Raw genomic sequence first — 245,454 nt, 5'->3', positions numbered from 1 at the left:
AAAGGTGAAGAATAACACTGGATTACAGACTTCAAACCATTTTAGAGGGCTAAGAAGGGCAAGAAGTCAAAATGCAGGTAGATGGATACATACACAGACACGAGGAGGCATATGAGAATAAAGGCTGGAAAAGTTAGTTATCCTCTATACTGGCACTTTCTGATGAGGTGCAGCTGGGTGACCAGGTGACCAGGAACAGAAAGAAACACCAGTGACAGCTGGTGGACAGGTGAGGAATAGCAGGTCTGAAGCAACTTGAAGGTTTCGTATAGTCTTTTTGAACTACAGGCAGAGGAGAGGATAGAGTAGCTGTCTGCATGACAACCTCTGACTGACTGATTCGGCACACTCAGCATCAACAAACCCTTTGCCAGAAGCTTGTAAAAATCGCACCACTGATAAGACAGCAAAATTTATCAAGGATATCAAGCAATGCGTCCAATTAATGTGGTAAGAGAGATTGTTTTATCCTTCAGTCTTTATGTTATGGTTTCCTGTTTGGGGTTATACAGTTGTACAATGTGTTTTGAGATATTTATTTTTGGGAAATTTGTGTCCTTTTTTAAAAAAAAATTTACAAAATAGATTTTATTTTAATAGAAAACATTCTTTGAATGTGGCACACGGAAAAATGTGTTCAGTAGCACTATCACTCCTATTGAAAAGACCTGTTTTCTCATTGTAAATTGCTTTACCCAGCTAAATGTAAATGTACTTTAGATCTATGCCTGAGTCTATGTTAGAGCCAACTTTAATGTGTTAAGGCCTCGAATAAATCATTGATTATTAGAGTATAGACAACCAATATCCAGCAAACTTAGCTGTGAGGGGTTTTAATGTCCGCCATGTCATTTTTAACTCAACATTAGTGAGTGATGTGAATCTGCAGCAGCCACCTTGGAGAGCTAAGGATGATACAGGCTCGTGACAGAGTTTACCGCAGGCTCCATGCGTCATCCTGGGTTGACAACCACTATCCATCATTCGTCCCAGGGAAGCAGGCATATTGGACATTTCATCCGTGGATAAAAGACAAAATACATCACAACAGAATAATGCGTAAATGAATGCAAGTCCCCTCCGGGCTCCTCTAAGGATTCACAAATCAAAAGGTGACAATTGGAAGGCACAAACCAGCCTGTAGCCTGTAGTCTGTGTCATATTTTACTGATCTGCGCTTCACCTTGGGAATTGAATTATAAAAGAGTCATAAATGTGTCCTCTAAAAGGAATAAGGTGTCCTCCAAGTCACAAGTCCATTTGTCCCTATTATTGCATTTTCAAAGAGGACTCTGGCTTCACATGGTTGGCTTTCTCAAAAGTCAACGTTGTCTGTTGTTGTATTGGTGGATATTTGTCTGGATTTTCAGGATGCAGGGACCTATTTCTCAAAAAATCTGGCAAGGCTATAAATGATGATATAACCCTTTTTATTAACCCTGATCCTAAAGAACATGTCTTTTAATCATAATCCTTCTGAACAAACACTGCTCAAGGAAATGTGACAGCTCTTAGACGAGCTACTGCAGAACTGCTACAGAAAACAATAGTACTCTTACAAAATAACATAGAATTAATGTATTACCATCTCCTCTCATATTAACAAAAAATAAAAACAAGGCTAAAATACATTTTCTCTGGACAGAATGAATTGACTGGAAGAATATATTCTCAAAAAAATAACAACTTGTGTCTTCTGTGATAGTTAATTGATTTGCAGATTCCAAAAACTAATTTGTGTAGTCAATAATGTGATGTTGAGCAGCACACACAGCAAGTAAGTAATCTTCCTGAGATGGAACGTTCTTTTTGATTCAACTTAATTATTTGCAAGACAAAGGTGAGGTATTTGTGAACACTTTGTACGCCATCATCCAAAGACTAACATTTGCAAAGTGGAGCTTCTAGCCAACTCCGATCAGGTAAAGAAAATAACTTTGTTCAAAGTCTCTTCATATCTAAAGGCCAGCAAGTAGCAGTGCATATTGTTAGTAATAGCACAACAGAACATTCTTTTTTCCCTTACTTTAGAGACATTTTCCACAACATTTAGCCTTTGTGACAAGATCAATATATTACACTTTGCTTTTGTAATTCTGGCAGAAGGCTGTAACAATCTTCCAAACTATTGCAGTTAACTTTTTCAAATAAGAGCTACATACTCCTGCACACTGTGCTCAGATTTTTTTGTTTGGTCAGACGGTGACCTTCATCATGTTCAGTTAGCTTAACTGCTGGTGATGTTTCTTATTTCAGTTCAGTGAACAAAAAAGATGAGTGAATGCTCTGACACACTAGAGCAGGAGTCTGAAATATTGCCTCCTTTTCTATTTATTGAATAAAGAATAAAATTTGAATGAAAATTGATGCAAATAATGATGTTGCCAGAGACCCCCACCCCTAGCTAAAAGCTTAGTTATCCACTGGGAAAATATTAATAATGTACAAGGTTGAATCATGCTACACAGAGCTGTTTCTATGGTTTTCTACGGCTCCAATGTTTTTCTCAGTGGCAGAAAATCGTTATTTCGTGATAACATGTGAAAACACTGAGTTTACACAGTGCAAATCAGTGTGAATAAAAGCACCAATGACATGCCTAAAATATAAAAATATTGTTACTCTGGCTGTCAATATCACAGCCATCTGGGATGTGTACAGCCTTGAGTAAATGTTTGGTTTTTGAGGACAGGTATAGTTGTCTTTCACTGCATTTATTTATTTTTATATACATTTTTTTATATCTTTCTTTCTTTTTTTTGTTGATTTTTTTTTAGAGGGGAAGAAGTCCATACAATGGAAAGTTACCTGGCCAAAAAAAATCGACTTTTACACCGCCTCCATTTTCAATTTTCCAGCTTCAAACTAGGTTCACCACTGTGACCAAAACAAATTGTACAGCACTAAAGCTGAGCCGTGCTACACAGGCCTTTTTTCCACAGTGTGAGCCTTGTGATTGTGGGTAGTTTGTTCGCTTCTACTAAACGACTTGAAATCTAGCAGATTTTGACATCCTTGACACAAACCAGACAGGCTGTGGTTTGTTTGCTCCCCTCAACAACAGCAATATGAGTCCTCATTTCAACTTTCCATCATTTCGAAGAGAGCTAGCATGTCCTTATTCGCAGAACCTCGTATCCTCAATTAAACTACACTCACTAAGCCGTTCAGCACCAGGATTATTCTGCATGGTAGTGACATTTTGTGTGTGGCTATACTCCCGTGGGTTTCTCTCACATTTAGAAAGCTGCTTACCCATTCTGACAGCATGGGAGACTTTAAGCCAAAGCACATAACACCACCCTTCAAAATCGGTCAACGTTGAAATGAAATTAAACAAAAGATACAGAATAGAACAAAAGGTTCACACTGGCTGGTGAGAGAAGGTGGTTAAAACGAAAGTATTCCCTTTCTGAACCAGCAACGGTGACCTCTCTTTTTATATTGGGATGAAGATGCAAAAAAAGGCTGTGGTGAAAGGATGTATGAGAAATGTAGAAAAAAGTTAAAATAACAAATACAACAAGCATTTTGTATGACATTTGGTACTATAAAAATAAACAAAAAATTATTTGGAATTTTTAGAAACACCCATAGTAAAATAAGTGGAAGCGCAAAGAAATTAGCCTATCAGCCCTATTCTGGCTGATCTTCTATTTCATTGTTTCAAGACAAAATGTCCACCTACTGTACAAACTTCTTCAGGAGTTTATTATTGTAAAAAAGCATACATCAGTTATTGAGGACTATAAAACTAGTATGACCTTTTTCTTAAGCCACAAGTTGCACAGTGACTAAGTAGTAACACTGCATTGTGGATGAACTTTTAGATTCCAAAATGCCATACAAATGATGAAATCTAACCTCTTAAAGATGTTTTATTATATCAAGATAGTAAAGAAGGTAAAAGACCATTTGACATTCACATGTATTGTGTGTACTGTAATGTCACATGTGAAATCTTTGTCAAAAGGCAAGAAAACAACCTGGATAGGTTAACATTGCTGCTAGAGCCTGGAGACAAATGTCGAGCAGAACACATAAAACTAAGCAGTGTGATTTGAATCCATGACTATCTTGCTGCGTGGGGACTTCATTAGTGAACAGTATGGCATTTATTATTTAAAATTATGTAAAAAAGACAACAAAGTGAGAGTAAACTACTCATTAATCATTATTATTATTTTTTTTATCTGTTCTGAATCATTATTCCACTACCCTCAGTGGAGTATTTTATCCTTTGAGAACGGCTCTTATGGTCCATAAATACACAGTAAATGTCAAAGTCTGCATTGTTGTATAATAAGTTCCTGGTGTTGCCACACTGTTATTGTCTACATGACTAATGTGTTTTATATGCATTAATGGAGTCTGCTGACAATTGACTTTAAATAGTAAAGTGAAATAATGACTCAATTCACAATATATTGGAGTCTTTGAATAATGTTTACTCCACATGGTAACAATAAATCTATATCAGGGCATAGAATTTGCGCATCATAGAGTAGACTGGATTGTTTGTTGAATACAGATGCACAACAATCCCTTGAACTCAAACATAATTGAGTCATATAATGTGTTTTTTTGATTGCCTATGCACAACATTTATATGTCAAAGTTAATCTTGTTTAATAATGAAAGATAATTAGAGTTCCTCTAAATTGTTACTGATATCAGTTGCAGCTCATTACTTACACCCAGTAAAGTCATTCTAGCAAGCTTTTCATGTAAAAAATCTGGTCATATTTGATAAAATGGAAGATTTCGTACTTTTAAATGACTTCACTCAATAACAAATACATGGGTGACCGGGAAAAAAATGGAGCAAAAGTTCTCAACTCTCTGTTGTCTTCTGTGTTTTATTTAGTCGGGTCACCTCAGTGAGCAAGCTAGCTAACTAACTACCTATCTTATGGACAATGGACATAAAGTTTTTGATGAGGAGTCAACCTCAATTCTTTTTGGCTTTTAAGATGTCAGCAGTGAAAATGACTCCTCTTCATAACATAACATTTGTTGTGTTATGGTTTGAGGAGTGAGGAAGACAGTTGGAGAACAATTAAAAACATAATAGGGTGTAAGCTCTCTATGATGTTTCTTTTTTACTTGGCAACTACCATGTTTTTCTCAAATGATGTACAGATTTTTGGACATTCTGTTATCTCAATTGGCTTGAAAAATGTGCAGATAGCGGTTGTAAATTGGGGAGAGCATGCCCCTGAACTGTGCTAGGTTTGGGTTTAGCCCTGAACGTTTACAATGTCTGGCTCCGCCCCTGCTCCCATAAATTTGTAAATATTAACTATATATATGGCCTATATAGTTTTCTTAAATTAGGGTATCTCTAACCTCCTAAATCAGATTATGTATGCTGCATTTTCCTTGTTTAGATCAATAAAGTTAATTTTATCTTCTTGATATTGGGAGTGCTGACTAATTGTTCTCAAACGTGTCATTCACATAGTCCTATATAAGTATTACAAGTTAAATTATCCATTTTCATTTACTGTAAATCTGTGGATTGATTTCAGTAATTGGATTTAAAGCCAGTGGCTTAGTAGCAAATATTGATGTAATAGTTTACGGCTGTTTTTTTATTATCTTAGGTGATCTCTTTCTTCAGTTGCTCTCAGATCCGTAAATCTGTGTTGTATTTTTTCCTTTCATATCTCCTTTCTTTCTCATCTGTCTTTTTCTCACACATACACACACAGACACACAGGCACTCATCAGTTTTCCTCTTTAGGCATCCTTGGCGCTTCCCCTCCCCCCTCTTTTCACCCCTACTCTGTTTTGCCCTGCTCTAAAGATTTGATTAATTCATGGGTGAGAAGAGAGACTCTGAGCACACATTAGCAGAGGAGTCACCAGGAGTTCACTTTGAAAAGAAGAAAGACATATATCCATGACCTCCAGCAATGATCCGTGGACGCTTGACTTGGCACAATCTGTAAAGTGGTTTCTTTGGGTTTTATTTTCATTTTTCTGATCCAAAAATCTTTGGAGAAAAATTAAAAACCATCCTAGTAGATTTTTTATAGAAGATTATCTGTTTCCCTAAGAAATGTAGGGATCAAACTGAACATGCAATTGGTTGCATGAAGTCTCTTAGTTTAAAATGCCTTTGAATAAAAGTAACTCAAGCATTTTGTGCACCCAACATTCATATTGGGAGCTTTTTCCTCTGCAGAAGAGGTCATTAAATATGTAAGTAAACTTCATTAAAATAGCACTTTTCAAAAAAGTACTTGGGGAGTGCTTCACAAAGAGAAAATAAAGAGAAAATACTGTACAATACGACTAAATGAACACAGTGTAACATGTACGTATACACTGTGTACATAAATAAACCAGCCCATCAACCCAAAGATCGTTTGCTTCCATAATCTCCCGTTACCCCTTTGTAATTAGTGTTGCTCCTTCAACATGAAGCATAATAACTACTACATTTAGATGGATATTAAAAAGTTTATTTTACACAGTAATGTGCCTTTTGATATTGTTTATTGAAATATGCTTCCTTTCCGGAGGAACATTTAGTGAATAACTCAAGAAATGGCAGGTTAAATTCTCTACCAAAAAAAAGACCGGTATAATCCTCCGGTAAATGCTCTTCCGAGTGCTACGCTTTTTAATTCCCTGTGTTAATTAATCTTGGATAATCAAACCCCTATCACTCACATAGGGGAAACCAGCAGAAGGCAGGGTGGTTGTAAACATTTAATCAGTCTCTCTCCGTTTGACTCTGACTCAATCTTTTGAGGCCACAGAAAGGCTATATTCTTATATAAATTAATGTCTGAATTGTGATTTGAGACTCCAACTATGGTCTCATAAACTTGGAATCAGTTTATTTCAGGCTGGTGATGACGCACAGACTTGATGCTCAGTGTATACTTGGTAAATGAAAGCAGAGCGACACACAGACTGGCCAGGAACAATCTGTATCTCCACTGTCAAATAAAGGCAAAAATGTCCCACAGAAAGATTTAAAAGGGTTAGTTAGGCAGACCAAAGGTACAAAGGTAATAAAGAGGCATCCTGGTTATGATCAGGGTTTCTGAAATATCCACATGTAAACATCCTGTTTTCAGAAAACTGGATAAAGCTGTACCCTGGTTTTGAGAAACCTGAATGTACTACCTGGATGGAAACCAAAATAGATTTCTGAACATTCCTTGCTGATACAGACAATGATTATAAATCAAGAAAAACAGGATACTGTTAGAATCATGCATACAGTGAACATCATACCTCCCCAAAATACATCATACATACAAATGCACTCACAGAGATGAATTAAAAAAATTCATGGAAGTACCTTTTATGAGTAGATAATAAAGACCTAAAACCCAAGGAGAACATTTTTGAGAAAGAGTGACTAAAGTTTTAAGAAAGTTTTTGGAAATATAAATGAATCCAGAATTCAAATGAGCGCTGAAAGTTTTTACATATCCTTTAATCAGCTAATTAAGAAAGACAGAGCTTGAAAAATAAATTAGTCACGGATAAGATTTACAGTATCTGTCTCCATTTGCCCCACTTCATAGTTCTGATTAGAAGACTCTAAATAAAACCATATTCCATTAACCTTCTGGATACAGTAAAGGGCAGAATTTTTCAAGCTGTCTCTTGGAAATAAGAAATAAGTTTACTTTTTAGTCCCCCCTTTACTGCCAAGGTTTTCTTTCACAATCTATCACAATAAAACTTGGATAATTAAAGTCATTATACATTTCAAGGATAATAAGTTAATATTCATTTCTTCTGTTTCCCGCGTACTGTAACCTTGGCGCAAGTAGGTGTTGAAAATGTTGTCGCCTTGAGGATTTCAAGCTTTTTCTGTTGTTGAACTTATAAGTCACTCAGAGTACAGTAAGCGTGTCAGCTTAATGCTGAACATTTCTATGTAAATTTGGACTTCATCTTTCATGAGGGCTTCAAGCCATACAAATATGGAATGAGTTGCTCAAGGTTATCTACTACTTTTCACACATCAATTCCCTCCCATTCTCTGTTCTTAAATATCCATCTAGCCTCAGATGTTGGCAAGGACATCTCTTTCCATTTCTGAATGTCAAAGAAGCTTTCTTGCCTCAGTATCAGTGTAATCTTTGTCACATTTCTTACTCATTTTTAAAATCAGAATGCGCTCAATAATTCTTCCTTGTGAAAAGCATTTTACACCTGAGCACTAAGTTACAGGCAGAGGTGTCACACGTTGAGGGTTAACAAGATAAGACATGATGAATTGACTGTCACAGACATTTATCTTTCAATTTATTCTCAAAGACTTTTGATAAAGGTTTTATAAACATTTTCTCACAAGCAAAACAACCAATGAATAAGAAATGTGTAGTCATTATCTGCAGATTCACCAGATTTCTGGACAAACAGATTCTTGTGGTTTTGAAATAACACATAAACTTATCTTCACATCATTGTATTAAAAGGTAATGCACAGTTCCTACACTGCTGAAAAATAAAAAAAATGAAAATCAGATGTTGTGTATTACCATGCCAGCTCAAAAGCTTCCAACTGTTTAGAATATGCATTTTGTGTTAAATAATATATCATAAATATGAAATATTAACATAGCTACAACATCTGACAAACAACAGTCTCCAGATAGATATGCAACATGGAAAAATAAATCCAATGGGATTTTTGTGATCTGTCAGTGTTATCAGCTGCTCTTTTGTAAAACAAACTGGCATTTCATGAAGAGCGGACTAAACGAGGGACGCATTTGTGTGCCAGATTAAACTTTCTCTCCTTATGTGACCCAGAAATACTCTATGAACTTCCACAGCGACCAAAATACTTGAAAACGGTAGAAACAGGTTGGCAAGAGAACTTGCCAGATTTGTTTAAAATTATTATTTAATGGTTGAGAATCTACAGGGCAGTGATTCCACTGGAGCTCTGTTTCCTCTCCCCGGAAAGAAGGCGAAAACTCAGATAAGATGTGACAGGCTGATAGCTGCTCGCTGTGGCTGCTTTGGAAAGCAAGACAGGCTCAGTTTGTCTGATGAGAAATGCTCTGGAGGAAGACAGACGGGGCCGGGAGATAGTGAGGCGTATAGAGAGCGAGGTGGTAGAGAAGGAGGGGCGGTACAAAATGAAAATGAAACAGCAAAGTGTTGGACTGTCTGCTGTGACCTTTTGCAAATAGATTTTTGTAAACTTGCTCCTTTTTTCTAGAGAAATGAAGGGTAATGACCGTGGCATTCTGATTACAGTGGGTTTTTTTATTTGTGGAGACAGAGCGTGCTCATAAGCACGCACATAAATTTGCACTGAAACACACACACTCACCCACTCTAACAATGTATGCCGTGCATGCGGGCCAATTTTCAAAGGAAAGGTCAGGGCTGACAATGATTTGAAACCCTTTTTGCGATCTGCCAACCATGAAAAATACATGACATTACCGAGAGATGAAGGAAGAAAGGAAGCAGGGAAAGAAAACCAAAAGATTATGCAACAGGTTAGGGCATTAATGAATGAGGTTGAGGACCAAAAGCTAGATTTTATTACTTTTATGTGTGTACATGGTTAGTTTCACACTCTTGTCAGTCATACTTTCTGGCATAAATTTCATCTTCCCTCACCCTGAGCTTCGGAGGAGGGAGTAAGAGAGTTAAGGCAGAGATTGAGAATTTGAAAAGAAAGGAAAACAACCAAAGGAAGAGTGAGTGCACACTGGAGTGAGACTGTAAAACAGACTGAAAAAGGGGTGGTGAAATTGAGAGAGCACAGGATCTAGCAGACACGAGACAGACAGCCGTTGGCTAAAAGCAGCATTGAGGCCGTATGGAGATGCAAATAGACCTGACACTACACGGGAGACGGCTGCCAATCCAACCGACACGTCCTCGATCCTCCCTCTATATGACAGACAATCCATAATTACCACGTTCCGCATCTACAGGAGCTATTATGAATTAGTCCATAAGGCTCTACAACATTGATGGCAGTAGTTGCCTTTCAAGTATTCACTTGTCAAATGCCACTTTTTGTCAGGCGGTATTACAAAACCATCATGCTGTAATACTGGTGCCACATACAGCACGTAGCAGTGCACGGTGCAAGTTTTTGGCTTTGATTTTTAGCTCATGCTCCAGAAGCCTATTCTAAAGCCAACATTTTCCTGTCTCTGTTACACTAAATACATTTTAGAAGTCAGTTTCAGTATTCTTTACAGCTCCACCAGAGCAGCTTTTCAGCCAACTGCCAAATACTCAGAGGCAAGAACATGATGACTTCCCATCCAGAGCTACCTACTGCAAAATATTTGTTCCTATATGTCGAACTTTTCTTTCACTCGCCACAATTAATTAGCAAATATTTTCAATCAAAACTGAAAGGGTGACAGGTCTTTAGTTTATTCTTGACCTCGGAAACAACAGCAGCCCTAGTAGTTTCCCACGAGCTTCACCAATCATATCAATCCCGTGTGCAAAATGTTACTTTGTTTTTTAGAAAAGCTGTCATGAAACAATGAACAATCCCTAAAAACACCTACAAGATCCTGGAGGGACTGATAAATGTCATCTGTCAGAGGAAGAGGATTTGTACTAAATGGTAAAATGTAGAGCCGCAACTAAAAGTTATTTTTATTATTGACTAATCTGTCAGAAAACAAGGAAACATGTCCACCCCAGTTTCGTACAACCCTAGGTGGCATCTTGGGATGTCTTGTTTTGTTTGACCATGAATGTAAAACCCAAAGATATTCAGTTAGAAATCAGATAAAGAAGTAAATCCTCTTACTGGAGAAGCTGGAACCAGAGAATAGTGGGGGTTAAGAAGTTTCTTGTACAATTAATCGATTACAAAAATAATTGCCTATTCCTTGCCGATTATTTCCTTATTAGTCGACTAATCATTGCTGAAACCCTCTGAGTAAAGTTAATGAGCCTCATCAACAGCACCAACTGTATGGAGCCCATCCTGCACCTAAAACAGCTTGCTGTGTCAAGTTTCAAATAAGTCAGATCTATTTACGTGAGTCAAAGGCGATTCCAGTCAATGTCAAATCAAAGGCCATCTCCACAAGACATACTGTCAATGTCAAGTTGCAGACAACCCTAAGTTCTAAACATTAACACTCATTATTCGATAGACATGTTTATTATACAGCATTTCAAACATGGGACGCTGTGTTGATGTCATGTTCAAGCTGCTGCCTGAGACTTTCATTGCGCTTCCCTCTGCGAGACAACATATCAAAACAGTGTTAGAGTTGGGACCTCCTGCTGTTGCACAGTATCTGAGAGGCAGTGAATCACTCTGACACGGCCAAATGTGTCATTTGTTTGATTTTTCGGGATGGATAAGACACCGTAACATCAGATCTTTCAACTTGAGGAAAATGCAAATGATATTATCATCTCCAATTGCGATGAAAGCATTTCCGTGTGTGTGTGTTTTTGTGCCACACTGCATATGAAATAGCTGAGATTACAGAGCTCAAACTGCTTATGAATAACTGCCATCAGTAGGTTGCACTAACTTTGTCTTTGTCGTACTCCAGTTTTTGCCCAACGAATCATCATGCTCAGGGTGAATAATTCATGTAAGGGGCGGTGTGGTGTGTGTCCTAGTTAGCATTTGCTTTGCTGACACCTGCTGGTACATCCATAACAAAAGCAATTAGATGCACGGTCCTCCAAGGAAACTCTGGCACTCTTTCATCCCCAATCAAATACATTTGCTGTGTACTCGCTCCATGTCTTTGCTCCTTTCCTGGAGTTTCAAGGCCGTAACTTCCCGCTGACAGATTCCCCTATGCTCTGCTGCCTTTTGTTGTTATCTGATTAGCTGAAGCGAGAGACCAACCAGGATTCATTTCACTGCTGTCTCTCCTAATTTCATTCCAGGCTGTTTCCCAAACAATGCCCAGAATCTTAAGCTTCTCCTCATACATTTCCTACTACCGACACAGAAGCATGAGATATAGTACACCCTTAACTTAAGCTCTGCCAGACATGCAGCTTCAAATGGCAATGCATTTGACTTTATACTAAACAGCTTCTAAATTAGATGCAGCAATGTACGGTATGTGAAAGATATGTTTTTAACATTAAAGCATGTAAACATAAAAGCATGTCTAGTAACTCTGAAAGAGAGCATAAAATGTCCTCTTTAATATATTATTACTCTGTTTGGTGAAGAGTGTGCATTGTGACTTGCTTAGGACTCACAACTCAAATATTACAACTTGGGACTTGATCTGGGACATGTCAGTCTTGACTCCGGACTTTCCTGTCAAGATTTGAGTCTTACTTGTGAAAAAATAACTTGGTTCCACTTGTGTTCAACAGCAACGAAAGTAATTTGAGGTACAGGTTTTCAGGCCAGTGAAGTGTGTTAAGTAACTCCTCTTTGGGAGCTTTCTTCCATTCAAATGATTGTTAGTAAAGTCTAGTAATAGAGTCCATTCTGTGGATGATTTGATATGACATTTCAAATAAATCAATATAAATAACATAAAGCTGACATCTCAGACAGTGCTGATAATGTCCCATTCCAAAGCAGTGCCCCTCTGAAAAATTTAAGCTAGTGTGACTGCTCTAATAAAAAAACTGTCAAGATCGGAAACCTCTCAGAAGCCCCATCAAGTGCATCTAAACTTCCTAAATCAAATTGATGATCAGATCAGTGAGCTGTAGTTTAGTCCCTGTAGGGCAATAAACATGGCTTATTTTCTTTACATAATTGGCCCGGAAACAATTCGTACAATCCCCATGTGACCCCAGACAAACCCCATATCAGGAAGTTAGCTCTTGTGGGTTGCAGGAGTAAGTTGCGAGGGCTTTGAAGAGTCTGTTTTTGAGCTCTAATAATTTGACCCAATAGGGAAGCCTGCATGTGGATTGAGTGGTATGCCTCACACTGAGCCAGGTCCAATGAGGCTTTAGAGAGATAACTCAGAATTATTGTTCACAAAGCTCTCTGAATTAAACCATGTGAGTGTGTGTGTGTTTGTGTGACTGAGCTCTCAGATAATCCTTGGTGGAATTTACACAAGTGTCAAGATGGGAAAACAATTGTCTGAAATAGAAACACAATATAACTTTAAAAAAAGGAAGAAGAAAACCACACAACCATCATCAACCAAACAGCGGCATGCCTCGTATTTCACGTTGATTCGTCTGTGATATTCAAATGAGCGGGAGCACACGTCGAGTGGGCTTGATGGCTCAATCAGTGCAAGTTAATTACAGTCTCAGCTGGGAAGAGGCGCAGACAGTGAAGATCACCTCAGTGCAGATTGTGGAGCACAGTTTTAGGGTCTCCTGAAGGGCACATTATGTGAGCTGAGGAGAAGGGAGAGAGGAACAAGCCTATGTGGCACTGATGGGGTGTTGGAAAAAAAGCAGCAGGCACAAACAAAGCTCCTCATTAGCTATTTGCAACTGCGGGGTATAACTGGAAAGTCTCACAAAGTGAAAAACAGAATCAAAGGCACATAAAATGGAGAACATCAATAAACAAGGCCTCTGTGTGACCAATGAAGAAGTAATTAAATTGTGTTGACAAAGTCTGGCTGGTCAAAGAGACGACTCAGAAGCCAGCAAAGTCACTTTTATCTGTATGGTGTCAGTTAAGAGAGGCGCAGAAAATATGGTTAATTAGTTCTTTGGCTGTGCCATTGCGTGGCACATTTCTAAAAAAGGTCTTTGATTCTCCCTTCATATTTGTGCTCAGTTTCTTTGTGGCTCAAAGGAGCAGGAACCCTCTCATGGGAGCAAATAAAAGGTTTGAACAATAGAAAGGGTTAGATCAACTATATGAAAATAGTGCCTAAATGCATAAAAGCTGCTTTTAACTGGCTGTACTGCTCTACACCAGTATGTGTTTCTTCTGTCACTTTCCACTGAGGACAAACCCCAGTGTAATGTTTTGGATGGGCTTCAAAAAATCTGGCATTAATATGAGCTTGATGATATCCGATAAAACCAATGTTGGCCCGAATGAATGCTAGTATCAGCATATAGAAATTAATAGGAGAGCACCAGATGGTTCCATCATTTGATTAAGAGCCTGTCAAAACTTCCCTCTGTTAACAATTTGATAGTGATTTTGTTCAGTTGTATTGGCCCAGCCATTTTCTTGTATAGTTTGTTTTATTAGTGTAGTACTTGAAGCAGAAAATGGTATTTATCTCCTATTTTCCTCCAAATACGCCCACAATACCAAAAGCTCATATCACTTGAGTTCAATAATGGCAAGCTTAATGCAATATTTAATATATATATAAAATTATTACATTACAATATTAAATACTTAAATTAATAAAAATGTGTGGTTATTTTCAGACTACAATTATTTAGTCGGTTGTATCACTTGAACAATTAGAGCATTTGTCAGTTTGGCACATTTATGTGGCACCCAAATGCTTAAATTAGGAAACATTTAACTGTGCAAATGTTTTATCTCTAAGCATAAAAGCAAAGCATTTGGAATCAAAAAACAGCATTCATAAATACTTTTTTACCAGTGCTTTGGCTACGACTGTCTACGCTGAAAGGAACAAAACTTATTTAAAACGTCAACAGAGTCTCGCATTACATAACCATACAAAGAAAAATTAGTCTCCTTTACTGTATTGTGTTTTTTTCTATAACTAAATGCATACAGCTTGAAATCCCTGTTGGCTCTCCAAGCCTGAAGAACCGCATCAGAGGGCTTTCACAGAGCCCCACTCAGGCCTTTTGGGAGAGCTCTGCCACTTTAATGTCCTCGATCATAGGGAGGATTTCACCACCATCAGTGCACTCTGAATCAGCAGCTGGAGCTGCTACTATGTCAAGATGACACCACTCTAAGCACTGCAAGGCACAACATGAGCAACACACAGTATTGATCTTTTTGCCACACACTGCGACACAAAGTAGTTCAACCAGACTTGGAGCTGTAAACTGCCTCCAAAGTGCAACCCCCAACCCTGCCTCAGAGTCTTATCTTTTGTCCTTGTGTGGAAATAAGAGTTCTGAGAAAAACAAACTTCGCTCAGTTGCGGAGAATGTGGAATTAAACCTCAGAACTTTGAAGGGTTAATGAGAAGTTGAATAGTGTGACCTACTAATTACAGATGTTTAACTTAGATAATGCAACGCTATTAAGCCCGCTGCTCAGTCGTGTGTTGCGTTTTCTGTCACATTGGATTTCCTGCATAATTTTTAAAGCAATTATGGTTATAACTCTAAGACTAATGATGTACATTATATTACAAAGAGTGTGTGTGTGTGTGTGTGTGTGTGTGTGTGTGTGTGTGTGTCAGTGCGGCTCAGTCTGTTTATGAGCTTTCTCGGACAAAAACACTAAAAGAACAACGCTGACTGAACAACAACTGATAATGTTATTTTGTGAGCCGAGTGTGTGAGTGTGTGTGTGTGTGTGTGTGTGTGTGTGTGTGTGTGTGTGTGTGTGTGTGTGTGTGTGTGTGTGTGTGTGTGTGAAAAAGGGGTAGTGAGTGTTCACGGCTCCACTGGAATGCACGTCATGCGGAGCCTCACTTGAACTCGCTGTGTGGGACACGTTTCTCTGCTTCCATGAAGCTACTGACTCATGCTGGGGTTTGACTAACCAGGGGGACTGGGTGCAAGCTCTGCCATTGGTTGGCATCAACAAGGCCAGTCTGGGCTCATTAAATCCCCAGATGGCAAGGGCACCAGAGCAGCGGAGTGAATAGTATTATTACCCAGCAGGGTGAGCCATCGACCAAATGCTGTCCTGGTCTGGCTCAGGAACACCGAACCACATTGAACCACTTCTAGCTGTGAGCTCATCTGCTAAATGGTTTATCTCACTGGATAAGCTTTTTACTGCCATGAAGAGACAAAAAACAAAATTTTTGCTTTGAAGTTTAGAGCGTACAATGTGTTCATCTTCACAGATAAGACTATAAGGATGGTTTTACACTATTCTTATGTGGAAAACACAATGAATAAAACAAACTTGGTGGTTAAGACATAGTCACTGTGACGTCACCCATTAGCTACCATTTTGAAGCCTTGAGTTTAGCATTATGGTGGTCACCATCTTGTTTTCTGGAACCGGAAGTGATGTATTTGGACAAAAGGGTAGAGCTGACATGCATACGCCAAACAACAAAAATATATCCCAGTGCAAACCAGAATACTAGTGTTGACACTGTTTTATTACATTAAAAACTAAACTAAAAGGCAGGAACTACACGTTTCACATGTTGCTTCATCAGATTCAATCTGACATGGATACAGCATTGCTATGCCTCTATCCTAATTGACAGTTTGCCATGGTAGCGACTTGTCAATCACAAGGTAGCCACGCCCTGAAGCATACATATTGTCTACTTTACTCTAAAATAATTTACTAAATTAATATTGTGCAGTATTGAAGAAGTCTTGAAACTAGCAAATATAACCATACCAACCAGAACCATAAACTTAACTAGTTAATATAGTGCAGGTTTATGGCACATCTGCATCGGCCATTAAATTAGCATAAAATGGAAATTCATCTTTGGCACTGGCACACACTATACACAACAATACATAACATGGCAACACACAATAATTCAGTGGCATGTGACGGTAAGGATAGTGACAGACATGTAAGCCATCATAAACATCACAACAATAAATAATAGACAGCAGTAATGGATTTATAAAAAACACAATAAAATAAATGTATTTTAAAAATAATAAAGATAGATGTTAAAAATGCAGGACAGGCATGCTCCATGTGCACTTATTACTTGGGAACAGGCTTGCAGATGATTTTAAGCACTTTGGCAATTGATGCAACCAAATCAAATCACTTGTCACACATCACAAGAGCCCACACATGTAGCCTCAAAAATGTAACAGCAATTCAGCGGCACCAACTTCTAAGTTTCAGACGCAGGCAGAGATAGTTCAGAGTGAATACAACATGAAGCAAGTGGAAAAAATGTTCATTAATCTTCTCCTTTTTCAGTATGTATCAAAGATGTGCATTGCAGACCTTCTACTTGCCAGGATCACCACTTTATCACAGGGAAAGAATGTAAACACAACAATTATATGGCAGTGAAAGTTACCTGAATGTAATTCCAATGCAAGTACCTGCATAGCCCACTGTTACACAGCTACTTTGAGAGGTATAATTAAATCATGATAAGGCATGATATATCCATCTATGGTCGATTTGGCGCCTATGCGTCTATACTGTAGAACTATAAGTCAGAAACCTACAACAGAGGTATATACAGTGGGGCTATTAACCCCCGGTGTTAAGTATAAACCTGATAGTAGATTCCGGCAGTCAAAGTAAAAATATGAAAATCCTAAATGATAAATAATAAATTAAATGAATAATTGACAAATGAAATACCTCAATAGGAATATGAAAAGCACTTCAACCAGGTGAGGTGTGGAGAGAAGGAGCGAGGGAGGTGAGGTACTTTTGTACCTCAGTGAACAAGCAATTTCTAGCAACCTACAGGAGAGGTTATGAGCTGGCCTGTAAAGGTATACCACAGGCAGTTCAGGCAGTTCAACAAGTACTTGGAAATATTACTCTTGGCAACATTAGCACATGCAGCTCCTTGATTAATTAAGTAATAAATAAATCTTCAAAAATTGGCTCAGCGCTACCTGCTGAGACTCAGCCCTTACCTTAACTTAATCATAAATCTAACCATAAAGTCTTATCCTCATGGTGAAGACCCGCCATATCAACCTCATACGTTTCACAGATGTCCTCACCTTGAATGTGTAAAACTCAAAATGGTCATCACAGATATAGAAGAGAAACACACACACACACACACACACACACACACACACACACACACACACCGTTGTGTCAACAGTGTGAGAGAATTCGCAAACAGATGTAGCAACCAATCCGACTGCTTAAAAAGGAGAGCAGTTCCAACAGTGCAGATGGCCCTGGCAGGGACAAAATATCATCCAAAAACCCTGCTGCTTCTCACAGCCTAACTCACCTCCCACTTAACACCACCCTCAAATGGAACAAATAATAGAGATGTTCTCAATCAACGGAGCATAGACTAAGAACATGACAATGTTCTGTATGATTTCAGAATATAAAAATAAAAACATCTTCAAAACACATCACTCTTCCTAGACATTTGTCTCATCAGCACATCAAAGCTACACAATAGTAAGAAAAATGTGTATGTTTGTTTGGCTAAAGTTCCTGTTTAATTAATGCATCCAGCTCTACATAATTCTACACCAAAGACAATCAGAGTGCTTTTCGGGTGGAGAGAATAGGAAGACGTCTGAAAAGCAGCATCTACTTTGGTTACAGGAGAGACTCATAAAGCAGAGAGAAAAGTGTTTGGCTTCCTTATTATCTGTGGCAAGCAGACAGCTGGGGGAAACTGAGAGGTTTATGAGTAATAGGATGAAGAATAGAGCTGTGGGCCCGGCCTCTGTGATTAGTTTATATTTGCCAGGCTTTAGATGTGTCAGTCATTTCTTTGCATCTCACTATATCATCATTCCACATGGGCACTATAGTAGTTTTAATGGACTCCCAGAGGAAATTTGTTTCTTACAGACAAATTTAATCAATCACATGGAAATACAACGATTTCTCCTTTGTGCGTCACTGAAGGCTTATCACTCTCCTGCTAGCGCAACTATCGAGTGTGCTAGTTGTGCAAGTGTACTAGGGCTAACTAGCCTCTAGGGGGCACAAATTCTCACTGTTCCTTCAATCAAGCATGACGTTGAATTAAAACTCCTGCTCATCTATCCATAAACCTAACAACAAATTAAATATTGTTGTGTCTATATAAATGATATATAAATCATATATGCGGAAAGTAATAATTGGTTATGTTCAAACTATAATTTGCCAATGCAATAACTTTTTAAGATTACATTAAATCAGAAAGTCTGTGCAATGAGATGATTATATTTTCAAAATATATGCAATATTATTTAATGTATAATTGTGTAGGATTTAGTGGCATTTAGCAGTAAGATTGCCGATTGTAACCAACTGAAACTAATTGACTCAACCAAACAAAGGACACTCGCAAAAAGTGCGAAACTCGCAAAAAGTGTGAAAGGTCCTACCTAGAGCCACTGTTTGGTTTGTCCATTCTGGGCTACTGTAGAAACATGGCGGTTCAACGTAGCGGCCTCCACATAAGAGGACCTGCTGCCTCTGTAGATAAAAATGACTCACTCCTACATAAAGATAACATGAAGATTATTATTTTGATGATACACAAATGAAATACCTATGAATATTTCTTCCTGTTACACCATGGACCTTTTTTAAAAGCTGCTTTATTAGATTTTTTTTGGAAACTTGGGGCAGTAAAGCAAGCTGAAAATACGCTTATTATCACCATATTGTGAGCAAACAGTTGCCTGTCAATTGTTTGTTTTTCATAAAATATTGATTAGTGCAAAATGATTTAATGAGTAGATTATGAGAGAAAATCCAGTAAATAAGTAACCAAACCAAAAGTAACTTTGAAGCTGTCAAAACTTTCTGTCAACAGTTTTCTGAAAAATGATGTAACATCAGTGGGATTTTAAAACTTTATAATTCCTTTTTGAAAGGAGAATAAAACACAGTAGATATTTGACATAATTTACAGCTACTCAGACATTCAGGCTAAAATTTTCTTTTTGGAAAGAAACATTCTTTGAAACTGAAGAATCAATGAGTCCTTCACTTCTCATTTATGTTGCACGTTATCTACCCACACATCTATACTCCAGAAGAAATCCCTAACTATCAAGATACTTTGAAGACTTAAGATACTGTATAGTAAACTGTTAAAACTGTTGAATTGGAGATATGAAAATAGTCAAAACTTTCACTGGTATTTAACAACACTGGGTGAACACATTTGTTACAGGCAGGAGGCACAAGGCAAAGTATTCTCAATTATTGCAAATAATGCTTATTTAGAAGATTAGAAAGCACATGACTCATAGATCAGCATATAAACATATCAGATGCTGCATATACAAACACCTATAAACAGGTTGTATCCCTCTGTAAATGAATAATTCATACATGTAAACATGCTTCAAATATCTGTTTCACATTAATTATAGAAACATCGATTACAGCTGCAATGCATACTAAATAATTCCTGGATACATAAAGTATTACTGCGGTTTCATTGGGATCTCATTCCAATTATATCCAATTGCTGCTGCATTTTATATAAGTCATGTGTAACGGTAACAAAATGAGGCAGGTACTGCAGTTCTTCCCGAGCTGTGGAAGATAGAAATAGCTTTTATTTTGACTTTGACTTTTTTACGAGAATTTTGTTTGATGAATGTTTTTGAGATGATTTCTCTTATCGGGATTGTGTGCAAAAGGTCATCATTTGTTTCTCATATTTGATTCAAATAGTTTATGTCCTTGGGAACTCACCACCCTGTTTGTAGTGCTGCCTTTTCCCGGTCTAACGTTAACTTATTTCATGACTTCAGACTTTAGTATATACAAAAAAGAACTTCTGCTTCTACTGTTAATCTGTGCAGTCTCAGTAATTATATACAAACTTTTAGTCAAAGAGCTTTTCGGGCATACAAGGAATAACTTAGGACACAGAGAAAAATTAATTAGAAACTTTCTGTCACTGATTGCGTAACATAATAGCTAGCATTGTGTGAAATATTAAAAGTTTGTTTTAAAACACAATCCTTGAGCTCCTTCAGAGGTGCCACCCCAGAGTAAACCTCCACAATAGCCTACATTCCTCGCATTTTACCTTTAAGACATTTTTGTTCATTTACTAGCTGAAAATATCTGATTTTCTCACAGGCAACAAAACTCACTGAAAAGCACCTCTCCAGCAGGCTCCTAACAGAGTAACAATGCTGAAAGGCAGCAGAGGAAGCAGTAGCAATAGTCTGCTCTGGTTCAGGGGTACATAAGCTGACTTTGGAAGTATTAAGCACCGGAGCTGAAAGTATCAGAGCAGTGAACACAGTTCTCCCTATTTCCAGTTTGAGACTAGGGTACCTTTGCAAAACATTACAGTCTGCCACGCTGTTATCTTGTGTTTTTTCTGTGTATAATGATGCAGAGAAAAAGTCGAAAATGCTTCGACTGACAACGTGAGGTTTGAATCGGGGGCTCCGCAATTGATGACTCAAATCACCTGCATATAGGGAGCAGCCCTAATTTTGGCACCATGTTATTGCTTTAAAAATTATACTGATTGTTCTAAATAGGGCTGCATTGAAAGATCATAATGTTTAATGGCATTAATTTCAACTCTGGTGTTGATTAAATTTGTCTGGATCAACTTGGTGTCCTTGATTAGCTCAAGGGGTGGCAGTGTGTGTGTGAGTTTTTTTGTGTTGTTTTTGCCTTTGTTGTGAATGTATAATTTTTATTTTTTTTTATTTGCTGATATCAGGCTGACAATTAATTAATAATCAGTACACAATTTGAAATCTGTACTTCCACATAAAGAAAAGGAGCACAAATGAATAATAAAACCTTGATCAGGGAGTGCAAAGAAAGTCTCATCTTCATGAGTTCACTCCAAGAGGCTTTAGATGGTCTGTGTTTTGCCAGCAGACACTCACGAACAGGCAGTGATTTTGTTGCATGAGCTTGTATGGAAGACTGTGAGCAGTCTTTGAAACTGTAGATGATGGGGAAACCTGCCAGTGAGCTCTGCAGGCAACTCTCTGGCAACAACTTTTTCTTTCCATTTCTGAGGTGCAAAAAAAAAGGTGTTTGCTCAAAAAAACTTTATCTCCAGAGGTGGTTTTCTCTGATGTGTGTTTTTGTGCATGTGTATACACATACTGTGTCTATTGATGTATGACCCTGTCATGGAAGAGTGAGGAGACCATTCATGTGAAAGGAGAAAAACAACATCTTGTTGTATCCCCTGAAACACCTGAATGAATAATGAACTCACCTCTGACATGTGCCTTCACACAGAACTTCAGCTTCACACAGAGACAGACACAAGTTATTGCTATCATACATTCAATTACATTATACTGGCAACTTCATAGTTCAAAGTTATGTTTCATAAAATTAATATAAAATAATAACAGTAATACAAATTATGATAAATGCTGGTACACTTGAAAAATGGTCAATTGTAGCTTTATAGTAAACTATAGATCTACAGTATAGTGCGACCAAATGTGGTCTGTCTCACTCATTAATATCTTTATTGATTTCAACCATATTACCCAGCCCTACTTATTTGTATCCTCACTCCTCCAAGCAGCACTAAGAAAACTAAAATGACGTCAATGATGGAAGACCTCAATCGATTTCTAGGTCACATGAGACCGGAGGTTGTGGGAGATATGAAATAAGAGAAATGAGATGCACCTATGATGTATTCCTCTCTTTGGATTGTTGAAAGTCCTTCTGGGAAACGCAGTTAATCACTAACTCACAGTGATGCAGCAAGGCAGACTGAGGGAAAATGGGTTCACCAAGAAAATAAATTACAACACTTCATTATGGATGAACTCCTGGAGTATTTCAAATATCCCATATTGATCATGCCTTTTCATTTTTATTTTCCACAAGGTGAAGAAATGCTTATTGCAAGAGGGGTTACAACTGTAAGGCTAGTGGGCTATCAGATGTGATGCTTCAAAGTGGTGCTGAAATAATTAGTCTATTAATCAATCACTTGTTGAAGGAATAATGCCAAACATCCTTTGGTTTCAGCTTCATATTTAAAGATATGCTGCTTTTCTCTGTTATTATAAATTGAAAACCTTTGCATTGTAGACATGTTGGTCAGACAAAACAAGCAATTTTAAGACACCATCTTGGGCCTTGGGAACATGTTACAGTACTGACATTTCACACTATTTTTGACCTTTTGACCAAATTATTGTTGGAATTATTGAGAGATTAATCCCTAATGAAAACGTTTATCACACCATCCCTTGTTCAAAGACCAATGAAAATATAGTAAGCATATTTCCTTATCTATTGTATATCCTATAAGATTATTATATTCCATTGGCTAAGGTTTTAATGACCTGTGAGATACAGTCTAACATAATTTACTTAATGAACATGTGGAAAATGGAGCAAATACCTGAGATAAGCACTCAAAAAGATGATTAAGTTCTGTGCAGTGCTTCAAATTGATGTCAGGGCATTACTCACAGAGTCTCCACCACTCAATCATGCATTCTTTATTCGCCTCTTAATTGGAAGGAAAGACGTTTTTAATCCGACAAGCTGTCTTCTGTTGAGATGTCGCTGCTGACTGTGTACGCTCTAAATTCTGAATGACACTGAAAATACCTGGTGACGCAGGCTGTGTAATGGAAGCTGGCAGCTCATCTGCTGCTTCCCGATCACTTGCCGCTGAAGTGCAGCTTCTGCACTCCTGTCATAGACTGCATGAAACAGCAGCTACTTTGAAAAGCAGACAAGTTGTACTGATTAGCAAAGACAGATGACTGAACTTAGTTAGCCCCCTTGTTTATTTTATTGATGGTGTGGTGACAAAATTTCAAATGTGGCTGGACTTTGAAATCATGCAGTTTTTACCAAAGAAGGTGTAATCAAAGCCAAAGAAATAGCTGTGACAAAACAGTATGTTAACATGATATAGTTTGTATGGATGCCCCGATGAAGCTTTTTCGCCCCCGTTCCAAGTCATTTAATATTGAGTCCTGTTAATACATAATACAGGTCCACAGTGCACGCTTAAGTTATTAAAATCAATCCAATCTGTCTGTCCTCTGGGCAGGGGCAGCAGGCCCATTAGTTAAATGGTAAACGTAATGTTATAATATTTACTGGTTTGGAGATCAGTGCTAAGAAAACATTTTCCAGAATCTAAAGCATTTTACATTGCAACTGGATTGTAAGTTGCTTCCACCTTTATTCAGTTTGATCTTGTGCACAGATATCACTAAACAACAGGCTGAGCTCATACCATCCTTGTTCTTATCGTGTGTCTTAAAGCTGTGAGGCTGTTTCCACAAAGCAAACAAACATTAACTATCAGAGGAGCAGATACATTAATCTGCAGAACATCGTCTCCGGCAGGCATTCACAATCCATCTGTTATGACAGCTTACATAGCTAATTACTCTAGCAGACTGCCTATTGCATTTTAACGACAATACGACCATTCTTCTAAGGCCACTGGATTGTCTTTGCAGTCTGTGACTATTTGCCACAAACAGTCAATGCACCAACTACACACACATCAGTTGTAGCTAACTTACATACACCAACTATGTGTGGGTGCTGATTGTGCCTCAGACAAGGTTAAAATTTACCAGGAACTCCAATTGTCCAATATCTCATTTTCTCAGACTCTCCTACAGGTTCAGAGTAAATCGCTCAAGTCTGCACCTCCATTTCAACTTTTCATTGATTTTATACAGTATGCAATTGACTGTCTCTAAAATACACTTTGTGTGCCTTCTGAACACACCCAATTTCAAAATGCATATATATATATATATATATATATATATATATATATATATATATATATATATATAAGCAACCTTGACTGTGAATGCCTACCTTCCTTCAAAGGAGAGAGCATACTGTAGCCTCGGTGGACCCAAGACTGTGGTTAGTATGTCTGTTAGAGTTGCAATGTTTAGTTGCAATGCAAAACATTTTCAGCTTCTCAGATGTGTAGACCTGAAGTAGAAATGAAATATCTTTGGAATTTGGACATCACCTTGGTCTGAAGGAAATTGTGATGAACATTTTACACTATTTTCTGATGTTTTGTAGACTCTTAATCAAATGAATAATCCATAGATACATTTTTAATAATCAATGGAGAATAATGCGATACAAGTATGAAGGAGCAAAAAGATGAGAAAAGGCGAGAAAGGGGAAGTAGAAGAGAGAAAGAGATGCAGGCAGAAATCAAAAGGCAAAAGCACAATCCAGCTGCTCCTCCTGGGCTTCTTTCATCTCGTCCCTTGATGCTGAAGTTGGGTTGTTGGCAAACTCTTTCATGTTAATGTTTTCCTAGAAGTCTCATGTCCAGAGGAAATCAGATCTTTGTAATAAGTATCTGATTGCAGATTACTCATTTATTGTTCATTATATTTGATTCCTTTCCTATGTGCAAGTCTTTTTGCAACCTAGATATAAATGAACTGAAAGAGATCTTCTGATTACAAATGACCAACTAGTGTTGTTATTGTGGTATTCTTTTGGTTTAAGTCTGGCTTTGTTTACTGTATTCCTTTTGTCTGATGTTACATTTTTGAACATAGACTCCAATGTTGAAATGCTTTTGATAGAGAATTCATACTTGAATATTTGTATTTTAAAAATGGTGCAATCTACAAAGACGGAGAAAAAAATCAGAGTAAAGTTAGAGGATCTCCATTTGAACTATGAACGATCATTTTCAAGCAAAAATAAACCAAATATTTGTATTTTTCAGCTTCTCAAATGTGAACACTTGCTGCTTTTCCTTGTCTTACATTTTAGTAAATAGAATATCTTTGGATCCGACTAAAACACCAATTTGAAGACATCAACTTGAAGGGCATTTTTTCACTTACTGAGATTTTATAGAGCAAACGATTAACTGATTAATCAAGAGTATGATCACAACAATTGATAATTAAAATAATTAAAGTCAGTTGCAGCCTTAGCTTCTCTAAAAACGACAACAAACAGCCAACCAAACAACACCCAACCAACAACAAGCAAAAGCAACCACAGTGTCTCCCACAGGATGACACAGTAACTGTCTATTTGAAATATTTGAAACAATAGACTACATTATCCTTCTTCTAGTAGCTTATTTTCTTATTTACTTAATTCACTACTTAACTCACAAACCACTTTAATCTGCTCACCTTGCTTTTCCCTTCAGTACTCTTGCACACACACATACACACACACACCTACACACCCCTACTCTGGTCTCTCTCACACGCCGTCTTGACCTGCTCCACATCTTTTTGATTCAGTTTTTCACAACAGCAGGGGAGCTGTGTGTGGAGGAGGCTTATTGTGCTTGTAAAATATTCACCATCTCTGCGTCAGAGAACCTCTCTCTCTCTCTCTCTCTCTCTCTCTCTCTCTCTCTCTCTCTCTCTCTCTTTCTCTCTCTCTCTGTGTGTGTGTTTTTCTGCAGAGCATGTTCGATTGTCACTAGACCGTACAAGAGGGTTAGAGCGAGGGGAAAAATCGATCACAGATACTTGTACAGGGAGTGAGAGATACTTTGCTGAAGCAACGTTGGAAAAGACAATGTGAGAGAAGTGTAAAAATATTTTTGGTTTATTTAGAAACTGGCAAATTATACTGTGCCTGGGTAATTAATGGTAAATGTTGAACCAAATAACAACCACCAACCAAGAAGGATCAGGATTATTTATTTAAAATTATACAACAAGGTTGTACAATGAAAGTCCCTTCATGCCACACACGTAGAACACAACAGATCATTTATTTATTTAATTTATAAATTTATATTAGAATAGCGTATCATAAAATAAAATAACACAGTTATACATATGTACATACAAATGTCATACAAAATCCAAACATGCGTTTCCTTTTTTCAATAACTATTTCTGTCAATACTTGTTTCAGCAATAAAGCCCCAAAAAATCCAAAACAGATGAAACAACAAACAACAATAGCCAACCAACAACAAACAGCAGCAATCAGCCAACAAACAAAACAACCAACAGCAGCAATCAGTAAGAAAACAACCAACAAACGACAGTAAACCAAACAACGCAAAAAAGGAAAATTGCTAGAAAACCTACATTAAAACCATATAGATAGCCAGTATTCCTCTTAACATATTTCTGTAAATCCTAATAATCCAAATTTAAAATATATTAACTTGTGATCTTTGCTGGAAGGAATTAGCATAAAATCTAATAAACCAGTTGTAGATTAGCAATGAAAACTATCCAGTTATTCAAACAGTCACATGGGACAAATGAATGAAATAAGGACAGTGATTAAGGAAAGGAAATAGAAGAGATGAGAGGAAGGAGATTAATTAAGGAATTCACCAAGGGAGGAAACCCAGTCTCTGCACTGGACACTAATGTTACAAATGACACCATTAATCATCATTTCATCCTTACAAAGACCAGTGGGGGTTGAAATATTGATCCTTGTGGTGAAGGTAAACACCCTTTGCAATGATTAGAGTGTCGGAGTGTAGACTCAATCCTTCATTCCTGATTTATTTTTTATTTTTTTCATCTTAAGTTAGGTCTCTATCATTATTGTGATGAAGGAGTGTTGTTGCCTTCACTCTTTCTTCTGAGGCGGTACTCTCACACGCCAGCAATCTCCACAGTATCACAGGTGATGGATGACATGTCAGGGTTAAAACTTCCATCAATCTGCAACAGCCAAGAAGAAAACAATATCAACACAAACATTAACTTTCAACTCAAGTTCCCAATAATACGATTTTGTCTTCTAGTTGACTGAACTGCCACACTGTCCATCCACATGTTCAGATGGGACTCTTGTTTGTTTGTTTTGTGTGTTCATCTCACACTTTAATTCATTAATGTCTCAGACAATACTGATTGGCTTGTGACAGATATCAGAGGAATTACACATCAATACTGTATACTGTATGTTGCTCCATACAGGCCATAGGTGGGCTTTAACTAAAATGTCTATTTCAGTGTTCCTTGCAGGGGGCTTGGGCAGGTTCATGTAAAAACATCACTTGTCCGTGTCACCTAAAGTGTTACCTGTATACTTTTACACCTTTCTGGTAGATACAATATATGCATTTCCATCCACCTGTTTCATTCACATTTGTGAATAAAAAAACCCCAAGGGAAAGTGCTCAAAAGCCAAAATGTTGTTTTTTGGCTGAGGTTGAAACGTTGATGTATTAATAAAAAACAAAACTCAGCAAATTTCCCTAGAGTGACTGACCCCACCTTTTTAAGATGGCGCACAGTTAAACATACTGTTCAGCAGGTGAAGCCAGCAGTGTCTAAGAGATACTTGCTATGTAAGTGACTATTCAGTCACACATTCTTATACCTGTTGGCAAACCACAAGTCACTTCAGTAGTTTAATTGCTAAGTGCTTATCATCAGGGAACAGTATTAGAATTTGATTTGTTTATCCAGATATAATTAAGTGTCTCTCGGCCCAAGGCAGCATCTCATCAAAAGTAAAACCTCCATGTCATGCGTCTTAAGCTCAATTAGGCAGCTAACAGCGTCATGTCATGAAACCCAAGAGACCCTACCAGCAACAAAATTGTGCAGTAATGTTTTAGGACCACAAACTAGATAATACTACAGCAGTCAAAGAGTGTGTTATGTTAACAGAAATCAATGATCGAGCCATAGAAGCACAGCTGAAATGGTAAACATATGCACATTCTGTAAATCGATGCAAGATTAAAAGTCAGGCTTTTGCTGACATCCTAATTTCTTAATATCAATGAAGCCACAAACCACTGACACTTCCGTACGAGTTTATCTATTTAATTTGGATGTCATTTTTAATTCTACTCCACATCAAGGACTATAATTTAATTTTAATTAGTTTAAATGTAATCACCGTTCTTAATTATGTTTTCAGTCACTCAGAACACTTAAGATTTTTCTGTACTTCAGTCCTTTTTAAATGTTTTCTTCAGTCTGAAGAAATTCAAATAGACCATTATCTCAACTTGAAAGTTTATTGAACTCTGCAATATTGAGAACAGTCATTTGCCAGTACGCCAATATTAAATCAAACACTCTATAAAGATTAGAGAGACACAGCGGGTACTGAAGCAGAAAACAGTGGAGGACATTATGGTCAGCAGTCAAATGGAGCATAAAATTGCTTAATTGACTCTGCTAAATATCATATTTGAGACTGTCCAGACCAAGCTATCCTAGAAGCAGTATTTTGGGTACCTCTGCACTAATACTTAGTAGAGTGGTGTACAGTGCCAAGAAATAGTAAGTGAACCCCCGGGATTTCAGTGCATTTTATTTGCATAATTTAGTCATAAAATGTGGTCTGATATTCTTCAATGTCACAATAATGGACAAGCTATATCTACCTGAACTAGAAACATTAAAACAATTGCATGTTTTGGTGTATTTATTTAATTATTTGCCTGGAAAAAATAAAGTAAACCCTTTGTCTTCACATTGGCCAGGAGGAATTTGACAATTTCCCCACAAAACTGTTCAGTTATATTGATATTTTGGGAATGTCTTTCACAAATGGCTTTCTTTCAGTTAATGTCACAGAATCCATTGATTTGAGGCCAAGATTGACCTTAACTGAAACATTACTTTTCTAATGTCTAAGCCATTTTGTGGTTAAATCTTTCACTGCCTTCAGGGACATTTTTGTGTTACATGATCTCCCAACTTCTATTAAGAATCAGATGACAGATACCCTTAAACTTTAACTTGTACAAATTATTTTTACATGTTTGAGTGCATTATTTTCTCAATGTGTAATGGTTGTTCAGGAACCAGGGGCAGCAAAACGACTAGATTATGATGATCCTTACTCCATGCTTCACTATAAGGATGACGTTATTATTACTCCAAAGTGTAAGGTGTTCTTATTCTCTACCTTGATGTTTGATATGAGCCTGAACTAAAGGGAATATTTCACCTGTTGAAATGATAGGTGTGTTATGAGCTGCAGAATTGCACTTCATTTGCTTCATGGTGGAGTATTGCAATATAAGCCCCTTAAGTGCCATTACTCAAAGTCACTGTGCTCATTTGATTACTCCTGTGTGACAGATGGGACCCCCGTAATAAACAGCAGCTATTATTTATGGAAATGACTTCATGGGCAATTAGCAAGATGTGAGCGTGGGCTGATAGTCATCAAAATAATTGTATTTTCTGATTCAGAGTAAACAGTTATATTTTTGCCTTCCTCCTGAAGAGAGACATGAACTTGGAGTGTCATTGCACTCTCTCTGCAGACAACATGGATAATTAGACTTGCGTATTGTTTGTGACTGTGAAAATGAAATTGATGTGAAGTTCTCTATAGGTATTATGTCCAACTGCACATCCATTTCTGACCCTACAGGCCTGGAATATTAATCAAGGATTTCACAGCAAATCAACAATGTGTAGGCTAAAGGGTGGGAAATCCAAGAAATAAGAATATGGAACATTAAGAACCATAATAGAGAACTAAAAGTGAGTACAAACATATGTATAGATCATTTTGTTTTTGGCTTTTGCATATAATGCTAGTTAAGAGTTCAGCTTCTGTCTTCTCTGGATATCCAGTTAAAGTAAAGATTTCATGGTCAAGGGTAGAGTTGGAAAAAACATGGTTTAATCATCTGTGCGCCCCACATGAAAGTCTCCATTTAAATCTAGATTTTTCATTATTGTTACATTCTCCTTTAACTTCACCTTTATTGTCCCTGAGAGCGAATTTGTCTTGTAGCCTGGTAAAACCAAACACAAACAGACATAGTCACACAGACTAAGGCATATAGAACATTAATTCATCAAGTGACCCCAAAAAACCTAGAGTATGTTAAGCCATAACCACTCAGTCCAAACAGTTATATGAGAAACTAATCATCAGCTGAGTCATCATGAGAATTTAATAGTTTGCTAGCCTGAGAGATTTTAAAAAATGATTCACCCTGTTAGGCCTGGCCGTTGGTAGGATTTCTAGGCCTTTCTAGGAAAACGGTGAGTCACATCTGCAGACTGTGCTCAAATTGCATCTCTGAATCCAACATGATTCCTTCCACTGGCATGCCGCTTCATTGCTAAATGCACCCTACTCCAAGTGGACATAAAGGCTGCATTCAGACTGCAGTCCAAAGTGACCCATATCTGATTTTTTTTGCACATATGTGACTCGGATCTGATTTCTTCTTGACAGTGTGAACAGCACTAGCCCACCTCCAGTGGCTCCCTGTGGCTTACACAAAAATGATATGGCAACAAATATTGAATAACATTTTCCTCCATACTTTGCCAATCCTCAATAGCAGTGGCTATTAATTTAATATTGTGTGGACAGATATAGGCCACATTTAAAAAATAATGTGAACAGTCAAATAAAAAAAAAAATCAGATCTGAGCAAAAATCAGAATTGAGCGCCAAGGCTTGCAGTGTGAACATAGATGGTCATTCATCTGCTTCTAATGGTCAGCTCCAATATTAAATGTGTTGTAATGTTGTAAACCTTGTTTGTGTGGGTAACAGCCAGCTGGTTGCCTGTCAGTCTAATTGAGAACATGTTTTAAACATACTGAAGACTTCAGTCGCATCTAGTGTAGAAACTAACAGAGCCAAGTTGTCAGTCAACTCTAAGTCTGATAATTACCATCTGCCTTTGCAAAAGGAGCTTGGCTAAGATTAGGATACGCCTTCAACATTATGTCTGCTTGCAATTTACTGCCTGGTTTAAAGGTCTTTTTTGCATACCCCTCTATTTTAATTCAATACTCCTTTCAGAGTCTTTTGATTATCAGTCACTTGCCCCTCGTAGACTTGAACGGTTTATGCTGGTTTCATCTTTGAAAGAAAACAGCCGCTGTAGTCATCTTGAATTTAGTCATTTTTAATGAAAGTTTGACCTGTCTAAGAAATGTCAAATAATAGTGAGGAAATGTCCATAACAATTTCTCAGAGACGAAGGTGACCCCTTCAAAAAATCTTCTTTGTCCAACCATCCAAAGTCCAAAGATATTTAATTTCCACCACTGCAGTATGAAGCCTCACATTTTAGAAGCTGGAACCAGAGGATGTTGAAAAAAAATGACTAAAATTATTAATTGATTGTCAAAATAGTTTGGTTGAGAGTCGGCAGAGTTACTCTCAATCATTTAATTAAAAGTACCACTCCTTCCACCTAACCTCTGCCCATCCATATGCCTAGTATGTTTCAAACTATTGTCATTTTGCCAACATACCACTGAATGTAGTGCAAAGAAGAGCAAGAGTTCCACACAAAGCTATTGCATACATGCTCCACAACAAAAGCAAATAGGTGAAATTAAACCAAAAACTAGCAACATGAGCTCTGTCCTCCACTAGTAACTAGCTGTTAGTAACTAACTGTATGGTCTGCTACAACCATGTAAGTCCAGAGGATGGCTCTAATAATTTAAAAATCATAGAAAAATATCAAACTGCAGCTTTGATTTCAGATCTGCAGTAGGATAAACTCTCTGCTATACTCAGGCTGTTATGATAATGATCAAATGATTATGCCAACATTACAATCCTATAATGCCTGTTTGGTGGATGCACAAGATAAGTTCATTATGTAGCTGTGTTTTATAGTGCCGATGGTCCCTCTGACAATCCTCAGCTCAAAATCTTCCCCCAGTCCAGTCCATTGGTAAACAATATTATGTTGCTACAAAGCAGACAAGCAATCAATCCAACAGGGTTCCCACATGTCTAGGAAAATCTGGACATTTAGAGACTAGTTTTCCCGTTATGGAAACATGGAAATTTATTTAAAATGACCACATTTTAATAGTATATTAGCCCCAAACTCAAATCACCTAAACCTATCTGTGTATTTTGTTTGAAACTCGAATGTTGGAAGGATAAGCTGGTACGGTATGGTATTTTAAAGCAGGTTTACCAGACACAAAGTGAAACTGAAAAATGTTTTAAGTGCAACCTTTTCATTTCAGCTCCCATGTCAGTCAACCTAGTTGTTCACACAAGACACCAGGTGGAACGGTGGAGCAATCTGTTTGGCGTCAAGTGAATCATTATTCGAGAAACTGATCTGCAGACTAATAAATAATGAAAATAATCATTAGTTGCAGCCCTACAGTACAACATATAAGGTTATATTTTGTCATAACATCTGACCTGAGGAAAACTTACAATAGCACTACTACAGTGCCACTATTGCCCCTGCTGCAGTAGTCCACCTTTAAAGCTGTACTGGCAGTACTACTTTTCCCTCTCCTTTTGTGACTGAAATTAATCACCTACAGTTGGTGTTTTTTCTGGGGAGAGCAGCCTATTAACAGCCATAAACTTTAAAATAGCTCCGGTTGAATCTTTTCTGCTCACAAAAAATCTATGCCTAATTAGCGATGTCTTTTTTTTTTTGTATGGAGACAGGGACAACGTGAAGGGAGAGTCCTTGGAGAAACATGGCGACATGATTAATGTAAATGTATTTCTTTCATCATACTGCCACAGCAATGAGGGAGTGCAGACAGCTTGGAGGCATAGTGTAGGTTGGCGTGATGCCCGTTGCCTGTGGCCCACTCTGGGCATACCCAGTGTGGTCCTGGCACTGTCAGCCAGGCCTCACTGTTCCTGGAGGACTTTGGGCCCCCTGTAGTGGTAAAGATGTGCAGAGGAAAAAGGACAGTCATGATAATGTTTGCGTCCACAAAATATCTATTTAAAAACAGAGAGATATCTTTTCAATGCCTTTATGAAGCAATATTGGGGATGCAGATGTTATAGTGGAAATGATTTAGTGTAGTTTTGGGCAGCTCACAGGTGTGAATTTATCTAAATTGTAAAGAAATGCAATAAAAAGAAAAAGGAAAAACTATAGAAAACTAAGCTAAAAGGAGGAGGTTGTGAAGAGCTGCCTGATACCACAGTCATGAATTTGTCAGCTTCAGTGGTCGAGGAGTCGACCAGTTTTTGGAGCAGAAATGATAGAATTGTTGTTTTGGGAACTCTTGCTTGAATTGCATGAGTTTGTTTATGACCTAAATTTATTGCCTGAGTGGACTCATATTTCAGGTAGATTGTGGAGTTTTGGGGCTTTGCTGAACTCTTTGTATACATTTTCCTGCTTTTAGAGTTCAGTCTCCCACATAGCACTTGGTTCCAGTGTTTAAATGTGTATATAAACCACGACTAAATTGGAAAAACTTTCAGTAAGTTCACTTGATTGGCATCCAGAAAAAACATCTCAGTATTCCAAACTAACAGTAAAGAAAATTAAATGAGCACAACTTGAAAAATGTTGTCCACACTGTCAAGTAAACTACTGCTTCTCTAAGTATGCTTTAAATAAAATATCCTGTAAACAGCTTTTGTATTCTAGATAGCATCAAATTGTGAGGATCTCTATCTCTTGGGAATCAAAAGACATATAATTGAGATGCAGTCAAAATCATAAATGCCGGTTTCTGAACAACAGATTGGACACAAAAACTAAACAAACATCCCTCCGCCTTCAGAGCATAATGATTAAAGCCAAAACAATAGCTGCACACCTGTGCTGCAGTGTAAGACGGTATTATTCCATATGTGCAGTTATCAATCTTAGTTGTTATAAAACTTTACCTGTTTAAACTTTATCTGCCCGAACGTGTTTTACAGCAGCGTACTACCCACTTAGATTCCCGGGATTAACTCTCCTGTGACATGTTTTGTGTACCTGTAGCTTACTAAAATGGCACGTTAGTTTGTTGTGTGTTTAAAATGTCTCCTTAAGGGTTTAGTTTACTGAAATCACAAAACTTTACCCCCAGTGGTATCAAGCCATGCAGATACTTTTGGTTTTGAGATTTCTGCTGTCACCCCAGTGCAATTGAGAAAAATGGAATTTCATTCATGGGGCTCAGAGGATCAAAAAATGGGAAACTCAACAGAGCTTTTGTGCCAGTACAATGTGCCAGATACTCACAATAATCCACAGACCTCACCGTGAATACTGTCCACCATTTTAACCTCCACTGCAATGCCCCACTGGCCACACCCCACAATAAAAACAGAGTTTGTTTATTAGCTTAAGTCAGTGTAGTACCTCAGTGAAAAGATTAACGTATACTCTCATTTCAACTACTATGGTAAAAAAAATTAGAGCTCCTAACAAATCCTGGCATCTTCAAAGCCGTAAATCTCTGCAGAGAGCAGTAAGTGGTGTGTCACAGACGCTAGACTGTGTTGACAAATGAATATTTATAACAGTGGGAACCATAACAATTAGCATTAGCTTTCTTTAGGATTCTAGGTTAAATTACTCCACTCGTGAGGCTCCTCAAAGCCTTTGAACGTTAAAACACTTAATTGACAAGGAGGATGGGCCACTACAGAACAATCACACTGTAGAGGCAGCAAAATCAGCATGGGTGCTTTAAAATACAGCAATTTATCACTGAGTATTACAAGTATTGTAAAATATTATTGTCCTTAACTTGTCATACTTATTTTACGTCAAATAATAACAACTTAAATATATCTGCACATTCTTTGTACATTTTCTAAACCAGAGATGGTCTTTAAAATGCGACCCACTTCACATTACAGCCTCATACAGCCCATTTACTGCCTGTCTCTTGAGTTCAATACATTTCAATATTATATGTACTATATACAATTCATTGAAGTGGCCTGTTGTAGCAGTTACAAGAAATTGCTGTATTTTATTGTTTCATACAGAAAATGGTCATAAAGTTGTATTCTGAGCATCCAAACTACAATTTTATGGAAGTGCTGCCATTTAAATGTGACAAATTGATTTTCAAGAACTTTCTGAAGCTGTCTAATCTCCATCTGCTATTTGTTTTAACTTTCCTCAGCTGTAAGTTGCTCCTCTGTTTGTGCATTGCATGTTGATCTTTGGAAACACAATCATACTTTGTCATCACTTGTCTACAGGAGCCTGTAAGCTGTCACACCCGGTGTCTTGTCAGTGACTTCCTAACCTGTGTAATTAATTTAGCAAATCTAATTATTTGCAAGTCGATTATTGCAGCATGAATTCCTGGTCCCCTGAAGATATTAATGATCCTCTGACTCTTCCCCTAGCACCGGCATGAGGTTGACTCTTTTAGCTAAATATTTAAAAGTAAAATCACATAACTATTTGATGTTTTGTCATTAAATTTGGTACAGATATTTTTGGTGCCCAGAGGAAGAATCCAAAGAATGATCATCTTTAAAATGGACTAGCATTTGCAACATTTGTGGTTTTGAGGGAAATGTCTCATTAATGGATATAATAATAACAATAATAATTTGATACATGCATGTCCTGCTCAAGATAAATTGTAATAAGTTTGATAATCCCCTGACTTGTCATATAGCGCCGTTAAGATGGTCAAAAAATGTAATTTTCCAATATTATGGTTTATGTCCAAAATATCTGATAAAGTAATGACATTTCAATCAGCCTCAGCTGTTCTTTGAGTTAAGAGCTAATTAGCAGATGTTATGCTGACATGGTAAACATTATACCTGCTAAACATTAGCATGTTTGTATTTTTGTCATGTTTGTCATTAATTGTTATTCACAAGCATGTTATCATGCTGATGTTAGCATTTACTTTAAAGCACCACAAGTACAACCTCACAGAGTCCCGCTAGCATGGCTCACGCTACATGGCCTACCCAAGTTACCTAAACTGTTTATTCTTTTGCACTGATATGTGTACGTTGCTCTGCAAATAGCACTGCCAAAACTTGGTGGAGGAGTTTTTATGCCACTGTGTTGAGTTTCGACTGAAACTGAAACTCTCCCTCGTCTCGCTCCTCAATCTGTCTCGTGTTTTTCTCCCCGCCCCCTGTGAAACAAAAAGGACGAGGGAATACGTGGGGACAGACAAGAGGATGTCATGCATCGAGGCAGCGTCCCATGTGTGCTTCTTTGTCTGTGTGTGCGTGAGGACACACTTGTCTGATATTGTTTGAAGAGGGATTCTCAAACAGCATTATTAACTGATCCGGGTTTTGCATGAGTCGCTTCCAATTTTCAGACAGTGCACACACACACCAAGTGGACCAATCACAGTTGTTGCGTTACATTTCTGCAGAGGTGCACATCAGGCTATGATTCGATGCAGAAGTATATAGGGTTTTATTACATTAAAACCTAGCCTGTAAGGCAGTTCCATCAACACTTGCTTGCTTTGTGAAGAAACCTCTGGTGTGACCTTCATGGAAAAAAAACCATAAGCATGAAGCTGCCAAATACAACAAACCAACATTACAGTATGGTGTGGTTGCGTATGCATGCCGTCTACCTGTCGATTCTCAGCCCTCCTACTTCTGACCCCTGAGCTGCCTGGGTTATTTTTAGAAGTATTAGCAGCTGATTATGCAGTTGTGTTCCCTTCCGGGCGCTAACAAGGTGTTGGGGCAGCAGATGAGGCCGGCCTGGCGGACCTTCAAGTGCTGGCAGTGCAGAGTAGCACAGGATGTTCTGACAAGCACGTACTGGAGCTGTGCTGTACTGTGTCTGAGCGTTGAGGCATCTGTTCAATGCACACATGGGTGAATCTATGTACAGAAACACACACCATATACACACTGAGACTTGCCATAACAGCAGACAGCCAGTTATGCCAAAAACATAATGCTAAGGCTCATTCTCTCACTTAGTCACTCAACATTTAGAGAAATATTTGATGAGATGTCCACTACCAAGATTCATGACTGTAAAGACAGGCTTCAAGCATTACTATTAGTCATCTAATTAGAATGTATAATTAAATATGAATATTAAATGACAGCATGTCTGGACTAAATAGTATCATTTCCCTAAATCAGAATCTAGTTAATAATCACATTAAAATTTGATTAATCATAAAATTGGATGGAAGGGAACAAAGCAGCATGGGTTTTGCCTTAGTGCTATCCAGTCATCTCTCTATGCTCATCAAATGTACTAAACACTACTTTCTTGTCTGTCCAAGAAAGCTGAAAATATTCTCACTTTATTTCACTTTCCAGAGTTTAAACTTTTCAAAGTCAAGGATGTTATAGGAAACCATACTCTGACTGAAAGTCTGTCATGCTAAATACAGTATCTCTCCACTTACAAATGCATCTGCATCATCTTTGCTGCTTTTCAGGTTCTCTCCCCGCCCCCTCCAAACAATTTGTCTGCATCTAAGAGAGCTATTTTAGTTTGTTCCAAAGCAACCCTCAGGCTGTCATTTCCCTGAAAACATAGCAATTGAATTCATGAACGATTTCTAGAATAGAGACTAATGAAAAGAATTCCAATTTCAGTTCATTGTGTGTGAACAAATTCATTCATATCTCGCTGTCCTTGGCTTGTACACAAGTAGGGAAATCACAAATGTGGGAGATTGGAAATTGTGTAGCAATGAGCTCTTCTTACCTTTCCTGCAGCATCATTTTCCAGTTTCAGTTAAAGTTTTAACATTGACATACTTTTTTGGGGGGTTTCAGCATTTTTAACTGAGTTTGAATAGCATGATCTGCATTGTCTGTAGTTCTGGTGAATCCTAATAGAATTCACAGTATTAGATGTGAACATATCTATTACCATGTTGGTATATTGATTAATTGTATAATAAAACTGCAGCATTTAGCCTATTCATCAAGTAGTGAATCCACAACAACAGTTTTGATAGTTGAATCATTTAAGTCCTTTATTGAGGTTAAACAACACATGTTCACTGTTTCCAGGCTGTGAAATGTGAAGATTTGCTGCTTTGCTTTTTTGTTGTTTGTAGTTGAATGTCCTTGAACTGTTAAATGCTAAATTTTAAGATCATTATTTTCTGACGTTAAATACGCTTTTATGGATTGAATAATCAATTTATAGTAAAAATAACTGACAAATTAATTGATAATGGAAATGATCATTCATTTTAGCCCTAACATAAAAAAAACTGATATCTTGTTTAGAGTTAGATGAAAAGATTTATGCCTCCCATGTCTGTGCAGCACTGTAAAGATGAAGTTACAGCAAGTAGCCAGATAGCTTAACTTAGTATAAAGACTTGAAACGGACTGTCTGAAGGTAAGGGTTTATGTGTCAGATTACATGGCTGTGTCCGATATCACTCCCTCAGTCACTTCTCCCTATATAATAAACAGTCAACAGTTAAAACAGTTTCAATAGTGAGCAATTAATTGAGATTATTATTATTATTATTAATCACCATAATTGCTCATAATTTGGATAGATTTAGGCACATTGCATTGTGGGATTGTTAGCAGAAAGTTTTTTTGTTGTTTGTTTTTTGAGTGTTGATACATTTACATACTCTGAATATAATAAATACAATGTAATAAAATTGTGGCCAGTATATAGTGAACAATAGTATATAGGGACTGATTTTGTTACTCTCTGAAGACTCTGGTTGTCTGGCAACCTTACACCAACGACTGCAGGTAGTTGCAAGGAATTAAACAAACTAAATATAGGGGTAATCTGTGAACTTCGGAGCAACTCTGGTAGGTAGATTTTACATTTGGAGCCTAGCTTTTTCCAGTCTTTGTGCTAAAATGAGCTAACTAGCTGCTGGTGGTTGCTATAGTACAGGCTTGAGAGTGGCATCACATTTCCCTTTCCCTGTATTTCCCAAAATGTCAGCTAATGATGGTACAGTGGTAGTTCAACAAGTATGCAGCAAAACTGTTTCTTTCCTATCTAAACTGACCATGAAAACTGCACTAAAATATATTTTTCTGTGCACAATTACAGTCAGGTACTTCACCCTCCGTTTTACAGAGTAACAAGGCATGAACTATCCTGCACATCCTTCCATATAGTCTCCCTTTCCTTCCTTCTTACCAAGAAGCCTGAGAGAAAATAACTATGTTTAACAAACCATGAAAGTGTGCTGACAAGACCTGAGAGGAAGGAAAAGAACAGAAGGTGGAGCAAACGGGAGTTTAAAACTAAGTCTTAATTTGAAAGGCCTCATTCCACAAAATGCGATGTTCAGTACCTTTTAAAAGGGGTGACAGAATTGCTGCAGGCATGAGATGTCCAACTCACTAAATTATTTTTGAAGTTATTCACTAACTTCAAAACTTTTCCATGTCAGATAGTGACATTTCAGGTGAGATTGCGAGATGTGTTTGTTTTGTTTATTTGAGAACTGCAGGAGATGACATTGTTGTCCCAGAATACATCTAAGAAACTCTTTGATTTCATTCAAAGGTGTTGGTACGAGGGTTTAGGATAGAGGATCAGGAGACTGAACCTGTCACTTCACTGTTTTTGTCATCGGAGAAGACGAAGAAAAGCTGACTTGTGTCTGTATTATCTGTTATTTGTGCTCTGGCATTTTCTTTTCCTAATGTCAGATATGGTGTATGTCACTGAAAATCTACATTTTAAAATAACCTTTAGTTTTCTCCTGTGTTCATCTATAGCCTCTTTACATTGTAGTACCAAAAAAAGAAAAGAAAACGAGAAATTCTTATCAGTAATTTAAATCATAGTCACATTCTCACAGCATAATGTCAAGAGAAGAAATCATTCATCACATTTTACTGTATTTAAACTAGAAATGGCAACATTTCTGAGGACAATTTAAGTGTGCTCGCCGCTGAAAATTTTCAATTGAAATATCTAAAATAATTAAAATGTCTTAACATGTTGACTCAACCCTTAGTGCTTTTAAATCAATGTAACAATGTAAAGAGGTAAGCATTTTAAAATGTTAATTACTTTCTTTTGAGGTGATGTGTAAGAGTTACAGTTGGAGTGTAAGCAATGAAAGGAGTTCAGCTGCGATTGCCGGAAGCAACTGAACCGTAAGTTGAGGAAAGCAGTTGAAATTTGACATGTGAAAGTACTTTAAGTGTCAGTTTAGTGAAGGTGATGAAAGCACTTGAAATTTCATTTAATAAGGAAACTGAAAAAGGTCCAAATGTAAGTTGAAGAGTAAGACATGAAAGCAGTTTCAATTGACATTAAACTGTCGAAAGTAGTTGAATTGTGAAATCTGAGTTTGTATGTAAACACTTAAAAATGTCTGAAGTGTAAACAAAGCTGGCTAGTATTTATATTATCTGCAATAATGACATCTTGTTTTACTAATGGCAGATACACTGTAAGTCACAGAAAATGAACAGCATATTAATGGAGCATTAAGTGCTCTCAATCAACAGTAACTATATTGTACAAAAGGAAATGCAAAATCTACAGTAGGCTGTAATTAATATAAATCATAGTCATTTTCTCACAGTATGGTAGCTACAGTAATTGGACCCAACCAAGGGTCCATGTAGAGGTAAAGTTTCACAGTGAATTACATTTACACAACCTTTATGTGCTCACTGCTGAAAATGTGCAGTTGAAATATTTGTAATAGTATATTCTATAACTCTATAATAAAGAGTTTAAGTGTCAGCTGAAAGGAGTTGAAGTGTCAGTTGAAGTCCTGAAAGCAGCTGAAGTGTTGTTTGGTGTCCAAACACTAAAGCCAGTTAAGGTCTCATGTAGAGATGAGTGGAAATATTAGTCGATGTGTAACAGGTGAAAGCAGATGAAGTCAGTGATGTCAGTTAAAGTGTAAACAGTGAAACTTCAGCACTGGAAAACAGTTGAAATGAAAGATGGGAAAGATACAAAAGCAGGTGAAATGTCATTTTACATGTAAGATCTGCATACAGGTGAATTACCTGGTAGAGTTCTTGATGAATGCAGTTGAAATGTTAGTTGAAGTAGAAGTGGTGGAAATAGGTGATAGTTGAACTGTCTTCGGCTCTTCCACTTTAAGTGTGTGCAGTTGAAATGTCAGTTGAAGTGTATCCTAGTTCTATATCTCTTATCACACTCTGACATTTTATTTTCCTAATATCAGACATGTTGTAAGTCGCAGAAAATGTACATTAGGGCAGCACGATTAATCAAAATATTATCGAGATCGCAGGTAAGGTAAAATTTGTGACAAAACCGCATCATAATGAAGTACTGTAGTGCTGCAGAGATGCCCTGGCCTGCAAATCTTGTTCTCCAGATGCAGGAAAACATCTTTGTCTGCGTGCAACCCTTACATGTATTTTATTAAAGTAATATCTGGCTTTTGTCTATACTGCAGTATCTCTATCATCAACATGAGCCTGTAATTAATACAAATCATAGTCACATTCTCACATGGCACAATATATTGAAGCCAACAGGTCAAGTGAAGAGGTGATATATTGCAGTACAATGTACTTTAAAAACACACATAACTCTGCTTTGCTCTGTTTCGTTGTTATCTGGAATCAGAAATGTTTTGAAATGAAGTAATATTTGAACCAGATCTCCATGACGTGCCAGTTATTCCCTATAAAACTGCTGACCTAGTCTGGACAGCTGGAGGACGACTTGGCAGAGAGACTGTGACGGCTCTCCCCCCTTCGTTACACTTTGACGCAAGGTCTTACCAAGTCACAGCAGCCCCGACATTTCTGTTTCTGCCGGCCTGCTTGGCTTGTCGGGGCAGCAAAGGAAAAAATAAAATAAAATAAAAAAACAAGGGGGGGGGAGATAATCTGTAGTGTTTGTCCTTCACCATCAGTCTCAGGTGCAGACAAATGGACAGTGATCCTCCCATTTATGTCCCTGGGCTCACATGTACAAATTGTGCCCTTCACTTTTGCCCTTCTCTTTAATATCATGCCTTAGCTGAAGGGAATAATAGTCCCTGCACTGTAACTGAGTGCTGCAGGCCTCAGCTTAGATAACAAAAACATTTAATATGTAAACTCACACCTTTGTGTCACTTTTTTTTTTTTTTTAAGGTGACAGTAAGATAAATGTCACTAGATCCATGATTTTTAAGCACCAACTTTTAAATTACTATTAAATGTCAATCATGTCAACAATGCCTTCTGATACTATTTAAAGCCAATGAAAAAAATCACTTGAAGCTATCACACTGTAATTAGGATTCAGATTAGATCAGGTAGAGCCGAGTCATTTGGGGAGGATGGTATTAAATCTTGCTTTGTCTGTCTGACATCGTGAGAGAGGTGCAATGGCCAAACCTCATTAGTCATTTTCTTGTCATGATTGCTGGAACTTTACACAACCCTGAGACATCCCCCTTCAATTATATCTGTAATGAACTTCCTGGAAGCAAATACCGAAACAAATGTAAGCAGCAAATGAGTTGAGTTTTCCTTCCTTTTTGTAAGTGACTGCAGGTTGTTTCCCTGAAACCTACAGTGGCAACCTGCTGTACATATTAAATAGTCAAAAGTTAGTGAAAAACAAGTACCACAGAAAGTAGAACATTCTTTTTTTAGACTTTGCAAATAAGTAAACAAACAAGCCCAATAAAAACCACACAACAACCTTGATTGTTTTAAATGTACAAAGTTGCACAGGTCTTTTTTTATCAGTATTTGAAAAATATTCAACAATGAAAGTTAAATCAAACAGTAAGAATAAGTAATAACAATAATTAATATCAGCAATAACTAGACTTTAAATCAGAACGTTTTAGTTTTTCTTTTTTTACTGAAACACCTGAGGGAAGCAAATCAAAAGAGAACCCAGAAAAAAAAATAACCACCGAAGTTTAAAAAAAGAAAAGAAAGAAAAGATCACAAAATAAAGTCAAGACAAGCTCATACAGGGGTCACTCACTTCATCTGTATGTACAGCACATTCGCTCCACAACTGTGCAGGACAGCAGTGATGAAAAGAACAGTGAAAATGAAATCTCGTCTCTGCAGTCGGCTCTCGGTTACAGCCTTTAACATCAGTATTGGCAGCCGTATGGATTCACATGTAAAGGCAGGTGAAGCAGAAAAAATACAACAGAAATAGGAAAACCCATTTGGAGCTGGCTAGCAAATGCCTTCTTTTTCCTTTATGCGTGTATTACAACCACAGAACGGACAGTACTCCATTTGTTATTTTGATCTGAAAGGCTGAGAGGACTGAGAAAGCATTGTCCTGTTCACAAAATAACCCAAGCATACAGCGGAAACACAACCCAACATCAGTCTTTTGATAAATGGTCCCTGGATGCATAAGACACTGCCATTTTCCTGACACCTCTTAACTTGAAAAAATTTAATTCAAGCTTGTTTCAGTAAGAAACATGACATCAACATTAGTTTGGAGGCGGATTCGAGAATCACTTCACGTTTTTCTGTACATTAATCAATATTCATTACAATTCATCCCTATAGTAAATTTTACTTTCTGTCAAATCTCAACAAAAACACATTACTGGAAAAGAGGGGAATAAAAATGCAAAGAAACCTTTGGTCAAAGAATGTACTCACAAAGGAAAAAATGCAATGACAAGATATAAGGAAATCATTCGTCACTTAAGATTAACAAAACAATAAAATCAAAGAGCAAAACTCGAGTGGTTTTCTATACGTTTCTCTCTCTTTCTAACAATATGGCCCATAGTTCAACCATCCCCCCCATACATTTGGGTCTGCAAGTTATACTGGTTTCCTCACAGAGGAAAGAAGGAAAGAAAAAGGTGCTCTTTTCATGAAAGTCATGTTTGTCTTGATTGTCCACAAAAAATTAGTGCCAGCAGGAAGTCAGCCCGGCAAAAGGATATACAATCACAGCGTAAAACGACAACATCCTTTACTGGAAAGGAATTGAGAGTCCATAACACGCTCCTGAAATGACTCTGAACCTGCATTGAATTGGTGTTTGCAATATTTGTGACTGTGTGTGCACATGTGTCAGTAACTGTCTCAATTGTTGGTGGTGTTCAGTCTTATTTGGAGACTGTCTTATCCTGTGTTGCTTTGTCCTGCAGGCAGCTTTTGCGGACGACGGGCAGCGGATGGGCTTCTGTATTGAAGACCCAGTCCTCCAGTGGGAGAAGGTCGTCATCAGAGAAGAGCAGGTACAGATACCTGAGAAAACAGGGGGAAAAAACATCCATTTAATTGAATCAAAATCAAGTGTCGGTAAAAACAACTTCTGTTTTCTGTTTATACAGAATGACATTACTACACATTGAGTGTAATTGCATACACTTATTCACTTTCTTGCTGAGAGTAAGACAAGAAGATCAATACCACTCTCATGTCTGTAAGATAATATAATAATAATATGAGGCTGCAGCCAGCAGTCAGTTAGTGTAGCTTGGCATGAAGACTGGAAACTGGCGGGAACACCTAGCCTGGCTCTGTGAAAAGTAAGTGTCCCCAGTTGGTCCGGGCATTTTTTTTAATGGATTGCTATCAGGTAAAAGCTGATCAAAATCTGATCATTTCATAATGTAGTCTGTGTTTTATATCGACGCAGATTTTTGTTGTTTTTTATTCGCCCTTTTGTGCCAGGGAAACAAAGAAGGCTATAAAGCTAAGCATCTCTGCGTTGTTGCAGCTCTGGTCTATATTTCCTCTCATCCAAGATGTAAGACACAGAGCTGAGCAGCCGCTCACCATCTGTGCTGCTGCATGGAGCACATTGGTATTTGTGGGCAATTTGTGCCAGTGCTGGAAAACAGAGGTGATTATTTCTCCAGTATCAGAGTTGGAAATAACCGACACAACAGAAAAACATTCACTGATCACAGTGAATTCCATCTTACTTGCCGTCAGTCCACAACGCCAATATTGGCCAGTAATGATGTTCGGCTGATAAATCGGTGCATCCATAATCAAAAGTCCACCTACAAGCACTTCTAAAGCTCGTTAATTAACATATTATATTTAATTTGTTTAATTTGTTCTATGTGTAGGACTGTTTTTTGGCTGGGAGGCAGTGATGAAAGATGTTAATTACTAAGCTTTATAGGTAATAGTGGGTTTATTTTATTTCTTATTTTGGACAGAGCCAGACAAGTCGTTTCCTCTTGTTTCTAGTCCTTTTGCTCGGATAATATATAGCTATAGCCGCACATTCAGCATACACACAAGGGTAATATTGATCCTCTCTTCTAATTCTTAATTTAGAGAATTGGCGTACCAGTAGTCTCCAAAATGTTGCACTATTTCTTTTGGTAACCAGGTTATAGTCAGCTTTCTGCGGTAACATGATTTCTCAAATGGGATGTGTAAAAGCAAAACCAAATTTCATTCGCTAGATTTGTCCAGGAGAAACACAAACAGATTTCTAATCAGCTTTTTTACACATGCACATGACAGACTCAAGACAGAGTGAGTATCGCAGTGGCAGCAGTTGGATTAAAGGAAAGATAATTAAGTTAAAATAAGCAAGCCATATTTTTTAGGCATCGGAGAGACCTAATTACTGTCTTGCTGCATGTATATGTGGATTAGCAGTAACCAGTTATTGCAGTGCATGTAATTACTCTGAGCGTTTTCCCTGTATAACCTGGTTTCTCTAAGTGATCTGTCTTTCTGATGTGTATGTAAAGTACTGCAGAAAATGTTTCTGACATACTATCCTTTTTCAACAGGATTTTTCTGGTAGAGAAAAAAAAAATAGGATTCTTCAAAGACACCAAGTAGTCTCTTCAAGAAGTAAACCTCTCTAGGTAGGCAGCTTATTTATCCACTACAGCTGTCTTTCTGTATCTTCACATTAAAGGATAAGCTTGTAGCCCATAAATCCCAAGAACAAAACAAAATCAACAATAAATTTACTAACTAAAAAATATAGTGACAAATATTGTCTGTGTAGCTAAAGCATGATATTTCTCTGTGCCATTGAGCTACATTGTTGTCCAAAAATATTTAAAATAACATCAATGGGCCACACTGTTGCAGAGTTATATGTTCCCTCATTACCAGGAAGATGGGTATTAGTTTAGTTTGAGTCAATTCCACACCAAGGCCCCAAATGTGTATCCATCTTCTGCTAAAAATAGTCCCCAACAAATATTTAATATGTAATAACACCTGCATTCTGTAACAATCTGCCAAATTTTGCAATAAATAGCCTGAACCCAATATGTAATGTTTTTTTCCACATTGTGGCTGTTACAAAAGGTTGGAGTTGCACTTATGACCTGTATTTTGAATAAGCTGATTTTTTTTCATGGTCTTTTTGGGAAGCTCTGCCAAAAGACCATTGCCAGTAGTCAATGCTAGAAATAAAAGCGTGAATTAGTTTTTCTAGGTCTGCATTTGACATGAAGTTCCTGAATATAGCTGTATTTGTAAGATGATAACAGGGTAATTTTGTTACCTCTTTTATGTGGCTTTTATGTAAGATCTTTAATGCCAAGGTGGGCACCACAGGTCATAGGAGTCTAATATAAAGGTCCAGTGTGTAACATTTAGGAGGCTCTATTCACGGGTATATAAAAACCTGAATATCTGGGCATTGTTGTGTTTTTGTAGCCATTCATATCTACAGACGCTGCAGGTTGCCTTCCATTGGAGTCCACCATATTTCTACAGAAGGGACAAACCAAACACTGGCTCTAGATAGAGGCAGCTACCATAGTTTCTCTTTCACGCTTGGAAGACACAGCTCGTATAATGCGGCATATTATTACATTTTCTCCCACATTTATAATAACCACCACAATGCATGTATGTCATAATCTTTTACAAAACGCGTGGAAGTGAATTACATATTGTGTTCATGCTGTGTATTACAAAATGCAGGTGTTATTACATAATGTGTTGTTTTCAAAGATTGTCATAGGAATGGCCTTGGGGTTTAAGACGGGAAGTCTGAAAGTATTAAAGGACCAGTGTGTAGGTTTTATTGGCATCTAGTGGTGCAGTTTGCCTTTCCCGTTCTAAGCATATACTGTGGGAGACACTACGGTGGCTGCGAAAAATGCGAAAGGCCCTATCTGGAGCCAGTGCTTGGTTGGTTCATTCTGGGCTACTGTAGAAACATGGTTGTTCAACATGGCAGCTTCCATGGTATATTCAGGTGATTATACACTAATGAAAACACACATATGAATACTATATTATATTATATATAGCTTTTGTGTTATTTGACATAAACACAATTTAGAATAACACAAGTCTTAATCTTAATCATTGACCACATGTAATTATTTCCACCACAAGTGTCATGCAAGAATGCTTTGCAAGCTCAATCTAGTATTGAGATTAAGATTTTTTTTGTCATGATTAGTCACATCAGTTTTAAAGTGGATGCACATGAGAGAAAGTGTAACACTGGGTGAGGCACAGTCTCGTGGTAAGAGTTGTCTGGTGACTGCTGACCTGAATATGATTGCTGGTGCCTGTGTCTTCAAGAAAAAAGGCTTTTTACCCTCTACTAGCTGTGATACGACATGGCACCCTGAATTGTTTGTGTTGCTTAATGACCCAAAAATGAGAGGAGGTAAAATTGAGGCGTCTAACTGCACAGCATCAATTCGCCGTCTATGTTTCTTTTACACGTGAAATGAAGAATATCAGATTCAAAGTGTGATTGAAATCACCTCAGATGACTCCTGCACACTGGAATAGAAAGTGTTCATGTCTCATTCACATCATGAGTGTGCTTCATGGACAGAACAGATAATGGGCAGAGATGAATGCTCAGCATTCCACATTGGCTCCTATTTTATTTTCTCTATCTATGATGATTTACACATTCAGATTAAAGTGACATTCCCACATTCTCTTCACCAAAGGGGGATGTGGTGAAGAAATAGGACTTACTTGAGTGTCTCTGAGAGAAAGAAGCTCTGCTGCATGTTGTCATGGCTGACTGTCATGGTGTAAACATCACGGATCCCAGAGAAGCCAGACTCCACTCTGCAGTGCTGCTCCAGGGCCTGATGGGAGACAGACGGCAGGTTTGAATGTGTACATGTAGATTCAAAAACATTTTTTTCCGGACAAAGCAAACACCACTTCTTGCAGTTGCCAGCTTGATTGTATTAATTGTATGAATAATACTTCATTCATTGATTCATGTATATTTATTCACCCATTTAATCAGCTCTCACAGAGTGGCCTTTTCACTTCTGCACTGACAGGACCAAATATTATACAAACTATACAGAGGAAAATCACAAAGCATATGAGCAAAAGAATATTACCTATTCCTCTGATATATTGTAGTGCATAAAGAGAAAATCCTTTACTCAACAACACTCTGTCCATGTATATGTAAAGAAAGAGTAAATGATGGAACATGTCGAGCCCTTCAGCCGGCTCACAATTGAAGCCCAGCAATGCTAAATCTGACAAGGGCTAATGGAGAGTGGCTGAGCTAGCCAAGCGGATTAGCACATTATTACCCCTGCTACAAAGGGCTGGCTTATACGTGCTAATTAACAAAGACCCCGACGTGTTAATGCTTGATGTTCATGAAGAGAAGCGTTGTGCGCTGCTTTCAACCTTTGTGACCGATAATTAAAGGCCCGTCAAAGTCGTCAGCCTGATCTCTCCACTTCTGTGCGCACTAAATTAATGCTAAATCTATCATGCCAGCCCTCTACAGTTTACTACAGCTAATGTCCTGTCTATTGCCACATTAATAATGGTGCTCCCTACACAACCTTCACCTTCTACTAGTAGGATTGCTTGATCTACAAGCTAATGTATAGTGCCACACAATATCAAGGAAGCTGGTTGAGGGTAATTGAGGGTGTTAAAGGGGCTTGACATAATAGGTGAGTACAATTTATAAAATCAGAGTCCAAGCCACTACTAAGAGAGAAGTATATGGTACAAAATTACACTGCACTGTAACTCTCACTTAAATTATTCTTTGTACCTCATTCACCCCAAATATACATTTTCCCCCCTGTTTTGTACATCTGAAATGCCGTTGCACAACAAATGCAGAACAGCTGATTGAACGGAGCAAATACTGGTCAATAAATAACATTACATTAAGTGTTAGTTTATAATTGATTGTAGCCTTAATGTTGCAAGACTAGCTAGTCTCGCAAGTTTGTTTATAGTGCATCTTTAATAGTGCATACAGAGCATATTTCAGTTCATTTGGTCCAGTTTGTGTTCACACTGACTTTTCAAAAGTGAATCATGAGCTGTAAACACGAAGCCATATGGTCCTGACAGGCAACTCATTGATTGAACAGTTTTGGCAACTGTCGTCCTCCATCATCTGCATCTGCATTTGCATTCATGCTAAATAATAAATCTGCTCTTCTACAGTCATATGGTTGGCCTGTGCTGCTTTTACACCACCCTAAACAAACAGGTTAGGTGTGAAAGCCCCCTTAGTTTCATTTAGCTCTTTAGTTACTTTGGGGAAGCTGCCAAAAATTCTAAGGCAATAAGGGCCTGTCCTCACGAATACGCGGCCTCACCCAATACGATGTCGTTTCGAAAAAAATATCTGTAAACAAGGCGTCATTTCCAGAAATATCTGTGTCCACACGGATTCACTGACAACGACCCAAAACGCTGTAGTACATATGCCAGGCCTGTATGTGGTGCTGTGACGCGGCCACACCAATACACTAAAACCGGAAGAGAAGCCATGGAGCATGCGCTGTTTACAAACAAGTAGTAGTAGTCCGCCATTGTTGTTGTTGTTATGACGCGTCTAGCGACGGCGGCTGAGGTTAAAGGCTAGAGAGGCAGGGCTAATCCGTTTTCGCCGTCCAGACGACTCCGGGCAATCCAGCGTTTTCGGATTTTCCCACTCTGGGACCCATTTCCAAAAAATACAGTTTTCACACCCCGAAAACGCCGTATCCGTCTGGACGCGAGGCCGATACGATAAAGTATTTATCCGGATTTGAGAAAAACGTATTTGTGAGGACAGGCCCTAAGAGTATTGTGACGAGTACCGTAGTGGCCTGAATATAAGACAACCCTGATTTATAAGAGGAGCCCTTATTTTCCAACAGCTGTTGCAATTTGAAGATTTTCAGACTAGTCTTGTTGAAACTTTCCCTGAGATTAGTTCAAATAGTGATGCAATGGGCTAAACTCTAAGGGCCGGGTTATGATGCGTCTTTCCCCAGAAACAGGTGGGATTGTCTGATATTTGGGCTACTCCAGTAAATATTAACACTGTAGGTTGCTGTATCTCACCTCAACAGCCTCCCAACCCCACTCTCTGTACTTGGGGTCATGGGTCAGTCTCCACATGTACATGTAGCTCTCGATGACTTCTGGTCTCAAGATGTAATATCTGTCGTTTAGCCTGGTTGCTGTGGCTTCACCTCCTCCATCAAATCTGAATGCCTCAGGTCCCAGTTTGGTGGCTGATGAAGACAAAAATGAAGATGGAACAGTACATGAAAATCAAACAAGGATTTCTATTTTGCCCAATAATAATGTTTTCAACAGATCTGCTGTCCATTTCTAAATCATCGGGGGGGGGGGAATCACAGTGCATGCTCTTCTTTTCAAGTGAATGAACATAATATCTTAGTGTACAGAAAGCATTCAATTACTGTTATTAAAAAAAAAAGTTAAACAATTAAGAGTTGTCCAGATGGTCTGTGGGCTTCTCCTTTTCTCTCATTCTCCTTATTCTTCTCTCTACTTGCATTATTATATCTACCACAATTCAAGACTGCATAGCAAAGAGATTCTATACACAAAGTACAAAGGAATCTATTCTTGCCAAGGTCAGGACAGGAGCATTGGCATAGCAACATCTTACATTTAGAAACATGCGTGGAGTAGTTTGAAGTTGTATTATACCATGCAAGACAAGTCTGAAATTCTACATACTGAGCTTGATTTGCTTAGACTTTTTTCTCTGGCTTATCATATGTGATTTTGGCCAATCACTGTGTAGTCACTTGTAAAATTGGACCATGTTGGAGGAAGCAGGTTGTTTGAGGTCACTGAGGGTTTGTGAGTAGCTGCATCCGATTGGACCAGGCAATCATCTTGAAATAAGAAGTCAGTGTGATAGACAGCAGGGCCACCCGGTCAGCTAGTTCATTATAGTGTGTGTGAGTGAGCAGTGGACAAGCAAGACAAGGAGACTACTTACTGTTCGAAACAAACCCACAGACTTTACTATACACATAATCACTGTCTAAAATGGTAATGACTGGGAGGAAAGTAGGAAAAACAGGTGACCATTAGTGTATGTTGGCTGAATGTCAGTAGGAAGAAAACCTGGAAAACCTTAACTGCATAAAGAATCAAGCCTTTTTTTAAAGGTCCAGTGTGTAACATTTGGCAACATTGGCAGAAATGGAATATAATATTCATAGGTATGTTTGCATTAGTGTTTAATCACCTGAATGTAGGAATCGTTCTTTTTGTTACCTTAGAGTAAGCCACTTTTATCTAGAGACCCGCAGGTCGCCTTCCATGGAACCACCATGTTTCTACAGAAGCCCAAAACGGCCAAACCAAAGACTGGCTGTGGATAGGGCCTTTAGTGTTGTTTCTCCTACACACCTTACAGCCCGTTCTCATTGTCATCAAATACGGACGCGAATGGCGTTCATCCAGTTGCAATCTGAAACTTAACAACTAGATGTCACGCAACTTTCATCATTTCACCCTTACCTTGCAAATCATTACTAGCTTGCATTTTTCTCTGCTATTGTTGGCCCATTGCTGCATTTCTTTGAACATTACTTCCACCTGTAGATCAGTGGAACACCCATTGGCAGGTGTGTGCATCGCCTGCATGCACATGTACGTGTAAGTATGTTTAAAAAACCTCAAACCACTCATAAAACAACTGCTCCATAGCACTACTAGAGATCAAAAACCATTGCCTTATTAAATTCAGCCCAATTTACGCCTTCACAGCACAACATTTCAACACCTGTCCCGCCACAGCTCAGTCCAACTGAAACACTTTTCATTACAGCTTTCTGGTTTCTAAACCTTTCTGGCCCCTTTCCACTCTCTGTTTTCTGCTTCCTGACTGCCTGTTTTGAACTAAATAATCCTCTGGGCTGTAGATGCTTGTGATTGGAATTCAAACACTAATTCAGCAGAGAATCATTGGTTGTGCAGACAACACAATTGATTTTTCAATTGTGTTTGTGAATAGCACGCCTGCGTCAAACACAATTTAGTGAGTCTCCGGATTTCTTTAACCTGTTTAGGGAATTGAATAACAACCTTTTACACCAATATACATTTTTGGTCTAAACTATGTTATCTTTTAAAGCATGTAGGCTTATTAACAGCAATTATGCTAAAGTCTCAGTCTAATCAAGCTCAAAGAGGTGTAGAGGAAATTATATTAAAAAAACTGAATAATAAGGACTTGGAAATCCTGGGACAGCTATTTCATTGGCTTCAAGGGTGAAATTCAATAACTGCATGATAAAAGGGTCATCATTTTTAAAAATAAATAAAGATTGAATGAATTGGAACTAACTTCACTTCAGAGTTCAAGATTGAACCCTAACATTTATGGAAATAACCCTGTCCACATTTTTTGCTTTTTGCCTCAGCACATAAATACATTTTGCCAGGTAATATCCTCCTTACTTTAGATAAAATATTTATATTTGAGCAGTAGTTAGAATTTAGAATAAGTCACAGCTACGTGATATATGCTGTCAGTCTCTTTCAAGTTACTCTATTGTACATCAGCTCTTACGTCTCAATAGTAGAAATACACAAAGTTAAGCATTAAAAAACTATTACCACTTTTTCTCTAAAGCCAATAACCTTTTCCTCTTCCTGCTGCTTCTTTTTGAGAGACCCATTTTCCAGCATCAGTCTGTTGCTGTGAAGATGGCAGAGATCCAGAAGAGCAGCAGAAGGAGAGTCTTCATGGTATCAGTATTTAAGACACAGCTAAATAGTAGCCACTTTACGTACATGCAAGAGCAAATCTCAGAGTCTCTCTTTCCCGCAGACAGCTAATCCAAGAGCTGCTAAGCACCATCCGTTCCTTTTTAATGAGTGAAGAGAAACCTGGTGGATAACTATGAAAGAGAAAGCCAGAGAAGCCTTTTGGGCCTACAGATCAAAAGTATTCCAAGCGCATCAAGGAACCTGTTATGTGATGAGTCACATTAGCTTGCAGGAGAAGCGAAGGCGAATGAACACTTGGAGGATGAAGCTGCACAGCCCACCCAACAGTGGAGGATGGGGCAAAAAAAAGCTTGAAATTAGCAGGAGAGATTATTGTCACGGCCAAGACAGATGCCAGGGCAGAGAGAAGATCAAACGAAGGTCTTTCCAAAAAAAATGTGGGCAGGCTTGTAGCTGGCAACTACTGTATTGCTCTCTTTTTAATCCTCGCTTTCTTTCTCCAGGGTTCAGTCTGCGAGTACAACCGTATCAGTCCTCCTCTACTTTCCCCTTATTTACAGGTCGGAACCACAGTAAATTTGCAAGTGGATTTTATCACAGTGTTTACTCTTCCATACTTTAGCTCCATTCACTCTTCTTGTCTTCTTTCTTGTGATTCTTTCTTCTGAGTTACACCAAAAGTGTGATTATCAGTATCGAACACACTTTGCACCGCCATGACTGCTGCCTACAACGGTGAGAATAACTGAGAACTTTAATTCTTCGTTGCTCCTTATTAGGCCTGTCGTCTCTCTGTTGAGGTGAAGCCACCAAGAACGATTCTCCTTTTCAGGCACGGCAAAATTAAAACGCCTGGGGCCCTTTTAATTTACATCATCGCTCTCCTACACTCACAGTTTTCTTACTCTGAATGCCACCATAACCTTTTCTTAATAAGACAGATGCAGTGTACCACAACAATGATGAACCATAAAATTTCACTGTTTTTTTTTTTTTTTAAGCTGAGCCAATTTGTGCTATGTTGAAAAACAGAATTATTTCAGTCTTAAGAGAAGCTTATGAATTGAATTTTTTAAGACTGTAACAAGCTTTAAGCAAGATCACGGCCGCTGGCATCTTGCGCTGGTGACGTGATTTAGTGCCGTAGTATCAAGGGGCCCATACACCCTGGCCAACTCAAGATTGTGTTGCATTAGTCTGACAAGCTAGCAGCTAGTAATAGATGAAATAAAGCCAAAACTTGAAAAAGGAAAGTGTCTTAAAATCCCCAGTGATGATGGGGCGCCTTGATAGTTCCCCTGGTAGACCTTTCACAGCATGTACAAAGGCTCTTATTGCAGTGGCCTGCATTCGATTTTACCTGTGGCCCTTTTCTGCATGTCATCCCCCCACTTTTCCTGTCTCTCTTCAGCTGCTTCAGCCTGTGTCTAATAAAGGCTACAAAAATCCCCAAGGATTCAGGAAAGGCCAGTGCATTGATCATGACCTTGTTGTGGTAAAATCACAGATAAAATCCTCTAACCAAAACTCCTACTCCTACATGATCTTTCAGTTTGACATAGCACATTTTGTATCCAAAAGAAAATGAACAGAAAAGGTCTCTCATCCGCCGCACTCCTCCTGCACAACATTGAGCCTCCTCAGCTTCTCTGACATTTCCACTCACCTGAGCGAGTGTAGCTCTCATGGCATGTGTGTGTGATCTCAGCAGCCAGGTCCAGGTAGTGTTGCCTCTTCTCTGGTGCACCATCATCAGCCCCAATGCCGATCATGCCCCCAGAGAAGCAGGCCAGGTGGCCCATCTTGTGATCCAGGATCCCTCCCCTCCACTCGGCCATGTAGGTGAGACCACCAGGTGACTTCTGTACCAGGTTGGCTTCAATCGCCTGCAGCAACACACAGACAGGATACTTGTATATGTACTGGCCATTAATTATTGACATACTGTGCCACATTATTGTGACTCCTTGGTTGATTAGGATTCTTTCACCAATGGTTTCGTCCCTGTCTACCATTAACAGCTTTACATTCTGTACTTGAAGGTTCAAACTGCAGCAGCAATGTTGTGCATTCCTTAGTTATATTCAGGAATCTGACCAGGCCTTGATGTACCCAAGGAGAAAGTGAGAGAAAATATTTACCACCAACAAATACAGCACTGAAGGAGATTGTTTTGTGTTAAACCTAATTGTTTCCTGAGACCTGAGAAGTGTCCATATCTAACATCTGCAAGGACAGTTGGATCTTCACTGTTTAGCCACCGTTTGCAGATATGATTTGGTGCCCTCTCTGCCTAAATGTAATCTCCACTTCAGCTGTCTCCAAACCTGTTCAGCTGTTTTCCCCACAAAATTTGGGCACTTTTTTTTTTTATAGTACTTACAGCATATCTAATAATGGGTGTAATTGTTTAGCATCATTGATATTGCCATGTATTAATATTACATATCACAGCTGTATCCAAGCAGATAATCTACACAAATTAGTTTTATTCAAGGTTAATGTACTCATTTACTACTCTAATAACTACTTAAGCTACCCCACTGGGTTGGATTCCCCTTGAAAGAGGTGGTGGAAACACTACCACTTTTATACACAGGGGCCAGAATCAATATAAAATAAAACTTTCTTGTAGCTACTTAAAGTAAACTCTCTGAATATTTCTCCCACCGCTACCACCTACCACGTCGTAACTGTGCTGCAATGAAGCTAGTTGACACACAAACTAGACTGAGATGTAACTTCCCAAATTAGTTTTGATCTGACAGCGATCATTTAAACAATTCAGATGGAATTGCATGTTGAACCACGAAAGATGCACCTTTCTAAATTCCCAACAGGGCTATCTTTTCACTGTGTTTTCTATGAAGGCTTGTATATGTGGAGACTCTTTACACACATAAGGGAAGATTTAAACATGCCTGCTACACTGTAAATTTCTGAATTTATATGGTAAATTATGTATGTATTGTATAACAGGAAGTCAACCCTCTGAGGGTTTCCACCTGATAGCCTGTGAAAAAGAGGTCCTTTTAATAAAAGATTTAAAAAGAAAAACGAAAGACTGATGGAGGAGGCCGAGAAAAGGAAAGGAAGGTTTCTTTTTTCTGTTTGCAGCTGTGCTTCTTGTCAGTGGTTTATGTTTTATAAGACAAAATATTACAGCTAGAAGGCCATTTGATGAGATTGTTTCTGAATGACTCATCACTCTCTCTCTCTCTCTTTAAAAAGATTCTGTTTTTTTTCTCTACCTCCAACCCATTCTGTCTGGCTCGCAGCTCATTTTGCATTTGAATTTAGGTTTATGATATTCAGCAGCAACACCCCACAAAGTGCTGATAATTAAGTGTAAGTCTTATCATTCATTATTTTTTGTCTTTCTTTAACTGCTCTTTCAGGATGAGTTTGAAAAGGAAAGACGAGGAAATTAAGACCCCCTCTTTCAAATTTACACGTGAAGAACATTTGTTTTTGCTGAGTTGGATATTTTAATTCCAAATTACCTTGTGAGTGAGAATGAAACAATTCCCTCGTACCGCTGCTATATACTGTATGAGAAACCTTTCATGCTAAATAAGGTTTGATTAAGATGCAACCTGCTATAACTGAGGACAAAACAAAGTAATGTGTATAATATGAAAGCTTATAAATTCCATGTCCTCAGAAAAAGCATTTTTCTTGAGGGCGTAGACTGATCATTTTTCTACTAATTAGCTGTTGTTAGCAGTAATCATGGCATAGGATAATTGGAAAATGTTCTCTCATTCAACACTGTTTTAATTAGTAATCTACTTTTATTTGATTGCCAAAGATAATGAGTTGTGCTACGCCTTCACCTTAGATCTCTGTATAAACATACAGTATATAACCTAATCTGATAGTGCTGGGGTCCATGGCCATTTAAATAACCAAGTCACAGGGGAGAAAGAGAGTCTGTAATTAGTAGTTATGCCTCTGGCTTGACCCTCTGATGAGAACTGAGGAAATTTCAATGGAAATCTTAACTTATTGTCTGGGATACTGTAATTGCAGCCAGAGGGAATGTGCTTTACTCTGACATTATCTCCATTAAAGAGGAAAACAGATGGCTCCGGGTGTATTTTTTATGCATGTGAATACTGTGCAGTGGGTTCACATGCATGGATTTTTTTTCTGCAGACAGTATTTTACATTACATTATATAAATACACAAGTCAGTTGCCATCTAATCAGAGCTCTAATCACATTACGCAGTACCAGGAGTCTTTTCTTTTTTATGTTATTTTCCTTACTTTCCCTTATGACCATTCCCCTAAGAATATCTGTCACAAAAGTACTGCTACTGTATATAATCATGGTATGGTGCTTTGAATAAAAGCATCCACTCTAATTCTACACCCATTTTTGAAGATGCACTGAATTTACATAAACATTTGTATATCTATGCATAAAAGCCCTGGGTAGAGTAACATGTTTTGCATTATCACCCCATTATTATTATTATTATTTTACACAGTATAGCCACTTTCAGAAATGAATCTTGTCATGCAAATGTGATGGCAATTTAACATATTAGTCTAATGAACAAATAAGCATCTGAGTCACTTTTCACTTAAGGGTTCAGTGTGTAACATTTACGAGAATCTGTTGGCAGAAATTTATTATAATATGCATAACCATGTTTTCATTAGTGTATAAACACCTGAAAAAAGAATCATTGTGTTTTTGTTACCTTACAATGAGACGTTTTTGTCTACAGACACTGCAGGTAGCCTTCAATGGAGGCCGCCATGTTGAACAAACTACTACTACTTCAACAGTAGCCCAGAACGGACAAACCTAACATTAGCTCTGGATTGCCTTTATCATGCGTTTCGTGGCCTCTGTAATTTCTCCTTCTCCCTCAGAAATGGAGGGTGATGCTAGGGAGTTACAATCTGCAACTGCACTGCAAGATACCACTAAATCCTACACACTGGCCCTTTAAAAGTAATGACAGATGCTATTAGATAGGACATTGTTGTAAAACCAACAACAGTAGTAATCAGATAAGCACTAACTCTGTATTTTAATTTCTGCAAACTCCATGGATAAATTAACATCCAGCAAAACTCTTTACATACACCATGTGAGCAAACAGGAATTAAACATGGGCCCCAACTTAACATATTGTGACTCCATGCTTGTGCGCTGTCGGAACAGTTGTGCTCACATTAAGGCTCCAACTGCGAAATACTAAATAATAAAAATCCATCTCTAATGCAGCCTGCGTGAGGACAGAGAAAGCTCTTCTATTCTTCCTTCTTATCATGTATTATTTTTTAATTCAAAGCTCCCCCTCGCACACTCCAAATACCGCTCAAGCATTGTGGCTCTTTCCGTATAAGTGCTGTCATGTCTGAATAAAGCCGTGAGGAATATTTAGGTAACTGACACCTTAGTCTGAATGACAAAAAGCATTCACTTTAACAGATGAATGAAGCCATGTATACCAAGACTGCTGCATGCTTCACTCAGCCTTTAACTGTCCACTAAAACTTAAAGCAATGTACTGGCTGTCCTCTTATTGTTTTGTGTAACAGTTTGTCTTTTATTTGTCTTGGGTGTTAAGCATTTTGTGCACTTTGTTTGATCAAAGGCTCATGCAAATAACTGTAATTATTATTATTTTATCTAACAGAGCTATGGCTGAGCAGACCCATCACTCTGTGTGAAATGTAAGATTATAATGTTCATACCTCCAGCGCACCGTAGTACATCTTCTTCGCGTCGTCGTCTGTCTTGTCTGACATCAGATATGATTTGATCAGATACTCGTAGAAGCTATCCCCGAGGCCACCGATGGAAACATGATCTAAGATGAGGAATGGGAGGGAAACAGGGTTGTATGGAAATATTCAGCAGGGTCACACACAGGTCTTTCAGGATGTCATTGATTAATCCATCCATTTTATGCTGCTTACCCAGGTCCCCATTGCATTAATTTAATGAATTATTGTTATATTCTGCTGGGAAGTACTGAAAAATATCATATAATAGTAAATAATTCTAGGCCGTCCCCACTGGTTTTCCATCATACTTTAGTTCTTTGGCCGGTATGATTGTGAAACGGGTATTAAATTGAATTCTTTATGGTATTAAAAAGGTTTTAAAAGTCTTAAATTTAACTTGGGGAACACTGCAGAAACCCTGTTATTCCATTCACAAATCAAGTCTTACAAGCCACCATATCTTACTAACTCATATCTGGTTTGCTGGAATCACAGTGTTACAAAACCTTTAGTGTCTTGTGGTAGAACATCCAAAACAGGCAACTCCATTCTTACTGTTGTCTCCATTTTGTCACTCTCACTTGGTTTTCTGGGTAATTTGTGGTATGCATGATCACAGATTGTGAACCCACACTCTCTCTGTTCACTGATGGTAGAAAATAGTTTATTTGAAAGTTAAAACCTAAATTATGTAACACACTTCAAGCATGTGAGTGGAAATTGAAACAAGTGGCTGTTGATTTTCCTCCTGCCCGCTCTTGAGTCCACATTCAAATTCATAAAGATGAATATGATATTGCAGTGGAGGCGTGCATGACTCTAAATCCACCATCCACTCATGCTCATTGCATGCACACCTGTGCAGACTCCCCCGCAAGGTTATCACAGTACTGCTGTGTTTGTCCTTGACACTGACAGATGAGGGAGGGCTGTGAAGCCAAGATTTCTTTTTCCTTTGTGGGAATGAATATATACAATTTTGCTTCTCTACATGCTCACCCACAACAATTAGCCTCTGTAATCATCAGATTACCACCTTTTCAGTCCCAACCTCGTCTTATCCCATGATTTTTTTTCACCTCCTTTCAGGTAAATCGGAAAGATCCAATTTCCTGAAGTAATTGAATTCATTATCATTTTAATAACCCAGAGCAATGGGAGTCATATAGCCATTGCTATGAGCCTGATATTAAAAATGAAAGGAAATAGACGGATGGGTGGATGACACAGATGAGCAGCTAAAAGAGCTTTGACACGTGAGGTGACTCAAGGTCTGTCAGAGCCGTGAAAGCCAAAGGAAAGACTCAGAAATGGGGATAATGTGAAATGATTTGAATTCAATGAGCTCAAAGTCTTGTACTGTAATCTTGACCCACCTTGGGAAAACACAACTATTGTAATACTTTAACAAAAATGACCTTTGTAGGTCAGCTCAGAGATCGATGTGTCAAAATAACACCTTATGTTTTTTATAATAATGTAAGAGAGGTATTGACCTTGTCCTTCCTTCATTACAAATTAAACTGTTACACACATTTCTCTATAACCCAGATTTACCCATAATCATACAATTTCACAGATGTTTAAGGAGAATGACACAGTACTTACGTTGGACCCAGTTGCCGCTGACAGGGCTGAGGAAGTTGGGGTACAGCCCGTGGGGTTTTTCAATCTTGTTAAGTACTTTTCTGATGTTCATCACCTGCAAAGACACCATGGTACAAAAGAATGTCATCTGGCTATTGCACTGCCATTGTTTTGCACATTTAACTTTATCATCGCTTCAAGGCTGGAAAGCAAAAATGGTAGTTCATCAGAAATCAGTACTAACAGTAAAATAGCAGTAAATTGTCCTGCAAAGTGGAACAGGAAATGTTATCCATATATATTGCACCTTCTCTGTGTAGATTGAATTCCTGGAGAGCTCCGTCAGATGGACGAATTCAAGGTGAAGGGTCCCAAACTCAGCCAGGATACTGCTCCCGGCTGAGGCCCATCCCCAGCTCCAACTGGTGCCACTGCAACAGAGACAACATGCAAACAAGTGGAGTAAGTATCATGGCTGTCACACAGGCATCTACAGGTACAAACACGTTTTTAGATGACTGTATGTAAAAGTAAATACCAAAGGTGGCAGAGCATTGCATTTAGGGACTGGTGACATTGGGATGGTTCTATCACTGTGTCTCTTCACACTGTAGGTGTTACTGACCCTGTTAGTATTCATGCCATCAAATTCTTATCAAGGAATATGCAACTTATCATGGTGTGTATATGACAACTGGTATGTTATGACAGACTAAATAAAAGTGCCACTGGTAAATGGGTACAGTCTACATTCTTCGTCTAATACAGCACAATGTTCTGAATTTCATGTGAGTTAAAAGTTTTACAGTCAATTCCAGTTTCATAAGATCCTCTTGTATCAGCCGGCCTGTTGTTGTGAACTCCAGCCAACCAGTACAATAGTTCTTTCAGTATTTTCCACTTAGGAGTGATTCTGTCTCAGTTATAACACTGAACATCATATTCAGAACATGCTGCAGCTGATCAACATTGTAGAACTGGTGGACCTTTTGGCCTTCTGTACTCAGAGTCTGCTTAATGCATCACGACAGACAGACTTGGGTCTTACCTTGTATTCCCTTTTCAAATGGAAATCAATAACCTTCACTGTATGTCTCCAGAGATCTGTATAATGTATTCAATCCAAAGTATATTGATCTATTTGAACATTTAACTATTGTCATTTATACCATGTATCTTCCTCCTAAACTCACTCTTCCTCGATTATAAAGCAACACACTAGAGCTAAAAACAATTAGATGAGTAGACATTTAGCATTTAACAGAAAATGAATCAGCAACAATTTTGATGATTGATTAATCATTTACAAGTTAACTTGTCAGTTGACATATTCTGGAATACCATAAACATTAATTACAACATGTCAGGCAAATTAGCTGCTAAAAATAAACTCATCAGAAGTCTGCGTGAATTAACCTTTACCATCATCTACCATGAAGAAAGTTTACTGTTGCCTGCCGTGATTGATGTTTGTGTTCATGTTTCATTAACCTCAACCTGAAACTCACCAACGCAACAACAAATTATGTGTATTCACAGTGCAATGACAGCTTCAAAAAGTTACCTTGAAACTAAGAACATCAAGGTCAGAAACACATGACACACTTCAGCTTATTTCCTTAAGGCAGTGTGGGTAATATCACTCTGCAAATCTAATTCTCTGCAAATGCGTAGTCGCAGATACGGAGCTCTAATGCCCACCTATGATTACCTGAGGCAGAATGTACTACTAGAATGACTTCACATATCCTTTAATAGATGCTAGAGAAGATCAGACATCCGGTAATGAATGAAACTGAATTTGTTAGAAGGGAAGAAGATGGAGGCAGAAAAAACAGTGGGAGGTGGCTGGCATGTGAGGGCAGAGAGGAATCAAAAGAGTTTGCTATGCTGATGAATGCATCCATTAAAAGTTTGGGGGCTGCATCATTAGAAGCTCTGGCTCGAGTCACATCTGATTCCTCCTTTAAAGATAATCAATCCAAGAATCAAAGCGGAGGTGCAGGGTGGAGGGTGTTATCTGTTATTACAAGCAATAAACCAACTAACCAATATTGTCATTATCGATTAAAAGGCAGATTATTTTCTGGATAAATCTTTTGAGTCCATTGTCCAAAACCTCAAAGGTCCAGTGTATAACATTAAAGAGGATCTATATGGAATAAAATACTCATAGGTGTGTTTCCATTAGTGTATTATCACCTGAATATAGGAATCGTTATATTTTCGTTAGTGCCATGCAGCCACCGTAGTTTCTCCTGCACACTTTACAGCCTCATTCCCAGGTCATCAAATACAGACGCCAGGGGTTTTCAGTTAGCTGCCGTCTGAAACTTCACCGCTAGACGCCACTAAATCCTACACACTGGACCTGTAAGATATTCAGTTTTGTCCCATAGGAAAAATAAAACTGGGAAATCCTCATAATTAAAAAGCACGAAGTAGAACATGTCTGACATTATTGCTGGGAAAATTACTTAAATCAATCGTTCCAGCACTTAAAAAGAAAACAATTGACCTTCTAGAGATATATTAACGATGTGTATGTACTTAAACTAGTATTTATCAAAGAAGAATAAGAAGAATATCTTGTGAAAATGTGCACACCTCACACATACGTACACCCGGTTTTGGATGCAGCTGTAGATGAAATGATAAGGAGGAGATGAAACATAAGCTGTAACCTATGGAAACTGATGTTGAAAGGCATTTCTACATCTACACCTGCATTCGTTTCCGCAATGATTGAGATTTATAAAACCGTTTCAGCTTTATGAATGTAATGAAAACTATTTTCACCTAAATGTTGCCATTTGATGAGCATTTAAGAAAATACCTGGCACACACTGTAAGAGCTAACTGAACCCCCCTGTGTGCAGAGAGCTCACTGCCTGTTTATGTCCTGTTATGCACTGCATATGTTCTCTTCTGAAGTGACGTATATGTGTGTGTGTGTGTGTGTGTGTGTGTGTGTGTGTGTGTGTGTGTGTGTGTGCGCGCTAATGTGGATACACCTGTTTGTGTGCCTCCATACACCCCACATGACCACACTATGGGCAGCCTGGTTCCTCCTGCCCATCTGTACCACAGACCCATGTTGGTGATGTAGCAGGAATTAACTGTAGAATAAGGTAATTAAATCTGCCAGCAGCTGTCCGGCTTGGCTGGTGGGTTAATTGGTAGCAGGTGGATGACAGAGGTGCCAGGAAGTTTCTTTTAAGATTAGGAAATGAGGGGAAGAGCAGCGTTTTATACTGTAAAATGTACCAAGACAGACATGAAAAGAGTTTGACAGTTAAAATTTGGCTAAATAACTTCAACTAAAAATGACAAACATGGCTGTATGAGTGTAGTATTTTAGATCCAGTCCCACAAAACACTTCATCAAACTGAATAATGGTGTGAAGTTATTTCCCTGTTGTTAATGCATTGTACTGTGTGTTGATAAGGAAACACAGTGGTAAAGTCAGGCTGTGGATGTGTAGGCTAGCGATGATAATTTGACTGTTACAGTCACTGACACAGAGCTGTTATCAGCACTCATCAGTTCGATTTTTCCCCCTGTAATCTTCTTCATGTCTTATTTCAGTCTCACGATAAGATTTTTTAAATTAAAAACAAGGGGCAGATTTGTTGTCCTGTCTTGCTTAAAAAAAGGTCAAACCCAAATTTAAACACAAAGAGGACCTGAAATTCATGGTGAAATTGCTCTGAAAATGAAAATGGGTTGAAGTTGTGTTGCGTGACCGTGGCATTAACAAGATCGTGTCAATAAAGATTTTAGATTAGAAAGGTAATGGTTCAGAACAGATTAAAAATTAACACAACTCATTTAAAACATGCAAATATTATTCATATGATCTTCCAAAGTGTTTGTGAACACAGATTAATTCTTATCCAAATGTCATCATCATTGTAAAGCACAGCCTGCTCCATTGTCAGTAAACACAGACTGTGGACCCGTTTGTCTAGACAACTTTCTGTTTTTTCCCTTTCAAATTCACTTTTATCAAAAAGTCATATCAGCAAATTCAGGCAGACCATATTGGTACCGTCAATCACAGATCTGGATCTACTTTGTTCTTTCTCTCTTCTTTAGACCAAGTAAAAGTCTATTTTTATGTGCCAAGCTGGTCCGAGGCATCACAATAACTGAAAGATGAAATTCTGTGTTGTAACATTAGAGGATTAGAGGAGGGGCTCAATACAATATTAGCATATTTCCTATTTGTTGACAACTTGCATGTCGGCTCACGTTTTTTAATTCAACCTCTGCTTCCGGTTGCCAAGATGAAACAAACTGCATGAGCGCTGATTAATGCAAGCCAGCGTGATTACTTGATATCGTCTTTTATCGGGGATGCAGGACAGTTGGAGGTGAAGCCTGGCACTGAGACTCACCTCCCCAGGTTGATGACTCCTCGGGGGATTCCAGTTGGCGTGTTGAAGGCAGGCAGCAGCTTCTCTCCCAGCTCCAGTACTTTTGACTTGAACACCTGGAAATAAAATAAAATGGCAACTTGGTAAATAGAGTGTTTTATCGTTGTTTTTGCTTGTATGTGAAGCCTAAACAATAGCAGATATATATATTTTACAATCTCATCCAAGCTTAAAAAAATCTCTGTCACAGGCTAGAAATCACAGGCCTGCACACATTTCCCCTCAGCGTTCCCTTTAAAGCTCATTATGTGAAACATAAGGCCCGTTACAACAGGACTCCAGCAGTATTTAAAGCAATCTCGTCGATGTAATCCACAACAGTCTATTTAAAACCACACATCATCCCCATCTCCACCGGCCAGTTTCTCCGAGGCCAAGGCTGCGAAAAGTTAATGTATAATCTTAAGAGCTAGATTATCAGTCACAAAATCTCTATTAGCCAGTGGGAACAATGTTGGAAAAAAGGAAAAATTAAAGGGAGTGGAGTGAGATATTGAAATCCTGACAAAGAGAGAGACGTCTGAGGAGACAAAAAAAGGGTTGAGGGGAGCAGAGCAGAGGTGGGAGGAAAAGGGGAGATTCATAAAAGAGACAGAAAGCCTTTGAGACAAGGGAGAGTAGAGAAGGTGATTGAGAAGAGACAGACATGGTATACGGAGGGAAAACAGTCTAGCGAAAGGCAAAAAGCAGTCAGAGAGAGTTTGTGAGCATGGCAACGGTGTGGAGCAGTGACTCAGCAGAAATACTGAGGAAGATGAAGAGAAAAGGGAAAAACAAATTGCAGTCAGACAGGTAGAAACCACTGGCCTTCACTGTTAGGACTGTTCTCATTGTACGTCTTTGTAGTCTGAAAATAATGACTTTTATCTTAGTAACTATTACTGTATATCCACTGATAGAATATATTCATAGTGATGTGTCTCTTTCTCAACGATTGGCACCACAAAACACATGCAGTACATGCACACATCTCACAGACCATACATACATTATGTACACAGCCTATTCAGAAGTCTTCTCACTCTTGTGCTTAACGTGCCAGTTTCACAGCCAGTAGCTGCAGTGTCCTCTTAAAGCCTACCCATGAGCCTTTGCATGAAACACTCATGCATGTTATTGGAGTTCAGAGCGACCCCTGTGGCATTTAAACAGCTCACAAAAAAAAAAAAAACACCATCACAGACTGTCTCACTGACAAGAACAAGGGTTGCTAAATAGTTGGAAAGTAAATAAATGAATACATAGATGATTGACTGAATGAACAAACAGACTAGCTATTGAATTAACTACTGCAATTTCCAAAAATTGCAAGAGCCTGCCCTTTTTTTTATCTTACAAACAGGCCAGTGTTTCATGCAGGCTGGTAAATAAGATATTCTGACAGATGCTGTCAGAAGATGTAGTCTGCTCTTAATAGCGAATGCTTGGCCCACAAATAAAGCTGCAAGTTGGGCAAAATCCTTCATTACTTTCCAGCTGTTGACTTAAACTGAAAACCTCAAAGATTTCAATTTAAATAAATGTCTGTTAAGTTACTAACTATCGCCAAATAGGTAACACAATGGCAACTGAACCTTTGGCACACTGATGAAAGCCCTTGCAATTGAAGGATTACGGCATCTGGGTGTCTGTGGCGTCATTGCTGGGAAAAATCATGATGTGGCTCTCTTTCTTTTGGACTACTCTACCTAAATTAGGGACCACTGGTGGAATTGCAGATTTCCTGTTCGTCAGTCATCAGGTCTGAAAACATCGGGATCGTCTAGCGAGCTAGTTGTCATTAAATTACCTCAGAAAATACAGAAGCTAAAGTTAAAACCTATGACACTAGTTGGATATCTAATTGTCTAATTTAGCGCTGTTGAACTTGGCTCAAGCAGAGATATTGAACTTGACACACTGTTTGGATCTATAGGAAGTGAGGACCAAAAACACACCTGCAATTACTGATAAGAATGAGAATAAAAGGGTTTTGTTCGTAAATACTTTAAAATCAAAGTTTGGAAAATAATTTTTTTTTATTAAGCAGAAAACCCAGCTAGTCTGTTTCATCAGGGCTGTGTAGGTGTTTTGATCAGATTTGATTATTATTTGTTTGTTTGTACTTTTTACTATATAGTGCATTTTATGTATTGTCTGCTCTTTTATTTCAGTGTTAAGTGGGAAATCTACCCACTACATAGTGCCCCTCCCAAATGAAATAGTGCTTACGGCATACTTTCTGCCAACAACCCCACAATGTGTCACATTTTATAGCTGTGGAAAGTAATAGTGCGACGCTACACCTGCCAGTGATGACGTAAAATGATGAACTGTCCGTAAAGAGTAAACTATTGACTGCATATAATATGGAGAGTGCTGAGTGAGTCAGCGACCAGAAACCTGTCAATGGACGCAAAACCCTCCAACTGTCATCATATTCTCATTAAAACTGTGCTGAAATCGTGATTGGTGCACAAAAAAATGACATCATCTTTTTCCCCACTGAGCGCCGCCCGTTTTAAACCAGAGGAGAGGAAAACACAAACACAGAAATCTCTCAATTGAAATAACTCAAACCCAAAAAACAGAAATTGCAGACTGAAGAAAACCTCTTTACATTTTTCAAAGAAAGGTAGTGAGAGAAGTATTGGGTTATTCAGTATTAGTTTAAGAAATTGGGGAAAACAGCACTGTGATATTTTGTGTGTCTGTCTACAGCTCCCAGTACTCTTTTCTTACTCTTTCAAAAGGACGTGAGATGGGACCAGAGGGGCGTTTCACAGTCACTTGTTAATTCTGGCAGAATAATACAGAACAGTCTAATGTGTGTGTGTGTGTGTGTGTGTGTGTGTGTGTGTGTGTGTGTGTAGGTATGTGTTTGTGTGTTTGTGTATGTGCTACACTCCCTCTAGAGTCCCATGGCTCTCTATTTTATCAAAGAGAGCACTAATGACCCTCCGCTTGGTCCCATCTCTCCTCATCGGTCCTCTCTACCACCACTGCTGCTCAAGCAAACCAGAAGCCCAGAGGCGCGCACGCACATTCAAAGCAGACACACATACAGTTCAAAACAACACACACATACACACAAATTTGCTCTCATTTGTGTACGCTTGCATCATTTTGAATTTCACTACAGAAATATACTTTAGTTTGTGTAACCATGCACACACAGTAAACACACACACACACACACACACACACACACACACACACACACACACACACACACACACACAACTTTATTCTTTCTTGAATATAAAACACCTAAACACACTCACATAAAGTAACAGACAGGCATGAAGCAGGGGCAGCTGATTATATTGCAGTCATTTATTCTTGTTTGCTTGTTTATAAATTACTTGATTAATTATAGTAAAACCCCTTTGGCTGGCATCTGCTCTGTGATTTACTGTACGCAGCACACAAGCTAAATTAAGGGCCGTGTTCATAAATCTGTCTTCACTGACACACTGCTGGTCTCTTGTGCCACACTGAGAGCCTCCTCCAGCACGTGAGCTTCATTACTGAAGTGCTACTATAATTACACTTTGTGTCTTTGCACCGCCTCCTCATCCATCTAATAAAGCAAAGCTATCAACAAATTCCAAGACTGTTTATCTTCACATTTTGTTGTTTTTTTTAACTTCTCTTCCTATCTGATAAGATGGCAGAACAGTGAAACTCAGCGAAGACCAACATTGATCCGAAGTGACACCCGACAGGCCGCTTTCTTCCCTTTAAGTTGGAGTTCCCTGTAGGATGTTGGATGGGAGGCTGGACACAAATGGCTTTTCTATCAGCTGTTAACCGCTGAAGACACGCATCAGGCATGCAGTCATCTCTCCCACATCGTCAGAGCCCAGTGGAGAGACACTTGGAACAACATTTCGAGGTCTGTCACTTCTGTTTACCGGTAAAACCTCTCAGTCCTCACCTCAGGGAACAAGGGACAAGAAAATGGGTCTATGTACTCTTCCATACCAGCCAGTGTATGTGTTAACATTCTTAGCTCTCTATTCATTCGACTGTCTAAAAAACAATGTTGTAAAAGACTACAAAGTTACTGTTTGCATATTTTGAGCATGTTGCCCTTCTCAATAAAATTATATTCTATTTATGTTTCTTATTGTCACACTTTACGATTTCTCTGCCGTGTCTGTTTCTGTCAGCTCCGAGCCCATTGGCTCCAGCTGAACATGTAAATCTTTAAAAAACGAGATAACAAATTTATATATTTACATTTTTTTGAAAAAGGCTGAATATTTTAAAACAGCTGTGTATTGTGGTTTTTAGCATCACAGCGGATGTCAATTGTCATGCTATAAATAATTGTAGCCCAGTAACATCATGATTGTGCCTCAAACTTTTATGAAATACTACTATTGGAGCTGCAATAGTGAAATCAACACCTTAGGATTTGGATTTGTCAAACCTCACAAACACCATATACCCAACATTGTTGGTCACTGCAAAAGTATTTATTTAAAATACATTTACAGCTTGGTTGTTAAAAGTTTAGGACAGTGTAAAATATGCATTAATTAAGTAATGGCAGTAATAGAAATTGTAGGCGGTGTTGTTACACCACTGTACATATTAAAACCAGTATGCCCGGACTCTAAATGTTGCGGCTCGCACACACACAGCGTTTATGCTGCTGCTGCCAGCTCGAGCTTTCTACATTGAATTTGCATTTGATGAATACAAAAACGAACAGAAACGCTTGAAAGCTCTTGATCTGAAATTGATAAAGGAGGTGTGGGGTTAAAAAATATATGTATTATACATTGAAACTCTAGCGAAAGGTGTATATATTGCTGGTATATTGTCGATAACTATGAACAGATCCCTTTTAAAAGGTAAGACCTCTACTGTCTAGTGAAGAAGATTTGCAAACACACACTGCAGATGCGGGTAGTGTGTCCTTTACTCAAACAGGCATTTATTGGGAACTATCTGCAGACTTGGAGCTGTATTTACAACAGCAGGGTGGTGTATGTGAGACTGACACAAACTAAACTACAGTAGCCATGTTCATGACAATCAAGCAACATGTCAGCCAGTGCAGAGGTGTTGCTCATTATGTGTTTCTGGAAAACAATGTAGGTCTACAGCAACGAGGAATCAGATATATCAGGCTTTGTTTGAACAGACAACACTTGGTAATACTGATTCATTCATTGTTGGTTTTGGTCTTTTAATAGTATTTGTTGACAGTAAAAACAAAACACACTATCACTGGCCTTATCTATAAAGATGAATCACAGCTAAGTGTCTTGACTGCTCTTTGGAATATTTGGCTAGTTAGTTTGTCTCCCCTATTTTTTTTCTTCCTTCTTCTCATTTAGGACACCTTCTCAAGTCTGATTAGACAGATGACGGACATGGTGAATGTATAATGTGACAATAAAATGACTAACTATGTGATTGGTTGCTGATGTGTTTTAGCAGCCAGCAGAGAGCTTATCAGCTACACAAATCCTTCACTCAAAGTGTCACTGATTATGAGAAAAATATGGGCTTTTAATGCGAGAATAAAACCCTGTCCCTTCTACACCTGCCATCACCTCCTCTTTATTCACATTACTTTTAGATTTAGGAGACAAAGTAGGCAGGAAACCTGATCTCCTAAAGATGAGAAAGGGATGGTAAGCAGTAGTGTCATTGAAAACATATCTGCAGTTTGAAGTCAAAATTTCATCTCAGCTTCAAAGGACTGCTTGTGGTTTTCATGATTCTATCCTCTAGTTCTGAGACCAAAGCAGAGTGCATGCATAATGTTGTCTTGTTACAAGTCCGGCACAGACACAGTTATTTCCATGCAACCGGTTGCCTCTGTGAGAAGTTTATTTGAAGTCACATCAGGTTCTTGTGCTCCAGAAATAACGCTCCAATCTAAAAACTCTGTGGGTGACATTTTGAGAATCTTCTGATGTCGCCTGGCCGAGAAAAGTTTTCCACAGACCACGGATAAATAATTCCCATTTGGCAGCTTATGAACATAGATCTGCAAAACTTCTGCCTCCGTCACTATCTCACACCAATATGTCCACAGTCATTTTCTCATCATCTTTTCCCTTTGTCCTTCAGTCCCGAGTCCAGCTTTTACTCTTCAGAACAAATCTATAAAGCAGCTAAAAGGCAGCATAGTCTGTCTGTCACTGCGCTGCCCCTACTGACATGGCACTCATAGAAAGCTTGTGAGGACAGCCACGACCAAGGTGACTTGTTTTGTCCAACTAACAGTCCCAAAACTCCATTCCATTTCCCTCTCTTTGCTTCCTCTAGACATAAATCCTACAACCCAAAACAAATCAACAGGTTAGAATAGGTCACTCACAAGCACATAAAACAAGTGCCTCGTAGTAAGAACACAGTTTGAACCGTAATCTGACTATGACCCTGGTGTAGAAGATAATTCCACTCGGAGTCTGAACTCTTCAAATTTGTGAATCTACTCTGCAACCTGTACTGATGTCGATATGATGAAGTGGTGCTCAAGTGAGGGGGAAATTTCAACATTGACTCAACTTTGATCATAGACTCCACTCTTACTAAAAAAGGGCTCCATTTGCAAACTCCCGAAGAGTAATGCCTGTAAAACTTTATGTTTCATCATAAGTTAAACTGTACACCTGCGGGGGTTTGAATGCAGTCTGCTGTGTGTGGATGTGAGAGAGTTTGAGTTTTTGTGTGCATTGTTATTCCTTCCTTCTCTCTTTCTTCTATTGTTTCAGCGGTTTGTGTATGTGTCCACGCACACAAACAGACACAATCATATCAAAACATGGTTCAGCGGCTGCTGCTGGCTGAAAGCTATCTGAGGTTTAATTCTGCTGAGGCCGTAATACGGTAAGACGCGCAGTGCGAGGTACTGGAACAAAAAGTCGATTCTTTATAAGCAGCGGCTGCACCTGGTTGTTGTTTCTCTCCCAGTGGCATTGATCATTATTAGGATCCTTTTCTTTTCTCTGTACCTTCAAGGGCTTGGCAGGGGAAAACATGGGGATTTATTCAAAAAGAAACAGAAACGGGTATCTCAGACGCTGGGTGTAGTCGTCACTGATTGAGAGGAATATTCTCTGCTTGACTCGTCTTCCCCAATACATCTATCCTTTCAGCTGCATCAGACAAGACTGACAGGAGGAGACCTTTTCTTGCACATTGATTTCGTTCTTCATTTCACAAGCTGCTGGTGCCTGCTGACTGTGAAGCAGAAGAGTCCACAGGTCGCAGCACCTTCACATGAATGGTTCAACAAGTCTGCATCTCAGTATGATCTATGTTGTTGCCTTTGAGCAAGCTTTATCCTGCTTTGAATATTCAGCTGCAGACAGTGGCTATACTGAGGAGCATAAGTGGTGTCTAAAGTTCATATAAAATATTCAAAGTTAGCAAGAAAACCTGTGGTGTCTATTGTACTGAAGGCTCCCTTTTTTTTACCTTTTTTGTGAGTGAGTTCTTTACAAATTCAGAATAAATTCTGCTCTATTTTATTACACAAATCAAATTTTATGCATGGAACACGTTTCAGCGTCTCAATCTGCAACACTATCAGAGACATAGACGTCTTGAACACTGCTAACTCACAGCACACAGTCCCACGTCAGTCGCTCACCCCTGATGTCGGAAACGAAAAGTACTCTGCATAATTTATGCAGCGTAGCATCGCCTGAGAGCAAGTAGGCGAACATGATAAAGCAGAACCGATAAATTAGACATGAGGACTTCTCAGAAAACAAACGCAGCAGTAAAATGGAGGCACCCACCAAAGCTCAAATTGGAAAACAAACAAGTGGCGGCTGCTCAATCAAGCCCCCGCTGGAAAGGAGCGGCTCTAAATTAGTCCACATTACAGCTATATTGTTAAGCAATGTGCATCAGCTTAAATGTTCCTCTCTCAAGTACATGAGCTGCCCACCTACTTTCTACCCCTCCCTTTGACCCACTAAACTGGGCTCATACAAATCATTTCACAGTTTGCTGACTGCTGCTACTGTATAATACAGAAGTCACAGTTGCTGTTTCTCTCAATTCAATGATGCAATTACTGTGCATATATACCCTCTGCCTCGTGCCTCAGCTCTTGACGTTACCCAGAGCCTAATTACTATGAGTATGAAAGCACACCATTATATTTGCCCTGTGTGTGTGTGTGTGTGTGTGTGTGTGTGTGTGTGTGTGTGTGTGTGTGTGTGAATGCTGCACAGGATTATGGATCAATGTGAATATGTGGTTGGTTGACTTTTGTACACATAACTGGTCATTATTGGGATGTTTCAGCTTCATTATAATCTTTCCATATTACAGGTTAGCCACCGAGTGGCACTGTATGCTTCAGTTTCTCTTTGGGAAATCAGTCAGTGCTGGTTTTCATCTAAACCTGACTGTTGTGTGCAACGTTACGGCAATACCATGCCTGCAGGAAATGAGGGGGGGTGTCCAGAGGGAGGAGTTAATCCCATCCATGTTCCACTGTTAAGACAAATACATGGAGACTCCTGGAAATCCTGTTAGATTTGTTGAGCTATCTCTGAGCTACCTGTCACAGCAAATCACTATGAGCCAATGTCTTCACAACTTGAGAGATAATAATGTTGGCACACTGGACATCATCAGCTACCCATGTGCCACACACTCTCTACAGTAAACACAGGAAAAATAAAAGAGATTTCTTCACCAAGCCAGTACTCTTATGCCTGTTTGATGGATGTCATACAAGATTGTCCCCTTCCTGTAGAAACAGATCAGACATACCCAGTGACCCATCAATAATTCAACCTACAATTTGCCTTGTGCCACAACCTCTCTGCCATCATTACTGGGGAAGAAGAAGAGTAAGGAGGTAGGGGCTGATGGGATGCAGAGAGGAGCAATGGTTGGAGAGGATGTCAGGTCCACTTCTCATTAGGGCCATGACAGCATCTCCCAGGCCTGCTGTAGGAGGACAACAGGCACCTCCTGGCCGACTCAGCCAGACAGAAGAGCTAACAGGTACCTTCCTGTGTGGGCACCGGCAGACAATACTCCCAGAGAAACTGATAGATCTTGTTAAAGTCTAAGAGAGAAAAACTGTCGGAGACTGTCTGTCAGTTACATGCAAATGGCTGAGACATTGCAAAACAGAATGGGTGATGGATTAAAGTTTTCACACATACTTTTTATATCCTGTCAGTAACTTGCAATCAGCAACAAAATCTCAAACTTTAAAGCCCTGCAAGATTCACCCAGAAGCTGCACTGTTCATTATACTCCTAAATACAGAGGTACTGTACTAGTAGTAAATTAAAAAGGTCATGCAGTGGTTATAATCGAAACGGTTAACCTGCCTCAGAACAAGACAGTACACAATGGATGTCGTGAAAATCCAACCATTAAATTGCTATGTATAGCAATATGCTATGCTTTTAAGGGGCTGTTTTGACCTGACATTGGAGCTACAGGAAAAGGAAAGAGGATGTCTTGGATTTCATTTAAAAATAGTAAAACGTACAGCTGGGTGTAGTGTTTGATTCCAGCCTGAGATCTTCTGTTGAACGTCATACCCCTCTCCTCTCATTTCCCGTCTGGCAAAAATACCCAAAAAATAATCTTAATAAAATCAGTAAGTCAGAGGATCACCTACGTCATTTGAATTCATCCTCTGGGGGCCATGAATGTTGAGATATTACAGTCTGGACCAAAGTGGTAGACAACACCACGGACGGCAACAGACCAACATTGCCGTCCCTAGAACCAAGCTAGTGGCATGCCTAAAAAAACAAAACTGTAAGATTATGTTGCTCTGGACCAAAGACCAACATAATCATTCTCAGGGTGCTTGTAGCAGAGAAGGAATCAAAGATGACATTGATTCACTGCCATTCTTTAGTGCAAATCATTGCCAAGTTGCAAACAGAAAAAGAACATCTTTGAATTTTTCTCATGTTTTGTACAGTATGAATACGTCCATGCCTCCTCCTCCAAGATACTGCTGAATGCTGGACAAGAAGCATACTGCAAATACCTGTTGTTCCTTCTCCAAAAGCGATAAACATAATCTGCGAGGAAAAAGCGAGGATTGCACGAGAGTGGTAATGAGATTGGAGGAACACAATGCGATGAGGGGGTGAGGATAAAGTGCAGAAGATAAAGCAGTCACAGCCTCAGTGGGAGAGACGGAGCGAGAGGGAGAGAGAGGATGGGGGTGGTTTGTGTTTGAATCTTTCACTGGGACGAGCGCAGGCAAGGCGAGATGAGGAAGATCAGATTTGGGTTATCTGTGTGGCCTAGCGTGTATCTGTGGTTCAGTTGGCGATATGAGTTAGTTGTTTGTGGAGTGAAAGAGCGGGAAGAGAGAGATAGAGACAGAGAAATGGAGCTTCTTTAAAAGCTCCTGATGGCAGGGCTGGGCTTCAAAGATGATCGCCTGCCTCATCAAAGACTCGACTCAGTGGAGGATGTGGCCATGTGGGGGAGCGACCGTGTGCGTGAGAGAGACAGATGTTTGCTTGAGAATGTGTTCATGTCTTCTTTATGTGTATGTCCCCACTGTAAATTAACACGCCATATATCAGGCTTGCAGAGATTGATGTTTAGTGCAAGTGTCCATCACACGTGTTTCTGCTGTATTGTGTTGTCAGTGGTTGACAATGAATAGGAAGGTGGTGAGAGGTACAGCGGTGTAAGCACTGTAGAGGCTAAGGAAGCGCTGTTGTGCATCTCAGTCCAAGCAGCACAGTTTTTGGAGTAAAGTTGCCGCCCTGAGTGACAAAACTCTATGTAATGTATCCTCCTTATAATAATAAAAAAGCCTACATAATCACCAAGACTTCATAGAGTCTGTGAAGAAAAGGCAGTTCAGCTTAACACAGCGCACAGGCTGCGCAGCATAGATAACCGGCATTCAGACCCACCAAATTTCACCGCTTTTCCTAGAAAACTGAAATGAGTAAGACACTCCAAAAACTCAATTTCACAAGTCCTTCAAAAGGGATGAGAGCGAAAGCAGCAGCTCACTTGTCATAATGATAGACATTTAATCAGCAAGTTGTAATGTCATATATTTTAAAAGAAACTTGGAAACTGGATTCTTCTCGATTCAAAATGGGAATACGTGAAGAAGTAAAGGCTTTACCGCAGTGAAAACTATTTGAGATAGTGATATCTCCAATTACACTTTACCATTGTTAATATGTTTTATGTGTCTCACGCACTGCTAAATATGAGCGAGTGGGAGTCGCACCAAGACTGTTACAATGCTGCAGAGCCCATCTGGAAGTGCAGAGACGGTATTTTGACTGTGTTTTTCTGGCATGTGCAAATAAGCACTGCCTGCTCTTATGCAGACAAGGGAGGAGTGGCTGAAAAATGTGGCAGACAGGACTGATCTGAGAATTGTAGAAAGGGGTCATGTAAGGGTTCACATTCAGCTTCAGTATCAGGAAATTAGACCTCAAAACTAATTGGAAAATGGAGGCGTTTTCAGTGAACAGAAATCAATTTTGCTGTCCACTCTGGTGAATGTGCTGCCATCTATCATCTACCTATGCAATGAGAACATGTTTCATGACATTTTCCTTGGCCTCCCACATTACACCACAAGCCTTCCCATCTGAATTACATGGTGTGATAATGCTGTGAGGGTTTGGCTTCCAGCATAGCAGAGAAAATAAAATTTCTACTCATTCTCAAGATGGACAATATTTTATAATAATCCTTTAATGCCATAAATCTTTCAATGAATTAAAATAAATCCTCTACCTTTTAACCACAAGCTGCTTGGTCAAGAAGGTGGTCTTTTACTGAATTTGGGGGCTCTGACTTTTTATTCTGCTACGGGGCCTGAGGTCAAGTGCCCTCCATCGAGACAGTGAATCTCTAGTAGCTGTAAGGTTGTTGTTTGTGCATCTGATCTCTGGAGTGAAATAACAAATTACCTGCAGGCAACAGTGCAGACATACAATAAAAGAAGGGAAAATAAGATGAATTTAGACTCTAGAAAGGCAGCCCTTTCACACAACACACTGTAAACGCTCTTAAAACACATCAACCATAGATATGCCTTAAGGCTCTAGTCAGCTTCTGTTTAACAGCGCTACAGAGGCACTGCTGATGACATGCCATTTTGCCTGTGATCTAAAATGCTAGTTGTTGCAGCCTATATCAAATCATCCCCTTAGGATATGAAGCATATGGTGTTATATTCCTCTGGATCCTCTTGATTCATTCAGCACCAACCTCCATCCGTTAGGCTATCATCCTCTCTGAGTCTACCTCAGGGACCTACTTAGATGGCAATGCGTTCTCCTCCCTGATTGGCCTGGCAGGCTTCCTGTTGCCGCGTATACGCTGTTGCCATGGTTTTGACTGGGGCTGCGCTGCAGTGTGCACTAGCTCCATCTGTCTTGGGTGTCAGCTGGGTGGAAAACGCTGTGATTCCACTCATTTTCTCACCAGGGGGTGGCATCCATCCTGCTGCCACTCCTCTGTCTCCTTGCTGGCACACATCAACACAATTCCCGCCTCAAGTTCAGACACACAGCTCGACAGTAAAGAGGATTGTTGTTTGGGGTTGGACATGCTTCATCAATTTGAAGGCAAAATAATGTTAGGAAAGCTGAGCAGATTTGCTTGACTCTTGCCAAAAGACCCAGGTGCAGGATTCAGGCATTGGTAGAGAGAAAAACAAATAAATACAGTGGAGCTATTCTGAGCCCGAACAGAAAGGAGGTCACTCATATCAGCTAAATGTTAAACCGGCTTAAATTTCATAATTAAACTACTACGCCAAGGTGCTGCATATTCTACATTCCAGTATCCTTTTATCTGCATGGAAATTCCCAACATTTTTTCCATCACTGCAGAATTCCTCCAATATTTCCAGTTGTAAAATTGGGACATCTGGAACTGTAGTGTTTGAATAATTTAAGTTTGACTATATCAGAAAATAGCAGGGGCAACATGGGCAGCCCTGGTAACAATGGTGCAGTATTGACTGTGTGCCCACTAAGGCAATGCCAGAGCAGAGCCATGCTTGAGGGCATCTGGCTTGTAGCTGTTCCACCTGAGATTAGAACCAGTGAAACTGTGGTCACTGGCCCTTAGCCATTTCTCCTGGAACATGCCAGTAAGGTTCAGTCCAGTTTTTCCTTGGGATGTTGTTGATTTTGGACAAACATAACTTGTGTTGCATGGGAATTCATATTTTGGACATAGCAAGAAAAATGGACACGCCTATAAAGCTGTAGTCAGACCACTAACTGAAAAAGGAGATTGCACTGCACCAGCTGAGAAAAGACAGCTACAGGCATGACCAACAATATAAATAACCATGAATCGTTCTGACACTCTTCTTCATAAGATGAGTGCTCAAAGTTTTGACCTATCACAAGAACTGGAACATCTTTGGGGGCTGAAGACGCTGGGCTGAATATTCTTAAAAGATGGTGAGTAATGGTGTCTGATACTCCTCAGACCCCTCGATGTGCGAGGCTCCGGGGTCATCTGAGGGATCCCTGTCTTGCCACAAATGTCACAGCTCATAGATATTGCATGGGACTTGGCCTTTTGATGCTAATTAAAAGGTACTGCTCACCAAGCGCCATGATAAAGAGGAAGGAGTAAAGGGAAAGGAGGGAGGAGGGGAAAGGACTGCAAGGATGTTAAGAGAAACGTTTGCATGATAGAGGAAGAGAAGGATGTATAAATTAAAGTATGGTATGCACGAAAATTATGCATGCACCATTTCCCACACAAACCGTTTTTTTTTTATAAAATAAGAACATGCAGTGGGAATTGATTCTCCATTGTATTGTTTGATATCGACTCTATAAACTAAATCACATATAATCTCATAGGTCTAATGGTTAATAATGATGATATCATTGCTAATGTTGGTCTTTCATGTACATGTGATTAATTAATGATACAGCTGCTATAAATAGCCACAGTCGTGCGTAACGACAGCTGCTCTGGTATTGGTGGAGAACCATAATGATGTGGCACATTTACGTTGACAGGTCTACACATTTTAATTAAATATACTTGGACATGTTATAGTGTAAAAATTAACAGTTAGTGCTCTGTGGTGGACAAACTATGTAATAGTGACACTGTTTCTAAATCACCTCTAGCCTAGTTTCGCATTTCTGTATTACAATTACACGTTACTTATCGACCAGCACATACACCTGCAATAAGCTGAGATCGGCTGATGTATCGTTCTAGCTCTAATGCAAACAGTTCATTAAGGCTGTGTCTACATCCATTTATAGCTAACTGCGGGAGTGCAAATGAGTCTCGAGCGCCCAGTTTCACCATGATTGAGATTTATAAAACTGAACCATGCAGATGCACAGCTTTGCAACCCTGATGTAAAAAAAATGTGTTCTGACTGTATAAACACAGCCCTGATTATGAATCTAATTATGTATCTACACATAGTTTTAGTTGTGATTCTACCCAGTTTTATGGACCAGGAGGCAGGTTATAAAAAGAGGATTAGGAGAAGAGGACACAGAGAGAAGAGGGACTGGTGGCTCAACACAACAAATGCAAGGCTGCTAGATTATCTAGAAAGCCAGTGTGATGCACTAAATCAATATCCTCTCCAGAACAGAACATATTTGTTGACCCGGTCAGATAAAATATACAACTATGCCTTTACTTTTTATAGGTGAGCACAGTGGGGGAAAAAATACTTAAAATCCACAAACTGAACTGTACTGGAGTCACTGGGACTGGCACAGAGAGGCCGTGGACTCAAAGCTAACTGGCTAACACCACCCACCAGCATGCTACCATTCACAGGCAGCCCACCGTCTGTGAGGAACATTACTGTTACTCAGCTCAGTGTTGAAATGCGCACATAAAGAGGGATTGTGATGGGGGGGCTGACCCTGACTGGCAACACTGAGGCAGAGCAACACCAGGCGGCCATCAGCTCGCCACTCGGCCAAGAGACAGCTGTTGATCGCATCAGGAGGTCCTCAATCGATGAGCCAGCAGAACAACACTGAGCTTTGACTTTAGCCCTCATAGAAGTGTGTGCGTGCGTGCTTGTGTGTGCTTTGGCTGGATTTGTCACATCTGAGTGCCAGTGTTGTTATGTGAATCAGTGGTTGGCCCCGGGCTGGAAATCAGATGTTTAAACGTTATTTATCGATGCGTAGAAAACAATCAGCTTAACGCAGCACTACATTACCAATTATTTGCCTTTTTGTAACAACAGAGTAAATCCTGCACAGAGGAGTGTGAATGTGTGTTAGTGAAGCTGCACAGGCAATGCTTTAAAGCAGTGGTTCCCAATCTAGGCTTCGGCAAAGCTTTACCGGGGGGGTCGAGAGGACTTCTTGTTAGAAAAAAATACACAGTTGGCCTATAACTAAGCATTTTATTCATTTCTGTGAAGAAAACTAAATTACATTGTAATTTTTAAAGTTTGTTTTTTATTTAAGATCTAAACTTTGAAGACTTGAACACAACAGCCTTCAGTCTCTGCTAAATAGCCTCATCCTGCATTAGAAAAGTAAGCAGTTCAAACAGAGCTAATAGACACAAGAAGAGGAAAACACTGAATTTGTCAAAAAAAGAAGCCTATTAAGTATGTATGATTATGAAATACATAATACAAAAAATATCAGGAAAATTCCTCTCTGATGCAATATTCATCTCAATCTGTTCAAAATTCATCTAATTCGCCCCTTTTACACAAACATCCTGCAGTTATTGCCTTCAGTATTTAGGTTCATTGTACGGTTCGTCAGTTGTTCTGTCCTGTTATTGTTATGCATTGAATATAATATTAAATATCCATAAAATATGTCACTTAGTCAGGGGTCGTCAGTTCACTCAACGATAGAAAAGGGGTCACTTAAGGGAAAAAGTTGGGAACCACTGCTTGAAAAAGTGTCAAGGTAATAAATGCAAAGTGTTCATTCATGGATAGATGTGCTTTTACTCTTTGAAAAGAGACCAAGTGACTTATCTGGACATGTCGGTGCTTTGTGAAAGTCACCTTGGCGTGGTGATTTCACTTATCCAAGCCAAAGTCAGCAGTAATCAAGTGAGCACTTCATGCAGAGTGGCAGTTGTTAACGTCCCAGTCCAGTCAGGACACCCAGGTTTTGTTGGGACAAGTCACAGGTTCTGTCACCCTGAATAAGCCTGCTGTCCCCATCAAGGCTGAGAGAGCGGGCTCCTGGTCAGCTTGTATTAATTTCAGAGGGCTGCAGGGACTTGCTATGTCCATACTGGTGATAATAGCAGAGCCAAGGTGTCTCCTGGGAAGGCATGCTGTCACTCCTGCCACAGTAATGTCCACACAGGAGGCTTAACAATATTTTTTTCCCCTTTCCTTTTCTTTCTTTTCAGCAGCACCTGGCACTCCTACGGCTTATTTCAAACAGCAGTGGCATGTGAGAAGAGCTCACCTGCTTTTGTAGGAGTATGTGCAAGAGTGAAAAAGCAGGACTGGTGGTAGTTGGCAGCTCCTGTGTGCACCCAGTTTGAGGTGGCAGATGTGTCACATTGAGAGGGCAGCTACCCACTTGGCAGCTGAAAAAGCGTCTCACCGCGGCTCTGTTTGTCACTTTGCCTTCTCTCTTTCTCTCTTTGTTTTTCCCTCTCAGTACGACTTCCTACACCACTGATCTACCAATTTCCCATCGCCTCAAACATCCCAATTAGCAGACAGACATAGAAACAGCTTAAATGCTCGCTCAAACTTAAAAAGTCAGTGTATAAAAACACTGAAGAGGCCATTAGACGTTTGGATTCAGCCAAGTGTGTAGAGAGGAGAAGCTGTTTTCACCTGCAGATGGCAATTAAAGAGGCCTGAGTGTCTGGCAGCTACTATACCAGAGTGTACAGCTCCACAATTACAGCTTCATTATATAAAAAAGAAAGCTTTTTCTCTTTTTCTCCTCTTCCTAGTTTTCCTGTTTTATTATCTTACTTCTCTTTCTCTTTTCACACATATTGTACTTAAGTGGTTGTGAACAGTTCAGTACATTTTGTATGATTATTTTTCCTCTACTCAATTTTTAATTTCTCACAGCAGGATTAGGTTACGTTTACTAATCCCCTGAGAACTACTGGACTTTTTTTTTTTAATCAAATACTGCACTTAAGTAAATTTTTTTACTTTTCAGAAAGAAAAAAAATTGTGTACTTTTTACTGCACAGTATTACATCTGTGTTTACTGGTCATTCAGCTGAATAATGTTATGTACTGTACACACTGTAGATGTCCATCTTATCAGGACATTTTTTAATCTAAAAAGCTTTTTAATCTAAAAAGCTCTGAAAACACATTAAAAGGAGCTTGCAAAAAAGGTTAAAAAAGTGGTGGTTTTCGACTCAACACGATACTGAAGAGAAAAGGCATGGAAAGAAGTGGGAACAGGTGTGTGGATGGGTGGGGCAGTCAGGTGATGAGGAAAGGAGGGAAAGTACGAGGACATCTGGTGGGCACCTAGAGGATGGCAGATCTGGGGAGTTGGAGGGAAGTACATGGCCTGGGAGAACTGAGCAGGGGATGGAGACATGGGGCGAGAGCAATGTGGAGGGCTGGGAATAAGGGTGTGGTAGAAAAGGGGAACTGAGGAGCAGATTGTGACATATAATAAAGGTCTGAAAATGACATTCTGCATATGAGTGCCTGTACATTTAACTTTACATTGCCTGTACCATGTACTTTTACTCAAGTAAAATTCTAGCTGCGGGACTTCTGTTGTAGTATTTTTATATTGCGGCACTGTTCCTTTGACTTTAGTAAATGATCTGAAAAATTCTTCCGCCACCGCTGCCAGCTCACCACACCTGAGAAAGCTACGGAAGTACTGAGGGACGGGGTCAAAAGTTTGGGGATTGGAAAAGCATGAGAGCTTTTTTTTCTCCTCACTCGGTGCGATACCTTGAGCAAATGCCAGACTCCATGTCCGTGCTCCGTGGGCACAATGTGAGGATATGGATGGTGCCAAAATACTGTTTGGCACAAAAAGAAAGCACTTTCCAGCCCCACTACACTGGCACTCTGCCCAGTCACCGCTAGCTGTTGCCGGTTTCAGCCAGCTTCTCCACTTTGAAGCTGCGAGGACATTTTCTCCCCATGAATGTCTGACAGGCAAATCAAGACATGTTCTCCCCACTGAGTTACAACGCAGGTTAACTTGATCAATGCAATCACAGAGCTGGCGACAAAATCATACTAAGATGGGGTTCATTAAGGCCCAAATTAGCATGCAACTTCAAAGGGGAGCACCCTGATTGGCTCTGATTGGCTCTGATTGATATCATTATGAGAGCGGTGATTGTGCAGCCACAGCTCTGAGACAGTTGGCTGTAAAAAAAATAATAATCTTTTTTTTTTCCAGGAAGAGAAAGGAAGCCTTGACCTCATATGGGAGCTGGGAGTTGAGCATGTGTTCAATTCTTGGCTGTAATGAAATGTCGTGCTAGCAGGAATTGGCCCAATCTTGGCCTCCAAAAACAGTTTGGCACAATGGAAGAGGAATTGGTAGTAAATGAGCTCAAGGGGAGCAGAAACACCGGTGGAATTGGTTGCAGAGAATTGACGTGTTCTGGATTCACTTTGAGGTAATGATGTGGAGGAAGCAGGTGGAGTCGGGCAGAACGGCGGTGATGTTTCCTGTCGACTCCTGGGATGTAATTACAGGTTAATGAAAAGATCATGTCTGAGGTGATGCTCATACATGTCACTTTTAATTTGGAGCATGACTTTTGATCATTAGGCAGCGCTCATGCAAACAGCGGCAGACACTGTATGAGTGGTTCACAACCTCAATGTAAGGATAAACTTGACTTTTCTTTCATTTTTGCTTTTTTTTGCAACAATTTCAACAAAGTTCATCATAAAATCTTTAATATTCGTGTGAATAGTCCTAGCTATTATTAATTGATGTTTTTTTGTTTTCAATAATAGTAAACCAAATATCCATTGGTTCTGGACTGTTTGGATATCAATTTGCATTCTGGGACATGTTTCACGGTTGTATTTTGTACAATATTGATTTTATATTACTTAATACTCATCTTACAGGAACAGTGTTTTGGTCTTCAGGGCTTTATCACTTCATGAGTTTATTATATCATCAATAGTGTGCAGGTTAGTGCTTTGTTCTAGTGGAACAGTGGATACTTTAACCTCCCTTAGGACTCTTAAGATATGCTCACATGTTCACAATGTGTAATGGCCATAACCTGTGATTAGGACAAATGTTCATTTCATTTTACGGCATCACAAACCGAAAAAAATCCAGTCTACTTGCAACCCATTGTCATGTTCAGTTCGGGAGAAAGTGGCTTAATTTGAATATTTTTTCAGTCCTGTAATTAACAAGTAAACTAATATTAAAGGAAAGTAAAAACTTCAGGAAGCAGAAATATGTTTTTGTGCCTTCCACTCCTATTATCCCTCAGATTTATTCTGTGACCCCTTGTGGAAATAGGGAGCAGTTACACAAAAAAGTGATTTACCGTCCGATACGGTGTTTCACAAGAAAGAATATTAGAAAAAAGTCCAAAAACATGAAAAGACCAGTTCGTGCAGCAGAACAATGTGTTTTACTTATTTCATACTAAGCTAACCATCTTATGTGTCTCACCCGGGAGTGAAAAGGAATTTCTGTTGTGGACCTTTTTTGTACATGTCAGAGTGAGATTCTGCTGACTGGATCCAATTGTCTACAGCGAACTATGGTCATACACATCTTCTTTTAAAGGAGCTGGCCAGTTTCATATTTCAGAGGAATAAAAAAACACCAAAGCACCACATCAAAGAGGTTGAAGAAACTGATGTTGAATGATGGTACAGAGATGAAGAGGATGCACTCTCGTTTTGATGCTTTTTGAAATGTCACAATCTGGGAGAGAGAAGGGAAAGTGAAGTGGCCGCTAGGCAGAGAGCTGCCCCGGAGCATCATGGGTAGACACATTCAATGGCTGCCACCTTATTTTAATGCAATGTGAAGACATCAAAACAAATATACCCCGTCTCTCAGCTTCCAGTTGCCTTAATCTTGTATGATTCTCTGCCTTCAGGTTGCTATGGATACAGGTAGACCACGAGCTGTACCAAGCGAGAAAGAGAGGAGGAACAGGACTCGTGAACTTTTACCACTTAGATTATCGGGTAATGTACATTTTCTAAGACAAGTACTGCACATTTGGGAATAGCAGTGACCATTATGATAATTTTGCTGCAGTAATTATGAAAATGTAGACTGTCCAACAATGGGTAGTCTCAATTATTTTTTATGACAGCTGCACAAACAAATTGTCCAATTACGGCGTAGAAGCATATAAATTACACAAATGTATCTCCCCGTCTTACTGCACTGCACCGGAGCTATATCTCATACTGGAATATGAATCAGGTGTTTGCTGTGGAACGATGCGGGTTGTTTACTGATTGAAAATGTCAGCACTAGATCGGGTTTAGCAGTTGACCCAGCTTCTGCCCTGTCAAACACTTCTTCCTGTTTAGTGAATTCATCATTTCCTTCTTAATGGGAACATTTGACTGACACCTGCCATCTCGAGTTGCAGGCTCATGTCAGAAAGTAGCAGAGCATTCATCACTGTGTGTGTGTGTGTGTGTGCATGTGTGTGTGTGTGTGTGTGTGTGTGTGTGCGTGTGTGTGTGCGTGTGTGTGTGTGAGAGAGAGAGAGAGAGAGAGAGAGAGAGAGAGAGAGAGAGAGAGAGAGACACACACAGAGAAAGATGATGGAAAGGATTATGAAATTTGTGTCTGGGTAAACAACTAAGTGTGTACATAGGTCAATTAATTGAAAAGTTGATCTAAAGAAAGTTCATTTAGAATTATGACTGTCTGTCCCTAACATACGGACTGAAATAGGAGAGAGAACCTTCATGTTTTCTGCTTCAGCAGCTTGGAATATAATTGGAATTGAAATTGATTTATCTGACATTTGTGGAGGATTTATGAAGATTGTAAACTGTATGACTCATTCGTTAATTGTCTTCGTTCTTATCTTATGCAACTAACGATGACTTTCATTGTTGGTTATTACTTTCTAGAGTAATTACAATTTCCTAATACCCAAGATGAGAGACTTCAAGTCCCCCTCCACTCAAAAACATGTTCTACTTTTTGTTCCTACCAAATCAGATTTAAGGGGTGGGGCCTACAAGCATAATTTGTGATGAAGAATCCTTAAGGATTTTAAGGTGGAAATTATTATTTCTTGCAAAAAAAACACATTATTTTTCTAAGCTGACAATTTGCATAGACTCTGATCAGCCATTATGACCACCTGAGCAACCTAGTGGTCATTATGTTTTGCAGCCCCATACACAACAAACTGTGATGCACTGTGTGTTCTGACACCTTTCTATCAGATCCAGCATAAAGTTTTTCAGCAGTTTGAGCTACAGTAGCTCGTCTGATGGATCAGACCACACGGGCCAGCCTTCGCTCCCTACATGCATCAATGAGCCTTGGCTGCCCATGACCCTGTCTCCTCTTTTCCTTCCTTGGACCACTTTTGATAGGTACTGGCCACAGAGAACGCAGAACGGGAACACCCCACAAGAGCTGCAGTTCTGGAGATGCTCTGACCCAGTCGTCTAGCCATCACAATTTGGCCCTTGTCAAAGTTGCACAAATCCTCATGCTTGCCCATTTTTCCTGTTTCAAACACATCAAATTTGAGGACAAAATGTTCACTTGCTGCTATATATATTCCACCACTGACAGGTGCCATGATAACCAGATAATCAGTGTTATTCACTTCACCAGTCAGTGCTCATAACGTTATGGCTGATCGGTGTATGTTGTAATACATGTCTGGAGGGGATCTTTAATTTTTTTAAGACCCAAATTAAAGAATACAATTCCCACAATGCATTCTTCACAAGGTCTGTTGGTTTCAGCTTCTCAAATGTGAGTATTTACTGCTTTTTTCAGTTTTATATATATATATTTTATATTTATTATATAAATTTTTTAGTTGAACAAATCATCCTGGGCTATGGGAAACTGTATTTTTTTTATTATTTGTAACATTGTATAAACGGTTAACTAAAATAACAATACTGAAAATGCACATTAGCTGCAGCTTTCTACAGTGTTTCTGTAAAGGACAGACAGATAGACACTGCAGGATGGTGAAAGCTTCTGCCAGGCCAATCAACTGCATCTCCACAATAAAGTGATTTGGGGTAGAGGGGGTGGCGAGGGATGCAGAAAATGGGCAAAATGGGAGTATCTCATGGCGGTCTGTAATGGCTGAGTGGCCATGATCAGCAGCCCCTCTGTCTGCCCCTAATGGAGTGATACATCGGCCCATCTCCCTGTGTTAATCAGACCCACACCAGCTGGAAACCAAAGCCATCTGCCCACTGGACTGACGCTGCTCCACAACAGAAAAGAGGAGCAAAAGACTAGTTAGTTATTGTTCAGATTTAATCGATTCCAAACATGCTTTTTTTATTCCAAGTCATTCCTGGTTCCAATACGTTGCAGATCACAGGAGGAAGAAAAGAATAAAAAATATATGTTGAAGGAAAACATCAACTTTATTTTCAGCAGACTTGAACAGATGTGGAGATATTCTGTGATTCTACAGTGTGTCACCTTGGACAACATTAAACAGGAAGCAAACTTACTCTTTTCTGCACTTTCCAAAAGCAAACAATAGTGTGTACAAACAAAATAAAGCTTGCATTATTCTCCTTTTTCATTTTCAACTTGTGTGGACACAAATTCCACACTGCCTAGAAAGAATTTACATCTTCTCTCATTCACGTCTTTCGATTGATTCTTTATGAAATCTAAATTCAGTTTGTGTTCTGTCTGGAGAAACTCTGTTTGTGAAGAAGCTTAGAGCTTCATGTAGCTCTAGTCAATCACATTAAGGATGGGAGGAAAAATAGGGCTACATTCAAAGAAATTAAGATTCAGTTCAGTTTGATATTTTCCACAAAGGAATGGAAAAAGAAGAAACAGCTGATTAAAAGAAGAGGTGCACATGACAGACAATCGCAGTTTGGATGAACATCAAAACCAAGCTAGCTCAGCTAAGCTAAGCTACTAGCTCGAAACAGCTAACCAAAGTATCCAAGCACTTTTAGTGAAGTTTTAGCCGCACTTTTAAGCACTAGCTCTGGTCCCATTATATTGCTAACATGTGCAAAACCAACATGATACAAGTCAAAACTTCATTTTAAGAATACATAAGGGGAACTGCAAACATGTTTCTTTACAATATCCTGGATCTTAAAAATGTACAGATAAATAGAGAGTGGTAAGAATGCTCAGTGCTATGTGTATTGTTTAGACACGTTAGTGTGCACATCTACGTGCTCAAATCTGAGCCCTCACACATTGATGTTCAGTGCGTTTGTACCATATTTGTACCCACTATATGTGACATCTACCACCTGGCTACTGTCACCTGGTGATAAAATACCTTCCTGCAAAGATGGCAGTTGTCCTACTTTCCAGAAAAGACCAGATCCGGGTTTTCAGCAGTGTTAATACCTGATCTACACACCTCTCCACTTGGGAACAGGCCCAGAACTGTTGGCTTAAGCCTGAATGCATATTAACCAATATATCAAACTCTTTTTCACCCTGACTGTCAGAATGCGCTATAATCCTATTTCTAACCTACTCAGACTGATGGGTTCACTATCCCAGAGCCACCGGAGAGTGTGAATACAAAATCCTTTTTGTAAAGTCAGCATTCATCTTCACCTGTACATTACAGCAGACAGAAGGAAGCTCAAGAACCTGATAAGAATGTCATGCACACACAGAAGTGGCTTTACTACTAAATACGAAGAAGACGTTTTTCAAAGCACTGGCTTACATAAAGTCTGAGCACAGACAGTAAATGACTAATGCCCTGCTTTACCTGAGCAACGACCATTAAAATGTTCAGATGCAAGGTTCATAACTCCCAGTTGTAGAAAGCAGGCCATACTGGGGGGCTCCCAGGGGTAGAAGATCCAACTAATGACCCACATTGGGAAATTAAAACAGCTGGAAAGCAAATACTACACAAGGACTCTGCAAAGAAAAACAAAACAAGGACCAATGAGGGCTGTATAAACATGAAATAAGCAATTTAGTGCATTAAAAGGATATGAAACTGGCAGAAGTTGCAGTAGAACTTAAGGGACAACGCAACAGCACAGCAAACACGTAACACTTATTGTATAATGTAATGCAATCCAATATGACAGACCTGCAAGAGCTACAGTAAGTAAGGTATGCATGGCTAATGTATTGGCTTGCATTATGTTGTAAGGTGCCCCTCCAGAGTTGCATCAACACCTCTGACATTATAAGCTTCCCAATTTCACAATATGGCTTACACGTATTACAATATTTATACTGACTTGATCACACTGTACAGGTGTTTTTATCTTACTCATACCTGTATGTGCAGCATGTGTAACACCATGAGCTGTATCTTGTGTCCATGTGTGTAACTGTAAATATGAAGCTGCAAATTGCTTTAAAAGACCATGTGTACTGAACACTACAGTCTTGCTTTTGAATTATAAAGCACAGTGAGACCACGCAGATATCGTATTTCCTGCATGACTAGGCAGGCAGACTGTAAGCCCAGACCGTGGGTAGTGACTGATGGGTGAATGGATTTCAAAACCCCAGCACTGACTGTTGCAAGGCACTGTTGTAAAACACTCAGGATAGATTTTTTGAGCATTTGTTTTTCCTAGGGAGGGCTTTTTTTGCAACTATCAAAGTGTGATCTGTGCTTGCCATAACTAAATGTGTTCTCTGACTTCAATACGACCACCTGCGGTGACAATACCGACTGTAGAGCAGTAACAGCGGCTGATCATGAGCAGTATGACACAAAGCTGCATGTCAACAGCAGCAGCAGTGAGCCATCAGTCAACTGTTGGCCATACTCGGCCTTGCTGCTCTTTAAGATACTAGGTACACCATGGGATTGTGGGTATTAAAAACATTTCATGCAGAGAATCAAATCAAGTGGATGAATTCACAGTAGGAATCATAAATCCAACTGCCAATCGCCTGAGAGCAATCAATCATGGGAAATCGCAGTACAAAAGTCTATTCTTTAATCTCATCCATTCATAACTGAGGTGAAAAAAATACCAATGACATTCATAATAGCAGAATTTAAAAAAGAGTTGGAGAGACAATCTTTCATTTACATACTGGAAACAGGATTAGAATTTATCATCAGGGTACAGATGGAAGCTTTCTTTGAAAAAAAAAAAAAGCCCTGGAGAGTTTCTGTGCGGATGGTTCTGCCTCACGCAGGCACGAGGGAACTCATGAACTCAGATTCAAGAGATAATACAACAAAAATGGTCATTGTAAAGACTGAATAGGAGCATAAAACTGTATGAATGCACAAATGTGTCCTTGGTTCATCAGACATGTGTTTTGATTGGTGGTGTACTATATGGGATCTTCAATTGCCTTGCAGTGGCAGAGAAAAGAGTGAGAGATCGAGAGAAAGAACTCTGTCACCCAACACTAAGATGTATGAACTCCCCTAGCCGAAAGCGTGCTGTGAACACAGACTCTCCCACAAGCCTGAGGGGACACTCTGTTTGCGTCCCCTCTTTCCTCAGACACACAGTGAAGCGTAACTACCTCAGGTGGAGTTTGTGAGCTGACTCCTTTATCCCAGGGCAAGCTCACTTTGTGCACAGCTTAGAGTAGCACCATTGCAGGAGAATACAAAGGGGGAGGAAGAGAGAGAAGCCACGCATTGAGCTGGCAGGGCGACGGAATAATGCTACAACGAAGACAGATAAAGCCGAGGGCAGAAAAGGGACAGAAATTAGATAAGAAGAGAAAGAAAAGGAGGTGAAAATGGAGTTTGAGCAAAGACAACTTAATGTTGCCAGTCACGACCGCAAATTTTGAGCAAACTCTAAATCATTTTTTGAAACAATAGACAGTACATCATCATTGCATCTGTCTGGACACGTCCTTTTGATTGACGGCTGAAGGACATCTTAGCAGCCGCGGACCTGGGCTCCATTACCCACACAGCGAGCAAAAGGACATGCACTGCAGCCGTAATGATACATTTAAGCCAGGAAGGGGCTATTTGTTGGTGAGGAAGAGCGAGGAGCGTTCAGCCCGGCCCTGACGGCCGTTCATCCTCCCCAATCATCGTCTCCGAGGGGAGTGCTTCCAAATCCCTGCTTACATGACTGCTTAGAGGCGCTGCCCATTAGCTAGTTGTGTTACACTAAATGTGAAGAAACAGATCAATTACTGCCACCTGGGATTGAGGTAATGCATGTGTGGGTGTTTGTCTTTATGTACCTATGTATGTGTTACTGTGTGCATTGTGTCTGGTGCTTTGCTGTTCCACACATAAACCCGCAGTAGTCTGTGGTGAAGATGTTAAGCCAATAATTTACCTGAGATTCCTCCAAGGGAAGAACTGAGGTTGATAAATAATTGAATTTCCCCAGGCTGCGATTTCATTCATTATTTATCATCTAATTGATTACTGCAAGAAGGCTTTCTAACCTGTCCGACAATTAATGTGCTGCTTTTTATGTGTTTAATTAATGGTCACTGCAGCTTCATGAAAAACACACACTCAATTACATCTGGAATTGAAAAGCGTCGGTTTGCGCTGTATCGCTGCGCTGGGGATGGCACAGAGACATTAATCAGCCAAAATGGAATTCAGTTAGACAGACTTAGTCTTCTAGACCAAATTGGACTATTTTTCATACTGTTGTCATGCTGCCTCTGTGGCAATATCGCAGCTCAAGTTTTCCTCTTGACCCAAAATTCACTTAGAATCAACTTAGCTGTCAACAATCTCAGCTGCTCTGCTCTGGCTTGTTTGTTCTGAGACTGTGACCGTCCTGTCTCCTCTCTGTGACACTGTGTTGATGTTCCTGGAGTGTGGGACATCATATTCAATGTGCTGCATCTTTTCATATTTGGTGAAGAGTTATTGTTTTGTATACAAACAATACATGCGCACACACAGACACAAACACACACTAAGATGTACAAACTCACGCTGGTACACACGTTTATCTCTCTAGCCCATGTTTAGAGAGGCCGCCACCCAAACCAATTCCATGGGGTTTTGTTTTGAATAAAAAGCAGTTATGGCCAACACTGTCTGAATTCAAAATACCCTCTTGGCAGTGTGAGACATGGTGTGTGTTTAGGCTTGAAAAACAAACGCTATCAATTCAAATTTCCATGTTTCTCTATCTCCTTTCAGCCTCAACAAAACAATACGGCGACTGCTGGCAGAACTTTAATTCATTGTCAGTTTGGCTGTGGACTCTTTTGATATCATTATATGACAATCATAGTACATGATATTATACTGGCTTCTACACAACTCATCAACTCAGTCCGAATTAAAAATAGACACTTAGGAAAATGTACAAATCAATTCTGGTGCTATGTAATCTTTGGTTGCTAACAAGGGAGTTTCCTTTCTTTGTCTTTCTTTTTTTTTTTATTGCTGTTACTGTAAAACTACATGATCTTCAGGCATCATTAAGTCTTTCAACCTCCCAAGTGACAAATCAGCCACCAGTCCCACCACACATACGCACGCGCACACACACACACACACACACACACACACACACACACACACACACACACACTCAGTTCCAGGAAGGCATTGATTGCAGCCGAAGTTATCAGGATCAATACTTTCACCGTTAAAAGCCAGCTTGTTGACCCCTTAAATAATGCTGTGTGTAGTGTACTGAGGAAATAATGGGGCCTCTTTTACTGAATCAAATTCTTGTGTCTTTGAGGCCTGAAACACATCCAAATAAATCCTTGCCTTGGCTGAAAGACTAAAATTTTCTATGCTAAAAACTGCTGTCAATCAAAAGTATATATTGAATATTTGGATTTTGTTCAAATGTCTTCAGTTCATCCTCAGAGGCACGAAAAGGCCTTTCTCCTTTAATTGCTGATGGACAGAGAGGAGCACTGAAGCTTATAAATAAGGCCCTGTGGCAAAGTCTGAATGAAAAGGCCTGGATGCCACAAGGCTGACATCATTAAGAACAGCCTAATGATCCCCTGGATTCGATTTGTTTGGCCCTTGTCACGTCCTTTCTGACTGGCTTGACTTGAAAAAAAAAAAGCACCCAAATTTCATCTGTCACTCAACAGGGTTCCTATTGAGGTTTGGGCTCATTTGGGACTGTGCCAAAGCTCTTCCAGGTTGAGTCCAATTACTCTAGCATGAATGTTATGTGAAGCTAAAAAAAGACTAATTGAATGGTTTTTGCAGGAAGAAAACTAATAGACTGATCAAGATAAGGTGGGGCACACCAAGGGTGACAATATACAGAAAGGAAAAGCGGTATTTTTCTTGCATCATGAAAACACTATTTGTTGTGTTCTCAATCATGTAATAATTCAACTAGTTAAAGAAATGTATCCTGAGAAGCTTGGTTTGGCTGTCGGATTGGCGAACAAGCTGCTAGCTTATTGTTGAGTGACAGATTTATTCAGTAAATGAGTTATTATTAACAGACTGTACAAGACCCAAATAAATATTAAACAAGCCGCACGCTCTGATGCATATAACATTTGAACAAGCTATAATGCAAGATGTGTGAGCTGCGGGTTATGAGATGTTGTTCTTACTCAGTGCCTCTTAATTCCATAATAAAACTGAAAGGTGTAAGAGTGGAGCGGAGCACAGTTATTTTAACTCTACACAAATAGGATTAGGTGTTTGTACACAGAGCAGAATGAGGGTTTGGGATAGGGAGCTTTCCTTTCACGGCTAAGCCTGCGGCGGGGACTACGGAGCGCGGCAGGTTACTGTGCGATTATGATGATCCAGTTTGATCTGAGGAAATGAAATTTCTTCCAAGACCACTTTCAGCTCTTCAGCAAAAAGGAGACAAACAGATAAAATGCACAGGCAGACACTGCTCACACAGAGGCAGCAGAAGACACACCTACATGAGCATGATACAAACACACTGGTGTGAGTTTAGGCTCATTCACACTTACTGTTCCCCCTGATTCTAGTGTTAAAGCTATTGTGATGCCAGAATTACAATATGAACTACCAGGCTTTGTGTAAATGAGATTTACATTTTGCAAAGCAGAAAATCCCTTAATTAACTAACACTTGCCTTAATTAGAGATCCTTTTTTAAGGTACGAGTAAATACGATATGAGCAAGAGTTGCAAATAAAAGATAATTCCGGAAAAGACTAAGAGTGCACAGTGCAGCCATGTTAGCAGCTCTGTGAGGCTGTACTTTGCAATGGTGGTGGTTTGAGCTAAATGCTAATGTATGCTAGTATGCTGATGCTTACCAGGTATAATGTTTTCAGTGTTTACCATCCTGTGTTTAATCAGCGTTAAACACAATGTACAGCTGAGGCTGATAATGCCATTCGTTTTGCAGTACCGGACAAATTCTAATTTTGACCTGATGGTGGCACTAGAGGAGAAGCGCACGTTGTAGTCGAGGGTTTTGTCTTTGTAAACTCCATACTTACACACATTCCTTTAAATCACAGGATGCACTACTCTTCTTCCACATAATCGCCACACAGACATACTATCAACACAATATATCATCTCCATATAAAATATTCCTCACCTGCACTGGCTAACCATCTCTCCCACTTCAACCAGACCATCCATTTTTCTTTGACACTCAGCACGGCTTATGTAAGAGAGAGCCAGTGTGATGGGGGGATGGGGTGTCAGAAAAGGCACTGTACCCTTCAACTGGCAGGAAAGTATACCTGTCTCTCCCTAAAGGATGGCTGAAAAGCGATCCTCTCCTTGCACACTCTGATGAATATCAGCACCCACTGTACCACTGAGGCTCAGATTTATTCAATTGGCTCCGCATATACAGTAACTGACTGTACTGTGAAAAAAAAAAAAACACCTGGCATAAATTTATCTTCCCTACAACCTAACCCTTTCCACTGGGACGCTCGGTCACAGCAGGGAGGATGATATAATTTCTCTGTTGCTGGCTGCTGCAGTGGGTGATGGGAGAGAGATGAACAGTAGCAGACAGACACAAAGGGCCGTCACTGTCTGCTTAAGCTCAAACACAGAGGATGTAAAACCAGACTGCTGAACTTGATTTCTAGGCCAGAAATTCAGAAAAAATATGCTGCTTTAAAGATTTTGAACAATTTCAAATTAAATTTCAAAATAATGTTGGGATCGACCCCTTAAAGCAAACAATGCAAGCTACAAGTCTACAAGAAATAATCCTAAAATACAGTTTCACCAAGCTAATAAAAACTGATGAAAAACATGCAACTGCACCCAGGTGCTTGTTCAAAGAATTTATTCAGATCACATTATGTTTGTAAATCCGTGGCACAACACAAAGCACACAGTCAGTGGTGCAGGTGCATAGTGCTTAGTGCCTGGTAGCTGACATTTGGGTAATGTTGTGACCAGGGGCAAATGGTGCAACTGCAGAAAATTAGGTCAGATTAGAAGCAAACATTACCAGAAGGTGTGGTAGGGCCCAGCATCAGTCATGACTAAGCAAATTACCAGTTTTCTGTTCCCTTAAAAGCTGAGTGCTTTGTGTTTCTCTGATGTCCCTGAGTGGGAGGTGCAGAATCACCATTAAGTACCATAAATGAAATTATCTTAAAGGAGATGTTTGATGTTGTTCCGGTACTAAGTGAAATATATAATGTAACAAACAGTAAAGTGACAAAAACTCACACAACCAATTGCAGGGTCAGTTGGCTATAGGACAAGATCATCAACATATAAAAGACGGACGTCGTGTCTCCCCTTCTACCACTCCAAAATATGAGTTGGTGATGTCATTCGAAGATGGAGTCTGTGGAGTAGTGATCTGGGTTGCGAGCAGCTTTCAGCTATCAATCATGACATGAAACCCTTTTTATAGCTTCAAATAACTAATTAAAACCAAACTTATCAGAAGAAATGAACACTTGAACATACATCACTGTGATAAGATAAACTAAAATGCCAGAAACCATCTAGAGGAAAAATCTGTTAACATAGAGGCAGCAGGCTTTGTGACATATACTGCAGTCAGCCACCAGGGGGGCGGTTGAGATGTATTGGCCTCACTATTTGGCAGCGGTCATGGTGTCCATCTTTATATATGTTGATGGACAAACCGTCCATCTTAAACATCCATAGATGAGGGGATGCAAATCACGGTGCGTACTGACAGTATGTTTGCTCACTAACCAACCACACCGCGTGCATGTAATGAGGAACTTATCTCCAAGTTAAATTGGCCAACATATGCTTTATGCACACACTGTTTAATCAGTGTTTAATCTATGAAAATTGGAAAGAACATGATTGTGCCATAGCAGGTGGGCAGCACAAATCATTGTAATCCTTCAAAAGAGCACTGCAGCCTCTCTGTGCAGTGTGTAGTGTAAAGTTTTTAGCAAGTCACAAAAATTCAAACAGGCATGGGCAAGAAAACAGTTTGGGCATTCCCAACAAATTGCAACTTCACTGGTGCACAAGCTCCACCGTGCACTATAATTAAAATGCAGCTCAGGGTTGAATATTTAGATAAAAGTTCAATACACCAATTTCATAAAATTATCAAAAATGTTTAAAACATGTTGTCAACATGCATTTTGCATAATATAAAGATTTAAATAATAAAAAAAAAATCAATATAAACTATTTTAAATTCAGCTGCATCACTGCAGAAAATGCCTGGGGAGTTGGAAATGTTTTTGAAGGCGCTGTGCAGAGTGTAATGAGAGACTCTAAGAGAAAAACAGTGAAAAACAGATGTGTAGGAACACGTACAGAGGCAGATAATTTTCCTATTCTTCCTGCGTATCAGGTTGTGATTGAGTCTTAAGACATACCGGTTGACATTAGCTGTGTTATGAATATCAATTTGCTCTGCATGATCTTATCAAGCAGGCGAGTAAAGGCCAAATCGTTCAGTCTAAGAACAAACTTTGTTGCTCTGTTAATGCATGCCGCACACTCTGCTGTTACTGCAAGTAACATGACAACTGAGTTTCCCTCGGCGCTTAATGATGTGAGTTAATGATGCTGTGACAGAGAGAAAAACATCCAAATAGAGATAAATAAAGAAGCTGTCATCTCTGAGAGAAATGTTGATTTGCTGCATTTTTCTCAATGTGATATGTGTGATATTTATTATTGTCTGTGTGTGGGTGCTCTCCTGTGTTATGACCCAAATTAAGACCATATTTGGAGACAGAAGTGGGTCACCTAAATTAGAAGGAAAACAACATGGACTAGTGCAAACACCATACCCCTCACCCACCACACTCCCTAACAAAGAGACATCTAAAACTATGGTATTTATATGATACCACCAGGTTTTAAAAAAAGAGACCCACAGGCCATAAACAAATATTCAAGTTTATGAACTTTAGTAGAGAAAATAAAACCTGGAATGTCAACGTACTTTAGTGTTCAGAAAGAAAAGGTTAGATTCATGTCTCTTTCCTTTTCACCAAACATTCTCGAACAGTGAGTCCCTTATCCCAGAGACATGAAAAAAAAGAGCACCAACCGGTTATAGACATGAATGTGTGTGATTGACCCAGAATAGAAATAAGCAGGTAACAAGATGTTTATTTCCTCCCAAGCAGAACTGCAGTTTCATTTCAATTCTCCGAACACATATGTCTTGATACGAGTAGTCTAGCACAGAGTTTATTTTTAGCGTGCTTTGACCTTTATTTGTTGGCTTGGCAAGATTTTTCAGAGTAAAATGAGGTTCATAATATGGCTGCTACCAACGATTATAATGACGACTCCTAATCCTTGTCCCTGCCAGCACCAGGAAAATATACACCCCTCTCTCCTCAGTATCTCTCTCTCTCTCATGCTCCTTTCTATCTTTTCCTCTCTTCTCCTTCATGCTATCATTATCATTGTTCCCCCAGTCTCCCTCTCTGTCTTTGCATTTTTCCTTTCTTTTCCTTACTTTGTCTAGCTTGCTTTCCCTCTTCGCCTATTTGCCTCTCTACTCTCTTCTCCAGACTCTCCTCCCCATCTGTCTGTCTTTCTTCTTCTCTGCGTCTGTGCATCTTTCATGGGCAGAAATAGTCTGTCACACATGGGAGACGACCAATTACATGGGAAGTCTAAGGGGCCCTTCCCCAGAAAAATTGGACTAAGAAAACATATTCCTCCAAATCCTCCTAATTTGCCCTGGCCAAGTTGTTCGTCTGACCACAACAATGTAAATTAGAAAACAATTCCTCTTGCTCAGGTGACAATCTAAACATAATACATGTATACTACTGGAATAAGTCATTTTTAAAGTGATTTTACATAGAGTTCTTATTATCCTTTGCTGAGCTATTTCAAAGGTTAATATTTGTATCATAGTAGATTCCGGGGGTGGACTACGTAGAATATACAAACATTTCAATGCCCTCACGTGTGTACTGAATGCTTTGATTACTAAAGGGTTTTCTTGGCCCTACACCTTAGGGCTTTGAAAACCTTAAGTAAGAAGGGTACACAGTTATCAACATTGCTATTCAAGGATATATTTCTCAAATGTTCTATTGCACAAGGAAGAAACAAATAAGTTACAGCAGTTGTTTTGACAGTGTATGAAAAATTCATATCACATGGGTTATTTTAAACTAGTATACCAGTTCATCCAGTACATCGCCCAGCACTAGTACTATATAACTGTAAAGCAACATCAGACTACATATTCTGCACACCTCTTGAGTGGGAGTCAGTCTTAGACTGTTTATATGCATAAATAAAATGTGCGCACCCACCTGTCTGTTACATTCAAAGAGACTGACAGCTGTCTATCATCACCTGCTGCAGGATCCCTCTCCTCTAAACAACAGGAGAACTGCGGTTGAAAACTTCAAAAGATGTAGAGGAAAATATATCCAAAATTGTACCTGGCTGATGGATTGTCACTGGCCAAAGAACCAGCAGTCAGTACCTGGGAACTCTGCCACTATCTTTTGACAAAGTTTGCTATAAATCCAGGGTTTTTTTCCAACAAGCATTTTCAGTCTTACCTCCCACTCTTATTAAATTGACTGCGTTTATTCTTACAGAGTGCTTTACAATCTTGCCTCTCATTCACTCATCCACATACACACACACACACACACACACACACACACACACACACACACACACACACACACACACACACACAGTCATATACCAATGCACTGGCCAATCCATCTGGAGTAATTTGAGGTGTAGAATCTTGCCCAAGGACACTTTGACATGTGGACCCGAGGAGCCAGGGATCAAACCATCGATCCTGCCATTAATAGACGACTCTCTTAAACTACCCTACCTGCTGAGCCACAGCTGCCCTTTATTATTAAGGTTGTTGGCTAAATAACTATTTCACTGTCATGCTACATGCTGGTAGATGACAAGTTTGTACTATTAGAAAACTGGGGTGTTTGACATAAAGTAATTTCTTTTTAGACAACAAGCAGGATTGATTGGGGAGGTGGTGCAGCTAGTGCAGGCAGACCAGTGCAAACACAAAAACATCACAGTTGCATTCATGCAATAGAACTTTGTAATTACGTTTGTCTGATTTCTATTCAGATATGTTTTTGTCTGTCATCTTCATTAATCTCAAAGTGCAACATTAAACACTTTCATTAACTCACCCACACAGGAGATTAATCATATTAAACACGGCCAACCCTGGTTGAAAGGCCAAGTAACGAAACAGAGAGGCAGCAAGAGGCCCTGAGCTCAAATATGCAACGGCAAAGTCGGCAGATTGAGTGGCATTTTTACAGCTACGTCGTACAAACACAGTCCCGACTGGCTGCAGGATTTTCTCTGATGCTGCAGTGAGGAGGGTTCCTTCTTTTAGGAGGACTACAAAACCAAGCTGTTAAAAGCTGCCAGCAGAATTTATTACTGTTAATCTTTAAACTTTTGGCTCGTCTTTAAAAAGAACAAAAAGTATCAATGAATACATTTATTGCTAAGCTGTAAGTATGTTGAAAATATATGTTGTTTTACTGTGTTTCTCTGTGCTATAAACCTTCTATGTATCTCCAATAATACCTTCTAAAAAGTAGCCAGAGATTGTCGTACTGATTATATTAGTTTTCTTTGAACACTCTGTCGCCTAGGAATACTACTTACAGCATATTTTCTTTCCATCTTTCTAACTCTCTCTCTAGTTCTCCCCCTCTCCCCTCCACCTCCCTGTATCACCTTCTCACGCACTCTCACTTTTGCTGATCAGCATATGAACACACTTCTCTCTTCATCACCTCTCCCTGATCCCCCTCTCTCTCCCTCTCCTCATCTCCTCTTTTCTCTTGCTGATGAACATATGAACACACGTCTTTCTTCTCCTCTGCCGGCTGCTGCCTCCCTCTCTCCCTGCTGCTTCAGCTCAGCCCGCCGCGGGCAATTTTCACACAGGGCTGATTGAATTCACCCCACCCTTTTCCCTTCACTGTTCTCTGCTAAGAGAAGGAGATGAGACAACAAGGTCTCACACCACACACATCTATATGCATATAAATGGACACTGACAGATGAAACGCACTCTATAGAGAGATTGAGGTCGAGCCGACATACAAAAACGCATGTTCTTATATGGAGATGAAGAGAGGGGCAAATAGAATATGCACAAGCACCTGAAAAGACACACATGCTATGGAGACAAATCAGAACTGCACACAAGTTACATCAAATATAAAAGATGTTCCAATGATAAACACACAGGAGCTTAAATGGAGATGGGAAGATGTTTGAGGAAAACTTTTAGCCGATTTTCTGCGTTTTATATGATATTGCATTGTATATTTAGTGGTTCTGGACTGTTGTTCAGACAATACAAGCGAGGCATCCCACCTCTGCCCTCACTGTGCATGTGGGTGCACAACTGCAAGCTAAACACACTTTTAATAAAGGTAGAAGCCTGCAGATGAAGTTTTTACTCAAAGCAATTCTGAAAATGTGAAAATAGTATTGGACAATAAATGGGGGGTGGGGGTTTAACTTTGTTCAACTTTGACAAGCAAGTTTTATTTAACCTCCTCTGTGAGAGTATAAACTGCTCCACACAAGGGGAATGGTTTGCAGACCGACACAATGAATGTGGCAGCAGCGGCGAGGAGAAGGAGGGCGGCCGCCAACCTTGTGAACTCGCACAGGTTTTTGATGGCTTTACCACTGTGGTTTACCATGTGACCATGACAACCACAGAAACTACAGAAAAGGAAACAATACAGGAAATAATTTTACTGAATCAGATTTCTCGGATTCCACACCTCCACCTGCAGAGAACAGACCGACCAATGAAGTCTGGGAAAATAAATGTTGTGATACTAGTTAGCAGAACTTCTATATTAGTTGTATCCTAATCGTATCATATTGCTATCCATTTCCTTTATTTTAAGCTCACTGTCTGAAAGCAACTGTTACAAAACAATGGTGGTTGCTGCTAGCAACTGAATGTTCAACTGGGACCAACTGCTGCCCTGCTGGAGTCTGGGAAATGTTGATTAGCATTAGCATTAGCATTTTAAACTATTTTATGACTTTTTTTGGACTAAACCAGGGGTAGTAACCCCGCAGTTCCAGAGCCACAAAAAAATCTCTTTAGCCCCTCTCCAGTGGCTCCCTTTGGCTTTGACTAAGATAATTATTCATTTCCATATTTTCATGCAGGCCTAAAGTGATTCTCCAGTTGTGTCATGTCCCATTACACACCAAATACATTTAAAAAAAAACATTTTGTCAACTAAAATGTGCATCATACATTATGTCCAGTGGTTACAAATCTTCAGTCTCCCTACCTAGACAAGGAATGGATTCCAAAAGTCTTGGCAGAAAATAGAGAATTTAATAGCACATAGCCAGACTGGGACACTGCTGGCTTACTGGTGTGCTTGATCTCAAAAAATTAGCATTATAGGGCTAAAAATGATTTCAGGCAGTTGTCTTTTTATTTTTTAGGCCAGAAATGGCTTTTTGGATTGTATAGGTTGCTGACCCCTGGACTAAACAATCAAACAAATAGTAAACAAAAAAAGCAACAGAGAAATGGGTAATGCAGCCCCAAGGTACAACGAAATGGCCATACAAGTAGGTTTATCATCAAAGGAGGACACAGATCTAAAGCCTGAAGTACAATAATTGCCACTTGAGCTTGAGCCATTTGGCCTGTCCAGGAGTGTGTGACGGTGAATGATGAAACAGCAGTGAAAGGAGCAAGAGTGACAGCGGCTGGACGCACTTGAACAAGACATTTAACCTGGGGACTGCTTCCACAAAGACTAACCATGATCCTTCTGGGGCTCCAAGAAAACACACATAAAAACAGTATACATACACACATGCGGTCAGAACAACAGGAGGTTATTAATGGTCAGGTATTTCTCCTGTTCTGCTCCAAGCACTTCACCAGCAAACTGCATCCCGCAAGGAGCCATAATCATCACCCGCTCCCAAGCAATCATTTACAGCGGCACCAGCTGCCCAATATCCTCTGGTCAAACTGGATCCACAATCTGGTAATAGTCTCCCACACTGTATCTGGGGTGATTTAAGCCTCTGCAGCAGTGACAGACCTTCAATCTGTTGGTTTTATCATTCGGATGGAACAGCAGACTCCTAGGAAAAGACCCTAATGGGGGAATCGAGGGGAGGGGGATCAGGTAGCTATAAATCTTGCTTCTCAGGGACCCTTCACAGAAAGCACACAACTGAGCCATGTGATGGATAACTACGCAGGGGCAAAGGGTATTGATACGTCCGTCAGGAAACTGGGACCGCGTGCTCCATCTCATAAGAAAGATTGTGTACTATAAACGGAAAGAAAGTCCAAACCAAAGAAAAGAATGTCGGCAATGGACTGCTGTCGTCTGAAAAAAACATAGTGAGCAACAGAGCTGGATGGAAACACTAATCACAAAGACAATAATGTCTTCACTGCAGAGAGAGGAAGACATTGGGGGGAAAAAGAAACTGATGCATATCCATGTTTGGTTTGGTTCATTTAGGCTGGTATGAAAGCTGTCAATCTGATATAAATTAAATAAACTACTAAAAAATCCTTCTTATAATCATAAACTGTTGCGAAAGATGCCTCCCAATCTGTAATAAGCAATGTATAGCTATTTAGGCAAAATCAACCATGTTAACATACATATACATGTCATCAGGGGGTCAGTTTAAACATTTAATTCAGCTGTTCCTCAATAAATAAAAAAAAAAGTAAAATTTAGCAACCACACAACTATCCCTGTGATATTACAGTATAAAAACAGTCTTTTTCATCTTTTTTCTACTGGTTTGTCACTATTTATGGCATATAAAGTTTACCTGAAGTCACAACTAACAATGCTCTTTGTGAACACCAAAGAAGATAAATATACATTGTAACATTAGACATCGGAAAGTTCTTAATAACTTATTGTCAGACTCCCGTCCGTGATTCTGCAGGATCACCAAAAGCATCCTGTCACTTTCTGTTTTCTCCCCTTAATAATTCGGTATGAACACGAACCGCATCGGAAATAAAAGTAATCTATGTATTTTTTCTGCACGCTAAAACATGAAACGTTTTTAAGAGGTGTCTGTTGTATGGTGTCTCTTTCTTTTTACTGCTTTTCTTCACCCAGACTAGTTGGCACTTATGCCCTTGTGTGACACAGTGAGATAAGAGCAAACTTCGTGGATAATACACTTCTTTCTTTGCACATTCGCAGCACGCACAGACTACTATTAGAAAATGTCATTATTGATGCCATATATAGACATTTCCATGGACCAGGGAGTAATGGAGAATTTTCTGCATGGCATTAATGGCACGCAAATGTGGAATAATGGATTCAACAATATATTCTGCTCCGGCAATGTATTCATATTTCACTCATCCAGCAGTGGTGGACAATTTTATGCTGCTCTCCCCTCAACTCGCTCGGCCTGCAAATCAATGTCCATTAAACCGACTTGAGTGTTCATACGTTACTGGATCCTCTCTCCATTAATGCTGCTTCTGCACAGATTTTAGCCTCTTGCATAGAGTGCTGTTCAAAACAGTACAACCGCAGTGTATTGTGAGTGTACGCTCCAGGAGGCTGCTACAGGCAGCTGCTCATTACGGTGACACATTGACCTCTAGAGACTTCACAATGCACCGATAATGAACTGGACCATTTGCGCTGTGTGGTTGTCACAGGCAATTTTTAAACCTTTATTTATCCAGCCAAGGTTTACAGACCACTCATACTTCTTTTCTGGCAAGGCCGTGCTTCACACTCATAAAGTTTCACAGCTTCACACCTGGTAGCTGTCCATCGTAACCACAGGCCTTTACACAGCAGCTTCACTGGAGTGACTGCGGCTTCTTCAAGGACAGAACTGTGGTAGTGGTTCAAGCAGAGACAAGCAATTCTCGTTTACCTTTCCTCAGATATTTGAGCATATAGCCAACCGGTTCTGATCATTCTTCCCTAGCTGCGGAGTATCGATACCTTAATACTTGCATACTGCAACAATAATGCAATGACATTTGACCCAGTGTATAGTTAGGGTTGATTATTTTCAAGATTTTCTTAATTTATAAAGATGTGGGATCCTTGGCATTAATGGAATAAGGTCACCGAACCAACGCTGTACTCTCCTAAATTACTTACATGCCATACTTTATAATAATTGACACCTCTCCCCCTTCCTTTTTAGACACATATAGATTTGCAAAGTGCTCTTCCCAATTATGTATACCAATTTTAAAGTTTTTCTTTAAACAATATCCTCAATGTTACTTACGATAGAAACACAGTACTCTCACAGATAACTTAACTGCCCCATGGGTTTGTGTTATGACCACAAGTTTGAATTATTTTAACTTAATTTCTGTAAGAAAGAAATCACGCACCACAGCCAACAGTGCTATGGAGAAGAAGTCTGTCAGAGACCTGAATCAGAGCAGTACAGCATCCCACAGTATTTCTTACTGTGGTTGCACTGTAGTTGTTAAACCCAGAACCAAAAAGTGAACTGATTTAAGCAGCAGGTTGTATTCTCTGTTTTCTCAACAGTGTAAACTTTCATCCACCTTTAGCAGAACACGTAACACAATGTAGCTCAGCAAGGTTGTGTTACTTGATTTATTTGTTTTGGTTAGTTTTTCTATTCTGTGTATTTATAGGTGAAAAAATGAAGGGAGCTGGAAACTGGATATAGAGTAACTGTTGTAGTGAAACTGTACAGCACTATATACATCCTAAAATCTAGATAAAATATTATATATTAATTACCCAGGAAGTTACTGGGTTGTTAAAACAGAATCTAAAAGGGTCAAAATAATTAAACAACGAGCCTGATGTATACTGTGTGAGCAAGTGACATTGTTTTGGTTGGAAAACCTGTGACCTGAAGTGTGGGCACTATGCTGACACACACACTGACACACACAAATGCAGTCGAGCTCAGAGGCAGCCTGTTCATCATTCAAACTGCAGGGCTGTTTGGGGATAAAGGAAGCAGCAGATCTCACTAGAATAGAGGGATAACAGACATCTATTAATCTTACCTCCTCTCCTGTCAGGTAGTATGCCGACAGCAAACCGCCAACGTAACGGATGTTCACCTCGAAGAGTGATGCCTCGCCGTTCTGTTGAACCAAGAGAGAGAGATCAAATTGTCAAATGTCATATTCAACGAAGGCCTCAGTCAGCGTTAAAGCAGCACAGTGGTGTTTATGGAAATAATAACACACTGTAGTCGTCATAGTAGTCATCGTCTTAATGTATTTAATAACTGGTAGATTTGAGACCCCAGATGCCTAGATAAATACTGTATTTAATTTTACACACTGTAAGCTGTGAAGTCTTTGTGAATCAGGGGTATGATAATGCAATTTAATTCTGGTACATATTCATATATTCATATATTCATATTCAAGACGCCATAAGAAAACCTGACATTGGCTTCTTGCTTTTCTTTCCATTTACCTATCAATGCAGTTGAAGTATTTGTTTATTTGTTCACTCAGCATGATTTACAGTCAACACTGAAGTGGTGTTAATGGTTGCTCGAGGCAGTTAGCCTAAAGTTTTGTAAATATCGATAAAAGTTAACATGTTTATGCAGCAACAACTTTTTTGGTTATATGGAAAATATTTCTGTTCATTGGGGAACAAAGAGGAAAATCTGGTGCACAAACAGTTCTAAGATGTACAGGAGGAGAAACTATAAGCATCAAATCTTCCGACTTACTTCTACAAGAGCCAGAGGTGCCAGTTTATAAAGTACACCTTTGTGTAGAGAACATAAAAAAAGATCTTTCTAAATCAAAAAATAAACAAGTGTTAGGTTTCAGTCAGTGGATCTACTCTGGAAAAGGTTACTAATCTTAGTTAAAGGTGCTGATTGGAAACAAATCTGACATTCAAAGAGCAACACCAGACTTGTACCTTTGAACAAAATTTGTGATGTGGGTGGTGACTCAGGTATGTAACCAGGCCTTGTGAAATAGTGGCTGTGAACACCTAATTGCCTTTCTGGACACACAGTAGCAGCTCTCTTGTCTGAATTGGGCAGCCATTGTGCTTTTATACTGGTAGCCAATCCTGTCTGAGTAAAAACTGGTGTTACTAATGGGTAGTATGCCGTACAGTACCAAACAGATATTGTGTACTTCAAGTGAGAGACCAACTACTTAATTACAATCTTTTTCAGTCATTTCTTATTCTCCAGCCATCATCATATTCTGTATGCTTGCATTAGTTAAATGATAAGGTTGCCAATATTCTGTCATTTTCTTACCGTCAACTGATCTCATGGCAGGATAAAACCAACAATGCATTAGTCTGCCTCCCCATACTTTCTGATTTACAAGGTCAGTCAGTGACTCTCACACTGCACAATGTGCAATGTCATTAAAAAAAGTCTAGGATTTAGGTGCATCTAGCGGTGAAGTTGCAAATTTCAACCATTTGAATACAACTCCACAAAAAAAGGCGAGAGACCCTATCTAGAGCCAGTGTTTGGTTTGTCCGCTACTATAGAAACATGGTGGTTCAACATGGCGGACCCTGTGGAAGAAGAACTCTTCCCTCTGAAGATAAAAATGGCTTATTATAAGGTAACGAAAACACAATTCTTATTTTCAGGTGATTATACACTAACAAAAACATACCTATGAAAATTATATTTCATTTCTGCCAAAGATCCTCCTAAATGTTAGACACTGGACCTTTAACAGCATGACAATTTAACAGCAAACATTAGTCAAACGGGTAAATAAATACAGCATTTTTGGGGGACTTCAGTCACAAGTTTGGCGCTCTAGTGAGTATTTACAGCATTAATGGAGGACTTTAATGGAGGATTACGGCAGAGAGAAATACACTTTACCAAGCTTTGGCTTCCCATGGGATGTGTCGACAATAATAAAAATACCAGCAGACTTATTCTTTAGTTAAAGCAAGCTAAATTTGGGAAGAAACAAAGAACCCCATCAGACTTTTACTTTACAGTATGTTGGCATTATTTACACAAAGGCAATTCTGCAATGAATCCCCATGACAACAGCAGATGTGGTTGCTAGGAGATGATGTGACCGAGCAACAAAACCTCTTCTGATTTACTGATTGATTAACATTATTATCCCTCATTAGGAAATGTTGGTGTATTCATAAGTCTGTAACAATGCAATACAAGAATGATAACAAGCCAATAAAGTAGTGCAAGTTCAGCCTCAGCATTAATTGCCAACGTCAAAGCATTAGTATCACTGGCAGGTATAGCTCAGAGGGATGGCCAGAAACATATGCCTTATAATCAAAATAAGTCCTCGCTCATAATTGCTCTCATTTTACACTTTGCTTGGGTTTTGTTTTACATTAAATGTTATTTTGAGTTCAGCATCAAGGGCATTCAGTGAAATGTTGTCTAGCTTTCGATGGATACATTAACTACTGTGAGAATAAAACTGGTCAACTTCCGCTTATGAGGTTGTCTCTCGAAGCTCCCCTTCCTCTCTTTGTAAGTCTGTAATAATGGTGAATCCCTCTTCAAAGAAATCCACGACTACAGCCAGGCCAGTTTCAAAAAGTCAGGCCAGAAAGTCAAAGCTGTGTAATCATGTTCCCCAGTGTTTTGTTTCCTCTTTTGTCTCTTATAGCTGAAGGCTGATATTTTATTCAATCTCCTCTGCTGTATGTTTTTAAAATGTCATCTGTTGTCCCTCTTCTTTCTGTCATTAAGAGTTTTAAATTGAATACTGTTCTGTGACAGTAGCTTAATAATGATAGAAAGAAATGGCAAGTAGAAGCGATTGGAAGTGAATAAAATCTGTATTTCTCTTAAAAAGAGCAACTCAAAGCAGTGCATTGGTGAGTATAAGTGCATTTAAATCCCCCTGTTTTTATGTGTATTTTCAATTTGTACATAGAATAATTTCTAAATATCATGAAAAATTGTTTATGCTTGGCCGAGGTGGGAAAGTGCATTGACTGAAGAAATAACATCACATCTGTATCAACTGATGAGGAAGCAATTTTCCTCAAATTAATACATTAAACAAACATAAATGTCATATTAACATTACATATTTTTTTGTTAATTTGAGGTTTGACTGGTGCTACTTTAATTATGTCATCTTATTGTGCCCTCATCTTCTGGAAAATTAGCACTACTAATTGTTTATGTTGATGTACCCAACTCCTTATATTCACATAACTGTAGTGGATGGAGAAATGCATTAATTCTCATTTTCTTTTGCAGGTTTTCTTGAAAGTCGGTTAAAATTTGGACTATATTTGAATGGAAACTTGACTTATGACATGACTCTGGTGCTTTAATGATGGCATTAGTGCTGTGGAAATGTAAATTATGCTGAATTTACCTTGTGAGGTACTAGAGTACAGGTAATTTCAATTACCCACACTCAATGATTTATATCTATGGTCGTCAAAATTGTTTTTCTGGCTAGTTTCTCAATAGTATATGAAAATACACAAAAAGAACAAAAACTGCTAGGGTTTCCTCTCCTTCAACTACTGTATGATTTTATATAATTACACAATACCTGTGTATTTATTGAGAGCCCCTCACTTACTTCAAACATAAAAATTTTGAATTTTTGGCAGAAATAACTAATATTTTTATGTGCAACTATGAGGAGAGTAATTGTGCTAAGTTGTTGTTTATGTTTGCAAACATTACATGTATTTGGTCTCCTTCTTTTCAAAATTAAATATGGAATAAGAGGTAAAACTGCATGTGTCTCAATATGTCACCATAATTACTGACTCTTATGCTAGCTGAAGGTTGAAGCAGACAGCTACTCATTGACTTAAAGACCCATTGAGAAGGAAATTGCTATCTCAAGAGTGGATGATAAGGAAACTGTAATTGGGTGCCACAGAGGGCAATTAGCTCCACTCTGAGGAATAGCATAGAGATGGGGAGTCATTGGCACCTGTTCAGTGGTATATATATATATGTATATATATGCTCACTGTAGTGTGTGTGTGTGTGTGTGTGTGTGTGTGTGTGTGTGTGTGTGTGTGTGTGTGTGCACAATATGTCATCATAATTACTGACTCTTATATATTCCTGATGTATGATGTTATAATGTTACGATTTTTCTTTAGGCTAAGCTAAGCTAACCAGCTGCTATATATGTACCGCATAGACAGGAATGTGTTATCAATCTTCTTATGTAACTCTCGGCAGGAAAGCAAATAAGCATATTTCCCAAAATGACAAACTATTCTCTTAACATGCAACGTCATCTGTTATGTTACTCTATAAATCAGGTAACAGCAGCAGGGCTGTAGTACAACCAAGGTGCTGGCTTCATCCCTGAAGAGGTGACATTTCTTGAGACAAAGCACCGATGCCTCTGGCAGGCCAGCTGAGCTGAGCTGTCTTGCCAACCCTGAAATGAGTGGCCCATTCGGTAATAGCACTACGATGGCAGTGATTAGGAACGGAGTGTCTATTTATCACCTGTGATAGTCACACTCAGCAAGACAGGTAGGAGGTACAGTGAGCAAGGACAAGAAATGCTGACAAAGGTTTTGTCAATCAGACTTTTACTTCCAAATACAGACTCAATAAATCACTCAAGCTTTGTATAAAAGCTCCATTCATATCAATACAGTATTTGAAGATGTACATTTCAGAATAAAACAGGCCTACGGGCACAATTTCTATTAAAAAGGGTTTTGTTGATTTTTGTATTTGAATCTGATGTATTTTTCAGGAACAACTAACACATTGTTCCAGTGCAAATGGGGTAACGATTCAGATTTGCATCTCCATTAAATCAACTAAAAAATGCAAGCCCCAGGCACAAAACAATAGAACTTAAACTCAAACTGACACAAATGGATTCAATCATCACATCATAAGCAAGATATCAAGAAAGAAGATTAAAAACAATGTCGAAGTCCTCTGAGAGGCTGTTTTCATATAATATGAATAAATACAAATTCTGCATTCATTTTAACTGAACAGAAGGTGAAGTGGAATAACTGCACAGCTGATTAGATTTGACTCTGACTAATGCTCACTGTAGAAATGGTTCAATCCTAACAGGTTTTTCCAAAAGCTTTCCTTTAATTTGTCCAAAACAGAAGTAAATTGCTTTGTTTTTATTTTTTGTCCAAGTTTAGCTTTTGATTTAAAAAAAAGAAAAAGACAAATCTAACTTTTAAAGGTTATTAGGGCTGTGCAGCTGTTAATTGGACAAACACATCAAGATCATGTGGGTACATGGAAAATTGTGATATTTTCCCATAATTCTAATAATAGATATGACAAAAAGGGGAAAATCTGAAATGGTTTGTTTCAGTTTCAGTGATGAATTAAGTTACTCAATATTTATGACAAATCTGTTATTTTCATTCATTTGAAACTCATATTCACAACGGGACCAAAAAATCAATTCATTCATTCAATGTGCTATTGCTTGGCAATTTCTGCATCTTAAGTCTGAATGTGACTGGTGGCATTATCTCAGTTCAACACAGTTTGACTTTAGCTAGAGGTTTTATGTTTCACTTTCTTGCAAATAAATGATAGATGAATCATAAGGAAGTCATAAGGGGTTCCTTAAGCCACATCCATCCCCCCCAAAAAGCAGTTGTGAAAGTAATCCATTCTCACTAAGACAGTTCATTTTATGTGCTGCTACACCTCGAGGCACGTTAAAGCACGGTGCATCAAGCGTAACTGCTCGCCTGCAAGCATGACAAAGAAATTAGGTAAAGCGAATAACACCTGTTTTTACTCTTTTTTTCTCTTCTTGTCTCTCTTCACGGTGCTCAAGCTGAGAACCTAATTAGGAGACAACATGAGGTTGTCAGAGTAAACACTGAAGCTCTCACCACCACCGCCACCAAGATGAAACTCTGCCTCCAGTTTCTCTGTCTACCTTCATTTCCCAGCCTGCCTCAGTGGAAGGTGAAAGAAGAGACTTTCTGAGGGATAATTACTCAACAGCAAAAACAAATTTTGCATTACAGTGTTGCTTCGAGGTACAAACAACCTCTTACTTAAACATATTAGACATGAAGCTTCTCCGATGGCAAGGAGAAGCCAGTTGAGATTTACAAATACTTCTAAAGGATTTGACTGTATATCTCCCTTGCTGCCTTGTACAGTTTATAGATTCTTTCACACCTAATCTTTGTGGTTTGGTTAAACAAACCCTGGTGCGTTTCCCCAGTTAGCACAGTTCATTTAGGCTGGTGTGAAAGCTGTCGATTGAATCCGGGTGCATCCCAAACAACTGGACCGAGTCCACTTAAACAAAACAGACCAAATACAACATCTTTTTTATGGTAGATATGTGATTTTAGCACCATTTCAAAATCTAAACTTCTATAAATCTATATGCTGTCTATGTTCCTGGACTGTTCAGGAAGTGATAATCAATATATAAGCATTGTATATATTTATCTATATCATTTGGTAACAATGATAACTCCTATGCGTGCGTCAGAAGCAGTTAAAACTGTGGTCTTCAGTGCTTATAGCTTACTCTGAGTACTTTGTCAATACATTACACCTACTAAAAGGCTGATTTGTAGTCAAAAACTAACAACGCGTATAATCAGTTATGTCTTGGTGAGCTGTGTGACACAGGAGAACATACATATACATATTAGAAGAGTCCTGCATGACCTGCTGTCAGTCACCTTCATTTGATTTCATGTGGGTCCTGATAATGCGCTGATGATGCAGGATGACAACATCAATACTGTCTAATCAACAAGTTACCTGTCAGTGTGTACTTACGTGTTTATTCCTCTTAGTTCATTTCTAACAAGTCAGCGTAACTAAACTAAAACTTTTTTCCCCCTTTAGACCAGACAAAATGAACCGAATTACATATGTAAAAGTGCCTTATGTTATTTTTTCTAAAAAGGAAAATAGATCCCTTGAAGGAGAAGAGTCTACAGAGGCATCTGGATACTGCATTTAACAATGCTTCAAGTATTTAAAAATATGCAAGATACTAGAAGAAAAATTTGCATTTTAATTGTTGTACATAATGTAATTGTTGTGCAGGAGGAGCCACGGCAGAAGGGAAAATTAATTAATGAGTGTAATGACTCATTGAGTACATTGCTGTTGTAACTTGTAGGTGTTCTGCTTCACCAGCACCAGGCAATGTTGCTGATGCGGATGCTGGTTTCTCTGTTGACGAGTATTCAACAGACATGGCAAAGATTGCCGTCAGACTCAGCCCAGATTTGCTTGGGACATGAGCCTGATTGGCATGGCCGCTGTGTTGCTGTGTGCCAAGGAGCTGACGAGACTGTTGCCCAGTGGTGTGTCCTGCTCAGACGCTAATGTAATGATTTACTGCTAATAAAGAGGCATCATTGTCACTGGGCACATGACTCTCTGCATCGCCGTGATCCAGGTTTTCAACTGACTCCCACATTTCAAAGCCAAATTAGACTGATGTGACAGAAAAAAATGACCCGATGAGCCAGGGATAAAAATTAAGCAGATGATTGCCTCTCCTACCAGAGCTGGTGATTCACACTTACTGGCTGTGATTTAACTTAACATCGCTAATTAACATGGAGAAATGATAAAAGGGACCAATTAGATCCTGCTACTCTAATCTCTGTCAATCTAGAATGCTGCACACTCAAAGCTGCTGCCTCTGCTGAAAGGAGTTTTCCAAGGCCACTTGTCTACAGCCAGCTACTCTCAGGACAGAAAGCTGTGGCTGCTTTTTCTTTCTTTCTTTTCTTTTTTTTCTTTTCTCCATTGTACAGTAATTATGGTCTTGATCAGCCTCCAAGCTGTGAGAGCAGTCTCCGACATTAGCGTTAATGACCACTAACCTCTGGAGCATGCTAAACAGCCTTCCTCGATGGAAAGGGAGCTCTTAACTTCATGCCAATAAAAAAAAAAGAAAAAGGGGGACCTCACAAATGATGAGCCTACACAACTTTATATTTAGGTGGGTGACATCAACTTAGCTGTAAAGAGTGAGCGATAAGAACATTATATTAATAAATTGTTTGATCAGAGTTAAAATCGACTGGCCTACAAAGCTACAGAGTTTGGTGACACATTTCATAATTTTGTTTATGGATATTTGCAGTTTAAGGATGCTTATACACATGCACAACTGTTGTCAAAAGAGGCTTATCTAATAAAGTTAAAGATGGTTTTCTAAGGGAAGTATATTAGCATGTTTGAAGAGACCACCGTTCCCATTTTCAGTGTTATTCTCTGAACCCACCCTAATGACACATAAAATAATGAAACCAATCAAAAAGAGCTTGTGTTGCCTTCAGTGAGCAGCTCCTTTTAATTTTTCAGCAACAATCAAAACATCAGGGAGTCATGTCTCCTTTTCTGAAGCCTTTATTCATGGCCATAATTTAAAACGTAAAGTGACTGTTTCTGATTTTTCAAATATAATTTTAACTGACAGACATTAGACGTTAACGGTTATCCCTCGTGACACACCGAGTTCTTTTTCTTTTACTTGACTGCTTCACTCTTGATATATTCCCATGATGCATCAAGCTGAGGGTACTGTAGATGCTTTGGTGAAAACCCATTCCCATCCCAGACCAATAAACCCTAATTAAATGGTCTGGGCAGAGAGGCATTAAGATAAACTACTGGCTAATGGTTCGAATCTCATCAGCAATGATTTACATTTTATTTCTTTGATAACACTTAAAATCCGGTTATTAATCAGAAGCTAACGTCTCCTTAAACATCATCAAACAGAGACCTACACAAAAAACAGTGTGTACTTGATTTCATAAACATCTCCACTAAATGTATTAAATTGTAAGTTAACAGCCTGATGAATAATTAATCAAATATGCCAGGGTGATAAATTATAGCTGAATTACAACTCAGCCCATCACCGCTCCATCTTCTCCACTCACATCCTCTGCATCCTAGAATATTTGTCTATCTGCATTCGTCTATTTTCAGAGCTTGTCTTTGTCTTTTGATGCTCTCTCTATACGTCCGTACACACAAATACACACAAACTTAAAATCAGGAGAGCAGCAGCCTGTGTACAGGTCTCTGCTCTCTCCTTGGGGATGCAGCAGCTCCCCACCGAGTCCTCTATGATGCTCAGGTCTTGTGGGACTTTGCTACTCTCTCACTCTGCCATTATTATTCAACCCGCTACAGTCCATCTTCCCTCTTCCTCACTCTGTGTATAACTGCCTGCCTCTGTCTCTCATCATATACCTCCCACTGTATTTGGCCTTGCTGACTGAGCCACATCCTTCACTTTGTCTCAGAGGCACTGGAGGCTGCTTGCTCCCAAACTGCCGGCACTTGAGCTGTCTGATGTTTTACTGTATTCGCGCTGATATATTAAAGGCTCAGTTATGCAGATGAGGTCATTAACTGAGCTAATTAATGTATCAATTACAAACATTTCTGTTTCAACGTACTTGTCTTCATACATCCTCTGTGGTTTTAGAATCAAACTTGAGTATTATTGGCTTGTAGTTGCTTTGGTGGTCCAAAATTCAATCAGATCATTTTCTAAACAGGGTGTGGTGAATTTGGTCGATTTTAGTCAAAGATTTGTCCAAAAAATATCATACAGAACTGAAAAATGCAGGTCAAGACCCCAAGATGAGGTCTTGATTGTTCTCTCACGTGTACAGTGCAAAAATCAAATTTACTCCCTTTACAATACCGGTAATATGCAACATAGTCAATCAGAAAATCCTCACATTTGTGAAGCAGGAAGCAACAAATATTTGGCATTTTTGCAGCTAAATTAATAATCAATTATCAAATAACATGGAACGTAATTTTCTGTCAATATTGTGTAATATTGTTTCAGCATAATGTGTTTGTAAGAAACACAGTGTTATCACATTATAAAGTTGGCGATAAGGCAAACATGTTGGCGAACAGTTGCCTTTTTACACATCCCTCAGACACGGAGCAACATTAGCATTCATTCACAGTCGTGTTTCAGGCCACTTGACGAATTTAAGTCCAATATTCATTCTTCATTCATATTCAACTCCTGAGAGAAATATCTGGCTCTTTAGCTGCTAAAAGCTCCACTATGTTCACCAGCTAGTCTCTAACTTGGTCTATATGTTGTTTGGTGCTGTGCAGGTTGTGTTAGGGTAAAATTAGCTAAGAAATTGTAAAATTGTAGGTAAGAAAAAAACTGAAAGTCACTAAAATGCTAAGGGGAATTTTAGAGTCAGGTAATAATTCTTTACAGGTTCATCCATATAAGTGACTCCTTTCATAGTACACATTTTGTCATTTGATCCATTATTATTATAGCAGCACTTTACCTTTAAAGCACTACCAAGCTGCTACTGTGAATGTATGTATCATATTTTATCAGAATTTATGGTGCAACTCAGTAGCTTTTCATAAAACTCAAGGTTAACAAACAATATTATAGGCATTTTAACAGCAACACCTGAAGCCGTTCACGGATATTTTTAAATGGTGTCTAATTGTAGACTAACTCAGAAGGTCTCAGTCAGCTAATTCTGGTAATTCTCATCGTAGTAGTAGCGAGTATTTGCCAAATGAGTCCACAGGGACAAAGTTCATGAGTGGTATAAAACGTGCAGGTAAATCGGCGTAATGATGAACCACCCACGCAGAATGTCCTTTGCCCTCGACATCCAGAGACAGAATGTCAGCTCAGCCTGACCTCAGCTCAGGGGCACAGCGTCTTCACTGAAGCATCTCCCCGGCACTGTAAATGACACTGTTTTTCCTCAGACGCCTGCATGACTGGGAGCAAGTTGGGTCTCGTTTAGCGCAGACACGAGGTCATTGGGGGTCAAAAAACAGCTCTGCAGAGGTAAACAACAACCTTGCTCCAGGTCTTCTTGTTATGAACTGATATCACTTTATCTTGTGCTCAAACGTGAGCATACATTTCGAAAATACCTCATTAAAAACTGATTAAAAACAGGCTCATTTAAAATCGTTGAGACACTGACTATGGATAAGAATGGCCAAACCCTGAATATATGCCTCAACAAGTTAAAATAAAACTGCCATTATGGTAATAAGTAAACAAGTTTGGTTGCTCAAAATATTTTAGGATAACAACCTACATATGCACTTTATATTTGCCTGAGGCGTATGCAAAGTTGAACTCAGTCAACAATTTTTTTCTTTGGAAATTATGCTAGAAATAGTTACCAATACATTTCCCTCCTTTTCCTGCTGTGTTATGCATATGTGTTGTGGGTCGGTACAAACCATTATATCGTTCTGTAGTTGGCAAGATGCTGCCGGCAAGAACTGAGACGATTTGATGAAACTTTCACTCCTCTGTGAAAGGAGTGTGTCTTGTGTGGAAGTCTGCAAGAAAACTGTCTATCTGAAGTCTTTCTGGCCTCTGGGCTCAGCATCCTTTTGAGGTTGAGCAGATTAACAGCAACAACAATAAGCAATGTATCTGTGCTCATGCTACCCAAAAAGTCAATTACATCTGGATTATAACAGCATTGATATAAATACACTAGAGCTGTTTTCAATCGAAACACTTTATCTTGCTGCAAAGTTTATTTCAATGCAATGAAATTGAGACCTGAACGTAATGCAGACATTTTGTTCTGTATGCAGACAGAAATGCTGCACAGGGAGATTGTTTGTGGGTTTTCTTTGTCCTGGGATGTTGCAATAGATATGTGCTTCTGACAATGTACAACTTTCACCATAGTTTCAAGAAAATACTACAATATTCTGTTTCATTCTGATAGTGAAACAGCTCATACTGTGCTTTTCTTCGTGTTTCAGCAATGTCAAGCTCACAGCAAGTGACCACAACACCAAAAAAATAACCCAAAACAAACAAGACGAAGAGTCTATAGCCATGCTAGCAGCTCTGTGAGGCTGGACTTTGCCACAGTGGTGCTTTGAGCTAAAGCAGGTATACTGTTTACCATGTTCACCATCTTAGTTAAGGGTGTTTACGTGCAAAGCTTTTAATGCATTAACATCGAAACAGAGGTAAATATCTTACATGACTTAGTGCCTAAATATATGCACCTGGTTTAAGGAGATTATGTCCTGACTAAGCGGCAACCTCCATAGCTGACAAATGTAAGGCAACACATAAGTAACAAAAACTACAGTACCTTGAACAGCCACTTGGGGCTGACTACAGAAGTGAGTCACTCTTCATAATATTAAAATGCCCAACCTCACAACAGTAACAAACACGTTTACAGCCTGGTATAAAAAATGGTTCTATTGCTGAATCTCCAGTAAGGGGGTGAATATTAAGGCTATAAGGACAACATTAAGGGCATGGCTACTTTGAGTGACAGGTGGGTGCCGCCACTGGTGGCTGTTTTCAGTCCAAGCTTCCTTCATCCCGCCTCAGCTCCACCGAAGCTCCACGTATTTGCCCGGGAGCAACCGGAGTTAGGACTGCCAAGATGGCGACAACCTGAGCCGACCACACCGAGCTTCACATCGGCACCACCTATGGGTGACGTGGACAGAGACTACGTCCATTTTTTATTTTACAGTCTATAGTCCTGGCCTTAACTGACAACACATTTCATGTCACTGTCACCCTCTTCACCTATCTGATAGTTGGCTTCAGAAATAATAGTCCATTCACTCCTACACCGCTGTTTCTCTTCCATGTACTCTGCCCTCATGCAGCACTCGCCATGACAAAAAAAAATAAAAATACACAGCTCCTTTCTTCAGGCTCTCCCAATGACACCCACGAGACTTCACACTCACTTAAGCCTCACCTGAGATGTAGAATTATAGGCCTGATTGTGCTAATTATCCAGTCACTTTGCCGTCCTGGTTTGGCTCAGGAGATTTTAACTGTAGTGTATCAGGAGTTATTGCCAGTGCATGTTGGTAGTTACGCTAAAGTGGCTTCGTGGGAACCATCAACAAACACACAGGGGGACCCTTTAATCTATAAACAGCAACGATTGTAAAATCACGATAGATGAGATTTTCTGTGCACTCTTCAGCTTTACCTGCAATACTATCAATGTCTCTTAATGTTCTGTTGACAGCAGAGACAGCCAAAAGTCAGCCTGCAGGGTAATATCACATGGCAGACTAACAAATAAATAAAACACATGGTTAGATTTTGTCTACTGAAAATGTAACAAGAACAAAGGCTTTGAGTCCCATGGTGCACCTGTGCTGTAGCCTACAGGCAAAACCATTCTGTGTCATCAAGTTGAAAATACTTAATACCCATAAATTATAAATTTTTTATGAGATAACCTTTTTCAGTGAGAGTACAGCTTGAAAAAGGCCACGTAACATCAGCAAAACAACATCCAGTAGAGAAAGAAACTAACAAATATTTTCCCAAAATCCAAGTTGACATATACATAGTGGGCAAAAATTTGACCAAAACATTCTCATCATGTATATACTGAAGGCTTTCATTACTACATGGTTTCCTTGGCCCCAAAAGTTATAACCGTTAGTAAGAAGGGTAGTTACAGTTAACAACTTTAAAATTAATACATTATTATAGCATAATAATATAAATATTTAGTTGTATAACCACTACAAACTGTAGTATTTGAGTACTCAATGAGATATTTATCAAATGTTCTATTACATGAGGAATATACAAATGAGTTACAGCAGTTGTTTTAGCTATGCACCGGTATGGCGGTATATGAAAAATGTATATCATATGGGAAATTAAAACCAGTATACCGGTTCATCCAGTATATCTCTGAACACTTAAAATTAAAATATTAAAATTAGATGACCAACAGCCCAACATATTTAGATAGAAACCAGTGAATTTATGACATTGCTTAAAAGATAAAGATTCAGCTATAATTCCCAGGTCCCAGGTGTTAATCTGTACGCTCAGTACTTCCAACATAACAGACTCACAACAAGGCTAAAAAAGAAGAAAATCTTTTTTATGTGTTTACTTACAGGGGCAGCCTGTAATAGGAGTCTGTAGTGTTGCGGGATAAAAATAATGGTCTCAATGGTAATATTTGTACCCTTGTGTTGTTATTTCCTGTTTTTTCTCTTTCTTATGGTATGTGGCTGTATTAAGTCTTCCATGGACCCCTGAGTGAGTCATATCAAAAGGTCCATGACCTGTAAGAAGGCAGGTAATGTGAGTTTTGTGGCCCCCCTCAGTGGAAGTTTTCCACTATCTGTTATTTCTTCAAACCCATTTTTTCCTCTTCAAAACCAATAAAACCTCTATAACACAACATTTTGAGAACAAATACTGACATTGGATTTGTGCAAAATAACCCTATAACCTATTATATAAACCCTCTTTGCACAAACCATATCCATTAATACAACAATCACAATACTCTGTTTTCTTATTTTTCATTTTATTCCTGATAGCAGTGCATTTGAACTACAAGAGAATGAAAGAAAGTAGATGAAAGCCTTAAAAGACAGAAGCTTTGAGAAAAATGATCAGACAGATCTGTTCCCATTGAGTGATTTTATCACACTCTAATCTAGTAAATTTCCTGATGATGGGAGAGAAGTGCTGAACCAGACAATAACTGATAGAGAGAGTTGAAATAACAGTGAGTAGAAGAAGAGGAGGGAGGTCTAGAGGAGTAATACAATTTGGGAGGCGACAGGAGGGAATATAATCCATTCTCAAAGTCCTCATTAATCACTCTTCATTACTCCCTCCTATATTAGAAATGGTCTGATGACCTGCCAGAGGACAAGTACTTGACCACAACTTAAAGCATTCATTTCTGACCAAACTGTTGATAGAATAATAAGAATCCTTATAATAAAGCAATATATAGCACAATATGCCACCTACGCACAAATACTTGACTTTTAGCTTAATCCTAGTCAGACTCAAGAACCCCCATAATGCTAACTAGCGGCGACATTGCCAAATACTTATTCAAGCTTTATGCAACAACAGCTTGTGGAAAAATATGGCAAGAGCCGGCACTGGCGGAATCACTCTGGAGCTTCTTTTGTCTTGATAATTGGCCACCAGAATGTGCCAGTCTGTCTGTAAAACAGCTCTGCATCAGGAGCTTCTTGTTTGTTTTAAAGTCATATGGTCAAGATGCATTTCACAGAAAGCAATTTGTTCATTTGGCAATGAGTTTTAAAATCTGTTGCGGCCGCCTTGCTGAACCAATTAGTTGAAATCTGAGTAGAAATGGAGAATTCGGCAATTGTGTTTGGTTTCATTCCCGCAAGAAATAACAAATTCTGGGAAAATGAGTAACGCCTGATGTCTGAGGAGACAGACTGAAACCTGCAGCTAATACCGTCACATCTGTACTAACATAACGCTGTCGTGCTTGTCTGTCTGTCTTTGTTTAACTGTTAAAAAGTTATAGCCCGGCTGTCAGTACGTGTCGAGTTCTGGATGACAGACAGTCATGAACAGGTGAACCTAACAAGCTGCTTTGCAGTGTACCTGCATCTGGTGACACTGTAATGTAATTAAGAACAATGTGTGCATGTGCTGATGCTACTGTACATACATGTACATATACAACAACACAATATTCGATGACAGGAAGTTGGATAATGCTAAACAAAATGTTTTTTCCATGAAAAACAAGCAATAATTGGCTCTATTTTGGGTTTAAATAATGAGAATACTTTTGACTTCAAATGCTACATTTTCCCAGTAGTTGCTCTTATACTGCATGTATTTCCTTAAGTGATATTTTGCTAAAATTAGGACATCAGAAAATTTCCTTAGGCTCTTGGCAAGCTTGGTGAACCATTCTCAAGTGCATCTGACAATCTGTATATTGAGATAGTGATTTATTTTTTTCTGAGGCAGGCGTGTAGATGTACAAACTGCACAAGGTACTTCAGTATCAAAATGATGATATCCTGTGACACATAAATATTTGTCAAGTGTACTGCAGACTCTCTGAGGTGCTGCAGTTATTTGATATCTAAAAACACCACTTCTCTTTGTATAGCAGATGTGTGTGCAGAGTGTGTGTCAGTGTGTTTCTGTGTTAACAAAGCCTCACATCTCTCTCCGTCTCCCCTCATTTTACACAGATCAATCATGATTCCCATTTACTGTGCTGGCAACAAACCACCATATCAAATTTACAAATGTACATGGATACGTATGTTTGATTACTGTAAAACTGGCTTTATCTTTAGAGAAGAAGATAGAAGCTCACACTAGCCACAGATTTTTAAACAATCTGGCATCTAATCACGTCTTTAAAGACAGAAAACCAGAAAATGTAAAATATTTTCCATTAAAATATTACAATATTTGGAGAAGGAACCTACATTGTCACTATTAAGTCATGTCTGGAGTAGCAGCCTAGTGGACATGCCTCCCAAAGACCACTAATGAAGGCATGAGGGAATGAGGCTGACAGATTGTGGCAAATCACACTGACAAAGTGCAGTGTGATGTGTAAATCTGTATTTGTTGTTTGATTGGTGACAGCGCGGCTGTCAGTGGCTGCCATTACTGGCCATCTCCACTCAGGCTGCCACAGCCAGCAGCTACAGCTGCTCTCAAAGTTAATAGTTATCTGCATTCACTGGGATAGACCAACCGCCAGGAGATAGAAAAGCTATGTATGTGTGAGTGAGTGTCATGTCTCTCTCCATGTTTGCCTTTCAATATGCATATGTATCTGTAGGAGTGTGTGTGCTTGAGTGAGAAATATAGCTGAAAACTGAAGGCTTCCTTTGATGTGGGGTGAAATTAACGCTCACTGAGGATTCTTTATGGCCTCAAAACTGGCAGTGATCAAGATGTTGCTGGGCTCCACAAGATAAAAGCACATCATAAACACACTGTTAGTGTATTTTAGCCCTGATTATAAACTGGGGCTGCTCCCCGGTGGAATAAATATGTGTGCACAACTGTTGATTGATAACATCTATTCCCAAACAAGGCTGTGCTGTTCAAAGGTACAGGGGGCATCATGCACACTATGCCACAAGTTATATACTGCCAGAATACGTTTTCTATGCCAGAAACCTGAAATAAACAAGTGTTTTTTAAATGCTAATTGAGGCAATTTTTGTCAGCAAACAAATCTTTTCAAATTTGAGACATCTGACACCCTATCATAACAGGCGGTGAATTGGTGTAATTATTGCCCAGCGTCTACAGTACAACTTTGACAGTCATAATGACATAGTTGAGTTTGTAAGCCTTGTGTAATTACACTACATTACATGAACCACATTTTATTACAACCGGTGGAAAATGTGACTCTGAGGTGGCCCTGAAATGACCTACAAAACCACTGACAAACTGGCCCACACTTCACTGTTAGCAGCAGACCACACAAAAACCTGTCCTGGTTGGCACTCACTTGAGCTTCCTCTCAAACCCAACACATATCAGAACTGGCAGCCCTCGGTTGTTCCCGACGCCGTCATTACAGACTCGCTCAATGAAAGGGCCGTGGCCTCTTTTTTGCCTCTTCTCTCCTTCAATTTTTTCTATCTAAAAACATCCCTTCGACCCCTCCCCTCCTCGCTTTCTTTTATTTATCACATTTTCTGCCCCACAGAAACCATTCAGAGAGGCAGAGAATCCCATCAGCCGCTAACACGGCGTGGCCAGTGGCCACACAGGAAGCTTTTGATTCCTGCTAGAATGTCCCGAGCTTTGGAAAACTGTCAAACTCAGTGGACACAATGTTGGTGTTTAAGCACAATAGCCCTGCTAAAATCGATCCAGCACGCAAGGCAACTGCTGAAAACTTCATTATGTTAATGCGGTGGCTGTCCATGAATTAAACTGAGACTTTAAAGTGGTTACATCATGAAAAGTAAAGTATAAAAATAAAAATTGTCCAACTAGAATGAGAATAAGAATGAGTTTCTTACCGAGTTTAGGTCCAGGCTGTTCTGCACCCACTCCTTGGCATCATTATATTCTTCCATCAGTCCCATAATATATAGTGTGTCCAGTGAGTCAATGATGGAGGCTCCTCTCAGGCCACCTGCAAAATGCATGAGATTATTGAGTGATAGCCTGTTCAAACAGAGACACATTGCTCAGGAGAAATGTCTGATACTCAGTGGGTAACATTTTATTTTAACCCTCCATTAAGCATTTATAATTTATTAAATTTGTTGCACTTAATAGATGTTTATAACATACTTTAATGTAGTTGTATTAAATATTAGAACATTTAAGGTACAGATATAGGCTAGGGCTGTGTATTGGCAAGAATCTGGTGATACAATATGTATCATGATACAAGGGTTACAATTCAATATATTGTGATACTGTAAGTAAGACGATATATTTCACGTCTTTAAAAAATAACATTTTAGGAAAACAAATTATGTAAGTTATATGTCATAAAGAACACACCACCATATGCATAAAATATGAGTAAAAAAATCTGCATTTGTATATCACAATCCCTTTAACATCCAACACCAAAGCCTGCTATATAGAATTTGGTGGTTTAGACACAAAAATCTATTCAATATTTATTTTCTTCCATGATATAGGAAAATATAGTCTGCAGACATGTCACCTGACAAATTTATATAATTTCAGGCATATGTAATTTTCAGACATCATATGTGAGAACATCAATTTCATGGTGACAAATATCACGTGATTAAATTATGATGATGTAATGAATGTATCCCTCAACACTAACAACTCATTTGTTCATTTGTGTAATAATACTGTGTATCATTCTATATGGACATACAGAATATATGATTACAGCTATGTTGTGTTATAAAGCCTTTAAAAAAAAAAAAAAGCACAGCACAAGAAACCAAATGTGCCTATAAGTGACTTGTGAAATGTTTAAAGTCACATCTGCCTATATTATGTGAATTTATCAGGTGGGGCCAAGGACCACATGCGCCTATTGAAATGTTTTTTTTTGCCTACTGAAATGTTTCCTAGTTAGTGTTGTTGACAAATTTGTTAATTAACACTTTAAATTGTGTTAGTTTTGCTTACAACTACATTATAGTGTGTTATAAACCTCTCACAAAGTCTTTATATGCTACTTATGAATGTCAAATGATGGAGGTTAAAATAAAGTGTTAAGGGTAAGTGTGCAAGGTGAAAAGAGTTAAACTTCTGAGAGTGTTGATCCTGTCAAACTGTGGCAAATGATTGACAAGGATTTAGAAACTAATTTGTGTTACCACCTACTTTTCCCACTGGGGTCATTTACAGGACTTTTCTCTCTCCACATACACTAGTGTCTGCTTGGTCTTAACAGGACTTAAAGCTGTTTTGTAAGATGTTGCAATCTGATTAAGTGCTAAAAGCATGGTGTGTTTTGCTGTGTTTGTTTTAACGGTGCATCACAGTGATGCTAAGCTAAAGTACTTCACTCACTAATCCCTAAGGTTGTGAAAGAACCAACCCAGATGGTGTTTCCTTTGTAGAAAATTTCCATAATACCAGCTTCGTGTTTACATCAAATATGTCAAATCTGAGAAGAAGAAATTTGAGAAAGACTTATAAATGGAAATGAAGTAATGAGTACAGTGAATAGCTGGCAATTCATTATGTACTTGACTGTTACATTAATTATTCGAAGGTAGATAAGTACTCCAATTTAACCCCAAAACTTTAATGTTCTGATCAGCAACAGTAATTTGACAGCATCTGTGATGAAAAGTAAAACATTAAAGTCCCTCACATGCTGAGCTTCTGTAATTGCAGCAGTGATGTTGAATGATAATACTAAAACAGCTTTGTGTGGTCCAGATAAAAAGCATCTCCTCAGCGAGATAAAAAGCATCAGCTACAAAGCGTCAGTCAATGTACTGTAAGATGAAAGTCAAATCATTTAGGAATCAACCACCAGAGGGGAAATAAGAACTGATATATTTGATTTTAGCTAACACTTAGCAGCTGCTCCTGGATTACACTCTTAGTCTATGCGTTTCCTTCGTGAAAATCTGTGTGTGTACAGTTACTGTGTGTGTACGAGTGTCTGTCTTTATGAATCTCATTTGAAGCTATTCATTTCTTTTCACAAGCTAAATGAGAAATGCTAAGGGGTGTTTATTCCATCCTGGTGGCCTTATGAGAAATTGCATGGCCTGTTTTTCATTCTCGTATGACCAAATATTATGCAAATGCAGCTGAACCTCGCAGAGTCTGCTCGGGCACAAAGGAAAATAAACATTATCCTTAATGAATTACTATAAAAGAGTTCAAGGGCAAATTGTGGTTTGGAAGTTTAATAACAAGAAACTGTGACTAAATAGACTGTGAATCAAACTGCTCAGGGGCTCACATTGTAGATTACTAGGAAAAGTGCAATAGCGTGGAAAGTGACCTGGTTAAATTAAAGAAGTGATGAAAAATCTGGATGTTCATCCCTGAGAACAACCTAGCTTACAGTAGATGGCTGGATTGATCTGATGCAACCATGCAGCAACCTGGCACATCAAAGTCTTGTTTTTTTTTTTATCAGGAGTTACTGTTATAGCTCACCAAATATGCAAATGGTAGCCATACCTTTGGGCGACAAAACACAAGTCTCTCTTTCCACATCTTCAGGAGCTTGCTTTTATGTTGCACTGAACTATGCACTATATCTTTGAGTTTAATCAGTTAATTGTTTAGTGTATTAAATGTCACAAACTAGTGAAAAATGCCAACTTCTAGTTTAGCCCAAAGCCTAACGTTCAATTTGAGACAGTATAACACACAAAAAAAGAAGCAGCAAATCCTTATTTTTACGGAGCTGGAAAAGGCAATTTGCTTAATGAATGCCTTGAACGATGAATCAATTATTCGGTCTTTGATTATATTGGCAGCTATATTTCATGTTACTTGTATATAGCAGCTGTTTTCAAATAAAAAGGACAGGAAGATAATTAAGTGTTGTTGAATACTTTTCTGTCTTTAAACTAATCACTTAATTTGCTAATTGTTCGGTGCTAAAATGTTGCCTTTATAATGAGACTGTGCACTACTGCTGAGGTGTCTACTGGGGTCTAAACAAATTTGAAGGAACATCAGACTCCTTCATGTTTAAGTCAGTGTTGATGAACAAAAACCACTGTTCTTTCTCTTTTTAGGATTTTCATTCTCAATTCAATATCCACAGCTGTACATTTAGTACTTGCAGCTGTGTTCACATTATCATGAGAGCAAAACCCTCACAACCACTGACCTTTCATCTCATTGCCACAGCTTAATGGATTAGCTCATGAGGTCAGCCAGAATGCCAAAGGGCAAGTGGAACGGGGATCAATGACTTGGCTTGACTGAATGATGGGTGCCATATGCTCTGGCCATAAATCCAGCACTATTAATAGTATCAGAGGCGGGGATACACGCTTTGAAGCTCTCTATGCCTTGCAAATCACTTGCAAAGCCACACTACATCACCAGAAAGTAATTTCTACTCATTAGCCTTTTCTCATTTTGGTACAGTAGCCCACATCAAACTTGTGGTCCTGAAAAATTAGCCGCGTCACAGCTTTGACTATTCAGTTCAAATGTACTACATATCCCCACCCTTTAAAAGCTCATCTGCCGTGGTTTGACTGCCAGCAGTTCACTTCATGTTGTCAGCAAGAGGGCAGTGCTAGCCTGAAGCAAGGCACATGTAGTCTACATAACTCTAGAGGACCATCTGCTGAGGTTATTGACCGTGTCCTAGTGCACACTGTATGTAGAGTCACATGTATGTTGGTGTATCATATCGTAAAGACTTCCTCCTTCTAATCTTGCAGAGGAAGTAAAGTGTGTATTTTCCGATGCAACTCAAACTTTGACTCTATTATTGTGGGAAAGGAGTTTTTGCAGTTTGCTTACTGAGCAGCCTTATCTCTGTTTGATGACAAATAGTGATGGCAACAACTGAGAGGAGGGGGGGAAGTCAGATATCTAATGCACGCTGCTTATCCAACCCCAGAGGTAGCTCTCTGTGGCTACAGGCAAAGCAGCCGAGTGTGGAAAATTCCTATTGAAAACAGCACCACAGCTAAGATGATTGATTGACTGTGAGGATTGACGGAGCAGATCAATCCATCATGGTGTACTCCTTTAGCTTCCATGGTCTAAGACCCTATTTATTTCTGTGGCCCTCTGCTACAAATGGAAGAAGCACTGAGGGATCCTCTGAAGACAGTGGGAATAGGTGTACTCTATTGTATATTTGTAAAGACTTGCACATACTGACATGCTTTAAGGTCTCTCTCAATTTGCATTCTCATGAATTATAATGTCCTCCACAATGCATTTAGCGGAATATGTAATTCCTAGTAAGGCTCAAAAATAAACAAACACCAAACACAATCTTTATTTACAGACTGAGAATGCATCAGATAACAACCTAACCAATAAGAATTAATGGGAAGACCCATAATTTATTGCAAGAATGATGCCTCACACTGAGAACTTGGATTGGATAAACAGTTGCTAGTAGTAAGAGCTGTATTATTTTTGTTTATACTGTGGTCATGCAGCAGTAATTTATCCATAGTGTCTGCTAAAGACTAAATACATAACTAAATTAAGGCTGCAACTAATGATTAATGCTATAACTTATTAATTTACGTTTTAGTTTATAAAATGTAAAAAGAAAACCCCCCAAAAAACTAGAATGCTCATCACAAGTGCCAAGAAACCAACAAACTCACAGATATTAAGTTTAAAATTCATATAAAACCAATAAATGTGGGTACTTTATTGGTGTTATATGTTAAATGATAAGCAATTGTAAAATTGTAGTTGATACATTTTCTTTAGATTGACTAATGGATTAAAAAAAAAAATAGTTTGAATGTTTTATATTTAAGAATAATAAATATGATCTTAACTGTAATCCAGTATTGTAGAATAAGGACTGGAGTTCAGAGAAAAGCAGAAAGGACAGAAAATAGTAATTACCCAATATTGAGATATTATCTAACCCCTTTGAAACATGTGCTTGTTACATTAATTTGATTTAATTACATTCTTGCAGCTAAAAGTGTGCATGAATACACTCACACACGCATGTCCTTTGACCATCGGTTTTAAAAGGTACAAATTAAGTGTACATGTGTAAGTGGTGTGCACAACAATGAGTAGTGTGTGTGTGTGTGTGTGTGTGTGTGTGTGTGTGTGTGTGTGTGGCGCGCAGTACAAGGAGAGCCATTAGTGAGACATTCGCCGGTGGATGTTCATTTATCATGGCTGTCACAGGCCAGTCAGTGTCGGTCAGGGGGGTTACATTAGACGGCCACATGATCAATCGCTCACTGCAGCCCGTTTGTGTGTTATGATATTATTGGTCTTGCTCTATCTTCCTCTCTTTTTCTGTAAACGTACACACATATACACACACACTACTGATATATGTGTATTAAGATAAACCACTCCTTCATTTAATCCCCCAGGGGATAGTTCAGAGGCAACATTTCTGCTCTAATTTCATTTAACCAGCATACTGTACAGTGTGCATGCAAAATATATGCTGATATTCCTGAAAAGCCATCCGATGTTCATTGTAAATTCCATTGACTAAGTACATTAAGAGTGCAATATACTTAACCAGATAAGAATAATTAGATTTTAGAGATGGAGTGCTTTAATACACCCATGAGAAAACAGCAGTTAAATCAGAGCATTGCTCATTTTAGCTTGTGACTTATGGCACAAACAGCTGAAGGAATAAAATATTAAATATGTGGTCAATAAGTCACCCTGTTAACGTTATCAAAGTGAATCTAATTGATGCAGACGCTGGATTCACATTAATTACACTGCCCTGTTACCAGTGGTTGCCAGTATGCAATCATCAATCGCCAGGGCAATGAGCATCTTGTTAGCACTAATGCTACCTGGCACCAGAGGGACAAGGTTAGCGAGCCAGTGCGTCTGTGTGATGTTAAGGATATCTAGCTGTTTGCTATTCGAGGCACACGGTTAGCACTGCAGATAAAGTGCACTAAGGAGATGACTCGGTAGGTGAGAGAACTTTTGAAGGAGAGTGCCAATGGAGCAACAGTGGAGGAGGGAGTGGGATTAAGTAGAGTTAGTGGGCAGAACATGAAACGGGTGGGGAGAAACCAGGAGTGAGAAATGTCATGTCGATCAATCAAAATGGAGTTTTCTGAAAAGGCTTGAATGCCAAAGATTGTGCTTAGGTCTCCTTGAGGAGTAGATGTCAGATAAGTCAAAGAATATCAATAATAAGTGAGGAAGAAGTATTAACTGGAGGTGCTCTAATCAATACATATTTAAAATGGTTTCTTGTAACCATGACCACGATTGTCCCCTAATGTTAACCAACTATGTAACCATGGCGTCCACTCAGGTTGGCATGTTGAACCGCCATGCTTCTACAATAGCCCAGAATGGACAAACCAAACATTGGCTGTAGATAGGACCTCTCGTGATTTTCACAAGCCTCTGCCGTAGTTTCTCCTAAACACTTCTTCACAGCCTGTTCCCAGATCTCCAAATACAGATGTGAGTGGTGTTCAGTTAGCCGCAATCTGCAACTGCACCGCTAGATGCCACTAAATCCTACACACTGTTCCTCTAAAAATAATTCGTTTTTAAATTGATCTAAATTTGGTTGAAAAATCAAACCCTCCAATGACTATATTTTTAACACACAACAAGATCTTCTGGACATATCTGACAGAAACAGTAAAATCCATTATATGCATTCCATACATTTAATATTGTGCAGATTTACAAGTGAGATGCCAACAAAGTAATTGCAGTTTGTTTACTTCCACTTCAACCAAGATTTGTCTAAATACATTTTCAGCTGCTTGTGTTTGTAGACATCCCAACAAACCCCAAAGTATCTCTGCTTGGGCAACCGTCCAAAGATAGGCCAGGAGAAACTGACAGTGTCACTTTTGGAGGGAACTTGCTCTAAGACCTTCTTCCCTAGCTGCAAATATAAGATCCTTACTACCAGATCCTATCGTATCCTTGCTACAAGATGTAAGTGGGGTAAAGTAATCCCTCTGATTATCAATGTAAAGGCTGTTACTTCACAGAGAAAGGGTGCATACATGGGGCTCATTGGATGTGTTCAATTGAATCCTCAAGACTACACAATTTGTTCTCTTTACACAGGACAAATTGCGCCAGAAACGTACTTTACATTCTCCAATCAACTTGTGGGAAGATCAAGTCTTGAGTGATACTGCAGCGTAGGAGCTGTATGTCTTAAGAGACTCTGGAAGAGCAGGTGACAGCTACAGAGACAGAGCTGTTTGGAGAGGTCTGTTTACTGAGACGCACTGTTTAAATCACAAGGCTAAGGAAAGCTGACCCTGCTTCAAGGGATATGCATAGCTGCGTTGTGTGTTAGACATTGATGTAGCACCCCTTGTCCAGACAAGAGCAGTGGAAGATGAAGAAGGGACAGCTAGGAAAACAAACTCTCAGCAAAGTGACAAAAAATATACCAGATTCAGGCTGCTGGACCAGTGATTGGTAACCTGCTAAAAACGTATACTGGTACGTATGTGTGTCAGTGAGTATTTACAAATGGAACAATTAGAATTCCCACACATTAAATCACAATGAACTTAACTTGAATCCAGATCCAGAATTACAGAAACATAATTATTCATAGCCTTCAAGAATCCATTTACCATTCCTGTCTACCTTGGCAGTAAAATGTAATCTATACTGTTGTAGTTAATCTTACCACAAGGTCCATTGAGTACCTTTTTTTTGGAGCTTTCAGTAATGTAATATGATTATATAAGTATAACTGAAAACCTCAGTTTTCAGTTTTATCTTTTTATTTTAATCTATTTTTCTGTAGTGCCTGATTCCACACTTTAGACAAGCATTGATTTGGCCATTTAACTGCTGACTTGCATTTAAAAAAAGAACATTTTGTTCAGAAAGTTAGAACTGTGACTCCTTGTTCTATGGATACGTCTGTATCTGCCTTGCTGCCATGGCTACCAGTACTGTGCATATAAACCCCACTACCATACACTCTACCCCCTCAGTAAAGGACCACATCAACGTCTCATTCCACAGATCCCCCTCCCCTCTACACCCCTCTCTCCATTTTCACCATTAAGGTAATCACACAGTCAAACTGGCCCACAAACAGACTTAGATCTAATGGTGCTCCTTCCAGGGCAATAGCATTTGCTTGACAAGACAGAGGAAGAGACAGAGAATTGATAGAGCAAGGCACATTAGAGATGGACTCAAAATAAATTTGTCCGAGGCTTCAGCTATGGACAGCAGGAATCCTTTATTTTAGAGCGAATCAGTAATTCTCTGCATGTTGCACTCTGCAGCTGATGAATACTTTTCAGAGGGAGATGGATATCAATCTTTAGTTTCTAAGGGACTGTAATATATTTTGATGCAGTGAGTTTATTTCTTCTCCCAGTTTTATATACAAATTCAATAGACCTTTTTTCACAGCAGCCACTGTGATATGAAATAGGGAAACAGGTGTTACCAATGATACTACGTTTTGTTTTTTTTACATTCAGGTCAATGCTGCCATTGTGCATGCCGCCTCACTGGAAAGGCTCTACTACACTAAGTGAAACAGAACCTTAATTAGTGTCATTGGTAACACCTGTGTTTACTCTACTGTTTCGGTTCAAAATAGCTGCTGTAAAAAAGGTCCATTGGTAAAGTACATAGTAATCTCCAGTATTGGTGGTTTGGTGTTCATTTTTGTGGCAGCAATGCTAGCTTAGCACTGTTCTTTTTGCAGAATGAAGGCAATACTATCTACAACTGCAGCATTTTGATTTAGACCGTTTCACATATGAGTCAAGAGGCAAAGCACAGTTAAGGTGGCGGAGTTTGAAGAAAGAGGCCACCACACACACTCTGTGTTGATTTTACAGTATGAATGCGAGATGATTGGCTTTTACAAAGGTTATCAATAAACTATCAAAATGTCACAGACTAAAGAGCCAATCAACACACCTTCTAACTCATTAATCTAATCAACAACTACAAAATGCACACTGTCCAGACATGATTAGGGAGGCTCCAGACTTTGAGCAGTACACCCGTCAATCTAATTGCAGCAATCTAATTTGCCACTCTGGGAGAGCGTAGCGTGTCAGTGCAGCAGCCCTGTCTGATATGACAGCCTCTCAGATGAGATTACACACCGCACACAGTGTCAGTGTTATCGAACTCCTCGCCTCCTCCCTCTCCCAAATGCCTCTCTTGCATTGATCAACAGACACGCAGCACAGTAGGAGAGGGGGATCATACATCTGATGCTCTGTCAACCCACAAAACCTGACTGGAGATGACAGCAAAAGCTAGAGGCTCTGATTAGGCAGTTAATAAAGACACTAAGCCATGGCGCTGCAACACCATTTCAGCCCTGTAAGGTCATCCCACTTAAAACCCACAGAGTAAACAAATACAAAAAAAAGCCCAGCGTATTCCCAGTAATTAATAAGAATCTCTTCTGTGGGAGGGTTCAGCAGGGCGAAGAACGCATTAATTTTTTACTCTGAGGTTTCAGGTGTGACCTTGATAGATATCCACTTTGCAAGCTTAATCTCTGATTACTTCTATAGATAAAAACGAAGCAGTGCTTTCCATCCGGTCCACCAGACTTTATCTCATATGAAGGGAGCTTTCTAGCTCACTAGTTACGCAAAGAAAAATGTGCAGCCCAACCAATTTAGGAGAGCTGTAATAACTTGTTGACAAAGAGCAGCCGTCAGCCGGAGAAATTAAACCAGCCATCTAAAAAGAGCAGCCGCTTCGCATCATTTGTGCAGCCCTGCAGGCATTCGAGGTAGGAAGAACCTATAGTTAGAAAGCTATGTCTGCTTGGTGTGTGTGTGTGTGTGTGTGTGTGTGTGTTCCTTCCTTCCACAGATTATGTTTATAGGCATGTGCTCTTTCTTACTTCTAATTCCTGCTTTTTAACAATTGGTCTGGAGGACGTTACAACTCAGTCAGGTTTCTAAAAGGCAGTAAAGAAATAATTGTAGCCTCTGGCATTTCTGGTTAAATGAAACTGTGGGATTATTAAAAAAGATTTTAATTAAGGGAAAGACATGAACTATTCCACTTTTCTATCAATCTGTACAAAGCCCATTTAGGACCACTTGTCTCCACGCTGAAAGGTACCACTGCTTGTTCACCTGCAATTTCACACTCAATTACAGCAGGAATGCAAACTTTCTAACAATATTTCCTGGAGGAATGTAAGTTAGACAACTTGAAACACTTGTCCATATTACTTAATATCAATTTCTATTTCACTGCTTCACCTGTTCTCCTGTTTATTTCAGTGTTGCCCTCTTCTGTTTCTGGGATGCCAGAGGCTGTTTGCACCACTCACAGCCACCTCTGAAGTGAGGCACAGACTGTTGAGCCGAAAGTTCTTCAAATCCTTGCGGCAAGATACAACAGCAGGAATTCATTTCATGCAATTTTACTTATTCATTCTGCCACCACCTTCTTCCTTCCATCCAGTCACCACTGAGTCAAGAGTCACCACAGAGAACCTGAGCCCGACCTTGCAGGGATTTGCTATGGATACCTAACGATGAGACAAGTGAGAGGTATTTTCTTCAGACACAGAGAGTGCAGGATGTTACAGAGAAAAGAGGGACGGTTAAAGTTGGTGTGCATATGTGCATGAGACACTACAGGCAGCAGAGGTCAACCTGCACTACGGTTAAAGTCCTTGCTACACACCCAGAGCCAGTTCTAACGCTTCAAGGTACGATGCTCACCACAGGAACAAAAAGAGTTCTGCTTTGTGGGTTGCCAGGAGCGAGACAACAGCTGCTCTGAGAACTGCAGAAACCCAGACAGAGAATATTCTGAAATGTTAACACAACTGTAACATCAAAAGGTAACATCATAAGAGCTACTGGTGAAGGACAAATGGGCACGAGACAAAAAACGAAATGTTCCTTTACACCTGAAAGACAGGGAAATTTAAACTAGGGATTGTCATTGAGAAGACTGCGAAATCTGATGAGTCATGCATGAGAGACGTTGGATGTCTTAGCACTTAGAGGAGGAGTTATTGTGAGACTCTTCAGCTAGGGTTTGCCAAGTAGTGAAATATTCAGGCTGAGTAGAGACTGCAATAAGGCAAAGCTAAAAAAGTACTGTATATTAATAGTCTCTAAAATAAGTGAATGAAGCAAAAATCTGCTCCCTTATACTGCCCTGAGCTTAAGAGCTTGGCAGGAAGCGCTTGTGATTAAAACTGCCAAACACTGATTACTACACACCAAACGGCATGTCTCAGGTTGCAGAGACGTCATCCTCAGAGTAACTCCGTCAGTATGTCACTGCAGACTGGTCAGTGATCACAGATTACATAAACACAGTCTGAGGATTCCACACGGTACCAAATACCAATAAGTAACAACATGACGGAGTTTGGGGCTTTATCCGGACACAGCAAATTTGACCCTCGCCCTTTTATCCATCAGCTAGCATCTGAATCGTTACAGTAAAACGGAGTACAATCCCTCATAATCCTCCTGCTTCATCGTACATTTTGCAACCAGTTTTTCATCATCTTGGCTATAATCCCGGCACAGAGGCTTGATGATGCAGTCATGCCCACTGAGGGGAACTTTTTTCTAATCCGAGCAGAAATTGAGGAAAGATGGCTTCACTTTCATGTCTTTATTCATATAAAGGACGTGAAAGTGTAGCCCCACAGCAGAGATACAATAAAACATTGAATGAAATGTGAATTGGTCGAGGTCATAAACTCTGCATTCACAACTTGTTAAACTATCTTTTTTCTGAGCCTTTTATTTCGACTGGCTTTGCATTCTACAGTAGCAATTTATCCTTATGAAACCCCTCATGATCTCAACACAACTGTGCTTTTATAACCCTGTCAGTAGCTCAGCCTGCTAGCTCTTGGTAGTGAAGCACTGAGCCCAGTTTGGGTGTGCTGTGATCTCCAGGCAGTTGTCGCTGCTTCAGATGCAGAGCAGCCAAGACCATCATTACATGCAGCGGGACGAAACCTGCTCTGACAGCAGGTTCGCCCCCAGAGTGCATTATCAGAGGCTTGCTGTCAAGTTCCTCATCTGCCTGCAGCTTAAATGCTCCAGTATGCACCCACAATTAGGGTGAAATATTTCCTCCCGTCTTCTGATCTTGTTATTTCACAGAGTTCATTGAGTGAACTTAACAAACTAATGATAAGCAAAAATGGATGAGAGGAGAAGTAAGTAGCCATTCGTTTTTTTTGTTGTTATTGTCGTCAGTTCCTACATATCCTAACATATGCCTCCAAATCATTATTTATGATGTTCACTAGTGCTGCAGTATATGTATGCAGTAGTACTTTTACTTTTTGGCATACAAACTGAAGAGAGGAGCAGAAGAGAAGTTCTCCTTAAGTGAAAATATAAATGTGTATGGTTTTTATAGTTTGGGCAATCACCATTACTGGACTCATGAAAGAAAGACAGCTTCCACTTCCTTTCGATAATGCAGAACACAAACACAACACTGATGGCTCCATTCCAGTTCAGGCACCTAGTTCGGAGCATTTTGAACAAAAATGTATTGGTTTCGGAACCTGAAAAGTTGGTTCCCAGCTGGAACCAAAAAATAGCAGGTTTTCCTTGGGAACCAAAGTGGGCATGTCAAGTTGACAGCCTGTCTCCTAGCAATGCAGTTGTCAGGCAACTGGTGTAATGGGAAATGCCCACCCAGAGGGCTGATGCTTAGAAACAAATATGTCCAAAAGCAATCGTATCCTCCCGAATAATTGAAAACTATTCACAATATCTACATTCATTGCAGTTGACAATTTCTTACACAGTAAGGAGAAATCTATGGGGTCTCAGATTCACTAAAATGAGATGCTGTATGTGGATATATGGATGATTATGACTATGACTATGACCAATATTATCGGCTGATATCAGGTTGTCACAGATTTACAGCTGTGGATGTTGGCAGACGTGCAAAGAGATTGTACAGCAGTAAACTGCAGCAGTAAATGTTTTATTATATCTTTTATCAGACATGTTTTAATCACAAAATGTTCGTTGATGTTATGCGTTTATGTAAAACAAAAAAATCAATATTGACATTTTGTTACCACATTTTTATTATTCTCAAGTGATGATATTGGAATCTATCTCAATCTCCACTATGCACATTCTCACAGATCTTAATGACACTGTAGTATGCATAAATCCTTTTTCCCACTACTGCTGAGTATACCACCGTGATAGAAAATGTTTTAGGTCAAACAATTATGAGCAAATGTAACGTGTCCAGCCAGCAGTTTCAGTTGGAGGCCTTATTGGTTTCAGAGCAAATAGGCAACACTGAATGGAGGGTTGGGATGTGCTCTCCAGAGGGGGGTAGGGACCAGATCTTGATTTGTCACCTGGCACTGGTTGCTATGGAGACAGATGATTTCTTCTGCACCATGATGGAGCCCATGGGATATACAAATGGATGGGGCAGACATGGAAAGTGGGTGGATGGTGACAACCGTTCACTCTGTGTGACTCTAATGTGACAGGCACCATTTGCGTAGCCCGTCGTTTAACCCTAATGACACGGGAGGTTGCCACTTCCGTCCCTGTTCTCTCTAACCTTCGCAGGGCCCCCCTTCAAGACCAGGCACAAGGCCCATTGGGAGGTAATTGCGAAGGAGGCAAAAAAAACCCTGTCTGCTCTGCCTAATATGTGGGCAGAGGAGAGAGAAGGCAATTGTTAGTGGCGGTGTTTGCCAGTTGAATGCTTTTAATAAAAATGTTCCTTTAATAGCACAAAGAGGAGGAGGCTGCAAATGAAAAGAGGAACTCAAGGTTGAGTCTGACTCACAGCAGTATGCACGTGTGTTTGTATACGTGCATGTGTGTACATGTCTGAGTCCCTTCTAGGCAGCACTGTTTTTGCAAATGGGCTGCCTCAGCAGAAATCTTCAGAGGCTCTGTCAGTGCTTTGTTTGCTGTACAAGATTATAATAATAATGATGTTTGACAGTAAAAATTGGTGAAAATCCCTCACCACTTTGAGGGGCTCTGTGGGCCCTGAGGACCCCCAATTGCTCTATAAAACATTTATTTCACCTTTCAATTGCACCTCCACCCAGAGACGACTAAATAATAAATAACCAAGGCTTCATCATTTGGGCCATTGATCTGAGCTAAATCAAGTTTTCAAAATATCTCTTCCCTCCTCCTCTGTTCGCCGTCATGTAAGAGAACCTGGCAGCGCTTTACATCATCTGAAGAGCCCTTGGGATTTTATAATAAACGCCACTGGTTTTAAATGGTCCCCAGGAATGCCATAGTGAAGGGTTCAGCCTGTGTCGCTAGAAGTAGCTCATTTTGCATTCCAGGAAAACTCTCTGGTCAGAAACTGGTGACCTTATGCTCTTTAATTGTACCTCTTGGGATGAGGAGGGAAAATGGAAAAATGAGGGCAAAGCAGGGGGGATGGAACAAAATGAAAAAAAGAAAGAATTATATAATCCTTAGCTAAAGGCAGACAAAAATAGTAGAAAGAGAAAGAGGGTAGAAAGAGGTCTTTACACTTTCATTTGTTGTAGAGGGCCAGGGAGCTGAAGAGCAATTGTGAATATCAGCATGTGCCCAATCCCCTTAACAGCCATAAGACATCTATTGTTGATAAAAAATCTCTGGAGTGAGGGAAGGGCAGCTGTGACACCTAATGTAATGCTCTCTCCTTTATTTCAGCACAATCACAAGCCTTGTCCCAGCATCTGTTGGACTGTGGGTTTGGCTTTGCATTTAATGTGCCGTGTGTTTCAGTTAGTGACCCACATATGCAAGCACGGTGGTAATGACGTTGTTCACAGAGGCACGAACATCTCTTTAATCCTCCATTTAGGCTCTGGGACTGGTTGGCTTCTTACTTCATAGCGAGTGGAGAAAGTGATATAGTATATGAGAGCTCTAATAAGAATGAATTAGTTGGTCTTGTGAAAAGAAGGAAGAAAAAGACATCTGAAGAGGGCCTAATGAGTGAGATGCCTGAGAGTTCTTACTATGCCTGTGTTTGATATATGTATCTCATACCCTATGTGAAATAGTAGTGATGGCACTGATTTCTTTTTTTTTTTTTAAATAAAATTAATAATAAATCACATTGCTACAAAATGATTGACCAATACTGATAATGTATACTTAGGGCTGTGAATCATACATATTAATAGAGACTAAGATGAGGAAACTGTCAAGTAAAATACCAAAAGTTGGCACGAACAGTCTACTCAGATTTGTGATTTTGTTAAAGGAGTTGTTTGGCTTATTCACTATCTTTCAGAGAGTGATTGATACCACTCACCACTTGTCGTTTTCCTAAATATTAAGCAGTTAGCTTAGCGTAGCACAAAGACTGGATACACAGGGAGATAACTTGCCTAGCTCTGTTCAAAGGTAACAACATCCACCTACCAGCTTCTCTAAGGCTCACTAAGTAACACATGATATCACACTGGTACAAAAACCAGTGTCAAAGCGAAGGAAAAGTTTTGGTTTTACAGGGTTACACATCAGATTATTTCTGGGCCAGGGGCAGTAACGTTGCAGTCTCTGCTGAAAGTCACTGTGCCGAGAAATAGCTCCATAGTTTGTACAATTTTTTGTACAAATTAAGGGATGCAACATTTTAATGAGTGAGCTTTAGAAGTGCTGGTAGGCGGAAATTGTTAGTGTTGGTCAGCATCAAGCATGGAGCCGTAGCCCCTGTTTCCAGTCTTTGTGCTGAGTTAATAGTCTGCTGGCTGTACTAACTGTACAGACATAAGAGTGGTATCAATCTTCTCATCTTACTTTTTTTTAAAGAAAGTTAATAAGCCTATTCTAGCAGCTAGCATGTTGTAATTTGTTCAACATATTGTTTGGGCTAGAGAATACAACATATTTTCAGTTTTGTTGTTAATTCTGAAATTATTCTGTTGTCGCAAATCCAAAACCACAATGCCAACATGATGTCCATGGTGATGTCTATCACAAACAGAACTCAAAAGAAACGTGGGTCAGCATTGCACCTTACTTTCCTAGAGATCAGCGCAACAATAAAGAAAGGATTTGATCTCGGGGTCTATAACTGTTTGTGAGAGATTTTGTGCCACTCATTCCGAATGCCTAACGCTCTACTTTACAAGAGGTTAGCACAGGAGGCCAATTAATCTCACTCCCATATCTTTGTTGAAGCCAAAAGGGACTGTAAAATACGGTAGGGTTTCAAGGACACTATATGTGTTGACAGAGCTGACCTGAGGGACCCATTCTCGAGCATTTTCCCAGACTGGTAACAAAAGGAAAAGAAGAATAAGGCATCCCAGTGACTGTCCAAGAGCCACAGACCCTCCCTCCTTCACAATAGAGCTCATCCAGAATCGTCTTTCTTTTCAGATCAGAGAAAACAGCCTTCACTTATCGGGCTTTGGTGATAAAAGATTAACAGCATAAACAACCTGTCCAACCTGATTTGCTTCCAGTTACAGTACACAGTGGTAAATGGTAAGATTTACAAAGGGCGCACAAAGATGCTGTAAAGACACAAACAAGTCTTACAAACTTCTTCCTACACCTACATCGTGGTTTAGTTGAAGAAAAGCTAAGCGTCCGATTAAATCAAAAGCAAGATCCAACATCCATACATGTAATTATCTTAGTAGTATAAAATAATTCAGAACAAAGAAATCGAAATGAAGGATTTTTGACTGGCTCGGCTGCTGCTCGTTTGGTGGGCCTTGAGTAGTGGTTTTGAGGATGCTGGATCAGCATCTTCTTTTGCAAATTGTGAGGGTCTAGAACTTTTACATACCATATATTATCTCTTAAGGATAATGCCCTGTTTGTGTTTAACATCAATTAAATTCAAGGTTGAAGGCTCTGAGCTAAGCTGGAAATATAGAACCATCACTTCTGATACTTTTAGTTAATGCTCTCCACCATAAAAGTAGGGCAGAGAGCTCTGGGAGCCAAACATTGGAAATAATTCACGGCACTGAGGGCTTTGGCTTGCAAGTCTTGCACAGTTAACAAGTGTCCCAAAATGACTTTGCATCACTTTCCCACACCCTTTTAAATCTGATCATATCTACACATGGGAGTTAAGTCCTTCCCAATAGCCCGAAGTCTTAAAAAGCTGTTAATATCCTCTCCTCTTCCTCTGCTCCAAGCTATCTAACTTTTTCTCCAAGGAGTGCCTTTCCTCACCACGGTAGGCTATACCTTCCTGCCCATCCTCTGTCTCCATATGAAATAATCCATGATGGCAAAAACCCAGCTCTCTTGATCTTTCTGACAAAAAACTTTTCAGGAGATGGGGAAAAGAAGGGGAATCGGATAAAGCAAAGAGATGACAGGTTGAAACCAACACAAAAACAGTAAAATATCAAGTTACAGTATCAAGCTGGTTACTCATACAGGAAGTCCTATAGCTATGAGATGTGATGAGATCTATTGAACAACAAAAATTATCCTCCAGATTTACACTACCACATCTCTTCTCTCCCCAGCAAACATCATCGTTAGCCACTAATATTCCTACAGCTTCCATACTATTGATTTTGGCCACAACATGCAGCTCTAAAAACCCAGCGTACACTACCTGGTCAGCACCAAACGGCAGACAGACACAGTAAGCAACTAGCTGGTGAACACAGTGAAGAGTCAGATATTTCCCACTGGAGTTGGTAGAGATCAAAAACCAAACTAAACAAGTGTAAATATTGAACTTACATTTGCTAGGTGACCCGAAACATTGCTCAAAATGTTTGATGTGTAAAGCAAAGTTTGCCAAAAATATATAAAAGATGATGAAAGGTCAATGTTGTAATCACAAATATTTTTTTCTGCTGACCCCAAGTGGACAAAAAAAATCTGTTATTGCAGGTTGAAGAATGATCAGTGGAGAATTTATCCATAAATCTCAAACTGCACGTTGACCCCTAAAGTTGCAGTGAATCGACAAAACCATTTTGGTTTTAATACCAGTGAGCACCTCTTGCTCAGAGGTTTATTATAACTGAACGTCAATAGCTGCACACAAGACATCCTCCAGATCATCCCACTGACCTTCTTCAGTGATTTATGTCCGTCACAGTGGAAACTGTTGATAATATCTGCACCCACATGTGAATATTAAAAACAATCCCTCTGGATCACAGTTGATTTCACTAAAATGTATTAATGGAAAACAAAACCCTACATGAACCCAGAAAGTCATCCCCCACTACGTCAGCATTTTGTAAACAGTGAAAAACACACATTTTTGTGTATTCTTCAAGAGAAGATTAACTTTTCCAACACAGAGGTGAGCATGCCATTAATAAATGAAACAAAGCTCCAATTAGCCCTAAAATTTTACTCTCCAAAATTACAGCAACCTCTTTCACATCATGCAGTACTTATGCTTTTCAGGTACTGAGAATATATACCTCTTTGGCAACAGTTGTTCATCTATAGCATTGACTTCATGTATTTCTGTCATATTTTACCAAAACTAATGACTATTTCTAAAGCTTTAGACAAAGTTAATGGAGCAAATGTTCTTATCAGTCACATTAAACTAGAATCTGGAATGGATCTCATCATGTTGCTCTCCTTAATTTCATAACGCTCCAGGACATATAATATCTGACATGATTACCCTGACATGAAGTAATCTAATGAAATCAAAGCGGAACAGGAAACATGGAAGAGCTACCGGATGATACTTAATATTCAACTAATCAACAACTCAATAATTTATCTGTGAAATATATTTAAGGTTTTCTACTGCAATATTTTAACACTAAATTTATAAAATATGTTAATATCATGCTTACTATTTAAAGAGTACTTGAGGGGGAAAAAAGGATATGAATGCGCACATTTTAACTTTTCCATCAGTTCCTACTCCTCACTGTGTGGGAACTCCCACACAATCTTTCAAGAGGCAGAATTGCTGAAAGTACTGTAAATAGCCCAGTTTTGTCTTTCTAATTGCCCTAAGCTAAATACACTTTTAATAAGCTCTGAAACATACTGTATTTTAAATGACAAAAGGGAAACAGGAGGAAAAGCCTATCAGAACCAACTTTGGTTAAGAGGAAAGAATAAAGAGAGCCGCTCTCAGCCTTGAGGGTCACGACAAAGGAAGGAAGAGAGGGATTACAGTAAAAATAGAATGGTATGGGGGGTTGAGAAAAAGACTTAAAGGAAGATTATAGTAAAATGAAAGTGTGCCAGAGAAGGGGAGTAAGGAGAGAGGTACAGCAGCAAAGCGTCCCTCTCTGCCTTTCTGTGGTTTGTGTTGTGCGTCTTTGAGTGTAGAGGAGAAGGGATGTTCTGGTGACTCGCAGCATATTGACAAGCTTCTGATACAAACGCTAACTGTAGATCCAATCTCGCCACGTCTGTTTACTCTGGGGATTAAATTAAAAAACACAGCATCCAATTTCATACCTGGCTTCTCGCACCACCGTTCACAATGTGACATTTACTCGCTAGCATGATGCCCTTTCTCTCTTCCGCTCCCTTTGACTCCCCCTCTCTCGCAGCTATAATGCGCTATGTAGCAAACAAGGGTGGTTAAGAGCAGAAAATGATGCCAGCTTCACACAGAATGGAAATATATTTGCCCATGGGATTAACCATAATGTTGCTTCCCTTCCCCCTACATTTCTATACTGCCAGATACAAATAGCTTATTCTATCCCAGCTTTTATTCTGTGCATTATCGGTTGGATCGGCATTAAAAGGTGCAAGGCTTAGTGGATAGCTCCGCTGCACAGACAAAGATGGCAATTAGCTGCCAGAAGTTGAGGATCACACGATTCCATTATGAGCAACCTTTGGCTTCAAGTGTGGCTTCAATGTGAGATGTCTGCTGTGGAAAACAATTACACTTTCTATTAATAAGTGATTCATAACACACGTTATATAGCTATAGAAAGCAACCAAGCAGCAATCACAAATTGTGTGTTGGAGCTTTGATCAAGGAGCATTTTTAGTCAAATGCTTTCCTCTAATGGGAAAGGTTTGCTAGTACTGCTGGTCCCATGAGAATGAAGCACCAGCTTGTATCTTACTGCACATTATAGCTGCTTTTACACAGTTCTTTTTTAAACTCTTGGGCCACATGATTGAGTCACATTTGCTCTCACAGACATTATCCCATATAAAATGCTGTGTTTGTCCCATGGCCTCGAGCTTACAACACAAGCTAACTATATAGAACCTTATAAGCCTGAAGTGGGAGAAAGCTCATGTAAATGAGCGGCTGGCAGAGAAAGCCAAGTGTTTACCAAGCCAATGAGACCAACATATTTTTCTCCTGAGCCTCTGCAGATAAAATGTAGGTTTCTATGGAGATACCATGTGGGGTGGTATCTATGTGGTATCTGTGATTGCTCAGCTTGGGCTGCTTGTGTTTTCTCCACCAATGCCTGTGGAGATTATTGATATTGAAGGCAATACAAAGCAAGATGAAGGAAGGCTCAGTAATCTTTTCAGTAACAGACATTATGCAAAGCTTCCCTAGCATCACTCTATGTCACAAAAATTGACACAATTACTTGGAGAGACATAATTAAAGCATGATACTGCCAGATCATGTATAATACAGCCATGTGGTGTTGCAGGGATGGTATCAATGGGTAAAATTAGACGCTGAGCTATAAATCAAAAAGCTGAGGTATTTACGGCAGGACTCACACTGTCCCATGGCGTCACATATGAATCCAGCTTAGTGGACAAAACCAGCCTTGTGAGGACAAGTACCAACAGAATGCTGATATTTCTCTGTTTTTACTGGATCTGTAAGTAATGTATAGTGATCATGTGCTTGCCATAACAATTTAATAAGCTGATCTCAAGGCTCATTGCTGTGAGTCTGTTTGGAGTATACTTTCTGCCCGCCAGCAGTAAGACTTTAACACAAACAAATCACAGCAACCGACTCTATCATCGTCTCGATCATTCCTCAAGTTTTAGTATTGACAACAGTACAGTCCATTAGTTTTCAATGTCCTCAGTTGTTATTTCTTCCTAATGATGCTTTACATCACAAGCGGTCTAAGTAGAAGATGCCTTGATAAGTTTAACTAACAGATCTATATCCCTTACAGTATATTGCAGGTCATTCAACAAAGTAAATTTTTTCTGCAACAAACTATCAGCCCAATTAAATTGAAAAAAGTCAGGTCAATCAACAAAACCTACGACAATAAATACCAGCGAGTGGGAAAATCAATTTCTTGTGTTTTCAGCACTTGTTATTCTGTTTTTCGTCAAATTATTGTTTCTCTAATTATTGTTTCTCTAATTATTGTTTCTCTGTCTTTCGGTGACTGATGCAGGCAATGTAGGGTGTTTGTTAGTTAATCATGGGATAATTACATGTCAGCGAAAAAATTTTAAAATGTAAAAATAAAGATGTTCTGTCGAGTCTTTTTAAATTAATTTAACAATTAACGTGAAGTAAATTATGGGAAATATAAACTGTGAATTATCATTTACAACAAGGCTATGATGTTTATTTTATGTGGACACCATCTTGTCCCACTGAAATGGTAAAATATGTGTTTAATATTTGTTCTCCTGGGCTTGATCAGCACTTAATGCTTCACACCATCACTTTTACATCTTTAACTTAAACTCAGTTTACATTTGCATATGTACAAGGCTTTTATCACTGTATGTTTTTGTTGTCTACCTTACTATTAAGCTGAACGCAGCTTACTTGTTGAATGGAGCAGTGTCGTGGGAAGATGCTCAGACTTTTAAAAAAGTCGCCACAAACTTTAGGCAAAATTGTTTTGGTAGATTTCGTCAGAAAATAATTCGGGATTGGTTGCTTTGAAATAGAATACCTATTACACGACTTAAGGGCAGTGCTTCAAAAGGACTCCTCTTAACTATGAACTTGGCAACCTTGGGGGAATGAGAGCAGCAAAGAGATCACAAACTGTATTTTCAAGAGAGCTTGCATCATCGCCTTAATAATCCCGAATCCCTACAGATGTGATGGAGGAAGACAGTACCAGTCCAAGTCTTATTAAGAGCTGATCCGCCTTTTATTAAGGGCTTCTTTATGGGATTTCCCTCTGGCTCAGCAGTGTGAACTGACTGATATGCTCCACTGCAGACGACCTGAGGACCTCTCTGGATCTGACTTCAATTAGAGGCTGTTGGAGACTGTGACACCCCTGGCAGGTTGTGAGTTTCCTGTGCTGAGCGAAAGGTAAGGAAGATGTGATGACAAAAGCTCACAAGGCGCAAACGGGTGCAATATGTCACCTTTCAACTGACAGCTCAAAACAGATAAAGAGTAGAAGAGTGTTTTTAATTTTCCCTCAGTATGATTTGAAGAGGGGCATAAGTATGTTCGCAAGTTCAACTACTCTTATCAGCCTTGATTTATGAATGTTTCTAAAATGAAATCCACTACCACAAACCACAAACAATAAAATAATAATAACAAGACTATTATAAAAACCTACAATATTACAATGACCTTCAATAAAATAATTGTTTCCTAAAATACTGTACTGTTAAGGGTGCAACTATTCTGACAACATTTTTTTGATTAATCATTGAATCACTTGATCTGTAAAACATTGTAAAATGATCCCAATCACAATTTCCCAGAGCCCAAGTTGAAATCAATGTACCAACACCAACACCCAAAGGAAAGAATTCAAAATAAAGTAAGATGTTAATTAGAAATAATTCAGTGCCTTTTGCTATATAAATGTCTTAAACGATTATTCAGTATCAAAATTGTTGCCGTAATTGAGCATGTATGCAGTTTGCACACAGTGCCTAATGGGGCAAATGGGCTCCAAGTTAAAGCACAGCACAGAGAGTAATACACAGATAATTAATAATTTACAGAAAATATAAATTACACCAACTGCAGATAGGACAAAACAGGCAGCTAACCACTTTTTTGCGTCCACCAGAATGTTTCCCTATTGCTCTTCCCTGGATGAAAACATCGCCTATATGCATAACAATATCAAATTTCTAATTATGTAGAAATATGTTCTGCAGCATAGTACACACATCAAAAATAAAGGATTCAAATTGCTCCACTGGTTTCTTTACTTTGAAGAGAGCTGGCTGTCAGTTTTAGTTTAAACGCAGCTTGAAGGGCAGCCTGTGTTAGTTTGCTTTTCCTTATTTGGCTGGATTCATTTCCTTGCGATATCTATTAGGCTCACATGTTACTAGTGTTGCAAGATGCTGAATATAACTTCATCACCTCTTTTTTTGTTAATGATAACAATATCTTTTCCTAAGTTACAGGGAAACCAAAGTGCTTCCAAACCACTTGAGGGAAGCAATTTCTTCAATGGAAATTTCATTATCAGCCTCACTTTGGTTTTTGCTTGTCTCAAACTTTCACAAACCTGACTCAACTTTCTGCTCTTGCCTTCTTCCTTATTGTTGATAGTGAAATTTTCCATTTTAAATTTCTGAATGCCCAGTTAGACAGTAGATAGAGATCATTCACCGGGAACAATTTAAATGTTAAGGTTTAGTATGTCTTAGTGTGGCTATAAAGTCTTTCCTGGTAAAAGGTCAACAGATCTTGACAACAAAAAACTTGATGACCTTTCTGGCCTTTTGAGCCTTGAGCAAAACGTTGACACTTACCAAACATATTGCCAATATGCCCGTTTCTCGTCACAGGCCGCAGCTCATTCTTGCCCCAGGCATACCGCTTGTAGTTGTCCCAGGCAAATTTCATCATCTGCAACATAAACAGAGGGCACACATACCGGTCACTGGACTGATAGCAAAGCAGCATACCTCCAAACCTAGATGTAATTAAACTGGTATAGCTGGAAGGCAAAGGGAATGATAGCTTATTGATCAGACTGGATTAAGGACAAGCATGCAATTAACACACACATACAGCACACTGCTAAACAAAAAGATTGACATTGCCCCTGCAGCTACTCTCCTAAATTAAAGATTGAATGATGTCAGTAGATGAAAAGCAAGCTTAATAGATAAGAACACATCTTGGCAAAGAGAGTATTTTTGAAATTGATGCTCTGTATTCCTCCCAACCTGCCAAAGAAAAAAGTGATCTGGATGTGATTTGCAAAGGAGGAAACTGTCTTTGATGCAGTAAAACAGAGAGCAAGACAGGGAAGTGAGAGATGAAGAAGAAAATTGTAATCCCATAGTTGAGTGATGAATCTCTGCCTGCAGCGACACACAGTTACAACTAGCCTAGTAGCAAGTAAAGAAAGTTGGTTTATATTAATCAAATAAAATCATGAATATTGAAATAAGAAAAAATCCCCATGTTTGAGAAGCCAAAGAATTCTGGGCATTTCTGCTCAACAAATGTTGAAATTGTTGCAGGATCGGGACAAGCTGTGTATTGAGAGGGGAGCATTATTAAGTGTGTACCCTTTTTACTAATGTTATAACTTTATAACACAGCATCTAATAACCCACAACTAACTCTCTTCAACAGTGTAAAACACCACAGCGAACAATAATGTGTGACCATTTGGGGTTGTGCAATAAAAATACTTAAATACTATGAGTGTTTTATGTGTGTTTATAGTGTTTATACAACTATTTTGAAAATATTTTGTTTTGTAAAAGGAAGCTATGTTAAAGTATGTTAAAGAAAAGCATATCTTTTTCATTTTTAAGTCCTGTTTTTACAATAAAAACTGTTTCATGCATTCTGATTCCCTCATATTCCGTCATTTGTGGGGCCAAAAAAACCCTGTAGTTATAAATGCTTCCAGCATATACATAATGACAATAAATGTTTTTATATTCTATGTACTCTTGACATTAGAATAAGATCACTATAAACTTATATAAAGGCCTAATCATGCAAAAAAACACAAGAAACCACAACAATAAAAACAGTGATATATTGTGAATCTTTTCAGAATCTTTATATCTCCCACCATCGTGTTGCTGTTGATATGGAAATGAGCTCAGATGAAGACAGGCTTATTGGTTCTTTATCTTCGAGTTCCACTGATGTCTTTCAAGTATGGAAAAAGAGCAGTAGTCATATGAGCCGTGTTTCCTAATGATTCAGCTGTTATTTTTACATTTTTCCTTTTATAATAAATCAAAGAATGTTTTCTTCATACTGTCATCAAAGAGATGGCATGATGCGTGGACATATGGGCAATGCATATACACTCTTGAAATAATTTGAAAACTAATTCCAGCTGTAGTACACACTTCACTCAGGTGGGCTTTCAACAGTACCATGTTCACAAAACTCAATTATCTTCAACACAATAAAACAAACATGAAGAAAGTGTGTACCATCTATTCAATCTGTCGAAAAATAGACAGATAGTCCAGGATTTGATTTTTTTCTCTCTGTGGTTTTCACAGTGACATAATGTCATCTCTGTCTCTATTATCAATACTACATGAGACTCCTCGTTCTTCAGAGGTGGGCTCATATAAGCCTGTGAGAAATAGACAACATGAATCCGATTACCTCTGACAAGGCCTCCAGCAGAAAATCCTCTCACCCTAAAAAGCTCATTATAGACACCTCAAAGAATATAGAGCTCCAGCCATTTCTCACACTAAAACAACATCATCCATAAAATACGCATTGTTTCAAATGAATGTTAAATGTCCTTCAGATTCAGGACAGCATCGACTACGGGTCATGGAGCTGAGATTTGATTACAAGTGAATAATATGACATCAAACTGTTTTGAAGCTACTGTGCCAGCTTAATTTGGGATTTGGCATTTGTGGCACAGCACACATTAAAGCACTGTGTACTGAATAGAATAGAAGAAACAACACAATCTGCATCTTTGTTGTTTTCTAGAGATGTTTATCTTAATCTATAGTATGGCATCAAATCTGAGATGGAAGCATTTTAAGCAGTGCTTCTTCCATTTATAAAAACAAATACCAATAATGTATGCAGAAGCAAACTCACAGAATGTGAAAAACAAGCACACAATATGATTAAAAGGAATAGCACCAATGAACCATATGGTAAAAATAGGTTCACAAAGGTAATCATTTTCTTTAGAAAGTGTTGAACGAACAAAAATAGTGCCAGTCTGATTGTGTCCAGACAGAATGTTCCACCCTGTAGAGTGAAAACCAGCAAATGTCTCAAGTTTTATTTGAAACTTACTCCATCTTTTATAATGCCAGCATGTCTAGCTCTTCCAGCAGCTTTAAAAGCAAAAGAACAAAAGTAATAGGGAAAAGGTGTTTGCACAAAATGTGGAATTTGGTAAATGTTAGAACTCTGTGTCTCTCTCCGTTTCTTTTGAAGGATGTTACAGACTGTTTGTCATACTGTCACTGCAGAAATGATCAAATGGCATGATGGAACCTGCGAGGGAAGCAGGACTTTATGACCATCATCAAATAAATGTTGGGGAAAGTAGAAAACAGGCAGATGGTATGCTCTAACTGCATGACTGTAGGCAAAGAAAATGTAAATTGACAGCATTAATCAACGATGACATGACTCTAAAAGATGCTAAAAGGAAGGATTTAATGCAAGTAATATCAACTTTCACTAGGAAGCCATCCGTTTTTGTTACTATTCAATCTATAAAATGCCACAACAACAACAGAATACAACGCCTATCATTATTTTACAGAAGTTAAGGTGACAACTTCTGGCTTGCTTTGTCTTACTAACAATCTAAAAGTCAAAGGCATTCAGTTTATAATGATAAACAACAGAGAGAAGCAAAAAAGTCCTGACATTTGAAAAGCTGAAACCAGCTAATTTTTTCACATTTTGCTAAATAAATGATTATAGCAATACTTTTGCACCTTTGGATCAGGTGCATAGAGGAAGACCATGACGCAACAATACAGAACAAAAGACCCTTTATTCCCAGATCAGTGATCAATACTCCTCATTGTGAATCAAAAAATGGGTTTGACCACTGACTGCACTAAATACAATTTCTGAAAAAACAAGTACAAAACAAAACTAGTACAAATTATTTAGTAAATCGATTCGGTCCCTGTGGACAAAAGTAGTGTTTCTACAGCCTTGTGTCATTGATTTCAAGGGGAATCCGTCTGACCTGGTGGCAGACATTAATAATAACTATGTAGAAAGAGACAATTGTTATGCACTTGAGTTGAGTTGAGCCATCACTATTAAATTGAGACTGTTTCATAACATGTTAAAAACAAAATACTAGTTTTAAGGGACATATATTTTCATAATAATTCATATCATTTCATAATTAGTAACATATGACCTTTTATCAAGGGATAATTCTGAATAATTGCTGGTTCCAACTTCTTGAATGTTTGCTGTTTTCCCCTCTTTTATGTTTGGCCATGTTCGGTCTTTAGGTTTAATGAATTTTGGTCAGACGTCACCTTGGGCTCTGATAAATTATTACAGGCATTTCTCACTATTTTATGAGATTTTGTAGATAATTTATCAAAACAACAACTGATTAATCTATAATGAAAATATTTTTTGGCTGCAGCTGGATTGCTAGTTTTCTCAAAGAATTTCATAACAGAGAGACGTCTGGGGTTTTATGATAAGCAGGGTTTCTGCAGGGCTCACCAAGTTAAATTTAAAGACCTTTTTCATACGAAATAGAAAGCAATTTAATATATTTTTGACGACCATACCGAATGCATCGGTAGGGACAATATGGCCTAGAATTATCTATCATTATATCCAGTTTTTCAGTACTTCCCAGGAGTATATATATAACAATAATTCCTAATAATGTAATCAATCAAAATCAAGCAACCTGGACCAGATAAGCAGCGTAAAGGGGATGGATGTATTAACCAATTGAAAATGATTATTCATTTAGTTTCATTTATGTTTTTGCTGAAATTGAAACTTGCCCATTATGACATGATGAGTTTCCTTGCTACTGCAGCTAGCAGTAGTGACAGTGTTTGAAACAGGTCCGATGGTGCTGAGTGAAACTCCACAAAACAGGATTAAACAGCGTCCTCAATCACATACAAAAACATCTCATAACTAACAGTACTACCTACAGCGGTCAAGAGAAAATATTTAAGACCCTTGAATATTAAATTAAAGATGTTTTAATTTCTTGTATAGTTTTTTTGGAGGAAACTGGATTTGCTTTTTAGGACTTTAAAGACCTGCGGATACCCTATACAAGGAAAAGCTTTTTTTTTCATGTCAAAATGTGAGCATGAACAAACTCACACAAGAATATTTGAAGCGGTTTCATTCAGCTGGAGGGAAACAGATATCTGGCATTGTGTTTTCACATCCCTGCTGTTGTGTGCTACAGAGGGTCAAAGTGTGGGAGGACCGGGGTCAAACAGCCGTAGGATTGCTGTTGAACAACCCATCATCACAGCACACAACACACACAGCACTAATCAATAGCTGCAGCCACAGCCAAGCATTCCACCCCCGATGCTGCTTCTCCAAGACAGCAGGATGACTGATTTATTTCCAGGGGCACAAAAAGCAGACAGACATGATCTGACAGGAAACAGACCGTTCTTTGGTTAAACTAATTGGCTGGTTGTTGGACAGAGGAGGATCAATAACTGAACACAGAGCTAGTGATTAAAATGAATCAGGGATTGACCAGGGATACAATGTGCCAATACTAAGACCGTAGGGTCAGAAGTCATGCACTGCTAATTGTGCTCAAAAGGATGGTCACACAACACCAACCAGATCATAAAAGAGAGAGAAAAAGTTACACAAGTGATAACATCTGCGGCATCAACTCAAAAGCTTTTATTAAAATCCCTGAGGAGGAGATGTAATATCCCGGTTTTCATCATATCCAACATAACTGATACTGAAACTGCCACAGTATTAATTTTCCTTTCCTCAAGTAAAAATGTTTTGTTTTGATTTTTTAAATAATGAATTCAAGGTCACATAAACTCTTTTTAAATCCCCCAGAACTGTAAATAAAGTGTACTCCTATGAACATCTGTCTACACTCAGGGCTGCACAATATGATTAAAAAAAAACACATATGATTCATGATTAGTGGGAATGATCTTTTTGCATCACAATTTTCAGTTTCAGGGATATTTTTTACTGGATATTGCACTTGGCCATACTATAATATTTAGATTAATTATGCAGTAAAGGTCATAAACACTCGAGAGGAATTGACAGCACAGGAGGATACAGTTATTTTAGTGTCGGTACTCTCCATCCTACCTTGATAATCTGCCGTGTCAACATTAAAAGTACAATTTAGGGCTAAATCCTTAAAAGTCCTGATCTTGAGTCTTAATGTGACAGTTTTTAAGTGCAAAAGCACAAAAAAGGTTATCTCTACATGTGCATCAGACTCTGTCAATAGTACATTCTGTAATCACCGCAGGGTTAGAATTAGACTTGCATGAATAATGAAACCTTGGTTATATAACTTGAAGCCGTTTTGTTTGACTGAATGTTCTGCATTCACTTGAAGAACAAGGTGTTTTTAAAATTCAAGGATTAATGAAATTTTTTTGTGTTGGGATCCACATTTGCGCACAGAACAAAAACTCTCAAATGAATGAGGTTGAGGAGCTTTCACAGCTAGTTGTTAGTTACTTTTTTTGTTAGTTTGAGTTCAAACCACTTTGGTAAATTTAGATATACAATATCCAGCAGCATAGTCACCATGCCACTAGTGAGGCTTTTAAAGCCCGTTTTATCTATCACTGCAAAGATGAGACTTATCTAGCAAGGTCCATATTTAACAGTTTCAAGTGATGATGTAAAAGAAAAAAACGATCTGGCACACAGCAGAGGCTATCTGAACTAACGTTTCTTTGAGGCAATGATGTAAAAAAAAAAAAAAAAGAGAGAGAGCGATAACAAGCAACTTCTAAACCAAAAGTACTGTTGCAGAGAAAGAGAGGGTATAATGAGATGTTGCCAGAGGGAGAGGTCTAAATCTGGAGTTTATATGAAGAGGTAAGTCTTCTGAATGGTAAGGGTGTGCTAATATCTTAATAATCTGATCAATAACTATCCACACTTACCACAAACTAAATAAAATTACTGACATAATCATCAGCACGGGAGGTTTTCCCACAGGGTTATTGCCAAAGAGACTTGCTGTAGTTTAGAGTTGATGCGGTGCATCTGCAAAGGTGTTGCTATGGTTATTCGGAAGCTGCAGTTTTATGACACACTCCCATTAAAATCACTCAAATAAAGAAATAAAAGTTACCATTTTAAAAACCTATTCATGTAAAAGTAAAAGTACCTGGTTAATAAATTACTCCAAGTACTAGTCACTCTCCATTTTAATACTAATACTTGCAATTATGAAACTATTGTAAAGTTGGCATTGCGTTAGGTTAACTGCTTTATAAAGAACACCAATTTAAAAGCCCAACAAACTACTAGCTACAAAATAAATTGATGTCATTATCTCATATTCAAGATTAACGTTACACATGAGACACACTTTTCCCCCCAGGGATCAATAAAGTATTTCTGATTCTGATTCTGTGATATTAACAAAGCTAACGTTAACTAACCAACTACATTTTAATCTACAGTATGTGCAACTTACTTCAATGTGCTTGCATAGATCAGAAGAGGAGTTTTTAAAAGTGGAGATCAGTGTTTTTAGGAAGGCACAGCAAGCCCTTCACTTTATTAGATTTTGGTATAACAAGTGGCCAGATGTGGCCATGGACTGCTGCCTTTTCTTCTGGGTTTTGCTCTATCATTATTGCATCATGATCAAAAGGCAGCTGATACTTCTTTTCTTAGATCTTTCGTAGATTAATGGCTCAAAAATATACTTGGGTTAATAGTAAAGGTACCATGAAAGATGAGTAGTACTGGTTCTTTAAGAAAAACTACTTATTTTACTCATGTGTGTTCCTTGCAGTGCTTTACTACCCACCCCTGTCTATCAGAGAAAAAAGTAAAAAGAACATTTGTATAGCTGTGGTAGGCTGCACTGAGAATTCACATCCACTGTGGTTATAACTAATTAGCTGAGAGTGTGGGCTGAAATGGGCTGCACCACCAATGATGATCACTACTCTTGCTCATTCTAAACATGGTACTGGCAGCTGGACTTGGACTCAGTGGCCCCCGCGTGGCCCAGGAGAGATAGATATACAGAGATTAACTGGTGGGCTGAACAATTTGCAGCTTATTCTGGACAACTAATTAGAGCAGATCTCCTGCTTAAGGCACAGCAACAGTCCTCACCCCCCGATATCAACACATTCTGTAGCTGTGTGGGTTTCTTCAAAGAACCCTGCTGTGGGAACTCGCAGCGCACTACATTTCTGGTATAATGATAGAAAGCATTTTATACAGGAAATATATCAGATATGTTCGAAAAACACAATATTATGTGTAAAACAGAAAATATAAGAAAAGCCTAATTAAGTGTTAAAAAAAGTGAAGAGGAGGTTGTGGAGATCAAGAAGTTGGGGTGTTGTATATGCTGACAGAAAAGCAGGACAAAAATCATTAAGATCACACATTCTCAACATTATGCAACCCTACACTATTACTAGTTCTGCGGCAGATGGCAAGAATTGGGCTGCATTTCAGCATGCTCTTATACTTTGTACATGTTTATTAAAAATAAGAACATAATCAGGCAAAATGAATAAAACTAGATTTTCTTGTAGGAGAAAAAGATAGATGCTGAAAGAGATACAAAAATAAATAAGCCTCCAGGAAATATTTCCGTGTTTTCTGGTGTGTTACAGCCTTTAAACGAGAGCCTCAAAGCTGTGTAGTAGTCATACAACCCACTGGGACTGTCCATGTTGAAAATGTACGCACTTTGAATTAGAGCATCCATCAAACAGTATGACACCCGAAGCAACCCTCTGTACCTAAGTTTCCAAGTTTTCTAACTTGGCCATATTTCTACTCTCATGACCAACTCGTCACTCACACTTCACTGGAAAGAACCCATACGCAGCTTGTGCATAGAAAGCATGCTGTGTGTCTTAGCAGTGAAGATAAATTAGGTTTTATTTCATCTCATCTCTGCTTTGACTGGCATGGTTTATCATCTATTCTATCTTAATCATCTTAAGAGAAAGCCATCCTGATTTATGGAAGAGAAAACACCTGTTAAAATATACCATATGCATTGGAGAAACAGAAGAAGTGAGAAGATCACATGTGTGATGTTGAGGTTTGTTGTCAGCTACCACATGGCAAGTCAGCTGTTTAGAAACCACTTGCCTTAATCATACTGTGGTCCAAAACTGACAGCAGTCACATTAAAATCAGATGACGGGGTTAAATGAAAGGATCTGCCATCAAGCATCTTTTTGAATATTTTACCGGGCTTTCAGTCAGTCAATCTGGTCCTCAGTTGCTCTAAAACAGAGACACTTAATGTGATTGGATTTTTTATTTACATCATTTTTTTATTAACTAACTTGACAGGATAATGCTCAGATACTATAAAAGTAGAATACAATTGCATATCTAACCAAATGAATACAAAAAAACCTAATAAACATACACAAGATAGAACAGTACACATCTAGCATTACATAATGGCACAGCATAACACACATGGGAATTAGCTATAATCCATAATGAGAACAAATGAAAAAGAAAACAGGAAAGGAAAGAATAAGCAGATGTTTGTGTTTGACTATTAATAAGCCACAGCTTTAACCGGTCAGTGAAAGAAAGCTTAGGGGGACTGTTCTTTATTGTTTTTGTTATACATGCCAACTGTGGGGTTCTACATTTCATTTTGTGAATTGCAAAAATCTTTCTCTCTAAAAACACTGACAAAACTATGTATAAACCATACTGACCACAGAACCTCTTTCCTAGCGAAAACAACGTGGATCACTTTATACCACATCAACAAGAGTCTTATAAATATACATAAAGCATGCCTCAATGCTCGCTTGACACATTCCCACCCAGCACATTTTGTAATGCAGTTGTTATGTTTGGTTCCATGAGCGAAGCATCCCTTTAATCTGAGGAGGCTTTGGGTGGATCATGGGTAATAAATCACCACAGCACCCTGGCATGGCAGCCCCAAGACGCTGCTGCATTAACGAGGTGCTGTGTCATCACCTGAAGCTGAGGGGACCTTTGGCAGAGAAGACACAGAATCAGCTTTCCTCCACCGTTTCCCCCTGAACTTCCCACCTTAACTCGCACAGCCACCGCCCCCACCCTCACACTTCCTGCAGCTTCCAGTATTAGACCTGTTCTGGAGCACAGCCATTTCCTGCTTATTAAAACCACATTTATGGTGAGCAGTGACGGGGCCTTGTAGGTCCCTGAAGGCCAGTGAGGTCTCATCCTGAGTCAGCACAACAGTGTGGTCAATAACAAGCAAGTACCAGTGCAAAAGAAAACGTTGTACAACAGGCAGCATTGAGCTGCAGATCAGTCATGCATGGAATTAATGAATGTGTGGGATCAATCCCAAAATCAGCTGACCATAAATACAAGGTGCTTTCCATAATAATGGCATTGCTATTTAAACCTCTGCATTACTAGTGTACTAATCCTACTTTAAATCATGTTTAGTTTTGTTACTTTCTGATGGATGATGTTGTTATCCAATTTCACTACAAAGCTTTCACACAGTTCTGTGCTATCTTTGACGTTTTGATGTTCAATTCTTGCAATAAAAATCTAGATTACATTAATCCTTTCCTCAAAAAACGTTCAAGAACTATTCACATCTCCCGAACTTGTGTAAATCTATAAAATATGCAAATTAACTGTACAACTAATCACAACAGACATCTTCAAATATGTCTGCATGGTCCTTGTAATTAACAATAATTGAGTCAGCAAACCTTGGTGCACTCAAATGACGACATCCAGCTGCAAGACACATAATTGGAGAAAAGCGCTGTTACAACTGACGTGGACACCTGGATTTGAGCTGTAAGCACCAGATTTGTTTCCGCAGATAATTTCAAGAGATTTTCTGATGTACTATGTTCAAGCCAATTATTGGTGTCTGAAAAAATTACATACATTACTTTATTACATCAGAACATTTCAACTAACAGAATTTCAATACATGTAGATTCACCCTGGAGTTGTGCACATATGTTTTTGCCTGTATCCCTCTGTCTCTCTCTGGCAGGTGTCCTCACCAGTCTCTCTAAAACGGGATCATTAGGAGAGATATGTGGCCTGTGCCAAGTCTTCTCCTGAGTGTCTCCCACTGGTGGGTTGAGAGTTCCAAAGCGCCATGAAAGATTTATGCCAAGAGAGAGAGAATCGCCACAAGGAGCCTATTAAAATATCTGGACTTGGGTCTTGAATTGTTGGGGAGGCAGACCTGGTGTATTAACGTGCCTAAATGGCCCCAGCAGAGCCAGCTGATGATGAGTAATGAAGAGAAAGGGAGATGTGATAATAGAGTTCTGAATAGATGGCTTTAACACTGTATTCAAGGGAGTTAGAATCACAACCAACATTTTAGACTTTGTCTTAAGCTGGGCAGACACTGCCTTTTTTAATTAGCACTACAGGTTTCAATTTGCCTTTCTACATGGACAGAGCCTGTGACTTTTATGCTCACTATACTGTTCAAAGGACCTGTGATGATGTTTCTGCTCATACTGAACACTGATCCACTGGTTGCTTTTATCTACGGACAATTCCAATAAAGTTTATTCAAACAAGACAGCCACGTCCCCAACAATGCTGGCAAAAAGAGGAGAAAGGCAGCATTACTTTGTGCAATTCTACTATGAATGCCAAGTAAGAAGAAAGAAAAAGGAAAATATGGATCCGCAGAGGGCTGGAGGATGCAGACAATATGTATGTCTGTTCTGCAGCGTTCACTTCAAGTTCAGTTTTATATCACAGCAGTCTCAGGACTACAATTTAGCCTTTTGACAGCAGCCACTTGGGAAATCAGACTGCTGAACTGCTCAAACTGGAAGACAGTTGACTAAGATTTCTGACATGCCAGAAATCCAACTGGTCGTCCGTGATCCAGATCGTTGACCGTTCAGGCAATTAATCGGACATCATGACTCCCTCAAACTGCACATAAACCAACAACAGACTCCTCCTCAACAATTTCCTGACTCTAAAATTAGTCAGGGAGTAGAACTAAGTCAGGGTAAAATTTGGATCATTAAGTGCTTGCTCAGCTTTAGTGACAGTATTATCAGCACATCATTGTCAAGTGGGATCAGTCTGTTCTAACCATGCTGGGTATGTGAGCCCAGAGATGACCTTGCTTCTCACTGTCAGGCTTACCAATCAAGGTCCACCAGTTGTTGTAAAGACACCCAGCTGTGAAACAATCACCAGATATAAAAGTGGAAAGGACAGGGAGATGTTGGTGGAATGGTGCAGCAGGCTAACAGTTTGGGAAATCTTTTGCTCAGGATGAAAAACTACTTAAATCAAGCCAATACTGTATGTTCCAAAACGTATCTCTTTAAAGCATGTTTATATTTTATTGAAATACTATTTTTTTTTAATTAGAAGTGAAATTAACTACTGAGATTGTAAACATGTACTGACTTTGCATTTCTAAGCGAGAAGTTGGGAATTGTCTTGAGCATTGCAGTTGGCCTACAGTTAAGGCAGCGTCTAATTGCTACCAGAGGAACTGCAGTTTAAGAGATTTCCACAATGATTTAAAAGGTCCTCTGATCAACATATTTCCATTGACAACGGATGAAATAACTATATATAATGCAAAAAGGGTCGACTGTAATGAAGAACCTGCAGAAAATTAGAGGTTCACAGATACACAACTTCAAATGAATTCTAGTATTGCTCTGTGGCTGCTGGGTGCACACGCAATATGCAGAGAACAAATTTGTTTTTAAATTGTTAGCTACATATGCTGTATACCCTGGACACCAGTTTGAAACCCACTGCACTATGGTGTAATTTTCTGCATACTGCTTCAACAGCAGTCACTGTTTAGAGTGACAACTTGACTGAAACACTGGATTAACACTTGTTTTTAGCCAAGCTGCTCTTTCTTTCAAGCATCCAGCACATTACATTCCAAAGCGATGTTTGTCTGCACAAGAGCTCTCAAGGCTCCAGTCAAACAGTTTTCCCTCCTTTCAGTTTCCTTGGATCACTGAGCGAGGCCTAATCAATAGACGCTGCCACAAAAGTTGATGGATTCTGAAGGAGCGGAGAGCTGAGTGGTCTCTAAACTTAGTGGAGCAACAGGAACTTTCACAAGAAATATCGCACAGCCAATAATTCTCCTGAAAACCCCTAACCTGCTGCCTCTCACGCATCTTGTTGACAGCAGCTCTCCTCAAAAACTGATGCGGAAAATGATGGGGTTATTCGAAGTAAATACAAACAATGCTACAGTGCTTTTACAGTATTATTAGAAAAAGTAAGGCAGAAGAGGAAGAAGAACGAGAGAAACAAGGACATACAGAGAAGTGGGAAATAATTTGTCTGCAAGAAATTGCCAATTTGAGTGGGCTGCCTGGGGATAGGGTTCCACTCTGGGAACCACACAGTGTCTTGTGAGGATCTTATTAGAAATGAATCCACAATGTCGCCCCTTGTAGAAAATTTTCAAACAATGCCACATGCCTCAGCACCAGAGGAAGAGTTTCACCAGAAGTTATTTTGAGAGGAAGACGTCCAAGTAGATCAGGTCTAACTCAAATGCACCAGGGAGTGAAAAAGGGAGCACCATTAATAGATTTATCAAGGTAAGATGAGGAGATCTGGATTTCTGCAAGTTCATTTCTGATGAAATGAGACTAATGTCCTGTATTTTATAGTGTCACCTGCCTTGTGTGATTTCCAGATTAATTTCATCTCAAGTTTGCACCCTGATATAAACCAACCAACCACATCACAGTGTGTAAATGGTAACCCTGTGTTTTGTCATGACTGTCAGAGCATGGAGTGTGTTAGATTGAGGTAAAATCTACTTCCTTGAGCAACCATAGACCAAAAATCACACAATTTACTCAAAATAATTGGCATTGGTGAAGAGTATCAGGCATCACTGTATGTCTTCGTGCGGTGAGTTGACCGTCCTGACATTTTGCAAGTCTGCAGCACTGGTACATTAGATCAGAGAAAACCCTTCAGACAGCTGACTGGTTCACCCACTAGTGCTGCTGAGAGAGAGCAACAGAATCAGATCAGTCCTGACATGCCTGATCATTTGTTGGAAGGGGAATTTATATATGTAAAACAGGAATAAAACTGATTATTATTAGTCATTTTGTTTACTATTACAGTTGTTATTGTTACTATTATTGTCTCTGTACATTTCTGTCTCTCTCCCCCAGTCTTTTTCTTTCTACACCTAGAGCCGGGATCTGCTCAAGGTTTCTGCTTTTTAAAAGGAAGTTTTTAGTTGCCACTGTCACCAGGTGTTTGCTCATGATGAGAATTGCAGTACGTTGTAACTTAAGTACGGTCTAGACCTGCTCTATTTGAAAAGTATCCTGAGATAACAATTTGGCACCACACAAATAAACTTTATTTGAAGTGTGAGTGAACTGAGCAACACTATCAAGGTGGCCAGTTGAATCAATGATGAGCAGCATCAATGTCAGACAATTTTCGGCCAACAAATTAAACAGAAAGCAAAAGTAATCTTAGAAAATCCAAACTATCCTTGGTTAAGGATGCAACGATCACTTTGGGCTCTGCAAGTGCGAGTTGTGATGACAATTTTTCTCTACTTACTTACTTACAACTACTACTAGTTGCAGCCTTAAAAAAATTTCACATGATGAATTCATATATGCCATAAACGGCCTCTTGGTTCCCTGCAGAGCCTAGTATTTAATGTTACCCAGCATTTGATTGTATCCTTATTTCTACTTTCACAGTTTTTAATCACAGATTTTTATAGTATTTTTAATTTAATGTCTTCTTTTGTCTTGTTTTCATTGCAGTATCATTGTTGTTATGTTGTTATGAATTTCCTATTAATCAATCAATAAGTCAGTAAGTAAACATCAGATTCCCTTTTGCTGGATATAATAAACATACAGTAATTTTTTACACGGAATCATCTTCCAGACTTTCACAGTATAGTTTGCGCTGCATTCATTATTATGTATCATTATACATTTAATTGCTAGAGTTCACACTGTCTAACAGAAGTGGCAGCATTGCGAAACAGAAAAGTATTAGTAGTAAGTCACAAGTGTAAAAAAGTATGTGTGCCTTGCTATCAGACCGAAAGAAACGCTCACAAAAGACATTCACTAATGGCTTATCACTTTGGCAGAGCCTCAGACTATGTTTCAATTTCTACTGATCCTTTTCTATACAGGCTGGTAGCTTTGAAACACCTTCGTTTTTTTTGTATGATTCTTCAAACACAGAAGCAAGCCTTTGAACTCACAGATGATCAACCTCGCCATTGCTTTCATCTTAAATTTGTGACTTCTCCGGAATGGAAAAATAATTTGGATACCAAATGTTGTCAGTGGTGAATTGTTTGTGCATGTTTTCCCCTGAAAATAGCATTTCACAGAAAACAGCAATGAAACCAATTCATTTATAACATTTCTGTTGATAAAACTCAATTTGCATACCAAATGTTTATATTGTTGCTTAATTTGATTAGTATGACACAGGCGTATAAGATAAAATGAGAAATGAGATAATTTATTGTTGCAATTCATTATTTTCTAAATAAAAAATGACTGCCCTTGTTTTTCTGAACAGAAACAACAAACCACCACCAAGGCTTTACTGTCCTTATATAAATCATAAATCATGAAAGAAGCACTTAATCAAATGGATAAAACAGCGACTCTGCCTTCCATTAGCAAGCATGGAAACCAACAGACCTCTTAAATTCTAATTTAATAACTGGGCCTGCAGACGCCACATGTACAGATAAGCAGAATAACCTCTCGGAGGAACAGTTCTTTAATTTATTATCACTTTCAGACACAAGCAATTTAAAATGCAAGATGCATTTTTGCTGAGCTATGAATGCAGGTTGAAGAAAGTTATATATTCCTTTTCTTTGCCTTTGAGGTAGCAGGGAGATCAGTCACCTTACCAGAACTGTTTGACAGCCCTATTCTCTGACTTTAATGAAATCCAAACTCAGAAAAGAGCCAATTTCAATGTTCAGACAATAAACCCTTCACTTCCTTATCCTCCGCTACATTCACACACAGCAGAACAGGCATCTCCCTGCCTACACCCACATCCAGTAAATCCCCCAAATATCATCTTCAATTAAAAACAATGGGAGCCTAAGCTTTTGAGCATATCATGACTATATTAACACATCAATAGTTCTCCCTGGAATTTTTAAGAAGCATGCAGTGACGTCTGGCCTGCTGACATCTAACAGAAACAGATAAGTCTGTGAAAATGTTGAGGCTGCAATCTGTTGTAAACTACAAGTTTAATATAATTCTTTATTTAAGGCGGGAATTTTACAATAATTACAAGTCTGCCATTTGCATAGCTGTTCTTTCGACATGCTAACGACAATAACCATTTGAAAGACAATTATTCATCCGAAATTTTCAAGCCTTTCAGGCCTCTAAATCACAGCTTGTAGAGACAAACAGAGAGATTATCACCTGAATCTGAAGTTCCCCTCAGTTTTACAGAGCTTTAAAGTGAGTTTCAGGGCATTGTTTAGCTGTCTGGCCTGCAACTTTACTGTTTAGGTTCACTCTCATACCTGCTCAGCGACAAACAGCAGACAAATACAGATAGCGACTAGCTGATGAACATAGTGACACCATTTAAAGAGCCAGATTACCGTCTAGAGTTGGTAGAAACCAAAAACAGAGCTAAAAGAGGGTGAATATATTACTTATATTCAGCAGGTGGCCAAAAACACAACTCCAAATAAAGGATAATGTAGCGCTGTAACTGCTGGATATGTAAATAAGTTCCCATATCAACTTAAAAGGTGATGACATGTCTGGTGATGGTTTAAGACTTCCAATATAAAGTAATGTAGATCATTATTTTTTGACTGAAATTTTTTTATCAAATTTTAATGTAATTACATTTATTGCCAGGCCTTACACCAGTCCAAAATAATCAACATAGCAAACCGACCTTGCCGCAGAGGGGGAGGGAAATCAAATTGAAATCACTGTACAGAAGGAAATGAAAAAATATTTCATAAGTCACTTTCAAAAATAGAATAGATCCAATCACGCTGCCTAGGCTTATAGAAAGTTTTAAATCCTGCATGAGGAAATGACAGGTTCACTTTAATCTTTGTACTTTCAGCGACAAAATCTCAAACGCCTATCCCTATTTTTTAACCAAAGCGACACACACATCACCACAAACTGTATACATTTTTAGCACAGCACAACAAATTGTATCATTGGTTGTGATGTGAAAGCATTAAAGGCCTTTGTTAAGCCTTGAGGGGATTATTGATCACTTTAAGTCTGCAGTATCAGTTTTTAAACACAAACCTGAAGGGGAAAAGAGATTTACCACATCAGACGTTATTGTATCTGAAAATAAATAATGTGATCAGCTCTACAGAAATGGACAAGAGTTTACTCAGACATCTATCTGAGTAACTCCAAAGCTGCAAGCTAAAGGCCATGTTATTCGTGTGACAGAAGCACTTAATGTACCAAGCTATCGAGCCACTCCAACTGGATTAGCAATCATATGTGAGCTATGCTGTACCATCGTTGTGCATTGTGTCTAGATGGTGGAGAACCAGAGGCAAACGCAGCTCAGCTGAAGAATAAAACAGCAAACTCCAGCTAAAGGTGACCCTGTACTCTATCATAAACGCAGCTTTCAAACCCATGGATTAGTTTGTCTTCCTTGCACTAAAACCCACACCCTCAGAAACACCAATCGTATCACCTCCCGGCCCCTCAGATAACAGCTATTACACAGCTGCAGGGAACTCTGAAATGGTATTGAGAGATGGGGTGACAAAGGTTGTGGGGAACAAGTTTCTAATAAGTGCTGCCTGAATCTTGAGTGCAGTGAAGTGCTCTGGTCATCTCTCAATATACCGTAATTCTGTTTGTACATGGGAGGTGAGTAAACAGGTGTAGTATTCAAAAATGGCTTTATTTCAGAGGCATGACAAGGTAAAGCTCACACCTCAACACAGACAAAGAGGAGTGGAACAAAATAGAAAAAGAAATCCATAAAGGCCAGTCACGAAATGTCTGAACATTGATTACTGATGGGTTAAAGGGTGAAAGTGAAATCCCGACCATAGACAGTTGAGCTAAGATGAAGACTGGAGAACATGGGGACATCTTTAGCTGTTATTTGAAAGAAAGAGTGTGTCTGCAGAGTCAGAGTGAAAGGCACAAAGAGAAAGCATAGGTATATCACGGTGTATCTCTGACAACAAATCATAAAAACTTTAAGTAGCCTCCCTTTCCAATGAGGTTTGACTAAACAAGACTCTAGAGGGTGAGAGGGTTATTCTCTCCAACAGATACCATGATGACAGATCAAGTACCTGCCATGTAAACAAACAGCTAATTATGAAAACCCTACACAAAGCTGAAATATATCCAGTGTTGGAGGTAAGAGTAAGTGTGGAAACAGCTGATTATACTGCCTAAAGAAAAGAGGAGAGGAAAAGCTTCTCCTTGAGTCCAGACGACTATAAAAAGGTTAAAAGAGAAAAGGTTCAAAACCGGCAACAAATGCAATCTTTACACCACTACTAAAGCAAGTGGCATTTCTATAGTCAGGGAGAAAGAAGCTATTCCATTATTATTTTTTTCTTTCCTTTGACACGGTGGGAAGTCTGTTGGCAACCACTTTGCAATCATGTGCAACTTCTTTTTCTGGGGTTTCAACACTCAAATTCTTAATAAAAGCAAAAGGAAAATAGATCTTATTTTAACTACTTCTCAAAGGGGTTCAAACTGTTCTTTCTTTAATTTTGAAGTATGCACTCTCAACAGAACAATTTTACATGTAGACTGAGGCGCTATATATTTTCTTCAATGCAATAAAGAAAATGTTACTAAAATACATAACACTAAAAGGGCAAAAAAACTAATGTGTGTTGAAATCCATGTGTAGGAATTGTCTGCCTTTTATTTTAAACATCAGCATGATAGCACTGCATTCTTGATGATTTACTGAATTTACATTCGACGAGCAAAGTCATTTAATCAAATATTTTAGTTTCTGTTTTGATCCACCGAAAAGCTTATGGAGCCATCAAAATGTGCTTAATCATAAGCTTGGAAACCACCTGCTGTGTTACTTACACCTACTCATTCCCTGAGGGGGTTGCAGTCAGACACCACTGTTCTTTATGCAGCTCAACGTCAAAGAAACACTCAACTGCTAATAAATAGAAACACTTTGACCGGATGCAGGTAAATAACTTATGGTGCCATAATGTAGCCAGTTTCATAAATACTGAATCTTAGAAGGCTGTTTTTATATAAAGAAGCTCCACTCCCACTAAAGGAACTGAGGCGAAAAATGTATGCAGCCATGGCAGAGTAAGGACCTTGGATTAAAGCTTGTCGAACAAGGCAAATGTTCCTGCATGAAGAGGGAAATTGCTTTAGTACACTTAATGTGATTTAAATTATTACACATATTTCCATACAAGAACCACAACTAAAATCAGCCTCTTTATGTTAAGTTAGCGCAGAGAGAGTTCTTGCAACATTTGGAGGTTTTTTCGGTCCCCCGAGTTCTTCAACTGCCATAGACGAGGAACATGGTGTTAAAGCCGTTCCGTGTCTCAGAAAAGCTTTCTGTGCTCGAGTTTCAATCCATTTTACCCCCTAAAATGTGTCTTGGGAGTGGGAGAAAATGAGTTAGAGTCTGCAATGCCTTGCTTTTCTGAGCATGGCCATTACAGAAGATCCGCAGAGACGGAGCAAGAAACTTAAACAAACCGAGAGGTCCGTCTTGGCTGTTTTGTGCGAGATTATTGTTTCACCCCTTGATCCTTTCTATTTTTATTGCTTTTCGTTCTTTTGCTTGTTTTCCCTTGCCTTGCCTGTGCTTACCTTTGCTTAGCTCTCTTATCTTGTATTCTCTTTACTGTTAAGCCTATTTTTCCATCTCCTCTCCCATTTTCTGCCATCTTCCCTTAGTCCCCTCTCATCTCATCTCCTGTTTCTATTTTAGTTTATCTGATGAGCTACTGAAGTGGTACAGTGGACAGAAAATGGAAAATAAATTTTCATTTGGCAGGTAATATTTTTCTATATAAAGGGGCCTGTAACTTGCCATCTGTCGTCTGCATGAATGACTTACCACAGATGGCCAATAGTTCTGACTTAGGAAGACAGAAGCTCAACATGGACCTATAACCACGTATGGCCAGTCTGTGGTTTAAGCTTTGAGAGTGCAGCAGGCTCAATGACACACTTTCCAGATACAACTACCTTCTGTAGTCAGTAGATACTGTTGATTCTGATATTTTCTAAGTGCATGCAGCCCTATCCGTTGTGCTGGGATTCAAATGCTTTTTTCCTCCTGTGTCTGTGTCTCTGCAAAACGCTGATAAGTCCCAGAAAGGCTCATATTACACCCTTCTTTCTCTCTACCCCTTTCGTGATCATACCCCGGGGCCTTTAGTTATTACTTTAGTGTGTGTTTGTATGTGAGAATGCCTGTGTGTCTGAAGAGAGGCAGACACAGAGAGAAAACAAAGAGATGGATAGAAAGTACTAGTCTGATTGGAAATGTGAGAAAAAGCACTAAAGCAAATGGAAGAAAGGAGGAGGGAGCGTCTGTTATTAATCTGCCTGGTGGTGGTTCGAGGCAGGTGTCTGCGTCTCCGCTTGCATTATTTACTCGGCAGGCTGAGTGAGGCGGTGAAACCTGCAGGTAGCTGAATCTAAAGCAACACAGTTTATCAGAGATTGTAAATATGAGCCTGATAAATATGTACTCTGTCATGTCCCTTGTCTCATGCAGTGAATGTATGTGACGGAAATGATAAACTGCAATCTGCATTAGCTGCTGCCTATGAGCAGCAGTGGGGGAGATGATGAAAAATCATAAACCTCTGAAAGCCCAGTCCTAAAATGGGTTCGAAACTGATGATAGCGGGATGGTGCAAGCAAATATGTAGACGTGAGAACACACACACACACACACTCAGTTTCATTTCTCAGCTGAATTCGCCCACATTCCTCCCTGGTGATTTAACTTCCTGCAGAAAATCTGCCCCGTGGTGATCAATGGCCATCAGGGCCGAATCCAAACCTACCAAACACACTGTTCCAGATAGATGGTTTTCACTGACCAGACATTGATTAGAGATGTAAATCCAGGCCTGATCCAGACCTGCTCAATATGTGGTTTTAGCCTGAAGGCCAGAACAGCACAGTGTTCTTTCCAATATAGCTGAAAACCTTTAACCCTGTATCCCCTACTTTACAGCTGCATATAAATAGTATCATCCCCTTTAGTCAGTTCACTGCCTGAGTTCACTGTTGAAGAAATGCTTCTTGACTACCTCTGCTCTTTGTCAGCAGCACCAGTATCTTACTTGTACAAACAATCTATAGCTAACCAACAGGGCCAGATTAACTCACTAGGGGGCTCGGGCAAAAAGTCCCCTACTCCTCTAGGCTCTAGGTTTATTATGTTTATATATTGCCAACTTAAAGTTCCCAACAGGTACAATGAATACAACACACTAGACTTCATCGTTTTATTACATTTTTTCAAGAGTCTCAAAAACCAAGCAATGCCCCTGTGCTGAAATACTATACTCAATATATACTAAATATATGTGTTAGTTAGTTTGTAACTGCATTAAGAACATGTTTGGGGGAATATATAACAAACACAGGGCCTTAAAGAATCGTTCAACATTTTGGAAAATACGCATATTCACTTAATGAAGCTGAGTCCGATGAGAGGATCAGTACACACTCATGTATATCTTGCAATTAAATATAAGGCTACAGTCAACAGCCGCCTAGCCTAGCTTCAAGTCTGGAAAAGACCCGATCTGTTCAATTAAGCAAAACCTGCCTACCAACCCCTCAAAAAGCTCACCACTTAACAGGTTATATCTTGTTTGTTTAATCCGTCTAAAAACTGAAGTGTACAAAAGTCAATTTGCTGTTTTACATAACGTTATGTGCCGGTCTATTTCATGGCAGATAGAAGTTGCTAGGCAACCAGAGGAGACTCTAGGAAGTTACTGCTCCCAGCCTAGAAATATTGTGGCACATTAAACATGGGTTGAACCTGTGGATAGCACCAGGGTGGCACTAGATGTGTTGCATGTAATCAGACCATATTAATCTAATAACACTAACGGTACTTGCAATATTTCCTTCACTTTGTTCATCACACATCAGCTACATCGTAGCCTATAGTAGCTACGTGCAGGGGCTAAATAGCAACATCAAGAACCCCCACAGAACTATAAATTCCCTTTAACAGCATAACTGCCGGCAGTAGAGTCCAAATTATTTAAAAGTCCTGCTCGAAAGTACATTGGCCATTGAGACCATTAAGGGATGCGTAGTGGCAATGTCTGAAGCCCATGTTAACCTCTGGCTGCAGCTGCTACTTGTGTCCCCCCCTCCCTTCACTCAAGTGGGAGCGGCAAGATTCCCATCAGGCCCTCTTTGGCAGAGAGGGCAGATGAAGTTAGCATTGATCTCTTCCTGTGAAAAACATACTGACAAAAGCCTGAGACAAGCTCACCCTGGTCCCCTTGTCCTGACACAAAGTCACTCCTCGCCCATCTTTCCCCAAAGTGTACACGAGAAAGAAAACTGAGCAGCACAATTATTCAAGTTACTGACTAATCTTGGATTTTTTTTCCATAAGCAAAGGGATCGCCTCCACTCTGGAACAAAAGACAGGGAAAGAAAGAAGAAAGAGAGAGATAGGGAGAGGGAGAGAGGGGAATTAACTCAAAAGAAGGCATGGATATCAAGGGAAACCAGAGGAGAGCGCAGAGGATAGAGAGTAATAGAAAGAGGACAAAAGAGGAAATAAGAGAGAGAAACAGAGCACCTCTGGGGCCTTGGCTGCTTTGAATGTGATGGTGTGTTTATCCTGGCTAGCTTCTAGCATTTAGACTTAAGACTTTGCAGGAAGAAGGATGCTATAAGGAAGCTCTTCTCTGCTTTAATTTGTAATTTTTATCTTGTGTTGCATATCCACGTTGTTTCTATGAGCCTACAGTTTCTTTTTCAATATTACTTTTTCTGTATTCTCATGACTACATAAGCAGAGAGAGGAGAGACTGGAAATGGTGAAACTTGGGAAACTGGCACAAAAATGCTACAGAAAAACATGCAAATGAAAGAAGCATTTTTTTCTGCCAGAGGGGTCCTTGAAAACAGAATGAACTTGGCTTCATCATGAACCTTTTTATATTGCCTTAGTGGAGAGAAACTGTGCATCGAAGAATGAGCATCAGGAAAGCTGTATACAAGTGGATAAAAACAGAAAGGTACTCGAATTGGTGGGTTGTTCTCAGAAGGGAAAAAGAGGACAGAAAAGTGGCCCGACTGCGTTAAGTGGTGGTTAAAACAGACTCCGGAACCATCGACAGTACTACAAATAGCTGACTATTAAGGAAAAACACTAGGCAACACAAAAACAGGGATTGGGATATAGAAATGTGTGATGAGTATGGAAATGTAATGGGAAGAAAAGCATGCTGATAAAATACATCTGTTTCAAACTGAATCATTTTAGCTCAATTAGCATGCAGTAAGGCTCAGTTATAGAGCTGTTCACACATAATATACAGTATGCACACACATACAGACTCATCCTAGATCACACTATCACATGAGTGCCCAATTCCATTTTATGACTACAGTGCTAATTTCCCTAATGCATGAGCAAGCGCTTGAGTAAACTAGCAGAAATAAAATCCAATTGAATTACAAACACCTGGATGGAGAGAGAAGTTGAAAATGTACAAAAAACCCCAAAAAACTTCCAAAGTGCCATCACTGGTAAAGCTACCCTGTAAACAGTGCCAGGTGCAATATCAATAAACTACAAATAAAAACAAACCGCTTGAACAGATGGATAAAGCCAGAGCTGTAAATTCTCTGGAAAATAAAAAGATGGCTCTTTAAGATGACAGTTTTTGATTTAGCAGCAGTTTAATGGGACAAAGATAAAGAAGCTGGTAAGAGTTATATGGCGAAACAGTATGTAGGGGGACGCTTTGTCTCACCTGTCCGCTTCCTAGGTACGCTGGGTAATTTAGGGGAGGGACGAGCAAAATTGTGGGGGAGGCAAAATTAAATTGTGCCATTGGGACCTCAGTCTGTTAAAGAGTAGAGAAAGTCAATGAAAGGCATATTTAATAGACTGCAGTGTATAGACACAGAGCTGGCACTGCAAGGAAATTATTGTACAAGAAGACGAAACTGCCCAAACTTTTTTAGTATTAATCACTGGAAAAACTACATCTTAGAAAACAATTCATAATAAAAATAAATACAGAGTTTTAAATTCCACGAGGGAAAAAATGGTGGTGTGAGCTTAATTTTGCGTGTTCAATATATCTGAATCTGTATCTGCATGTGAAGGAGCAGTATTTAAATACACCCGCAGATCATCGTCTAAATAGATCCTACTTGATGTGGGACTTAGGGGGGTAAGTGTGTTTGTATGGCCAATGTAAGGGCATTTTCAATAAATACACATTTAAACACATATACCTCCACTTTCATCCTGAGGCTGATAAACAAACACCAGAAGGCAGAGACAGCAGTCCCTACAGCCCCATAAAAAGCAGCAAAATAAATACCTGCATCCACAGCACAAATCATCTTTACCGCTTACGGTGGTCACAGCTCTGGCCTCCTGCACTCGTCCACCCAATCCACCCACCGCCATGACTTACAGCCCTATGACTCTGAGTGTGTACGTGCACACGTGTATTTCTGAGTGTATGTGCGCTCTTTATGGCTGGTAGGAGACTATAGGCAGAGGGTTTCTAAAGGCATAAAAAGACCTCTATCACAGTCGGGTCAGCTAAGCCACTTTACATGGCCTGGAGGGGGAACATAAACTGACATGGAGTGGAAAAACCCGGGTGGCTTTACTGGTTGTAAAAAGGAGGAGAAAAAAATCCTCCTTGAAGGGTAAAAGTTAAGAACCAATGAAAAAAGCCCAGGACTGTATAGAGGAGCTCTGTGAGTCTACACCACATACACCACATGACAGAATTGATGTCAGTTTGAAAATGTGTTTTTTTTTTCTTTTTATTCCTTTGATGTATGAATACAAGATGTCTCACCATAACTAGTTGGACAAACACAAGCTTCTAGGTTGGTGTGCATCATCAATTCAGACTGTATGCAGGCACTGGTTATCACTAGTATAAATGTTAGGCTCATGGGAGGATCATTTCTTGCAAACAAAGTTTTGTAGCCGATCTCTTAACCGAGCACACTAATGAGAGAGAGAATGAAACTGTACTGTTTCTATGCAGTTATGTACTGAAGCAGAAAAACAACCAGAAAAACACAACACAGCGGATCATTGCTATGTTGGAGGCAGAAGTCTTGCCTTTCTGATGTTTGACTGCATGTCTCCTTCCAAAAATCCACCCACACAGTGGGGCAACAGTAAATTTACAAAGGACACCACAATAAATCTGTGCTGGTGTCTCATTTCCTGTAAGGTGCATCTCAAACAAAGATGCTGGTTTTTAATCCTTTTACTGGTTCAATTTTCTTGATGTTTGCTGTTCTTCTGGTGCCGGCGACAACAGCAGCCTGTCATGGCAGCTCCTATCACTGTTGTGGTTTTAGTGTGTTTTCAGATGGCGAGGCTGCAGAGCGGGGGTTAAACAGAGGATGAAGAAGAGGAGGTTTAAACCCTACAAACGTGGCTACACAAGCAGATACCGGACTCCAACGTCACCATTCCCGGCTTCCAGACGGTTCGAGCCGACAGGGACACCACCGCGACCGGCATGAAGAAAGGAGGGGGACTTGCCGTGCTCATAAACCATACCTGCCACCTTTTCAAAAAACCTTGGAGTGAGATTTTGTCGGGGGTGACCAAAGTTATGCCGTGCACACAGCCACACAAGTTGGTGGCTCAAATATCAGAGAATTTTGGATTAAGTAGATGTGATTTCCTGCATTCTAGTGGATTTTTGGGTGGTCTGCTAAAGATGTGCGATACCTGAACTTATTCTGATTGATGTTCGGCATCATGACTTGTAGGGCCTTCTAGACTTGAGCTGAGCATTCAACCAGAAAACTATTGTTGTCATTTTGATTAGAATTGATTAGAAACCTAACCTATGTTGTGAATAATTGTATTCTTAAGAGCACTTCAGTGATTCACCACACTAAATCATGTTCACACGCACAAACACGAACAAATAATTTATTTCAAGATTTAAAGTTTGAGAGTGAGTACTCAATTGGACGACATTTCATACCTAGTCTCAGCTCAGATTCTCATCAGACTTCTCGAGGTAGTTTCTCCCGTTGTCTTTCTCGGTATCTCTTCTTCTGTCGCTAACTTCGGGGTGCCATAGACTGTATATATAGAACGGGGTGCAGCATGGGTGCAGCGCATAGGGTTCAGTGGTGCTCATCAGCACCATCTACCGTCGGGGAGTTTAAAAAGGAACGAACGAGTCTCGGCCCAAGATCGGATTTTTTTTGCGTGAGAAATTGGATGTGTGCCGTGAGTGTGTGTGGAAACAGGCAAAACCATGTGTCACATGGTGAAAGCATGAGAGTTGGCAGCTCTGCATAAACAACAGGTGGTGTGACGCCGGGCACGTCTGTGTGAAAGTGCATGTCTGCAGCTCGTCAAGCTCGTCGCCGTCGGACTTCGTCCCTGTTATCTGCCACGGGAAGATTTATTTTTTTGTTACATTTAGTTCCCTGGGTTTGTTCCTGGGACCGTTTTGTTAAATATTTCCCAATCGGCTTTCTACTGAGTTTTAATTCCTGGTGTCTCATTTAATACCTATGAATTCTATAGAAGCTGTGCCGTTCCCTGGAAACACGGCTCCTGTCTCTTTCCAGCCCCAGATGACCCAGCTTGGTGAAGGCAACGGAGGCAACATCAGAGAACATCATGCTTGTCTGAGCAGTCCACACACGCCTTCTGCTGCTCGTTATTCATTTAGCAGGATGTTGAGGCAATGACTGACATGGATGATACCTGTCAAATATGCACAACGCATGAAGAGTCAGTGTAATGTACGCTCAATGCATATCAATGTATGAAGATATCTTTCAAGTATTCAATCAAGGGCAAACAGGAAATTGTATTTCTTCTCCACTGCTGCTCTGTGCTAACACTGACGTTTTTGCATTCAGCTACTTTCTTTGCACAAAGTGAAATGGCTGCAGATCCTATTGATTCTGCCCCTCCATCCATCTCTTAAGTAAAACGCATTAGCTCTATCTATCATTCCACTCAGGCCCCATCGTGACAGTGCTCTATGAATAAATATGCAGTAATGTAATGTAAATGTAAATGTGATGGCTGTAGGTTTAGTATCAGCCTCGCAACAAAATCAGATTGTCCTCTGATTATCAGAGTGACTCCAACCTAATTCAAAGTCAAGAGGAACAAGAGGGGTTCAGTCTCCTGACAAGGATTGGCCATCTTTACAGAAACGGCCCTCTGAAATCAAGGGACTCATCATCGAGAGAGGATGAGGTGAGAGGTTCAAATTGTCACTTACACTAACTTAGAACAAGACGGATTTGCCTTTTAAGAGTTACGTTTTCATTTGGATAGAATTTTGTTTTACAAAACTAGATACATCATACAGTATCATACCAAAATGAGAAGGACACACCATTCAAAAGAGGTTTAAATTAATCTATTCATGAGTCTATCCACCTTGTTTTTGCTGTTGTTGGTCCTCAACCTCGTACCACCGTTCTGCAAAGAGAGGACAAATCTGTGCACGTCCTCAAAAAACTCATCTTAAAGCTCACTTGTTTTCTTTGGATCTTTCTTAACTTATCTATAACTTTATATTTTGTAGTTTGTCACTTTTTTTTATCTAAAAAAAAGCGTTTTAAGAAGAATTTATTGAAGGTCATTATTCAACAGCAAGCAGTCACTTATAAGTGACTCTGGAAACAACTCTACACTGCATTTGATCCAGTTTGTTCCTAAAAATAAAATCATGATTATTCAATAATGGTACCCAAGGACATTATCCAACGATGAGATGTTTTGCTCCAGTGTTAAAAAGGACAGAACTGGGCCTTCCAAACAATCTTGTTCCTTGAAATAAATGAAAGACATTTGTTGGCTCTACTGAACTTCTTCATATACCATACACACATGTGACACTTATCATATATAGATACTTACTGAGACATGTTCCTTCCTCAAATGGTCGAATATATGCTCAAATTGTACAACATTAAGGCACACACGGTTATTTTTGACCACAGTCAAAGGCCAGATAAAGTTATTAAAAAGTGATACACACAGACAAATACATTTTAACAACTAAATGCTCCAATGCACACACAACATTGAATCTAGTATAGAGAACTCCAATGAAAGCACACATAAATTTGGTGCATGTAACTGCAAAAAAACGCTCACACACATATTTATATGTAAATTACATATGCAGTAAGCTTCTGGCAATGTCAAAATGTCCACATATATTAAGTCAGGGGAAATGAGCCACTCATGTTGTCTTTTTAACCACACTGAGCTCTGAGGCAACCTGTGACACTTTCTCCTGCAGCTGCTGAATACTGATCATACACAAGAGAGGAGAGAGAGAGAGAGAGAAGTATATAATGTATACAGGATAACGGGAGAGAGTGAGTGAGCTAGAGGATACAGTATGCAGGCAGGGGATCACCTCTGCTTAGCTGCCCACTCATGCATGTGCAGCCAGTTACAAAGAGAGCACACACACACACAGATTTGAATGCACCATAGACCCATGCCAAAGTAGCAGGAACAGGAATCGGCAAGGATCTTCTGACCCAATTCTACTGTAGCTGATTGAAGAACTGAAGAAACGAGTGGAAATCCAAATCCCACCCTGGTTAGAGACTTCACCGCACACCAGCCAGCTCATGTTTGTGTGACTACTTCTTGAATAATTCTTATGTATGAGAGCACAGGGTACAGTATCTGCTTTATTCAGGACTCTGGAGGCTCTGTGTTGCTGATACTGCTCACCTGTGGTTCCTTCAAGCTCTGCATATTGTAATAAGCAAACAACTAGAGAGACTCTGACATGTGTACAGGTGCAATATAGGAAACAGAGAAAGAAAAGCCACTGGTTCACTGCCCTGGACCACCTTTTTTCAGTCACAAGAAGGTAATAAATATTAACTCCTCATTTCCTAGCTGTTGAGGTGCTCCTGACTCAGCTGTTGTCCAAGGTGTAAGCAAAACTCTATGAATGTGAAGTACTGCAACATTACATTTCCTTATAGTTCAAGCCTGTCTTACACTGTGTTCAACAGATAAATATCTCTTATTTATCTTTGGCTGCAGTGGCATTTCTTTCATCTGACATTTATTTGCATCGGCACTCTATGATAAGGTTATATGGATTATATATAATCACAAAACTAATCTTACAGCATTAAGGCGTGAACTGAGCATAAAGCTAAGAGTTATATGAGGTAAGATCAGCGTATATCTCAGATGTAATCAAATTCATTCCCAAGCATTTAGCTGACTCATCAATTTCATCCAGAGTGGCTTATATGTAAACCTGAAATAGATTGATATATAATTTAAACTCGAAGTTGGGTCTGCAGCTCCACCGCAGCAGATATGCTCCACTGGTCTTGGTCGCCATCAATGTCACTGGGCAGTGAGATTAGGATTTATGACCCGTAGAGTCATGGCTATTCCACCTCAGTAATTACACCTCAGGAGGGACAGGGAGAGATGACAGTCAGTCAGTCAATCACTGCATTGATTCGTCCACAGCAACCCTCAGTGTGCATGCCACAGCCTTCCCTGCCATCATCTTTCATCGTGACACACACACACACACGCACCAGCACCACATCTCTCTGTTTTTCAATCACCTTTTGTGACATTTGTGACCTGCGGTACTGTATGTGTATGGCTGCGCAAACACACATGCACCGGCACACAGCCCACCTACCGGGCCAATCCCATTACCAGCCAGAGCTCATTGGTTCTTAACCCCTGCAACCACGATGCAGACTTCACACTGCAGCATCATTTCCTGCTCCATCACTCGGGGCGACGCGGCAGCAGGACCACAAACCAAGGACGACCACAGCGTCAAGTCATGCTCTCCATTACAGAAACATGAAAAACATTTATTTTCTCCTTTTCACTGTTCACACTCAACAGTACAACAACAGGCTGTGGCTTACTGCTGTTTAGAAGAAGGTTTTGCTTTTAGGTTTTGTGTTATTACTTGAAGCCAGACCCAATGACATACTGTAAATCTTTTTTTTTATATATGAAAAGCTTTACCTTCTACAAACAACACACTTCTGTTGATATAACAAAATAAATAGGGTAATTATGCACATCACATATGGATGCAAGCCTACAAATTTATTGAAATAGATAACATGTGACTCCCAATTGGCTCTTTGTCAAAAGTTCCATCTGTTTTGTAATGATCACTGCAAATAATTTTGTTATTACCAGCACAGACCATGACAATGACTCCTTTTAACATCTGCTGTGTCAACACATGTGTGCGTCAGTAATCAGAGTCACATGTCAATACTTATAATTAATTGTGGTTAGAAGTACAACTGACTGAAAGAAAAATCCAAATTTAGTACTCAGAAGCTCAGTTGAATAAGTTAATTAATCAGTTAGCTGATTGGCAAAAAAATGGAATCAGCATCTATTTTGGTAGCTGATTAATTGTTATTAAGTCCTTTTTACACCAAACCATTCTCTGGTTCCAGCTTCTCAAATGTGACGATTTGCTGCTGTTCTGTGTTTTAAAACATTGTAACTAGAATATCTTTGGCTTTTGTGCCATTTCTGACAACTTATAGTCTAAATGATTTATCAAGAAAATAACTGGCAGTTTAATCAGTTATGTACATAACCCGTAGTTGCAGCCCTAAACTACATCAGAATATAAACCAAAAAATGCAGAAATAACAGATAATATATGGCGCAGGAGAAACCTTATTTAAAAACAGAAAAACATGAATACAGTCAGGTACAGTTATCTGCACCAGTTGGGACTTCTTATTTTTCACCTCTGCTGACACAGCAAAGAGACACTCAGGGGATTCCACCTACATCTTCCTGATAACACACACACACACACGCACACACACACGCACACACACACGCACACACACACACACACACACACACACACACACACACACACACACACACACACACACCCTCAGATAACACTTACACTTCATTAAATGTGACACACAGTCTGCCTCCACCTAATCAACCATGGTAGAGGACAGCAGCACTGTACAAAGCCCCATCACCCCACATACAAATTCCCATAAGATGAAAATCATTTTTTGAGGAAAGGATCTGAGGCAAGAAGTAGAGCTGTGAAGTGAAGGGCTGAACTGTTCTTTGAGAGAGGGCAGCCGTCGAGATAAGACTGTTATCAGATTGACGAGGGAGATGAGGAGGCAGGATGAAGGCGGAAGGATATGATCCCTTAAATACTCCCATTGTTGCTGCCAACAATATTGAGACTCAATATGGAAGAGGAATTCTATGAAAGTCCTCACATCGCGGGAGAGATATCCAGAGTAATTAAAAGGAGAACCTTTTGAAGGGATTAGTTGAGAACTTATTTGCATGTTATTTTTTTGGAAAAGAGTGTTTGGAGAATAGCCGAATAAAGTCAGCTTCAAGTATCTTGTTAATTCAGGTTAAACAGCACTAGACTCATTTTAGCTCTTGTGCAGCAATAAATCACAAAAACTAAGCCATAAAAACACAAATAATATCAAATTGTTTGAAACTATCTGTGCCGGTAAGGTCAAAAACATAAAAGAAAGAGGCTTGCAAAAACATCTCACTACGAAAGCACCTAGAGAAAGTTCAACAAAGAAAATTATAGACTAAAATAATTGCAGGTGGGCAGAGAAAGAGAGAGGGGTGGCATTCCTTCCTTGCTGACAGAACAGGTCGCTCTGTTTGGAAAGACAGAGACACCTGGGAAATTTAGTCCGCACCTTCCTCCCCAGCCAGCTGTTAGGTGTCCACAGCTTGCCGGAAAAATGCTGAGCTCGATGACTGCGTGCCACCATTTCTTCTCGACACTAACACACGCGCATACTTTTATACCAAACATGCTGGGACCACTGTATAAGTGACAAAAAGGTGTGACGTGTTGGAGACGTGCAGTAATTGGGTGACACAGCTGGATTGCTCCTCGTCTGAGACGCTCAAGGTGGCTTGAGGAGGGTTTGTAGCTTTATCAAGCGAGAATGTGAACAGATACATTCCACATATTGTGCCTCAGGGGTATCCATCACTATTTATAGGTGGAATAGAGTATAGTAAATATAATAAATCTTTCAATGGTGGATCTACAAAGGCATACGCTGTGGATTTCAAGGACTCCTGTCGTGAACCGATGGATTGCTTTGAATTCCTTGACCCAAGGGTGTGCTTGCATTGGCCAGCTGCAGAGAGCTGTGCATCACATGATACATACTTGAGCTTTTTATTTTATTTTTGCACACTACACCATTAGCATAAATAAAGGATAAAAAAACACACACCCACATACACAGACATGCACAGATACACACAGACACAAATTAAACCACCCACAGGCATCTAAAAAACACATGCAGGCATTTTAACACTAACCACCCACCCATTGTTCATATCTTCTATTCCCTAGACACACACACACACACACACACACACACACACACACACACACACACACACACACACACACACACACACACACATACATACATACATACACACACACGCACCAGAATACAGCAGGCAGCTCTGTGAGGACACCATCTAAATTATCAGACATCCATTTAGTTTCATAGTGTTACGTCTGCCGAGGATGAGGTCAGCAGTCTGCTTTTGCTTATTAACACTCACCAATCTAGACTGAGAGTCCATTCATCAAAGAGCCTCCCTGTTGTATAATCAACCTTTCAAGCCTCGAGCTCAAAGTCAAGACAACAAACAGGACAAGGCCCGTCTTCTCTGATTGATTATAGCAGGTGATTTATGGACCCTGAGTTCAGTCCGGTTAAACGCAGATGACACGAGTCTTGTCACTTAAAACTTTCCCATTGGTTCAAATTCTCCAAAAACCCCATCAAATACGAGTGCTGGCAACTTTAAAATAGCTGAGACACAGAAACCTTGCTTTTTTTTGAATGCAGAAACCCACTTTATGCATAAACTAAATTTAAAGTATCACAGTAATATAGCTGGCCAAATTTCATAGCTAATAAAATAAAATCAGGAAACAAAACAGAGTCAAGTTAACTAATACGTAGTTCAAATTATAGTATAGTCTTCTAAGGTCTCGTAAAATTAAAATACAAGTCTCACAAAAATGTTAATTTACTTTATACTGTGAATACGACCAATAAAACAAACACAGCTTAACACTGGATCCAAAGTGCAGCCACACTGGCACAGTCGCTTCTCTTCTGGCAACTTGCTGAAATCATATCTCCTACTCCCCACAAGTTTAATCTGATCCTCTACCGTTGAGTTTTATTTGTGTCGATATCACTGCTTTATTAATCATGGCGCTGCAAGAGAGGCTCTCAGTATGCTGTTCTTCAGAAAATAGTTCAATGATAATAGGGACAGTGTGACGCTGCCCATCGCAACAAACAACACTGTATGACACATTTACTTATAAGAAATGACCTGGTAATATCTATAACAACTGACAGCTATTATTACCCACTACCTTTCCTAATTTAAATAAAAAAGGACCCTAATGGCTCACACATGAACATTGTATAACAGGTTTTCTTCGTTAAAATTCCATTCCAATCAGAACACAAAATTTTACTCAAGGCTTGTTAAAAGAAACTTTTTGTGCCGGTTGAAACAAATGTTTCAAGCTGTAGCGCTGACAACTTCATCACTTTAATCACTTCCCTAATGACAAAACAATGTTACTGCCATACAAAAAACAGCCCTGCCCTATTCTGTAAGGAAACAATAGCAGCGCAACTGAAGACACTGCCATCTAGTGGTCTTGTGTCCCGCTCCCCTCTTGCTCCACTGCAGGGTTCCTCCGGCGCGACATCACACGTCAATGTGACGGAAATCTGCGCGGATGGAAAGCGGATTGCCACCCATAGGCTGCTTTATTCCCTCCATTAAATCTGGATAATCCCAGATGCTTAGCTCACTGCCACCGCCTCTCCTTTGGCCCCCCGAAATCTTCCCCTGCAAATTAATCAGTTCATAATCTCCGGCCTCCATCTAAACACTCGAGCTACCAGTGTTGCAGTGTGGTGTGAGGACAGGACCCTGATTCCAGATGATGTTTGTTTGTCCAGACAACGCAGACACACACATAAACATGAGAACAACATCCCAGAGCGAATATATACTGTATAATGCATTAGACACTGGCACTAGATAGTCATTTTGGGTAACAGGGTCTGTCACGTTATGACATTTGGAGTGCATTAACAGTCTCCTGGGGGCATTCATGATGCAATAATGACAAAAACATGAGCCCAGCATAAAAATACGGGGGTGAGAGCAGACTTGGGGGAAATATTAGAGATACATGCAGAGAGATAGAAACATAAACTCTGTGGACGACAATGTAAATCAGCTGTAACCTCTAAATAACCTGTAAACAACTACACTGGGAGAGTCACTGTCAGTCACTGCACAGCTGACAAAAGGAGCTACAATTCAGAGACCAGCACACACATAAAATCACACCAGTCAGACTGATAGAAAGTCTGAAAGGCAGCTGCTTGGTGGTGGCGTGTCATCTGCCACTACCCTGGATGTGCCATCATGTCTCGGCCCTTTAACACAGCAAGATCCCTGATACCTCAAACACCACCTGACAGATAAAAGAAATGTGAACAGTCTTTTCAATTATTTATCAGGCTACGATGGAGGTTGATGTGGGAAGGACAGGCCAAGGGTAACAGCAACAGTGAGAGGGTGAAAATAAAGGTGGAGGGAGAAGACAGTAAGGGCAGTAAGGACAGTAAAGAGGGAAACAGGGTCAAGGGAACCAAGTGTACAAGGAGGAGGGCTGGCTTACAATCGCGCTGGCTTAAGACAATGAAATGGGCAGATTATAAAATGTCAGAGGAGGAGGAGAAAGGCCAAGAGGGAGGGAGGAAAAACATGAAATAACAACACTGAGGTTAGGCAGCAGGGGCAAGCTGGCGCAAAGGGCCGCCAGAGGATTTGAAATATGGACAGTTGTGAATGAGGGCAGTGCAGATACACACACCAGATGGGCCTCCAGGGATTAAAGCGAGGTTATTCGTCCTAACTGAGCCCCACACAGATCAGGCAGATCTAACCCGAGAGCTCCTCTTTAACTCAAAGCAACCTCTGGATTTTGCTGGAGTCAGATGTTCTGGCTTTTTTTAGGGGGGGGCTTTTTTTAGCTTTCAGACAGGCAACTCCTAAAATATAATACCTCAATAATGCTCTGGAAATTCCTGCAGTCAAGCTTATACCATTTGAGTGTCACTGGGTCACATTTTTGTTGTTGTCACAACCCCACCCTGCCCCAGACAGGAAAAAAAAGCAGAAAACATGCATTGCCACAGTTTCTTCTCTTGCTTGCACCCTGAAAGCAGGAGACAATTTGAGTGCATCTCTCCAGCAGCAGATTATGTGGTATAATATATGTATTTTCCAAGGACTAGTCAGGTCATATCTATTAAATAACTGCTATTACTGATGTCTTTGACATTGTTATTTGCAGGCCTGAACCTTTCAGAATAACACGGATAAGGCTGATAGAAAGAGAGAGGGAAAAAAAATCACATTACCTGTTGAAAAGGCACCGTAGAAGCAGCAATCACCGCAGCAGCGAATGGGGAAAAACATAAAAAAAAGCACAGGTTAGCATTTTTATTCACACTCAAAAGCAAGTGGCACTTGAATCTAAAATTGCACATTTCCATTTCTGCAGAGATGCATTGTTGTGCTTCTGAATGGCTCAAACGCCATTCTAATAACTAGTAGATATATCATTTAATTTATACAGAGGCATACATTAAAAACATCACAGGGGGCACGGCGGATTTGTTGATATAGCATTAATTAGCATATCATTGATTTTTCAGCCTGCTGTCTTTTGTTTTGTCACTGGCTGCCATAAGAGTTATGGTGGTGTGTGAATCACATTGACATGGATTAATATGGAAGCACCATCTTGATTAAGCCAGTCAATCAGATACAAAATAAACTTCCCTTCTCCTTCTTTGCTCACTTATATTCCCTTAGACACATTTCTTTTCTTCAGATTTTGCTTTATTATCCAAACAATTTCATTTCTTCGTATCTTTCTTTCAGGTCAAGGTTAACTGACCTTACACTTGATTAGTTATCACTGCATACAGCCCTTTCCTCTGCTCTAAAGGGCTACTAACACAATTACAAAACATCTATCTACGACACCCATTTACTGTAGTTTCCTATAACTGTGCCTGTTTTCGGCCTCTTCATCTCTATCAAACACACACAGGCACACTCTCTCCTTTGCTTTCGGCACAGCCTTCATTTGACCCATATTAGAGCTGTTTGTGTTCATGGAATATATACGACCGGGACTGTTTGAAAAGTTAACACAGGCTTGGATCACAAGTAAATAAACAAAAAACCATGGCAGGATGCATTTCTCGATGCATTTCTCGGTTTGCTCTAAAAGCCTCCACATGTTTCGCACACTGTACATTAATGTGTCACTTCCTTAAAGAAAGGCAAGTAAGTGTAACTGGATATAAGCAGAACATTAAGACAAGATATATCAAAGGCATTAGTGATAGACTGATCAGTTGATCAGCTGATTAGTCAGGTAGATTATTTAGCATTATGAGATAATCAAAAGGCCGCAAAACAAAAAATGTCCTCAGACACATCTGCAGGTAGCCTTTTCAGTGTGGCTGCTGTGCAACGACGATATCGCTCCCATTTGTGAGAATTGTGAAGGTGGTGAAAAAGTTTTTGAGCCCTCTACTGTAACTCCAAACATATAAACATATGCCTGAATTTCCTGTAGCATAGAATAGAATGATACTTTTCTTAGTTTTGATATTGGCAATATATCTCTCTCTAAAAACCAATATCAGTCAACTGAAAAATTTGATTGTGTACACCAACACCAAACAAAAATACTCACAGCATGCATGTGTATAAATGAAATACAACAAGGAAACTAAATTGAGCTTGGCTGCCTCTCTGTGGACTGTCTCTCTGTAGATGTTTGTTTGTGCTGGATTTCAGGGCCTGAAGAAGGACCTGATGAGAGATGAGCATGCATGACCAGCCTCATCCCTTCTACTCTGCTGCTCTCCCTTGTTAGTCCAAATGTCAGAGCGCTGGTGCCTTTGCAGAGGGCTGGACTTCCACATCACAAATCTCCAGCGTGAGTCACGGGAACCCCCTTAAACTAACAAACTATAAACAGCCTAAAACTGTTTATCTTTCATTGTCCCTATCTCTCTCTCTCTCTCTCTCTCTCTCCAATCTCTCATATTCTCTGTCTCTCTATCTCAGACCGATTTGGCTGAATGTAAACACAGTGGGATGCAAGCTTTCTGAATCATAGAAGCAGACGTGGACAAATTGCCAACACTTAAAGAGTAAAAGAGGGAGTAGAAGATGGGATGTGACTAGACATAGAGGAATGGGAATAACTACGAATGCAGGAAACAAATGCTCATCACTGACATCATCGTCTAATCCTGCAGCGGTTCGCTTGCAGAGAGACAACACAACTTTCCCTTGATGACTTCCTCTAGCAAAAGTAAGCAATATCAAAAAAAGGTACAAAATATTCCCGAGTTTCTGACCCTTTTCCGAGTGCCACTTTTAAAGAAAAAGCTTAACAAAAGGAAAGCTCCCAGTATTTTATGCAATAAATGAAAAAGTGTGTTAATTCTTAAACCTCTTCCCTCGAAATGGATATGAAAAGCTTGCACTGAGATGGGGTGTGGGGGTGGCGCGTGGGAGTTTACACACAATAAACAAGCTCTTTTTGAATTGGCTTAATCTCATTTGGCCTACTAATACACAGCGTGCGCACCAACACGCCAGCCTTTAAAAACCTACTCAAAAAGATACAGAAGCTCTGAGCCTCTACAGTAGACACAACAATGGATTATTTGCCTGATTCAACTGAAATAAGCATCTCTGCGCCTCCTCTTGTTGCACTGACTCATGCCTCTTCCCCCTGGCCTCAGTTTACCTTAACTGAACTGCAAACGTATTGACAAAGGGACACATGCGAGCTAATTTCATTGACAGCAGCTTTGTGTCTGGTAAAGGGTCTTGTGTAAAAGGCTTCATACATGTCACAAATGTTTTATCATCTCATTGACTGTAACAGCCACAACAGTACTTATTGTTTTGGTGAATCTTTGACGTCTGCTGCACCATAATAGATAAAAGATGAAAGCCAGTCAGAGTGCAGATGTGATTGACACAAGGGGATGGGCAGCTTGTGCGGTTTCTTACTGATGCATAAACTAGACTCAGGAAGGCTGTCCAAATACGCCTCCTACAATATCTAGGTTTTCTTCAGAGCAGGAGCAGGAAGGGTTGAGGCTGATAATAGGCCTGTCATCCAAGATCTAGCAAATTCCAGCTAAGTCTTTTAGTATAGAAAGACGAGATAAACACAGCTTCAAGATGACAGTTGCTACCAAGTACTGTACTGTACTGATGCTGAAGGAAAACCTTTTCAAGGTGTCTAAGCTGGTTAATGTCTTTCATTAGACAACAATTTTCAACAAAGGCACTAAAAAGGCTGTTAAAATGTCACTATTTTATGCACAAAACGAGCAAAGTACTGTACATCATTTCTAGCTGTGTGCTCACATCAAGCAATTCACAAGTAACAAAAGCACCCAACAGCCATTTGGTACGTTCTCAGTGAGAGCTGGTAATGAGGGAAACCGATGCCACAACAGTGGTGAGCAGCATGATGGGCGCACCTGACTGGCTGAAGTTGAAATTCAGGTTTTCATTGAGATTTGATTGTTAATGATTACAGGAAGTAAGATTGACGCATATTAGTGGATTGGATTTATCCTCACCGTAACATCTGATCTGTTATGAGGAACTATTTGTTCTTTAATGACAATAGAAAAGAAACAGGTGTCTGCAATTTCCTTTACTACTGTGCTTGTTTAACAGGTTATTATGTATTGGATCACCATTGTCGCCATGCAAAGAGTAAGCAAGTAAGTAAGACATTTTTTCAAACAATAGGCTGTTGTTCTTTAATACCGACATGGTATATTTTTCTCACTAAAATAAAGACGGAAAATGTGGAAATTTGATCATGCATGTCAGATTTCAATAGCCTACTAAACTGCCTTAGTATAAAGCAACCAACTAGGAACTAGCCAACACTCAGCAGTATACTAAATAAGTTAAATTAGTTTTCATGTGGTCACTTTTATATAATAATGCTGACTCCAAAATATTACAATTTCAGAAACACATTTTTAAAAAGCCTCCTTTGTTAATTTGATGATTAATAGTTGAGTTTATTGGACTCGTACATAACAAGAGTAGTGGTTTAAAGGAATGTGGTTAGCTTAGCTTAGCATAAAGACAAGAGACAGGGGTAAACACTAGCTTGGCTCTGCCCAAAGAGAACAAAATCCACCTAACAGAACCTTTAAAGCTCTCTAATGAACACATTTGATCTAGTTTGTTCAATAATAAAAAATAAAAAAAATCAACCCTGGCTCGTACAATCCATTTTCTGTATCCATCCAGAATATCTACACAACGCACACCCTGTCAATCAACAGAGAAAGAAGGGTAGAAGGTGCAGAAGGGTAGAAAGGAGCAGGGAACCATGTGGAAAAAGGTTCCAAACAGTAAACCATTCTGCATGCGAGGGCACAGAGGAGATTGCTTCACGCTCTGTTTCTTTTCCAAGTGTGTGACCATGTGCAGTGTGCTGTGCATGTGTGTCCCAGCTTCTTTCATGTATGTTTGTAGTTATATGTGTGCTCTGTACATCTGAGCCCTCAAGAGCTGCAGGCGTAATGCTCCTCACAGTAGGTGGGTGACTCTCTTAAGACATGAACTAAAGGCAACATTCACAGAAAAACACTTCCACAGACCTTTATGATATGGTAATTCTATAATACCTACCGTGTGTGTGGGAATTATGAAGATGTAATAAGATTTTAAAGTGGCCGAAATTGCATATTTTCTGACTCTAAACAGATTTAAACTTCTCTATGACAGTACCTAAAGGGAATGGTTTCTCACTTATCCAAACTTTAAGTGTGAAGTTGATTGCACAAACCCAAAATGCCAATAAGATAGGTAGCAGAAAAGATAAGAAATGTCGCACTTTATCCCAACCCACACACTTACAGGCTAAGCCTATTAACAACCTCAATAAGCTAATGAAGGCTGGCTAAATCATGAGTTACTGAGCACCTTTATAGAAGGGACTTTAATTGATCCAATAAGGTCATTAAGAGTTTGTGTGAGATGAGAAAACAAAAGCTAATGCCATTTCACCGACTGACTGCAGCTACTTACCCAACCTCCATCAATAACCTGCGCTAAGGAGACACGACGGAATTCAGACAAATGCAAAGTCAGTGCCCGATATTAGAGAAGAGGCCTTAGCCAGCACCTGAGTGTTTTCACAAAGTGCCAACGGGTGAAGTTTTTAGCAAAGCCAGGCTGAAAACAACAACAGAAGCAAAATAAATGTAGTGAAAGATAGCTCTTCTTCTGACCCAAAAGTTGAGTCCAAAAAGTACAAAAGTGGGACAATTTTTGAAAAGTTAGAACAACACAGCTTTTCTTTTGCAACACCTCTTGAAGCCAACAGACATGTTGTCAACATTTCATGTGCTGTTTCTTCTCTTTTCCCTTGTTATATTTCATAAGAGACAGCAGGGTGTGGTTGGGATGGCAAGCTTACACAAGCTAAACCCTGAAACAACCAAATCCTGAGCCATTAAAGTTTTAAATTGTTACCATAAAAGTACCATTTTAAATTAATGACAGAAAAACACAAGGCACTGGCTGAAAGACAGACTAGTGTGCGTAAGTTAGTCCTAAAATTGCCCAAGGGGACCATTAAAGTTTCATCTTGTCTCATCTCATCCCCCTGTGAATATTCAGAGATTTGTGAAATTCAAAAATGTAAAAAAAAATGCTCATCATCCTCCAATGAGAGATAAAGCCCAGATTTCTGTGCCAGGTTCTCTCCCCGCTAACATCAGCACCCCATCCTCCCGCAGCCATAAAACATCCGCCCACAGACGAGAAGAGAGAGTTATCGATACAAGAGTCAATCCATCCTCCTCAGCTAACTCCCTCCAAACGCAGGAAACCAACCATGTCAGCCCCTTGCAGATGGAGGAAGAGGCCATAAAGTCAATACCATATCCATCAGCTAAATAGACTGCCAGAGTCATGATTGTTTATGATGGTGGATGGAATGAATGTGTATGTATTTAAAGGGGACCTATTATGCTTTTCCTTAGTTTCTGTCATTATGTTACACTGTTGGATGCTGATATTAAACTAAAGGGTCAAATAATGAGGTAAACGTATGTAAAAGTAATCCCAGTTGACTGCTCTGCTCAGGTCTTTCTCTTAAAAATGCTTTTTTGGTTGTGAAGGAAAGTTACATATTTCCCCTCTAATGTCCTGCAGCTTCTTTAGGGATTTACACAATTTTACTGATGGACATATATATTCTATATAACTTGTCGTTAGCAGCTAATTGCTAGCTGCTGCTAACTGCTTATGGACTGGGAGTGGGAGCGGTCCAAAAGCTCCAGTAATGTTACTAAAGATGGAAACACAAAACTCCCGGTGTTCCCAGTTCGAGCAGAGTCACCTATTAGGACAGCTAACCGGTTAACAGCAGCCAACCGCTAACAACAATAAAGCACAACTAGTAAAGCAATCTGTTCATCAGAAAACAGGAAATTACTGGAAGTTGAAGCGGAGCAGCTGGAGGACATCAGAGGGAAGACCAAAAAATATTTCATCCATAAAATATGACCCAGTTTCCAGTTGCTTAAGTGTTTGTGATGCTGCACAGTACAGGGATGTAAGACTTGGATGCGGCCTCTAATGGGGGTGGACCCCGCCCCGTTTATGTATATTATTTTATTTTATAATTTTCTTAGTTTGATTTTGATGTGGCTTTTTTGTTACCATCTAATACGTTGGTTACATTTATTTGTTGGTGTTTAAGTCTCTTATTTTGTACTGTGTGTAGAGATGTAATTTCCCCCTTATGTTTCTTGAATGCTCAACATAGACTTTGATACTCATTGGCCTGCTGTTTGTTTTGTACTTGTTTGTATATCTAAATGATCAATAAAGATATTGACAAAACTTGAAAAAAAGAGCTCAAAACTTGAACTGAGGGGCTGCATGAAGGGCCAGTATAAGATAAATTACGATGTTTTTGAAGAGTGAATCATTCAAAGCTGCTAGACTAAGAATATAGAGCTGGGAATTAACATAATAGGCCCCCTTTAATCCGTATGGTTTAGCTGAAGTTGACTCAAGTTGTGCAAAAGTGCTTTTCCCCATCGAGTCAATACGCTGTGGGAGGACAATAACAATAATGCTTCGGTGAGGCACTGCCATACAAGTTCACGGTTCATCACTTGGGCTCAGAAGCTGGCAAAGGTTAAATAGGTAAAGAGTTCCATAGTATGCTCGTCTGACTATAAAGGACAACTCACTTCCATTAACAAAAACAGTTAATTCAGACATGCCAAAAGATAATTACTCCTTTGAGAGTACCTTAAAACAAAGAAACCTTTGTGTGTGTGTGCCACGGCAGGGTAATAATCCTCGTTTTAGCTAATTACCTCAGAGTAGCCTTCTCTCCCTTTCTCTCTCCTCCTCTATCTCCTCCATATCCCAGTCAAATCTGACACCTCTAACCCTCCACCTCCACACCATCTCTGGCTGACAGGCCAGCTCTCAAGAGAGGAGACCCTGAGGAGGAAATGGCAGCCATGTGACAGAGTGAGTGGCAGAGTGGAAAGCTATATCTATCCTCTGCCAGAAGGGTGCTTCAAAAGCAGCGACACTTCCCATAGTGGCAAAAGTATGTGATAGTATTTCCACTGAGATTGACAGAAAGAAATAGATTGAAATGAAAAGTTCAGGCAAAAATATTTTCATGAGATTTATTTTCTCATATGTCTGCGAGTGATGCAGTAAAAGCTGCACTACACATACAGATTACAGAGCGGACAGTCTCCCACAGTGAAACGCCCTTGGAACATCTTAAGATTCAATACCTCACTCAAAGGAAGTTCGGCCGGGATTGTACCACTGATGTATTAACAGCCAGTGATTGTACCAGCAACCTTCCTCCTGGTATCGACCTGACTCTTTACCTCCTAGCCATCTTGCTGCTGGGACAGTCCCGGGCATGGGCTGAGGATGTCTGCACAGGATATCTTCCCCCGTTTTAAATTAGACTTATTTCTGCTGTGTATTATCTGTTCTTTCAATCAAGCACACTGAGATTTGATTTTGCAGCTCTAGGTGATAATCCGGCACAATAGCAACACCCTGGAGAGGAGGTTGAAATTTGCAACTGCAGTCTGTGTCACTTACTAGATGTACACTGTATATGGTAACAAAAAGTCAACTAATCTTATATTCATCATTCATTCATGAAAACATATGTATGAATATTATACTCCATTTATGCAAGTAGATCCTACTAAATGGTAAGTAAGTAAGGTTTTGAATGCAGGACTTTTACTTATGCAAAAGATATGTTTCATGAGGTAATTCTGAGATTATTAGCTAGTAGGGAGACCATGAGAAGGAGTTTACAAGAAAATATTGGTGGATATAATCAGGTATTTTAAACCCTCATATATCGCTATCAGCCTGGAAAGTCTAGCATTAGCCGGGCTATAATTACAACTACTACTACTAAATTGCTGCTTCTTATCATATTAATAAGACAAATGAATCTGGCAAAAATATGTGACTCCTGATAACTTGGCTCCCTTCTGCAATAAGAAACCACCTTGTGTTTTAATTATCCCAGGCAATGATCCCAAAATGTCTGTGTACATTAGATGACGTGCGCATGCATACACAAACACACACACACACACACACACATACACACACACAAGACTTTTACTATCCAGCACATATGCTCCCGCCGTACACAAACAATCTGCCACCACGCACACAAAATTACCCCCAACCATGACCTCCATTATGCTATTAATGCTGCTGGATGAGAGGGAGGTCTGCTGGCCCACTAGAGTTAATGGGTGAACAGCAACAGAGAGCGGCGGAGACTTGGCACAGCGGGGCACAATGCTGCCCCGGGGTCGGGCTGAGGCTGGTCAGACAGACAGCAGAACTCCCACTGTCAACTCTGACTCATCGCTCGGAGTCATATGACCAGCCTCAACATGCTGGTACCAGGGTGAACAGATGACACACACACTCACACACAGATTACTGAATATCTCATTTTATGTTTGCTAGAAGGGTGAGCTGATATCACAAGACTTTTCATTAGGTTCATGTTAATCAGATTAGCCGCTTTTCCCCGTTCACAAATTTTATACAGTTCAATCTGCTAGGGGAGGTAATTTCATCATAACACGTGAGACTGTTTGATTTAGTTTTGCACATTTGTTGGACCTTTTACTGCTTTATGGAGGATGTAATCATACCACAGTGTGTTTTATTAAGTGCTTTTTCAAAGTAGTAGCATTTTGGGAATATATTTCTGGTGGAGAGTTAGATGAGAAGATCAATACCACTCTCATATTTCTGTCCATTAAATATAACGCTGCAGCCAGAACCTGGTTAGCTTGGCTTACAAAGACTGGGAACAGGGGTTATACAGCTAGCCTGGCTCTGTCCAATGATAAAACAAATCTCTGACTTCTAAAGCTCGCTAGTTAATATGTTATATCATGTTCGTTAAATCCTCACAAACATTGAAGTTTAAAAGCAATTTGCCTCTTTACAAGGGGTTACGTGTCTATTTTTTGGCCATGACCAGTAACATCCCGGACACTTTTTATACAGATTAAACAAACAAGAAATAATGAATTAGTTAGTGAGCTTGAGACGCTGGTAGTACAAAGCAAGGCTGGTAGTTTCAGCTTGTTTCCTGTCATGATGCTGGTATCAATCTCTCCAAAAGAAAGCAAATAAGTGCATATCCAAAAATATCAGCCTATACCTTTAAGATATTACTGGTGGGTTTGATTTTGATTCATGATTTATGAAGACAACATTTCTTTGGTGCGCAGCTCTCCTTAGAACATAGGACATTGCACTTACTTCCATTCACTGTGGAAAGCTTTACCCAAACCCTAACTCAAATCGTAACCATAACAGATTGATGTCTAACCCTCACCTTAACCAGTGCCTCAGAAATTACGTTTTGCCTCTTTAGGACCAGGATTTTATCCACATGAGGACTATTAGTCCCCACAAGGTTGGTGTTTGTACTGGAAAAGGTCCCCAATACGTAACAAAAACGCACCAAAACCCACACACACGCACACACTTCCAGCCCCTCGGGGGAACAGAGGAAAGGGAGAAGGAGAGAAGTGGAACGGAGAGTCACGGGGCAGAACACACACAGAGTTACAGATGGACTGAAATACTGATGTAGAGTCAGGCAGAGGCAGGAAAATATGCACACAGCAGCTCATACAAATGTATACAAATCTATATAAACCTCTCTGTCTCCACAGGTGATAGAAAGATACACGCACAGACCTCCAGTCTGGTGTGATTTGGATCATTAAAGGCATCAGGCGTGACCACTGAGGTCAAGGGGTGGAAGGTTCAGAGGGCGAAAGGTCACAGGTCAGCCTCATGTCCCCTGAGGGAAGAAATGAACCATTTCTGTGCTAACCACACTGACCTATTCCTTTCCAATGTATCTCCTATTGCACACAGCCTGTTACTTTGCAACTAGTATTGTTGAAAGTTTAAAAGTATGAATGTTTTGTAGCCCCAGGCTACAAGAGCTCCTCGCTTGGTAGAGGCCTTCATATAAGATATTTACCACAAGGCTGTTGTGTGGCATTGCATTATATTATACAGATGCTTATGTTACTGTGTCTGTAAGCAGAAGTTTCCAGCAAGTAAGACTTGCACGTCTCAAACTGAGTAAAGAATGAGTGTGTGTGTTTTTAGAGAAAGATAGTAAAGATGGTTTGGTTTGTTTAGAAGTGTGTACCGGCGCTTTAAAGACTTCTCTGCTGCCCTTATCTCTCCACTCAAATATCTGATCCAGACAAGATCCCCGTCAAAACAAGGTTCTGGCATGCAGCACAGAGGGAATTAAACTGAGTCCTAGGACCTACATTGTCTGGTAAATGAATGATTTGTTTGCTAGGCTTAAAAAAAGGGTGTTTTAAGGCCAAATTTAGAGAATGGTATGTTATGTCTCAACCACACGGTTTCTCTTCCATCTTGTGTCGCTTCATAGCAGAAACCATGTTTGTCCCTACATGACCTTTGACCAGTTTGCTTGTCCTAGGCTAACAGGTTAGCTAGGTTGAGACGGGCTAATAGCTGCTTTGCTGCCAGTGTTAAATGATCTGTCTCTACAGGGTGACAGGCAGCTCGTTGGATGCCTCAAGGACACAGACAGCTCAAGCTATGAGGTCGGCCTAACAAGCACCTGACAGAAATGATAATGATTACCGCAGGAGAGGTTGCTCTGTGTGGCCTCAGATTTTCCCACAGGAAACAATCTGTAGCTATATGGTAGTAATGTGAACCTCAGTGGAGGACACAGACCATTTATTCCAATGAGAAGCCTGCAAATTAGAGTTAGCATTTGTTTATCTTTCTTCCATGGAGGCTTGACACTGAAGTGCAATAGAAGTAAATAGTAGGATTTGACACCCCCCACATAAACCAATGAGCCATACGATATTGGTCAGTCTAGCCAGGTATGTGACACTGGGATGTGCAGTAAAGATAGTGGGTGGGTAATGTGTGTCAGCTGCCGCCTCTATTAATTGATGGCCAACGCTTCTGGGTTATCTCAAACATATGGCTGATATAAAAAGATGATTAAAACAGTGCTGCTGTGGTCACTGGAGTGTGTCTCCAGTTTAAGTTTGTTTACAGAGCAGTAGGTAGGTACTTCATCTTCTAGACTAGCCTTTATCATTCAGGAGGTTGTTTGCTCCTTTGTTTTTTGTGCTCTATGAATCACTCTCATTGTGTCTGTCCATTTCTTACCATCTCTGTGTTTGTATCATTTCTCAGAACAGCTTTATACTTCTGTACTCTACCGATAGTCCTTCGATGACTAAGCATGGCACGGTTCTGGTAACACTGAGATTGAGAAACACTTCTTCTGTGACAGATTAAAAGTGCTGTTGACCAGTCATGTAGAGAGTGTACAAATCAATATACTATAAGCCTTTATCACAAAGTTATGCCAGCAGAGGATCATACCCTGGAAATATAACACAAGTAGGTCAAATGAAAGGCAAAAGTTTCAAGGGAATTGCATATCAATGCAAATATGCAAATCTACCTCCTTCCTAAGCATTTTTCTATTAAATATTCACAAAGGAAAGAGACATATTCTTGCAATAAACTAAGAGAGATATTGTCCAGGGCCTTGTTCAATTATACAGAGCAGAGACAAAGACTGTTGCCAGGTTGAAGTTCAAACATATGAACATTGACCTGAATCAGCTGAACTGCACAACTCCTTTGTTAAGTAATGAAATAAATTAGATGTGGTAGATAATGTGCAATTAGAATTGATTATGCTCCATTTCAGTGAGCACTAGTACATGAACTGACAACATAAATGAATAGAATAGGTGATTCAGTCCCCACAACCAAACAGCATTTAATCGGTTGTTGACATTCACGCTCGCCTGCCTATTGCGCCTGTCATGCACATTTAGCCTCACAAAAGGGAGGGAAGACGGAAAAGCAGCTTTTAAAGCAATGAATGGGAGACAAAAACAACATCACAAGATAACTAAAATGTCAAAGTCTGGGACTGTTCTCCCCTTGCTAAAAGATAAAAAATAAATAAATCTAGCAAGTCTTGAGCCACAGCTTGAACTCGGAGTCATCTTCTAAGCTATCTGATCCATTTTACCATTCTGTGTTGCTCAGTTTTTTGACAAGCCCCATGCATCATCACCAGACAGAAAGAGATGGAGAAAACTAAAAAATAACAAAACAAGCCCAGACAAGATTTTGCAAAACACAAAACAGGGTATGACCTCAAGAAAATGAAACTGCCAAACAGTATGCAGGCTGTTCCAAGCACCTCTCAAGACAGGAATCCAAGGTTTAGAGAGGCCTTTCTCAAACTATTCGACTCACTAACCATGGGGACTCTGAGATTAATTCTTTAAGGGAAACCCATAAGCCAAAGTCAATGGAAAAACAATAGCGGTGGGGTTCAGGGGAGTAACAGCTTCCAGCTCAGCGTTTGGCTGCAAAGTCTCCACCTACATCTGGACCAAATTACGCAATGTGGCCTGCCAACCACATCTGTCTGTATGACTAATCACTGTAACAGGGCAAGCCTCCAACCAACACAGCTCAATACCTACGCTTGTGAGCAAACAAAGACACACTTATGGACACATAAGTACACATTCGCCAACACGAAACCATTGACATTATACAGCAAGTTGTTATGACATGACAGTACAAAAACTGAGGAAACTTTCAGGTCATAAGTGGTGAGTTTTAAAGCCTATTTTTGTGCTTTGTGCTGTTGTATGATGTTTCTGACACAGCATTCCGGTAAAAGCTTAAAAAATCATTGCACCTTTGATGCAGTGAGATTCTGGCTGTCTGTTAAAAGTGTCACTACAAAAAAGTTCACTCATAACTGCCTCCATCCAGTGCCACGTCTATTCTTCCTAATCAAGGTTCCCTTTCTTCCTTAATCATGCTAGGTTTCATTCAACCAACTAAGGCTGCTCAAACAGACCTACGAGGGTAGCACAGGGAACAAGCCAACAACAGAAGTGAGCCAAGCCCAGAACAGCTACCTCAGTGATGCTCTTATCTCACTCTAGCCTGGGGCTCCCCTTGGGAATTGAGCTGAAAGGGGAGGACAGACCTCTTGCTACGAATTGGCACCACCAACTCAAAAGTCACATTCACTATGCCGGCCACGCTGCCTGCCAGCTACTGTAAGACAAGTGTGATAGATGACTACAGAATGAGAGAGTACATGTAGCATTTTTTTCCCACTAGAGCTGGGTATCACCACTGATTTCCTGAATCGATTCAAATCAGATTCACAAAGTCCCAATGCGATTCCATTTCCGATTTGATTCAATATTGTTTTCAGGGATATTTCAGTTTCAATACCTATAATAATTTAGCTTGGATATGAAAGAGATAACTAATGCTGTAAATCATACAAGGAACCCTCTAACCTAAAAATGTATTAAAAATAGTAATGTTTACAATATGAACTGACCCTGCAGCATTTACTGGAAACAGTCACAGGTTAGATGATCTGAGCTACAATGTAAATTAAATTACAGCAGTGCTCCACCATGGCCATGCCTTCAGAGCCCCTTTAAATTACCTCCGATAGAACAGATTTTCCACTTGGAGACGCCCTAATTTCTGACACTGGTTCTTTCACTGGGTTTCACTAGATCTAATTGCGTGTGAGCACACATCTCTATTTATTTGCATCTGTGTTAAATTTTCTGCATGCTGATCTAAACCATCCAACGTAGTTTGCTTCATACAAGGGAGCCAAAATCCCCCACAGGTCAAAAGTTCAGCAATCAATTGCATTTTCCCATTTGTTCCGTTTCACCACACCTGTAAAGATAGCACAGATAGTTGATCTGGAGAGCTAATGTTGTCAATAACTGAGCACGCATTGTGACAGTTATCTTATCAGCCGACACAGTGATTACAGCTCAGGTAATGAGGGAGAGGCCTCTCTCATTTGTCATGCTTTGTGTGTGGAGTTGAGGCCAAGCAAGACTGATAGAGCCGTCTGGTGGACACAATACCACTGAAGCTGCAGGCCGCACTTAATTGGAGTAATGGAATGATAAAAAAGGGCCAGCATGTTTGTGGGTATGTGTGGGTGGAAGTGAGTACTACATGCAAGCATGTGTGAGTACTAACCTTGTCCAAGGAAACGTTTTTACAGCAAGTAAAAAATAGATTGAGGGAATCCATAAATTAAGTTGAAAATAAATGCTACAGTATGGTGTTTGCTATCCTATAACTGATGCAATCTAGATCAATATATATCCAATACACAACCTTTACATTTATTGTTTTTAAAACCTGGTGTTGGGTGCATATTTCACGGGAAAATTCACCATGGCCGCAATTAACCACTCTTTTCATTATTAATTCATCTGCAGATTATTTTCTCGTTTCATTCATTACTTTCTGTCTATAAAATGTCAGATATTCAGTGTCCTGTCTTCGAAGACAAAGAACACCTTCAAATCGTCATAACTGAGAAGCTTTTAATAGTGGATTTAGCGCATTTTTCCCTCGAAATATTATTTATTGTTTATTAAAATTGCACTTCGTTTTCTGATGATGGACTAACGGATTGACTAACTGAAATGATTAATCGTCAGTGAGAACCAAATATATCGACGGCAAGAAAAACTAAATTACACTAACTTCAACCATTCACACATTATTTGAGGACTTATCTCATATTAAACAAACAAACAGAAACATTGAAGATTGCTTGGCAGGTCCTATTTCCACCAGACAGCTTCCATATCTGGTTCAGTACACAGAGAATACAGGCTGACATGCTCTTCCACTGCTTTCTCAGTAACACTAATACGTACATTCAAACACAGTCACACACCCACTTGCACAGGCATAGGCATTGTAAACATACACATTCACGCCCTGGAGGAAAACATCCACTTCTTAATTAGGGCCCTGAGTTGGGGTGTACGAGATATGCCAGGAAAGTAAAAATGAGCTGAATTACAGCTGGGGGACAGCAGTTAAACCACAAAACACAATGGTTATCACACACACTGCAGAAGAAGCTGTGTGACTGCAGGGAACCACCAATGGACTTACAACTAGGGGTGCATCCACTCTCCTTAAAAAGTGAATTTTAGTTTAGCAAACTGTCAAAGTGAATAGCGTTATAAAAGACATCTGATTAAAGGGAACCCTATTTCACAAAAGTCTGTTTACAGGTCTTGGGCAGTGCTACTGGTTGTGTGAAAAAGGTTGTATAATCATGTCATTTCTGCCCAGTTTTTTTGTCTTAACATAACGGTTTCTTTTGCACTTTTAACAAAGGATGTCAGATTGTTCGCTTATGCTTCACATACAAAAAAGCAATCCTGTGGCAGTGAACGCACTCTTCATATAATCGCCTTCTCAATTCCCTGATAGGGCTGTGAAAATGAGTGCAAGTCCCTATAATAAGATGTCAATCAGCAGTCCACTTTGCTTCACTGAGAGAGCAAACAACATCTACGCAGGAGACCACAGTCGACAAGACCCTACAGTATGTCACTCAGCAGCACAATCGGCATGAGCTGAGTACTACAACAGAAAATGTGACATTGGTTGAAGAGTTAAGTGAAAATTAAGAGTCTAAGTAGAGGCAGGGTTTAAACCAGGGGTGTCATTAGTACTGCATATGTATGGCATAACAAACTGCTACAATCAGCAAGTATAATGTGGGTACAGGAACTTGTACTTGAACTTGAAGATGCACATCACTGATAAGTTTTTCTTGCAACTTTATTTTATTGATATTTTCAAGTTCATTTTTGCATGGGCAACACAATACTTGTACAGGTAGTGGGTCTTTCAATGATGTACTGTATCATAATGCGTTATATCTCATAGGAGCATAGATACGAGTCAGTTTTTTCCAGTACATAACAAACTGTAGTCTTAAGGTAAAGGTGAATTTCTCCATACAGTTTATCGAACTGAAAATTGCAGTCCAGACATCTTTTATGGGAGAAGTTTGACTGCATGTAGCCATTTCCATCTGATAGATTTTTTGCTATAGCAAGTGTTTCAAAGGTAAGGCAAGTTTATTTGTATAGCACTTTTAAACAACAAGGAAATATGAATAGGATAGGACACTTAATAAAACCGAAGATACAAATAAGCTAAATAGAACAGGACTAAACAGGAGAGTAAAAATTACAGTGCAGCTACAGAGCAGTGCAAGATAAGAATAAATAGACATACTTAAATAAAATGCAGTGGAAAACAGACAAATCTTAAGTCCTGACTTTAAGTTTAGTCTTGACTATGGGGACAATAAGTAGACTCATCCCAGATGATCTGACAGGTCTGGACAGTTCATAACAGAGCAGCAGATCAGAAATGTATTTTGGCACTAAACCATTCAGTGCTTTATAAACCAACAGCAGAATTTTAGTGTAATTTCTTTGACATGAAGCCAATCTAAGGAGTGATGTGATCCAATATCATGGCTTTAGTGAGCACTCAACTTTTTACAGAGACCTGTAAAGACATCAACAGTAGTCAACCCTACTGAAAATAAATGCATGGAAAATTTTCTAAATCCTACTGAGACAAAAATCTTCTTGATATATTATTGAAGTGAAAGTATGCTGAGTCTACCAAGATTTCTGGCCTGTTTAGTGGTCTGAGCACTGAATTGTTCTTCTTTGGGTACAAAGACAATTATTTTAAGAAGTTTTTGTATAATCACCTGGTGATATCATTATATAAATCTGTGTGTCATCTGCATAATTGTTGAACAGAAAAGCCTGAGAAAGGTAACTTGGGGAATTTGTTCAGATGTGTGATTAACAATTGACACAAAGTAGTCCATGTTAATTTATTAATCCTGTACCATAAATTTATCCGGGATGTCCCCAGTTGTAATGTTAAAACAATTCAACAGTCAACTTTTAACAGTCAGTGTGGAATTTCAAGTGAAATTTCAAAGTTGGAGTCACAAGTTTTTCACTTCTGCAATAATGTCAACCCCCAGTGCATACTGATACACATGGTGCAGAGTCTCTATTACACACAAAATAATAACATAATCTATAGCTGTATTATACATAGTACAGTAGGCTACTATATGTGAATGCTGAGTGAAATAAGACCAATAGAGCAACATGGTAGGGACTGCCTTTATTCTATTTACTCACATACTCAGCAGGGCAGTATAACAGTATAACAATGAGATGTCTTTTGTTTGTGCTTTTATCTCCAAAATAGGTGTGTTTTATTTGGGTATAAAATTCATGACACAAGGCTTTTCCACGCTATTATTGTCTTTTATGGTCAGATGCAGTACAGCTAGAAAATGGTACAAAAAGGAAGCAGCTTGACAAAGCACTGAGGGGGGGGGGAATAAACATGTCAGCTTCGGTAGAAGGACATAAAACAAACATCTAACTATTACTTTAAAATTTTATGAGCAACCCCAAAGAAAAAAATTTAGCCTGGAGCTAAGATCTGAGAGCTAGCCTGAGTGTTGTGCATACTAACTGCTATGCTAGTCTTGAGTAAAAACTGACTGTACAAGGGAATGTCAAGGGCATGGCTGGATTCCCTTTGACCTTTGTTCCAGCCACATGATATGACAACCCTGATTTTGAGCAGGGTGAACAGGTTAACTAGAAAGACTCTCAATGATTCACAGATGCCGAGGGTGAGAGCACCACAAGGCCAGTGAACCTCAATTTCAGTGCGGTTATCAAGGCCACAGAGAAAGTCAAGGTATACCCAATTACAACACTGTGGAATGAGACAGTCAGTCAGCTAAATGGCATTCTCTTTGTCCACAGGAGGGAGCACATTCCAGGGTAATTGAACCAGGGTAAAAGGAGATAAAGAAGCAAAACATAAGGTTGTTCTTGAGACTGAAGGAAAACATGTGTCAGGGTCCACCGACTACAGAGGCCAAAGAGAACAACCTTTATCACCAAACAAATGCCACGTATGGCTCCTTTCTGGAGCCACAATACAACGTGACTGACAGTGATTGGAAGAGTCGAAAAGCTCAAGCAAGTGAGCTGGATCAACGTCTCCAGCTGACCCCATTCAGCTGTGTGCTCTCACATCCTTCATAATCCTGCAAAGAGCTGCCATTGTAAGTGTACTTCGAATGAGTCGTCGTCAATCCCCAGATTAGCCAAAGTCAGATGTGACTGGAAGACATGATGAGGGATGAAATTCTTTACCAGTGCAAACAAATGCTGTGCTGTACCTGCACTTCACAGTGGCATTTTACTATAGAGTATAACGTTCAAAAAGGTGAAAATACCGTTTTGTTCATCTAATCTTAGTTTTGTAGACTTGTACATTTGTGTCGGCACCTGTAAACTGCACACCGAACATTTACTTTCCTGTCTGTAAACTCAGTTTCAGTTTGGTCGATGTTTGGTCATTGGATTTTCCTTCAGAAACGGGTATTAAAAAATAGAAAACAGTGGTTATTTGATTTCGTTTAAAAACAAAAATTAAAATGAAATACAAGGCGTTTTCTTTCATGTCAAAGGGAAACAATTAAAAAATATTCGATTCATTTCTATTTCATATAACAAAAATAAAATCACTAGAAAACAGAAACGGAAAAAGGCCGTTGTTCATATTCGAGACCGGTTTGTCATTACAGGACGGTCGTAGAAGAAACAGTGGGCTAGTAACTGCGGTCAATCCAGCCGTGAGTCCGATCGGGTCAAATCAGCCGCACTAAATTAGAGTCACAAGTATTCTCAGCATTATGGTAAATGCGGAGAAAAGCATTACTTCCGGTTTCAAAATAAAGGTATTTAGAGCCGTAAGCTATAATAAAAAGTTACATTAAAGTGTTGTGCCCGATGAAAAAAAACACTATATCAAGTACTTACCACCAGTGTGGAGAAATGCCAAAATAAAAGCCTCATATTTATGCCAGAACATATTTCATTTATTTGAGGTACGTAAAAACATATTGCAGTGTTTCCGGCTACTGATGGTATATTGACTTTACACATATGAACACAAACCACTTAAATCAAGCATTTTACGTACCAATTTGGAGAAATTCAACAATAAAGTCCATATTGTACCTCCAAGTGGTATTTCATATATTTGAGCACGAAAAACACTTTCCAATAATTCCTGCTAGGAGTATATTGACTCACACATCAAGACTACAAGTATACAATACAAGCATTTTACTGTACCAATGTGGAGAAATTGAAAAAAAAGTCCCATATTATACTTCCAGATTCCATATTTTCTTATATTGAGCACTGTAAAAAGTAAACTGTATGTGGAACCACCCACAGCTGTCACACTGAATAATATAAAAAATAATATGGAGGAAGAGACAGTAGGTACAATGGTGTTTGAAGTAAAACAATATTTTCCCTTTACCTACAAATGGACACAGCAGAGCAGCAAAATAATAAGAATGTGGACTGGCATTGCATTTGGAAAAGTAAACAAATAGAATTGAGGATTTGGTTAGTGTTATATTATCAAGATGTTATTAAACATTTGTGGAAATTTGTCGTGATTACGCAGCATTATGAAGTATAAGAAAATGCTTCACCCATAGCCGAAATATGAGCAATATGTTTTACAGTAGCCAAAAATATAAAAAATATGGAACTAGAAGTATGAATATGGGACTTTATTCTTCAATTCTCCAAATTGGTCAGTAAACATATAAGATACTAGTCTAGTGTGTAGAAGTCAAATATATCATCCATAGCCAGGAATATTGAGCAAAGTGTTTACAGTAGCTCAAATATATAAAAATAGCCACATGGAGGTACAAATAGGACTTTGTAATTCTCCAAATGGTACAATAAATGCCATATTAAGTATGTTGTAGTCTCATATGTGTAAAAGTCAAATATACCATCAGTAGCCAGAAACACACAATATGTTTTACAGTACCTCAAATACGGTCAAATATGCAATCTGGAGGCATAAATAAGACTATTTGGCATTTCCCACACTAGTGCAGTAAAAACTATATAAAGTTTTTATTCATCGGGGCACAACACTTAATTAACATATTTAATTATAGCTACGTCTAAATACCTTTATTTGAAACCGACAAATCGTTTCTCCGCATTACCAAATGCGAGAACCCAAATTAAGTGCGGCTGTTACCAGGAGTCGGACCAGGCGGTGCCCAGTCACTAGTCACGTTTCTTCTCCACAGCACCGTCCGAAATGACAACATCGGTTCAGAATAGAAAAAAGGCCTTTGTTCTGTTTCTAGTGATTTATTTTTGTTATATGAAATAAAAATAAAATCAAATTTTTAATTCGCCATCCCTTTCGACCATGAAAGAAAGCCTTATCAATTAATTTTGTATTTAAAACGAAAACAAATAACCACCGTTTTCTTTTTTAATACTCTTCGAAGGAAATCCAATGACCAAAACACACGGACCCAGTTCGTATCTGCAAGCTTTCACCCTTCTTCCAACTTCAATTCCATCTATTCTCAGCTTTATACAGATTTGTAGATTACACGTTGAACTTTTCTTAAAAATATCAAGTCATTTCACCTGGTTCTGTAAAGTTATTAATTAGCTCAAATCTCTTAACTTGCAGCTGGATATCTGTCTCCCTGTTAGTGTTGGGCAATCTTTTTTATTTTCCTATTGTGGTAACTCGAGATTGCCAATAGACAATCCGATCAGCAGGGGGAAGCTGGAAGGAGAGGGGAGAGTAGCGTCGCGAGTTGGGGAAGTTGGACGACTTAGTCTTGTCTTGTCAAAGAGAAAGGTAAAATCTTGTATTCAGGGATATTATGGGTTTTATCCAGATGCCAAAAGTGAGCCTGAGGATATTATACAGTATGTCTGTAAGCTATGTAAAGATGTGAGTCAGTGAACGACATGCACAGCACTAATTTATTTGCATGCATTAAAAATTCTATTTAATAGCAACGTATCAGCTAGTCACACAACATCTCCCTTTTAAAAGTCTGTGTGCCAATATCACAGCATCATGTTCTGCTAAAAATTATTATCTTATCTTTAATATCACAATCCAAATCATATCCATAACGTTAACTCTTATGGATTGCAGAGCAGATTTTTTGTGAGCGGGCATATGGTGAACGGAGATGCCGGGTGTCAGATCCATGGAAAAGAGACAGAAAACTGGTTTATAATTAAGGACTTAAAATTCACTTGTCACTTGTGCTGATTAACGGGGCACAGCCGGCGGACATGGCGCTCTAACAGAAACATCTCTAAATGTACGGTAGGGCGAAGGTTCTAGAGATTATTTCTATAACATCTGATAGTAAGTTAGTTAAAATCATTCCAAAAACTAAGATTAGGATCCAAAACTGTATTTTCAAGCAACTCTTTCTAGATAATATAATATTTTAAATCTGAATAATTATCTTTGAAACAAACAGGAACTATCAGATACTGTAATATAATCTAACAGTAATTGAGCCCAGGATGAGTGCAGCATGGTACATAAGCAGTAAAATAAAATATGCAAGATGTCATTTGATATAACGCCAACTGAACAGTCGAGCGTTCAGTAGGTGACAGCTTATGCATGTTATCACTTACTACCACAGCATCCTGTTTCCTGACTGGCTGACATGTAGAGTGAACCACAAGCCAACAAGCAAAACAAGGCTGCTGCTCGGCTGTGGAGCACAAAAAGCCTGCTCTCCAGTAGCAGGCGGCGACAGGCTAATTGGTGCTCAGCAGGGGTAGAAACAAAAGCGGCAGTGATGTCACTCTGGGGCCATGGAGGACTCCGTGGGGGGACGCCTCCACCAACCCCACACCAGCCTGTATCCCCACCCTTTCTGTCCCTTTCCACCCATTCAGCACCAACAACTCCACTGCTAACACAATGTCTGAGAGGCAACTGAAATACTGAATGCGTCTGACTTCAGCTATGACAAAGAATGATACTGTTCCCTATTTAAGAGGCTCTCCGGTCAAGACTGCCTATGAATAGCTCTCCTTCCCCCTTTCCCACCAAATTTCCCAGAATCCCTTGCTATAATAACTGGGTTGTCATTCACCCCCTTTAGGTGTCAGGGCTGTGCAGAGGCCTCCCTCTGATTCTTGTTTTTGAGGTATATGCCATGTTAGGCATCCACCCCCCTCCCCCCAAGCAGAGGGTAAAACAATGGCCGTCTTTGTCTCTCTTTCCACTTTTCATTAACAGGGGGTTGGGTGATTCTGTCTTAGTGTTGGACAGAAACAAGTGCAGCCTCCCCTCGTTCATGCCTGTGCCAGCTAGAGATGTCGTTGGAGTGGCACAATGAAAGCAATGCTGTCTTTTGTGAAAGAGAGAGACAGGCTGGGTATCACTGCTTGTTTTTCCCTCCCCTGACCACTGAAGCCTTCTGTTGACTCACAAATGCTGTCTCATCCGCTCTAGTCCCTTTTATCTCTATATCTCTTGATACTTGTCGATTTATCGTTCTCTCTCAGAAAGATGACTTCCTGTATTATAACAAATTGCCCTCTCTGTCTTGCTCAGTGTAGCTGTCACTTTTAGCATGAAATACAAAACAGTTTTATAGACAAACACCTCCATGCACTAAACACACAAACGTCTGTGGTAATAAAAGTTCCATGCAGAGGGGTTTAAGCAGTCTGGAAATAGAGAGCAGATTGGAAATGCTGAGGGGAGATGCTGAATATGAAATATGAATTCTGATTTTGTCCTTGGAGCAGTGAGACTGAGGCGAACTGAGAGAAGTGTAAATTAGCTGAAAGATATTAATATAGATGAGCAACGATGATTACTTTCTGACTTTACTAGTACTTCAATACAAGAAATTGATGTTAAAGACGTGTCTAATAGAAGAATCAGCAAAGCGAGCTTCTTATACTAATGGCAGCAACTAAAAACGGGGTCAGATAGAAAAGCACACAACCATAGGGTTAGAATAGGGGCAAAGCAATGCCTTCTACTGACATCATACTTCCAAGAATTACAGAAAATAAGGAATTTTGATTCAGCACTTATTTCAGAATCACAGGCCTTTTGAAAGATGGAAAATTATAGTACTTGGGCAATTCTGGCATATACGCACCAGAGAGCAGTGGATGAGTGCACTGAATTTAAAGTATATCTTAGAATGACGTGTCTAAGACAGCTTATAAAATGTGATGATCATCTGACAAACTGTTGTAAGTGTTATTCATTTTTTTCTGACATTTTTCAAACCAGATAAAACACAATGGTTGCAAAGCATTAGTAATATTTCACTTTGTGTTCATTGGTTATTAGGGATGGGGCCGATCCGATCCAGTATTGGTGATGGGACCGATACGAGCGTAATTCACGTATCGGAATTTCCCGATCTAACCTGCGCAGATTTCCGATATCCATGAGCCATGTCTGCGTTAACGTTGTCTGCTGAAATGACTCCACAGGTGATTCCTGCCAGCCAGTCTGCTAGCTGGCTGCAAACTGTGGAATGGATTTCCTGAACGGAGGCGCGGCTCAATGAGACACGCCCCCGCTCAGGAAATCCATTCCGCAGTTTGCAGCCAGCTAGCAGGATAGCACTGAGCAGCATTGTGGCTATCCAACATGTCCGCTGTGTGGAAATACTTTACACTGGAAACACCGCAGAGCAAGACAGCAAAATGCAATGTTTGCAAAGTCCTAATTCAAAGACGCGGAAGCTCCCTCGCGTCGTACAACACTACGAACGCAATCAAACATTTCAAAAAGCTCCACACAAAACAGCACAAGGATTTTTTAGGCGAGCTGTCAGGAATCACTTCTGGAGTCATCCCAAAAACAAGGTAAACTCCAGGTAGACAACATGTGTGTGTGTGCGTGTGCGCGCGTAAGATGTTTACACTTATTGCACTTTTCTTATATTTCAAGACTCAAATATTTGACATTTTGGGAATTTAATAAATATTGACATGACAATCAATTTGAAATCCTTACAGTTGCATATTTGTTTTCAGAATGGGATTTCCTGTTTTTCTGACTTCCTTTTCTGACCTTATACTTACCTCAAGTTGCCTTTTGGGACATACATGCATACATACGTACATATCATACTGGCCTGTTGAGAGGAGTTTATTTCAGCCTCATATAAAATCAACAATAATGATAATAATAATATTAAAGCAAACACAGCTCTGGTATCGGAATAGTATCGGTATCGGCCGATATCCAAATTCAGGTATCGGGATCGGATCGGTGCATCCCTATTGGTTATGTTTGGCCTCTTGTAACCAAAGTACTATTGTTAAGTCACAAGGGTTCTGAGATTAAAAAAGTAAATAAAGGAGTCCAGTACTTCGCGCTAGGACCCATAAATAGTATTAAACAGTGTTTTTTATCCTACACATAGAAAACAAAAGCACACATGAAAGGAAGCATTAAAAAGACCTGTAACTGCATTTGACAGACACGTGCAATTAAACCCACCAAGAGATATGCTACTCTTGTTCAGGTCTAACAGTCAAGGTAAAAATACACCAAAGAGACGCAGCCAGCATTATTAAGAATGAAACAATAAATCACTATTCATCAGACATCCTAATTACACTTGGAAATGTGACATTACTCATTGTGCTTTTTAGTGCTAAGGCCTCAAAGGAAAAGACAAAACTAAAGGGGGAATCTCGTACATGCAGATACGAACAAAGGCGGAAAAAACAAAACCAAAAGGAGGAAAAAAGAAATACTACATAAAAAAAAGACCTTCTACACCTCAGTGCATGTATGCGTCCGTCTGTAAATTTCCATCACCAGCTATTTTTAGACTTTCGGTGAGTGAGACCCATATTCAATATTTTTGTCAACAGTCACTGCAACGATAAGAATTGATAACTTTGTGATGCTAACATGTCTTAACAATTCACAGCATTAGTGAATTCCACTGTGCTCCAGATGGATCGGCGCAAACCTTCCTTATCCCAGCCCTCAATGCCTACATCCCAGCTAGCTGAGCATGCCCTGTGCGCCTCGACAAGCAAATAGGCCACTTCCCGGGCACGGCTGCTGTAATTGGAAAGAAGATAGGCTTCCGCACTGAGAATATTTCACCTGGGCATGGCAGTCAAATCAGATGGCTCAATGATATATCCAATGTATATTCAGCAGACAATTTATCTAAAGCCCCCCTTTTTGACACCTGGCACTTCTGGCCCTGCCTCCATCCCTGGAGTAACATTACATACCTGAACCCTTGGTGAGGTGCTCGAAATTCACCTGAGCTCTCAAACATTAGCTCTGGGGGGAAAGTAGACTCTGACACTTGGCAGGCTGAACAGTTATTGTGATTAGTGTGCCGTGGTACAGTTATGGGACATTAAATCGAAGTATATTCAAAATTGCATTTGGCAAGGTCAAAGTACAGTTTACATTAAGATAAGTTTAAAGAGAACTGCTGTTGTAATGCATCACAAACACATTTATAGATCTTAATCATTTGAATGATCATCTAAATGTTTGAATGGCCTACTTATCATTCAGTAAAACACTAAATGCTTTTCTATCTGTGTGTGTATAGTTTCATGACCCCATATTTGAGGAGTGTAAATGGTCACGTAGCTTCACTTTCCTCACATTGGGAAACTGTCCACAGACGCCAATGTAGGAAATTATTGTGTTCATTAGTCTGAGCATCTCAGGTTTCCATTTCACCTTGAATACCTCATCACAATCTGTAATGTAGCATAAACCACCTTTTGAGCCAGAAAGCATAAAAAGGGCACTAATGTGTCTCATTTGCATTATAGACCAATTTATGTAAATTCAGATCTTTATGTTTCACCACAGACTTCTATGAGAGAGATAACCTTCCATCTTTTACAGCTGTTAAGACTCAATGAATCCAATCTTCTGTTCTGTAAATATAGGATCTGTGCATAAATCGTCTGAACCTTGAATCTCCCTCGGGATTTCTGTTATTCCACAGGCAACAAGACAGGGGAATGTGTGAGCATAATCCACAACACTACACTTGCTCATTAGCTAAAGAGATGGTTTTCCTCACAGAGGCTGAAGGCACTTGTGCAATGTCAGACACCCACACAGATCACAGGTCGCTAAATTCCCTGAAATCTTTTGCTAATCCTGGGAGAATTGAAAACAGCACAACACAGGAATATCCTGTTTCGGCCACAGTTTGTTGGAGTTGTTAAAATTTCCCTCACCAACCCCTACTCTCTTACTGTTCACAGCATTTTTTCACTTTGTTGATAAGAGGACAGAATCAGTAACCAGAAAAACAGAATTCCCTAAACAAATCTAAAGTAATACAAAGTGAAACTAACTTTATGAAGCTGAGACTGACTGACAAATGTGTTGACTGGAGATTAACTAACGAACAAAATAATGCAAACAAACGCCTGTTTCAATTAATTAACTATGTCTTGCCATTTGCTGGTTCCAGCTCTTCAAATAAAAGGATTTTAAGCTTTTCTTTGTCGGCATGATAGTAATATTTTTGGTTTTTGGACGGTTGCAGAAGACATCACTTGGGGCTGTGAAAAAATTCAAACTGGCACAAACTTTCTTACATTTTTTAGACAAAACGATGAATTGAGAAAATAATCTGTAGATTAATTCATAATGGTAATAACAGTTAACTGGAACTCTGCCAAGGGTCTAGAGTTTCATGCACAAATAGCTTGTTTTGTCCAAACAGTAGTCAGAAATCAAAAGCTATTCAGTTTATTACCATATATGAGATTAAAACCACTTGCAGATACACATTTGAAAACAATTCATTTTACTTTTAATTAATCCTTCAGCTCTAGAAACAATAACTTTGACATCAACTCTGCTCCAGTTAGTATAGCCAATTTGGTGCATCCGTGATCCCTCCCAAAAACCTATAGGTCAATTCTGCTTTTTAGCCTCAGGCAGGAATAGCTCTGAGGCCATGCCTCAAGCTACAGTAATATGACCCGCAACTGGATCTTGATTCCAAAGGCCATTAGTCCATGCTGGAATTATAAGTATTAACTCAAATTTATGCAAATGCAATGTAATTGGGAGTTGTAAAATCTTCTTGGAGTTGCTCTCAAAGTCTGGATCACAAAAGTGACACAAGCCATCTGCCAGAGTGTAGCAATGTCCCTTTATGAGCTTGATACATTTCTGCCTAGACACTTCAGCAATTAAATACCCTCAAATACATTTAGGGACCCATGAAAAATCTCATACATATCCTTCATCTATAAATATACAAAACGATGCCACAGGCAATTAAAATGTATTTTAACTGCCCCCTTACGAGGGAATAGAGACTGAGCGAAAGCATGGCGGAGGTGTATCTCCTGACTGTTCTAGGACATCGCAGACGCTGTTTGTCATGATCAAAGTGTTCAGAGAGATTAGGTAAGCAAGGCAAATACGTCTACCAACATGCGCACTCCGCCACTACCTGTCCTCGCCCTCGCCCCCTCAGAGTAAATAACCTGAGTGTCAGCCGCTGACCCAACAGAAAATTGCCTTATTGATCCCCACAGCGATTTTCCAGCTGGCCGTTTCTCCCCCCCACAGCAGCAGTTTTGTCAGAGGTACTGTAGGGGGGGGAACAGTACTGGAATAACGCTTTGTATGTGTTTGTTTGTGTTTGCAAAAAGGTTCAATGGGAATTGGGAGATTAGATGGTCCTGCTGAGTCATTTTTTCCTCGGACTCTGGTGAGGCACATGGGAAATCGCTTTTGCACATATTAAAGTCCCATGGAAGTGAAAATGGGGAAGGAGCACGAATGGCTTACTGAGCTGTCTCAGGGAAACACATTCCCCTACCAAACCAAACACACACAAAACAAAAGCAGACACACACTTTCTTTTCCATTCTACACTCTGTCAACAGCAGAAAGGCAAAAAGAGGGCCTGTCAGTCCTCTCTTCATGTATTCAGCCCCAGGGCACTGTTCAACACACCTCAGAGGAAAGTGTCATAAAATACACACACACTCAAACACCGATCTTGATGCTTGAACTTCTCTGCTTTGCTTTCTTCCACAACTGTGCTCCTCATTTAAAAATCTTTTCTTGTTGTCTTTTTTTTATTTTAATTTTGCATTCAGGCTGCATGAGCTGTTGTTTATGAATCATCAGCGTCACAGTGAGAAGTGGGTTGGGGAGGCTGGTTGCAACCCTTGTGCCTGCCCTAAAATAAACGTTGTCAGTAAAACCCCAGAACTCTTTCCTAACTCTAAATGTTTAACGAAAAAGGTAGAGTGGTGCACAATTTCATGCCTTTTTAATGCCGGCGTACTCAAGGTGCTCATCGACATGCTGGGGATGACGGAGGTAAAGAGAGTTCCAAAACAAGCTGGGGGTAAAAGCTAGGGTTCAAATTCAGAGGGCAGCTTGGGGGGGTTGTCTGCATTCATATGACAAAGAAATTTAAGATGTGAGTCGATTTTGGAAAAAAATTATTTATAGACGTTTACAGAACAGATTCTTTACACGCACATCAACTGAGTGACAAGAACTAAATTAAAACCAGATGTCTCATGAGGTTATCAGGCAAAAAATGACCCCAGGGACTCATAAGACCGACATAAGTCAAAACGCTAAACGGAAAAAGAAGAGGAGGCAAATAAGGGGGTCGAAGGAGAAGGCTTGCAGGATTATGAGCTAAGAGTGAATGATGGAGTGAAGGAGCGGTGACTTCTAGCTCGCCTTTAGCAAAGAAAGCAGAATGTTAGTGCACACAGCCACATGACTCATAAATCTCAATTGTTTTCCTTGTTTTGTCCAATAAAAGAAGGCAGTACGCCTAGCAGACTGGGGTTGGTGACTACAAAGTGCTGAAAGGGCACTTTCCAAGAGCTGCTCTCATGGACCTTTGAAGTCAATAACAGGCTGCAGGAAATTCTTATCCCTGATTCCTGCGCTGTTTTTGTTGAGTGTGAGGTGACCTCTGAACCTGAGATGTCTTTGTCTAAGGATGACAGTGAGAAAGCAGATAGGCAGCCAGCTGACACTGATAATGTTGATCTCTGGGGGAAAACAACACCTCTGCTGAGTCCACTTCCTGTTTCCTGCTTTGGACCTGGAAAAAAAAACCTCAACCATTGTTTCCAGCAGCTCAGCCGGTTTCACTGAAGAGCTTTATCGGTCACTCAGGGGCAGTTTAAGGTCACTGATTGTTGTCTATATACTGTTGTTTACGGAGATGAGTCACTGTAAACTATTGAAAGAAGATGATGAAATGAGATCTGGGATTAGACACAGTGGGAATCCGCTCTGCACACACTTGTAATTATACATAAATAGTACGCAAGGAGTTGGTGTGCGAGCTGGGGGGTAAAACTGCCTCCATATATGGTAATATATTCTAAAGGAGAGCAGCAAGAGGGGATAGGATACACTGCACAATAACGCAGGTCAGGTAAAAAGGAGAAGCACAAGAGCATGCATTTATGCGGTAGTGAGGGAGAGTGGGTGTTAATGAAATTCATCAGCCCATGTGGGCCTAAATGTACAGAGGAGAGGCTCATTCAAAATAGCCGGGTGCTGTAGAATGCATGCCACAATGATACACCAAAGTCACATGAGAGATGAACTCATGGACGTACTGAAAAAAGCATTACTATTTATGCTAATTCATGTCAGGAGACTGCAGGTCCCTGCAGGCGTTGGCACATTAACACCCATGTTCAAATGTTAAATGGATGAGAAAGGGGCTGATTCAGCGTTTATATTACAGGCTGGGCGAGTCAAAGACAGGACAGAGCAGCAGTGAAAGTAAGAAGAATTAGAAGTGGAAAGGGGACGAGAGTTTTAAGAAATGTTATGTGCTAATTTGACAAAGAAGATCAATACGAAACAACCGGAACAAGAGAGTTAAATTACAAACAATAAATTAAAAATAAATGTTTGTTATTGTGACAGCTGCTCCACATTCCTCTCTTCCACCTTTATTTCCACTGATTCATTTCTATGTTGTGAATACACTGCTAACCCATCATCATTCCAAGCCCACAGATTCGCACCTACCCACCAGCCACCACTATTAAATTTCCCACATCAACTTGTCACCTGACCCAGTCATCTGCCCACTCAGCTGCTCCTCATTCCTAATACAGCATATAGTATATATAGAGGACAGCTATCAGTTACACGATGTCAGATCATCATGGTTGCCTTAGAAGTCCAGTGTTTAGGCTTTTTTGCTTGCCTGGACCTATTTTGATGACAATCTGCCTGCATACAACTACGCCTGTCTGCCTTTGCCCCCCGAGATTAGTTTGCAGGTTCTTCTTCTTCTTCTTCCTGCCAACTGTAAACCTACCTTTTGACATAAATAAATTTTTGACATTCAAGATTTGGGATTTTGTTGTTATGCACAAGGCTTTTTACCCTGTCACAGTAACTACTGTACTTCCAACAGTCCCGCCCCTGATTTTACACCCCAACATCCAATTTTAATAAGAAATATGTCAAATTCATTAAAATGCAAGACACCATTTAATTTTAATTTTTTCGTGAAAGAAGAATACAGAAGAATGGAAAATTACCTTTTGACTCGGGCTTTCATTTTCAGTGAAAAAACTATTAAAATCCTGATAAAGCTGAATTTTTTGGGCTCTGTACCAAACAAACATGTTTTCTTAAATCTGGAGAACAAGATTTCAATAAGATTTTGATTAATTGTGCCGCCTTACTTTTGATTACATATATATATTTTTTTATAGCTCATGATCTTGCTCTGCCCCAGTTATATTAACCAATAAATAAAGGCAGTTGCTTTTCCACCTCTAACACTGCCATGATCTTGACAATGTTCAGTTAATTTGTATGGATGTATGAGGCAACATAAGTCTTGAGGAATGTGTCTTACTCTCTGAAGGAAGTGGAAATGGTGCAGGCACACGTGACCTATTGCCATCACTTTAATCACGTGGGGGGTTGGCGTGTTAGATAAAGACTGGGACAACCCAAGGAGACCGTAAAGAAAAGAGAGGTTGTGATATATGCTCAGGGTTTAAGTGTTAAGGGCACTACATAAGATCCAGCCATTTTGATTAAAACTGCATGCAAAGCCCATGGTAACAGCTCCTCAGTGTGGGTCTTTATCTGGACTGGGTTATATCCCGTCAAGTTCAGTCTGTATGTTTCAGTGTCCAATGGTGTGGGAGTAGAAGCGCTTATTAATCAGCAGCCAGCTACCCTCTTGAAGTGGCTGTGCAGCTTCCTACGCATTGGAACAGGATTAGAGATGGAGGTTAAATTTATGAATTTTGGATTGAGAATGTTACTGTATGCTCGTGGCAGACAGAAAGTCTTTGCTCACAGCGCTGCTGGGCTGAGAGGGGCCACACAGATTTTGCAAAAGTTGCCAGAAGCGATACTGTATATAATACTGCCTACTGAGGCAATTCATTCAGGAGTTGTGTTTTTTTTTCACACTTTTTAAAATGCCTTGGAACTAAGGCTCCACAATTGATTTTAATTTTGTTCAAGATTGTAATTTCTCTCAAGCTTAATTTCCACATTAAGCTTGATGACTTCATGTGTAATACTGACACTGTGCATTTAGTGTGGCTGCCTATTTTGAGCACCTACTGTGACTGTGAACTAATGTCTTCAGTGCTGAGCTGAACCACATGCCCTTTTGTTCGTGTTCATTAGATACATAGGATTGACAAACTCTACTGAACCTATCAGGATCATATCACCTGACTCAGTGACTAAATCGCTGCGAGCGATTAAATAACTCAGTTTCAGCTGCTTCGTGCCTGAGCATGAACACACAGCCCAGCAGCCAGCCTAACCTTTCACAGCAACATGCTCATCTATTCTACAGTTTACCCCACTGTATTATACATTTGTGACGGCCAAAGTATAATCATAGTTTGTATCAGTGCCATCATTGGAAATTGAGCTGACAGACATCACAATGTGGGAGAGCCATGATTACTGTCCAGATCATAATGTTAGTGAATGAATCACCATGGCCTCTAACCTGCAATGCTAACAGTGTATGCTAACATGAGCACTGTTTGCCAGGGGATCCATCTGTTTCACTGGGCAGGATGACGGGAGTCAGGCAGACGTGAAAGAAAATTATCTCTCTCTTAACAGGCAAAGTACAGCAGCACAGCGGCAGCAGTATTTCCAAACCAGTAGGGCAGTCTGAACAACAGGCTAGCAGATGAAAGAGCAGGAACAATAGAGGGAGATTGAAAAAGACACAGAGAGAGAGAGTAAGGAAGTTCACACTCGCTATAAATTATTAATGGGAGCACAGAACAAATGAGTTCAGCACACAGGGAGGGGTCGATGAATCGCCCAGTGTGAGTCCCCCAAGATAACCTCCAAAATGGACTAGTCCCAAGTGACAAGAGTGCACACATGCATGAACGCTAGATGATATCAGCTGTGCAGGTCATGGTTTCTCAAACCAGTGACTTCTTCTGGGGAAGTTTTTTGCCAAACACTCTTTTCACAAACACTAAATCCGCAGATGAAATCAAACTGACAAATCCTTTTAAAGTAGAGAAACATGTCAAAGTAAAGGGCACAGTGTGTACTATAAAATGATTGCAGAATGCAGTTAATAGGATGTGAACCAGAGTTTTTGAAGAGGTTAAGTGCAAACACACCAATGTTAATGAGTAATGAATATTTCAATAACAGCCCACATTGGAGTCTACAAAGTCGTATGTATTTTCACAGACGGTGTGCAGCAGAACAAATGCCTTATCTTCCTTAATTACAGCAATCATCTAAAAAAAGAATAATGACTGAAATTATATAAATCGTCCTCCAGATGTATTTAATCCTATTTATTTAAGGAGAAAAGTGAGAAGATCCGACTTTACAACAGGGAAATCGACAACTACTTGTCGTTTTTTTAAACATTCCCTTAGTCCAGCTTCTCACTTTTAAAAATAAGCTGCTTATGTGAATAGTAGTAAATTAAAATGTTTTGCTTTTGTCCAACCAAAAGTCAAAAATGCTATCTGAAGATTAAGATGAAGACATTTAGCCATTTTTCTCAGTAATAAGCAGTGGGTAGATTAATCGACCATTAGTTACTTCATTATTTTAACACCGTCACAATTTTATGGTCTTTTGGTCATTTTGTTACAACTGAAGTTTACGCTCAATGTTAACTAACGAGTCATTAGTCGCGAAGACCCCGAGTTAACTCCCATGTTCTCAGTCGAATCTCCGCACTTTTGTTTTTTTAGCTGCATTGTTGCACGCAGAGCAACAGCATGGCAGGCTGTAAGCTTTACAAACTGAGTCTCAAAATTTACCACAGACCACAAAACTAACTGTGATGAAGCGGAGAAGAGTGACAGTTAACGGAGGGCAGCGGCTGGTCCAACGTTCTCTGCTCCGGTGATGGGTGTAAGTGAAGTCTGCTAAACCACATTTGAACCAGACGGTGGAACAACCTCCTCTACTGCTGTCCAATGTGAGAGACGCTCCGTAGTGCACTGGGATTTTATAACTGAAGTAAGAACAGGACGCATACTTTTACTTTGGAAATTATGGAAATCTGATCTCACATCACAGATAACAAAGAAAGGCATTAAAATGTGAGCTAGGTTAAAACACGAGACTCAGGTAACCGAGTTTTCCACTGCAGGAACTGCTGATATAGGAGTTTGGAGGGGAATGGGCTGCTGAACAGAAAAAAAAAAAAGGAACAAATAGACGAATCTTCTTATTTAACAGCCAAATTCAACTGACAAAGTTCTGAGTCGGGTACAGCCCTTCAAATGTTTCTACATAACACCCATCTTTTCAGATTGCTTGATGGGATATGGCTTTAGCATGAACATGAATGGTGCTTTTTGTCACTGTGCCAACTCCTCCACTGTCAGCTCGGCCTGCCTGTGGCAGCCTGTGCCTAACAAGAGCCCTTTGTTTGTTTTGGTTTGGGCTTTTCTGCTCTGTTAGCTCCTTTAGCTCTTTTAGCATTGTAAGTTCACTCATGTGTCGACTTCCCTGCTAAAATAAGTCAGTTCCCTCTGGCCAACAGACCCCTGCGTGTGTGATAGCTCTGCTGTTACAGGCATTGTTTCAGAACCAAGCAGATGAAAATCACGCATCCCGATTTTGGCCAGCTGCCTTGAGGAACACAAAACACAGATCAGTCGACTCGGCACAATGAAAAGCTCATCTCTTGGTTAATACATTTATTATTGCTTATAAGTCACATCTCAAGCTCAGTGTGGCTTATTAGTCAATTTATGACAGCACTGAGGTCAAAATGTCACATTAATACCTACATTTGTGAAATATATTTCAATATATTATTTTTTAGTTTCCTTCTTGGTAAACAGATACTGCCCTGTGACTGAGAATAAACTCCAGAAATCAGACACAGAGTTTCCGTGTACTTCTTGCTTTACTGCCATTTATCGTAGATCTACTTACTTAAAACTTCTAGTCCTAAAATAATTATTATAAACGGATACGCTTTTGGCTAAAGGACATCACGATACACACACATACATCATAATTATTTAAACATATGCATACAATCCTCTGACAAGCAAGAACGTAAATACGATTAATCCAAATTAGTTAATCACCCACTGCTTTCTCATTAGTCTGAGTTATACATTGACACTGCTGCCAATCTATACAAATGTCACACAAAGGGCAGAAGATGTGACATCACCTTACAGGTCACGATCAGATAGGGACACTTTAATTTACAACAGTGATTAAAACACTTGCACACTGTAGATTATTAAAAAATAATTGGTCCCTTTTGCCAATCAGGGCTTCGTGCCCCTTCCAGTCCAGTATCTTTTCTAATTAAAATACTTTAAAAATGGCATTTTTGCAGCATGAGCAATTTCCATCTTTCTGTACAACCTCTTGAACACACCTTAGGGTAATGCCTTGAACATTCATTTGTAAATCTGATTCCTTTCACATTTTTATTTTTGTCAAATCTGCCTTTGCTCCGACAGCAGATATCTCCCCATCTGATTCAATTACGGCAAGATGGTCGGACTGCGACAAGCTGAGGGTCAAACAGAAAACCATTTGCAAAAATTACAGCTTATCACATTATCACATTCACGGCATTCAGTTTCCTGTACAAAATAGAAGATGGGTTGTCTCAGATGGAGTTATTAGGAGTGGGTTAGGGAGATACGATTACAGTAATGTAGACTGGTTTTATGTTTCTAAAACAGGTCGCAGCTCACAGTAAAGCCAAAAGAAAGACACCATTGAAACATTTGTAAAGTTTTGCATTTAACATATTTGCATGTAGAAATTTGTGTAGAAAATTAAATCTCCCAATGCAAATGCCCTCAAGTTATGCCCTGTATTTTTGAAAGCCATTTTGTGCCTCAAATGTCAACAATTAAACCTGTGTCCTATCGACAGTAACACACTTATGCACCTAAAAACACACAAAACAAGGTAAGTTCTCCACTAATTTAAAAGGCAGAATCTGGAACAGATGTTGGATGGACCTGTCGGGTTTCATTCACTCTAGTCAGCATATAGTGGCCTCCTGTAAAGACTCAGTGGGCCTCAAAGGTCCAAACGCAAACTGTGTTTAAAACATACACTTGCATATGCATAGACACACAAGCCGGCAAACAAACGTACACACTGCATTGTTCTCATCTGTTCCAGCATCCTGCTGCTCGATGCTGCTGGGCTCGGCTCTTCAGCTAATGGTCACTGCAGAATTAATTGCAACCATCCATCTCATTTTACTTGGAAAGTACAATGGCAGAGCGACTTCTACTGTCACGCCACATCCTCCCACACACTCTAACACACACACACACACACAAATTTTGTTCTCTACACCCCCTAGAGATGGGTCTGTTTTTCATTTACCTTTCCTAAACTTTTCCATAGGCCTAAGTCTTCTTTTAAGAGCAAGAATGCCTGCATTAGTGCGAGTCGACAGATGCTTTACATCTCACCATACACACTGCATTCAGTGTTCTGACAAGTGTTGAATATCAAATTTAAGATCTAAGAAAATGGCCTCCAACGTCTGCCAGTCCTTGAAGGAAAACTATAGAATGCCGTTTTTGTAGCTGCAGCCATAAGTTCTAACAGTTCGATAAAATTATATTCCTGTGATCTGGGAATGCAGGTTACAGGTTGAAAACAGTTTTTCTGATTGTCTGACTGCTCGTATTTCTTACCCCATTAAACCGATTTTCAAACAAAGTTATAACCGAGCTACAGAAATAAAAACCAAAGCTGTAGTTTAACTTCACACAAAACAGATCTTATGGTTTCAGTTCAGCCACCTCTGATCACAGAAAGTAATGTCAGGGTCAACAGAACACACTATCAGTACAATTTACATCACTACGACAAAAGGTAAGAACTTCAACCGGTAGAAATACACAAAAAAACTTGGTCGGTGTTAGATTGAGTACAGAAAAGTGCAACAAATATTTTACATTTTACAAGAAAGCTGAATTCTATACTTTCATATGCTTCATGCTACTTTCAAGCATTTGTAGAAAGATGTCTTTAGATCGTTTTTCATGTAACAGAGCAGCATCTTTATATCACTGTTTGGTATCATGTTTTGTTTAACACAAATATCATACTGGTTTTAAGGCTCACACTAATTAAACTCCTTCATACGGTGTCTGTTACACTCTGCAGTTAAGGAGCCGGAGCCTTTTAACTCAACTGTTGCTAAGCCACAAGCTTGAGAACTCTTGAGATCCTTGCACACACCTGATCTCCATGGCGTACTGATTGGGAATAAACATTTCTGACTCTGCCAACAGAATACTTTAAATTCAGTGGAAATTCAAGTTTGGGTCAATTCATTTCATGTCAATCTGGGTAATGGATTTTATTAACACCTCACAGCGTGGAAATAAGGTCTTTTGTCATGATTACAGCTCTTACATCAAATCTGCAATTACCAGCATTATCTGAAATTGCTGCTACGTCATTATGATTTGAATTGCCATTTTCAATGTGCATTCTGAATTAGAGTAAATTTAAAGTGGCATGATGTCAGTCCCTGACACAATAATTCATCCCTTGCGGGTGGATGCCACAGTCTTTGGTCTGGGTCATCCAGAGATGTCATTATAACGGTCACGTCATTGTCTTTTCCATTGCTCCCATTGTGGCCTGAAGACCGCAGCAGACATCATTATGAGAGAGCTGATGACCAGTTTCACATCTTTCTGGGGAGGTTCGGTTAGCAGCAGGTTTCCACTCTAATGGTGGGCCAAATTAACTCGGAGATGGATCGAGCTTGTAGTACAGTTAGCACATTAAAGATCTAATAAGATCATTTGCATGACTCCGATTCAGAAGCACCCTAGTTTGAAGACAAGGGATAAAGAGATTGACTTGTCCCAGAAATTGTACTGATTGGTTGGTTGGTTGATTGATTGGTTGACTGACAGTCTGATTTTATGGCACTTCTGTCTGTACTGTAAATTCCACTTTTCCCTCCCTAATGTCAATTATTATCCAATTATGAGTAATATAAGGGAAATAATGACTCAATTCCTTGATTGACATAAAATTAATCTGTACCTAATTTGATAATCGATCCATTTCAAGCAAAAATGCCAACCATTCTCCAGTTCCGTTGTAGGCCTGCCAGATCTGCTCGGGGTCCTGGGTTTACAGGTGATGCAACACATTCACACATTATGATTGGCTGTACTTTCGGAAAGTGTATGGAGGCTGTGTGTTGGCGCCGAAGTACATCCTGCCCAATTGGTACTGTGCATGTACAACTCTCAACGGAGATGAGAGGAAAACAACATGACTCACTCATTAGCTACTTCCATATCAGCTCCGAAAAAACAACAGCAATGCGTCTGGTACCTACACCGGCTTCTCCGATGTGAGGATTTATATATATTTTTGGTTTTCAGCTGCTAGTCAGGCTTTAGAAAATGCCACCATTGGCTCTAGTAATCTGTGATGGCCATTTCTCTATATTTTGTGACATAGATCAGGGCAGATTAAATCGAATAAATAATTGTTAGTTGCAGTATCCCTTATAAGGAAAAAAGTAGCCTTAAGCCCTTAAACTCTGGTAACTGGTAAAAATGAAAAAGCTTTACTGTATGTAAAGTACGTAACAGGTAAGGTACGGTGAAAATCCTGGTTTAAAATACTACAGAAAAGACGACTCATATTATTGGAAATTCTCAGATATCACTACCTTATTTTAGTCTCGTATCAGCCCAATATGACATCAGTATCTGTTCAATATTAGCCAGAATTTCACTTGACGTATCTTTTAGTAAAACTTAAACCGAAAGTGAATAACGGAAATGGTTCCTTTTTCTTTCTTTTTTGTTTTTAAATTCTTCGTCACACATAACCACCAACGTATGTATCACAGGTTTGACATTAGTGCATCACGATGCCCTGCAATCACAAGCTGTAACAGTTCTCCAAAAACCGTTAACCAGAGACTTCTGAAACTGGACAGCCAACCACACCCATTTCCTGTTATTGAAACATGCTGTACCACCATCCAGTTTTTTCTGAAAGAGTAAAAGAAAAGCGAAGAGGAAAAAAAAAAAACCTGTTGTCTCAGAAATGGTTTTTGACATGAAAGTAAAGCAGACAGATTAAGTTCAGACATTATTAGTTTACAAAAAAGCAGTTTTTGATTATATTAAGAGTTTATCGTCTCAAACAGATCCTCCATTCAAAAAGTACAGTCATTCAAGATTTAAATGATAATTCGGTTTTTGATGTGAAGGGTTTAGCAGTAGTTTTTAAGCAAATTGTTCTTGTCAATAGCATTTGAAAGAAGCTCTTAAATGTTCACACTATAACAGCTGCTTTCCTGAATAGGGAGATTTTGACAGTTATTTTGTGAGGACTGACAGTTCATTTTAGACTGCCTTGATTTTCTCTGGTCAAGATAAATATCCAAGAGATTTTGAAGGGTTTATTTATTATAAAAAAGGCACTTCATGTACCCATCTCGTCCATATCCAGCTGTCTCTGTCCAGTCTAATATTAGTGCTCAAGAAATGTGCTCAAGAGCCTGTCACCTAAACTTCTTATCCAATTAATGATCAGTGAACTGGTTGTTCTCACACACACAAACAGTCATTAGTAGACTATCGAATCAGTTTATTTGTTATTTCTCTGCCTTTCCAACGACTGTGGATGGATGAAAATTGCAATTATCTAGCTGGCCCATCATCCAAACTTGATGGAAACAAGAGAAATCTATATGGCTCCCTAATGAGCACTGAGCACCGTTGCTGCCATTTGATTAGGGACTTAATTGTGATAATAATGAACAAATACACCCAAGCTCTTGCTAAAACGGTCTTGTAAGCATTCAGCTAATTAATGGCTATTTGCCCACTGATGCTGATGAAGGAGAAAATCACTAGGGAAACACATTTTCCTCTCAACCCACGGAAAGCTAGACAGCACTGGTCTAGTAAGCTTTCCACGAGACATTCTTGTCTTCACTCTGGGGAAAACCAGATCCTGGCCAACAAAGGCCGCAACATAAAAGATGATATTGTCTTCCGGGGATCCGCCTAAGTTGTAGGTCAAAGGCTTGACAACATTATTCAGCCATCTTGAAAGTAGGCTGAATCCATGTCACAACACGATAACAACAATGCAGACGGGCCAATCTCCAACGACAGCAGCCGGGCAGCTCACACTGGCTCTCTAGTGATGCAGAGGAGGGGATAGGTGGCAGAGCAGTGGCAATAAACACGCCTGGGGCCGCACATCAGCAGGAAGCAGAGAGTAAGGACACAAAAAGAGATGAAGAAGGGGTAACAGAGACAGAGTCGGTGACAATGATTTCTTAAAGATCAGAACTAGGACCAAACAAAAGACGAGTAAGGAGTGAGAAGAGGAGGAAGACATGTGAGGACAAGCCAGGTCCCCCAGCCCACTCTAATGTCTTGCCATTACCCTGTGAACACAGCCACGCATGTTGTTTCTGACCAATTAGGCAGGAATAAAGGCAGGGGTCTGGAACTCAGCTGAGGGCTCAGATAGTCTGCTGGTTACATCTAGGCCACTCTCTCTCTCTCTCTGTCTCTCTCTCTGTCTCTCTGTCTCTCTCTCTCTCTCACTTCTTTCCTATTTGTTGAGTCTGGCAGAGGAGCGAGCCCAAAGAGAGACGGTAGGGGGTAGAAGAGGTGGGGGCGATTTCATTCGGCACCCAGCAAAGGATGTCAAGCAGAGCCTGCCGCAAACAAAGGCCATCCCCTGGACCTTTCATCTTCTTCACTTTCTTCATCTGTAGCAAACACACACGCACACCCACACACGCTAAAAACATGGCTGATGGTTGCAAAAACAGGACAGGGCTGATGGCGAGACTGTTGCAGGGTCCTGGAGGTCCACATGTATTCACAGAGTTAGTTGCAAAGGCTGCTTCTCACCCTCTTTCTTTCGTATTATTATAGAGCTAATAATGTCAGCAGCAGTGAAAGAGTGTAGATCATGGTGTGAAAGCATGGCCATTAGCCCTTGTTTATTTATGCCTGACAGTGATGAGCACACCGCCAGAAAAAGTGGAGAAAGTTACAGGCTAAAGGCAGAAACTATGTTCTGACCTTACCCTGTGGAACTTGAGAGCATCCAGTCACGAATTAATGTGTGTTCTTCCCAGTAATCACAGGCCTCTAGAAACCGGGATTAAGAGGTATACACACAATGACCCCATTATGTCAGCAGTGCCGTTAACTCAAGATAGATGTGCTTCCAAGAATTTATTGCAACATTGCAGCATTAGGAGGGGGACTGATGGTGTTAAAAAAAAAAGGTTTTTGAGAGTGTGGCTGATGAAATCTGAGAAAAGTGGAAATTTGCTTTAATGAAGAAAAAAAACACACGTCCACTGCCAAGAGTGTTCCCACTCACTTCTCTTTGCACTCCTCTGTTCAAGAAGGTGGTCAAAATGTGGACAAATTCTAGTCCGGGACGTGACCCTCTGCTTTTTCTGGCAACTGACGCAACACCCGCAGGCTATAGTAAACACAGGCCTCTGTACAGCAAACAAATAGATTGGCGAGGCCTGATTCAGAGGCCGTGCAAATATGGAAGTGCAGGAGCAAAGAACATGGGGGAGTTTCAGGGAAAAACTGGATTTCTATTGTGAAAATAGGGAAAACATCTGCAAACTGTTGACTAGCCCACGTCATCCGTAAAAGAAAAACCATCAAACTGTGTGAGACTTTAAAACTACTAAGTTACTATGCTGGCATGCACCAACCCTTCATACACAAAAACTACAGCATATAAAACCCACTGCTGTTAAATTCTGGACATATATTAGGACCTTACTGGCCTCTCAAGAGAGGAGGGCGCTTAAGGTTTTATTCTTTCAAGATGTGACATAATCCCTGACTTCCGCCCCTGACCCACACCAACACACACAGTCCACCGAAAAGCACACGCCAAAATAAACAAACATGCCTGTACAAATCGGGCTATGTGCATCCTCTATGTAACTACAAAGAGTTGTGTATGAACGCACTTGCACAAGAGTTATGTGCACACACACACACCTCTTGAAAAGCGTGCCTCAACAGAGCGACTTCCCCTCAAGCTAGTGCCCCTACCACAAAGGGAATGCAGGGAGAAAACTGCCGTGAATGCAAAAAGGATGTTAGCTAACATCTCCCCCCTTTTTTCCTCACATGCTTCCTTTTCCTCTCTCTATCTCACCCGATCACTTACTTCCTGCAGTGATTGCCTGGGGGAAAAGACCTGGTATTGTATAGCTTAATCATCTTTTATCACCCACATAACAATAAGCTTCTCTGCTGGGCTCTGACGTAGTTATCTGACATTTCTCTATCTCACTGTTATTCTGGGAAACACAAGGTTTCCTGGATGCATCTGCTTTGACCTGTTGGGTCATCTGTCCTACAATGTTTTTACTTGTGCAGGCAAAGGGCTATCTCTTGGCTTAAAGGGACAGCAAAGAGGGGAATTAATCAATATCGTAGGTACTAGTAAGCAAGATTTTCTATGGTCAACACCAGGTCAGCAAGTCACCGAAGTGTTGCAGCAGGATGTCTAAACGTAGAGGTGCAGCAACCCTCACACTGACAGTGTCTGCTTTAAACAGCAAGTATCAAATTAAGCTAAAAACAGGGACAAAATAAGAAGATTAATTATATAGACTAGAGGCTGCTTGACAGGTATCGATCATGTTCATAAGGACTATTCCGCTGGCACAACTCATTTAAATATAAGTTACTCATACTAATAGAGTCATCATTAACTCTGACCATTTTTCAGAATTTGATTTGCTTAAAAATCAAAATGAAATTGAGTATTTTATCTGATCACCATAAACAGCATTAATAGTTCAAATGTGCATTAATACAGTGTGTGGGTTTTAAAAGCAAAGGTCTTTTATATAATATTACAATTACTGTGGGCAGAAGCACCACTGAACAGGTTTAGTGTGTTTGTCGTCATTTTGGAGTATTTTGTTTTGATAACATAACTGCAGTGACTAATGAGCTACTGGAACCTGGGAACAACAACCTTTTGCTCTATTAACATAGCATAAGGGGGTTAATGGTGGATATAGAGCAACAGGCAGATGCTTCTGGGCTTCATTTAGGTTCATGTCACACGTTGGGTGGAGTTATCAGTTTTCATCTGCAAAGGAAGCCGGTAACTGATATGTGGTTTAAAGAACTAGCAGAATCCAGATTTTATGTTTGTGTAAGAACAGCTTCCTCAGTGAACGTTTATTTCCCCATAATGTAATAGATTTAACTGTGCTATATAATGCTGTATTCACACTAAGTTGTCTTTTGTCAGAATGTTGTCTAAATGTTGCCATGCAAGTAACAGTGAGGTACTTGCAATGAGGCCAGGTTGGTTAATGTGAGTAACTCTGTGAGAGAGAGGAAATATAAAAACTTGAACAGAGGATTATGACTGAGAACTGCACTTACAGTAAAAGTAGAATACCATGTGGTCAATTGTAATGTAAAACAACGTGGGAAGTTACTCTAATATTACAATTACTGTAAGTAGCCCTGGGTAAAACCCACTGAATACCTCCAATGTAAGGGTAAAATGATCCCAAACGTCTCAGAAAACAGATCAAAGGGTCAATTTCTTGTTGTGTGGAAGTACAGGCTGCATCAATGCCTGGCAGCATTGACAGGTTGATAATATCTGCCTCAGCTGTCATTGACTTGCACAATATATCAATACCCAGCAGGCCCAGCGGCTCACTCCCCCGCATAAACAGACCAAAGACAACGATGGGTTCATATTCCAAACACCAGCCGCTGACATTTGCACAGCATCCACAGAGGAGAAGAAAAGCACAAATGTTCCAGCTCTGTGGGAGCACTAGGAGAGTGTGAGCCTTTTCTTAAGACTTTGTTCATCTTCCGTTTCATTCTTCTCGCTCAGCGGGCAGCCATTTTCCTGGCTCACACTGAAGGTTGTTTGGCACACCTGGTTCGTAGCAGGAGACAGCAGAGGAATGAGAGGTGGAGGGAGGTCACGGTTCTCAGAGCCGGCCAGGAGGCGCTTGGCTTAACGGCGGCATTTTATTCAGACAGACACCCAGCTCACTGCTCATTACTGCTTTAGATCATAAGATCATAATGTTCAGTTTCCTTTTATTTGGAAGCAAACAGCTCAAAACTAAAAGTGAAAGTGAGAGTGAAAATAACCTGGGAATTTTTTTTTCTGTTTTCTGTTTAAACACTAAAGTTAGTTTCGGCAAAATGTCTCCAATAAGCTGTTTACTTATCTAAAAAGATGAAGGCAGCAGATGAGGAGTGTGTTGTTGCAGTTAGTGTTTCAGTAAAGTAAAATAACAAACTGATAATGGTTTAAACCGCTTTGTGCACTTTTTCTTACGGTTTGTGGATTACACTGTTTTGTGCTTCTTAATCCTCTGTTTGGAAATCTTTATTTATTTCCCAAATAGCAGAGGGGGTTTCCATTTCTCCAACATACTGCTTATTATTCTGGATTACAGACACACATGCGGCTGACCATTAAACAGACTTCCTTTAAAACCGAACAGATGTACCTCGTTTGACTGTTGTTAGTCTACACAGTGATGCAGGTGGGCCTCAGCACTGGATGGATAAACACAGTGACAACCCTTCCAACTGAAACTGTTAAACTCCAAATTCATCCCCAAGCATCTAGATAATCATCTATATAAGCCATCAAGTGCTCACACACACAGTTAGCGGACACACACACACACACACACACACACACACACACACACACACACACACACAAACACACACACACACACACACACACACACACACGACAAAGAAGCCCTGAAGACTTTTATTGCTCCACTGGAGGAGAGACTGCCACGAGAGGCTGCAGTGTGTCTGTCCTCTCACTGCAGTACTCATAGCCCCCTATCTCCTTCCTGCGCGAACTTCTCCCCATGTGAATGCATCATATGTTAGAGGCCACATTATACAGCGTATTCCGATTCCCACAAGCAAGGGGCCTCATTTGACTGCGCAGGAGTATCTCTGTTCAAAATTCAGCAGACGAGGGAAAGAGCAAATCTCCGGCTTTATAGGGGCTGTCTTTTTATGCACACTTCTTCTTTTGATGTATGTGTTGTTGTGGAGACGAGCGGAGGACAGAGATATGGAGGTTTCCGTCTCGGATTGGTACAGAGCTCCCCTTCATTCTCAGATGTCCTCTTTGCTCTGCAGTTGTTTGTTTGGGCATGCTACTTCTGCGCTCTGCATCCAGTATTTTAAGACCGCACTCCCAAGTTCTAACCTTAGTGAATGTTAAGGACATCAGCAACAAAATGTGCATGCAGAAAAGGACACCCCCGTGTTGCCCCAGGCGCGCATTTTTGTGGTGCGATCCCTGCTATCCAGCCTCTTATGTCGGAGCCAAAGAGGCAGCAACAGAGCCGCGCGGGCGACTCAGAAAGCCATGACATCACAGAATTACAAATGAAAGGCTGTTTGAAAATTACTCTCATCTCTATCCTGCTGAGGACTTTTGGAGGAGAATGAACCGTCCACCAACAGGGCATAGCTGGAATAGGTAAACAGCACCTTGGCTTTGGCAATATTTGCTGGTATCCTGGTGGGGGGGGGTTGGGGCTTAGCTAGGGGTGGGCTGCCTTCAAAAATGTGCCTTGTGTGATCAGACTGTCATTGTCCCTTGTTTCACCCTCACTTGGCAGTGGGTGCACACACAGAGGAAGAAGGTGGGGAGTCTGCTTTCTAGTTGTTGGCAGTTGAGAAAAACGATGCCCATTCACAGTTTGGGCATTGAGGCACTCAGTGGGCTGGACCAGACCCTTTTGGTGGCTTTGGAAGCGGGGGGGAGACCCTCTCTTTGCCTTCCCTTACAGTGAACAAAAAGACTGTTTTTACAGAGCTGCTCTGTCTGTACACAACAACACAAGCTGAGAGGATGACAACTAAAAATTTAATTCTGTATGATGTTTCATGCTTCAGTATACATCAAAACATCCTTAAAAAAAACCCCATCAAAACATGTTAGTGTTGCGAGTTTTATTGTTACTGTTACTCCTTGGTTTTACATCTGTAAACCTTGGACAAAGCACAGGCGTGCAATGTGTCAGCCTGTGTTGGCAGCATGAATGTGAGCCTCCAGGAAAAAGAGAAGCCGTCTGGATCCATGCCAGCAGGCTGGAGACAGTGGAAACTGTTGAAACAACAATAGCAAACCACAAAAGCACACACTAGGCCGTGGACATGGACACGGACAAAGAAGCATGCGATGCAAGTGAGCAGAGCCTGTGTGTTCTTCAGCGCCTTCATAAAAAGGTCTTCACTCACGGAAACGCAATTAATATTCTGCCACACCAACCGGGGAAGGAGGGCGTGGTGAAAAATAACTTTTCCTCAGACAATCGTGACCCCGAGGCAAGAACTTTGCAGAGCTCAGCTGAACAGGACAGACAAGCGAAGTCACATTGACATTCACTTGAATTGAAAGAGCATCAAAAAAGGAGAAGCTATGAGTCATTGAGGGCTCAGTGCACAGGGGCTAATAACCCTCTCCGTCCTCTGACGCCTCAGTTATCATGTAGCACATCACCTCTAGGTATGAAAGGCATGTGAGCAGCGTGAGAGGGTGACAGCAGACTGGAAGTGAGAGTGACAACAGGACTTATCTGTGTCACATGCCAGGGCTGAAACCCATCTGCACATGCTGGCCAATGGCTTCCCCGCTACCTCCCCCCCCTCTCGCTCTCTCTCCTCCTCCTCCTCCTCTTCAGCAGCCTCACTTGCCTTGAGTGGGTACAGATGTGTGATCCACAGACGCTCCCACTCTGGAGTCCTTATTGGACCCACAGGGCGCAACAAAGGCTGGCACACAGCTTGAAGAGCTCCTGGCCAAAGTGTCAGTGCACACAGTGGCATCATTTGCAGGCGATTGTGTGAGAGGGATAGAGGTGCCTCAGCTAAATGCAGGACATTTTATCGCTCAGAATGACCTGATGCGATGCAGTTTAACCGCTCACATAACACAAATATGGAAAACTTGAGAATTCCTATTATTACGTGCACACAAGCCAATAATCAGAATGATTTTTTATAAGATCATTTTACAAAACAGTGATGTAAGAAAGTGCAACTATGTCCCAGGAACAGATTATTAACTCAATTTGTTCCTTTTGAACGCACTTTTATGTTCTTCTTCTGATCCTTTATAGAATATTAGACTTCATGTAATCTCATCTGCAGACACCGGAAACATTCAAGTTATCTTTAGTCCTGACGATGTTCTCCAAAGGCACTGGGTAAATTTAGACAACTGACATGATTGAGAGGGGTTTATTTTGTCTGTTTGACAGGAGCTTGGCAAACAACTGCCCCACTGCTTCCACAGACGAATCTTCTGTATTGTCAGACAAATCAAACTCAGCAACGGAAATATAATTACTTCTTTTTTTTATAACTGAATAAGGCAGACTGCTATTTATCTGTTGTGTTTTGACAGCATGAACACAGGCTCCCTATTTGCTCTGTGAAAGCCACAGAAACGTTAGTGGAAGCCTGTGAAATGATTTGACCAATGTTGATACATTAGACATGATTCATATTGCTCAACATCTGTCCTGGGTTCACCCCCAAAAATATACTTCCTGTTTTTTAACCTCTTTCTCTATTTCCCGTATAACAGCTACATCATTATTGTACTTCCACGTAACCCTTGAGGGTATTATGTGTCAGTTGTGTGCTCCTTCTCCCCCCACCTCCCCCACTTGCAGGGGGTCACACATCCTTACCTCTTTGACTTTCTCCCGGCGCTCGTCGGTCCTGGGGTCGCTGGGCTTGCCGTTGTCTCTCCCCAGCGGGGGTTTGAGCAGGCATCCCTTGAACTTCGCGTAACTGAAGGTATCCGAGGTGGCACCGCGGTCAGAAGCGGTCGCTCTCTCCGAGGCGGACTCCGCTTTCGACCTGGGCAGAGTGAAATCCTCCTGCGCTTTGCCCCCGGCGAGCCGCTCCTCGGTCGCCTCATGAGAGACGGACGGTTTGCGGGTCAGAGTTTTCAGCTTGGTGCTGGTCTCTCCTTTGGCCGAGGTCATGCCCCGCGGATGCTCCTGGTCGCGGGGTTTTTTTAAGTGCTCCCTGGCATCGTTCTCGGACCCGGAGCCGACCGTGACCGGCTGGGTCTCTGTCTTGGACAGGAAAATGCGCTTTAGCCGGACAGAGTCGGGCAAAAAGAAAAGGGCCCCGAAACACAGTGTTACCAAACCCGAGAGAAAGAGCAGAAACATGAATTTCTGGGACAGGCGCAGACCCATGCCCGATGCCGACACACCGGGCAACTTTCGGAAAACCATTGAAACTTTTTCTTGAGACGCTGCCTTACAGTAATATTCTCCGAGACTGCACAGTGGGTTTGACAGTCTCCCCTCTCTCTCTCTCTCTCTCTCTCTCTCTCTCTCTCTCTCCCGACCTGCCTCTCTGCTGCTTAAGGGCACGTGGGATAAACCACAACAACTAGATATGCGCGCTCTTAAAAAGCACACCCCCGTGACACTTAACGAGAGTGGCACAAACAGCCTGCCAGAGCCGTCTTTATCTCGCTATCGATCGGATCTGCATAAGCGAAGGTTAGGCCTGCCTACATCAACAATTTACCAATCATCTGGCAACACAACTCCAGAGCTCTCTCCTCTCTACATAACAACAATCTCTGACATCAATATAGACTGCGGGATTCTGGGGGGGATTAAAAATGTAAATCATAAAACAGCACAGGGCTCCGGGGGAGGGGGGGGGGGGCTAAGATTAAATGGCACTGACGTTTACTGAAGCGCTGAGCTATGTTCAAGAATAACAGGATTACTTATAGCATGCACCGGGGCTAACAAATAAATGCACTTTTTTTTTTTTATAAGAGATAATGAAACGTCTTGCAGTCTAACAGGCCTGGGAACAAAGTTGTGTCTCGATGCATTATTCCACGCCGTGCAACAACAACAAATAAATAAAAATAAATCGTCAATAACACACTGCCCTACGGTGCAAAACCTCAAGCGTGCAGCAGAGCATCTTTTTCCTCCTTGTCTCCGTTTATGCCGACCCACGTTGCTGCATTACGAGCTCCAGGAAATCGCGTTAAAAGAGGAGAAATCACGAGCCGTTTTAATATGCATCTATCCTGTACAGCTGGTGGACGGAAACGCGTGTGTATTCATGTCGCCTATCTGTCAACTGCGCTCCTCTAGAAATGGGAAAAAAAAAAAAAAGCCCTCCCGTTTCCACTGGCGTCAACACGCCGGGCGAAACAAATCGGTGGATGACATGAAAGAAGGCGGGTTTTTGTCCCATGCGAAGTTATCCTAGCCCCCGATCCAAATCCAGAGAATAAACAAATCCACCATCCAGTCCGCCGGTTTCCAACAAAAGACAGGCAACACACACCGCCGCGTCGTCGCTCCGGTACCCGCCGTCCGTCCGTCTGCCGTGCCGTGCCGTGCCGTGCAGTGCCTCGCTCTCTCTTCTCTCTCACTCGCCTGTAGCGCGCACTTGTGTCGCTGTGCTGTGGACGTCCGCCTGCGTAAAAACAGCGAGAGGAGAGGTCTGGAAATGTAACATATAGTGCAGGCAGGGCGAGGAGGGGAGGTAAGGGGAGGGAGACACACAGAGAGAGAGAGAGAGAGAGAGAGAGAGAGAGAGAGAGAGAGGGGGAGAGAGAGAGAGAGACGGTCCGCTGCTCGACAACCCAGTGGGCTGGTCGGGTTTCTTGATGGATATTCACAGCGGCTTATCAAAACACGGTTAAGCCGTTTGGACAAAAAGAGGAGAGAGAGAGGTCTGAATGGCTCTGTGCGTTAGAAAAAACATCCACACACACACACACACACACACACACACACACACACACAAGAGAGAGAGAGAGAGAGAGGAATATGAGCTTGTTTTAATCCTGGGAGATAAAAAAAAAAAAAAAAGATGGTAGATATATCTGCTACAAATGTCTCCACAGTCCTCAGGAATTAAATGCAATAATAAATGAGCTAAGACAGCACTTTTTTTCATTTTTTGGGAAGAGGTTGCAGCCCACCATCCAAGACTCAGTTTGTTTTCAGGAGCTGGCTGTCTGTCAAAAAGTGACATTTATTCATTTAATTTACTCATTGGGTGAATTCATATCATCTGTTGTGCCTTATGTTGTCAAGTTTCTCTCTGTTCGCCTCTCTAGCACCCAGTTTGCGCCTTTCACATAATCAGAGTTTTTGGGGTTCTGGCATTGATGTTAAGGATAGCTAAGAATTGGTTTCCTTCAAAGTTTGAAGAACCCAGCAGGTCGTTTGACAACACTTACCCCAGCCTGAAGGCTTTTCTGTTTACTTAAAGACAGCTAAAAACAATAAAATATTCAATTAAATGTACATTAAACAACATTTTAACACGTTTCCCGCCTTTCTACTTGTGATTAGCCAAACCAATTTGGTAACCAGAAGTGAGGCATCTTCCTGGCTGCTTGTTTTGTTTAACATCATGTTGTTTTACATGATAATTTATCCCAAAAATTGTCATTTTTCATCATTTTTGTTTGTTTGTTTTTTTTTATTTCTAACCACACATACACACAAAAAGCAAGGAGAAAAGTCACTGGGAGGTACCATCTTTGTTTGCCTGGAGAAAATAGTCACCAGACTGGAAATGGCTTAAAAATCATTTTTATGTGCAGCAGACAGGCCATTTGTCATTCCAGTTGGGTAGAGTAGTCTCTAAGCAATCTGGAAATGTCTTCAAAATAGCGGTAAGTGTTACCTTACACCTGCAGGGGTTTTCAAAGTTTGACTTCTTTGGGTTCGTTCTGGAAAAATAGAACCAAAGCTTTGTACCATCTGAACTGTGAGAAATGCTGATTGATGAGTGCCATAAACCGGAGCTGGATGCACACGAGGGACCACAGAGGGCCCATGGATTGCACTTTAGTGATATATATACACACTGTATTTCCTTATGCTAACTGTGACTGGTTCAGTTTTTGCATTTGGCCTTAAAGCTCTTTTCTGTTTCCTTGTGACAACAAAGTAAACTAGGAACTGTATTTTCTCAATGCTTTAACCTTCTCCCTTCTGTATTTTATTCAGCTACTTACTCAGAGAATAGATTCATACTTTAAGTTAGAAGTTACTATATATATATATATATATATATATATATATATATATATATATAACTGTATCTATTGGTTTATCTTATTGTAATTATCTTTTTGCTATGATTGTGTAGCCTGAAGGAACTGTAGCATTTCAGTTTGTTATACAACCATGTGTTTTCCTCGAAAGGCCAATTTGTGGTCAAATATGGAATACGCTAGGTAAAATAGTAATGACTAAGGATTTCAAGTTCAACATATCATCTCATCTCAGGGTCTATTAGCAACTTTTTCTGGAGTTTTTTCCAAAGACACATCACACAGTCTTCATGAGCGGATGCTTAGTTGTCATAGAGAGACATGCAAGCATAGTAGTTAGGATTTCAGATCCATCTCCATGTCTGAGTAAACTGTATCCACTGATGAAGACTGTGTAATACAGTTTAAAGATCTGGAAAAAGTTAGTAAGTGGACCAGCAATTGTCAAGAATTCACTTTCATTTCAGGTTTATTACTAAAATCCAATATTCTGAATCATGGCTATATATCATTGTTTGTCTTCCATGACTGAGGTGTGCTGGAAAAGTCTGTTTGCATAATGTTTACATAAGCAATATAGAAACTGAAGTGTAAACACAGTGTTTTATCAGGATTAAATAGGATAGATTGGCCCATAAGTTGGCCATTACTGAAGAGCCTGCACAGCACTATTCAACTAATGCACCTGAAAGCGGAAATTAGAAAATAAAGGTCTGATTGGTTTCAATATTGGTCTTTAATTAGAAGTCGCCCCCCCACCCACAGCCCTCTGCTGGTCCTTGGAGACCAGGTGGTTAATTGTCATTCTGCGGTCTGATTTACCTCAGGATATCCTTACAATCAGTGTATTCAATGCAGACCATCAGTGTCATTGACATTCCTGACAATGTCTGTGATGTCTGATGGACTCTTAATGAACCCTTAAGCCAGAACTTCATCTTCCCCCCCCTTCCTCTCTCTTGTTAGAATAATTTCTGTTTCAATAAAAAAAGCGGATGTTTTTCTTCTTTCTTGGCCAAAAAGTTGAGAAGAATTTTAATATTTCTTATGAAAGCTTATGTCAGCACAAGTAATAAGCACTTATTAACATCTGACACAAGAAACTCCTCAAGCTCTTTTTTTAATCATCGTCAGGTGTATATGGTGGGACGAGCTCATTTTAAGGTAATTTGTACTGTATTTGACCCTACATTTTCACTGTCAAGCCATTTCTCTGAGCTGCCCTAATTAAGTCAGACTGGTTGTCTGTAATTTACAGAACGGGGGGGGGGACAAGACAGAACTGTTGAATTAGCCTTTTTATTTTGTGATCCAAGAGCATTTCCTCTGAGAGTAAGTGAATCTATGAAGCATTTTGTGGGCTTTGTCACTGACAAAAGGACAGTTTGTAGTCAGAGAGAGGGGCTTTGTGATGGCTCAGCATCTGTGTATAATGAGGCTCAGATCTTATGCGTTTTATCACTGTATGTATGCACTACATAATGTTCACTCAGTGGCCACTTTATAAGGTACCCCTGCACAATCTGATGTAGTCCAATACAACTGATCTGCAATAAAGTCATGATGGACTGGACTGGACTGCATTATATTGTTAATATATAATTATATTGTTAATATATAATGCAGTTCTGCCCGCTGTGACCTTTCGGGGCGGCTGTGGCTCAGGTGGTAGAGCAGGTTGTCTCGGAATCAGAGTCGCTGTTGCTGTTGATGTCCTTGGACAAGATACTGAACCCCAAATTGTTAAAAAAAACTTAGTATCACTGTGAATACTTTGGATAGGAAGCAGGTTGGCACCTTCCTCTGCCATCAGTGTATGAATGTGAATATATACCGAGTCCATTTACTGTTTACCTCAATACAAAACATATGCAAACTTGAATTTACACATTGTACATTACAGATTGTACAGGTGTACCTTATAAAGTGGCCTCTGAGTGCATATGTTGCTCCTCCTACCATTAATGTAAACATTTTAGATAAATGTTACCTAATGGATCACTCATGTGTTTATGCTGATTCCAACTAATAAAGATACCAAGTGCTGCCTTTTTAAAACAACTTAATTGACATATCAAGTCAGAGTTTCTAAAAAAGGCCAAGTTATACATTAGTCCAGTTGTTGAGCTTGCATGAAGCTGCACCAGCCCCTGACTGCCTAGTTTATCATAAGGATAGATGAGCAAGGCAATGCAGTCTCACCAACACCAACGGGAAAGGGTGAAATCAAAGCGGAGATATTTTTCCACTGAAAATAAATGTTTTTATAGGTAAATAGCTCTCACAAAGACTCTCCTGTATGCTTTGCAGTCATTCTCACAGCTGAAACGAACTGCTGTTGTCCGGATGCTGTATATGTTTTCACCGCAGAAATGTCATCCATGGTGACTGTTGGCTCTCCATAATGTAGTAATAGCACCACACACACACACACACACACACACACACACACACACACACACACACACACACACACAGTCAGCAGCTCAGTGCTGAACATACTGGCACTCCATGTTGAAACATTATTTATCAGCATGGGGAGGGAAATCTGCCGCTGCATGAAAAGTTGTTTGCATGTGATTAATAAAGATCCATCCCTCGGTTGGGGCTTTGTTATCAGACTGACTCATGGTTTATCAGTTGGGAAGCATTTCCACAAACAGAATACATTAGGGAATAGAGGGAATGATTTTGTGCCCTCTTTTCTTCCCTTAATTGGCATTTGATAATGATCAGAGGAGAGACGTACTGTAAGAACATTTTTTTCCACTCTGCTCTCAAAAGACAAGACAGTCTACAGTATAGTCATGGACAAACAATTACAAAATGACCACTGAGTCCCTAAAAGTATGCAGGAAATGGCCTAAAACAGCTGACTGCCTTTAAAACACTCTGCAGAGGGTCACAGACTGTAAAGTGTCCTGTAATCCAGAAGCATTTCTGCTCTTGAATTCAAAAATTCAATCCCCAACCCGCACTGATGTTTTATTCATCAAACGAGATGCCAATGAAAAAGTCCATCTCTGTGTTCTGCTCATTCCAATACATCAAACAGCAGGCAGAGATGTATTGGCCGGTGCCAGCGTGTCCGGATTAATAATGTCACCATGCCTGCTATTTGTTTCTCTAAGCACCACTGCAAAGCATTCTCTGACATTGGGAATCATGGCCCGGCAGGACGCTTGATGTCGAGCCATAAATATCAGGGATAGCTTTTTGGGATGGGGTGCTGACCCTGGTGTTTGATGTGAGAGAGATATACATGTCCTGACAAAGCATACTGTAGATGGGGACCCCACTGTAACCCCTCCATGAATTCTGGGTCACCTAACAGGATGCGACACTGGCACCTCACCCCTGATGCCTCATCACCTCATCCTATTAGTGGGTGGTTTGTTGGAGCTGTGATGGAGGAAGTATTCAGATCCTTGTTAGAAGAAATATTACAATGTGCACAAGTTAATGTCCTAAAAAAAGTAAGAAAAATGGTCAGCAAATTGTACTTAAAGTCAAAATACTCATTCGTGTGAGTGTTTATTAATATTATTTCTGATGCATTAACATATAAGCAGCATTTAAATGTTGCAACTGGTCAAAGTGGGCTGTTTTATCTGTTAATTGTATCTACTTTATAAGCTCTATGGTAGTTTAATCTATACCATAGCATCATCTTTTATAAGCTCATCATGGGTTTTCTATGTCAAATCGTTACCTGCAAAGGAGCTAGTAAATGTAGCTGTCAAATAAATGCAGTAAAGTACAACATTTATCTTTGAAATGTAATGGAGTAGAAGTATAAAGCAGCATAAAAAGGTACTAGTCAAGTAAAGTACAAGTTCTTCAGACAATGCTAATGTTGCTTGTGCAATACTTTGCTGATTGTGTGCATAATTCTGCTGAGAAGAAGCGGGTCTAAACTGGCACGTTGCATTCCTCGTCTCTCTGCTCAACATGAACAGAATCCAGCTCAGATCAACCATCAGTGCAAATAGTACCAGTGGAACAATAAGCTCAGCATTATTGCCTCGCTGAAGTTATATTTGTCTGTTCCTTTTATAGACAAGACAAACAGGGAACTGCTGCGTGTGTGTGTGTGTGTGGCCCTCGAGTGACCCGCCTCCACCACATTCATAATCAAAACATTTCTTGTTGTGTGACAAAATATTTTTTCAAAGCACATTAGCCGACGCTGAAAGAAACACACAACATTCACTTGTGAGGAACCTCGGTGCGATGGTTCAGCATTTTTATTGCCTAAACACAACAATTAGCCATACATTAGAGGGGGTATATGGGCCATGTAAATGAGAGTGAATGCAGTAGCAAACACACCATTAGGCTGATGGAATGGGGACGCAGAAAGACTGACTCCCTCCCCAACACACTGATTAAACATGCCAGTATGCTTTCAGTGCACTAACAATTCCTACTGTGAAATTACAAGTGAGAAAGGAAAAGCTTGTTCAGCGCTGACAGCACTTGTTAAGGAGCTGTGTACATGCACGGCTACACAGTGCCCTCTGCTGGTGTTTTTATTCACTGCACGCAGGGCCCAGAGACGTCATCATGGCTGAATTTCAGTCTGTGAAATTAAGCTTTCGGGCCATTTGCACCAACATGTAAATGGATTATGTTTTAGATTGACTATGCAAAGATTTTGCACTCAAAGGCTACCACAGATGTTGGCAAATACTCACAAAACCCTCCGTGCCTCCATGTATTAAGAGGTGACTGAGGGTCAGACCGCTCCAATATTCAAAACAAACAGCATCATTATAAGTAAAGGGCAGCCACTCTAAACATTAAAGAGCGATCAGGGGTAAATAAACAGAAGAGCCGTCATGCAAACACGACCAATTTAACCGGCTCCACCATGGTGAGAACCCAGTTGACAAACAAACAAGACCCAGTGATTTAACTACCGCAATATAGAAATGATAAAACCCTCGGACCAATCCATTTGAAAAGCTTTCAGGCTCATTTCACACTCCATATGTAAATTTGCGGTACCGGGAAAGGCTATTAAATATTTGGCATGAGTTTATTGTGTGTTTATTCCACTGTAAAAAGGACCCGTGAAGTCCAAGACACTTGCACTTGTTTTTCCCCGTTTGTGAGACTAAATTCGGTTTGCAGTTTAAAATTAATTCACAAGAATAGCAGATATGTTTGCAATATTTCTTACGGCAAATCTGATTTGAGCTGAAAGGGAATAGACACAAAGATATTATAAAATAGGATAAACTAGAACGTAATCCATCCCAAAGTTTGGTGTCAAAAGTTCTCAGTATACATAGTTAAATGAAAGCAACACTGGTACAGTATATGGCAGTTCAGTACAAAACCTCCACCCAGTGCAGCCTTTTTAGCTCTTTAAAAACTATTTGAACAAAACAAGACAACCAATCTTTGGTTGAACATTTTGGGAAATACACTTATTCAGCAGCCAGTTTGCGTAGCTTAGCATTAAGACTGTAAACAGGGGAAGACAGCTAGTCAGGCTCTGTTACAAAATAGACCTATGAGTACTTCTAAAATACACTAATTGACACGTTATATTTCATTTGTTTAACGGAAGCATGAAAATAACATGTTGTGATTTTAAGATAAGATCGGGGAGAGGAAATATAATGCTACACACACCTGCAATCAATTAAAATACATAGCCAACAGAACAATACAATGGTAAACCGAAGACACAAAAATAAATACATACAACAGAAAATACATAAATGCCATAAAATGTAATATATAATGTATATATAGCGTAATATATATATATGTATATTATGCTGGTTATCTGCCGGACTATTTCTTGGTTGGGTGCAGTTAATTACTGAAGCTAAGCTAACCAGCTAATGGCCCTAACCTTATATTTACTCTACAAACGAGAGTGGTAGCTTCTCATCTAACTCTTGATAAAAAAAAATGGATTAGGCTTATACACAAACATGTAGAACTATCCTATTTAATCTGGACTAAATTGAGCCTGACCACATTGTTGGAATCTGAAACTCTCTCTGGGATCTGGTTTATAATGCCATCCTGTCTGCATTCAGTTTGTTTCTGTGATATCACAGATTTATGGATGGGACAAACTCTTCTCACACACAACTTTGCTATTGTATGCTTGTAATATGGTGATCTGGGAATTTAATCTCATTTTACTGTTTACTTACTGTTAAATCCTCTGGATGAGTATCAGCTAAATTCCTACAAATCCAAATATAAAGTGGATTTTCAGCCAACAGCAATTCCGGTAATTAAAGTCTCAAATTAGACTCTTCAGATGTAAAATTAACTTGGCCATGAGAAGCTCTGCTAGAAAATGCTAGAATACAGCAACTGCCAACAATTAAAATGAGTGAACATTATAAATAGAGGATATCCATTCCAGAAACGTTACAGAGGGAATGTCATTGTGAGGCCAGGCTGGTGGAGCACACGAGTCATTGTGATTTAACAGAAATAGAAGCAGAATAAACAAACTACCTCAGCCAGAGAGGCCACGGCTTTCTTCCTCCCTGGTTGTCAAACATTCCTCGTGCAAACCACCGAGCCGAGTAATACTGTTACACACTTTAACGAGGCAGACACTCAACTTAGACGCATTGAAGTATCCAATTATATTCCAGATAAAAATCCAACTTTATATCCCTTAATATTTTACTTTTAGAATGTTGATTTTATTTAAATTATATTGTGCAGTACTCTTCCTTCTGGACAAAAAAGGTTATTGCAGGTGGTTCAAACTGATTTGTAGATCTTTGCACTTGGCGCCTTCTTTATGTAGCTTCTCAAGCACACATCAGCAGGGGAGGATACCTGTTGGTGTACTGGACTTGAATACAATTTTGCCATACTTAACCTGAGTGTTTCCATTTTATGCTACTTTATACTTCAACTCCAGTACATTTATATGTAGTTAAAAGTTGCAGATCAAGATTTTAAAGTTACATAAAATATAATACATAGTTATACAGTAAATTAAACTACCCAACAGTATATAAAAGTCAAAGCTTCAGTATGAAGTGACTGGAAAACCACAATATGTAATAATTTAAAAAAATAAAATAGTATTTTTAAAATTGATTATATGCCAACCAAATCCCAAAAATATTAGTTATTTCTTCTTTCTTTATATTGCAGCTGCACAACAGAATGAGCCAGAATGAACACTTAATTAAAATACAGAATAACTAATAAAATATGACCTGTAGCTCTCTTTAATGTTTTCCTATATTTTGTATAAACACTAGAACACAATTGAAGCTCCACCTTGCACAGCTACAATATTTGCGTGATAGCGTCACCTAGTATCCCTTGCACATTTAGATTTTACCTACAAAACATAAATACAATATGGCACCCACATCAATGCATCAAAGGTATGTTAAGCATATTTAGCTCATAACACATATGTACTTTTACTTGCCAATGTAGGTTTTTACATTAAGATACTGCAACTTTTACTTGAGTAAAGGATCTGAATACTGACTACAACGTTGCCAAGCTATAAACTTGAGTGTAGTCCTCAGATGGAAGGATGTGTCCAGCTGAAATGCACAAACTCACTTGTATTATTACGAGACACTTCAGAAATGACGAGACGCAGACACGCGGCATTGCTGTAAAACTTTAATTTGGTATATAGTATCTGTTGTAGTTTCATTTCTGGTTGTTACTTTAACTGGTCATTACAGGAATGGAATGCTGGAAGCTAAAGGTGAATCAAGAACAAAGTGCTCACTTCTTTCAGACTCTGATTTGTACATTATTATAATAAATTTCTAATACATATGTTTTCTCCCCGCATTCATGTGCATATAAAAACAACAACTCAATTATTTCAAAATTTAAACGATGCAAACAATTGACTGACACATAAACTCAACAAACACATGAAGAAAAACAAAACAAGATATGAATTAAAAAAGGGAAATATAATCCACTAGTTCATCAAGTCATAGCATTCACTAGGATTTAAAACCCCCAGCTTCTCCGCTTTAAGATTAAAAACACTAAACCCATCCCTGTTAATAAGGCCCATCAGGAAGTACATTCCTTTTCCCTATGATGTGTCACCTGATACCCATGCACAATGTGTACACTACATTAAAGCCACTTATTGCTCTCTCTAACATCTGTGTTTTGAGATTAAAGTACAGCTTTGTTAAAGTGCTCGGTGTGGTGTAAAATGGTGGAGTACAAGAGGAGCCAGATGAGGCAGATCGGAGAACGGTGAGGTAAACGAGGGAGGAAAACAGTCTTTGGGTGGCGGACTAATGACACTGCAGGGTCATTATGTTGATGACGTGTGTGTGTGTGTGTGTGTGCGTCACTGTCTGATTACTGCCTTTATAATTGGACAGTATGTTTATCCACAATGTAACCGTAAGCCTTGCACTGCTCGGCTGGTCAAACCTTACAGAACTTAAAGGAACATACCAGTTGTTTTTGCATATTTTAGCCCATGTAGTACAAACCATGTAGGAACCAAATTAGTGCCAGTTTTTCAAAGCATACTGTAGTGTCTAGAATTTTCTATCTGTTTTTCTTAATTTTCTGGCAACCATTTATTTCCATAATTGACTTCATTTTTTTGCTGCAGTTTTAAAGTATATCTTAAAACAATATTGTTATACCCATGTGCACATTCAACGTTTTTACTTTGCTGTTATTGTTCCTCCTGTTCATACTGGTCCTTCTTAAAGGGGAATGTCTGTATTTTTCAACCTGGAACTTATTTTCCCATTGTTTTCTGTCAAAGTGAATAATGGGGTTTGAACTCAACCAAGTATTGAGTGAGATCACTGCAGAGTCCAGCTACAAAACGGGCTACCACGTAATCCCTTATGTGCAATTACAAATTAAAAGTGTTTGTTTTTGCCACTAACTGTCTCAGATTGTTATTGTAAGTGTCCGACAACACGACCATACAGAGAAATTAACGTTTTCTAAACTTTTGCTTGATCCAATGTGTGTCTAACCAAGTCTGGGTTAAAGAAGAAGTCTTGTTCTGAAATCTCAGGAGAGGTGAAGACTTGTATGGACCAGTATGCAGTCAGTATGCAGTATACAGATCCAGTATGGACAGGAGAAACAAATACTGTTCCAATATCCACACATGCATGTTAATATTGTTGTAAGATGGACTTGAAAGAGAAGCTGACTTAAGCTGATCTGATGAATCTGCAATGCAGCAGACCTAAAAGTCAATCTGATGTTCATGGTGATGATCTGAAGCAAGTTCAAAGTCTTTACGAGATTTGTTACGCTCCAGTGAATGAATGGAAACTAATGGTTGCCTGGAAACCAGAGAAAAACAACTCAAACAAAAATCTAAAACATGCAAAAACCCAAGTGTGGCCTTAAAGTAAAGAGCCTTGTCCGCATGCACCGCTGACTGTAACTGATGTGTTCACCTTACATTTCCCACTGGAACAATCCAACGTTAGGAGCACTAGATTTCACTATAAAGCTTATAAGCTGTACTAATTATAAACATGAGATGGAAAAAGCACCCACAGTAAGGCCTAAAAACATCTGTAAAGCTTGATGCAATGCACATGAATCCAGACAATGACAACAAAAGCAAGAGATTTCCCTGTAAAGCCCCCCAAAAAAGTCTTTGTACAGTACAATAAAGCAGTTAAACAAATAAAGCACACAAGTTTTATACAGCAAACAGATGCAAAAGAAAAACCTTAAAGCTGATGGTGAATGCTGGTGAGGCAACAGTGTTGACATTGTAGTTCAGTCCAACACATTCAATGAAAACTGCCACGACTTAAAACAATTCAGCACCGTAGAAAAAAAAAAAAACATCCAGTGTGGAGATCTTAAATTAACAACAGCAAGACACAAGCGATTTAAATGTAAAGGCATGTTTGCTTTGGGCGTCGAGCAAAACAAAAGGCAAAAATGATGTGTACAGACATTATACTAATGCGAATACAACGACGTAGGTTCTTCTATAGGCTGTATGGCTTCAGATTAAGGTTTACTGCAACAAACATTTCCCGCCAAGCAGTGTGAGAATGTTTGCCCAAAAAGATGCATTTGGTATGAAAAGGAAAAGTATGAAAATAGTGTTTCTTTTCTTTGGAATAATGTGAAGCAATCAGGGAGGTTTGAAATGAAACAGGTGGTGTTTCGCTCTGTTTAAGTTACAGTGACTCGTGTCAATTTTGATACGAAAAATACAACATCTGTGCAGAGCGTGATGCATATTCTCTCTGTGAGATACCCTGCTTTGCATTCGCACAGTTACATGTATTCACAAGTGGGAGTATGTTAAGAAATGCATTACTTGCTGCAACGTTCCTGAAACGTACTTATCAGTCTCCGCAGGGAAGTTAAAAGGTAAGGACAGTAACAGACTGCCGTTAAATGGATAGAGCATCGGGGAAGATGATATAGAAACATTCCCAGCAGCAGCATTAGGAGGCCATTCACAGAGGGAGAGAAACTGTTCTCAGGGCTTCTGTGGCGGCAGTTTCTAAACCATTTTAGAACCTCATAAATTCAATGCTGCATGTACTGTAAATATCCTTTAAGCGACGGTAAAAGGAGCATTCGAGGATGGGGAGAAGTGCCGCATGTCATTTTGCTTGTCAATTCTGGCTTTTAAACAGCCATCTTTGACCTCGTCCTTGTTGACATTTTCAGCACACTTCTCCTCTCCGGCACTCCATCAAACACGCCGACATTTCAGAAAGTAAATTCAATTTGGTTGAGACAGGAAAATGAGATGCTTTATGATTTGACCTCTCCGCTGTAATTATCCTTTTAGACATTGGGAAGGAGGAAAAGTGTCGGGGGCAAAGAGGGGGACCAAACGCACCCAACCGCAGTGCAAATACGCACATATATTTGCACATACATGGACCCGGATTTAGGTGAGTGCATGTGTGCACAGACAATATATCCTCTTGCGCTCGCTACAATAACCATAGAGAGCTAGATACTTAAGAGAAGACGAGTTAAAGAACAAGCATGTCAGGTTCTGCTGCCTGTTCCCTTCAGCTGTAATGTGAGCCTTCTGGGTGTAAGAGGATCAGGAGGGATTCAATGGTCACTAACAGCTCTAAAATAGCCAGAAAACTGGAACAGTGACTCACTCAGCCTACTTCAGAGAAGGACTGTGTTTCAGTGCTAAAGTTAACTTTCCATACTAAGTTCTTTGGGTGGCGTGTATTGAGAAACTACACTCTTATAGTGAAAACAGACTTGGGTGAAAGAATACTTGTTGCTTTACAATGCAATCACTGGCTGCTGCACTTTCTGTGAAAACTAACAACATGGTGGGTTTTTTAGATGCATATGAATCTGCAAATCATAGCAACTTGATTGATTTATGTCAGATTCCAATTCACTGAGCAGCAGTGTAAAAAATATGTGCATTGTATTTTACACTGGTTATCATACACACTATACAACCATATACAGTACAGTGGAGAAGGAGTACGCTTTCGTGCCTGCAGATACGTTTTCAGTCTTGCTCAGATGTGCAAAAATTAACATACTGTTTTTGTGTTTATCTTAATGCCCGTGTTTGATTTTAGCTTTGACTTTCGCAGTGGTTTGTTTCATAATGTTGCATGTTTACAGGATTACAAGTCTTCAGTTTTAAAGGGTTTTCATAAATACAGGATATTATAATCATTTACATATTTTACACATCTATAGTGCATAGAAATACTTTTTTTTTTTTTTTGCCATGACATGCCTACAGTCTTAGATTTCAATAAGGAAGTGTGGATGGATTCCTGTACAAACTAACCTTCACTCATTGATGTAGGACACAACTGCTTCTTGTAAAGGCCAGTAAAAAAAAAACAACTGCAGAATGCAAATGGGCATGTAAAAGAAAGCGAGAATTGATTATTTTGATATAATAATAATCAGATCATGTGGTGAGGAGTTTGAAGGTGACTGTTAAGATGGGCACTTGTTCACTACATTGATATATATATTTATATATAGAGAGAGTAACATCTACTCTAACAACTCGACCCCTACTTTAGTGAGTTTTAAAGGGGATTCTAAAATTGAGGTAAAACATAAAACATCAACACAGGAACCTGACATAACAACATGTGATTTAGCTTCAGAAGGATTGGATGGGGAATCAAGCATGATCACTGACATCAAAACATCTGTGCAGCTTCACTGTCTATCTCACAAGTTTCACCAACTCAGAGCTTTTACTCTGTAGGTCAACACTTCTTTCTACAAAAGCAAGGAATTTCACATAACTCCCTCCGCAGCCTTAGGAAAAGGCCGCAGGTCTGTAAGCACAACAATAAAGAACGGTGGTTCTTTAACACAGTGACTAAATGCATCCAGCTTGTTAATCTACATCCCACAAATGCTGGAACAAACTCTGATTGCAAACAGATGTTAGTACCCCTGAAATTAAAATAC

The 245,454-nt window shown here is 39.6% G+C and overlaps 1 protein-coding gene across 2 annotated transcripts; it reads right to left on the bottom strand.

Annotated features, from left to right (window-relative positions):
- Positions 1–42,982: 42,982 nt before the first annotated feature.
- LOC127366875 (mannosyl-oligosaccharide 1,2-alpha-mannosidase IA) lies at positions 42,983–231,513 on the bottom strand. Of its 2 annotated transcripts, none has more exons than XM_051406233.1 (12): positions 229,652–231,513; positions 147,033–147,129; positions 123,315–123,430; positions 105,541–105,621; positions 64,964–65,057; positions 60,869–60,996; positions 60,583–60,676; positions 58,942–59,057; positions 54,891–55,110; positions 50,567–50,739; positions 48,212–48,327; positions 42,983–44,518 (listed from the first exon to the last, which is right to left on the bottom strand). In XM_051406233.1, exons 1-12 carry the CDS (start codon positions 230,207–230,209, stop codon positions 44,377–44,379), a joined length of 1,935 nt encoding a protein of 644 aa, XP_051262193.1. In that variant the 5' UTR covers positions 230,210–231,513; the 3' UTR covers positions 42,983–44,376. The 2 variants fall into 2 exon arrangements, with proteins under 2 accessions (XP_051262193.1, XP_051262194.1); XM_051406234.1 differs by having other exon boundaries at positions 60,869–60,992; positions 64,963–65,057; positions 229,652–231,512.
- Positions 231,514–245,454: the final 13,941 nt, after the last annotated feature.

Source organism: Dicentrarchus labrax, unplaced genomic scaffold, assembly GCF_905237075.1.
Source record: "Dicentrarchus labrax unplaced genomic scaffold, dlabrax2021, whole genome shotgun sequence".
Taxonomy (NCBI): Eukaryota; Metazoa; Chordata; class Actinopteri; family Moronidae; genus Dicentrarchus; species Dicentrarchus labrax.
This window is presented reverse-complemented; position numbering and strand designations above follow the sequence as displayed.

Bases quoted from the DNA above. Each gene is read 5' to 3' on its own strand.
- LOC127366875 (XM_051406233.1), bottom strand. From the start codon at position 230,209: ATGGTTTTCCGAAAGTTGCCCGGTGTGTCGGCATCGGGCATGGGTCTG. The intron at 123,431-147,032 runs GTAAGTGTCAAC...TGCATTTTGCAG, and splicing joins GCATATTGGCAATATGTTTG to GTGGCCTGAGAGGAGCCTCC. The intron at 50,740-54,890 runs GTGAGTGGAAAT...TGTCTTCATCAG, and splicing joins TGAGAGCTACACTCGCTCAG to CCACCAAACTGGGACCTGAG.